We start from the raw sequence: 234,368 nt of genomic DNA, 5'->3' as shown, positions 1-234,368 counted from the left end.
CAGCCTCTTATTCAACCCCACGATTCTGGACTTCACCGCCTCTCGTTCTACGACTTGTGTGGCTGTGCTGGTTGTGATTGCTGGGGGATTATCATTGGCGCGCCGAGGTTCAGCGGCTATGTCTTCAATTCCTTTTCCTTCTTCCTTCTCCACTTTTAATCTCTCAAACATTACCTGCACAGGAATAAATACACAATAACAGGGAATTAGTACAAAACTAAAAAAACTCAAGGTGGAGCAGCGGTCAGAAGATACCTTGGTGGCTTGGGGCTCCATGTAGAGAGAATTGGCAAAAATCATCAAAAGTGCAGCCACAAGTACATATCCTTGGACCACTTCAGCATTTTTCGGAATTGGGAACATCCATTTTGTGCGGCTGAATAGATGCCCGAATAGGGCCATCCCAATGCTGGAAGCCATGGCCCTAAAATACAGGGGATATATCTTGCTCTGTACCACTGCCAACTGCTGCCTTGGCAACGCACTCGCCAGCACATAGCTAGAGATGAAGGTAGTCCACACGCCCATTCCCAAAGCCATACCAAATCCCAACAGACTCAACACATCCATCGCCGCTTTCCACGACTCTAACGACCTCAAGTACCTAAAGGAATCATTTACTAGCTTTAATCCTCCATCAGGAATACCCATCAGATTCTCCTTGACCTTGTTTCCACCAGTTTTAATCTTCTCCGCAGTTTGTCTTGCTTCTCTCCCTTTCTCCATTGCACCCTCTTTCAAGTCACGTGCTTTACCTTCCTTCAATACATTCTTTGCACCCTCTTTCAAGTCACGTGCTTTCTCCAAAACCGTCTCTTTCGTTTTCTCCAGGAACTCGTCGGCATCCTCTCTGGCTTTCTCAACCGACTCCCTCAATCGATGCCCTTTCTCTGAGAACGACGTTCCCACGTGGTGAGATTTGTCTGAAACTGTCTCTTTGGCTTCATCGAAAGCACCAGCAACAGCCTCTCCAACGTCGTGGGCCTCCTGCGCCGTCTCCGAAACCATTACTTTAGCCTTCCCCACAGCACTGGCTATCTTATGCTTACATTTGCCCAAGGCATCGCAAATAAGATCTCTGGTGCGGTGCCTTCCGGAGTCTTCGTTGGGGATCCCAATATTTAAACTATCATGTAGTGGGTTGCTAGGGGAGGCATCTTTGGTGGGTTCGGAAGAGATGGAAACCTTAGTATTGTGTTGACCTTGGTCGCCATACTCGACCACAACCACTCGGTGACCTTCTTTAACAATAACATCCTGCTCGTGATCTTGCCGGGACGCCGGGGAAGGAGACCAGAGTCCCGCTGCAGTTAAAGAAGTAATGACGAGACACAAAGCGAATAGGTTGGTCATGATGATTTAGTTGAAGGTGTCGAAAAGAAGTAGCAGACATTTATTTATTAAGCAACCAGGAAGATAGTGCACAGCCAGAAGTGACACGTAGTACATATAGAAGGACAGATGTTTCGACAATGTATCTCAACGTGTGCAATTGAAGTAAGAACAAAACTTGGTTGCTTTGGTTTCTGCTGCCTGTCACGTGTCCCACTAATTTTATTTGTTTTTTACCTTTCCATAAAATGGAAGGGGAAAGAAAGCCATCTTCTCCCTCCTTTCAAGCTCTGTGGCTTATCGATTCTCTCCTCAGAATGGAAAATGGGCCAAAGAACTGACAGCCGTGGCTAAGGCAGAAGCATTTCCGGCGTGCCTAGACAGACTAACTAACCTAACTCACGTCCGAGACACAACGGCGAAGTACTTGCCATGCAACATATTTTAAGAAGTAATGGAAGAAGGGAGGAGAAGAGACGTGGGCAGCGTGCATAGGACCCAAATCTGAAGACCAAAACTAGAGAAGATGAAGGAATGACAGTATTAATGGGTAAGGTGAATACTTTCTTAGACGTGGACATGCATCATTTTAAATATTAGGAAGAGAATTTCATTCTCCAGACCTCAATTTATGAACCATGATTTTTTGTGTAGTTCAAAACCGAAGCATGTTTCTATTTGGAAGGCTTTTACGGTTTCTTTAAATTTTGAAAGGACTTAACGCATGAATTTGATAGCCATTCCAGTGTAATATTATTTAAAAAGCCATGTCATTACATATGCAAATGTCAACCCAGTTGATCCTATTTGAGAAACACAACCACATTTTTACATTGTATCTCGGTTTTCACCTTAACTCCTACTTCGTTTATTCGCAAAATGTTTGAAGAACATGCACACAAGCTACTCATAATTGGTAATGCAAATGGGTTTTTTCATTCTCAACTTATATCCTTTGAAGTTTCTCTTCTCCAATGATCCATCTAGTCAACCAACTAGGATCTTCGGCAAAGTACTTGCACGATGAAGGTATGATGCCAAGATCTACACCAACTTCATCATACTCCTCCAAAGCCGCCTCCATGTCTTCATCTATAGAAGCATTATCCATAACATCAATCGCACCCATGCGTAAAAGATCAGCATAGTGCTTCTCCCTTTCAGGATCATTCTGGAAAGAAATCATGGCAGGGCCCTGTAGATCAAAATTCCAAAGCATGTCAATTTCGCAATCACCCCATTTATCCACATTAAATCTAAGTTACTCAAATTAGATTTCAAGGATCAATCCAAATAGCCCAACTAAATAAAAAAAAAAAAAAATAAAAAAAAATAAAAAAAAAAAAAAGAAATGATGAAGAGTTATTGTATCTGAAAAAGCAGAGGGTTCTACCTCTGATTTGTGTTGGTTGGTTAATATTTTGCAATAGAACAGTATGGAATACCTTACAAACTCAAACAGTCAGAGCATACTTGATATATTATCAAAGTATTTCTTAGCAAATAAATCACTTGGAGAGGGAAATCATTGCGCTCAGAGAGTTTCATTAGCAAGTTTGCTAGGAAGACAATTGTCAAAAAGAGGACAACTTCTGCCTTTTTTTGTTAAATATATTTGTCATACTTCAATAAATAGCATCTCTCACGATTATGCAACTATAAAATGAGAAAAAAATAATGAAAGAAAAAAAAAGAAGAAGATTAAGAACAAATTTCAAACGGCATATCATGGTAGCCAAATGAATACATGTCAAACTATAACTGCTCATTTGAATATGAATTCAACAAGCCTGAGTACGGAATCCGATTACCTCACATAACTCAGAATAGTGTGTATATATTTCACTGCTTTCATCTTGATCACCAAGTAGAGTACCCCCATACCAACCATTGGCTTCTTCAATTGATGTCATTGCAAGGTACCTTGACATCACCAAGTAATAACAATATAATTATAACCTGAAAGCACTTTTAAATAAATATTTAACAACCACATAGGGATAGAGAAGATTTCTGACTTGAAGATTGTACCTGCCATTGATTAGAGAGAGAATTATTGTACTATGCACAGAAGTTCAACCTTAAATAATAGGTGACGAGAATACATTGGATGGTTAACAAACAGAAATTAAATTGTTTTATTCCTCTTTTTATATGATAAAGAAATAAAACTATTTTCCAGATCCATGAACTACACCTATCAACTTCATTGGGTGCCGTAGGGATTGGAAGTAAACAAGTGGAAAGCGATGCTGGCGGTAATTGATCCACATGCCATGGCAGCCTCCGGTAAGATACTGCATATAGCCACTTTCTGAACATACCTTTAAAAGCAAAATTACTCTTTGGTGCACCAGGCGAAAGATTTCTATAATTATAATTTTTTTAAGTGACAGGTACCAATATAGGAAGTCCTCTGGCCTATTGGTGAACCTCTATACTTCCTTAAGGGACCAGAGGCTCGGGCATTTGGAACCTAAAGCAAAATAATTAGGCACATTTTCCCTAAATTTCATTAGATTTCGATGATTTAATCAAAACTAGATTTTCATCCGATCTCAAGATATCACAGATAGTTCAATATATGAGGAGAGAGGCCTATAATTTGTTTGCATTGAAGCACACAAATTAACAGAGATATGTTTGACAGGAGTAGGAAAAAAATATTATAGAGTAAAATATTAGTAGTCATAGAAGATTTACCTTTGGAAGATTTCCTCATCATTGAAATTGTCACTAGAAGAAAGCTTGTTTAAATCACAGAACCCGTCAATTTTTATGTTATCCTCAGTTGTACAGACTGCAGCTTCATGTGAAACACCTTTGGAACCAGGGCTACTTTCTTCATACCTCCTCTGACCAAACAGCCAATTTGGGCTTCTGAGTTGAATTTCACTGCATAAAAGTCAGTTTAATTCACTGCCGCTTTGATAACTGTTCCAAGAATTTACTAAGTTTAACTAGCCCGTATGCAATGCTATCTCATAATTTAATAGACAAAGATCTGAATTGATAAATGATACCAACACAAAGGTACAATATATTAAAGTTCTTTAAATGTGCCACTTCTCCTTATCTAGCACCTCAATGAACAAGAGAGATTAAAGAGACCATTCAAGATTAATGAGAAAATTACGCTGCATCGGGTGCCATGCTGGAATTTCCTGTACTACCTCCAGGTTTCTGATCAGGCTCACACCAAATCCTTACATTCTTTATTGAACCACAGGTACGTTCAATCAATTTATTAAATGATGTCAACTTCATCCTAGAAAAGTCTTCTCTGCATGCTGGTATAGGTTCAAGCGTTATTGCTGTTCCGCCAATAGAATTGGAGGCAGCTTCCAAACTGCAAAGTAAGAATTAGGAAGGAACTACATAAGACTGGCAACAATTATAAGCTATTAAGTTTACAAAACTTGGTGGATGGAAAATATGAATGAATTCCTTGCAATTATTCAATAATTTGTCAGCTGTAACTGTAACACGAAAAGCAGAAACAAACACAAAAAATGTATTCTACGGAAATGCCCAAGCCCACTTTTGGCATAGTCATGATTGATGTAACTTCTATACAAATTTCATGGAGAGAAATTGTACCAATCAAATTTCTTGCAGCTCATTATATGGTAACTCAAAAGCTGTTTCGAACCAAGGTCAATCCCTTTATACCAAAATAACAGTCAGAATATAAGATCTGTAACACTAACTAATAACAGAATGCTATAAACCTAATAGCCGATACATCTGAACTAGACTGAAACGCAAAAATACTATGTGCATAGCATGTTGTACACATATCAATGATTCCGTGGAACTGCATGAATAAGTGTTTAGACAAGGACCACAAGGTGCCAATACAATTGAAAGCTGCATAACATTATGCCTAGGATGTATAGTCAAGACTGCTAACACTATACCTCTTATCGGGAAAAAGATCATCTCCAAGCCCTGATACATGAAGGTAATAATCAGAATCCAGTTCCCACAAAGCAGGTTTGCCTTCTTGTGGTTGAAAGTAACCTAAAAATCTGGCAATACATGTGTAAGAAGTTAAGAAAAAGAAAAGTAAAAACAAAACTTTATTCTCTACATAGTGAAAGAATAAACTTGAGAAAAGAGTATGAAAAACTCAGAAAGTATGTCCTGTCTGAAAGTGAAGTGTATTCATAGATAAGACCCCATGAACATACAAATTTATCGCATCTTGTTTTTCACCATCAGTGCAAGTATTGCGATAATAGCGTTTGATAGATTTGATAAACTCTCTAGATTGGGTGGTAGCTTTCCATTTTCCCTGCCTTTCTGGAAACACCTAATTTGTGGACAAGAATTTGTTAACAAGGATCTACAGTTGTGTCAAATATCAATATATTTATATGAACTTAGATCTATGCACGTATAAGTACAGTGTTGTGAGCAGCGGAGCCACCATATTGTTGAGCAAGTGCATCCCCCATGCTCTGATACATATCCATAAGAGCTGCAGCAATGCTACTATCAGGATCCACTTTAGGCATATTTGTCAAACCCATTGCATGGAGTTGGCGGCCTAAAGCTGCAAGACCATAAGCATATTGTGCAACATTTGTTCGATCTAAACAATCAATGCAGTTTGTACGTAGAACTCCACTCTGAAAGCGTGATGCTTCACTACTACGGCTGTTTATTTTATCATACTGATTAGATGCAGCCTCTCTCTCTCGACTAATAACAGTGCTTATCGTTTCAGTATTGCTCCCAATTTTAGCAAGATCCCCTGAACTAGCCCTCAAATCTCCAAGGGCACCATCCCTGTTAAAGAACATGTATACACACATACCTATCTAAGATTCTTGAGCACAAACGAACTTCAAATGACCAAAAAAAAAAAAAAAAAAAAAAAAAAAAAAAAAGAGGAAAAACCCTCTCCCATGGGATGAAAAGTTTACTTTCCTTTTCAAAGGAAGGAAACTGCAGATGAACAAAAGTTCGTACAGCATACCTTGAAGTGTTTGTTCCACTAACTTGATTTGATTTTTTCTTCACAACACTGGGCTTACCACTGTAGTAGAAACCAGTCAAGTCAAGTGCTTCACTTGCCACAGCACCCAAGACAGCCAACACATTTGCAGCCTTGCTATGATCAGGAAAGAAATCAAAGCATTAAATCAAAACGAAAAAATGCATACAGATAAATCAAACTGTATTATAAAGTTCTTTATATTTAGAACAAACAAACCACCTCTTAGCAAATTTATGGAAGTCCCAGTGGATAAATTGAAGATGATTTTCTTCCGGAAGAATTTGATTCAAATAGCCAACTGCACTTGCAAATTCACGCCTCAGCATCATTTCTCTAGGCCTTTTCTCAACAGTCTGCATTTAGCAAGTATCAGGGGAACAAAGAAACCAGAAACAAACGCAAATCCAAGAAGATGACAATTATAACTATCCTCTAAAACCTTCCCGACACCAAATTAAGTCTCACTCCCACCAAAAAGAAGTGAAAAGAACAGACAGACCTGAATACAATGTTAAAATAAAATATATCAGACTAGACACATTGAAGGTCATAGTTAAATCTAAAACGTCATGTTCCCCACCTTAGATTTCCACTTTCCAGCACTAATAAAAAAGTTCACGATCTTGCTCCACGACCTTCTAGATTTTTGTTTGTTGTGATTTGTTCCAATTGTCTAGACATTACTCCAAGGATTTATTGCATTCCTCCTACACTATCTTGTAAGTTGTTCAAGGATTGTACAACCAAGAACAAGCGTACGTTGTAGTTTTGGGGAGAAGATTTAGGTGGTGTTTTGGGTGTTTTTATCAACGCCCCTGCTGGATTAGGCATAACCTTTTTCAATCCATTTTGGTCCCAGAGAATTCGGATGCTGATACCACATTTTGCAGTAAACCAAATGAAAAACTTCACTATTATTTCCTAATGTTCTAAAGAAGGGGGAACTCACATTTTTATACTAGAGAAATAGGCCGGATGTTCCCAATAAGCCCACGATAAATATTAAAGCTTAACAAGAAACTAAAAGGTTCTTGTTTCTCTGTAGGTATAGGTTCTTTTGGGGCTATTATTTTGGCCCATTTCTCTTGGCTGGCTTTTAGTTCTTTTCTTTTTCTCCTTCTGAACATAGTTTCATCGAACATTTTGTATTTTTATCTATCAATGAAAAGTTATTCATGTTAAAAAAAAAAAAAAACTATCATTCCTCCCAATGCATGCATGCACGTGCACATAGAACAACTCATACTCAAATTTTACAACATGAATGAAAGAACACGGGCTAACAAAAAAGGAAGCCAGATCCAACATGGGTTAGCACCATTATATATATTCTTTTTCTCACACTGATTTTGTGGTCATTTAACTTCTCATACCATTAAATCCTGAATTTGTCCAGGCCACTTGCCCCCTCTAATAACAAGATATATCATGATTTGTGCCTTTCTGATCAAAATTAAAAATCTTAGTACGTACCTTAATTAAATTGAGAACAATAATTGGATTCCCATATCTCGTTGCAAGGTCTTCGAAATGCAATTTTGTAGCTTGATATGTAGGATCATATCGCTGTACTGAAAAGTCAAAAACAATAAACATAAGAAAAATATCCCTTTGTGGTTGTAATGCTTCTTGTTGAGATTGTTCTTATTTTGTCTCTTTTTCCACCTCTTCCCCTTCCCATCTCTTCCTTGGGAGTTTGTTGCCTGAACATATCCTTTTAATTGATAATTTGAAAATTTTTTCTAGTTCATAAAAAGAAGAAAAAAAAAAAAAAAAAAAAAAGAATAAACACAAGGAAAAATCACAAGGTTTCAGCATTTTTATTTTTATTTTTCCTGTTTTCATCAGTACAATTATTGTTTCCTGTCAAAAGATTACAATCCCTAATCCAAACAATCATTTACTCAATCTCCCTACAATTTCCATTTTCAGAATGCCTCATACTGCATCCCGTACCCTTTTTTCCCTCACTAGAGAAGGGCAATATATCACGTTGCCAATGCATTCTAGTACAGTCAAATCACCACTGGGCAAGAAATCATGGCGTCTAAATATAAATATAAGTTTGAAATGGAGAATGCTGGCCTGACTATAAATTTGATGGGCCCTGGGAGACAGGCCTCCAAACCTGGGTAGGGGCGCAGGTTTGACATCTTAAACTTGGGTTCATGTCTAAGCCTTTTAAGCGCTGGGTTGAAGATGCCTTGGTCTAGGAAACCTACATTTAGGGTGCTGATTCAGCAATCTTGAGCTATGGTTTAGGAAAACTATGTAGAGGTTCTAGTTATGGAAATCTAGGTTTAAGAAGCTTGTATTCAGGAAAATTATACTGATAGTGCATGTTTTGGAAGCCTAGGAATGTATAGTATAGTGTGGAACTTCTTTTTTGGTACCCATGAATATCCAGGCCAACTTTTGCACATCACGAAAATGGCTTAATCCTACTATATTTGGTTGTCAAGAAAACTCAGAATATTAAATCATCCTAATAATGTAAGACTGAATCTTGAACCAATCTTCATTTGAATAATACCTCATTTACAACCTTGGGAAATTAACACAAAAGAGTTAGGTGGTGGGGTCAGCAATTGGAAAAGGTTGCAGCATCAACCTTAGTTTGGTTTATGGGCTGGATTTGCATGAAGAGGCGTAGTTTTGAATGAGAAGTATGCAAGTGGATTTTAGGCCAGGTTGTTCTATATGTTAAACCCTGAACAATTTTGGGCCAGGTTGTTCCATATGTTAAACCCTGAACCCAACCCGTCTTGGTGTGATTCTATCCATAAGAATGGGGTTGGGGTATGTGTATGCAATAAAAAAAATGTTACCCAATTTTGGGATTGTCTGGTACATGCACTGATTTCAAGCAAGTGTTATCCGATAGTGTTTGAACGGCAGGGTAATGTGAGAATACTGGAAAAAGGATATATTGGTAAGATTAGTATGATAGTAGTATGGACATGTGGATAATTAACTAGTGGTGTCTTGGTTATAAATAAGAGGAGGTGAGCACCTTAGAAGGAGATCATTTTGGTTGGAGTGTCCATTGTGAGACTTGAGAGAGAGATAGCTCTCTCAAAAGGCTATTGATACTGCAGTTTCTCTATTGATATTGCAACATAGTTATCTTTTTATTTTGTGTTGTGTTCTTGTGTTTGAGTACATAACAAGACCACACTTGCAGATGAAATTTGTGTCTTTAAGAAAGAACAAAACAACTGCAATTCCAGTTTAGGAATTTAACCAAATATATGAGTAAAATCATGATAATGATAATGATATTCTTACAGATAATATCTGGCTTGGGGCTAAATTTAGAGGCTTCTTGAGACCAAAAAAGAGGAATAGAACCGCGCATCTGCACAACAGAACTCATTTTTCCTCGGCATGAACCAGCTTCTTCATCAAGGACAATCTGCTCTGTTTCAACATCATTTGCAACCCGTCCTCGATCATTCACTCCTCTTTTTAAGTAACTGTAATTTGTGAAAATGATCACGAACGATACAGATTATTTCTAATACTGCCAATCATAATAAGAAAAGGCCAACAAAAAGAAGATTATCCTAAATGTTGCTTTTATTCATTCTTCCAAATTTGTTTGTCACATTTTTTATTTCACTCTTGTCTGTGTTCTTTTCACTCTTCCAAGAGTTCGTGTTCTTGAGCATTTTTGCTTCCTTTCATTAATCAACGAAAATTAGTATTTTTTTCAGAAAGATAATAAATATTGGCATATTGTTTCTTTTTTAAAAGGGAAACAAATTCTTTCATAAATAAGGAAAAATAAAAACAAAAAAAGAAAGAAATAGCAACCTATGAAAATTAGGCATACAAAAGGCAGAACAAAAATAAGGCACAAAGAAAATGTAACAAATAGCAAAGAAAACAGCACACTAACAGAACCGCCCAATTGTTACTAATGTCCTCAAAAGAATAATCTGTATAAGCCTTTAAAAGAGAGCACCAGAGAGAAGCTAGAATGATCCGATCCACACAGGAATTTATCTTCGAATAACCTTTGATTTCTTTCCAACCAAATATCAGAGAGGATGGTCTTACAAGCATTTAACTAAAAAAGCTTCAGAATCCACATTCCTTTCCAAATTTCTAAAGCTGGTAGTCAATAATAAGCTTCTACAACTAACTAAAAGTCTCTCCAAACGTAGAAGCAATATCCAAATGTAGAACTAGAGTCAACTAATTATCTAGCCCAACTAGTATTGTACAGAGTTTTACCAGTCTGATTGATGATCTTTTTAACAATAACCCATGACTTGGAGTGTTTCTTAAGTATCTTAAAATCCTATTTTCAACCCCAGAATGATGCTCATTTGGACTGTTTGAATACTGGCTACAATGCTAACTAAGTATGCATCTTTGGTCTGGCATGTGATATGTAGATTAACTTTTTCATAAGTCTTTGATACATGCCTTTGTCAAGTAGAGTAGCCTCTTCACTTTGGCATTTCTCCCTCTGAGTCAAAATATTATGTTTCTGAACCCTTTCTTTCAAATTAAGAGTGTATGTTCTGGACTAAATTTAGATTCATAAGTGTTCCACACCTGAACCCAGGATTTCTCATCTCGTTTAGCAAGGCTAGAATGTATTTTCATTGATAATGACAACACTATCCTTGAATCTTTTTTAACAAGAAACGACATCTTTCGCTGATAAATTTAAAAAGAGACTAACGCTCAAACGATACAAACTCTACAAAGAAGTGAATAAGGAAAGGACAAAAGAAAGTAATAAAAGATGTAAGAGGATTACAACGGAAAAATTAAGGCATTTCAGATAAGACATATATCATATAAAGAGAAACCAGCAAAAGATTTGGGAAGAGAGCACCATGATGAAGCCTTGAGTCAAGCTGGAAGAAACCAAACTTTTCATGAGACACAATCCTAATCTAAACAGTCAATTTGAGGTTAGGAATCAAAGACTTCGGATTCGAAAATTGTGTGTCCAGCATAAATCATCAACAAAGGAAGAACTACAATCGAATCCCAACAATCCAGGCCTTCGCAGAGAAAAAGAAATCAAAACCACCACCATGCTTATCCATTCTGAGAAAAAGCCTTCACAAACTTCAGATCAAAGGCTAAACCAAAAGGATGACTTTAATCAAGCCAAAAGCAGGACAAAACCAAGCTAGAACCATTTGGATCTCCCCAAACAACTGAAAAGCACATAAGATGGATTCCTCTTCCTCAAAATAAACATAAACAAGAGAAAAAACTGTCACAATAAAGCTTCTAACTCCACTCAAATTCTCAAACAAATGAAATGAAGACACCATACCAATCAACTACACCACCAACGCCAAAAAGATGGAGGCACTGACAGAAGAAGCTAAAGCAAATCTCCAAAATCGACCCTAAAATAGAACTCAATCTACATAACTTGTTCTTTTGGATCACTCCAATCTTGTATTCCAGGAGATTTTCAACATTGGAATATAAAAAACAACAAAAATAATTAAGGTTTTTTGTCTACACCTCGGGGAAAAAAATGGGAATCTCTTTAAACTGCAGACTACCTGCCTTGATTAGAGAGGAAAACTTTTACAGTACCAGAATGCCTCTACTTGATGGTTGAATTTTATCTGAAATTGTAGAAATAGAGCAGTCATACTTGATAAGTGTGTCTGGAAAGAGTTTTTAAGTCATCTAAAACAGAATCTTCAACTATATCTTCTTCACAAAGGCAGCTATGATGCTGAAAGTCAAGTTCCACACTACGTACACTAACATCAGACTCGCAATTTGAGACCTCAATAGAGGGAGAAGAGTCATGTTGTGTGGTGAGTTTGTTTTCAAATATATCAAACACTTATCGTGTACCACTGGGCCCAATATTACAGCAATTCCCAATTAGGGTCTGTGATGAATCCTTTGGAAGATCTTCATTCTTTGAGTTGACTGTATGAACCAGTAAATTTGCACAAGCTTCCTCATTGATATCGCCAATGAGTAGGGACGCATTTGGATCTTGAGAATCCAAAGGAACAGTCTTTTTTCCGGATGTAAAATTTTGTACAGGGTTCACAAGACGATTTTTTCCTTCTTTGATACTATATTTAAGAAGGGAAGGGCAAAAGAAAAGACTTTGAATTACAACTAACGAATCCATGGGATGAAGGCAATTCATTTAACCTCTATGATTCCCTTAAAAGTGCTTCATTGTACAAAATATTTGCATTATTCATATCAAATTTTGATTCAATAACAAATTCCTTCTCTATTATAGAAGTTCCAGTGTCAACAATCACACTGAGAGATCATTTTCAACCTCCAAACAATGATTCCTTTGGAACAGTTCTATTTTCCTCTGCCAACAAATCAGGTTCCTCCGTCTCTTGCTGGGTCGCAGCATCGCCTCAACTTCCTTTGATGATTCTTTAAACACTTTAATAGACAATATCATAAATTGCAGACTTAAAGAAAATATCGTCCTTTTCTCTCATCATTTGGGACAAGGACACCCTCATCATTCATAACCTGGTTAGTGAAATCACTTAGTGACAATTCACCTTGGATAATGTTAGTAGGATCCAAAGGAGAAATATCCTCATAACCAAACAAATATCTCCTAGTAGCAAGTTCTTGATCAAGACCTACCCATGGTAACCCTCTAAATAACCCGTATTACAATGTTTCTTGCTGGACTATGTTCAATAAGCAAATGAAACTCGCAAAAAAGTTTCCGCTTACCACTCAACACAAGAACCCAGGGTAAAACTTTTTTATCCAATAGAATCAATACTTTAACCACTAAAAATGTCCTTGTATCTTGCCACTTCTATTACTAGAAAGTATCTCAAACTTCCCGAGTTCTTGCTTTTGAAATCAGTTGCTAGCAACCTTTTCAAATGGAAGATCTCCCTTAAATAATATCCTTTAATGATAATATTTATTTAGCCCATTTTATTTGGTTGTTTTTTTGTTTTTTTACCTCCTTTTAGGAGGTTTTTTTCTCAAACGTTTTGTATCTTTCCATCTATCAATGAGAAACATCTTATTCCCAAAAGAAAAAAAAAATTAGTGTCTTTCTCAAGTTATTTTGTAACTACACCAGCTATACCCTCGATTTAGATTGGAGTGCTTTTGTTTAACCCTCCCATTATCTTTTGTGAATAAGGGACTCCTGTACCTTAGTCCTTTAGGTTGTTGGCTGGGGCCATACTTTGGCCGGTTGTTGTTTTCAATTGTTATCTCTTTGTTGGGAATGTATATATATATATATATATATATATATATATATATATATATATATATATATATATATATATATATAATGAGAAGTTCAAGCAAAACTATACCGTGTTCCTGCAAAATGTCGAGAACGCCTGGAAATCAAAGTGACAGTGAAGTCTCTTCCAAATATTGATAGCCTAACCTGCACATATTTATATTAGGATTTGTTTTAGGAAATATGAGCATTCTAACAAACGAACTGTACTAGATGCAAGAACATAGCGCAACCACAATTACAATACAATACAATGAAAGCCCATCCAAAAGACATTAAACTTTGGAAAAGAAACGAAATGCACACACACATAGCGCAACCAGAATTACAATACAATACAATGAAAGCCCATCCAAAAGACATTAAACTTTACAAAAGAAAAAAAAACCCAAACCATATGACAATAGATGAACCTACAAAACCATAAGATTTCTTCCTACCCAAGCCAAAGCTCATTAATAGAATTGCTTCTCTCCTTGCAAGGAATAACATAAGCCAGGATTATTTTACAAGTCTTTTTAATAGAAACGAAACTTTCCATTGATGTAATGAAAAGAAACTAATGCACAAAAGATGCAAACTCCACAATGGAGTGAAAAGAAAAGAAAAAGTGTATAAATAAGTAAATAATAAAGCTACAGAGGGGCAATAAAAGCATTTAATTAAGACATATATCCTGCAAAGGGAAACTAGGAAAGTTCTAGGAGAGTGAACACCATGTAGAAGCCTTAAGCCGAGATGATTCAGAAGTCTACCTAGTTGAGGCTAAACTTCCATAAATCTCATCAAATCTAGTACTAATGATCTCGCTTGTACATGCAATGTTCTATTAGGTCGTACAGTTGCATCCTTGAGTTCTAAAAAAACTTTCTAAACATGCTACAACTTGATAACTTTGATGGTGGAGACAACCAATCTGATGTAGCAACTAATAAAAAGATAGTAATGAAAATTCAAGCAACTGATATGTAGCTAATATGATAGACTAGCAACTAATATAATCTCAAGTTAACAACAAGCAAACAATAAACCATTCATCAAATTAACAAAATAGAAAACTGATGCTACCCCAACAAATAGCAGAAAAATGTGAGCGAGAGGGGCAATATATTGTTAGGTCTCCAAACTAACTACATTAAAGATAATGAAAATGCACAACATGAAAAAGAGGTAAGAGAAAGGACTTATATTGCAAACCTGCTTGAAATGTCCATGAACTAATGCTATGGTCCATGCAGTATTATTGCATCGTGATCGAATTGCTCGAGTCAAATAAGCATTCCAGACAAAAATGTTGTCGTATGGCATTCCTTCTGCAGCAGTTGACATGGCATTCTTTTGCAAACTTTGCATAATTGGATACGTATAGCTATAGAAAAAATCTTTGGTCAAATCGACACTGGATAAGAGTTTTTTATACCTGCAACAAACATAGCAACAAATGCTATTAATTTGTGTCGTATATGGTTCCAAATGTTAAACCAATAAGCTGGTAAAGAACAGTTGTACAAAAATGGAAAAGAAGCTTTTGACATGCAACCTCTTTCAACAGTTTCACATTCTGGAAGATAAAGAAAAGGTTACATGCTAAGCATGAGACAGTATGAGACAAGTACCATAAGAGCAGCTTAGACTTACCTCAGCTCAGTTTTAGAGTGTGCTACATCTGTCTGAACTGAGACGTGTGGAATTGTAATCAATTGGGTTTCATCTATGCCATATATTGCATGACCGCATATACATCCAATTTGCCGACGCTTGGTAACCAAAATCAAGTAATACGACTCCAAACATTTAATGCAACCTACAAGCATAAAACATGTCACAGAAAACGCGAAAAGATTCAAGGAAGAATAGGCACATAAAAGCAGAACCAAGATCAACCTGCAATACCAAAAGCCTTTGTAACCGGGTTTAAACCCCCCGTAGCACGATTCCCTTCAGCAATTCGCTGACGGAGGTTCCTGATTTCTTGCAGCGAATATACCACCGGGTCTTCACTGATGTTGAGTTCTGATGGTTCCGACCGATCTATCTTCAACACTCGGAAGAATCTCTTGTAGCGATCGCTCCCAATCAGATAATATCTCTGCTTAGGAGAAATCAATGCAATAAAATTAAATTAAATTAAATCCGCTGAACATTCGGCTTCTCTTGCTCAATAGAATTATTGTTTTAACTCGCTCAATAGAATTATTTAAAGGTCGGGGGTTATGATAAATGCAGAAAAACAACCTTAAAATTCGAAGATTAATCGTTTTGACACACTTCCCAGGAAACCAATTTTATTTTGAACTAGTTTTCTCAGGGCGGCCAGGGAATTGGAGAAAGAGGTACATAGTTGTGACAAAAAGACCCGTAAACGAATCACATCTGTGCTTTCTAATGACAGAAAATAGTAAAGAAAAAGGCAGAATGAAAGTGAAGAGGTTACCGCTCTGGTTTCGTAAAGTCTGAATTTCTCGAGGGAATATGAATTGTGATCAACATCGGGGTCATTGGAGGGGTGAATTTTGGCATAGGGTGGCGGAGGCGGATTGGGACCTTCAGACTTACCCATATTTCTTGAGGATGGCGAGGAGGATGGATTCAGAAATTGATCCTCATCACCGTTGCTCTTCTTCCTCGAGGATTCACAGACCACGAATGTTGCCTCCGGGCAGTGCAAGAGTATTGAGATTTTTTTATGTTTTCTACTTTCTTTTGTAATTTTCGTGAAGGAAAAAAAAAATATATAGTTCTAGGTTTGTACAAATATTTATCTTTTCCATGTAATTATAAAGAATTACATGATAATATTTATAAAGAATTAGATGGTCATTTTTCTTTCAACTTTAACAAAATAAATTTATTTTAATTTTAATTGGGTTGATTTTAAATGAAATTAGTCAGTTTTAAGTTTTAATTGATATACGCCTCAAAGTTTAGGGGTAAAAAATATATTTTGATTCGAGTTTGAGTCTATTTGATTCAATAATATTTTATCATTTTCTTCTAACAACTTTCGTTATACAACAACCATAAAGCCAATTTGGAAGTTGGAAGTCAACTCCCGAAATCATAAGATACAATCATAAAATTAACTAAATAAACCAGAGCTATGGCATAGTATGCAAGGGTGCTTTTAGTAAGACCAACAGCTTCCGATAGTTCAAACAAGCTAAACAGGAACATTCTTATGCTCTACTGCCTATTAGAGGATCTAGATAAATTGTTTTCTTGTCTTATTATTCTTCCCTTTATTTAAACTCAAGGCACAAACATTATCCCATTCTCCTTAATGGTATCAATAACAATGCCAAGCTTACCGTCAATTCTTTCATCCTTCCTAGGCTCGTACGACATTGCATAGACATCTGCTTCCTTTGATCTCTCGGCAATAAGCTTCCCTATTACTCTGCATGCATTGTGATCTGTAAGTGATGGTAGACTGTTCCTAAGATCCTTTGCATTTGTTGTCGCAACCGATATCACTTTGCTTGTTCCTCTATGCATTACCTTTGCATGAACAAATTTCTTCGAAAAGAAAACGTCGAGTAAAAATGGCTTCATATACATATCTGTCCTTTGTTTCCATGATTTCTTGTTCGGTCGTTTTGCAGCCTCCTCGCGTGACCTTCTTGTCCAAGCTGATTGTATAAATAAGACCTACAAGTGTAAACTTGCTGATTCATTATCAAAAGAAATTCAAATCGTAACAGTAACCTGGATCTGTTAAAAGAGTGAATACATTGCATTTATCAACTAAATGCAGCTTTAAGCGGGCCTTGCTCTAATGTAGGCCTCACAGTATACAGCGTCAAGCCGATTGCAGCAATGAAAAAGATATACATTGGCTTCCTACTCTAAAATAACGCAAAAATGCACGGGATAATAAGAACACCTGCAATTAAAAGTTTATAAAAACTTGGACGGAAGACTACGCTATGTTTCAGATTATCTTCCAATCAACACCCCCTTTATTAGGCATGCATGTATCTATGTGTTTGACAAATTGGTACGTCAATAAGTGTTGAAGATCCCACATTGGAAAGATGGGTGATCTCACCATCTTTAAACGATACATGAGTTACTCATCTCATTGTCAAATCAGTTTTGAGATGGAACCCATGTTTATCTAATGTGGGGTCCAAGTCTATGGAGCCCAAACGAGTATTTGGTTAAAAAAAAAAAACTGACCAAAAAACCAACCACTTCCCCCTGCATTGAAATTTTCAGAGAGGCGAAAATCAAAAGGTTGAAGATCGGCACAAGTCCTAATTAACCATGTAGCTAGTGAGTCTCATAATCACAGGCCACAGCACGAGTTTTAGACCTGAATCCAAGCTTGCCTGCTAGCAACAAGCTTTTGAAACAATAAAATAGAAGGTCGAAAACGAAGAATTATAAAGATGCGGAACTGGAATATGGCTCAACAATAGTAATAAAGTCATATGACCTGGAACGAAGCAGAAAATAGTTGAGAACTCTGTATACCATGTAACAGTCATTTCTGTGTTGTCCAGCCATAATAACAGCACGACTATTCTCCTAAAAATGACTGCAGGCAGTAAATTCTCAAAACCATATCCTGAAGAAGACTCTACTTTACTATGCAGCAGTTTTAGGCAAGTTGAGATATGGTCGAGTTCGTACTGACTATTGGCTCGAATACACAACAAGCAGCAAACCCACAACATATTAAACTTCCTTGCAAATAATTCTCCCTATCGAGAAATTCGTGGATGTTGCGCAAGAGGTCCGCAATCGATAATGCATAAACTTCAAAATGAAGGTAAGATATCCTCCGGAACAGACAAGGAATCGAATAGGACGGCAGTAAAGAAATTATACCTTGTCATGCGCGGGATTCGAAGAGACGACAGGAGAGCCTCTGGATATGGTAACATGCGGAAATGAAGATGCCCACGAGAGAGACGAGGATTTCTGTGATAGAATGGCGGGAGATGACGGGCATTGGAAGGAGATAACTGAAGGCACAGAAGAAGAAGAAGAAGACGGCAGTGAAGAAGATATTGCGGTGAAGGCCATCGTTCAGATGCACTTCATTCGTCCAGGCTCGACTTTTTGGTGGAAGTATGTATTAGTTGAGTGCACAACCATGTGTGACAAAAAGAACGGAGCAATTTAGAACGCCAAAACGCTGCAGCGGTAAAAGTGCGCGCTTACTCTAATTAATCCACTTATTTGTGGATTAGAATAAACAACATAGACTCAATTAAAATTATTAAATATGTACCCAAAAAAGATTTAAAATTCATAGATCCTTCCATTGATGGTACTATTGATGAATTTAAATTATAAGTTAAACATCTATATTTAGTATTAAAGTCTAGTAACAAAACTGAAGATCTTATTTCAATAATTTTTTTACATTGTTATTTTACATACGTCTCCCCATCCAACAAATAAATCATAACTTAAGCATATTTAAGTACTTGAAGAAGAGATGCACATAAAAAATGGTCATATCCCAAGATCAAAAGATGGAGAAGTGTGGAGATCCAAATTCTTGTGCGGCTGGGTAACCATCATCTGAGGCAGCTCAACTTTCTTTTCAAGGAGCAATTTAGCCTGGGCCTCGACTGCATCAAGATCAAGACCTTCATAAAATTCATCATCCACATCACTTATTGATTCTCTTCCTGCCACCACCAACTCAAATTGTCTATCCAAATTAAGTTTAGGAACCGATTTCGATGCACAAAATGTCAAATTTCTATTCCTGCTTTCCACTTCTGTCGCGCTTGGGCAGCCACCAGTTGTAGAAATTACAACTTCTGGGCTACGCTTCATTTTGACATGTTCTGAATGCTTTGTATGAGACTGATTGACATTTCCTGTTAAAGTTGTCTGAAAAACATTCAATGTCTTGTCAGGAGAAGTTTCACTTTCAATTACTCTGGTCGCGAGGGGTGTAGTCAGCCTCCCGAATGGTGATTGACTTAGCAACGAACGTCTGTTATATAAGATCACAATTTTAGTATAGTATTCATAAAAATAGCTCTACTTTGTAAACACACTTCCCCATTCTTCTATCCTTCTCTTGCAACACGTTATCACCATTTCTTACCAGAATGATAAAAACAAAACATTTAAACGGTCGCTAAGGTTTCTTAGACTAAGGCCGTATGGTAAAATCTGCCACATTGTCGTATAATAATGAGAGAACGTCACATACCCATCAAAATTAAATAACAGAGAAAGATGGAGTTTATAGAAACCTGTAAATTGCCATCATATCATGTCCACCTGTTTCATCTTGAGTACTCGTGGCACTAGCACTAACCCTATCATCTATGAAACTATCGAACGAGCTCTTAATCTTATCATCTTCTTCATCCCCAGATATGGTAGCATCAGAGGAAACCCTAGATGCAAACAAGAAATGAGGCACAAAAATATTCACAACTGTATCAGTGCCTCCTTTTAACTTGAGCACTCAGTTAAACTATCGTATCTCTACCAACAGTATAAATTAAATTTAACATTTAACTCCTTTACCAGTTTACTCCCTTTAACAAGTTAATTTATGGACTTACTCAGCTTCCTCCTCGATATATGCTCTAACATTGTCCTCAAATCTTCTTTCACCTAAATGCAGCAATTGATATTGACAAATAGCAACTTGGTCAGATTTACTTTGTTTGAAAGTATGCTCTATTTAGATCCTCACTAATATTTAGCACTGACAACGAAATTCCAAAAATTGAACTATGAGAGAAAAAAATACCATCCCGTTTCTTTTTTTTTATGTGTCTGGAGCTAGAAAAAGTTCCGACCATATTTGCCAGTGGAGAAACTGAAGTTTTCTCCGCGCTTTCGGTGTTCTCATTTTTCTCCACGTCTCCAACCTTTCGCAGTCTTTTGAATTTGCGGGGCTTCTGTACACTGCTGGACTTTTCTCCAGAAACTAAATTCCAATCTTCATTATCACAACTGCTTGCAATAATGGCAAAGGGAGTTTGTGTTTCTTCAGCCACAGGAGAAGTAAAGCCATGTGATTTTACACCCACGCTATCATTATCCTCGAGTACAGAAGGTCGATCTTCACCACTAGCGAGAAAAACGTCATTTCCAGCATGGGAGCCCTCATTGCAATTAATTCTTTTGTTTATCCCAGGACTTGAGGATTTTAAAAGCTGTTCACCATCCACTTGGACAGGCAAGATAAAATGTGATATTGCGGATTCACATATCCTTTGTCTAGAGTATCCTGAAACATAAAACCCTCATTAGCATGAATTCTTATCTTCACTAAACAAATGAAAGGACATTTGAACATTCCCTCTTTATCAATAGAATATAAAGTAATATTTTCGAAAAATCATGTACCACACTCATCAATTGGTGAGTCTGGAACAAAACCACTTTCGATTAGATTAGTGAGACGGGGACTAAGCTGTGTCTCAACTATACTGCATTCATCAGCCCGGGGGAATTGTGGCTCAATTTCTAAAACAACAGGCTTTTCATCGGTATTATCTCCTTCATTAAAAAAAGTTCTCTTCAAGACAGTGCTTTGATGAATTTTCTCAATCTGGTTCACTGCTTTGTCTTCCAAGACGGTTGCATCATCAGTTTCAGGGCTTGGCAGAACCTCATTCTGTAAGAATTTAGTTTGAGAAGTTGTGGGTTCATCGACAGCTTCAGACCGCACGATCAAGTCCTGAGCAGTTCTTACACGCCAAGAACCTAGCTCAGGAGAACTCAACAATATTTTACTGCATGCATCAACAGAATTGGAATGCAACATTTCTTTTGAAGAGAACACGGGGAAACGTGATATTTGGTCCTCTCCCATAGCATCAACAGATACAAAACCTGAGCCAATGTTCGAAGGATGCTTCAGAGAACAGTAAACAGAACTACAATTATTTTCTGTAGGATTTGGAGGTGCTGAGACTTCAGGATAAACTATTGGCCCTTCTAATTCAGTTTTTGGTGCGCTGACTTCATTAATTGAACCTATAAAATAATCACAACTTTCATTTTAAACAAATAAATTATCATGAGCTTCGTATTAATAGAAACACCCCACCATAATGAGTTCTGTTAAACCAATAGAGAGACAAACTCAATTACAAAAAGCAAATTCAATTCGTCATGAGATTTGTTACACTATAATTACAAAAAGGCAAACTCAATTTAAACCAATAGAGAGACAAGTAAATGATAAATGTGAGAAAAGATTGCAAGTCTCGTTCCTTTTCGTTGAAGATGCTAGAGTTACGCTTTAGCGAAATAGACCACAAAAAAGCCCGAATAAAATTAAGCCAAAGGTTCTTAAACAAACTTTGAAAATATTATAAATACATGATTTAGCTAGTATCAATTGAACATTTACCTCTTTTGCCGCCATAACATTTTCCAATCTGACTTGCTTCAAATAGTTCTCTAATGCATGGTTTCTCCTGAATCCATCCATGTTATATGATAAGCCAATTACTAGAAAGTAATTTCTTTTAAGGAGAAAAAAAAAATGTAGAAGCGAACTTGAAAACAAACCTGAACAGAGAAAGCTTCAGAATCCCTAGAAAAATACAGTCCTTGCAAGTGTTGCATTGTGTCAATTAGAATCATTGTTCTACTTGAATGCCTTACTCCATGGGTTCTCGAGGGAAATGTCTGGAAGTGAGGAAAGGCAATAAGGGACGGCTTCCATGCGTCTTCACAAGGATGGAAATACTTGAGAAGTAACTCAGTCTCTGTATTAGTTAGCTTGTTCTTAAATGATGTTATCTGAACAGCATGTTCATCTTTCACTTTCTTTCCAGGACGAACAAATTGTTTGATTGACAGCTTAACAAACTGGACTTCTGGTTTGATAGTATGGGGAATCTAAATAATAGAAAAGAATGGATATCATAAGAAAGCAATACTATGTTGAGAAAGACTTCTGTCAAATGATCTAACCATTCTAGGACTAGCATGAAAGTTGAAGCTATTTATTCCCCCATTTTGCATGTGTTTCTTTATAGACTTGCTGGTCGTTTGCTTTCTCATGTAGCCCTTCAATTCTGAACCTTCACATGCTAAAACTAGTAATAGTAGTCAAGGAAATTATATACTTAGCATAAAAAGAGAAAACAAGGGGGATGAAGTTCCAAGCTTTGGGGCATGAATGCTTTAGTTATGCGACCATGTCAAATAGGGACCAGATAACCAAGCACGTATTGGACATTTGAAGGGTTCAATTTTCACCTCCCCAGAAAATATTTGACATAAAAATAATTCTAGGAGAAAATATTGAATATGAAAAACACCAAACTTGTATCTCCTAAAATTGAAGAATATGGTTTTGAGATGCGTGAAATCCCTCCACAAATTTCAAAAGGTTCTGTATAAAGGTTTATCAGGTAGTTTACTTCCCCCTCTTCATGAGCTTCGGTTGCAGTTTATCTTCGTAGATTTGGGGCCCTTGTTCTCTAGTGATTGGTTGTCATAGTTCTTGGCTTTGGTCTGTTTGTATCCTTTGAACAATTTCATTCTTATTATATCAAATGAGAAGTTTCTTGTTCAAAGAAAAAAAAAAGAAGCTTCACTAAATGAGCTTAAATATTATAGAATAAAATAAACTTATTCAGGGAAAATTATTAAAAGGTGTGTGTTTTCAAATTATTAAAAGTCTATATTTTAATAATTGCATCCTTGTATTATCCGTCTTAATAAATAACAAAAATGGCATACCATCACATCTATGTCTGTATTTCTTGAGTTAAGTTTCTTCAAGAGAAAAAATTACTAAACTGACAAAAAAACTACGTTAGATATAACAATTCGGAACTCGAAGAATGAGATTCATAGATAATTGAATATTAAAGGATATCCACTCGTCCATCATGTTTCCTTCCAGTTCGACCCATCCGCTGAATCATTCTTATTGGTGAAATGTTTGCATCAAAACAGATGACAAGATCAACTTCCATTATATCCAAGCCTTCTTCGCCAATGCATGTGGCAACAATGACATTGTACCCGCCAGCACGAAATTTCTGTGCAAAAAATATACTAATTCAGTGCCATTAACTAATAGGGGTAGTTACCCGTAAACCCTGATTGCCTACCTCCAAAACAGCCTGTTGAACCTTTTGGGATTGACCTTTGAGAGATTTTCCTACAATACAAATAGAAGATGTCCAAGCTCTAATAAATTGCAAAAAGAACATAACTGGAACAATTTAGATATATTTAAACCCAATTCGAATTGATAAGCTTTTTCTATTGACTTTTCAACTAGAGGACTATCCAGATGAAAATAATAGTCCTAAGAACATTCTCTACAATTTAATCATTTCTCATGCGCTTACATGCAAAAAGATGGACATATCCGATATTAACCCTTCTATGAAAAAAGAAAAAGAAAAGAAAAAAAATCCATCGTAACCCACTATGAAAGGCAAAGACATTGAGATAAAGCGAAGAAGATATCAGTTGTCATATAATAAGTAATAGGTCAAATTACAAGCACGATAGTTCAACTTTCAAGTCTGTCGAATAGGAGGTTCCAGAATTTAAAAAGTGATCATAAGCCTCTATAAGCTTTCAATGTTGTCTAAAAGGTCCATAAACTATTAAATACAACTTTGAAAGTTCAAGGGCTAAACTAATAATTTAACTTAAAAAATAACAAAAAATGAAGAAAATGAAATTGCAAACCTGAGCTTTGGCCAATAAACTCAGTAGCTCTTACTATGTCTTCAATTTTGGCTAGTGCACCCATAATGTCCCTAGTATTATTATCACATTGAGGCAAGTTAAGGATGAATAATTGATTGGAATGTGTGCATTTTTAAATCATCACTACGAAATTGAACTTGGAGAAAATATTTCACCTTACACTTCCCCTGAAATTTGAGAATATAATCACCCTTGAATCTTTTGGATCCTTAGTTTCTGAAACATATTTACTTTGTCAACTAACATGTCAAAGCTTTCAGTTACATCTCAGCCATTGGCAACAAACTCATCAGGAAAATCGGTTTCATACTAAAAGTGACATGCTATTCAGTAGTCTACAGATTTATAGAAAATTGAATACTTAAGATATGTGACACAGGTTATATTGAACCCACAAACACTTTAAACCCTTGTGCTTAGCTTTGAGTTAGCTACAACAATCATTTTTCTTTACATAAATGGTTAGAAATTTCACTGCCTATCTAAAATTAAAAGCAAGTTTTTACCAACTCCAGTTTCTCAAACCCAATTTCGACGATATTGAGTATGTTCCGGACACATTTAGATTCTAAAGAAAGGACCACCAGCTAACTCTATTATTTGAGAAACTAGAGGCTTAAAAGGACGTTTAATACCCAAGATATGTGACTAAGGATACTTGGAACCACGACCAGTTAATTGAATCTAAAGGTCTTTACTACAATGCTTAGCCCATGAGGTTAGTTTTGAGTCAGCTACTACAATCATCCGTTTGTCCCCCTGGAAAAGAATTGAAATTTCACTGCTGAGATTTTTAAAATCCAGTCCAAATTCAAAAGCAAGCCTCTTACCAACCCAATCCCTCCAACCAAACTTACACTACATTGAAGAAATGCACATACACTACAAAAACTGAATAAGAATAGATACCAAATCAAGAACTTTTAATTCCAACGATCTATTCTCAGTAAGTATGTGGGTTTTTAAGTCAATGACCATTCGCTGTATACCAAGAGGCAAATAATTAAGAGTGCAGGAGACAAAAAGAGAAAAAAGAATAGAGAAGAGAAAATGTGCAAACAAGATGGAACCCTAGATATGGACAAAATGACTTCTAGAAGAAGAAAAAACAAGTGTACATCAACGGATTGTACATTTTGCTCCGACCAGTAATATTCAAACAATACCATAATATCATGCTCTCAAGACTATGGAGTATTCAAATACTTGAAATATAGAGATAGTAATGAATAAACTTCAGAAAATAAACTTGAACTATCTCAGGCATCAATACTGTAACAGAAACTGTGGTATAATATAAAGATGGCACGTCATGACTACTATTGGCACCTACTAAAATGGTCGACCAATACTTCCATCATTTTGGACAATTTGGGACTTGGTGCACCATGGATCAAGCTCTTCTCCATGATGAGTCTCACTTTGCAGATATGATCGTTTTTGCTCATAAATCTTGCAAAAGACCTGCAATAAGTACGGATCCATGAATGTGATAGCTAAAAACTTCAAGTAAACAAAAACTTAAATTTGGGGAAGAAGAATAATATTATTGTATTTCTTCTTATATAGAAGAAAGACCCTCAACCAATAAGAAAAGAAATATTACAAATATAAATAAGGAATATATACATAATACACAATCAATATTACAAAAGATATAAAAGGAAATCCAACACTCCCCTCAAGCGGGTTTGTAAGTATCATCCATAGCCAGCTTGTTGATAAGTTTATCAAATTGTCTTTTTGGAAGACCTTTAGTTGACATATAGGTCGTTTGTTTTGTCGTCAAAAGATAAGATATGTATATTACACCTGCCTCAATGTTATCTTATATGAAATGCTTGTCAACTTTAATATGTTTTGTCCTATCGTGTAGGATTGGATTATGAATTAGGGTAATAACAGTCATGTAATCACAATAGACCCGCGTAGGTATTTTTTTAGACAATTTCAATTCTTCAAGTATCCTATTAATCCATATCACTTGACAAATTTCATGTACTAAGATTCTAAATTATGCTTTAACTCTATTTTTGACAACTCCATTATGTTTTTTTCTACGACATGTAACTAAATTTCCTCCAACAAATGAAAAATAACTAAAAGTTGATCTTCTATCAGTAGTGCTTACAGCCTAATCTACATCAGCAATACTTCAATTTGAAGATTGACATGTTCCTACCTTTACCTAGAGTTCCTTTCAAATATCTCAAGATTTATATACTGCTTCGAAATGAATGGATACAAGTGAATGCATGAATTGACTCACCATACTTACTCCAATTGCTATATTTGGACGAGTGTGAGATCAATCGATTAGTCTACCCACAAGTCTGGTATTTTTCTTTGTCCTTTACTTGTTCAGCTTCTACAGCTTGTAATTTCTTATTCAGTTCAATAATATGCTGTACAACAGTCAAGTAAACCTGTCTCTTGAAGATAGCCAATAATATATTTCCTTTATTTAACAAAAGTATCGTTTTTAGATTTTGCAAACTCCATCCCTAAAAAGTATTTCAAGGCTCGCAAGCCTTGAAACTTATCAAGATCAAAGCTTTTCATTGGTGTTCTTTATCTCAGGGGCTTTTCATTGGTGTTCTTTATCTCAGGGTTTTAAGGTTAATCATTCTCTGATATTTGTACAAACTGAAGGGCTTTTTTTTGTAGGATGTTTACTATTTTCTTTTCTTTTATTTTTTAACAAGAAAAATAACTTCTCATTGATGGAATGAAAAGAGATTAATGACCAACAAATACAAACTCCACAAGGGAGTGAAATCGAAAACAGTAAATGAAAGTAATAAATAAAGAGCACTGCAGCGGAAAGAAAAAGGCATTCCTACTAAGACTTGGAGAGAAAACACCATCAAAATCCTTGAGACAAGTTCAAGCAAAGCGATCTATCCGAGGGAGGAGCTTCATATGGAAGAACCTTTGATTTCATTCTAAAGGTAACTCTGGAAAGCTGAATATCTTGTAAAATAAAAGAACCAAACTATTTGGATGGAGAACCCTTTGAAGAAAACTTTAAGACTTGCACATTCAATGAGCCAAAGCCAAGGAAGATGGTTGATGTCAAAGATTTTGAAGATCCTCTCCAACCAAAAAAGATGTATTATTTATTGTTTTCAGAACACTCCATGGAATTGAAGAATTTAACCAAATACCATACAAAAAAAATCTCAACAAATTGACTAGAAAGCTTTAAAATCCACCAAACATTTGTCAGCCAAAGATAAATCTTCAATTGAAATCTAGCAACCTTTTTTTTGGCTTTCTAGTCAACGCTTTGTGTCTTCGCACTTCTGTCCTCTTTTCAACTTCTCAACCATTAATGAAAAGTTTTATTTCTAGTTATAAAAAAATGAAAGAAAAAAAATTATCTGCTTCTGGGGAAAAAGACAAATTACTAGTTCAGTCTTAGTAGCGAATAGGGTAATTAATCATTGATGTATGGAATGGTACTCCTTAAACAATATCTTATATGGTTTTCATTTTTTCATTTTTTTTTTACTATCTCATTGATCATAATTCACAAGCTTTAAGATGTGTATGAACCTGAACTTCACGCCATTCAACTTATTAGATACAGACTATTTAACTCAAGAATGGACAGAATATTATTACGCAAGAAACTTTCCGAAGGTTCATGCTTACATACCAAGTTATATGTTATAGTTTGTGTACTAAGGAATAATTATGTAAATACTTGATAAGGAACTTGTCCCATTCTATTTGTTTAAGGCACATATGTCCATCAATACATATAACTCTAATGAGCAGAATAAATGAATAATATAACACACTTTTCTCTTAAACCTCTCACATTCTGTTACATCACAATCAATAGGTTTTAAAAAAGAAAACAATAAGTTAAAACTTAGAAATTTGTTTCTATTTGGTTTCTAAACTTTCAAAACTACGAATTTAGTCCCTAAACTTGCAAAAAAAAAAATTAAAATTTACTAATCTACTATTTCTAAAATTGAAAATTTAAGATTACGTTAGACATCTCTCTAATAAAACAATTAAATTTTAAAATTTTTTAATTTGTAAGGAGACTATTAGACATTTTTGAAAGTTCAGGGACTAAACAAACACAAACACAACCCCGAAGTCTAAGAACTAAACTTGTAATTTATCCAAAATAATAATAATATTTAACAAAAGAAACACTCCAGTTAGTTAATCAGATTGATTTTTAAAAAAATAGGAAAGATAATATGTAAGTTGATTATTAACAAGAAGCCCTATAAAATCAGTTACCATCTATCATTCTTAATAACATGATCGTGCAAAGAGGTGCATAAAAAAAACTGTACCACGTGTTTCCAGTCAAAAAAAACTCAACAGAAACAATCTAAAATGAAAATACCCTCGCTGCAGCTTCTCTTCTAGCATCTCTGAGGCTGGCCTTATTCCATGGCTTGAAAGTAACTTACGTATATGGTATAGTGTAATGAGTACTCCAAAGTAACCCTCCACATCTTGATACTTAATGTGTGGATGGACTGGTGGGGGTGCTTGACGAAATTTATCCCTCGAGTTCAGTAAATCACATGGGCTCAACTGGAACAAAAGGAGAACAGAAAAAAAATAGTTGTTGGAAATAAGAATAACCGATGGTTATAATAATTACAAAATTTAAAACAAAATAAAATAAAATAAAATAAACCAAAATTTGTGGTCTTAGAGAATAAATAAAATAGCTACAAATAGATGCTCCTAGGGTTGCTTTTTAAAACATTAATAGAAGGATTGTTTAAGAGTTTCACTTTTCTATCAATCGATTGTCAAACTAATCTCTCTATTTTTTTAAAACGAGAATAAAAAAATTTCTAGGAAGCATATGAGCATTAAAGACTAGAAAAAGGATGGAATCTCTCTCTCAATCTCTTTTTCCCCAGTTATTATCCATTTCACTATGTTAATATTTTCTTAAAGATAGTATGTTGAATTGGTTCCTTGAATACTCTTATGCGCATCAAAAGATTTGTACCACACCGTTCTATAATCTCTGTCCTGAAGAACTCCCATTGAACAAAGTTTAGCCACAAATGGACGTATAGCTTCCAAGAGCTTATTATTTATCTCAACAGCATCTTCTCCCATTGCAACCTACAAGTTTACAGATACAATATCAAATCTATAATAAAAGAACATCACTCACTTAAAGACATAATTTTTTGCATACTTGAATCAATTCTATTTTTCTGTCATGAACATATGGACTGACATCATGATCACTTTCATCACGATATTGAAGGTTTGAAATGTGTAAGTTGTCAATGATTTGCTGAATACCCTGCTTCTTTGCTGAGTACATGTAACTGGAGATTTAGAGTATATATATAACAATCTGAAAAAGAATTCAGTAGAAACTTACATCCTGGTGTGGCAGTTAAGGCTAGTATTCTTAGTGGCACAGGTACCATCATTAACTGCACATTTAAGATCATACAGGTAACTGCATAAAAAACTTGCAAGTTCAAGTAATATACTCGAAGTGAAAGATTCAACAGAAATGGAAAATCAGTACAGACTGAACAACAGACCTCACGAATTGCAACACAATAAGAGTAATTTCCAAGTGCTCGATGGGCCTCATCAATCACTAGGCAAACCAAGTATTTCACCAAACATGTGCCTGCCAAATTTTGATTTCATAATTTAAATAATGAAAGGTACATAATCAGCATACTGATTGCATGTTCTATTTTCTGTCATACATCATACAAAATGAGCTGGAAAGAAACTTTATAATGTTTTTTTTAAAAAAAAAAAAAAAAAAAAAATGAATGGATGATAACTAATGTGAAATTTTATATTAGTATAAGAGTTAGCACACCTACATGATAACAAAAATCAATTCAATGAAGAAATAGAACTCTGGTAAATAATGGATATAATTTCAAGAAAATGATCATTAAAGGTTTGCAATCAGCATAAGTTTCGTTTTTCATTCAAAAATCAGAGTATAAACTACAATATTTTAGCCTGGAACATCTCAATAGTACATTCCGTTACGTCTTTGACTAAGGATAAACAAATAAAACCAGGCATGAAACAGTGTCCTACATAAGTTTCCCCTCACAGTGAGAGTAAGAGTAATGATGCAAAATTGCAATTCGCAAGTCCGACCAGTCACCACTCACAATACAAGAGGGCTAAGGATTACAAGAATCACCAGATTGAATATCCTTCTCCAGCACTTGTGGTGTAACAAAGAAAACTCTTTTACTTTTCCAAAAACATGCTCTTTTTGTAGGATTTATCAGACCTGTCATGTCAATGGTCCATTCCTGCAATAAGTTTGATTAGACAGTCTTTGAATATATGTTAATCGTTCAAATAACAGAATAAGATATCTAGAGAAAGACCACTGATCCATCAAACCATTTTGTTGAACAACGAGTTTACCGCCGTACTTGTGGTATTCCCACAATATTATGGCATGCTTCTATCTGTTGCAAGACCAGTGGTCGAGAAGGAGCAGTAAATACTATTTTTCCTGCAAGCAATAACTAGGAAAAGATGTCAATGTCTTTTAATTCACAGATGTATCAGATAAATTCCAAAAAGCATCTTCATGCTAACAAAGGATTTATAATTTCAACCACATGCATTATATTCCATATCATTGTGCTCCATAGTTCGCTTAGGTCTGATTGAGGTTGGGCCAGCGTGAACAGAATATTTTCCTTTCCTTTTCTTCTATATCTCTCTTTCCTTTTCGTGCGTGTTAGAGAGGGGTTGGGAGGCATTAATGAAAAGACAAAATGTCTCAAGAATATGTATAAAGTTTTTTTAAGTTCAACAAATGTGGGATGAGGGAATTTGAGCCTCTTGACTTTACCTTTCAGTCCATTGAAGAGAGGAGATAAAAGGATATAAACTATATCAATTTAAATCCTAGATCCTTTATAAGTGATCAACTTTTACCATTTTTTAGCATTTATAACTATTTTCATTTTATTCCATTTAAATTCAACTCAAAATCCTGGCTATGGTGCTTGGCTTTGTTGTATCAAGCGGCTTGGTTTTTTGATACATTTGTTTTGTGGAGGCACCAATCCAGACTTTTCCTCTTTCCTTTTGGTTGGTTTTGTAGGCAGCTTACTTTTGTCCTAGTATTTTTCTTTGTGGTTGGTTGGTTGGTTAATTGTTTTGTAGCCTATTTGGTTTTTTTTTTTTTTTGTGTGTGTGTGTGTGTGTGTGTGTGTGTAAATGGTTCTTGTAATCTTTTCTTTTTTGGTTCCTTTTTCTAGTTGTTGTGGGTTCTTTTCAGCATTTTTCTATTGCTCCCTTTAAGGAAGTTGTATCCATGAACTTTTTCTCCCCTTTCATATATGAATGAAGAGTTTGTTTCTTATTTTCTTAACAAAATTAACTCAAAATCAACTAAATTAAATTATTCTTCACTCAAAACCCTACCAAAGTAAAAAAAAGAAAAATTTTCACTTAATTCTTCCTAAAAAAGTAGTGAAAATCGAGGAAGACAAAAAGAAGAAAAACCACTCATATAATGAAAAGTCACCTACTATTCATTTGATTCATGCATTTCTTTCTAATATAATGTAAATCTCTACATTTACATTAATGCATTGCAGTTTAAAACGATTTTAAAGAAGTCTTATACATGTGTAAATTAATGCATTGACAGTTTAAAATGGAATCTTAAAGAAGAGTCTAAATTGATTCACTTATTAAAGTCAATTATTAATTTAAAATTTTAAGTTCATGGGTATAAATTGAATTTTTTTTCCCTTTATTATTGATGTTATTATCAAAAGAATTGAGGTGTCAAACACACCTAAATGGAGTTGTCAAAGGACTTTCCCATTATTTTTATCATTATGATTAGGCAAAATATCAATTTATACACTTTTAAACTTCGCAAATTGAATTAATTAAAAACTTAAACTAACAATTATATCAACCAAAATCCTAAACTTTCATGAGTGAATCAATTTTAACCCTTTGTTACTTTTCCATTTGAAAACGTTTAATTCATAATAAACGCATGCTTGATTCCAACACCACATGCTTGATTCTAACAAATTGAATTAACTAAAAACTTAAACTAACAATCATATCAAATTCATAATTCTCACAAGTTTAAATTGATCCACTTGTGAAAGTTTAGAGTTCTCATTGGTACAATTATTAATTTTGAGTTTTAATTGATCCAACATACAAAGTTTGGGAGCATAAATTGTTTTTCCCTTATAGTTATATAAACAAAAGTCACAAAAATTACACGTTTTCTATGTTATTTTATATTAAGATCTTGGGAGTTACTATTTTCACAATAGTCCTAGAGTTACATCAATGGTTAATGCATCTTATTTTTCGAATTACTGGGAAGAAATAAAGAAGGGAACGACAGACCCTCCTTTTGCTTAGAGCTTTGAGACACTCTTATTTAATAGTTTCGAGGATGGTTTGTTAGTTTTCTAAGAGCACTACTTTAGTGGCAAAAGGAAACTTCGCAAGAAGAAGAAACTACAAATTTTGATTCTTCCAACCAATTGTGGGACTAACAAATATTTAAAGAAACCTTAGGGATCGAACCTACATGTTATTGGAACTATGATCAAGTTAGCCACTGGACATTACAATTGAGATGATATAACTTTAACAATCAATAAGATGGTAAAAGTTTTCTCTTACCCTCAGGAAACCATCTGAAGTAGTTATACATAACAACTGCAGCAATGAGAGTCTTTCCAAGTCCTGTAGGCAATGCCACCAACGTATTTGAAAATAGTGCTGTCTTGGTAATAGCCAGCTGATAATCCCGAAGAGGAACATTAACTACATAATTCAACTGACATCATATCAGATTAGAATTCTATTGACATCTAACTTCTAAGAATATAAATAATCCACCCAGCAATCAATGACGCAAAATACTGTATCATAATACCAAACAAATCTCCTTGTCTACTGACTTCATGAAACCTATAGCCTACATGTCGAACAGTGAACTCCAAAAATTTGAGGAATATGTTGGCATATGAAACGCAAGAAAGTTGCCAAAAACTAGATAGTTTGAGGCGGTAAGTAGGACTCGTTGCATTCCAAAATGAAAATCCAACTCTTGTAGTAAAACAAATGACACCTGAAGAAGCTTGTAGTTGATCTAACCAATAAGTTGACATTTTTAAGGTCTTGCTTGTATTTTACATGTTCATATCACGAGGGATAAGTGAAGAGTGTAAGGTATATGGATTATGTGATCCACTTTCACAGATGTTCATAGTGAGAACAGAAGAGGTGTGTTTTCTGAAGAACAAAATTGTGGGAATGGGGAAGAAAGCTATGAGGAAACAATTTTAGCTAATTTGATCGGAAGGAGAGTGATAAATAAATAAAAACAGAGGAAAGTAATGGAGAAGATACTGAATCCATTAATGAATAATCACCTATTTATAATGTCAGCAAAACTAAAAGAACACCAGTTTGGATAAGAGATTTTGGAAGTGAAGAACATCCTTAAAGGAAGAAGATGCTGCTGCTTCATGCATATCTATATTAGCAAGTGGTGAACCAATCTCATTTCGGGATACTTTGAAAACTGAAAAATGGAAAAATGCGATGAATGCATATAGAATCCATGGGAAGAAAAAACATGTGGGAACTAACAAATTTGCCTGCTGAATGAAAAAATAAAATTGAAGTTAAATGGGTCAATAAAACTAAACTATCGTGGAGAAGTATAAAGAAACCACGCTATGTTAATACTTAATAGCTCAGAACATACTCCAAAAGATGGGTATGTACTTGTAGCTTGATTGAGTATTACTTCAAACGAAAGTATCTCTTGCGGCTCTAGAGAATAGAAAGTTTTTCAGCTCAATGTAAGATAGGCGTGCTTGGATCATAAAACAAGTGGAGAGGACTTCGTACAACAACCTCCGAAATATGAACAAAAAGTAACGGAGTAGGAATATAATGAACTAGTTCACAAACCTATGGTCTTCAAGTTTATGAAGTGGAAATAGATAGTATTTTCTACATGCGGATTGCCCAAATGCATCCGTGGATAAAAAACCCAAAACAAGAAGAATCAAAATTAGTTTGGAGTTGAGAGACGACCTGGATATATCCAAGTCTTAGCTGCCTCCTGATCAATGTCAACAAGACAAACCGAGTCTTCAACAAGGGCGCGATCTTGGACCGGTTCTTCGACTTCCGGTGTTTTCTTCTGAGACTTAGCATTCGGATTTATGATAAATCTATGAAGTGTAGACTGGCGAGAAGTCCCGCGTTTTTCATTCTCCTCGGGAGATGGAAAAGAAGCTGGGTTTTCTGCAGAGGCGTCGGGAGATGCAAGAAGGGAAGAATGAAGTGAACGTGATGAAGCAGAGTGAATTCCTGATAGGCAGGCTACGTCAATTTCCTTGACGGCTGCTTCCCAGTCGAAATCCTGAAAAGGGAAAGGGAGATATGGATCAAAGGATTTAGATATATGGGGTAAGTTAAGGAGAAAGAGGAAGGACACATTTACGTCGTCGTCGTCGACAATGAATTTTCGATTACTTGTGGATGCCATCGGACGCAATAAACGCCGAAGAACATAGAACGGAGGAAAGCCAAAAGAACCAGAGGGCGCGAGCAGCGAGAGATGAACCAATGGCGGCAAAAACTTTAAACGAAAGTAGGGAGAAAAGAAAATTTATAAATATAATATAACTTTCCAAACAAAATTAAAAATACTCTCAACTTCAAAAATAGAAAATATAACTTTTAATGTTTTAGACTAAATTTTCTGTTTCGAAAAAATTAAACTCAACTTAACTGAAATTATTTTAATTTGATTTCGGTAATCTTCGGATCATAGGTTAGGTTATATGAACCAAGACATTGAATTCTTTTTCCAAAAAGTAAAAATAGGGTGTTGGGCTATGGAGGTAGTCCAGTAACCTACCCAACATGATTCGGTAAAGAAAAAACATGGATAAGAGGCTCGGCCCATATACGTGTTTCGTGTCCAGATTATCGGCCGAACCAGAATACGCACATCTATATCCTCCATAACAGCTTCTCGCTTAGCTCAGCTCAGTCTCGGTTTTGGTTTTGAAGCCGTTATTTGGCATACTATTCCCGGCAAAAAAAGAAAGAAAAAAAGCCCTAATCTATTCTTTCCCTTGCCTTCCTCTGGTTGAATTTTGCGCTCCAACCTGCCCAGCATGTCTACACTCGAAATCGAAGCTAGAGAGTACGTTTTCTTTTTCCTTCCTCTCTTCGCGGTTTCTTAGTTCGATCTCTCATTGGTTACCCAGAAATTTCAATGATTGAACTGGGAGTAACGACTTACTCCATGTGCTAAATTTTTGAGTTTGATGTACTCTAGTTTCTTTTCTGTATTTTGATTCTTCTTTTCGTGGGTTTTTCAAACTGCTTGCATTGCGTACTATTATTCATTTTCATATTTGTACACTCCTAGTTTCATAAGTTTTCCACGGTTCTTCATTTTTCATATTTCTAGTTACGTTCTTTATCCAGTTCATATTTAAGAGTTATTGGCCTTCTTTGGGTTAAAAGTAAGAATGACTTTTTCGCTATTATTGCACATATACATGTTCGTCAGTTGCTCTTATCGCTTGCTAACCAATTTGCATACGTTTTTAATTGTACTGTTACTGCGTTTCCGATGATATGCAGTCAAGAGTCGTATTTACTCAATTTACTGTAGGGTGTTATCTCAAAGCCGTCAGTCATATGTTCCATGTCGACCCGATTATTGATCATAATGCTGGCTTATTCCGTCTCTCCCGTTCTCTACTGGAGACATGTCGTTTATTTTTAATGCGTGATTAGATCTGATGAATCTTTTTTATCATTTTCCTGGAAGAGGAAAAATTTCTGATATGCTTTCCTTTCAGTGTCATCAAGATCGTGCTACAGTTTTGTAAAGAAAATTCATTGCACCAAACATTTCAGACGTTACAAAATGAGTGTCAGGTTTCTTTGAATACCGTAGACAGCATTGAAACTTTTGTTGCCGATGTAAACTCTGGACGGTGGGATGCTATATTGCCTCAAGTGTCTCAACTTAAGCTTCCAAGAAATATATTGGAGGACTTATATGAACAGGTAAAGTTAAACAAACTGTACAGTTATTCAAATATTGCATCAATCATTTCTAATTAATCTAATATATTATCCTTTATGGAAAGTTGTTAGAAATTTTTTACTTGGAAAATACCTTGAGAAGGATTTTCCTGTATAGATAGATTTTAGTATCTTCAAGCATGTAGTGGGTTGAAAATTTAGATGGAAGGGTTGACAAATGGCTTAGTGGCAACATTATAGAGCATGGGGCTCTAGAAAATATCTGGAACTCAAAATTTGTTGAAAGAGGGCCCTATAGCAGCATTTAGAGTTGTAAGCTTATTGGAGGTTGGGCTAAAATCATCTACTACACTATTCAATGAGTTCTCTTGTAGACATGATTATGTTTTATCTTCCATCTGATTTTTTATTAATTATTTTTATAAGAAACAAAGATGATTCACTTTTGCCGAGATATTGTGGAATTTCCACTCTTCTGCGACTTTTTCTTGTTGGTACATTCTTTATTATATTATCAAATGAAGGTTGTAGACTTTCAACCAAGAAAACCTTTCCTTGGAATCTAGAAAGGTAATTACCCAAAATATTAATATCGTTGTTTGGACAGCTTCATTGCCTCTAGGTCAGAAAGATTTTAGAAAAAGCCCCCCTCCATGCCCCAAGTCCATCACGTTCTCCTCTTTGTTTGCACAAAGAAAATTGTTTTAGTCGGATTTTGAGAACACATTTTCACAAAGGCAGTTGTGTTTTATTTTTTTTGTACGTGGTTGGACTTTTAGTCTCTTCCTCCTTAATTTGAAACCAGAATACAATTGATGGAAATAATTTACAAAAGTCAATTAAGAGGATAAAATGCCAGCGGAACACTTCCACCTAGTAAACAGACAAGCAAAGAAAGAATGAAATCCCAAATTCCACATTCTGAGGTCAATAGTAAGTGCCCCCCCCCCCCCCCCCCTCTGGTTCACAACCTTTTTAATACATGAGATTGGTGGTTAGTATTAAACCCTATAAAATTTTGTTGGAACAGTATATTCTGTACTTTTATTGTTTGATTGCATTTGTCCTAAGAAAGTTCTTCAGGTTTAGCAATCTTGATACACTTCAGATTTTGTAACTACCGTCTTGTAATTCTTTTTCCAGATTGTATTAGAAATGATTGAGCTTCGTGAGTTGGATACTGCTCGTGCTATTTTGAGGCAGACTCAAGTGATGGGTGTCATGAAGCAGGAGCAACCTGAGAGATACTTGCGACTTGAGCATCTATTAGTCCGAACATACTTTGATCCGAACGAGGTAAGGATTGATTCATAAATTGAAATGACCTTTTCTAATGCAGGTTTTCATTTATTTATTTTGTAAGAAAAAAAATTCTATTGATGTATGAAATTACAAAAGTTGGGGGAAACTCATATCCAAATTGGATAAAAGGGAAAGGATACTGTAGTAGTGGAAAAAAGGGAAATCATAGATACCAAGTAACGACCAAAAAGACAATAGCATTAAATCCTTATCTTTAAATATCCTTTGGTTCCTTTCTTGTCAAGTAAGCCAAATAAAAGTCCTCACAATATGCTTCCTGATGAGCTCCTTCTCCTGTTTGATGGGATGTCCCAAAAAAACATAGGAGAGAAGGAACACTGGGCAATTGGGAGTGCTGCTGACCATCCAAGTAGAAAAGATGACTCACCAAAATCTTGTTGCATATTCAAAAGCTACAAAAAATGACTTTAAGATTTGGAACAATTCTGGAATGACACAACGATGAGGAGAAATGTTCATATATGGCATCCTATGTTGGAGTTCGTCGTTTCGTGGCTAAGCTCCCAAAGGAAGAATTTCAATCCCTTTGGTTAGTGATCATCATAAGCGAAGCACATTCTTTGATTTCTGCTTCAATTCAGTTTCTCCTCAGCCATAATATCAGTTTATCCACCTTGGCCAATTTAGTTTCTTGGAGGATGACAATGGTTCAATTTTGTTTGATGAAATGAGGCTTTTTAACAAGAGCTCTTTTCTCCCTTATCTCGAACCTCTTACATTCCATGAAATAATGATCAAAGAGGACCAATCTACCAACCCATTGTGATAGAGGATGATGGTTTATCATAATTGATGGAAGATGTAAGCCCTATTAATTCTTGGAGTCCTTTTGTCTTGTTTCTCAAGGATTGAGTCTTCTGGAAGGATTTGGTAGGCCGAGGCATATGCCTAGACCTATAGTTTTTAGCCAAGGGAGTTACACTATAAGGACTAAAAGCTTCAAGCAACCGTTTGTTTATTGGGTTCTGTACAACTTTAATTGGCTTGTAGATCACAACCATTCATCAAAAGCTTCCTCATCGTTAGCTCATGGTCATTAGTTTCTTAGGTTTAATGAATGAGGAGTTCTATTCTCTATTTTATATGTTGTTTATGTGAATAATCATAATGTTATTTTTTTATGAAGCCAACTTCCATGGGGAAGAAATGAAAGAATAGACATAGGGATCTTGGGGTGGCTTCTCCGTCTTCTCAAAATTTCTCATTTAATTTTGCAGAGATCAAGATTAGTTTTTTTTTTTCTTTAAATAATTTGATCAATAAAAGAAATAGTTTCTTTGGTTTAATGAATGAGGATTTCTATTCTCTATTTTATATGTTGTGTATGTGAATAATCATAATGTTATTTTTTTATGAAGCCAACTTTCATGGAGAAGAAATGAAAGAATAGACATAGGGATCTCACGGGGCGGGGCGACTTCTCCGCCTTCCCAGAATTTCTCGTTTAATTTTGCAGGGATCAAGTTTAGTTCTTTAAATATTGATCAATAAAATAAATTAGTTTGGAAAATCTTCATTTTGATGGTTAATTTTCAATGAGAGATCCATTCAAATAGAAAATCTTGATATGCTAATAAAAGTAAAATAATATTTCATAAACATTTAAATCTGTGGTATCTTGTATATAAATGGAACAGGGACAAGGAATGCTCTCATTTAGCTAACGTAAAAAAATTTATTCTCACTTCCTCTCCCATCCCCCAACCTTATAGGGGCGGGTCCTTGCAGGAAAAAAACATCCCTAAATTTACAAGGACAATAAGGTTAGCCTAGAACAAAAGGAGCCAAAAACAAGGAGTAAAAACTACCAAGGTACACAATTACAAAAATGAACTTCATCTCACTTCCTCTCCCATCCCCCAACCTTATAGGGGCGGGTCCTTGCAGGGAAAAAAACATCCCTAAATTTACAAGGACAATAAGGTTAGCCTAGAACAAAAGGAGCCAAAAACAAGGAGTAAAAACTACCAAGGTACACAATTACAAAAATGAACTTCATCTCAAAAGAACGAGAGATTGGTAATCACAAAAGTCCTTATTAACCAAGGCCCAAACCTCCTCCAAGAGCTGTCCCCATCTCTAAAGACCCTCCTATCTATTTCCAGAAAAAATGTTTGAAATTGACACCCACGTGTGTCCATGCTAATATAACTCATTCAAATTTGTACTGCATGGGTCTGCTCAAGTGTGTTAAATGCTTTATTGAGTGTTAAATTTTTGTTTCTCTGCACCTCAGTTAATTTGTTATCTATAAGTCAATCCTGGAAATGTTTCCCTATTTAATAAAGGGGGCTAGATAGTTAGGGGCTATGCTTCACACACACACAATTGAGATGGTTCGTTTTATGCTTAAGATGTTAATTAGTTATTATGACAGGCTTATCAAGATTCAACAAAAGAGAAACGCCGAGCGCAAATTGCACAAGGTTTTCAACTTCACCCATATTTCATTTCTTCATCTTCTGGGTGCCCTTAATCTTATCTTGCTCAAGAATTCAATGATTTCACTTAATTATCGGTAAAGTAAAATTTGATGACACATGGATAATAATAGTGTCATGTCCAATCAAATCCTAATGGCCCATGTTAGTTTCATATATACACAGAAAGTACTGTTGATTTTTCCAAAATTAAGAAGTTAATGGGAAATATTACTCACTAACTGATACTTTATTGAACCACTTTAAAGAATAGAAGATTAGTGACAACATCTGGTGGCATTAAACATTCTTTTACCTATTGTGGGGCTTCTTGGTAAGACTAATTGGGATTGTCCCCTTCGAGCGTTTAGTATTTTCTAGTAAATACTGTTCCATTCATTCTTTTATTAGATTTTAAAAATGCTAGCTGTTCTTGTAACCTTTTATCTCTTCCTCTAGGATAGGTTTTTCATCAAGGACTCAATCAAAGTTTCATTTTTAAGACATGAGAAGATCTAAGGAACAGGTTCCATGTATTATATCAGAAAAAATGGGTAAAATTTGGATATTTTTTTCTATTTTAAATTGTTGGATGTATGTTGAGTTTTTATGTCATTTTTGGTTGCTCATACACGAGTACTTGTGTAACTGCTGCTGAGTGTGTGTTGGTTATGTTCCTATTTGCATTTTACAGCCCTTGCAGCTGAAGTTACTGTGGTTGCACCTTCTCGATTAATGGCTTTAATTGGCCAGTCTCTAAAATGGCAACAACACCAAGGTAATATGAAGTTGTGTTATACTTTAGACATTAATAACCATTTTGCTAGATTCCATGACAGCTCAGTTTTCCCCTAAAATAAGGTTCCATGAAAAGATGGTAAAAAATCTCGCTATTCAGGTAATTGATACCTCAGTATACCCCCCCCCCCCCCCCCCCCCCCCCCCAAAAAAAAAAAAAAAAAAAAAATCTGATAGAACATATACGGAGATATTTTAGGTTCCATGGGAAAATGGGGTTAGAGTTCCGCTATTTAGGTGTTGTGTAATTGAAACATTAGCTTACCCAATAAATAAAAACTATGATATAAGAATATTTGGAGGTATCCAATCATTTATCCTCGAAAGGATATCAATGTTTGATCACCAATTGTGGAGTACATATTGTGTAAATTATGAGCTACTAAATATCATTTTCCCGTTAATATGTCTAATACATTGGAAGATGGCTCTTAAAGTGGTTTAGAAGTGTTTTCATATGGTTGCTGCAATGAAGTAGTTCTTCTTTCAGGCTTACTTCCTCCGGGAACGCAGTTTGACTTATTTCGTGGAACTGCTGCTATGAAACAAGATGTGGAGGATGTTTATCCAACAACTCTTTCTCACACAATAAAGGTGAAAATAGTAAATCCAATGCTTGTTTGGATGTTCCATGATGCATGATTTTTGTATTTGTTGATTACTATTATTATTATTTTTAAGACACCTAGTTTTTATGTGGCAAACTCTCTTGCGATTCCTTTCCAGAAGAGAATTTCTAGATGCTCTGCTAATCTTTCTCAAGGCAAAGGTGCAACCAAGTCAATCGCTTCCCTTTTTGAGATAGGGCACCAATCAACATGCTGAACAAAAGGTTTAGGAAGCACTCTTGGATCATAGAAATTAGAGGATAAAGATAAAACAAGAGGTGTTAACACTTGGATCACATTTAGAGGCACTCCTCCTTTTGTCATTTCTTGTTAGGTCGTTTTCTTTTAGATTGGAGCTTCTTTCTAGGTTGCTGCGAGGCTGGTCCTTGTTTGGCATCCGTGACTGTTGTTTTTGTCGGCCATTGTCTTTATTTTTTTTTTCTAGAGGTTGTATACTTCCATCTTTTCTCAATAAAAGAAAAAACTTGTCTGGAATATATAGGAACAAACAAGAGGATTGATAAGATGTTTATTTGTTTTTTCCTTCCTTGATTAGGATCAATTCTTTATGTATCTCCTGTTCAATTTTGTCATAATTCAAATTAATTTGAATGCAGTTTGGTACAAAAAGTCATGCAGAATCTGCTCGGTTCTCACCAGATGGGCAGTTTCTAGTTTCTTGCTCTGTGGATGGATTTATTGAGGTATAGCCATATAGATGGATGGGATGTTTGAGAATTGTCCATGTAGCTTCTTTAACTTCTATTTACGTACAGGTCTGGGATTATATAAGTGGTAAACTCAAGAAGGATCTTCAGTATCAGGCTGATGTAAGTATGCTTGCCCTCTATCCTTTGTTGCATCGTCATATCTTTTCCATATGTAAGTTCACTTAGTTTGATATACTGAAAGCATTAACTGCATGCACATTCTTTTCAATTTTGTAAAACGGGGAAGATACCAGGAGAAAAAGTCAAACATGCATTTAAAATTGACATAAAATTAATTTAGAGCACAAAATAGTTTAAATTAATTTAGAGCACAAAATAGTTTGGAGAGTCGGCATAAAAAACAGTTACAAAATAGCAGGAGTTTTTAGATAAATAACATTAAAATAATATTAAAAGTGACACAAAAGGAAAGGACTTGATCTAGGATCCCTCTGCAGCTGCACGCTCCCTCCATTGAAAGTGGTCTATGCTTTGTCTGTAAATACAAAGAGTAGCAGAAGTATGTAAGCAACCTACTTGTAGGCTTTCGTTGAACCTCATCCTTGTGACGGTCTCTTAGCTATGTGCTCATATACGGTCTCTGGAGGGAAATATATGGCAGTTCAGTTCAATTGGACCAAATTGGTCCAACTGAACTGGCTAGGTCTGGTTCAATTGGATCGGCTAGGTCCGGTGTGCTTGAATCGACTCATCTTCTTCCTCACCCTAGCTTACCCTTGGACAATGGTTTTTGCTGCAATCTCTTCCATTGATCACAACTCACGATACACGCCCCACGTGCCCTCTACTCCTTCACCAACCTCGTAGATCTCATCATGCTGAATCCAACAAGGCCAATTTCATCAAATTCCATCCAGAGAACGAGTGAGATACAGTAGCTCAAACTTCGCAGTAAACTCAGAAAACTCACCTGTGAACCACAACTTTGATCTCCTTCTCCGTTCGTGCTACCTTGCCGACGTCGTGGGTTTTGATCTCAGTCTTCTCGTTCTCCCTCTCCTTCCGTCAAGTTTTCTCCTCCAATCCAAGCTCCACAGTCCGTTAAATCACTCCAGTGCCCCAAATCCAGCGAAATCTGTGAGGAAAGTGTGTTAAGTCACCTCCTCATTGTGCCTTGCATGCCATAGCCACCGTATGCCAACGACAGGGTAAACGGCGGCGGGGTGGCCAATGCTGTACTTTAAAATTATTTACTTCTTTATTTATTCTTTATGCACTTATTTATCCTTACTTGTCCAAGTCATCCACACATCTCACATTTGCCCAAAACTCAACATAGGGGTATTACAATAAGTTTCTTGTTGGTTGCATATTTTAACATGCAAGTGGGTTTACAGGAAACTTTTATGATGCATGATGATCCGGTCCTTTGCGTTGATTTTAGTAGAGACTCAGAGATGATTGCTTCTGGTTCACAAGATGGGAAAATCAAAGTGAGTTCTGAGTTCAGCTTCTTCAATCACTTGTGTAATCATTCTTTCAGTAGGATGTAATCTGTAATCATTTCTATGCTTGTTTGTGTTGCTTATTATTTATCTATCTTAAACACGCAATTTAAATATGTTGCTAGAATAAAAAATTCTCCATACCATTGTGTGTGTGCATTACGCTTTATTTTCTAGAGAGATTTTTTTCAGCGGCCGTGTCTACTTTTGTTTAATATTATATTCTGGAGGGTTATGGAGGCAGAGTTCTGATAAAGTTTAGTCCTACACTATGGGAGCATAAAATTTATCCATTTTACGAATAGTAAACATTGGCTATTTAATCTCTAATGTAAATACGAGGAATGTTAAGAACAACCAAACTTTTTACCAAATGAGACGCATTCACATTACATGGTGAGTAGTTACAGAAGGTCTAGGAAGCATCAAGGCAAGGGCACCCCATATCCCAAAGTGAAGGATTAACAAGTTCGACTGCATTCTGAGGCATTATTCCTTTATGGTGGGGCTGCCGTGGTACATTCATTGCAAGGTTACGGTGGAGGGCCTTGACAATGCTCGGTATGGGTCTGTTTTTCTTATCATTTGGGGTTCATTTGGTCAAAAAAGGGAGCCATCCTCTATGGTGGAGGTCATTGTGCATCCACTGTTAATGATAAGATTGGATCGTGTGGCAAGTAAGGTCTTGTTTTTTCGCTCAGGTAATGAAGTCCTATGCTGGCACCATAGAGTTGAAATAAAAGCAGACTTGGAAAGAATCACAAGAAGCTATTGTGATTTGGTCCATTTAAAGCCTCAAGTTGGAGCCTTCCCTTGGACATTCCTTACCCCCACCACCTCCACTCTTTTTTTGATTGAACGCAAGTTCTTTTTTCTTTTCATTCATTCTTCTTCTTCTTTTTTTCTTTTTTTCGCAAAAAAAAAAAAAAAAAAAAAGAAAAAAAAAACTAAATAAGTAGAATATAATATGTACAATGAGGTAGGGATGTAGTATCTAAGTAATTATACATTGGTGTACTAGCATTAACTTGTACTCTTTGACTGCTTGTCTTTGATACCTTAGGAAGCTATTGGTTATTATTGGGACAATATTCTGTTACTTTCAATCATTGGAGATCCATATTTTTGTCGTGATCTAGGTATGGCGTGTAAGGACTGGCCAATGCTTGCGGCGTCTCGAACGTGCTCATTCTCAGGGAGTTACGAGTGTTGTTTTCTCTCGTGATGGAACCCAGTTGTTGAGTGCATCTTTTGACACCACAGCAAGGTTGGTTCAAGATCTTGATTGTTGCTATGAGAATATTTTCTATGTTTGCTCTAGTAGACATTACTATATGGTATATGTTAATGGGAATTATGGTTTTATGTGGTTAGTTTTTGGCTTTTTTTTAAATGAAAAAACTTCATCTTTACTTTCTTCCCCCAAATTAATTCTTGGATGGTCACGACTTCTTCCTTTTTAATGTTATAACTAATTTGTGTTATATTTGATATAGAATCCATGGCTTAAAGTCTGGGAAACTATTGAAGGAATTCCGTGGCCATTCATCATATGTGAATGATGCAGTCTTTACTAATGATGGAGCACGTGTCATTACCGCATCTAGTGATTGCACCGTCAAGGTTGATCATTATTTTGACCATGTTCTATGACTATTGACTGTGCAATGTAGTTGGCAGGCTGGGATCGTTCCAAGTAACATAGTAAATTTGTTGTTCGTTGTAGGTTTGGGATGTGAAGACAACCGATTGTCTGCATACGTTCAAGCCACCGCCTCCATTAAGGGTTTGTGAAACTGCTTTAATAGATGAGATATATTAACACAAAAAACTTAGTGTTGCTCACCACTGTTCACTTTTTGGAATCCTAGGGAGGAGATGCCTCTGTGAATTCAGTTCATATCTTCCCCAAAAATGCCGATCTTATTGTTGTTTGTAACAAGACATCGTCAATATACATCATGACATTGCAAGGGCAGGTACTTTTGTTAATTGCTAAGCTAGGAGTGAGATCATTTTCTTCCCTCGATTGTCTTTCTAGATAAGAGACTATTTTATTGATGAATAAAATTTACATGGCACAAGGCTGTGAAAACCAATTGGTAAAACCATAGAAAGGTTGTAGTAACAAAAAGTGCCCCTATCAACACTACGGTGAGGGTTTCAAAACACTGTTCAAATTGCATAACCATCCTACCCACATTTTGAAAAAATAATGTTCTTCTCTAGATTGTCATGGTAGACAAATCAATTAACCTCTTGATATGTCCACGTGGATGTCTTCAAGTATCTAATGATTAGGTGTGGCATTGAAGTTAACTGGTGCAGCTATTGCTGGATTGTTCTCAATAATTTCAACATATTCTCTCTTTGCTCTTGCGTTCCTACACCTTTATGCAAACAAATGTGGAAGTATCTGCTTGCATGACTTTGAAGCTGAATCACTTTTTGGTTTTTTTTTTTTTTTTTTTCCAAATTGCTTTGACATAAAATGTAGTTGCATGGGTTACGATGAAAGTTTTTCTGAACTCCGAGTAGGTGGGATATGATGAAAAAGATTTTTTTTCTTACAGATTATTATGATGATCATGACACACTTCAGAAAGTTCTGCAGAATAATGTAATTAATACAATTACTATCTTGGCTTATTAATCTATTGCTTGCATATAGGTTGTCAAGAGCTTCTCATCTGGTAAAAGAGAAGGGGGAGACTTCGTTGCAGCTTGCGTATCACCAAAAGGTGAATGGATATACTGCATTGGTGAAGACAGGTCTGTTTTCTTATGTTTTGGATGCATAAAATTAAGTCATCCAGCTGTGTTGTGTCCTCTATTTGTCATGTTTGGTGCAGTTTGCTTTTTTTTTTCTTTTTTTCCAGACGTGGGTATACACTGTTACTAATTCTAGTTGGTACCCTTTTTACTGAAATATGATTGTTTGACCTTACCAATTGTAATTTCATATGTCGATTTGCGTAAGTATATGTTGATATTTCCATCATGGTGAATCAACATTTCCATTATCTCTTAAAAAAGATGAAATATAAATAAAATATCAACAAAGTGGACTTAATATTAATAAAGAAGAAATTTCAACTTATTTAAAATGGGTGAAATGTTTATTTGTTTATTTAAATATTTTTTCTTATTTTTATATTTAAAATTCTTTAAAAAATATCCATCTACATAGACAATTGATCAATATTTTCATTGCGATTTCTTTAAAATTTATAGCTCGAAATTTTCATCAAGATTGACATCTAAAACCACATATATGGTCTCCATTTGCGAGTTTTTTCATCAACAAATTTATTTAATTATTTATTTTTATTTTTAACTTATGTTCTTTAATTTGTCTACCATATGCAGGAATATGTATTGCTTCAGCCACCAATCCGGTAAGCTGGAGCATCTCATGAAGGTATGTGTTTTGTACTCCAATTACTTGGATTTCTCCTGGCCGATTCTCAGTTGCCCAAAGACTAGAACACATTTCTTATCAATGTGACATTTTTATCTGGCTATAGTATTTTATTTGAATATTTTGATGAAATCAGAGTTGGCTCGCCCATGTATAATTTATAAATCATAATTAAGTAGGTTAGTATACTTTAGGTTGCTGTTTCTGTCAGTTGCCCTAGAGTATAGTTTTGATCCTCCAATGCCTCTCCTCACAATACAAATGAATGAGAACATGGAAAGGCTGTAGGTAAAGCCTATTGTGTTGGTTCTTCTACGCGAATAAGCCATCAAGGAACCTAATTTTAGGAAAAATATATGAATGGTTCTTTGATAGAAGGAAATTAATTACATTAAAAAACTTAATCGATCATCCATCGAATGCTTTGAAGTTGTTGAATACAAGTTTGAATCCCATGTAGCTATAGGAAACTCATAAAACCACTTGGTGCCATGTTGATTGTTTTTGGTGCATAAAGGAATTCCTCCCTCATTGGTACGTTTGCAAGACATAACTTTCCTTTTTCTTGGGCTTGTTATTTTATTATTGGTTTGAATTGTTACATATTCTTTGCACGACTGGATGCTAGATTGTTTAAACTTGAAAGAAGCTCAAAAAGGAAAATATAATGATACCAAATTCTTTTAATTTGTTTCTGCTAGGTTCATGAGAAGGACGTGATAGGTGTGAGTCATCATCCTCACAGAAATCTAGTTGCTACTTATAGTGAAGACAGCACAATGAAATTATGGAGGCCTTGACTCTTCCGCCCATGCCTACTATTTTAAGTGTAAAACTTTTAACACTTGTAGTTGTATTCATTTATCTTATTTGCAACTTAGTTTTCTCGATAAACTAATGATATTATTTAAATGATGATAATCCATGTATGGAATCTTGTGGTGGTGTTGCCTGAGCATGCTCCGTGTAGAGTATAAAGATAAATTGGTGATTCGATTTGTTAAGAGAAAGACAGCCAGCAACCCTGCTAAAATTTTATATGAACTCCTTTCTACCCGTCACGAACAAGTTCTAGTCTTTCATATGAGTGCGTTATTTTGTACTTTGAACAAGTTCTAGTCTTTTATATGAACATGTTAAATCATCACTGAACCCATAAGCAACTCAGATTTGAAATTGTTTTGTATGCAATAATAAAATCAAAATGGTTTTGTATGAGAAGAACAACACGCTCTTTGACAGATATCATAATACTAATAATCCGAAGTGAAATTTGAAAGAAAGGTGGTCTCTACGGGCAGAAAGGTCTGCTCCCACGAGTCCTATGACTTGGAATGGTGAAGTGCCTAATCCTGCCCTCTTGTTTCCTGAGATATCCTTCGCAGAGAAAAGCCATAGAGAATTTGTCCTCAACCACTCTGTCCACATCATGAACGAACACATCGGTGTCACCCTCCTGTCTGTTCCTAGCCATGAGGCCAGCCGTGTAGATGGCACTCATCCTTCCGGGCGCCTCATTGAAGTAGCCTGTTGGAGCATCCACCATTATCAAGTCCCATTCCATGTCATAAATCTCGGTTGGAAAGCCTTTGAGCGCAAGTTGACATTTGGAAAATCTGGGGTCTCCCACAGTCTTGCACTCTTCTTCCATTCCCATCTTCATAAGCTCTTCGGCTTGATGGACCTTGGTGTCGTACTGCACGTTATAAGCCTCCAAGGAGGGCACCCGCTCCTGTATTTGATCGATCCAGGCCTTGTCTTCTTCAAGGAAAACCGTGCGACCTCCATGGTTGAGAGCTGTCCACATTAGGCTGTCATGGCCCAAACCGAAGACCAAGAAGTTGCAGGGTGACTTTCTTTCCAGGACTCTGGCGGACACAGAGATCTCCTTGAGGGTTTGTTGAGGGGTTATGTTGGTGGTTGCGTAATGGATGAGAGCGTTGGCCAGAGAAGGCGGGGTCTTTGTGCAACTTGGAGTGAAGGGAAGAGATGGGCATGCTGGTTCTTCTGTCAAATTGGATACATGGGTTTGTGCAACGGGCGACGGCCTATTCTGGGAAGATTGTAAACCTGATCTAATTACTAACATGAAGATGGAAAGGAAGAAGAAGAGAAGAAGAATGAGCTTAAGGTTAATGGAGAGTGGAGGTCTGGACCTCATGCTCATTGTTGAATGTTGTTGTTGAAGCTTTTTCTGAAAATTTATGGACGAATTACATTAACATTCAGACGATGGAAGAGGGAGTGAAATGAGTTTCAAATTCTTCACAAAGTGCAGCAGAGATCCCAGACATTTATGAGAACGCAAAGCTGCAGTGAAAGAATTGCAAAAGTAAAGTTGAAGCAAAGAAGAGAGCTCCAAATTTGATGGTGACAAGATGGTTAGGAGGCTGTTGGTTTGGTAGAAAAGTCCACAACAGTTGGTGGACCTGCTGGGCAGTTTTTTCTTTTTCTACTCAATCTTTGTTTCTGTGAATCAAGACTAGGCTTCAACTTAAATATTTCTCGCCCAAGTAGTAATATCATGGAATGAAAGTGAAATAATTGTATTTGTAATATCTGGCGGGGTACTTACCAGTTGGAAATGTTGTTTCTCATGATAGCTATGTTGGAAGACGGAAACGTGGTGTGGTTGGAGATTTGGTGACACTAATAATGCGTCTTTGGTTGTTGCTTCAAAATAAATCAATCATCCAAAAGCATTCTCTTGCTTTGCACTTACCACTCGCTGCCTCTTTCAGATGTAACACCATTCTATTTTAGCTGGAAGCTGGAGTCTCGATTCTCCATTTAGATTAAGAATAGGAGAGGAAGTGAGAATTTTTTTTTTCGTGCCCAATTTTTTCGTTTCATCCCTGTCCTACCTAATATAAATATATTTTTAATATATTAAATATATATATATAAAGTAAAGAAGTTAATTTTAAGATTTTAATTTTAATATTTAAAGTAAAGACGGTAAATGTTTTTGAATTATAAAATAGTATGTTGTGATGTTAAAATTTAAATTAAAAAAAAATGACGCCTAGAAAATGGTACATATATTTTGTTTTATGAATTTTTTTTAATAAAGATTATATTAAAAAATGAAAAATCTTTAAAATAACTATTTGTTAAAGAATAATAAATATAAAAAGAAAATTACCCGAAACCAATTCCTACAAAAATAAATTGAGAATTTCGCCCAATGAAAAATGAAATAGGTAGTGTTCCCCATTCCCACCCATAGACATCTCTTGTTGTAAAACACGTGCATGTTCATCCTACTACTTAACTTTTTTTTTTTTTTGTTCTCTAATTTAATTTATTATTATTATTTACTAAATAGACGAAAAGGATCTTCTCAAAATTATTTTTTTATGATTTTTAAACACCTGTAAAAATGATTTAACCGGCTCTAAAATAATATTTTAAATTTTATCTTGGTTGATTAAGATTTATTTATTTTTGAGTTGGAGGATGGAAGATTAATGTATAAAAGAAAACTAATAACAATTAAAATAGTTTTGTTTCTTTTTTTTTTTATTTTTTTTTATTTTATTACAACGTTTTAAGAAAAACGAAAATAAAAGGGACTTGCCAAAAATGGTTGGAGAAGGGGAGGCGAGGGCTGAAGTGGCTGAAAAGTGGCGTCCATATATAAAAGGAGTTCAACATTTCAAACAGAATTGAGCGCCAAAGCTTTTGTCTCTATTTAGAGAGAATGAAATTCGCGGTGAAGGCATGGGGCAACGGCAAGGCGCGCACCGGATTTCTACAGCTCGTCCACTGCGCTTCCGCCATGGAGACTCCCGCGTTACTTCTCTCTACTCGCAAAGGACTGCCTAATTTCAGCTCTCCTGATCTTCTTCCCTCTCTCCCTTCGCCTGATTCTCACCTCCTCCAATTCAGTCCTCTTCACTTGTAAGTATTCTACACAATCCCTACGCCTTCAGCTGCATTCAATCGTTTCATTTAATTCGATTTGCGTTCGATGTACTGATCACTCACTTCATTCGCGTTCACTGTGTTTCTTAATTGGAGTGTCTCTCTCTACTTTGTTGCATGGATTTTCTTTTCATTTATTCGTTCTCGTCTAGCTTAAGATTGTTTGTCTGCGAGGACGATTCCTGGACTAGAAACTATTCTACAATCATGAGAATAGGACTGGCTAAAGCATGAGATAAGAAGTTCGTACTTGGAAATAATCGCGCGGTACCTTTTGGATTTTTCTAGGGGAATATGTCATAGGAAAGGACGATTACTGGCGATGGATGTAGAGCGTGTAATCATGGAAGTTGGAATGATAATTATGTCGCTGTGATTCTTAACTATCTGAACGGCTGAGTTAATGATGCAACGACTAATTTATGATGTTGCGATTTATGCTCTAGGCTCTTCTTACACAGCTTATCTATGGATTTTTTTATTTATAATCATTTGTATGCGTGAAAGAACAGTCAATAAATTTGTGGAATCCATTGCTTTTATCTATCTTTGGTCCTCGATTCAACTTCCGTACATAAATAAATTTTTAACTTTTAGATGACATGCTGTAATGAAAATTTAGTTCTCTCTTTAGATTTATCAGATGAGTTCATTTTTGTACAGGTAGTAGGTACATTAATTGATTCTCTACGTCGTTCTCGATGTTGGTGGCTGTTTTTCTTTAGGCACTTTATGCTCCTGTTACAGTTCTCATCCAAAATATCGGCTTAGATTTTCATGATTCCATCTTGTATTAAAAAATTGGCTGTCCTTCACTGTGTAGTTAACAAACAAGTCCGGTAGAAAAAAAATATTTCAAGTATAACATGAAGATAGTTGTTTTTAATTGATATTGGTTTGATGTTAGTCACATTGACTTTTTTATCATTTAAATCATAGCATAGAAGGTCATTCATCAAAAACAATATCAAGTATTGGAGGGCTATAGCATTTACTTGGTTTACATGAATATGGATTTGCAGCTGTAGCAAGGGATTCTGTTCAGTGCCTTCCAAAATGTGATGCTACCAATAAGTTTGGAGCATCTTTTGAGACTACTAGGGGTCATCGTTCGGTAATGGAATCTCACTACTTGTTGCATCAACTTTGGCTATCCATCTTTAGTATATAATTTGGAAAACTAGTTTCTAAGTTCGCTTTGTAATTGTAGATTAGACCTGTTGCGTAAATTGAAATGATTTCGTGCATGAAACCAGACATTTGGGCCTCCTTGGCTGATGAAGTACCATCGTGGGTTTCAGATAAAAGGAATAAAACATCAGTGGATCGAACTGTGAAATGGCTGGATGAATGCATCACAATGAACTCAGTAAGAACGCTAGGATGCCCCTTTTATATATCAGCATCTTGTCTGGATTTGAACTCTGCTAGATGTGTAATGTTGAGAAATGTAGGTCAATGAGCATTATTTCTAAGCATTTAGATAAGCAGTACATAATTGCTCTTTCGTAGTGTGTTGTGTGTTTTAAACTTCAACAAGTGGCTAGGCCCATAGAGAGAAAATAAGTTGGGAAAAGCAGCAGTCAAAAAGCATCTGGTTGTGCAATTCTATAGGGAAAATTCATGAACGAGCAGAAAGTAGGCCAAAATTTTCAGAGCAAGCTGACCAAAGGAGGGGAATTCTGGTCCCTTTTAAATTGATAGAAATGACATAATTCTATCAGATAAGAATGTTGTGAAAAAGTTTGGTGGATTTCTTTAAACACTTGTTCATGGTAGGTGATCATCAGAGATTTTCCAAAATCTAAATACTACAGTGATTGATTGGACAGGCTTTTACTTGCATATTTTAGGTATAGATTCTCACGTGTAAAAGGGTTAGGTGCCTAAAGTTCCCTAGACTAGGTGCCTATGGGTAACGATTGGATTGTGGTTTCCCACTAGTATTTTAGAAGTGGTTGTTAACAAATGCACAAATGAAACATTTTAATAGCTTTGTTGTTTCTGGGTATTATGGCATGAGATAGCTGTTCAGTGCTTCCAGAGTATCATTTTAATAGCTTTCAAAATGCCCTCAAATCAAGAGTATTGGGCCATATACATGCAGCAGAATTTATAGGTTGTATATAAATTTTTCTTATGAAGAGATATTCTTAAGATTTTTAGAGTGTATCTAAGTCATGAGTCATATGGCTGTTGTTGACTCATTAATATAAAAGCAATATGGGAATGCTGTCATGACTCATGGTGTAGTGATAGTATTTAGTCTTTATGTGTAGGTTTGGTCCTTTTTATATTTTTTTCTTTTCCCAATCATGTCAAGAGTGATTTGAAACAAGTAACTTATTATTATAATGAAGACAGGTGGAGCTGTTTTTGGAGCTATTGTTGGAGGCAATGATGTAGAAGAACGTCAAAGATGTGCTGCGGAGGTGGTTAAGCGTTATGTATCAGGTTCAATAACTTGTTCTTTGTATATAAGGTGAAACAGTGGTAATTAGTTCAAGAATTAATTGCTGTAGAGCTAATTTTGTGTTATATCAATTTCTAGCTTCTTGCAGAATTTGTCTAGACTATCAAAGTTCTTAATAGCCATTAACATAACAAATAAAATTTTGAACAGAATGTCAATATTTGTGTTCCTCGACCCTATCTAGCATGTAAGGAATGATTGTTTTCCCGTTGCATTTTGTTCAGTTAAATTGATCATTTCTATCATAGTTTCCGGCCGCTTATTCTGATTTCTCAGTTTGAACAAACAATTTTTGGTAGGTTACTGGATTGGAGGTTTTGGGCTTGGAGAGAGCACGGATGAGCGTCCTGCCCTTCTTGATGCCATTACAGTAAGGATTTTGCTTGTAATGCTGTCAGGTTTGTCTTTTGGAACATTGCCATCCTTTTTCTGCACCAACTGAGAACGTGGATGTTTTGCATGTGAACCATACTAGTTGATGAGTTGAACTTTGAAGCTTAAGAGTAGCAAGTTGGATTTGTTTGTGTGGTCCTCTGTTAACAATCTGTCGGAGTTTGGTTTTTTTTTTTTTTTTTTTTGAAGTTTTTTCTATTCTCTTTACGTTCATGGCCCTTGATGAATTTTTTTTCAAAGACAAACAAAAAGGCAACTTCACTGTGATTCTCATTACATCCATATCCCTTTGCTTCTCTCTCCTTCTCTGCGTCACTTTCCGTATCCATATCCCTTTGCTTCTCTCTCCTTCTCTGCGTCACTTTCCGTATCCTTTCTTTTCTATCTTCACTCTCTGTATTCTAAGTAGCTCTATCCAAAGCTGTGTTGCCTCATGTCCACTTTTATTACACATTTTCCCGCATGTGTTTTGTAAGCGAAAAGGAAATGTACTACTTGCAATTCTTTCATTCCTTGCACAGGATGTTTTACCAGAGGAAATGCCCCGCATGATCTGTGGGCTTGGACTTCCAGGTATAGTTTTTCAATCTTTTAGATCAAGTTGCTTGACCAACTTAAGTGTACCTCAATTTGACCAAGAGTTGCATGAAGCATGCGTCTTGTTTTGACTTTTGGTTGGATTTCGTCTCCACCCTGTGGAAGCTGGAAATACATATTTTTAATATTTTATGGAACCTAAACATTTAAGGCTACGTTGGTTTATGGTTTTAGTAAGCCTAAATTTTTGTAGCTTGTGACTAAGTTTGGGTTTAATAATCATCACTATTAATGCAGACTTTATGATCCTTTTTGTAATATTATTGTGAGTTCTCTGGCCCCTAGAAGAGCATTTTGTAATTGTCGTTTGTCAATCAAACTAGTTTTGTCTAAATATCACTTTTGTTAATATATATATATAGACAGACAGACATATAAGGAAACCCCTCTGATAAAATGTTGGATGGCCCCTGACAAATTTTTGTGTTAACTATTCAAATCACTTGCTAAATGTCTATGAAATGCTGGCTCAGATACTGCAGGAGTTGTATGAACATTTCACTACCTGAAATATACTTAGTTGTCTCAATCTTCATTCTCACAGTAATAATTCTCACCTTATTGCAGACATAACACTCATCATTATCTAGGATTCTTTCGATCAATCCGAGAAGCAATCAAGGCTGGAAAATTTCAGCAATTTCATCAGAAATTTGTTGAGGTGAGGCGCAATCATCTAGCCTTGGCAACATTGGCACTCGGCTCATGACGAGCTCGTCAAACAAGTAATTTTAATATTGAAAATAATGTAATGTTTCAATAAATTATATTATGAACTGATCATAACATTAGGAGCAAGTATGCCTCGCCTCTATATTTTCACCCTCATAATTCCTTGGTTGATAGGGGATCTGATTGGAGATATTGGTCCATCTAGCATCTAAGCTCTTTTGTTGATTATGTAACATAATAATACATTAGACATATTCATCAATAGGGACTTAGGATATGATAATTCCTTGGTTGATAGGGGATCTGATTGGAGATATTGGTCCATCTAGCATCTAAGCTCTTAATTCCTTGCCTCTACATTTTCACCCTCAGAACTCCTTGGTTGATAGGGGATCTGATTGGAGATATTGGTCCATCTAGCATCTAAGCTCTTAATTCCTTGCCTCTACATTTTCACCCTCATAACTCCTTGGTTGATAGGGGATCTGATTGGAGATATTGGTCCATCTAGCATCTAAGCTCTTTTGTTGGTTATGTAACATAATAATACATTAGACATATTCATCAATAGGGACTTAGGATATTAATTTTAGGATACAGTGAATACCTTAGTTTATAAAAGAGTATCCTACAGCCTTAAAAGCATGTTTAACAAAGTCTTCTGTTGCTTCATGGGTAAAAAATTTAATGGTATCAGACATCAAGACTATAGGGTAGCTGCAGAATACGTCTGGAATATATGAGACAAAATCTGCTTGTAGTTGCCAGTTTCAATACCAGTATTGGGATCAATAAAGTAGGGTACCTGATATTTAGGATTTCGATATTTAATTAATAGTGTGTAGACAAGGGAGAGATAACAGTCAATGTGCAATGTACATAAACGATAGGAATAAATGTAACACATAAATCATACAACACAAGATCAACAAGAAATCCAACAGAAGGCTCCCCATAACAAGGATTATCTTGATTGATCCATCTGGATCCGCCGATTCTGTAAATCTCATTAACACTTTTATCATCTCTCCTTAACCATGCATTTTTTTACATTCTTTTATATTTTTAACGAAAAATTCTCTTTTTGTCCTCTAGTTTTCTTGCAATTACTTTTTCTACCCTTGAAGTTTGAGTTTAATTTTCATCATAAGTTTCAAAAAGTTACATTTTTTAACTTTTAGATTTAAGTTCAATTTCTATTTGGTTCCTAGGTTTCAAAATGAAAGGTATCGAAAGATTACATTTTTATCGTTGATGTTTGAGTTTAATCTCTATTTGGTTCCTAGGCTTCAAAAAGTTACATTTTTACCTTCAAATTTTGTGTTTAATTTTCATTTGGTGCCTCGGTTTCAAAATGTTACATTTTTACTCTTGAAGTTTGAGTTTAATTTCTAATTGTTTCTAATTGTTTTCAAAAAGTTATATTTTTACCCTTCACTTATCCTTTAATTGGTTTTTAGGTTTCAAAGAAAGTTCGGTTATGCTTGGGGATGAAACTGCAACACAGTGGGTGAACTGAAGATTTCAAACACGGAGGCAGTGTCGGTTCCTACGGATAAGCAGAACCAGATATTAAAAAAGAAAAGCTTGATAGTAGGTGGGTGGAGAAAGAATGAGTTTGCTCAAATTGAGTGAAATGGTATGATATGTTGCCATGTTTTTTAATAGGATGTTACTAAGCTTGTAGCTGTTCAAATGTCTCAATGAAAAATTCATGTTTACTGAAATACATGTGTACTCTTCGTGGAAATTTTTATGACCAAGCAATCTCGGTTTTCCATAAAAAAAAAATCCGCCACCCATGCCCATAAAAATTGATTACGAAAGTGTGAAAGAGGCCTCTGGAGGGTTGTGTTCATATCGTTGGAAGAGGAGGAGGAATTCGAGGCAGTGGGAAATGATTTCTACACCCCCAAAAAAAGGGGTGCAAATGGATTTTTTCGGTTTCAAAGAAAACTGGTTGGAATACAACATAAATGGAGGTTTAAAGGAATTTCTTATGCAGAACAGGGAATTTCCAAGCTAGTAAATGATCGACTAGCTTTACGACAAATAAAGTCTCTCGGGGTTGCAAAAAAAGGGTAGTTGAAACTTGGAAGAAAAAGTTTGAAGTTGAGGCTGAGGTTGACAACACATGGGAAAGAAAACTACCATAGTAAATAATACTGTAGTAAATAACATGACCTCAAGAGCATGCAGAAATTCATTCAGACGGAACCATAAATCCATAATTATCATAGTAAACAGTAATGTGGGTTGTGCAGTCAGTAGCGAACCTCTTTTGATCCGGAGACGTCAAGAAGTAGCTTTGTCCGTAGAGATCCTTCTCCCACGTTATGAAGGATGTAAGGAAGCTCCAACTCACATAATGCCTCGCGCACAATTCGAGCATACTGGAAGGATGAGCAATATTTATTTTACCTCAATACATCAGAAGTATAACAAAATACTAAAGTTCACACTCCTAATAATTGTCAGCACGCATTGATCCATTCACATTCTTAGAATGGAAAATTATCGTGCTGCTTATCTGGAGACTCGGGGCATATTTAGGCAGTGTACTAACCCAAAAACCAACTGCTATTTGGTTGCAAACTTCCGACCTAACAGACCCTAACTACTAATAACAGACCACCAGATTAAGCAAACTGACATACAAGAACAATCAAAGCAGAGTAATTTAGCTGCTAATGACGGTTATCTCAGCAGCCTAGTCTTTAACTGAGGTTATAAATGAAATTGAAAAGGTGAGATAAACACACCACAGGCATGTGTAATATAGGGAGGATAGCTCATCACTGTACCGGATTGTTTTCGTATGAGAAAAGTTCCAACTTTTTTGGCGGTGGGTCTGTCGAGGCCTTTCCCCACAATGTCATTCCTCTACCAGCCCTAAGAATTGTTGGCATCCACCCCGTAAACAATGTACTACATAAAACAAATATTTAGATCACGAAGGAAAGAAGAAGCAGAAGCCGAAGCAGGAGGAAAAGATTATAGGTCTGCACACCGCACAAAACATCCGTGATATCAGATAACTCTTTCTTTCTGATGCATGTTAAAGATTGTGAGAATTAACATGGGTTTACGACGCTGTTTATTTTTAGAGCTAAAAAGAGCCACACAGCAACCTCTTGCAGCTGGGAAATGTTTGATTCGATTCATGCTGCTATGTACACAACACCAAAAAAAAGAAGGAAAAAAAAAAAAAAAGGAAGAACGCCGCAGGTAGTACAGCTAAAATGGTTTTGCATGTTATGAAGGGAGCCACGTACTTCCCTAACTAGCACTACTCTATCTCAAACAACATGCTTAACTACTGTATTTGGATCCAATGCATTAGTGTCGGTAAGATCACATTAGTACCGGTAATTAAGAACATAATTACCATTATTATTATTATTATTATTTTGATAGACCAGTGAGAAAAAATGAAAGAATTAAGAACATAAACAATTACCAAAATTAACAAGTCAAACAGCTTTCAAACTTGTTCTCCCAAACAACTATAAGAATCTCAATAACAAAAAGGTTAAGACGTCCAGTTACCTTTCTAAAAGCCCCGTTGAGGGGTTTCTACCATTTCCATACTGATGAAAGAGGTATTTCACGATATCACCTATAAGCAAAATATAGAACACATGCATGTAATAGAATAATCAAATAGCACGGAAGCTGGCCAAGGAAAGTGAAAGATAAGAAGAAAATTGGATGAAAGATTTTGTATCTCAATTGGAGGATACTTGCGTTTCAGAACGCATGAGTTGATATACACTATTCTACACATGCAAAACATGAACGATCACAACAAAAAACGTGAATTAAAGCAATAAAGCATTAGAAAAGTTGGGGAATGTGGATACTATAACAATAGGAGGCTTAATCACTTACCACTTTCATACATTGAAGTACTGGTATTTGGATCAATAAGAAAAGGAAACCTGCATTTACAAGTCTTAATTGAGAAGATGAAGTGACATATGTTTAGAGAAATAAAAGCATGTCATTACTTCTTATGCTATTTTATGGTTGGTTAAAATCCAAAATAAAGTCGCAGAATAAAACCATGCCTCCACAATTGAAGGACCTCACAAAAAGGTGTATATTTTGTTGGCTAAGATTGGTAAATGAAGTGGTATAATGGAACCATTTCTTCTTATTAAAAAGGTGTATAATTGCAAAAGCATTAGCATAAGCCAAAAAATTAGCTAAAAGCGATTTCATAGCAGTCCTTATTTTTTACCTGAAAATTCTTCTATATCATTCTAACTGGAAGTCCTAAATCAAGGCCTTACCACATTCTCCAAAACATTTCCACCTGCCTATTGAAATTGTGCACATTAGTAGTTGCTCTATATTCTCGAGCATAAATGAAAAAACTCACTGAACTTAGTTTTTTCTTTGATCATATGAATGATCTTGAACCAAGCATCCCAAAAGCATTTCTTGGCAGACATTAAGGTTCCAATTAAAATTGTGCACCTATCATCCTAGGAGTCAATTCATCTTTACTCCAGCCTCTCCCTAAGGGTCAGTCATATACTTCCCCTCTGGTTGATGCTACACCTTTAACAAGGTCAACAGAGAAAGATCCTTATAAGATTCTAAGAGACAAGCGGCTGAAGACCACCTAGCCAATGATCCGACCTCTCCATTTACAACCAAAACCCTTCTTCCAAAGCACCTTATCTAAAAAGTCTCAATCTACAAGATTACCTTGCAAAACCATTTTTCTTTTTCATAATAAACCCAAAAAAGATATATATATTTACAAAATCTATTTTCATTAAAGAATCTTATTATTTAGAAATATGAATCCCGGCTAACAGAAGCTAACAAAATTATTAACAGAAAATGTCCTTGGCATATAACTCCAAACCACAAACTAATAAAATGTTTTTTTTTTAATAAAAAAACTATATTTTATAACTGTTGTCAAAGCCAACAATACATGAACTAGTCAAATGGGACAATTGCTTCGCCATGCAATGCTCAGTATTAGAGAACTCGTAGCAATGCTAAAACCCTAGTAGGTGGCTGCTATAATTAAACTCGTGACTTCAAAGGCATTTGGGCTTACAAGTAATCCTTTGGCCATTTGACAGATTAAAGGTGGTTTCTTTCAAACTGTACATTTGTAGGTCGGAAAGAAAAACACAACTGATTAATTTTTATATTTGACAAATTAATACACCTTTTATCAGACTCCATTCATTCTTTATGGCACCTTAAAATGATCTTGAATAAACTGAAATATGGACTAAATAGAAAGAACCACGTACTGCTCTTTGCCACCACATTTCTTAACTATGTCCCGATGTCTAATAGAACCCTTAGGACAAGGATAAACCTGCATAATATGCCGGCAAGTTTTGAACAGCTAATACATTCAGTTAATAGTTTGATGCAAAGCATTAAGTGGACTAAACATTCGAAGCAAACAAAAAGTCATAGTTTGGCCGAAGTTAACAGGGATCAATATTGAAGTCAATTAAATTTCATTCTTTCTATAAGACAGTTTAGATGGAGTACCTCGAAAGATGAAATTCGTTCCTTCTAATGGAGAAAACTAGCTAAAATGCAACTTCCAAAAACTTCCTGAATGTTTATCCTCAGTCGAATAATATGATAGACCATTATAAAACTGATGGCAGTATAGAAAAGAACATACGCAGCCACTTAACCTTCTCAAATTAGATTGTATCAGATGGTCACACATAACATATACAACATCAATGATAGGAATTAAGGAATTTCTTTTAGAAGTAAAAGCAATCAGAAGGCTGGTTGTAAGAAGTGGAATAGAGAAACTTGATACAGAAAAAATTTAGTCATTGAGCTACAGGAAGCAATCAAAACCAGTTTTTATGTATCTTTTCGATCCATTGAAGTCAAATAAAAGCTTGAGATCAACTCGATATTCAAAGAAAACAGTCAAAATCAAAGCTAAATCAAATCCATTTGCATGGAATAAATCTTTTGTAGATATCAGGGTGATTTAAAGCAGTTTAAAACGGACTAGAAATGGCAATAAAGTTAACAGCTCAAATGTTATTAAAATTTAGCCATGAGATATTGATGCAACAAAAACTAAGTCGACCAATTTTATTTCATACCTCTACTAAAAGATCCAGTTCAGTTAAGGCCTCTCGAACCCTCCTGCAAAAGGGGCATGCCTCTGCCGACAAGTAAGATTTGAAATGAGAAAACTTGTAAATACTGCTATTCAAATAGCTAAGATTAACTGCTCCGGAGAAAACTTGGAGTAGCGTACAACACAACTTCTTTCAAAAATTCCACGACAGTATATTTCAAAACTGCATTCCTTATTGTAACCAATTCATAAAGCCACTTTGACTCTGGATATCTTCCTTGTAAACTTCACAAAAATCATCCTCCTTCTTGAGTAAAATATATTTTATTCAATATAATCTCTGCTTTCTATCAACATTGAATTCCATAAAAATTAAACCCTGAGATATCAGAAGGTAATATTATTTTGGCTTCCGACATAAGATAACTGCAAAGTTAAAAACAGACATTACCAAATTCATAGAGTTGCAAAGGCAACAGAGGCTCCAAATTAATATTCCTATTGCTTTGAGAACTATCCGACAACGTTCTTGAGCCCCATGGAAGCCTAGCCAATGTAGATAAGGAAGATGTGGCTACCTGCTCTATAGCAACAAGATGAGAGATGTCATAGAAGGATACTAGCAAGCTATTCAGAGTAGCATGATTGAGCAATGCAGGAAAACGCGTGTAGCAACAAATAAAAAGGTGAAAAAAATATTAACATTGTCCTGACCAGAAAAATATTAGCAGTTATTAGGTTAAATTGTTAGTGATGCTATTGTCCTGACCAGAAAAATATTAGCAGTTATTAGGTTAAATTGTTGGTGATGCTAGAATCTAAAGCGTTTGGGAAAGCTTGGGATTCCAATGACAGAACATAATGTAGGCATGTTAGAATAATATTGAAGAACGGATAGGCTACATCTAGTTAATCCTATGTGAGTATATCAGTCTGACATCTCTGTGCGATTAAGTAATAAACAGTCACAAAGTAGTCGTAGGTCTACCGTGTAAAGCTGTCAGTTCTATTTATTTGCATTGATATAATATATAATCTTAGAACCATAACAAGATCTGTATCAGTCTACAATATGTTCCAGAAAGAAATTACGTATGGTAGAAGTAACTATGAAAAGAAGATAACAACAATGATTGTAAAAATACCGGCGAAACACAAAAATAAGGAAACGCATTGAACGAAAAAAACAATCCAGAGAGTAAAGAGCGAAAAATTATTGCCTCCAAAGTAAAATTCCTCTCTCTCGAAGGATCTCCTCCCTACAATTCAAAAAAAAATGAAGATGAAGATTATTAACATGAGAAGGTAAAGTTAAATGAAATGAGAGAGAAGGATCCTGTTCTATGGGCGAAGAAATGAAATGAAGATTAGAAGTAACACGCGACAGTTCTTAGACTCTTTCGGTGGATATCAATGACAATTAATCAAGTCAGCTTCGTCGGAAACGCTAATTGAAAAGCATGTAAATGCGCAAGTTTATATATATATATATATATATATATATATATATATATATATATATATATATATATATATATATATATATATATATTTACAATTTACTCACAGCGAAAATCTTGAGCAAAGGACAGAGATAAGATAGAAAACTTGTAGAAAGCTTGCTTCCATTGCTCGAAACTGCATTACTTTCGGGCGGATGCTGAGCTCGAGGTTCTTCAGTTTCAGCACCTGAGCGAACAGAGTTTGCGTGAAACCTGTGTCTGCGTGAAGAAATTCTCAAAAATTTTGATGAAATCGGAAAGAGATTCCGATTCAGAAGGACGGATGTGGTTGCTTGGTTGAAGCTGCGATCGGAAAGAAGGATTTGCAGAGAGGAATAATATGGAGTAGTGAAAGAAAACGATGACATTCTAATCGCCTGTTTGGCTTCAAACCTCCAACTGCCCTACTCTTTTGTGCTAACTAATATATATATATATATTTCTTTTCCCTCCTCTTTTTCACTTTTTGAAGGCAAATACATTTTAGGTTAAAATAATATTTTAATCCTATACTTTTATTTTCATCTTATTTTACTATTTATACCTTCGTTATCTATACAGAGAGTACACCAACGGAAATAGTTTATAACAGGTTTTAAAATAATAAAAATGGATTTTATTTTATTAAATAACAAAAATTGAACAAAAAGGTATAGATGTCGGTAGGCGGAAAAATGTATAAAAAGAACAACAAAAGCTTCCACACCAAAATTTCCAATTTTCACACATCAGTTCATTTTATTTAATTAATCTGTACACTTTCAGTGATTTTATTTGGTTTTATTTAATTTTATTTTGGTTTCCATTTACAATTTCACACTTGGAGGAAATAAAACGACAGGTACGATGAAAAAATTACAAAACTTTTTAAATTTAAGTTTAAAATTGCTGTAAATTTTAATAATTATTATTCCTTCTATTATCTTTCTACCACGTGCATTAAATATAATTGACCAATTATATATATAGTCAGTTTATTTAGTGCCTCGGTCTATGAACGGCCCACTTGTATGGGAAACTTGGAATTGGAGGCCGACATTTCTTTACAATTTGCAGATGTGCCCATTAACTCTGAGAAATTCACTTTTCTATCACATTAATTATATCATATCTCTGTATGTATTTTTGAGCACCTTTTTTTCACGTAATTAATTAAACATTTCTCATGTGCTCTACAACAAATTTTAAATCACTCCAGAATACTTTCAACGCAGTAAAAGTAAAAATATTTACAGACTTATTAAACTTATTACTCTTCAAAATACACAACTCTACTGTTAAAAGGAAAATCTGGAAAGTAGTTAATTTTGTTTTTAAATTTAAGATAAAATAATTAAATTAATAAAGCACAAAATGAAACACACACAGCATAGTGACGAAAGCAATGACGTGGAGAAACATCCTTACACGTGTAGCATAGTCACTGGGCAAAATATAATTAACCTAAAATTAAAGCAAGCTGTAAAAATATAATATAAGCAGTAAAAGGATAAAATAGAAGAGCCAAGGTGCAAATATATTTTTCTGATAATATAAACAAGAAAAAGAAGAAGAGAGGCAATATTATGAATGCAGTTGAATGGTTAAGGAATTAACACGTGTCCAAAGTTTGAATGTCAACCTTCCTCCCAATTGTGACTGAAAATTTTGACCCGATAATATTTAATTAATATATTGAAATTGACTTTCCTCTTGCATTTCAACCTATAAAAACCCCAAACCCCAAAATCTTTCTTCGTCTTTCCCATCGGCTCAAACTCCAGCTTAATCCAATAATAAACAGTCAACCACTCAAATATGGCTTCCAATTCCACCAGTTCCTGTGACACGAAGAAATACAAGGGCGTACGGCGGCGTAAGTGGGGGAAGTGGGTGTCGGAGATCCGAGTTCCGGGCAGCCAAGAACGGCTGTGGTTAGGTTCTTACTCGTCGCCGGAGGCCGCCGCCGTGGCTCACGATGTCGCATATTATTGCCTGAGAAGACCCTCAAACCTGGACCACCTCAACTTCCCGCCGACGGTGCTGCCCTTGACCAACCACCTTCTTATCCGAGACGACATGTCGCCTGGCTCCATTCAGAAGGCAGCCTCCGACGCCGCCATGGCTGTCGACGCACAGTATATATGCAACAACTTGCCTGACCGGGGCAGCAGCGGCGGGGCAGGGACATTTCAGAACTATACGGCGCCAAATGATCAAGATCTTTCCGTTGAAGATTATCTGTGAGTGTTAATTTGATGACGAAATCAGCGCGTCCTCGAATCAACGGCTGGGATGGGACGAATACGATATGTATCAAGCAGCGATCAACTTTCCATCAGAGTGCTGCCGGGGTCAGCCAGGCTTTCCAACTTTCGATGGTTTAGAGTCAACAGTTATTTAATTTAATTGTATATATTAATTAAATAAAAATCCTAGGAAGTAGAAAAGCTGGGTGCTTTTTTTTTTTTTTTTTTTTTTTTTTTTTTTTTTTTTTTGGCAAGTATTTATGTAAGGTTAGACTCGGGATCTCTCTCTTAAAGGAGAGGTTTACACACTTAAAAAAAAATGTTTCGTTTCACTCTCCAAATGGGACATGGGATTTCACACTCCACACCTTTAAAAGAAATATTTTGTTTCCCTCTCGCTCTCCAACCGAGAGGTGGGTTCTCACAATCCACCTCACTTGGGGCCAGCATCGGTAGCACACCGTCCAGTGTCTGATTCTGATATCATTTGTAACAGTTCAAGCCCACCGCTAGCAAATATTATACGTTTTATACCGTTATATCGCCGTCAGTCTCACAATTTTAAAACACGTCTGTTAAAAGAGAGGATCACACCCTTGTAAGGAATGTTTCTTTCCACTCTAACCGATAGATATAGAATCTCATCATATGAGGACGATGAGGAGGCAAGAAGAGGATGATAATGATAGAAGGATAGGGTTTAGAAAGGAGAAGTGAAAGAGAGTGGGCGGGTGGGGGAGGAAGGAAATGGACGGTGAGGGGAGGTGGAGGGCGACGCCAAGACTTGACTTGACTTGGCGTGTGAATACGAACAAAATTCAACCTTCAAAAGTGGGAGTTGCATTTATAACAAAAGGGGATGAGTATTACGTTGGCAGCCCTGGCCATGCGCCGTACGGTAAAAGTTTGAATTAATATCAGACATAGACACATTCTAAAGCTATTTTGAATCGATCAAGCAAATGTGAACACAACACAATACTGTCTCTACATAAATTACATTTATAAGTAGGTATTATAAGAGATCGCTGTTGTCCTTAGAGAAAGAGATGACGTCTGCTAAATTTCAAAAGCCAGCTAACTTCTGTACATTTGGCTTTCAGCTTTTATGGCTTCAACCTTGATTACACCTTCAGCTTCAGAGATTTTTAATGTTCCTTCATATAGAAAACTACATATCTTGCTTAGGCTTTCTGCTCAACTCTGAATAGTCACCGCCCATCAATTGCAATATCTCCTCCCACAGTCCCTCTGATGAGGAATCTGATGCGCCTCCACAGATTAGATTTGAGCTACAAGCTGCCACATACCAGTAATCTGATTCAATTTCCTCCCTCAATTGATCCAGTTGCCACCCAGCATAACCCACAAAGAATCTGAAGTCCTGAGGTTTAAGGATTCCCTTCTTCACCAGCACTGCAGCTTCATCGAGGCTGTTTCGAGCGCCAAAGCAGAGGCCTGGGATCACTTCTTCAAACCCATGTAGTTTTGATTTTTCTCCTGTTTTCAGCAAAAACATGCTCGCCTCAAGAGGCCCCCCAAAGTGTAGGGAGCAATCAGAAAATGTAGTTGCTAAGTCAAGATTGGTTGGTTTCATGTGCTTGATCTTTTTGTGGAGTGGGCGGTTAATCACAACCCCGAACGGCCCCTCCTGAGGATGTCTGCTTCCAGATCTGAGGAGAAGGATGACTGTTCGCTCAAAAGTGCGAACACCGTCCAACTTCTCTGTGGCAACAAGGACACAGCCAGTCTCAGGTACAGGAATAGGATGTGCCCACTTCAGGCCGAGAGTCTTAGACTCGTGAGCATTTTCACTCTGGACGTCCATGTCAGCTTCGACCTTTTCTGCCTGCAAAATATTCACACCACAAAAAATAGTTGCATTGGAGTTTACATTTCTTTCATTGAACTTGTTTTGTTTGAGATCATGTTCTTCAGCAATCCAATAATAATACTAGAATAAGACGACAAATAGCATTTCCAGTCGGACACCCATAATAGAAAGCAGGACAAAAAACAAATAAAACAAAGCATGGGACCGGGACCCAACAGGAGAAAAAATTGAAACTAGAGAACTCAGATCGCTTTTGCTCTCACACCTCTTTGACAGAACTTTGCAATACAACTTTAGCCATATATGAGCGGGTTTCTACCCTGAGTAAAAACTTAGAGACGTGGTATCTCATAATTACAAAATTATACCTCTTTCTTAATAAGGAGTGTGATCAATTTTGATTTAAAAAGAAGAATGAGAAATCACCTGCTCGCGAGAGAATAAGTTTGCTCTGAATTCTCGCCAGTCCAAATTAATATGATGCGCTTTCTTGGAAGAAGTTTCATTACTTTTGCTGCCATCAGAAATATTGTTTGATTTAGCGTCGTCTCCAGGAACTGAGTGATCTCCATTTTCTGCACTTAAGAAATCAAAACAAAAAAAATGATATTTATCATGGTAGACATAGTAAGAGGAGTCCTATTAACATGGAGGATAAAAAATAGCTCAAATAGTACAGATGATAATATTAGAATGATATTCATAAGGAGAAGCTACCTACGATCCGTGAAACAGTTCACTTTAATTTAAAACATCCAGAGCCTCTCCAAGGGGATGGCGGTACCTAACTTTCATAAAGTGGAGAAGCTTGTTCTTTTTCAGTTACCAAACCTTCCTTTTTTCACAAAGTAGAGAAGTCCCACGAATCTATAGCTATCTCCAACATAACACTGAAGTAACATCTACTAAGATATACCACTAAACAACGTATTTTCCTCCTTTTTATAACTTTTCGGAGGTCAGTTGAAGTATTGGCTTGCAATGTTTCTATGATTCCTTAATTCCAAGCAATTGTTGAAGGCAGAAACACAAATCTTTGAGAACAGTTAGCTTAAGGCAGTGAGCGGAAAAAGCACATGTAGAACATAATAAAAATAAAAATAAAAATAAAAATTTTAAAAAAAGAAAGAAAAAGGAAGAAGTTGATTGTCCTCGACATGTGCAGAGCCACAGAGGATAAAAACATAGCAAATGTATAAATGGCATTAGAAGCATGGAGGGACGAAAAACAATACCAAAGACTAACCATCTATAAGGAGTACGATGTATAATTTTAGATTTTGAACTTTGAACGATATGTGACTGGAACTCAAAACTGTAAGCAGCAAACAGGATGAGCACACCAGTGGGCCAAACAACCAATTTTTAGATTGAAAAATGAAAAGTTAAGAAAAAAAAAAAAATCCCCTAACATCCAATTTCCATAGGCACTTGTCCAGAAGAGCGAAGTCTCGCCAGATTTTTTAACAGACTTATGATAGAGAAGGTAAAATAATACAACAAGCAGAGTAATAAGTAATATGGAGATTGTAAGAGAAGTGAGGTATGCACAAAGAAAAATTCCAAAACAAGAATTTCGTCTTTAAGTGCTATAGTGACAAGAGCATCCTCCTCTCAAAATACAATACTTTTTCGAAGATTGATACGACATCATACTAATCTTACTGGGAAAATCAAATATTCTTCGCAGGAATTTCTAACAAAATTGATCCAGCAACAAGAACTAGAAAGAAGAGGAAATTTTCAGGAATGAATTTCATGGGGCAAAACTCGAGTGTGGAAAGACCTATTCAAAGACTGTGGACTGTGGATGGTTGTTAGTTGATGGGCATGTTTGTCCATGTCGATTCATCACAATCGTTTGACCACTATTATTCTCATTAGCTACAATTCAGTGACTTCATTTACCTCTAAATGCAGATGTACAAGCTTTCACAACTAAACACCCATACCAAATAGGCACATCTGTGAAAATATAAAGGTTCCTCACCATAGTATATAGTTACGAATTGGGGAGCATGCCGTGAAGCACTCAATACAATCTTTGTGGATGCGCGCACCTGCAGCCTTGAGGGTGGTGTGTATGTCTTCTGACTAGCATTGATTAAGTTTGAGCCTGTCTGACTTATATATTAACCTTCGGCTTACTTTCTATAACTAATGTGCATAGCCCCACAATACCTTACTAGAAACAAGACTTTTATCATTTAGTTGATCGTTCTTAAATATTTTCCAACATGGATCATATCCCAACTCTTTAATTACATTAATGAGTAGGGAACCCGCAAGAAAACATGCCAAAAACAAAAGATTTTCCAACCAAAATATCATTTTAAAGAGGAAAAAATAAGGTAGTTCGGGAAATGGATTAGTTTAACAACACAGCACATAAAATGAGAAGAATTGAAGATAATGGTAATAATGAAGGATCCACACACTATGATGGCCAGTATACAAAAGCAAGTTACAAAGGGGAAAAGACTCCCGAGAACAGAAGAAAGTACCGAGTACCATGCATAACCAAGGGGCTTATTTGGCAGCTGGGCAACTAAAACGTATGATGTTAATTAGGAAAACTTGCTCGTCCTAAGCTGGTATTACATAACTGTACCGAAACTCCGAGAAGCATGATGCTACCAAAGGTCATGTCCTGATTTTAGGTTTCGAGCTTACTTAGACGATTCTGCAATCAATACTATATCATACTTTCCAGCAATCATAACCAAGCAGAGCAAAAGGCCATGGAATGTCAAAAGAAATCCGGAAGCCATGACGTGAAAGAACCTAAACAAACAAGAACAGAAGGAAATTGGGGACGAACAAACCCCAAGAAACGAAGAATTCTGGAAGAAAATAAGTACCAGGAGACGGAGAATTGTCTTGATTCTTCTTCGCAATCGCTCTCACCAGAAAGGAGCGAGAGACAGAAACGGGAGAGCAAATCCTGGGCCTGAATACTCGGATCTCAAGCAGGCGGAGAAGTTGAGCGCCAAAGGGATGTGAACAAGAAAATCTCCTCGAAGGCTTCGCCAAAGAGCAAGAAGTGGGTCTGTCGGGAAAGGAGTGTTTGAGTGAGAAGATCGGTGGAGGAGTGGCGGTGTTCTTGACATTTACAGCAAAGAGATCCATATCGGAAACGAATTTGGCCGGGAAATTAGATAGAAGCGTCGGAAAGGATGATCCAATCCACCCGAGAACAGTAGAGATGTGGAGAAAAGAGAAAAGGAGAGAATATTAAGGCGATATATATTGAAGATAGAAAGCCAAACAATCGGCAGCTAACAGTTAAGGTGAAGGCAGAGAGAGAGAGAGAGAGAGAGAGTGAATGAAAAGGAGATGTAGAGAAACACAGACCGAAGATGCCATAATTTAGCGGACTTAATGTTCCCCGCCTGTTACGAGAACCCACTCTTTATTTTTGGAAATCATCAAATTTTCCAAGGTGTCTCACACATCTTTAAATAATTATATTTATTTTTTCAAATTTTATAATATTCGTCTTTGTATTACCAAATTGTAAGGTTTTAAAACAATGTTTTTTTATAACAATATTCTTCTATCTTTAAATAACTTATATATTATTTTAATATATGTAACATTTTTGTGTTTTTAATAATTTAATGGGTTTTTTTTTATTATAAATTAATCTTATATTAAAACATTAGTTTTACATGTTAGTTAACATTTAAAACAATTGTGAACTTTTCTTTTTAATATAGCATCAAAACTCATTTTTAATTTAAAATACTAACTTATTGTAAATGAAGACGTTTGCATAGTTGATAGTACTTGTCTTAGAACATTATATTAATACATAATTAAAATAGAGAAAACTTTGAGAGAAATTAATTATGATCGTTTTTTTTTAAATGTTGAACAATCGCGGTTGAATAGATAAAATAAATTAAAATTTTCACATTTCAATAAACATAAGTTAGCTATATAGAACTTGTTAATTAGTAAATTAATATATTGATTTATTTTAATTATAATATATGGAAAAATAATCTTGTCACAAAAAATAAAAATGAGTGGCGCTCTAATAGGAGGCAACATTTAAGCTTCATATGTTGTAAATACGCAAAGAAGATTGGAAAGTGAAGAAGCCCAGCCAACGTGGAACATCATCAGCGTATTCATCATAAACAAATCCACTAGCTTTTATGGAAACGGCAGAGACATGTAAAGCTAAACAAAGCTTGGGGTTACGAGAATGAAACCACAAGGCAAAACTGTTATGTGCAACAGATAAAACAAAATTATGTTCCTATGCTTGCCTATATGAATTGGGAATTGAGATATCAACCAACAATGCCTTTCTTGCCTCAAGTTCTGAGTCTTTTGAAGGAGGATGACAAGATCCGAAAGAGTCCATCTGGGTTATCAGCATGCACCTGTTCATACAAAAAGCATGCATGAGATGCCTCCTCCAAAACAATGAGTAAATCCACTTCCAAATCATCCGTTAAGATAAACCGAATCAATTAAATGTGGCTTGGACGAAGCATCACAAAGGTTGTAGTTAAAAAGAAAAACCATACCCAATGACCCGCATCCTCAAGGACATGCATTTCAACCCCACCTCCCTCCTCAACGGCCAGTTTCTCTGCAGCATGAATTCTCCGAATGTCTTCAAGTGCCCATCGGTGCAAGCTTCTTTCAGCTTTCAAGAAACTGATATGCACACCACGGGGAACATCTTCCACAATTTTCCTACAAAACAGTCGTACGAGATTGTGGAGTCTACTTGGGTGATCAAACTCCAAGCATTTAAAAAAGAATGTCATAAACAAAAAGTATCTAAAGTAACTACCATAAATCTGTCTCTTCATAGGACTTATACATTTCAGCAATGCCCTTGAGATCAAACGCCCATGAAAAGCCAGATGATGATGAACCACGAGGCCCAATAGGTCGAAGGTTAGTAACCACCCACTGTGAAACGATGGAAAGTTCAATCTCAAACCAAAAGCAGGATTGATATCTTATAAAAAAAATGATATTGATATATTACATAACAAGGTTAGTTAGGGTTATAAGCAGGATTGATAAACACCTACTGCAGCAAACTGAATATCAAGAACGCTGAAGTCACAAACCAAAGCAAAAAAATTGTGAAAAACACAAACAGCGTTTAGCAATTTCCTAAGGGGCACTTCCTTGAATTAGGAAATAAGACATCTCTTACAAAATGATCTTTAAGTTTGATGTCTGATTCAATTACATTATCCACAAAACTTACAATCGGGTGTCGAGCTCTGACTTGTTCTCTCATACATTTTGTACCCCTAATAAATACCCCCTACGTATTTCATGCACTACATAAACATTTGTCTTCTTTTTTTAAAAAAGTTCTAATCGCTAAAGTTTTACCGTGAAACTTTCTTCCTTCTTTCTTTTATACGTGTTTTCATTGCATAGTATGGTGGTCTCACCCTTGATTCCTAAGTTTCGAATTTTGGGTTGTGTCATTTTGGTATCAAAGCCAGACACTAAGTACGCCAGCGATGACGCTAGGCCCCTAAGGGGTGGATTGTGAGATCTCATATTGGTTGGAGAGGGGAACGAAAGGTTCCCTATAAGGGTGTGGAAACCTCTCTCTAGTGGATGCGTTTTAAAACCTTAAGGGGAAGCCTGAAAAGGAAAGCCCAAAGAGGACAATATCTGCTAGCGGTGGGCTTGGCCTATTACAAACATGTTCCCCAACCAAGACTTGTCCACAAGTAGAAACATTAACGGAAGAAATTCAACAATAAATAGGGGAATAGTTGCAAAGTTGACTAAATATTTAAGAGAGAGACTGAATCAAAATAAACATCCAAATAATGAATGACGTCTTCGTATAACAGATGCTAAAAAAAGCTGCTAAACACCAGACCCCCAAAAGACATCTTCGAATGCTATACAAGCTCGAAGAAATTGCTCGACTAAACAGTTTAAGAGAAAAATCATATACCTGTGCGACATCCTTAGAAAATCCATGTTGAACAAGAGCATTCACGACATCCTGCTTTGAGGATACCTGTCACCCAAATATATGTATATGAAGTGGAAGAACAAAAGAAAGCGTGAAAAATATATAGTGGAATCTCCCGATGAAGATATTGGAATGTGGATATTATAATATAAAACAAAACAATTAGCACCACGAGGCAATTGTAGCAAGAATATTAGAGTGGTTCAAATGCTAAAATAAAAAGATAAACAAAACCAACCAGTGGGGCCGTTTCCTTCCCCCCAGCCAAAAGAGAGTGAGAGAAACGAAGGGGATAAAAAAGTACACTGCCATTTTACCTCATTTCGCAGCATACTTAGGAAGGATATTAATTTTTCAGGATGGTCCTCTCCATCTCCACCAGGTCGAACTATACCAGGAGTGGCATCGAGAACCCAAACCTACAGAAAGAAAGAAAAAAAGAAAATAAACATTATGAAAAGGAGGGAACATAAAGAGAAAGGACACAAGCTCTACTTCGATTCTTTGAGGAAAAAGCTTCCACGTATGAACATATTTATAGCATTTAATTACCTTCCACTCCAGAATAGAACATTAATTAATGACTTCTCTAAATTTCTTTCTGTGATTAGAGCATTTCCAAATTCCCAATACCTACGTATTAAGTTTAAAAGAGAGAGTAGTCAGTAGGAAAGAACCTACTCGCACTGGCCGAGCAAGAGGTTTAGCAGCCTGTTCTACCATACTCAAGACAACTGCAAAGAGAATTTTAAGGTGCAGTAAGCACTAGTACCATTAGCACTTGAAAAATTCCTAAGATTTCATGTCAAATTGAGTTAGTGTACATTCCATGTTAGGTTATAAAATACCTTTTCCTCCAAAGCTGTGTCCAACTAGAACTCGAGGTGTTATTTTCAGCTGTCGGACCTAATAAACAATTAATGGAGTTCAGAAAACAGTCGTATATCTTTCTACATCACACTTAAAATAAAGAATATAGTGTCCTCGAGGAGAAGGAGCAAATGTAAATGATTTCATCGAAAACTAGACAATTGAAGCCAAATATAAGTTCAACATACTATCGTCAATCACTTAGTTTTAATTCTTTGTATACCAAATACAAGGCAGGGGATGATGGCACAAAACATTGCATCATTTAGCTACAAACGTATTCATTCATATATAATTAGACTAACAAATTCAAGCAATCCCAACGCTCATTTTCCTACATAGACACTGTAAAATGAAAAAGAAAAAAAAAATACTGTTTCCATTCTAATATGTATGCATGACACATGCACAAATGCATTGCATGTGCATTATAAGAAAAATATTTTTAGACCAAAATGAAGAGGTCTAATTTTCCATAAATTAATATAATTAATTATTTTATGCAATGTCCGAAGACCACGCACCAGCTTCAATACATCAAGAGCAGTAGCAGAAACAGTGTGAGGGCTCATCTTCGTAGTAAAGGTTGAATCACCATGACATCGCAAATCCACCAAAAGAAACTGCAAAATAACAACAAATGAATGAATGTAAGCTCAACATCATTAAAACTTAAAACCAAGATGCACTCCTTAAGTTTCAGCCAATGGTGTTTAGATATTAACACTTACAAATGCAACCAAAAGATTGAGAGAACAGTAATTGGATAGATATAAGAACACTGAGCAAGCTTCAAGCATGAGTTAGGCGTTACCGTGTGGTTTTTAACGCTAATGCAAGCATGAAAAAAATTGTCTTGTGAGAAACACAAAAAAGAAAATTTAAAACATGCTTTAAGTTGTAGCTTCAACCTTTTTCACTCCAAGAAATATATTTTTTAGAGAGAGAGAAAAAAAAAAAAAAAAAGAAAAAAGAAAAGAAAAGAAAAGAAAAGTAGACCCCCCATCCCCAATCCTCCCACACCATTAGAAAAGTTACCTGCCATGCTGGAAATTCTTTTGCCAATCTTCTAGCAAAGGTTCCTGTAGCATAAGCTATCAAGTGAGCACTCCAACTATCAAAGCTACAGTTACAAAAGTCCAAAAATAGAGTTATAATCTTCACATCTAAATTTCATATCTATTCTTTTACATGTGCGACACGCGCACACAACACTCGGTCCAAGTTTCCACCATCTTCCTACATTCTCATCAAGGATTACAGCATATCTTTTTTCACGGATGTGGAAAATTAGCAAGTGGATGCAAAATTATACCGTTAAACTAACATGATGGTGTAAATTAATTCCCTTAATTCAATAATTCATGTGGACCTAAAATACAAAGATATCAGGTTTTATTTAGTGCAATCTTCCAAATGATAATTATCGTTTAAGGTTTCAAACTCTTGTCCTATTTAGTTCGTTTGATTGTCAAGCCATTGTGAGAACATCAAGTGAGTCTGTGGCTAAATACTATGTGATCAAACCGACCCATCTATCATGACAAAAGATCAACACCGGCGCCATGTCACTTAGCTATTCAGCAATGTGGCAGGTTAAGAAAGATATTCAATACAACTCAAGAAATCTAAGTACATACCCCAGTTCTTTCTGCTGCCTAGAATTCCATGCAGAAAGACTGCTGTTGGTGGATCAGGTGATCTATCCATTACATTACTCCACTTTACCTGCTCAGATCATAGAGAAACACCATTTAACAGTAGATCCCACAGAGCATGTGACAGCAATACATACACCTTCATCTCCCTGATATTCGGTAATTATTTATACATAAAAAGGGAAATCAGATAGCACCAGAACCTTTGCAGTTTGCACAATCTCTGGTTCTTAAAAATATAAAAGAAAACACACTAAAGCACATTGTTTATAAGATTACTGAAAAGAAAAGAAGTTCTAAAATATTTGATGTACTCTTGTTTATTGAGAGTGAGAGCTTCAGTAGACCCAACTGACAGAAATTCTACAGAACGTTTATGATTTGAAAAGGTAAATATTTGCAATTTTCCAAATTTTTGTTGGCATGTGTTAGAGTGAAAGATCAAAGAATCCCACATGTAAGATAGATAAACAAAATAAGTTCAACCTGGTGGCTCAGACCAACTCAAATGTCAGAACTAAATTTCACTAGTCAGTCCTGTCACTGAAGTCATACATGAAAAATGAAGAAAATATCTACATACAAGGCCCATGAAGAGTAAAAGGGATGCATAAAACTTACGAGTGCTCCTTGAACTAGATCAAATGCCTGTGAAAAAGAATCATAGCCCAAGTTAAATGAAAAACAGAAAGGTAAAAGTTTATGTTCTTTGATATTAAAGAGCATTAAAGCAACAGAAAGTTTAACACGGACTGGCAATGGCATTAGCCTTGCAAGCCTTAGAGGAGAGTAGATACCAATACTTCAGAATTCATTTTTCTGAGATTTTGATGTGCAACTGTCTCATCCAACAATGCTGCACGGATAGATGAAGGTTTAACTGCAATCCTTGAGTGACCATAAGCAAGCAGGGGCAAGAGCAAGCCATTCTGCAGAAAACACAATATAACACATACTAATCATTTTCCAACCTGAAACACAGTTTCTTGGGCATGCCATCCACAATTGTAACATAGATTAATTCTGTTCAAGTAACAAGTTAACTATAAATAGCAATTGAGATACCATTTTGACACCATTTGGTAATAATAAAAACTCAATCAACGTGGTCTGAGTGACTGAGCAGACATTAAGTTTCTAGGGGATGTAAGCTTTAACAAAAATTAAAGGGTAAAGCTGATATGCTTTCCTCAAGTAGGAAGACGAATAGGCAATTAGGCGTGACTTCGGAGCGAGTTATTGTCTATGTTGATCTCTCTGGAAGAACCAGTTGGGAGCCCGAGAGGCGGTGATTTGTGGCAAAAGTCAATGGTTCAAGTCCGTTTATCTCCAACCCGTGAACTTAACTACACAAAGCTATATGATAACACCCTCTTTTTGATTTGGCAATTCAACTTAAAGACCCTTCATTTTGGCAACACCTTAGAATGACATGTACTACACACCATCCACTCCAAGAGACAAGGAAGGGTGTATTAAGTGATGAAATACTTTGTAGAATTGAAAATAAACGTAGATCTGAAAATTTTCGAATAGGTCAACCTTTTAATCAACTGTTGAATCTATAGACAGACAAGAGAAACCTAACAGGCCGAAACATCATAGTAGCCGGAAGAAAAGAAAGTAAAGGTGAGTGGTGGCAAGTGAAATGATAGTAGCCTAGATCATAAAAATGGGATTGTAGCTTATCTACAAATAACTCCCTAACATAATAAAGTTAACCTCAGTGTTAAAGTATTGATATAATTTAATTTATTTGTTTAAACTTTTAAGTTGATTGATGAATACATAGAATAGACTAAGACATCACAATTGCACTCTTCCGGTAGCTGAAAAACGATTATGCGCCACTTGTTCTAATTCAGAGAACAAGTTAGTTGTGTGAAATTCGGACTTTGCGGACAGTATCGGCATACGCCCAAGTCTCATGTAACGTTTGAGAGAATATTTTACAAAATGTGAGCTAGTAAATAAGTTGAAAACAATTTTAAATAAAGTAATGTTATAAGCTAAAAGCGAAAAGGTAACAACGACGACCTTGATAGCATATAACCCGAGTAAGAAAAATTGGCAACTAGTCAATATCCTACTGTACATTTGGGGGATAGTGACATTTCCGCTGGACATGTTGTATGACAGACCGTGAGAGAGAAAGCGAATAAATATGGACGGTTTCGATTATTGCGTTGCAATTATGACGTCGGTATTAAAAACTAGGGAGAAGGGGGGAAACTCATCTGCAATATTTTCTTTTGCATTTACCGTTTAAATTTTATAAAATCGGTAAAGAGAAACAATGTGAATAATAATTATTAAAAAAAAAACCTGAAAAGGACAGTTGAAAGTGGCCGGATTAGCAGGCCGACTGATGCGGCGATCGAAACGAACCCTGGAGCTTGTCTCGGCCAATTGAACAACGGACCCCGAAAATGTCGCCGCAAAACTCGCAGCTATCGGCATTGCAAGGCAGACGAACATAAAAAGTAAAGCATAAGCCGAGAACTTCCTTTTGAGATGGAAGATCCGGCCGGGGAACGTGTAGGTGCAGGTGCAGGTATTGTATGCGAAATTGGTGCAGAGGACGGATGACGAAAAATGAAAGAACAAAAGAGGAAGGGAAAACGAGAGGCGGAAGGAACGAGGAAGGTTCTCTGACGCGGTGTCCCTAGTTAGTTGGACCATCCAGGGATGCGCGGGCGACTCTTTGCCTGGGGCATGTTTCACACGTACGCATAACGCAACCAAAAGACGGTGTTGCCTAATGCCCGCCAACAATTATGATTTACCATTTTTCTAAATTAAGGTTAAATTATACCTGATCCCCTAAATTTGTAAGGGAGAATGTTCCATAAATTATTAAAATTTTTATTATGTATTTAATAGATATTATAAATCCACCTCTCAAGTTTATTTTCATTATTTTCTTTAACTCTCATGTTGTCACTATTTTTCAAAGCAACTCTCTGAAAACCCATGGTTGTTTGTTGTTGGTTCAAGGTTGGGTGAAATCTTAAATTGGAAAGTGTTCTGTGACAACTCACCATATTTTGAGAGAGGTCTTTTTCCGCCTGTAGAAAATACTTGGAGGCTTATGGAGAATACAACTCCCACTCCCGGCACGGTAGCACAGGACTTGAAAACGATGAAGGATTGATTCAAGCTAAATTAAGCTAAATTAACTTCTTCCCATCCAGTCTCCAATGATCTTTATTTTTACAACTTCTATTTCTTAACTATAAAATAAACCTTATTGTGTAAAGGGTTATTAATCATGTTGTACTAAAGCAAGTTAAGTATTGAACATACTTTTGAAGTATTATTGTGTGTTTTTTTACGGTAAGATTTAGACCGTACAATTTATACACAACATTTTAATCACAATAAAATGTTATCAGCATCATTGCCAAGAATACCTCGATATATAGTATTGTCATTCGTATTTTTATGTAGGATTTATTGCGTGTTTTTATATTTTAAATGCATTTTAAAACTTTAAATTCAAAATTGGGATATAATGAAATAAAAATAAATTCTGAAAAACAAGGCTAAAAAAAACAGATATGTCTTAACAGTTAATCCCTAAGTTAAAAACTATAAAGCAAAATCGGAGTACCAAATAACCTTAAATTTTAGTAAGAAAAGAAATTAATTTTATTTTGATGGGATGGGTCATGTGTAGGTCTCATTTTAGGTTATTCAGCAACAATAATAAAAAAAAAACAAACAACTCTACTCTTTGATCCAATATTTAGAATAACTAATATTTCGAATGATCCAATTCTACTCATCTCCATGCGGAGGAGAAAAGATGCAAGGCTCAATTCAGCTTCAGCTGGAGTTCAGGCTGGGCCAGCGAGTCCACTTTGTCGGTGATCCCCGACGTGTCGGAACAGTGGCTTTCGTAGGAACCCTGGAAGGATATTCAGGAACCTGGATCGGAGTGGATTGGGACGACAGCAATGGCAAGCACGACGGCTCCATCAACGGGGTCCGGTATTTCCAGGCAAAGTCAGAACGATCTGGCTCTTTTGTTCGGGCCCAGAATCTGAGTTTCGGCATTTCGCTTCTCCAAGCGTTGGAACTCAGATATAGAGGCGACTCTACCAAAGAAGAAGAGGGTATGTATCTGCGCTATCAATATCTGTCTAGTTGCTCCTAACATGGCTGCCTAATTGTGGTATATCGTACACTTAATCTTACTGCCGAAACTCAAATTTTATTTTCAACTTGTTTAATGTAATTCAACGGTTGCGCTGAATTTGTTGGTAATGGGTTGTCCTGCGTTGCCATTTGCTCTCTTGCAGATGAAATGTACGTACTCTCAGCCAGTGACAAGCGTGTATCTGTTCAATTCGTGGGTAAAGACCTTATTAAAGACAAGCTTAGTCGTTTTGAGGAGTTAACTAGTGTATCGCTGTCTTATATGGGTGTTAGCTCTCCTGGAAATCCATGTCAGATTGGCTCTGTCTTGCCAAGTAAGTTTCTTGACCTCATTGAAGTATACATTTGTCTTCTTAACTTTAAATACGTTGTTGATTTTCAAGATTCGGTTTATACGAGAAACATTGTATTAAACCAGCGTAGCAAAAGACCATACTCGGACATTTGGAGCTGAAGCATCTGATCATTGATGATCACCCTTTTAAAGTTGATGCCAAGCTTCTTTTGATGAATTTTACGAGATCTTTCTTTGGAATGTTTATGTAAAGAAACAATAAAAAAATTGGGAGAGAAAAGATATAGGATCACTGTTTACGGGATAATCTTTTGTCCTGTCGCTATTTATAATTCTAATGTGATTATATATGTTTCATCTGTAATGTCTCCATTTCAGACGTAAAGCAGCTCGACCTTACTGGAAATTTGCTATCAGATTGGAAGGTACGTGTTGAAGAAAACCATTATTGTTCACCCTCTTAGCAACCCACACTGAAAATGTACAGTCATAACTTGCAATTAACTGTGGTTTTAAACACCAGTCTTCGACTCCACCATAGAGTTTTTGTTGTTTTTTCAGAAAATACTTGGGTTTATGTTACGTTGATCAGTTGTTTACCTCTTCAGGGTGAAAACTTGGTAGAACACATTGTGTTCCTTTTTTCGCTTGAAAGATGAGGGTTGTCCTTTGCTTTTTAATATGTGGTTGTATAAATTCAATCAGTTCGACGTATATATGCCTTTTTTCAATGGCCAAACCAGTGAATTCTTAACGTAAATGTCTTTGAGGTTTGTTCTGTATCGTGCCCTGTGGGAAGGTCTGATACCCTGCTGAACAATTTTTTTGATCTAGTCCCATCAAAGAAATAAAAAAGATGGAAAGAAAGAAAGAACGAGCATCTTTCTTTTGTTTTCCAAATTGTAATTTCTTTGTTTGTTGGCAGTTTAGTAGTTCTGAACATTATTGTCTTATTGTCAACTTCATATATTCATGCAGGATATTAGCATCATTTGTGACCAATTACAAGCTCTTGTAGCCCTCATTTTATCGTACAACTTATTGTCACGTGATATCTCAGGGTCTGTTCAATTGAATCACATTCGTATTTTAGTTCTAAACAATACTGGAATAACTTGGATGCAGGTTAGTTGTTAGTATGGTTGAGATATATATATTTCTTTTTCTTCTCCTTATCCTTTATATATTCATATTATATTTGGAGTTAATTTTATATGATAGGTTGAAACACTTAAACATTCTCTGCCAACAATCGAAGAACTACATCTGATGGGAAATAAAATAAGCACAGTAACGGTACTGATTGAGATCCTTAAACTTTGTAATTGTTGGATGAATACATAATAATTTAGTCTCTTGTTGCAGTTGCATTGCATTGATTATTGATTTCATCTGATGGGAAATAATTTAGTCTTTCAATGCTTGTGAGTCGCAGAAATGAATCAAATAATAGAAGGGTTTATAAAGTCGATTAATTCGTTTACAATTGTGTCACTTAGTTCTATAATACGAACAACTAACCTGTATTTCTGTTGAGATCTCGTTTTCAGCCAGAATCATCATCCCCTATGGTCCTAGGATTTAATCTTCTGCGACTTCTGAATCTGGAAAATAACTGTATAGTTGAGTGGAGCGAAATATTGAAACTGGGTCAATTAAGAAGGTATTGTTGTTTTATTATTATTTTGTTCTTCTATTGGGACAATTGGCTGTTGTCGAACCCTCGCTTATTTCACTGTATTTCCTTGGAATCTTTGACTATGCTATCAGCTTGGAGCAGATTCAGTTGAATAACAACAAGTTGAGTCGTATATTTTATCCTAGCTTCGATGAATTACACAAGTTATTTGGAGATGTTGAATCACAAGGAGACTGTTCTCCATTCCGAAATTTGCGAAACCTCTTTCTTGGTACATTATCAAGGTTCTTTAACAATTGTGATCTCTTTATAAATTCTTTTAATTACTTCTCTGACTTGTTATATTTTTGTATGTACTTCAGGAGGCAACAACATTGATGATTTGGCCTCTATCGACTTTTTAAACTCGTTTCCTCGGTTGATTGTAAGATTTTAATATATATTATTTCAATACGAGGGATAGTTCTTGAATTGAACAAGCTAATAACATTGGCAGATACATTATCGACTCGAACTTCAACTTCTTTATCGTTCACTTCTCTCCATCGTTTTATTTATTCATTTCTTTTTCCTTCAAGGACATCAGGCTATCAGAGAATCCAATAGCTGATCCCATGAGGGGTGGGATTCCCAGATATGTTTTAATTGCGCGATTGTCTAAAGTTCAAATAATCAATGGGAGTGAGGTTGTTTGGAAGCATTTGCAGTCCTTTTCTTTTCTCATTATTACATTACCGTTAACCCGAAAACTTTTTTCTCATATATTTTTTAGGTAACTCCTCGTGAAAGAAGAGACTCTGAAATACGGTGCGGAAATCAATATTTTATATGCATTATTAGTTTCCTCCCCTTCTTTGTACTAACCAGGATATATTGGTAATATGAGTAGTCTTGATATAACCAGAGGGAGTAAGGGTGTGAGATGGTAGGCTACATTTTGGGGGAGTCTATAGTCTATGTTTAAGATGTGAAGTTATTATGAAGAACATTTGAATCCTTTCAGGAAATTGTGGTTCATTCGAAGTTATAAATTTCGAACATTTGTATCCGTTTATTCAGTGATTTCAATTCTTCTTGCAGCTACGTACGCATGGTTATGTCAAAGTTGGATAGCAATCCTGAGGAAACATTAAGGCTACATCCTAGGTAACTGCATTCAACTAAAACTGAACTTACCCCGTGCTGCGCCCCATGAACGTTATTTTTGTTGATATATTTATGCATCAGGTTTGAAGAGCTTAAGAGGTTTTATGGGATCGAAGATAATAGGGTATCGGTCGGAGCTGGTGGACCTCAGAAACTGGCATCTGGGCTCATATGTAGGAATGAATCTTGAATTTGAGATATTGACATTTTAGAACATTTCCTTATCGTCGCTGAATAGTTGTTTGATAAATTTATCCAGCAATCACCCTGAATTGCGTGGGAGCATCAATCGGGGAGAAGCCATCATTGACAAAGAAATTACCACTCACTACTACAGTTACTGTCCTTGCTTTTTTATTTTAACATGCTGTTTCACTGCTTCACTCTAAATGACTCTTTCCATCTTTAGGTTGGCAAGTTAAAGATGCTTTGTGAAAGCTTTTTCAAATTAAAATGTATGAGGCTGAAGTTGTATCTTCAAGAACAGGTTTGGTCTCCTAATTACTTAATACCCAACTCATTAACCTTCTGCAACTGAACACACCTTACATTCTCAGGATTCCCCCGTGCCGATACCGCTCGAGGACGATATGGCATCTCTTATGGATCTTGGGGTTGCCAATGGATCCAACATTCTTGTGGATGAAGAGAGTTGAAGGAAATAAACCCCCCATAGGTTCTTCAATTTTTTTCCTTCTTTGGTTTTAACTTTCTGGCATTCCCATGATTCTTGCTCCCCAGATTTGGAAGATGTTTTTGATTGTTGGTTCTCTATCGGATGTTCTTATATCATTTGACCAAGATTCACAGCTTAAACAAATCGTGAAATCACACTGAATTGCCTGATCTTCTATTCTATTTATCTGCCTCATATTTTGTTTCTATAATTCATTATATTTAAATTAACTGTGTATATATAAATTTTTATAAATATGTCATTCATTAAAGCAATTAATGATTCCAATGAATTAATTCAAGATAAATTACTTGTTTAACTGTCATTTTTATTAATAAATTAGAAATAAAAGTGTATGTTGTTTTTCTTTTTCTAGTTAATTTTAATTACATCCATTTTAAATCTATTTACAAAAAATTCTCAAATTAATCTTTTTGGTCCCCCAATAATAATAAAAATATATTCTTAAACTAAATTCCCATGACAGGGAGAGCCAGAAGATTTGCCCTTTGCAAGAACCAAACGACTGGACTCCAAGGAATGATAATAATAATAATAATAATAATAATAATAATAATAATAATAATAATAATAATAATAATAAAGAAAGAAAGAAAGAACCAAACGACCTGGAGAATAAGAATAATTGAGAAACATTTCAATTTTCAAGTAACCACCGCACCGCTGCAGTGCGTCTGCCACCGCCAGTCTCTAACCGTTCCAGAAGCCAAAGCCCACCGCCATCTTTTCCCCGCCGAAGCTCCCCTTGGATCGAACACGCAGGGCAATCAGCTCAATGGCTATTGATTCCCATCTTCGCCAGGAGGCATCTGTTACTCGACTTGGTCTCATATAATTCCAGCCCTTTTACATTGTTCTTCGTGGAGCCAAATTCTTAAACCGCGCCAGTCAAACTCTATTTCGCCCTTCCTTTTAAGTTAGAATAAAATTGCTCTGCAGGGTGGCGTGCGTGGTACTTCAATTGGGTGCTGCTCATCTTAATTGTTACGTTATGTGCTTGTGTGTTTCTGGGATCTCGAAGTATTCAGCTGGGTGTTGGATTCGGGTCATAGTCGACGATTTTCTAAACGGAAGATAACTTGCTCAATCCTCTGAGCTAACCTGTCCTGCAACTGCTTCGGAACCTCTTAGTGATAGGTTCCGAGGCAAAAATTATTGTATCAGAGGCCGGAATGGATGTAAATAGTTCGAAAAATATGGGTGACGATGACATGTTGATTTCGGCAGCTATAGGTTCTTCTGTCGTTCCAGAAGCGTCCCCTGATTCTCTAAAAAACACGCCATCTAACATTGCGAAATTGGAGGATGTAATCGAGCATTGCGTAGGTCGGCAGAAGTATCTTGCACAGACAAGGAGTCCTTCCGACGGCGGCGATGTCCGTTGGTATTTCTGTAAAGTACCTTTGCTTGGTAATGGTGAGTACTTTCATTTTCTTCATCTTCAATGGTACGTTTTCCAATGCGACCTGTGAATAATTGACGAGAAACGAACATACTTGAAAACCAAGATGATAATAAGTGGGGCAAAATTTTTAGGTTTTGACTCGGAATCATATCCGAAGAAGCTAAGAAACCTGTTTTAGGAAGACTAATTCAAAAAATTTATACGGCCATTGACTACGGTATAAACTTCTGAATCTGTATATACGTATATATAATGTTTATGTTGTGTACTTGAAAAATTAAAGTTGTAATATTGTTGATGTTCTGGTTAAAAATTGGAGTTCGCTAGGAGATTTAGAATCAAAGGGCTTTCTAACCTTTTGATGACTTTCTGCTGCTTATGTTTGGACAGAGGTAGCTGCATCAGTTCCTAAGACTGAAATAGTAGGGAAGGGTGACTATCTTCGATTTGGCATGAGGGACTCTCTCGCAATAGAAGCATCTTTCTTGCAGGTGCATTTTTCAACCTCTTGGGTACTCAATTAATGCTTATTTTCAACCATATTTCATGAATTGCTCGTAGAGAACTATCTTGGAGTTACCTTCTTCAATGTCTTTTACTCATGAGATTGACTGTCCACTCACCTTCATGTGTATGGACTTCATTTTTGGATGCTATTGTGCTTCTCGGACCATCTCTGGACCACCACTTTATGGAGGAGAAGAAGGGGAAAAGGAGGAAGAAGGGTAGGGAACGAAAGAGAGAAATGCATATAAGCTTAAAAAATTAGAATAATATGGTGGAACCTATTCTGTATGGACATAGATTGAAAGAGGATAGCTGAATGTTTTTGGAAACACTATTTGGCTGATTCATGGGAATTATGTTAAGAAAGGAATTGTAGGATATTTAATGACGTACGTGGGAAGGAGGGCATCCTTTTGATCTAGTGATTATCGTCACTTCAAGTTGGTATACTCTCTCAAAATCAGTTTGTAATATCTCTCTTTTATGCCAACTGGAGTACCTTTTTATATGCTAATTTGGGTCTTTTCGGTTGCAACTTTTCATCATTTTAATAGAAGTTATTGTTTCTCTTTATATGTATGTTTCTATGTGTGTGTGTTTCTATATACATATCTCAACTATTTATTTATATATGATTTTTGTTTTATCTGCTTCTTTTTTGAAGTAAATGGGAAAAAATGGTTAAAAATTATATACATTTCTTGGATTTGAATGTAGAGAGAGGAAGAACTACTTTCTATTTGGTGGAAAGAGTATGCAGAATGTAGTGAAGGGCCAAAAGAAAGAGCTGGTTCTAGTCTGAAGGTTGATAAACAAAGAAACGAATCTGCTTCAGAGGTCGCTAAATTAGTCAAGTTGTATGACATCGAAGAAGAGCGAGTTGGTGTCCCTGTCAAAGGAGGACTCTATGAGGTCAATTTGAAGTAATCTATAATTTAAAGAATTTTTGTTCTTTGTTTTATACTGGCACCATCTTTTATAGCACTATCTTGTTTTATACTAGCACCTTCTTCTATCCAATTGTTGCTAAATGTAACACATTTAGGCGTAGTTTCTGTGGCATGGAAAGCATTTATTGTTTTTCTCGTGGAATGTGTTGTACAAAAACAAAGATTTGTTTAAATGTCAAAGGTTGGAAGATGTAAGTTATGTTATTTCTTCTGGTTAATGGGCTTATCAAAAGGGGAGAATTAAGAAAAACTTGAGTTCCTAAATGTCAACAGTTCATGACCAATTGAGATATTCGTATCACTAATTAATGTTTGCCTACTGGATAGATTTATTATAGAGACTCAAACAGTGTGGTCCGCTTTATAATTACTTTCTGCAGAATCCTATTTGTTTTGATCGAATGGATTTAATTAATATTTTCTTTTCTTCTATTAAGAATATGAACGTTACAAAAGTTAAGGGATTTGTAATCTTTTAATGTATGCTTTCTGTTTGATTAAAATCTTGGTGTTAGAATATATTTTAAATATCATATCCAAAGTTAAATATGTTGTGAAAGTATTTCTTTTTTCTGTTTAATATACAAATGCTTGCAATTGAAATCATATTATGTATGCAGGTAGATTTAGTGAAGAGGCATTGTTTTCCTGTATATTGGAATGCAGAAAATCGCCGTGTGATGAGAGGTCATTGGTTTGCCCGTAAAGGAGGACTTGATTGGCTTCCACTGCGGGAGGATGTTGGTGAACAGTTAGAAATTGCCTATCGTAGTCAGGTTTGTTTTTTGTTCTCTAAGAGACCTCCTCCTTTTTCTTCTCCTTCCATTAAAATAAAAAATAAAAAAAGATCATCTTCTTTTATTTTTATCCAATCACCCAATTCTTGTTTGAAAATTTTGTATGCAAAGCACCGCAAAGTTTTCATGATGAAGAAAATGCTTCCATGTGAAATGTTTTCATTTATTGCTGTTTAGTTTCTAGTTTATTCTCATTTATAAACTTGAATTTTCTTTTTTAAATGTCTTAATAATTAGCAAGTTATGGATGAAGATGCTTTTGATCTAGGTGTGGCACCGGAGAACATTTCAGCCATCTGGACTTTTTGCATCTCGAGTTGATTTACAAGGATCTACCCCAGTATGTAAATTATTTGGAGTTCGGAGACTTATTTTTTTGTCAAATCATTACATGAAATTTAGGCTCCTGATTTATCTTGAAATCCCTAATGTAGGGACTTCATGCTCTTTTCACTGGGGAAGATGATACTTGGGAGGCTTGGCTGAATGTTGATACTTCTGGTTTTTCTAGCGTGATTAGTTTGGGTGGAAATGGTATTAAGTTAAGGCGTGGCTATTCCCCATCTAATTCTCCTAAACCTACTCAGGTTTGTATCTATTTCGTCTCATAGCTCTGTTAGTATAACCTTGCCGTTGTCTTAATATTTCACCCCCTTCCGATGCTTCCGATGTGAAACTTCAATTCATGAGAAAGGACCGTAATTGGTGGATTCTTAATACTACTTGATATGGGGGGAAAACTACCATTTTGAGTGAACCCTTAGCTCTAATATTCTTACATTAAACATTGGTACTTTTTCTTGAAATGTTGAAGCTCACTAAAATGCACTCTAACCTCTATCCATCTTTTCTTTATAATTTCTCTTGAAAATTATGTGGCTTCTTTCCACTATATGCCTCTAGTGTATTTTGTTTTCCATTGAAGACATCTCTGACTTTGATCCATGCACATGAAAAACATTAAAGATGGGACGCCCTCATAGAATAGTACATCAATTCCCTCTTAAGAATGCTAAATAACTTTCTGCTAGATTGAGTGATAAAAAATTGGGTGGATGCGGAAGTGAAATTGTGTTTCCTTCTGAGGACGAAAAAAAAGGTTAGGTTTACTTCAAATTGGAGGAAAATGAAAGGCATTCTATCCTCTTTTTTTATTTATTCATTTTCTCTTTCTTTTTTCGTTTTATATGAACTTTTTTTTTATCATTGTTCTCTCCTCACTTTTTTTCTTCTAATTTTCAAGGACGATTTGCGTCAGCAGAGGGAAGAAGAAATGGACGATTACTGTTCACAGGTACGTCTGCTATCATTGAGCTTCATGTATCCATATTATATCCTTCTCAGAAATTTAGGATATGACATTCCAATTTTTTCATGTCTGTGTCCTACCGTTTTTTTCTTTTATTATTATGCCCCTATTAAGCTATAATTGATTATTTCTGAAATATTAGTAAGCTATGGATGGTAATCCGCTTCATTTTAGTTTCAAAATAATTTAGTAAAATATGGTAGTTGAAATTTTGTTCTCTTCTTACAAATTTCATTATAGTTGATTTTGTTCTGATTCTCCTTTGCATCCATTTTCAATCGTAAATGGGATTATGTTATTGGACTACTACTTTAGATAATCATGTTTCTTAATATGTGAATAATACCACCCCCTTTCCCCAGAAGTATATATTACGTGTTTTCAAGCTCCTTGATAATAAGATAAGATTTGGAACAGTAACTTGAAGTTTAAGTATTCCCTTTAAATAACCAACTGATGTTTTATGACTGTTCTTAAATAATTTCATCTATTTTAAGGATAATATAGGCCTGGCATTGAGGATTTATCCCTTCTTTACATGCTTGGATGGTTCTTCACTAACTTAGATGGATAAGGTGTTGAACCTTTGTTTGAAGTTTGAATCTGCTTGACAACCATATATAACTGTCTTATTCGGTGAATGCAAAAAACTATATGGATTTCTGAATTGTGAAACTACTCGATCTAATTTAATGATTTGAACTCTCTCGTCATTTTTGTATTTACTTGATAATTTAATAATTAACTTGATTTTATAAAATTTTCTGCATATACCATGTCACTTTGGAAGCCACATCATTCATCTGAGGTTGTTGCTTTAGGTTCCTGTTCGACACCTTGTGTTTATGGTTCATGGTATTGGTCAAAGGTTGGAGAAATCTAATCTAGTTGATGATGTTGGGAACTTTCGGCATATTACATCTAGTCTTGGAGAGCGGCACCTCACTTTACACCAACGTAGCACTCAAAGAGTCCTCTTTATCCCATGCCAGGTAGCTAAGAAACCCTTCTTTGCTTCTTGGCATATTTTATATTTCACCTTCTTGACCCCTATTATTATGCCATTTCCATTTAACTTTTTTGTTTTTTTTTTTTTAGTGGAGGAAGGGTCTGAAGCTTAGTGGCGAGGCTGCTGTTGAAAAAATTACTTTAGATGGAGTGAAGGGTTTGCGTGTCATGTTGGGTGCGACAGCTCATGATGTTTTATATTACATGAGTCCCATATATTGTCAAGATATCATCAACTCGGTATTGCATGCTTTGTTTAGATTGTGCTGTCCAATGTTTTCATTTTATCTATACTTGTTCTTCATAGTTCTTTGTTGATGGGTTAACTGACATTTTGATTTGTTAGTTTCGTTCTTTCATGACAGTATATTCAATTCTTATGCAACTGATACATATCATCAAAGAAGGGTGACACCTATACCTGCCTTGTGAACTTTGCCCTCTTATCGTGCACTAATATACTAGCCTTAATGAAATCTATAGCCGCCATGTTATAAAGAAGGGTGATGCTAAAAAGATTTGAGATCTCATTACATGGCGGAAGGAAAATAAGTTTTTGAAGCCTTATAAGCAATGAACTCTTCTTGAAACTTGCTAGGGTGTTTTGGTTATTGCTGATTCAAGATTTTAGAACCTTGTCGATTTAGTAGTGAGATATATATTTATGATAAGAAACTGGGGAGATTATAAAAACTAAAAAGAAAATACAACTTGTAGGCCAAGGGGAACTCCCTTGCCAGGAAAAAAACCATTACATAAGCTCTTTCCAGCTTTAAATAATCCAATAAATGCAGCGACTACAAGAAACCTTTTTGTGAATGACACTCGATTACGAGGCATCATGTTTACAAATGATATAATACTGGTTATGTAGCACTGACAGATTTTCATGATATAAGCTCTTCAAACATTACTTTGCTCTAGAGGACTAAACGGGTATTTACATTTCTTTTCAGGTATCTAACCAATTAAACCGACTTTATATGAAATTTCTTAGAAGGAATCCAGGATATGATGGAAAGGTATGTGGCTTAAAGTTTTTTTTCTTCTTACCATTAACTTCTATTAAAATCAATTATACAAATTGGGTATTTTTATGTATTTTGTATTATTAATTAGGTTTCCATATATGGACATTCTTTGGGAAGTGTCCTTTCATATGATATCCTCTGCCACCAGAAGAATTTGTCATCTCCTTTTCCAATGGATTGGATGTATGGGGAACATGCTAGAAGTGAAGGGTTCTCGGGGGTGGATGATCAATCCTCTGCACAGAACTCTTCCTGCAATACGGAGAATAATTGTTCTACTGCAGTTTATGGATGTGCAGACATTGTACAACTTGCTAAAGAGGATGGTGAGAGGAATATGCATTTGGAAGATTCTTCAATAGTTGTGGATCCTGTGCCATCGCATTCATCTGATCTCATTATTAAACATGAAAAGGCTTGTGGGGAAGCTGATTACGATTCCAGCAAAAGGCTTCCTCAAACAAGTGATGAGCTGGAGGAGTTAAATAAAAATGAAAATTGTGACTTAGAGGTTCCCAGTCTAAATAGAATTGGCGAACTACAATTTGAGAATTCAAAAGATGAAGATGAAATAATCAAATCCCTGAAAGAAGAGGTCAGTAGACTCAGCATTATTTCACACATACATATGTCACGGTTTATTTATTTTTGTATGCTTTCACTTGCACATACATGTCTTGTTTTACTTATTCTTGTATGCTTTCAGTGTACAGTCTCCATTTATTATAGTATGTGTTATTTGAACTTCTCATTTGTCAGGTTGATTATCTTAAAAAGAAATTGGCTGAACTTGAATTGATGTCTGCTAATAGGGATACAGATGGAGTATTGAATGAAGGTGCCTCCTAATTGTTTCACTTCTTTGTTTACTTATGGGAAGAAATTGTACCCATGATATTTTTGGTCTTTGAAACATTATCAGGAAATAAGAAAAGTTTAATAGGTATGCCCAAGGAACCCCTGTTAGAAGAGTTGCCTCCCGATCAAGATGATGATTCAATGAGTTTTACTCCTCAGATAAAGTACAAAAAGCTTGCATTTAAGGTACGGTGGGAGGAGTGGGATTGAGAAGAGAAATTCTTTTGACATATTCCAATATATATGTGCATTATTTTATTTTCTTGTTGAACCTTAGGGAACACTGGTTTGCCCCAACTCTTTTATGTACAATGTTTTTCTCTAATTAGGTTGATACATTTTTTGCTGTTGGATCTCCTCTTGGCGTTTTTCTTGCACTTCGTAATATCCGTATTGGAATTGGTAAGCACACATCTGTGACATACTAGCTACATATACATACATATATATATATATATATATATATATATATAAAACAACTTCTTATGGATATAATAAGCAGGAATAACTCTTCAACGTATTCAACTCCCAGCAAAGAAGAGTCTCCAAATTTATGCAATGCAAGATCAATTTTTATGTGAAAATTGATTTTGCATTGCAGATAATTTGGGGACTTTTCTTTTTGGTATTAAACTAGCAAGTTTCTATTTATTTTGTTATTGATATTCAATATGTTCTTTCTGAATCTGGAGTTATTCAGTTGCACTCCTAGAGTTAGGTTTATACGCTAAATGATTTTGACGTTTCTAAAAACTTATTTGTTGGACTTCAGGAAAAGGGCAAGAATATTGGGGTGAAGAAAATATAAAAGAAGAAATGCCAGCTTGCCGTCAAATGTTTAACATTTTTCATCCATTTGATCCGGTCGCATACAGGTCTTTCAAAGTGACCTTTTGTATTGCGCAAATAGAGAATGCATATTTGAACATTCTAAGTGCTTGATTCATTTTTATAACAGCCACCTTGTGATTTACTGTCTGTTATTTGATCATCATCTGTTCTTTTCTTTGACCCACATGCGCTTTTTGTTTGACACCCTCATTTTTTATTTATCAACTTGAAGAAGACACTGTTTTGGCTTTTTGGCTATGCAAGCTTGCCTAGAGCATTTATTTGTTGTGTATCTGAGTTCGTTCATAATTTTTACAGTTGGAATTCTGTCCCTTTAAAACATGATAAAATGTTGTGATTTTCTTTTATCTATAATCGCTGTCTGTTTTCTATTTTTCTTCTTGATATGGTAGTCAGTCTACGTTATGGAGAACGTTTAATGAAAGTTTTTTTTTTTATAAAAAAATTATACAGAGTAGAGCCACTTGTTTGCAAGGAGTACATGCTTGAACGACCTGTTATTATACCATTCCATAGAGGTGGAAGGAGGTTGCATATTGGATTTCGGGTAAATATCTTCATTACATTGATATTGTGAATTGATATTGTTTTGGGATTCTGATAGATTTTGCTGTATGTTATGCAGGAATTTACTGATAACTTGGCTCTTCGTTCTCAGGCAATGAAGGACAATCTACACACTCTGGGGGTGGGTTGTTCTAGACTTTCTAAGATTTCGTCTTCTTCTCATGCTTGTCTTTGGTTTTTTTATTTTTCTTTTCAAACCTTTCTTTGCAAATCATTTTTCCTTTTAAACCTTCCAAATCACTTTTCTTAAATCCTTTCATCATACCATACGAGTCACTAGTACACCATTTGATTTCACCACATTATGTCCTCTGAGATTATTTTAATTACTTTGCTTCTATTATTCTTAAAGTTGTACTTGGAATTACCTCCCAAGTGCTTTGCCCGTTAAATTGCATTCTAAGAATGATAACTTGGCTCTTCGTTCTCAGGCAATGAAGGACAATCTACACACTCTGGGGGTGGGTTGTTCTAGACTTTCTAAGATTTCGTCTTCTTCTCATGCTTGTCTTTGGTTTTTTTATTTTTCTTTTCAAACCTTTCTTTGCAAATCATTTTTCCTTTTAAACCTTCCAAATCACTTTTCTTAAATCCTTTCATCATACCATACGAGTCACTAGTACACCATTTGATTTCACCACATTATGTCCTCTGAGATTATTTTAATTACTTTGCTTCTATTATTCTTAAAGTTGTACTTGGAATTACCTCCCAAGTGCTTTGCCCGTTAAATTGCATTCTAAGAACATAAACAACCCTTAAATTGAGTGCTAGTATTTACAATTGTGATTATTATCGAACTCAACTTAACTTGAGTTTGGTTTTGGATCTTCCTTCTGAAAGATATATGTTTGGTATTGGGTTAATGTAAGGAATTGCTGACGGTTCTGATGTACATTATTTGACAGGTTAAAGTACTCACAATTTGCCAGTCTAGAAAAGCAGATGGTGTAGAAGGTATTATATCAGCTTCTAAAGCGGCGTCTGCTCTGATTTTGTACATTGTTACTCACTAGTGGCTAGCAGGATCTGTAGGATAACTATGTGCCGTATTTTTTCGATCTCGTTATCTTTTTTCAAAAAACTAAGAACCATCTTTTAGAACATCCTCCTCCCTCTTCCCTCTTCTCATGCTTGTTTATAAATAAATAAAATGAAATCTCATTCTCTCTCTCTCTCATATTTGTGCACCTATTCTAGAAGGAGCTGAGGATTTTCAAGGAGGAGAACTGAAGTCTTATGGTGTTGCAATGATGGAGAGATTGACAGGAAGTGAAGGAGGGCGGGTTGATCACATGCTTCAAGTATGTGCTCCTTTTACCATATGATATCAAGATGCTGAATTTTCCTGTCTAAAATCCGTTGCTTGTTATCATGTAAATGCATGATTCAAAAGTTAGTAGTTTATACCTTTGTTAGTCTTTGGATGAGAAACCAAAATTTTAAGTACTACGACAAAGTATACTATAGATGCATGGTGGAGCTACCTTAGGTATCACAACTTGAAGTATTTTGCAAATTAGTTAATGAATTGTAGTTGGCCAAAACCGGGGCAACCTAACGTCTTAGGCCTCCCGAGATGCTTTTTATCCAAATCATCTTTTAAAGGCAAAAATAGTTTTTGTAGTTCCATCAAGTCTTTTTGTGATCTGTACCAAAGGTTTCGTCTTTATACGTTTTTTCTTATTGTCCGGTTGTTTCTCCTTTCATTTGCTCTATGAAATAATATATATGTTCCCAGCTTGAATTGTATGCCTGACATCGTTGTCATCGATTATGTGAGAATAACTCCTCTGCTGATCTCTCTTTAACTAAAGCTCGTTGACTTGCAGGATAAAACTTTTGAGCATCCATATCTGCAAGCCATTAAGTCCCATACGTGAGTTTCATGTATACTTAAATCCAGTAGAAATAACGTTCCCTTCCCTCTATTCTCCATGCATTAAGCAATATTTTCCCTGAAAAACTGTGTTATTCTTTTCCATATATTGCCAAAAAAAATTGGGTTCTGCAACTGCATTGCTGTGTAGGCTGTCTTGGTAAATGAAATAGTTGAGTGGAGTGTTGCTCGTTCTAACTGTTTTGATTTTTGGCATGCAGAAACTACTGGAGGGATCATGACACTGCTCTTTTCATATTGAAACACTTGTATCGGGATATACCTGAAGATCCCGATACGCCCCCAGAATATACTGAACCCGATTCAAAAGATTGCTGGTACAATCAAAGAGAGAGTATTGAAGAGGAGCTTTCATTAACATTTTCCGATGAGGCTGTGGTAAGGAGCTTCTCAAGGAAAGTGAAGAAAATGATGAAAAATCAAAGATAGACATCAAGTGCAACGAAGGCTATAGCATCATCTTCTCTGTGGCCTAGCCTAGGTACAGCTACTACTAGTTCTAAGGTTTAGTGAATTTTGATGCCGAAGGTTGGACGGCCGGGATTGTTATGTTAATGAGTATGCAAATTCCCACCTTCAAAAATGGGGAGAGACTTGTGGTTTCTCTTTTCTTTCCATGTACATATAAAGGAAAGGAAAACAAAACGAGGACGTAATATTTCAGATTAAATGTAAATTGTAAATTAATACCTGTAAATTTTTTAGTATACCTTTTGCTGTGAGATGATTAGATGTAATGAACTTGTGAGGCTAAACTGCTGCATTCTCTGCAAGTGTAAGAACGCAGGCAGACAGATTAAACATAATAAACATAGTATTTTATAATTATGAGTTCATTGATAATTCTCTGCAAGTGAAGAATCATGAGTTCATTGAGGTCACAATTCTTATTTCTTATTTGAGTTAGAATGCTTCAACTCCCAACGGCCAGTACCGATGCAAAACCAGGTTCCCTAAGATTAAAATTCGTATTCAGAGGATAAATGATCTGTAAAATTGTGGACTAAGAAACTACATTAGCCGTAAACATACATAGCCTCAATAGCTGCCTGAACTAAATTAATTTATTTTCCTCGTCACTTCTCAAAAACACTTCCTGCTGCTTAACAGGAATTCTATTGAATGTATGCAGAGTCGAAATAGAAATGGCTAAGCAAAGTTACTTTGCTCTTTTGAATTGATGGTTTTTGGGTAAAGGCTACACATCCCAACCACCTTTTTCCAAGTTTTCTGCCTTGCTCAATACACTTTTCTTGGTGTCTTCTTGAAATTGGCTCATCCTGCACATTAACAGTACCATATGCTCATTTTATTTACTTGAAGTTCCACTATATATATTCGTAAGCAAATAAGAGAAGCACCTTGAGAGTAGATCCGTGTCTGCCACCCCCAACATCCTTAATGCCAGCAAACCAGCATTGGTTGCGTTATTGATTGCAACAGTAGCCACCGGAACTCCCCTCGGCATCTGCACCAGAAGTCCTTAAAATAATCATAAATGCTCGTGAAATGGGAACCAAGAATTTGCACAAACAATTGCCAAAAGCAAACAAAAAGATCAATTCTACAAAACCCATATATTCACTTATGCTAGCACATTCATTTAAAACCTTCTTAATCTCATTCCAGGGATAGGTTAGGGACCAACTGATTTAACAGATCACAATAGGTGACCTCGAAAAATGCACCAAAATTTATGTTTATACGCCAAAAAGAAATTATTAATCAAACCGATAGAACCAGAAATTATTTTGAGACAAAAACAGAGTACCTGCACAATTGACAGAAGTGAATCAAGTCCATCCAATGTCGAAGCACGCACAGGGACACCAATAACAGGCAACGGCGTAAGTGAGGCAACCATACCTGAAAATCAAGCTACCAGTCGCTAATGATAAATTCCCTATTTTTTGGGAAAATAAATATAGAAATCCCCAATCTTTCATTGTTTGCCAGATTTCACACTAAGAACTATCCCCTGAATTTAACATGCAATAGCCAGTGACCCAAGTAATTTTGAACTCAAGACTGCGTAAACGAGCAATTTTGTTCATTTCACCAGCCCTTTAGAATGACATCTTTTGTTCTATCCAAATATTATATACTAGGAAGCATTTAAATGACTAGCCTGGTAAATGGGCTGCACCCCCAGCACCAGCAATGATAACCTGGATCCCTCTCTCCTGAGCAGATGAGGCATAAGAAAACATCCAAGCAGGGGTTCGATGTGCAGAAACTATCTTTATCTGCATATTTTTGAAAGAAAAAAGAAAAGAAAAAAAAAAACTCACAGGTTAGACATTATATATATATATATCCATCAAGAAAATATAGGTTAAAATACAATTGTGGCTCCGTTACTTTGAGTTTCATTTTAGCTCATGTACTTCAAATGTCCTTTGAACTTACGTTTATCAAAATTGGTTGAATAGTAACTTTCACGTAAGAAACATGCAATGTGAATACTTTTTCAAAATTTAAAGAGACTAATGGAGACTGTTTTTATAATTGAAAACCCAAGACTAAATATATACATTTAATCAAAAGTATATGGACCAAAATGGTATTTTTAACCAAAAGTATGTATATCATGAACATAAACAACATCAATCACCAAAAACAAAAATTAACCTCGTAAGGCACACCAAATGTGTCAAGGACCTTTGCAGCATCTCTCATTACAGGAAAATCTGAATCCGAGCCCATTATGATTCCAACACGGCGTTCAACTGTGTTGAGTATGATTTTAATAAGAAACAGAAATGATCAAATAGAGAAAAGATCAAATTTTTATTATACATATATGAAACTTCAATGATACCTACCTACCAATATATATGCACTTTCCTTTAGGAATAGGAAAGAGGTTTTCCTTAGAAACTAAGAAATACAAAAGCTAGATTTATAAGTTAACCAATAAGACATGATATAACTTTCTTATAAGATCCATAATGCGTGATCTGGCCTATTTGTTATAAAGGCTGAGCATTTAGGGAAATTCTGTATTTTTTAGCAGCTATATTATCGTTCCAGATTCTTTAATTTTCAAGATTAGTTAGAAGTTCAAGATTAGTAGGTAAAATTGTTAGGCTTAGTTAGTTAAGTCCCTAGCTGATTGAACGTTTGTATGAACTAGTATAAAAGCTAGTTCCTTTTCTTCTAATTGGCCAAAAATAATAATGTGAGGTTTTCCTTTATTTTCTTTTTTCTCTTTTCTAAGTTGACATTGAAAAGATTATAACTAAGGAAAGAGCATACGAATAACTGATATAGTAATTTGACTAGCATTGTAACCACTCCTTTGAAAATCGTACTTCAATTAACACAACCGTTAACAGGCTAAAAACAAAAAAAACAAAAAAAACAAAAAAAAACAAAAAATCAAATAAAACACTAAAACATGAAGCATCACGGAGGGAGGCTGACCTGCAGGTTTTTCAGAAGCTTCATCAAGCGTGAATGATAGTAAGTTTTCAATAACACTCATAGACCGGCCAACAATCGTGATGTGACCCATCTTTCTTTGCTTTCTCATTTCTGGTTCATGAAGGGAGTCGATTAAATGTTGAGTTCGCAATTCAAGAAGGGGAAAAATGTAAAGAGGAAGAAAAATTTGAGCCTAACCCGATTTATTATACCAATGAACAAAAGCTCCAGATATACTCAATGCCCTTTGCATCAGTTGATGAGCTAAATAAAAACCAGGTTCCCCCTGAAAAAAAACAGCAATAGAACAACTATCACAAGTGTTTACTTACAGCTACAACATGCATATTCAAAGTCTATTCTACTATGAAGTTTGAACTGATGCCCTGCCTTCAATGTTAGTAAGGCTTTGTTCTCCTAATTATGATTGATCAATCATCGATGTCCTCAAAAGTATCAAATTGTGTTATATCATATACAGCTTCCAAGTATCTCAGCCTCATCCAGGATAAGTTCACTGGTATTGAAACTTATAGACAACATTTAAATCACTAAATTACCTAGTCTCTAATACTTAAGCTGCTTAACATAAAGAATTCTGCCGCACCTAACATGTATTGTTTCTTCCTCTTCTGTTTTTAAAAATAGCAAATGTAGTTTCAATCAATAAAGAAAATATCACAAAGCAAAAGGGGATAAAATATTCTTAATTTACCTCATCTTCACCTAGAATATTATACATAATAGCAGCTGGAGTTATCATTGATGGATCGCCAAGGGGAAGACCAAGGACTGCCCGCAAATGCTGCTCATATTGAGAGGTCTTGCAAGACTCAATTGTGTGATGACCACTATTATGAGGTCTAGGTGCCACTTCATTCAGTAAAATCTGTTAAAGGTAAAAAAAGATGATCAGTACATTAGTCCCAGAGTCCAAAAGAAGAAAAATGCTAATAACACGATATTTTTACAGCAAGTTAACACTGATTATACAACCTGACCATCTTCTGTTACAAACAACTCTACAGCAAAAATGCCAGCACCTTCCAGAGAGCTAACAGCTTTGAATGCAACATCGGTTGCAAGTTTCTTGATCTCCCATGACACACTAGCTGGAGCTTTGACGATGTGACAAATATTTTCTCTACAGGGACAAATTTTTTTATGTGATGCCCAAGTAACTTTTTTTTATGGAAAATCAGCTATCAATGAGAAAATGGAAAATATATATATTATATATATACAAAATGACCTATAAACAACAGCCCAGCAAGAGGAACTAGCCAAAAACAAAGCTAGAACCAATGTGTTGTCTGAATGCACAGGAGTAATGTAAGATCATTGCAATCACATCTTACAATTTTCTCTTTATAAGAATGAATTTTTATCATAAATGAAATGAGCCTGCAGAACCAAGAGTTCCAAATAATTGCTCCAGTTGATAAAGAATCAAAGAAAGATAATACTTACAGAAGACTTATCTAACACAGCCTGAGAAGAGGAGACAAAAACATACGGTCCCAAAAAGTTAAGAGCTGCCCTTCAACATTTCAAAAGTTATAATTACTTCCAGCCAAATTTCTCACATAATACACTTCACCACACTGTAACAAGAAGCTTTAGCTTTGGAATTAAGCAAGGGGCCAGTAAGCATAACTGTGTAGAAACTATTCATGGAAGTGGAAAAAATAGTGTTGATCAAAGACTCCCAAAAGACCCTACTACAACTTGAGAGTCGAGATATTATGGCCCACTGTTTAGTTGTTTCACCCTGCTGATTAGGTTGAAAAAAAAAAAAAAAAAAAAAAAACCTATTGTGAACACAACACAGCTTTTGACTTCCACAAAAGACTGGCAGCTGAAGGCTCAAAGACGGCGGGGAAGAAGAAGCAATGATCGGAATTAAGCTTAGGCTAGAAACGAAAGTAAAGGAAGGTCCTCAACAGTAATTTTCAGTGCAAGTGTTTAATAACCTAATACCATTTTCACGAAATTGTAAGAAGGATCAACTCATAAAAGGATACTCCCATGAAAGCAAGTTGCATCCAAGGAAGCCAGAGCAATATTTCTTGAGCTCCACAAAGATTTGATCAAAAACCTGTCAATCTTGACCCAACTAGGTTTTTGTAAATGATAATTAGGATTTGCCATAAGGATAACATCCGCCACCATAGCATGTTTATTTCTATCCTCCAACTTATGAAAGAACTATCTTCCCTCCATTTACTCAACCTAGGACAAGTACATCTAAACTAATCGTTCACCTCAACTTTGAATCTTTCATGTTCTACAACTACAAACCCTTTATAATCCTCCTGAGAATAGAGAGACGAAGATAGGTATCAAATAAAAAGTTAGACATCGACGTAGTATGATTGATAATTTACAGACACTTGCATATGATGCATGAAATTTACAATAACAAGTGGGGTTGTGGAGATTTGAACCTCCTACCATAAAGGAGGTAATACTCACCAATACCATTGAGCTATACATTTCATGAATTTACATTTTTTTAAAGCTTGCAAGGAGAAATGGAAGTTTGCAAGAATGGAAAGGGAAGAACATATAAAAATTGTATCCTTCAACTTACTTGTGAATAGTTTCAACAACAGGATAGCATGCCATGGAGTTGTCTCTACCTCTTGCAATAACAACTGACAGTTCCTATCACACAAAAGGAAAACAAAGATCAGATGTCATCCTGAAAAAGATATACAAACAGAAACTTCATAATGCTTAGGTCCAGGACTTCATATGCAAATTGATCTGTGTTATTGTTCATTTATCACATATTCACACATTCTTACAAAAGAAAGAAAACTAAAAAAAATTCTAGAAACTCTTTTTAACGGCTCTCTTGGTGTAGATTCTATGCTCCTTTCAACAACTATCACTAAAATGTTCTTTAAGCTAACTGGAAAAGCTTTGTGTAAGCTTCATTGCTTGGGACATGGCTTTACTCCCGATGAAATTCTTTCGTTACATAAAATAAATAAAAAAATAAATAAAAGAAATAAAGAGAGGGAAATGCATACATAGGGAGAAAAAAGCAATTAAGAGTGAGGTGAATGATCAACAAGGCAAACAGCATGCTAAGACCTAACCTTCACGAAAGGTGCCCACTTCTCGACATATAAGCCACGCTCAAATCCACCCAGAGCTGGACATATTGACAAAGTGCATAAGTTATTAGAAAACAAGGAAATATATTAAATAAAATTATGCGTAAATTAAGATCTCAAACGGACCAAGAAGTAAACATAACAAGCATACAAAATGCCTAATTACTTAGACTCCCAAATTAAATTTCTACAAGTACAAAAAAAAAAATGTAACAATTGATTAAGACATCCTAAACCAAAATGTCTCAGCTTCGAATCTCCATCTCCATATGTTTTTTTTTTTTTAAAGCATACTTTCTATGAGAAAAAATAAAGGAACATAAGAGCATCCTAAAAAACAAAGCCTACAAAAAAAAAAAAAAAAAAAAAAAAAAAATCAACATTGATGCCTTAAGGAAAACATAAAACCTAACGAGGAGCTAGATGTCAGTACTATCCCACTCCCCACCGCTTTGTAGAGTAGCTCTCTCCTCAGCCAACAACATAGTGTGAAATCAAGATCGTTTCATTGAGCACCCCATAGGTTGTTCTCAAAAAGTTACGGGACTATTTTTAATAATCGCATAAATTACAGGCTTTTTGCATACTATTATTAATATATTGCAATTTCAATATTTAAAAAGAACTTAAAAGAAAGAAACAAATTACATATCAGATATATCTCACCAAAAATGGCAGAAGAAAGCTCCTCCACACTTTTCGCAACAGCATTTCCTCGTCCATCATAAGCAAATCTTTTGCTCTTAATCATGAGAGGATAACCAAATATATCACCTGCTCTCTTTGCACCTTCAAGATCTTCGATCTGTAAGAGAAAACATTAATGGTCAGTAAGTAATCTGCTACTGTTAAACACAAATATAAGGGCAAGAATGGCAACACCATTAAGGAGAAGTCAATGCAGATAATATAACCTGCATAAACTCGGGCAATGGAATTCCATGCTGAGAAAAATGAACTTTTTGGAGATATTTGTCCTGTAACATAATAGATGATAAAGGATCAGAAATCATAAACAAATATAGTAGACAATTTATTTCGATCTCTGAGCAACGTAATGGTGGAGGTTAGAAGATTTAATCTTCTTGAGCAGATTGCAGGGACACTTTGATAGGTGTATAACACATGCATTGGTTATTTTAATAGATATCAACCAACAAGAAGAGAGAGGGAGGAAACTAGTACTGCAAGATATATAAGATGTAGTCATGATAACAGCGTTATAGGAAAATTTCTGGTTAGAAGCTTCTTTAAAGGTGTATGTATTATGCATTCCTCTATTTCCAGTATAGATGTAGCCTTCATTCATCCGGTCCTCATAATAAAAGATTGACTGAAAATCTTAGAATTGACAAGTAACTTTTGGACTTAAAAAAGAGATGGCTTTCAAAACCAAATGTACACATGAAGAAACACAGGCCTGAATTATACGGATGGTAGATGCTCTCGGTTGACAATCAATTCCTTGCTCCTCGAGAATCTCTAGTGTGGCCACATCAACGTGTTCAATTTCAACTGTTAAGACTTCACATCTAACTACCATGGACGGAACTTACTGTTACTACCATGAGCATTAAAAAAGAACTAATGAACGTAAAAAATGTACCTCTTAGCAAATTCTTGGACAGTATTACTATCATCAAAGTCACCAACCATGTGATAGTAAGCTAACGAACTAGCAGGGCAGTTTACAAGTGGGTCGAGAATTGCGATTTTGATGGACAATTTGGAGGCTGCTTGACAAAGCATACGACCCAGTTGGCCCCCTCCTAGGACACCAACAATTTTTTCAGAAACTCCATGAACAGCAATTTCATCTTTCCTGCAAGTAAATACCAGAGAAGAGATTCTAACCAAGAGCTATTTCATTCTCATGTTTCCAAAATTAAGGAGGTGAGGGGAAATAGACGGAAACATATCCCTGGAAGAAAAGTTATACTAAAAGGTGCAGTGAATTGAAAACAAACCGGGGAAGAGTCTCAGTAGAATGAAGTGATGCGGAGCAGTGTAGGGTGTGATTCTTGCGCTGTGGTTGTTTGGCCATTTTTAGCAGTGAAGGGAAACTATAAGATGGGATGATGTTTGAATCAACAAACCAGCTTAGAGCTTTAATCCTTTGCGAAGATAGAGAGGGTGTACGTATAATATCCGAAACTAATACATAATTTGGGCGGCTAGGTGAAGCCATCGAGGAACTTGAAAGCATCGTGTGGAATAGTTAAGCCTAAAACAACTGCAATGAAGGAAAGAGTACTCTCCTTTCCAAGTACACGGATGGAATGTACTGACTACAAAGATGAAGAAGAATCAGAAACTCCAATGGGCGGCGCGGCGGCCGAGAGATACGGAATAACTGAGGTGCTTCTTTCACTGTTTGCAGATGCTTTCGCCGGACATTAGTGCCTGCTCCCTGCTCACTGCTCTCTGCTCTCTCCACTGGTGGGTTGTACACCTTTCTCAGATAAACCGAACCGATTCTTTCCGGTTTTGATGTTAGAGAACCGACCAATCTCCAGCTTTCTTCAAATAATCGAACCGAACCATTTGGTTTGGTTCAACCTAGTTCATCAGTTTGGTGCATGGGTCTTGAGGCCAATGAGGCTTAAAGATATAAGACACGAGGCATGAGCCATGAGCCATGAGGTCTAAAAGAGAGAAGGCACGAGAAGTGAGGCATGAGGCGTGAAGCTTTAGGTCATGCCCAAGACCCGACCCAATTAAGAATAGCCAGCGAGAGGTCCAAAACCCGAGAAATGGACTTAGATATGGGCTTCCTCTTGGGCCTAAGTATGGGCTTTGAAATGGACTTAGATACAGGCTTCCTCTTGGGCCTAAGTATGGGCGTTTAAATGGACTTAGATAAAGGCTTCAGCTCGGCCCCGGTACTGTTGCTATAATTTAAAAGCCCTCCTGAAAGTTCGTTTCGCACAGGATTTAGATTTTCGCGCGCCATATCTTCTCCTCCCGCTGCGTCTCTTCCTCTCTCCCCCCCGTTTCTGTACAAAGTTTATGTTATCACTGAGAGTTAGCTATGGGGAGTTTGTCACAGAGAGATGTTAATCAAATGGATGGAAATCAAGTGAAAGCAAAAAATTCTGGTACTCTGTTCTTAACTATCTTATTGATTTAAACTGTGTGTTATTTACTAGAAAGCCGTATATGTCTTGATCGGATGCAAATGCAGGACTCATGAATTCATTTTAGGTCACAAGATTATGTTAGTATTTCATAGGGTAGAAAGCAATGTAGAATTCTCCTGATTGATTGCTTTAGGCACGGGGATGCGATATCTTTTGATCATCAAATAAACAAACACTGGAAACACACGAAGAAATATGCTCTCCGATGTCAACAAATACGATTTTAGAGGAATCTGCTTGTTGCATGTCAATGTTCGTTCACTTGTTTTCAACTGTCACTGTCGCTCAATCTCTACTTTGCTCGTTTATAGTTTCCGCAAATGAAATGATTTCAAACGAGGAAAATTATAGTTGTCTGTGCTGATTACTTCCGGGAGAACAAGCATCTATCTCCTCCGAAATGTAAATTGTCTGTGCTTTAAGAACTCCCTAGGAAAATTGTTAGTTAGCGTCTGTCTTTACGTTAGTATTGTTCTTGATCCGTCTAGCATTATCATAAGTACACTCGTGATTTAATGCATTTCTTTACGAGACATTTGATAATTTTCTGGGAGCCGTAACTTCACATGTTCGAGTTTTTGAATCTTATGCCACCACATATAATGTGTTTTGAGTGTACTATCCAATGTTAGATCTTGCGTCCCACCCTTTTTTTTTTTTATCCTTCCTTTTTCTATTTATTTATTTTTTAATTGGCTAATAATTTAAAAGAAGATCATCATGATAATCTTCTTTTATTAACATTTTCCGATGAGGCTGTGGTAAGGAGCTTCTCAAGGAAAGTGAAGAAAATGATGAAAAATCAAAGATAGACATCAAGTGCAACGAAGGCTATAGCATCATCTTCTCTGTGGCCTAGCCTAGGTACAGCTACTACTAGTTCTAAGGTTTAGTGAATTTTGATGCCGAAGGTTGGACGGCCGGGATTGTTATGTTAATGAGTATGCAAATTCCCACCTTCAAAAATGGGGAGAGACTTGTGGTTTCTCTTTTCTTTCCATGTACATATAAAGGAAAGGAAAACAAAACGAGGACGTAATATTTCAGATTAAATGTAAATTGTAAATTAATACCTGTAAATTTTTTAGTATACCTTTTGCTGTGAGATGATTAGATGTAATGAACTTGTGAGGCTAAACTGCTGCATTCTCTGCAAGTGTAAGAACGCAGGCAGACAGATTAAACATAATAAACATAGTATTTTATAATTATGAGTTCATTGATAATTCTCTGCAAGTGAAGAATCATGAGTTCATTGAGGTCACAATTCTTATTTCTTATTTGAGTTAGAATGCTTCAACTCCCAACGGCCAGTACCGATGCAAAACCAGGTTCCCTAAGATTAAAATTCGTATTCAGAGGATAAATGATCTGTAAAATTGTGGACTAAGAAACTACATTAGCCGTAAACATACATAGCCTCAATAGCTGCCTGAACTAAATTAATTTATTTTCCTCGTCACTTCTCAAAAACACTTCCTGCTGCTTAACAGGAATTCTATTGAATGTATGCAGAGTCGAAATAGAAATGGCTAAGCAAAGTTACTTTGCTCTTTTGAATTGATGGTTTTTGGGTAAAGGCTACACATCCCAACCACCTTTTTCCAAGTTTTCTGCCTTGCTCAATACACTTTTCTTGGTGTCTTCTTGAAATTGGCTCATCCTGCACATTAACAGTACCATATGCTCATTTTATTTACTTGAAGTTCCACTATATATATTCGTAAGCAAATAAGAGAAGCACCTTGAGAGTAGATCCGTGTCTGCCACCCCCAACATCCTTAATGCCAGCAAACCAGCATTGGTTGCGTTATTGATTGCAACAGTAGCCACCGGAACTCCCCTCGGCATCTGCACCAGAAGTCCTTAAAATAATCATAAATGCTCGTGAAATGGGAACCAAGAATTTGCACAAACAATTGCCAAAAGCAAACAAAAAGATCAATTCTACAAAACCCATATATTCACTTATGCTAGCACATTCATTTAAAACCTTCTTAATCTCATTCCAGGGATAGGTTAGGGACCAACTGATTTAACAGATCACAATAGGTGACCTCGAAAAATGCACCAAAATTTATGTTTATACGCCAAAAAGAAATTATTAATCAAACCGATAGAACCAGAAATTATTTTGAGACAAAAACAGAGTACCTGCACAATTGACAGAAGTGAATCAAGTCCATCCAATGTCGAAGCACGCACAGGGACACCAATAACAGGCAACGGCGTAAGTGAGGCAACCATACCTGAAAATCAAGCTACCAGTCGCTAATGATAAATTCCCTATTTTTTGGGAAAATAAATATAGAAATCCCCAATCTTTCATTGTTTGCCAGATTTCACACTAAGAACTATCCCCTGAATTTAACATGCAATAGCCAGTGACCCAAGTAATTTTGAACTCAAGACTGCGTAAACGAGCAATTTTGTTCATTTCACCAGCCCTTTAGAATGACATCTTTTGTTCTATCCAAATATTATATACTAGGAAGCATTTAAATGACTAGCCTGGTAAATGGGCTGCACCCCCAGCACCAGCAATGATAACCTGGATCCCTCTCTCCTGAGCAGATGAGGCATAAGAAAACATCCAAGCAGGGGTTCGATGTGCAGAAACTATCTTTATCTGCATATTTTTGAAAGAAAAAAGAAAAGAAAAAAAAAAACTCACAGGTTAGACATTATATATATATATATCCATCAAGAAAATATAGGTTAAAATACAATTGTGGCTCCGTTACTTTGAGTTTCATTTTAGCTCATGTACTTCAAATGTCCTTTGAACTTACGTTTATCAAAATTGGTTGAATAGTAACTTTCACGTAAGAAACATGCAATGTGAATACTTTTTCAAAATTTAAAGAGACTAATGGAGACTGTTTTTATAATTGAAAACCCAAGACTAAATATATACATTTAATCAAAAGTATATGGACCAAAATGGTATTTTTAACCAAAAGTATGTATATCATGAACATAAACAACATCAATCACCAAAAACAAAAATTAACCTCGTAAGGCACACCAAATGTGTCAAGGACCTTTGCAGCATCTCTCATTACAGGAAAATCTGAATCCGAGCCCATTATGATTCCAACACGGCGTTCAACTGTGTTGAGTATGATTTTAATAAGAAACAGAAATGATCAAATAGAGAAAAGATCAAATTTTTATTATACATATATGAAACTTCAATGATACCTACCTACCAATATATATGCACTTTCCTTTAGGAATAGGAAAGAGGTTTTCCTTAGAAACTAAGAAATACAAAAGCTAGATTTATAAGTTAACCAATAAGACATGATATAACTTTCTTATAAGATCCATAATGCGTGATCTGGCCTATTTGTTATAAAGGCTGAGCATTTAGGGAAATTCTGTATTTTTTAGCAGCTATATTATCGTTCCAGATTCTTTAATTTTCAAGATTAGTTAGAAGTTCAAGATTAGTAGGTAAAATTGTTAGGCTTAGTTAGTTAAGTCCCTAGCTGATTGAACGTTTGTATGAACTAGTATAAAAGCTAGTTCCTTTTCTTCTAATTGGCCAAAAATAATAATGTGAGGTTTTCCTTTATTTTCTTTTTTCTCTTTTCTAAGTTGACATTGAAAAGATTATAACTAAGGAAAGAGCATACGAATAACTGATATAGTAATTTGACTAGCATTGTAACCACTCCTTTGAAAATCGTACTTCAATTAACACAACCGTTAACAGGCTAAAAACAAAAAAAACAAAAAAAACAAAAAAAAACAAAAAATCAAATAAAACACTAAAACATGAAGCATCACGGAGGGAGGCTGACCTGCAGGTTTTTCAGAAGCTTCATCAAGCGTGAATGATAGTAAGTTTTCAATAACACTCATAGACCGGCCAACAATCGTGATGTGACCCATCTTTCTTTGCTTTCTCATTTCTGGTTCATGAAGGGAGTCGATTAAATGTTGAGTTCGCAATTCAAGAAGGGGAAAAATGTAAAGAGGAAGAAAAATTTGAGCCTAACCCGATTTATTATACCAATGAACAAAAGCTCCAGATATACTCAATGCCCTTTGCATCAGTTGATGAGCTAAATAAAAACCAGGTTCCCCCTGAAAAAAAACAGCAATAGAACAACTATCACAAGTGTTTACTTACAGCTACAACATGCATATTCAAAGTCTATTCTACTATGAAGTTTGAACTGATGCCCTGCCTTCAATGTTAGTAAGGCTTTGTTCTCCTAATTATGATTGATCAATCATCGATGTCCTCAAAAGTATCAAATTGTGTTATATCATATACAGCTTCCAAGTATCTCAGCCTCATCCAGGATAAGTTCACTGGTATTGAAACTTATAGACAACATTTAAATCACTAAATTACCTAGTCTCTAATACTTAAGCTGCTTAACATAAAGAATTCTGCCGCACCTAACATGTATTGTTTCTTCCTCTTCTGTTTTTAAAAATAGCAAATGTAGTTTCAATCAATAAAGAAAATATCACAAAGCAAAAGGGGATAAAATATTCTTAATTTACCTCATCTTCACCTAGAATATTATACATAATAGCAGCTGGAGTTATCATTGATGGATCGCCAAGGGGAAGACCAAGGACTGCCCGCAAATGCTGCTCATATTGAGAGGTCTTGCAAGACTCAATTGTGTGATGACCACTATTATGAGGTCTAGGTGCCACTTCATTCAGTAAAATCTGTTAAAGGTAAAAAAAGATGATCAGTACATTAGTCCCAGAGTCCAAAAGAAGAAAAATGCTAATAACACGATATTTTTACAGCAAGTTAACACTGATTATACAACCTGACCATCTTCTGTTACAAACAACTCTACAGCAAAAATGCCAGCACCTTCCAGAGAGCTAACAGCTTTGAATGCAACATCGGTTGCAAGTTTCTTGATCTCCCATGACACACTAGCTGGAGCTTTGACGATGTGACAAATATTTTCTCTACAGGGACAAATTTTTTTATGTGATGCCCAAGTAACTTTTTTTTATGGAAAATCAGCTATCAATGAGAAAATGGAAAATATATATATTATATATATACAAAATGACCTATAAACAACAGCCCAGCAAGAGGAACTAGCCAAAAACAAAGCTAGAACCAATGTGTTGTCTGAATGCACAGGAGTAATGTAAGATCATTGCAATCACATCTTACAATTTTCTCTTTATAAGAATGAATTTTTATCATAAATGAAATGAGCCTGCAGAACCAAGAGTTCCAAATAATTGCTCCAGTTGATAAAGAATCAAAGAAAGATAATACTTACAGAAGACTTATCTAACACAGCCTGAGAAGAGGAGACAAAAACATACGGTCCCAAAAAGTTAAGAGCTGCCCTTCAACATTTCAAAAGTTATAATTACTTCCAGCCAAATTTCTCACATAATACACTTCACCACACTGTAACAAGAAGCTTTAGCTTTGGAATTAAGCAAGGGGCCAGTAAGCATAACTGTGTAGAAACTATTCATGGAAGTGGAAAAAATAGTGTTGATCAAAGACTCCCAAAAGACCCTACTACAACTTGAGAGTCGAGATATTATGGCCCACTGTTTAGTTGTTTCACCCTGCTGATTAGGTTGAAAAAAAAAAAAAAAAAAAAAAAACCTATTGTGAACACAACACAGCTTTTGACTTCCACAAAAGACTGGCAGCTGAAGGCTCAAAGACGGCGGGGAAGAAGAAGCAATGATCGGAATTAAGCTTAGGCTAGAAACGAAAGTAAAGGAAGGTCCTCAACAGTAATTTTCAGTGCAAGTGTTTAATAACCTAATACCATTTTCACGAAATTGTAAGAAGGATCAACTCATAAAAGGATACTCCCATGAAAGCAAGTTGCATCCAAGGAAGCCAGAGCAATATTTCTTGAGCTCCACAAAGATTTGATCAAAAACCTGTCAATCTTGACCCAACTAGGTTTTTGTAAATGATAATTAGGATTTGCCATAAGGATAACATCCGCCACCATAGCATGTTTATTTCTATCCTCCAACTTATGAAAGAACTATCTTCCCTCCATTTACTCAACCTAGGACAAGTACATCTAAACTAATCGTTCACCTCAACTTTGAATCTTTCATGTTCTACAACTACAAACCCTTTATAATCCTCCTGAGAATAGAGAGACGAAGATAGGTATCAAATAAAAAGTTAGACATCGACGTAGTATGATTGATAATTTACAGACACTTGCATATGATGCATGAAATTTACAATAACAAGTGGGGTTGTGGAGATTTGAACCTCCTACCATAAAGGAGGTAATACTCACCAATACCATTGAGCTATACATTTCATGAATTTACATTTTTTTAAAGCTTGCAAGGAGAAATGGAAGTTTGCAAGAATGGAAAGGGAAGAACATATAAAAATTGTATCCTTCAACTTACTTGTGAATAGTTTCAACAACAGGATAGCATGCCATGGAGTTGTCTCTACCTCTTGCAATAACAACTGACAGTTCCTATCACACAAAAGGAAAACAAAGATCAGATGTCATCCTGAAAAAGATATACAAACAGAAACTTCATAATGCTTAGGTCCAGGACTTCATATGCAAATTGATCTGTGTTATTGTTCATTTATCACATATTCACACATTCTTACAAAAGAAAGAAAACTAAAAAAAATTCTAGAAACTCTTTTTAACGGCTCTCTTGGTGTAGATTCTATGCTCCTTTCAACAACTATCACTAAAATGTTCTTTAAGCTAACTGGAAAAGCTTTGTGTAAGCTTCATTGCTTGGGACATGGCTTTACTCCCGATGAAATTCTTTCGTTACATAAAATAAATAAAAAAATAAATAAAAGAAATAAAGAGAGGGAAATGCATACATAGGGAGAAAAAAGCAATTAAGAGTGAGGTGAATGATCAACAAGGCAAACAGCATGCTAAGACCTAACCTTCACGAAAGGTGCCCACTTCTCGACATATAAGCCACGCTCAAATCCACCCAGAGCTGGACATATTGACAAAGTGCATAAGTTATTAGAAAACAAGGAAATATATTAAATAAAATTATGCGTAAATTAAGATCTCAAACGGACCAAGAAGTAAACATAACAAGCATACAAAATGCCTAATTACTTAGACTCCCAAATTAAATTTCTACAAGTACAAAAAAAAAAATGTAACAATTGATTAAGACATCCTAAACCAAAATGTCTCAGCTTCGAATCTCCATCTCCATATGTTTTTTTTTTTTTAAAGCATACTTTCTATGAGAAAAAATAAAGGAACATAAGAGCATCCTAAAAAACAAAGCCTACAAAAAAAAAAAAAAAAAAAAAAAAAAAATCAACATTGATGCCTTAAGGAAAACATAAAACCTAACGAGGAGCTAGATGTCAGTACTATCCCACTCCCCACCGCTTTGTAGAGTAGCTCTCTCCTCAGCCAACAACATAGTGTGAAATCAAGATCGTTTCATTGAGCACCCCATAGGTTGTTCTCAAAAAGTTACGGGACTATTTTTAATAATCGCATAAATTACAGGCTTTTTGCATACTATTATTAATATATTGCAATTTCAATATTTAAAAAGAACTTAAAAGAAAGAAACAAATTACATATCAGATATATCTCACCAAAAATGGCAGAAGAAAGCTCCTCCACACTTTTCGCAACAGCATTTCCTCGTCCATCATAAGCAAATCTTTTGCTCTTAATCATGAGAGGATAACCAAATATATCACCTGCTCTCTTTGCACCTTCAAGATCTTCGATCTGTAAGAGAAAACATTAATGGTCAGTAAGTAATCTGCTACTGTTAAACACAAATATAAGGGCAAGAATGGCAACACCATTAAGGAGAAGTCAATGCAGATAATATAACCTGCATAAACTCGGGCAATGGAATTCCATGCTGAGAAAAATGAACTTTTTGGAGATATTTGTCCTGTAACATAATAGATGATAAAGGATCAGAAATCATAAACAAATATAGTAGACAATTTATTTCGATCTCTGAGCAACGTAATGGTGGAGGTTAGAAGATTTAATCTTCTTGAGCAGATTGCAGGGACACTTTGATAGGTGTATAACACATGCATTGGTTATTTTAATAGATATCAACCAACAAGAAGAGAGAGGGAGGAAACTAGTACTGCAAGATATATAAGATGTAGTCATGATAACAGCGTTATAGGAAAATTTCTGGTTAGAAGCTTCTTTAAAGGTGTATGTATTATGCATTCCTCTATTTCCAGTATAGATGTAGCCTTCATTCATCCGGTCCTCATAATAAAAGATTGACTGAAAATCTTAGAATTGACAAGTAACTTTTGGACTTAAAAAAGAGATGGCTTTCAAAACCAAATGTACACATGAAGAAACACAGGCCTGAATTATACGGATGGTAGATGCTCTCGGTTGACAATCAATTCCTTGCTCCTCGAGAATCTCTAGTGTGGCCACATCAACGTGTTCAATTTCAACTGTTAAGACTTCACATCTAACTACCATGGACGGAACTTACTGTTACTACCATGAGCATTAAAAAAGAACTAATGAACGTAAAAAATGTACCTCTTAGCAAATTCTTGGACAGTATTACTATCATCAAAGTCACCAACCATGTGATAGTAAGCTAACGAACTAGCAGGGCAGTTTACAAGTGGGTCGAGAATTGCGATTTTGATGGACAATTTGGAGGCTGCTTGACAAAGCATACGACCCAGTTGGCCCCCTCCTAGGACACCAACAATTTTTTCAGAAACTCCATGAACAGCAATTTCATCTTTCCTGCAAGTAAATACCAGAGAAGAGATTCTAACCAAGAGCTATTTCATTCTCATGTTTCCAAAATTAAGGAGGTGAGGGGAAATAGACGGAAACATATCCCTGGAAGAAAAGTTATACTAAAAGGTGCAGTGAATTGAAAACAAACCGGGGAAGAGTCTCAGTAGAATGAAGTGATGCGGAGCAGTGTAGGGTGTGATTCTTGCGCTGTGGTTGTTTGGCCATTTTTAGCAGTGAAGGGAAACTATAAGATGGGATGATGTTTGAATCAACAAACCAGCTTAGAGCTTTAATCCTTTGCGAAGATAGAGAGGGTGTACGTATAATATCCGAAACTAATACATAATTTGGGCGGCTAGGTGAAGCCATCGAGGAACTTGAAAGCATCGTGTGGAATAGTTAAGCCTAAAACAACTGCAATGAAGGAAAGAGTACTCTCCTTTCCAAGTACACGGATGGAATGTACTGACTACAAAGATGAAGAAGAATCAGAAACTCCAATGGGCGGCGCGGCGGCCGAGAGATACGGAATAACTGAGGTGCTTCTTTCACTGTTTGCAGATGCTTTCGCCGGACATTAGTGCCTGCTCCCTGCTCACTGCTCTCTGCTCTCTCCACTGGTGGGTTGTACACCTTTCTCAGATAAACCGAACCGATTCTTTCCGGTTTTGATGTTAGAGAACCGACCAATCTCCAGCTTTCTTCAAATAATCGAACCGAACCATTTGGTTTGGTTCAACCTAGTTCATCAGTTTGGTGCATGGGTCTTGAGGCCAATGAGGCTTAAAGATATAAGACACGAGGCATGAGCCATGAGCCATGAGGTCTAAAAGAGAGAAGGCACGAGAAGTGAGGCATGAGGCGTGAAGCTTTAGGTCATGCCCAAGACCCGACCCAATTAAGAATAGCCAGCGAGAGGTCCAAAACCCGAGAAATGGACTTAGATATGGGCTTCCTCTTGGGCCTAAGTATGGGCTTTGAAATGGACTTAGATACAGGCTTCCTCTTGGGCCTAAGTATGGGCGTTTAAATGGACTTAGATAAAGGCTTCAGCTCGGCCCCGGTACTGTTGCTATAATTTAAAAGCCCTCCTGAAAGTTCGTTTCGCACAGGATTTAGATTTTCGCGCGCCATATCTTCTCCTCCCGCTGCGTCTCTTCCTCTCTCCCCCCCGTTTCTGTACAAAGTTTATGTTATCACTGAGAGTTAGCTATGGGGAGTTTGTCACAGAGAGATGTTAATCAAATGGATGGAAATCAAGTGAAAGCAAAAAATTCTGGTACTCTGTTCTTAACTATCTTATTGATTTAAACTGTGTGTTATTTACTAGAAAGCCGTATATGTCTTGATCGGATGCAAATGCAGGACTCATGAATTCATTTTAGGTCACAAGATTATGTTAGTATTTCATAGGGTAGAAAGCAATGTAGAATTCTCCTGATTGATTGCTTTAGGCACGGGGATGCGATATCTTTTGATCATCAAATAAACAAACACTGGAAACACACGAAGAAATATGCTCTCCGATGTCAACAAATACGATTTTAGAGGAATCTGCTTGTTGCATGTCAATGTTCGTTCACTTGTTTTCAACTGTCACTGTCGCTCAATCTCTACTTTGCTCGTTTATAGTTTCCGCAAATGAAATGATTTCAAACGAGGAAAATTATAGTTGTCTGTGCTTATTACTTCCGGGAGAACAAGCATCTATCTCCTCCGAAATGTAAATTGTCTGTGCTTTAAGAACTCCCTAGGAAAATTGTTAGTTAGCGTCTGTCTTTACGTTAGTATTGTTCTTGATCCGTCTAGCATTATCATAAGTACACTCGTGATTTAATGCATTTCTTTACGAGACATTTGATAATTTTCTGGGAGCCGTAACTTCACATGTTCGAGTTTTTGAATCTTATGCCACCACATATAATGTGTTTTGAGTGTACTATCCAATGTTAGATCTTGCGTCCCACCCTTTTTTTTTTTTATCCTTCCTTTTTCTATTTATTTATTTTTTAATTGGCTAATAATTTAAAAGAAGATCATCATGATAATTGAAAAACCCAAATAGTGGTTCCCTAAAAGTGGACGTGGTGTTGTCATGATCAAATTTCTCTATGCGCGAAATGAGGTTATACTTGTAGAACATGTTAACAAAAATCTTGTATGTACATTTTTCAAAATGTCTGAGCACGCACGAGAATGGTGCATTGGAGTAATCTGTTTGTTTCACAACTGCAGGCGGTGGAGTCTGTTTGATGAGCAATATATGGAGAGATGAGCAGCATCCATCCACCATCAATTTTATGTCTAATTTCCTAAGCACAAATTCATTTCGCCTCAATTTTGTTCCAATCGCTCCAGTAATTTTCTTTACTTTCTCGGTATGTAAATTTCATTGACGACCATTCTGTACTCATATCAACCACTTATAGGACTTGATATTCAATTGTGGGGGTTTATCAGTGGCTTTTGCTTTTGTGACAAGTTGGGATTGCAGCAATACGTCATCAATCTTTTGCAGGTAGCTTTGTTGTTTTTTTTTTTTTTTTTTTTTTTTTTTTTTTTTTTTTTTTGCTGGTTTTGCCTTTTGTTGTGTTTGATTCAGTCTGATTTTGACAGAGTTCAGAAGTTGATGAAGCAGTTTGCAAATTTCTATGTTGTTGTTGCCCTTCCAACCAAGGAGCAGAATGATTCATTTGTTCAATCTTACTTTAGGTAACCATAGTCTGGCACTTATGGTTCCTTGCTGTATGTTAATTTTGTTTTTCGAGAACTTACGTGCCTTTCTTTCCCTACAAATCTCGTGGAGAAATGGGATGGAAATTGGTAAGCCACCATTTGTACCAGTTCAGGATGTTGAGATGGGCTTTGAGAAGATTGTGAAGATAGCACACTCCCGTGGAGGTAATAACCATTTTTAATTTGGGCCGAATACTTTTCTTAATCATCTTCAATAATTATATCAAATTACAGCATGCAAGCAGCAAGATGTCATGTCAAAACTGAGGACTGAGGTCAGTTGGTGTAGATATATTCTACTTGAATTAGTAATGACAATTTAACCTCTAGTGGTCGTATAATGTCTTTTTTACACTGGTTTAATCACCTTCTCCCCCTTTTGGGGCTCTTGTTGAAGAGGAAGAGATCCGTGCAAGTCATGGATGCTTTTCGTAGAGTCATGTCTTCTGTACCAGGCCTTGATGATCATGATGCGAATTCGGTAAGCTTACTTGAACAAAACCAGCTCACACTCTTCATTGTGTGGCATAGTTTTCTTGTTTGTTCCATTTCTCGTTCTATGTATCTCTGATATAACCTAGAAACCATTCACTCTCGAGTTATTGACCACCAAAGTAAAGGCGATTGTTGCATGCGTCTTTCACTTGTATGTGATACTGATCTTGAGACGACTGAAAAAAGAAATTTATTGATGGAAATATGAAGTACTCTCTAGTTGTAAGGGTTTTATTTGAGCATTCTTATGTGGCTACTCTTCAGCTAAATCAAGCTATTGGTTCAATCGAGGCAATCGCGAAAGCATCCAAGGAGTACATTTTGGAGAACACAGATCTGTCAGTGGACAAGGCAGAGAGAATTAGGAGCTTTTTCAGGGATCCAAAGTTCTACCTCAGTCCCAAAATAAATTGATGATATTGGAAATGGAAATCTCTTGATGAATTCCTCGGAAGAGTTTCCAGGTCAGTCAAATTTTAGCATTTCTTTTGCTGCGTACCTTTGAATTCAAGTTCAGTGAAACCTGGCCTATGTTTCTGCGCACGCGCGCACACACACACACCCAAGGAAATGCTATGAGAATCGTATAGAAGAGTTAAGTTGGTACACATTCAACATGGTTGAAATTACTGTAAGAAAACAACATTCAACATGGGAAAATGTCAATCTCGGCATTCCTGGTTGGTCGGCGGGTCCAATTATGTGGTAATAAGACTATAATAAGCAAGTGAAATTTGAAGAGAATAGCAAGTTTCCAAGCGTTTAGGGTAAATACTGATGAGTCGTCTTTCAACAGCCTAGGTTACGTTTTAAACTGGGCGAGAGGGATGGAGAAAGAATCTACCACTTTGCTGTTTCCTAATATAATAATATCCGTTGCTAAGCCTGAGGATGTAGGAATAATGTGTTGTAATCAAGTTTGACTCGGTTTAAACTGTTGACCCATTCAGATTAAAATACATAAATGCTAACTTTTGTCAGTGCAGCCTGTTGTTTGTTTAGATCGAGTCTCCTTCCATTACCCTAAGCCCCAAGCTACGTAATAAATATCCTCCTTCACTTATGCCGTAACGGATATCGAGGAGTCTAGTTCACTCCACATGGGTATTTTTTTGGGGTAATAACATAACCTCTTTTGAAAACTCAATTTGTAAATTGAAAATTACCCAAGTGAAACATATAGCTATTTATTATTTGGTCAATTCTATGTTAGTCAACTTCTATTCCTACTTTGTTCTGATGTTTATTTTTAAATAATTATATTTGTTCCCTTGACTTTATATAAAAATATGTTCATTCTTAATTTATAGAATGCATTTTTCCAAAAATAAAAAATAAAAAAAACGTGAACGTAAATGTAAACCATCTATTTCAATCTCCCATTGTAGTTTGAAGTCATTGACAAAAAGTTTGTATCGAATGAAATAGATACTCAATTCACAATAATCAAAAATATTTTCTAAATAGTTGAAACACATCAAGAAAACATTTAAAGAAAAATCTCAGAGCACGCTAAATTTTAGTGTAGTACTGTAGTTAAATTCACAAGTGTAAATTCAAATTTACCTTTCTATTGTTTTTATTAAAATGTAAGTCTGTAAAAAAAAAAAAAAAAAAAAAAAAAAAAAAAAAAAAAAAAAAAAAAACTGTATTTTTTAAGTTGAATGAAAAACTGTTGAACGCGCATATTAGTCCTACCTCTTTAGCTAGCTATTTAAGTTTTTCTTTTACCATTTAATACATCCAAATGGAGACATAAAAAATGACACGTCGCCGTATTTAAGCATTAAATTCAGATTAACAATAATTGATACGACATGTTAATGTCGGCTTTGAGTTCCACTTCTAAACAAAACCAAGTCAACTAAATAGAAAAAGATAATAGAATCCCCCTCTGCAGTAGTAGTAGTAATAATAATAATAATAATAATAATAATAATAATAAATCCCCATTTGAATGGGCATTTATGAGAATCACTAAAATCTCAAGTAAATTACCAAAGAAATTGAAATCAAAGGCTATATTATTAAAGATTTTAAAAAGGTAAAAAGAGAATGAAAAAAAAAAAAAATAGGCATTTTGAACGCTTCCACCCTCCATTTTTATTTGTGATCGTGATTCGTGATTTGTGATTTGTGATTCGTGATTCATGAAATTGAAACATTCAAAAGCTCCCTTTTGATTGATAAATTGATTTTTCTCCGACGGTGTTGGCTCCTTCTTTTATCAACTTCCCCTTTGACCAGTCAATTTCTTCCTTCTTTTTTTCTTCTCTTTCTCCGTTTCCATACTCTCTCTGGTTTCATTCCCATTCCATTTTTAACTATATCTTCTAATGTCTGATTTGCAGGAATTCTTATGGGGATTTTCCATTTTTTCTCTGCTTTTTTGTTCTCTACGGGGCTTGACCAAAGCCCTTCCAATGGCCCTCTCTCTCTGTTCTCCTTCTTCCCCTGTATTTCCTCCTCCTACTTCCTGGGTTAGGCATATTCTCCTCGGAACTAAGGCAACATCGCAGCTGCCAGACGATTCCTCTGCAGTTCTCGATGCCCAAGAAAATACTCTGCTGCCGCCCAACCAGACGTCTCAGAACCGGGTTGATGACAAACCGCAGGAGGAGAAGAAGAGCCTTCGTGACGAGAAGTTTAAGGAAGGCTCGGATTCTTCAACAATGGCAAGGGGCTCTGGGGCTCCTAACAAGTTGAGGAAGAGACCTGGAAGGCTGGTGGTGCCGGAATATTGTCCTGGATTGGAATTTACGAAACTGAGGAAGAAAATGGAGAATCAGGAATTCCAAGTCCAAGGGAGGGATTACTGTTTGGCAACCAAGAAAGGAAGGCGAGAAACGTTGGAAGATGCCTACATAGTTTTGCTTGATGTGTTGGGAGATTCCAAACAGGTAAATTTTTTGCAATATTTCTTCCGTGTTCTGATTCTTACCCGATCGAATTGAAATTTCGTCATCGGTTTGGTTTGGAGAGGCTGATCATGTACATCAATATAATTCGAAATGAAAAGCAGGCTTTCTTCGCTGTAGTGGACGGCCATGGCGGTCGCGATGCAGCCGACTACGTGGTCGAAAATTTAGGGAAGAACATCATAAACGCTCTTGAAAAAATTGCTGAGGACGAAGAAAACGCAATCGAATTGGCGATTCGTAGAGGCCACGGACGCACAGACGAAGAGTTTCTTAGTCAGGTCAGGTAACAAATTGATTAATCTTTCACACAAGTTTGTAGGGCAACCGAAAATTCGATTAAAACAATTGGCGTACCCCCCCGGTTCATCGCAGGGCGTTGGGAGTGGAGCCTGTGCGGCGAGCGTGCTGGTGAAGGACGGCGAGCTTCATGTGGCCAACGTCGGAGATTGTCGAGTGGTATTGAGCCGAAACGGCGTAGCGACGGCATTGACGAAGCAACACCGTGTGTGTCGAGAAGACGAGCGCCTCCGGATTGAGAAGTCGGTGAGTGAAAGGAAATGAATAAGTCCATGTCCATGTCCATGTCCATGTCCATGTCCATTCCAATTCCAATTGAAGTTGAATTTATTTGCAGGGGGGATTTGTGGAGTGCAAAAACGGAGTGTGGAGAGTTCAGGGTTCGCTGGCGGTGTCGAGGGCCATAGGAGACGTGCATTTGAAAGAATGGGTGATTTCAGAGCCTGAAATCCGTCGTCTGCCTCTAACTCCTGATTGCGAGTTCTTGATAATGGCGTCTGATGGACTGTGGGATAAGGTACTTCCAATTCACACACGCCATCTTCAATTCCAAGTTCAAACCCAACATTATTCGTTTGCTTAGTCAAGAAGAAACAAAAGCATGCATAATAATAACAATAATTCCTCTCATGCTCGCTCCCCTGTTCAAACCTTCTACCAACCTATATTATATGGGACAGATTCTTTTCTTAATTTTTAAATTTTTTTTCTATCGTAGAATTGGGTTTGAATTGGATTATTATGTTAAAGAGTATAATAATAACGAGAAAAAAAAAAAAAAAAACAGGTAAAAGATCAGGAGGCAGTGGATGAAGTGATGAGGGAAATGGGAAGGAAGGATAATGATGGCATGAAGGCATGCAAAAGGCTGATGGAAATGTCATTCAGAAGGGGGAACATGGACGATGTTACAGTGATGGTGGTTCATCTTCAGCACTTCATCATTTCCACCATCTAATACTATACAGTAAGTATATATATAAAAGCAAGCAATGTTTTAATGTTTTATTATAACTATTACTATTATCATTGCATTGCACTTCACAGTTCAAGAAGCCTAAGCTTAAGCCAACAACATAAAGCTAGTAGTAGGGGGGGCATCTCCTTTTCTTCTTCTGCAATCACCATTCATTCTTTTTCGAATTAGAGCTTAAGTTTCATTTCTGTCTACAATTTTGTAGCAACATCACAACACAACACCACCACCACACATTACCCTTTTCCTTTTCCTTTTCCTTTTCCTTTTCCTTTTTGCTGGACTGTACATAACAATACTCGATGATGCTACCATTGCCAGTTCCAAATGGGTGTGTTCTTATCTTCTTCCTTTTTTTTTTTTTTTTTTTTTCTTTTGTACATTTTCAAACTATATTTATATATTTATTTATTTATTTATTTATATGTATGTATGTATGTATATATATATATTCAACGTATAGCATTACCAAGTGGATACTAATTGCCTCTTATAAGAGAATAAGAATAATTTGAATCAATTTAGTTTTCGATAAGCTTGAGTTGGTTGGTGGTGTTGTAGTTAACTCAAACAAACATAGCATACATAGGTTAGTGTATAAGATATCTCAGTCATTATTTCAACTAAGATCGATTATTTGGGTTCAATGTGATTTGGTGGACAAAGTGAATTGGAAATATGGGTTTTGAATGGGCCCAAAACAGCAGGTAACAACAGGAGAGGCCCAATTGTAGCCCAGTCCCAAAAAACTAAAAAAATGTAATACAAAATTAGAAACTCCAACTCTTCCACCATAAATAAATAAATATATAAACTTGGAACTAGCAGGTGAAGTCAATAAAGGAGAATAAATGTGTTGTGATTTACGTTGGAAGGACAAAATAAAAGAGAAGGAAAGATGGTATATATATTTATAAATAAATAAAAAATGAAAAAAAGAAAAGAAAAGAGGTCAACTTGGGTTAACTTGAACAACTTTCCATCTCAACTTTTGCCAGAGAAGTGTTCAAAATCTTTGGTGATTTCTTTCCAATAAAACAAAGTCTAGTCTACATTTTAAAACCTTAATCAGAAATTGATTGAGGTTATTACGATAATTTTACATATAAACAAAGTATTTATTATTATTACTTTCAATTGTATGGTTATAAATAGGGATGGAATACGAAATTACGAATCGTATCCGTATCGGTCCGGTTTAATGGTTGCGTTTTCTTTCTTCACTCCTCCGGTACCCTCCTTTGCCGCCTCCATCGCCTCCATCGCCTCCATAACCCTAAAATAACCGTCGCCAACCTCCACTCCTGAACCTTCTTCCCACCCCCACTTCACTTCCCTCCCAACGCTTTTTCTCAATGGCAGACCCTGCTGCTGAGCTCTCCGTGATCACGCTTGGAGGAAAGGGTTCATCGCTTGCATCTACCTCCGTCTACGCCATTGCTCATGGCTTCGCTCTGGTTCGGATCGACTCGTCCTCCCTCGAGAGGATTGCTTCTTCGTCCAACAATCCAAATGCTGCATCCATCAAGCACCACCTCTTCGTTCCCGATTTTCTAACTCGCGAGGAAGCCAGGGCGTCCCTTGTTGTCCTCCTGAACAAGCTCATCATTTCTACTTCTTCCGGGATTCGATCGGTAATTCCTATTCTAATTGCGGAGACCCTCAATTCAAATCCAGAAACTTTACAATTTGAACCGCTTGACGTTACCCCCGAGGAGTTATCCGTGTTCGAGCAATCATGCTATATTTTGAATGGAATTTGCGCGTTGCTGGACCATCAATCAGCAGCACTATCTTCCATTGCTGATGCTGTGGCTAGCATATCTTGCGAGGCGTCTAGAGCTGACGTGTCTGCGTTCAGTTTGATGGACTCGGGTGATGGCTTCGCTTCGAAGGAGGAGGTAGGAATCGCCAATGATATGAAGGTATTTCTAAATGGCTCTAAGTTAGTGGGTAAGATCGAGAGTGGAGCCATCTCAAAGATTCCAAAAACTCACGGATGCTTGAGAGAGCAGGCGAAGTTGGTGCACTCGAAAATGCGGGTTGAGTTGAATTCTAGTGTCAAAATTGGGAAAGGAGGGGGGTCCTTGAGTTCCGGGACAGAGGATGCTGTTCGGACCGTATTGTTGTCATTTGCAGCCATGCTGTGGGACTTGGGAAAATGTAGTCTGGACAGAGTAAAGTTGATTTGGGGTTCAAATGGCGATGAGAATATGAAGGCGAGTCTGGCGGGTTTGCTTGATAGGGAATGTCCTAGTAACGAGAGTCTCAAAAGGGAATATAGGTTGGTCTCCGAATTGGGTTTGGATGAAAAGTACGTTGAGTTTGTCCATGCTGTGAACGTGTTGTTCGCGACTGTATGGAAAATTGTCGCTTGGGAGGCCATAGCAGCCTTCATGACGATTGAAGGCGGTGAGTTGATAGGGAAGGGTCAAGATGTTGACATAAATGGAGCTAACGAGAAGGTGGTAAAAAAGAATGAGAAGAAGAAGAAAGCAGTGTTGGGTAAAGGTAGTAGCGTGGTTGTTCAATTGATTAAGGATAAATTGCAGGGTAAAGGTGGGGGTCTGGGGTCATTGGAGAACTTGGTAAAAGATCTCTTATCCTTTTTGGATCCGAAGGCTTCCGGGTTTGATAATTTATTGAAGAAAATCAAAGAGATAGTTGAAAGCAACGAAAGTAGGAGGCTACCGAAGCTTCCCAAGGTAATGGCATATTTCAGAACTTCACCTAAAGTCCTCTTGTTTTTGTATGGGAAGTGGACTCTCATTAGAATAATATTAATACTGCTATCTTTTTATTTGATTTAGTATTCTTAGTCATTTAGAGTAAGGTATTTGTTAGTTTAACTCAACTGCTTGATCTTCATATCAGGGCACTCGGGATTTTGCCAAAGAACAAATGGCAATTAGAAAGAAAGCATTTTCAATTATTGAGGGAGTTTTTGAGCGGCATGGCGCCACAGCCTTGGATACTCCAGCTTTTGAGTTGAGAGAAACTCTCATGGGAAAATATGGAGAAGATTCCAAGCTGGTTTATGATCTGGCTGATCAGGTTATAATAGATGTTATTGCTTGTGTTAACGGAACCACCATTATCTTTCTTTCCAAGTTTTTTTAGATATAATTGTTGGGATATATATCTGAAATTATTTCCCCCATGCATCTATTCATACTAAATTAAATAATTACATGATTACTGGTTAACTGAACTAGTTTGATCTGTCGCTGAGCATAATGATTAGTTGACTGTTAAAAATATTGGAACTTTAGTTTCCTAATACTTCTTGTATCCGTTGCCTTACTAATGCCATTTACATTCAATCCTCATGTCAAGGTTCTCAAACATTTTTGGGTATTACTTATAGAATTCATTTTATTAGTTTCTTATTGGATTAATGCTTCTCTGTTTAATCTTTGGCTGCCTTGTTTTTCCTATTCTATCTAGTTTTATAGTTTCTAAGTAATGATTATGTCATTTTAAATTTGCCGAACACTGGATGGTTTTATGTGACAGTGCAATAACTTCTTGTCGTTCTTTTTTTGTTCTCCATCATTTTAATTTATTTTCCAATCTGTTTACAGGGAGGGGAGCTCTGTTCGCTTAGATACGACTTGACTGTTCCGTTTGCTAGGTATGTTGCCATGAATGGTATAACATCGTTCAAAAGGTATCAAATAGCAAAAGTTTACAGAAGAGACAACCCATCTAAGGGAAGATTCCGTGAGTTTTATCAGTGTGATTTTGATATTGCTGGTCAGTATGAAAAGATGGGGCCTGATTTTGAAGTTATTAAGATACTAACCGAGCTACTTGATGAACTGAACATTGGACAGTACGAGGTAACCTTTTTGACAAATTGTTCTGCAGAAAAGGACTAGCTGTTCTAAATAATTATGATGAATCAGCAAGTATAGCACAAAACATCAAGCAAATATATTATAAGCACATTCACCCTTATTATCATATGCCTAGAAGAGTGGATTGGATTCCTGATTTTCTATAACACTGAGTTGCCTCAGTCTATTCATATTGTTACTGCCATTGATTTTTTACTCCACTTTGTGGCTAAATCTTTAACCTAATCTATTTTGTACATATTCTCTTCTGCAGATAAAATTGAATCACCGTAGGCTATTGGATGGAATGTTAGAAATTTGTGGAGTGCCATCTGATAAGTTCAGAACCATATGTTCGAGTATTGACAAATTGGACAAGCAATCTTTTGATCAGATAAAAAGAGAAATGGTAATTAAATTTACTAATGAGCACTATTTTATTATTAATTGAGGATGCTTGCTTATTCTGCTTCCTCCCTTAATATCTTTTAGTTATCTGGTCTAATTTAATGCTGAATACAGATTACGTAAGTCAATTTTAAAATTAGGTCGTCCAACATATTTTTGCATAATTGCATTTCTCACTTGAGTCAAAACTCTTTTTCTCTTTAGTTATTTTTTTCCATTTGATTTGATTTGCTTTTTGTTAACTTAATTCGCATCGCAAGGTGAACTCTTACATTAATCTGTTTTTTTTTTTTTTTTTCTTCTTTTCCTAGTTCTGCATTTTATCCATATTAGCCATAACAAGAATGGATTTATTATACTTATTATAAAATAACGTTTACTTGGTAGGTGGAGGAAAAGGGGTTGACCGTGGAGATAGCTGAAAGAATTGGTGATTTTGTGAAGGAAAGGGGACATCCATTGGAGTTATTATCTAAGCTGAAACAGGAGCAGAGCCCGCTACTACAAAATAAAGGATCTTCGGATGCCTTGAATGAACTAGAGATTTTATTTAGTGCTCTTGAAAAGTCGAATTGTGTTGACAAAGTGGTATTTGACTTGAGTCTTGCCAGGGGACTTGATTACTACACTGGAGTAATTTATGAAGCTGTTTTTAAAGGTGGTACCCAGGTAAATTTCTATATGTCATCATCCTGTCTGTTGGCACCTTTCTTGTTTTTGACTTGTTACGCATATGCCGTTATTTGATACGAGTTCCAGCTCTGCTTCAATTGCTAGAGAATTTTCCTTGATAATTCAACTGACAGTGATTGGGAGGATTTTGTTGTGTTAGAGCAATCAAAAGAATTCAAATTTCTGTTGGAAATTATTTTTGCTCTCGAAGATCATTTCTCCTTAGTGATATTACCTGTAACGATGTGCGAAGCTACCATCATGTTATGTTGCTGCCTCCTAATACATATTTGATTTGGACGGTGGATGTAAATAACAAATCATCTATGTTTCTCAGATTGGTTCTATTGCTGCTGGTGGACGCTACGACAACCTTATTGGAATGTTTGGTTCCAAGCAGGTCCCAGCAGTTGGTGTCAGTCTTGGTATTGAGCGAGTTTTTGTTATTATGGAACAACTTCTGAAAGATCAAAACCAGGTAATAACTTCGGTAACCATTTGATTTTTTGGAAAAAAAAATTAGGAACTAGTTTTAGTTGTCAAAATATTGCATGGATTCATTTAATTCAATTGTCGGGGAGTTGCAGACTACTCGGGCCACTAAGACGGAAGTGTTAGTGAGCATACTGGGGGATGATTTGACACAAGCAGCGGAGCTTGCAAGTGAGATATGGAGTGCGAAGGTGCATGCGGAATTCCTGGTGAATAAAAGAGTAATGAAACATATTGATCGTGCCAAGGAGGCAAGAATCCCTTGGATAGTATTTCTTGGGGAACGTGAAGCGAGCGAGGGGATTGTGAAGTTGAAAAACGTGGAAACCTTCGAAGAAGTAACAGTTTCCAGAAGCAACATCATTGATGAACTCAAGAAACGCTTGACCCCTTGATTGATTGATTGCTGTTATAACTCAGTAGTAGTTGGGAAGAACTACTACACTTTTACACATCCATATTTTTTTGTATACTCATGAATATAGAAACGCAGCCTTGGTTGGTATCTATCTATATTCATGGCTCACATTTGGGCTGTGTTTGACAACCCAATCCATTTTTGTTGTAAACTTGGTGGCTGAGTTTTTTCCCTTTCTCGATGGTGAGACGGGTGGCTGTAGTGAGAGATTCTTTGTGTTATTTGTTGATGCTTTGCCTGAAACAAAGCTTGTGATTGCTGCTGCTGCTATTTGGCTGTCTTCTTATCTTCAGGAGCGACAACACCTTGAGAAGGTAGCAGGTTAGAGTATTTAATTATGTTTTAAATTTTCATCTCACTATTATTATTATTATGAAATATAAAATTAACTAGATTTGACTTTTATTCACGGCCATAAATAGAATACATAACTGGTTCCATTCCAGGTGACTTTTTATTTTAATTTAAAATTAAAATATGAATTTGGGAATTTTGAAACTGATTATTCTAAATATAGTAAATAATAGTATTCTTATGTAGATTTGGATAGACACCGATAATCTTGTTTCCATTATAAGGTAGATGCATATTTGAGGAAGAAACGTGGGTCATCAATTTCTAATCTTTTATTAGGGAACATCAATAGTATGTGTATATGTAGGAATTCTCATTTATTTTATTTTTAATTTTTAATTTTTTATAATATCTTTTAGAATGCTATAAAAGCACTCACTTTCCATCCTTTGTAATTGTATTCAACCAACTTCTCCTCTCCTCTTCTATTCTCTTCTCGATTTTGAGATTTATATCAACTCTTCAAACGGAGGGTATAAAGGTAATTCTATATATATTCATCTATTTAGTCTCTATACTTTTAATTGAGATTTATATCAACTCTTCAAACGAAGGGTATAAAGGTAATTCTATATATATTCATCTATTTAGTCTCTATACTTTTAATTGAGATTTATATCAACTCTTGAAACAGAGGGTATAAAGGTAATTATATATATATATATATATATATATATATATATATATATATATATATATATATATATTCATCTATTTAGTCTCTATACTTTTAATTGAAGTCGGTTTAAATATACATATTTTCTAGTGAAATTTTTTAGCAAATGTTCCTTGAGTGTATCTAAAATGGTTGAAACGATTTTCTCAATTGTTTTTAACATTACTGGGTGTATCTAGAGAGAAAAAGAACTTAAAAGCTATCTAGAGAGAAAAAGAACTTAAAAGCTAATATAACAAAGAAATACTTGATATCCAATGGTTGTCATTCTAGATTTAGAAGATGTTTGTTTGTCAACCAAACGGGGAAAGAAGATGTTAAATTTCAAAGCTTTGTAACTGCAAACAAGAGAAGAAAAAAATGTAAGGATAGGAGGAGGAGGAGGAGGAGAGAATTAATGCGGGGAAGATGTTGGATTCAAATACGTTCATTGGCAGCTCAGATTTGGTTGTAAATGACAGAGTTTCAGATTTTATATTTTTTAATAAACAAAGAAGGAAAATATATAATATAGTATATAGTGTGTAGTGGCATTACATGGGGCGCTATTAATTAACAATTTTTTTGTTAGATATCAAAATGGACATTCCAATCTACTCTTTGTTTTTAGTTTTTGAAGTTAGAGAGAGAGAGGCGAAAGACGAACAGTGGAAATGCAATTTTAGAGCGAGAGTTGGATTGGATTTGAATTTGAGGAAAGAAGATGGAACCGTTTCCAAATGAAATCGAAATTCAAGTTTTCGATCATCAAACGCCTTGTCCACGCGCCCTATACGTTATTCTTCACCTTTAACCATGTATGATTTTACTTCTCTTCTTTTCAATTCGATTCTCCTTCCTTCAACTTCACACCTCTTTCTCTCAATTTCTTCTTCTCTTCTTTGACTCCTTCTCATTTCCTCATTCCCGCATTTCCGCATTCCCGATGCCGATCGCAATTCAAGGTTTGCATGCTATTTCTCTCTCACTTCTCCTATGTACGTTTTTATCAATTGATCCATTTTCCCCTTCCCTTTTGTTCTTAATCAATCTGTGATCTGCTCCTAATCATCTGCGACGTGATATGATCAAATGAAGTATTGTCTGCTAATTCAATTGCTTTACCGACACCATCAAAACCAGGTTATGATCAACTGGAAGGTCTTATAATTGATCTCGCTCCTTAACTTTCGAAATCCACCTAGATGTGGCCACGACACCGTCCGGTTTTGGTGGGACGGTGTTTCTTTTGTATAAAAAGGTGCTGTTTGATTAGCTCCCAAGATCTCACTTTATTTTATCGAGAACTTATCATTTTCAGAAAACGGAGTGGGTTTGGAGATGGATCATCTTTAAGAAACAAGTACATGTCAGATTTCCAATACGAATTTTACAGGAAGCTTCATTACTTGACGGTGAAGGGATTTTTTTATTATTATTTATAAATATTTCGTTGTTCTTTACATTTACTTTGGAACTCTAAATTTGTTATCGACGTTGCCGCTGAAGTTTTGAAAACTGGCTGTGAATGATCTGTTATATTCTGATGAACCTTGGAGCGCCGAACATTATTTAAGAATCCTGATTCTCTAGAATATAATCTGCTTATGTTTCATTTCTTCTCAAGTATGAATTTACGGAGCTGTTACAAAAGCTACCACTTCCTTTATTTAAGGGGTGGGGGTGGCTTGAAACAGACACAACATCCTGCTATAACATGCTTGGGTTGAATATTCATTCATAAGTAATCTTCTACTTTTTGTCACATCTGGATAGTTCTATATCGTCGGTCACATCTTTGGAAAGTGAGAATCAATGTGAACTCATGATTTATTTGGTGCAGCATACTTCTTGTCCATAGGCAGTGGATGATTTGTGGCCTGATTTGATGTGAGATGCAGCGATCACGTAGAGCTCTTCTGCAGAGAAGAGCTTTGGAGAAAACTACCGGTGGGAGGAATGGCTTGTATATGTTCTCTCTGTCTTTACTTTTTGTTTTGTGGGGGCTTTTCTTCCTCCTTAGCCTATGGATCAGACAAGGCAACAGCCGTGGAGGTCAGCATCTAACTGAATTTTCTGTATCCCTCTTTTTTTTTTTTTTTTACAATGATCTGAGAATCTACTTTGGGATTCACTGTTATATAACACTTTCATCTCATATGTTGGACGTAACATATGTTTTCTTTATATTTGAGATGTCAGTCACCATTAGGTTTTTCAGTTCGATTGCAAATTGTGTTGCGCAAGATCCAGAAATTGAGTATATTAGACATGATACATTTATTTCATAGTGATTTTGAATCGGATGGCTTCCCCTTGATTTTTTCCTATTGAATGTGAGTCTGCTCTATATGAGTCGTCCATCAATGTTTGGGTTTCTCCTTAGGGGCCGGTATGCTTGTTTATTTTGAAATTGACTTTGCGTTTCTCCTCTAGTCTTTATCTTAGAAGTTCGGGTTTCAAGTATTTGATAGTTTGCAGAGATTTCAATCTAGGCTGGATCTTTTAATTTCCAATTATTTTTTATACTTTCTAGGAGACATGGATCTAATTGTTCTGCTAAACAACAGTAAAGGATATACCTGAATTAACTGATCCTATGTACATTTGTATTGTTTTCTTTAGTTAACAACACGGTCATGTAATTAAATACCAACTTATGCTCGACTTTAATGTTATTTAGATGGCTGCACCGATCTACCAGATAGCATATCAACTTGGAAAAAATCCACGAGTGGAAGCTACAAGCATTCTGAAATTATTACTGAAAGCCGTCGGAATAAAAATTGTTCAGTTGCTCTTTTAAAGGATCGGTTCATCGACAGTGCAGAATCTATAGCCTTTGACGATGATATCGTTGCTCGTGAAGAAAATGTAAATCATGACAATTTTGATGAGGATGTACATTTGCTTGCTTTTGGAGAGCAGCCTGATGATAAGAAAAATGGTTTAGGAAGGAGTTTTCAAACTGACTCTCTGAAGGCTGATCGACTGTCTCATGTTTTACCCCTTGGTCTCGAAGTATTCAAAAGCAGAGCATTTATCTCAGAAACCAAAACCAGACCTGGTCAAGTGGAAAGTGCTATACATAGGTTGGAGCCTAGCGGTGCAGAATACAATTATGCAGCAGCTTCAAAGGGGTCGAAGGTATTGGGATTTAACAAGGAAGCCAAGGGAGCCTCAAATATATTAGGAAGGGACACAGATAAGTACCTCAGAAATCCATGTTCTGCTGAGGAAAAATTTGTTACTATGGAACTCTCTGAAGAAACGTTGGTGCGTACAATTAAAATTGCTAATTTTGAGCACCATTCTTCCAATTTGAAGGAATTTGAGCTTCTTGGAAGTTCGGTTTATCCTACAGATGTATGGGTAAAGCTTGGAAACTTTACTGCTGCAAATGCGAAGCAAGCTCAAAGGTTCGTCTTAGAGGAGCCGAAATGGGCGAGATACCTGAAGTTGAGGCTTTTAAGTCATCACGGTTCAGAATTCTACTGCACACTGAGTGTTTTTGAAGTTTATGGACTGGATGCTGTCGAGGAAATGCTGGAGGATTTGGTTTCGGTTCATGATAATACTTTCATATCAACAGGACTTTCTGCTTATGATGAATCGACGGCGAAGGACAACGACGAACATCATAACTACGACGGAGAAATATCCCCTTTAAGGAGTGACGGTGATATTGTTCAGGATTTTGTTAAACATGATTTACCCGATAGGTTTCAAGAACTGCGGCATCATCAAGCAGGCAGGATGCCTGGGGACACTGTTCTCAAGATACTAATGCAGAAAGTTCGCTCATCTGAGTTAAGCTTGTCTATCTTGGAGCGGTATTTGGAAGAACTAAATTCCAAATATGGAAATATTTTCAGACAGTTCAATGATGAGACAAGAGAGAACGAGCTACTCCTACAGAAGAGCCGAGAAGACATAAGGAATCTCCTCAGAATCCAGGAGAGCGCTGTATGTTAAATTCTTACCTCCATATAATTCTGGGTTATTGTTCAAGCTTTATCTCCATAACCTTTCCGTATAATCTAATCCTACTGTCAAATGTGTTCTTTGCAGGGTAAAGATGTTAGGGATCTCATTTCTTGGAGGTCCTTTATTTCTCTGCAGTTGGATAGCCTTCTCAGAGACAATGCAATCCTCAGGTCAACTCCTCTCTTCACACTCGCACACATTTATTATTAGTACCAAGTAATCGGGTAGGACTTTTTAAGAAAAGAAAATTAGGGAAAGTTTTCAAGTTCCACACCTCCCGAACCCTCCTCAATTTTCTATCTTAAACTTTCAATTTCAACAACTTGGAACCTAGACTTCAATTAGTTTTGTAATTTCTACTTAATATTCAATTTTTGTTAACTCACCTACAAATTTTAACCAAAAAAAAAAAAAAAAAAAAAAAAAAAAAAAAACCCTGCAAAAATCACCGTAGACTTGCCTCATTTTAATAAAACCAAGTTTTGCATAAATTTTAGTTTGATTAATGTATAAATTAACCACTAAACTTCACATTTCTTAGAAGAAACATTTGTATTCTCAATCAAAATTTAAAAAACTATTTTTCTCGAACTACTTTTTTAGTTTTCAAAGCTTTGTTTGGTTTTTGAAAACATAGTTGAAAGTGGATAGCTTATGCATAGAATTAGTGTATATAAGCTTAATTTTTTAAAATCTAAAGGTAACCTAATATTAGTGTGTAGTATGTTGCAGTGCTATAAATGGTGTGAATATGATAATAGACTTAATGATTTTTTCTTGTTTGTAGATCTGAGATTGAGAAGGTTGAGGAGAAACAGATTTCTCTGGAGAATCAAAGCGCTGCAGTGGTTTTTGTATGTATGATTTTTTTATTATTTACTCTGACGAGGCTGTTCTTAGATATGGTGGTTAGTCTTTATACAGGAACAAGTATGGAAAGGAACAGCAAATCTGGTAAATTTCGTATGAATACTTCCTGGATTCTCTTGCTGCTAAGCTGTAGCTTCTTCATTTTTATACTTTTCTAAGAAATGTATCCACACTTTCACATTTTCCCTAGTGAAGGTCAAAAAAAAAAACATTCAGCACACTACGCTTTTGCAAACTCTGCTGTTTATTACCTCTCTTCACTTAACACCAGATCTGCTTAGCCAGGTTAATTCTATTTAAATACCAAAATTGTTCATAAAAGAATTGAAACAGATTGCAAACCATACTTAAATGACTTCTGTTATTGTCGATCAAGATAGTATAATAGCTATAACCTCGAATTCATGCAAAATAAGAAACATGTGAGATTTGTAACGTGTCTGACCTTTCTGCCTCTTTGTATTATCATCTGGGAGTGATAATTCAAAATTAGTGAGCTGATAAAAACATTGCCTGTTGCTTTATGGAATTAGGTGCCAAACATGCACAACTAATCACAATCAGTATATCATCCCTCCGATTGTAGAGGTACATTTACCCAAAAGATTAACAGAAAGGGACAATAATCCAAACAGGGGGAAACTGGGCAGAGCATTTAAATTTAAACCATTGAAAAGACTGGTATTTAAATGGAGTATACAATTGTTACAATGCCATCAAAGGAGAGTGCACATTTGAGATGGAATCACTAACGCCACAAGACAAATACATTAGTGTCCGAAAATTGGTGCAAACAATAATAATAATGAAGGAAACAAAATCTCTTACGACATGAAAAGGAATGTGAAGAAATATATTGGTAGATTTCAAGGATACTTTTTTGAGTCAAATATCCGAGCGTAGGACAAGGCCAAACTCTGGAGAAGCATATGGAACTTCGATTTCTATGTACACGCCAAACCTTCCTTCCAGGTTCCAAATGTAAATCTATTGTTCGCCCCGGTATTGGTATTGGTATTGGTATTGGTATTGGTATTGGACTCTAGTAGAAGATATGAATATGAGAAGACTAAGTACCCAAACTCTGGTGTGCATTGGTGTCACCTCACAGAAAAAAATATTGATGAAGATAAGGAAACTGTCAAAATAGTCTAAACTCAGTGCAGCTAATAGTATTTTGAACCCGAAGATGGCGGTGGGGGTGGAGGCATCCGGTTCGGAGTGCGGCGACTGTTGGAGCTTGAACGTGAGTTCAAATCTCCGTTTTGATCTGGATCACTGTAACGTCGACTGTGACCATTGGATGAAGATCTACTGTAGTTCGCAGGACCATTGGATGCAGCGTCGAAGGCAGATTTCCAGTCTTCACCTGATGGAGCACTCGTTCTCGGACTGCTTTCTGGAAAGATAAACATTTCTATATCTAAGAAATAATAATCGAGCTCAACGGAATGTAGTCTGTGTAAAGTAAAATTCACGGTAAAGATATATAGGAAAGAGCATAAATACAAGCTAGTAGTAACTGCATACCTGCGCCACTGTCGGACCAGTTGGCTGCAGCAGCCGCTCGGTTGTCATGTACGCTGAGTTGACGTAGCAATTTAGAAAGAAGAGATGATTGTTTTTGGCAGCGCTCTCTTTTATTCTTTACATTGTGGTCCTCGAGAAGTAGCTCCTCTATCCTTGGTGTGCTTTGAGCACTACCGAATAACAACAAAATTATTTTCTAAGTCATTATTAGGTAGGCATATGAGGTCTGAGAATAGAACTAAAAGATTAACAAATGTCGCCAACAATAAGAAGAATTGGATTCAACCTGATGGAACTATACAACTGATTTAGCATATCTTCCTTGGCTTTCTCAACTTGGCAGAGCACAACTGCCTGCTCAGTTCGATCAATCAACCAGCAAGATATTATATTAAATTAAAATCCATTGCACGGCATAGAGGGGCGTACTGGTAAGCAGAGTAAACTGATTGTACAGAAGCTTACTTTTGGGACATTAGCAGCCAAACTGTTCAAGACAGCTTCAACATAGCCACGTACTTCTTGAGACATCCACCGTAGTTCCTCTTCAGGATCCACAGGTCTTCTACTCATTGTATCCTTCATCAAATGAAATCAAAGTTTCTAAGCAGCTGCTTGCTTTTCTTCCAAATTAACAGTTATATAATATACAATTTAAAAAATGGATTATTGGACAATTAAGAACAAAATGTAATTACATGATGACTCCTCAGAAGTCATTGTCATCCAAAAATTTGCTACAAAGAAACAGATGCAAGTTGGTAACTTACAAGAGAACCCTCTGAAAGACTCTGCCGCATTGGAAGACCACTTTCAGGACCCTTCATCTGTCCTCTGGAAGGTTGAATAAGATTCCTTATCTTATTCATCCATTCAATCTTATCAGCCATACTTTCGGCCTTCAAGACAACAGCGTTGTGTGCTGAAAAGGAAAGAATGAGTTATAACTTGCAAGACTAAACAAGTTAACAGAAGGTTCCACAGCCAATAGCCAAATAACTGGAAAAGTTAACAGAGAACGAACCTTTAAGAACAGTTTTATATGCAACCTTGCTCGTGATCTTGAACACGAGACTTTTTCCAGGATCTGGGCCGTTAGCTTTCTTATCCTTTGAACCCTTTGAAGAAGCTTCTTCCTCGTCTGAAGCCTCTTCAACATTACATTCCTGCAAAATTATTTATAACAGAGAAAAAGGCAACTCAAATATAGCTCCATAATCATTCAAAGATCAGCTTCCCGCCCAGATATACTATCTGCATGCATTGACTAAATTAAGCATCAGATATGGTTGAAGTGATGAGGATGACATTGAAAAAAAAAAAAGAAAAAAAGAGAAGAAAATCCCATATCATAGGAGAAAAGTTGGCCTTATTAAATATAAGCGAAAAAAGCCAAGATCGATTCTTCGTCAAGCTGAATTTAATGTCTTCATTGAATTTAATGTCTTCATTAAAGCAATGGATTTCCACGTATCAGTCATATGAGCATAAGTTCTAAAGAGAAATATTGATGGTTTAATACCAACTAAAAGATTTGGCTTCATTCAAAGCAGATAGCGTTGTTCGTCAAACTTCTCTGAAATTCTGTTAAGTTTTTCCACCATCAGATAATACAACATTTAAATATTCATTATGGTAATAATCACAACATAACCAAGAATTCTACATCGGTAATGCCAACTTGTTATCTAGGTGGGCCAATTTGACACATTAACTTTACGATACAAATAGTATGAGTGAGAGACTAACATTTAGACCAAGATACCAAGCAAAAAGAAAAAAAGAAAAAAGAAAACATATTGAATATAGAAAAATAATTAGAGACCAAAACTCCCGCCCAGCCTCTCTTTCACAGCAAGCATGCATATTTACCTATTGATACAAAATCGTTCAATCCTCAGTTTTTAATTACCCCTATAAATGTGAAATGCATTTGAACACACCAACTACTAACATTAAAACAGAGAAGAAGGAATAGGATAAACATATATGATCAATATTCTTCCAAAAATTTGGCAGATTTGGCTAGAGAAAAATTGAAGTTTTCAAGGGCGTCGGAAAAGATTTTGTGCATGATCAGATTTTAGGTAAATACAATTTTTGTTCTATAAAAGCTGTAACTAGGAGTAACTTTTCTAACTTGGTTAGGTTAACCTTTAACCTTTGCTGATGAATTCCCGGACCTCCCCCCTTCAATTATATTGTTTAATTTAATTAATAAAAGCTATCTCTTATTGAAGTATAAACACGCTTTATATCCTTCAACCTGATTTTCTAAGTCAATTTAAGTAAACTAACCACATCTAGAACTAGAAAAACTTGACAATCTCTATACCAATGATTCTTCATACCTCTAAAGTGATCACACCACGAAAATGTCTCTCCTCTTGCTTCTTAGTGTAACCAAGCTGACATAAGAAAGGAAAATTTGTAAGAACTACTTTTCTAGCACAGATTAGATGAAAAAAGGATAGATAATCAGCAAAGGTTACACAAAAATATCAGAACATTGCCTTGCAGATAAATCAAAATATTATCACCTAAACATGTGCAGCTACTGCATACTGAACATTACAACATTGTTATTGGAACTATATAGTGATAAGATTTAACTAGTACTTGCCAATAAAATTCCATAAGCTACTACACGTGGAGTTAATTTTTAAAAAATATAAGCTGACATGATAGACGGAATACTTGATATAGCAACACCAGCGTTATGAGTCAAATTGAAATTATGTGCATGTCAAATAGAATGATGGAAAAGAGAAATCTACCATTAACATTTTTTAGCCTTCAGACTTGCACATAATAGCTTATAGAAATTATAGAACAAAAGTACACATACCTTTCCCGTCTTCTCATTTAGAACAAACCATCTTTTACTCCATCCATTTGTTTTAGCGCTTTTCTTTAACAGAAAACCTAAAATATTTGAAAGTTTCAAAGTTAACGGGTGTAGTAATAGTAATCAAAACAGACACCTTCACCAAGAACTAGATTCCAATATTCCAGTTATCCAACAATGTAAACCTTCAACATCTACTCCATTCTTCAGATTTTGAATTCAGCCTTACAATAAAGGTAATGAAGTGTTTAACCAAACAAACAATTTTCTGGCAGAAACTATTCAAATGAGAGGTTAGATAATAAAGGTTTTAAAAAAAAAAAAAAAAAAGCTTTTTAGGATGGCCTGATGCACGTATTTAAGTGAAGCTCAAATTTTTAGCTTCATATCAAGGAGGCTTGTGCCTCCATAAAAGAGCATAGCTGTCTTTTGACCTCATAAAATCACTAGAATAATATCAATTCTCTGCCCCTCCTCCAAAGTTATAAAGCTCCCAATGCAATGTAATATACCATGAGACAGAATTGTCTAGCCCATTACTAAAACCACCAAAAAGTCAAAAAAATATTGAAGATATAAAATAAAGAAAAGAACAATTCTATAAGTGATAAAATAATAATGTTCTGAATGATCTTTAGAGTCTTTACTTCAGAATGTGATAGATGTGACTGAGTTTTGTCTTTAATATTTATATAATCATTACGGTTAGTAATATTTTACCCATACATTTTTGTTATGTTTGCGAGTCTTTCTATGTTTCTAGATTTAAATGGAAGCTTACAACTCAATTCTTCGATAGAGAAAGCCTTGAGACCATTTTTCATTCTTTTAAAATACTGATAAAAAAATCAAACTCAAGCATTAGCTACTTTCATCAATTCCCTAAGACATGAGTCTGGAAGCATATTGGCCTAAATGAGTCTCCAACCACAGCGACAAAATTACAGCTACTAGCATATATTAAGAACTCGAGTGTTCTCCTAATTCGGCTCCTCTTCCAGCAAAAGGTTCACCACAAGATTAGACATTTTAATAGCTTAAGCAAATTACAAGTTCTATAAAGTAGAGGCCGTCAATGGCATGAGAGAGCAAACAGAGAGGTCTGCTAACAATGTGCAGAACTGTTAAGTACACATATACATACCGGCGGTTATTTCCCCTTCTGGACCTGCAGTCTTCAAACCAGAAGTTTCCTGTACTTCTTTGTCCTCTTTGCCTGGCTTTTCCTTCATTGATTTCAGGCTTCCACTAGTTTGAGGACTAGAAGCCTGACAAAAGAATATGAGGAAAGAGAAAAGGGGAAAATAAAGAGGAAGATGCTTGTGGTAAGCATAGCGTAGAAAAGTGATAAAAAATCAAATATTAATTTTCTGTAACTCGAATCATAAGAGAAGAAATACCCTGTTTAATATTGCTTGCTCTGCCTCTTGACCTTTCTTTGATGATTTGTATTTCACCTCATCCTCACGACGTTGCCTCTCCATCCTAACTCATGCAACATACAATGCAACAAAATGAGTTATCAATGGTAGGTTTTTAATTATGTAGATTGAGGAAAAATTAGGTCAAGGTTGGTTAGAGTTATTCACTCCTTTAATGTTCAATAATACTAATGTTTACTAATTGAGGAAATTAATATGCAAGCTAAAGAACATATTAAAAGTACCTCCTTTGTACCAATCGAATAAAATGTTGTGGAGGCACAAAAGCTCGCTCCATGTCGACAAGAGCAACTACCATTTTCTTTGCTTCATTCTTAAATCCATCTAATGCAGCACTTGCAATAGCCACGATCTTCAAGAAAGTTGATAATACTTTTCATATATACAGTCTCAAGGCCACAAACAATTGCAGCTTGATCATGCTATACGCGTATACCCTTTTCTCTTCTAGAAAAATAAAGAGCACTATGACATCAGAAACTAGATAAATTTGTTTGTCATACCTCTCTCTTGAAAGGCGGGTATCTTCCAAGACCTGGTGTAGAATTTGCTGCAGAAGAAACTATATCCACTAGAACCCGATGGACCTTTTTCACCAGCCAAGCAAGAATACCGTAAGTAGAAGAATGAACTAAAAGATAAACTACATAAAGATGAACAGATGTCTTTTTACATATTTGGCAAGGTAGATGAAAACAAACTTGTACTCCTTTTTTTTTTTTTAATAAAAAGTCTGATAAACGGGTGAGCAGTTCAATCCCTAATATAGACAATGAAAGTGCAAAAAAGAGGACAGATACACAAACTTTAACATGCAAATTCTCTTTAATTTTGCACTTGACATGAGAACTGAACTTCGTCTGAAGTGGGAATTTACCTCATCGACACAGAGACGTGATGGTTCTTTTGCAAGTTCTAAAACACCTTTTATTAGAGATCGCAAACCCTTTTCAGGGGATATCAAATATGGTTGATAACCATCAGCTTCTAACACAATCTGTTGCAAAATAATCAAAGAACATAAGTAAAGATTACAAAAAATAAAGATAACTTAAATGCAAAACAAAAAATTCAATGTCGGAAGTACAGAATTGGAGAGAAAAAGAGGCAAACATAAACGTACTCTCTTCACATTGTTAATGTCAAAATGTCTGTCAAGAGGGAGCTGCTTGATTCTGTTTGGAAAGTTTCCCTCAAAACTAGCAACAATTTTCCAACCAGCACCCTAAAATTGGAAATCGTCATGAGGAGCTACTGAAACTCGCTAATCAAAGAAATTGTTGCACCACTTTGATGTATGAACCGAGGATAATCATTCAGACTTTAGTATTATTTTATATTAGAAGAATACGTTTATAGGTTATCACACAAACTAGATGAAAGGATGAAACTATCACAACTATATTGGACTAGAAATGACATTAAGCTGAGGATTTTTTGTTTCTTTCTCTTTTTTGTAGTTAACAAAAGCTCAGGTTGAAAACACAGTCAAACATACCGGAAACAAAAATAAAAAATAAAAAAATAAAAAATTATTAAAATAATGTTTCAATGAATGCTTATAAATAATTTAACCTCAATTTCCATTAAACATTTTAATTTTAGTTTTAATTTTAAACGTAAGGAAAGTCTTACCAGTTCTTACTGCTTATGGAAAATAAAATATACATGAATAGCATTCCGTTATTTAAGAAATAACGAGAGACAGAAAGCTAAGTACTAAATAAAACTAATTTTAATTTCATAATTGAGTTTGAAAGTCTCCATATTTCCATTAAATAAAGTTCATGTGTGAAGGCAACTGATTACATCATGGTGTCCAAATTCATCCAGAACAGAAAGTTTAATATTTTTCCGCCTATTTTCTTGTCCATTAACATGGGCCTTTCGGGACTAAGAAGATTTGTGTCACACGGACACACAAAAGAAGGTTCATATTACCAAATTGTGCTAAGTTGGAGCAGCAACAAGAATTAAATTAGTATGCAGATTGCTAAACTAACCACAAATGGGCCTCCACCAGAGCAATTACAGAGAACTTATTATAAAATTAATATCACTCACCTCACCAGTTGCAATGTGCTGAAGAAACTTATCTTCAAATTCACGGCAGAGTTGCAAGGCTACAGCTCTTGTCCCTTCAGAACTTTCCACCATTTGCTCACCAAATTTCGATAACTCGTCTTGCACAATCTGAGATTTTCCTTGTAACCTAGCATATAGTAAATTAAGAAGTAAATAGAAAGTAGGAATCCAGTTAGTTAACAGAGAAGAACATCAACATCCCTTGTGGAGGAAGATCAAGATATAAATTGTCTTTATTGGTCACTCATCACATTCTTCAACTAAACAACCCAAGATTACATTGTCAAATTTTAAATTAAATATTATTTTTCACAAAATTAAATTTTGTTCATTTAATAATAAATAAATATAAATAATTATTTTTATTTGTAAAACCCCTCAATCCGTTGATCCGACAAAGTTGAAAGTTACAAAAGGGAATTACAAACAAAGCTACCTTTAGAGATGCAAACCTTACCAAGACCCGAAATTCCTAAACTTCAAAAGATTCCAAGTTGGAGATTGCTCTTTAATATAAAACAGAAAAAGTCATTTACATAAAACAGTAATACAAATTCATATGACCTAGTCATGCAACTGGAATTTGATTAAAAAAAATATGGATAGGAAAAATTGGATAAAATTTAATGGAAATTTTTTTTACCACATACATAAATGTAACCCACTGCATCTAGAAGCCATGTAAAAATTTGTGGATCAAGAATACATTGATAATGTAGCATTTAAAAGAATGTACCCTGATAATAGGTTTGGAAGTCTGACATTCATACGATTCCGAATTTGATGAGCCAAAGCATCCACCAAAGCAATTCTACCGAGTTTACTCTGAGGGGCTCCAGTCAGTATGGATTTCAGACTTTCGCTCTCGGCCCTCCAGGCAGTTTCCAAAGAATTTTCAGAGCCAACAGAACCAGACTGTGCAGAAGCAATAGAAACAGATTGACCAATCAAAGCAACCCATGGTATATCTGAAGCTTTTGATGGTCCTTGATTTAGTAATAGAGCCTGAACAGCAGCCAGAGATTTCTGATCAGAAGCAGCTTGATCTATTTTGCTAATTATCCCAATAGTTCTAGTTCCTGCAATCAACATGATACATTCATTTTAACAACGAAAGATTTAATGGCAAAGGAGGAGACGTTTCATAATAATGTTGTAAGGATTCGGACACCAAAATAATGTCAGTTGAAGTGCAATTACAAGAAACAAAAAAAACAGTCAAGAAGGAGAAGGATGCATCCAGAAAAAGAGGCCACTAACTCTGATGAAAATGACTACATTCCACAACAAAAGTAAAATCAAAAGTTGCAAGATTTACTGCAGCAACAGGATTAAGAAAAATATAATAATCCCCTCCCTGCCCTCTCCCCTAAGAAGATGCAAAACTGCACATGCATCCTAATTTTCCTAGGTGTTGTAGTTTACCTTCACTGTCATAATCCTTTGCCAGTCTGAGGGCACGAGTTGAAGCAACCTCAACGGCTTGAGAGGCCGGTACAATGACAAGCAAAATGGCATCATTGTGCTCAGCATATTCACTAATCTGTACAAGAAAAAATTATCCGTCACTAAAACCATTTGACCAAAACAGAACAGCAAAATTTAATACAGTGACTCAGGGGCATTTCATTTTAAAATTGCTATACCGCCAATCAAAATATTCACTGTCTTCTAAGGATCATGCGTGGTGCATTGCAAGAGTTATTCTACTTATTAATCAATTTATCATGTATCGTTCATTAGATTTTAATGCATAAAATTTTCAACATTAGTTGGATAAGCAGAGCTATCTGTCTTACCACATTTGTCAACTTAACTATACACTATTGTTTACAAATCACCAATTAGCTTTAAATGAGCCTCTCCAGTAATTTCCTTTTGAAGCTTTTGAGGTTAGCATGCCACTTTCCAAGCCTATCTATTTGTTCTGTTTCTTTTTTCATTCTTTGGCAGTTTGCCCTTCAATACACGACTCCCTCTTAGATAGAGAAGTCTCCATCCACTATCTTGCTCACCTTACAAATGAAGGAAAATCTACATCCATGCTATAATAAGTTCGCTAAGAGAATTCTCACCCTCCAATAACATTTGTGGACTCTTTGTCATTTAGTGATTCTCTTTGTTATTTTTTCCTAACACAACAAATAAGTGAGACACGTGCTTGATAACTCCAATCATAAATCATCGGAATTGTTTTTTATGCAATTTCTAAAAATCAGAGAATCTTGGAAATTTTAATAATTATGTTAAAAGAAAAAATTAAATAAAGAAAATATTGTTAAGATCTACATTTAAAAAATGGTCAAATTATAACAAGTTACAGTAGAAGAAAGGATAATACTACACCCCTAGATACTAATAACAAAATTTATCAAAGAATTCATTTACGGCTAAATGTACAAACGAAGGAATAAGAGATGGAGAGATTCGATAGATGACAATTCCTTGAATGGTAATTTGTGCTTACCATTGATTCACTCACACTTCGCTGATCAAGCCCAGGTAAATCAATCAATTTCACTGGAGGTGCTGAGAGGAAGAATTGTAAACTCAATTACATAAGGGACACTAAAGCATCAATTATTGGAAGGATGTTTCTTGTACCAATACCTTTATTTCCCTTTGGTTATTTTGTTAAATACATAATGATAAAAAATTTGAGTTGCTAGACACTAAATGACACTTTAATAGTAAAAGAAAAAAAAAATCATTATAAAACCAGGATGCTGCGTTGTGTTTCATAAGATATGTTTCTACCTCTGGATAATGAATATCCAAAGACAATCATTCAAGTCAATTCTCTGAATCAGAAAACTGTTTTCAATTTCTTGAACCAAAGAACTTTAAAGCTACTTCTAAACAGCCTACATTTAAACTCTAGTAGAAACGAGTAGAAGAATCATTATACTGCTTTATTGTCATACATACGCCAGTGTCCATCACAATTCCACCACAGTGGAAGCACTTCTAACTACCACTGATCTTTGTTTCTGCCCAGTACTAATACACAGCTTATGCGATCACTCACACTAAAAACACGTGAAACTAGAACCTTGATAAAATTGTAAGCCATTAATCATGGATTCATGAGCTACCTGTACTAGTGCGAAGCTTCAAATAGATTTCATCTCGATTCTTGCCAGAGGAACCTTTACTCAATCTGTCCTGTAGAGAGTGTCGCAAAGCACCTGCATAAATATAGGTAAAATGAGGAAAAAAAACATAAGCAGAGAGATATGGATTAGTTGAACATTTTATATCCAAAAATATATAAGTAATATTAACAATAACTAAAAAAATTACCGTCAAGTACACTATCAGTTCACAAAATGTTAGACGGTGATTTCCAAAAACATGAAAGAAAAATAAAAAGATTCACAACCAACTGGTGTTAATAACTGAAAGTGCAAGCTCTATTTTTCAAAGAAAAAAATTGAACAGAAAATAATGTCTATAGGAAAGTAAGAAAAGGAAACAATGTAACAATCCAATTTTGTAGAAATACTTATCAAACCATCCATGAAACATAAGCACAAAACTGTAACTCTTGGATAGAAGCAAATAGAATATCCATTATAGTCACTGACTCGCAGAAACTTGCTGAGACTTATTGTCAATCTGCAACATAATTGATTTGCTGCTCAATGAGCCATCCCTCTGTAAATCAATGCTTATGGGAGCCCTAGTAGCACCATTTTCACCAGTTGGCTGGTACAGAAAAAAAAAAAGGATATAAACTCAGTAAAGTGACGACCTTAATGTTGGCACTTCTGTAGTTGTATATGGAGAAGATTGAATGTAGGTTCTGAGAACATGTGAAATCCAACTTACCAACACAGGATGTCCAATCAAGCTATTTAAAACTGCAGATTTACCAGCTCCCTGGAAAATGGAAAAAAAAAAAAAAAAGAGAGAGAGAGAGAGAAATCAGGACCAATGGTAAGGTGCTACAGTTTTCATGGCAGTGCATAAGCGCTTGAGTAGCAAGATGCAATGAAAACGGCAGGCTTATTGCTTTGCTGTCCATTGCCAGATAATTACTCAGAAATTCAATTAAGGAAGTGCTGTATATTCTCCTTCCAATATTCAAAACAACAGAAAATTGTAATAAAATAATAAGTGAAATAAATGTAGGAGCTTATAACACAATAGCCAAAGAACTTTGATAAAGCGAACATTGTATCCAATGCCAACTCAATTTCAAGTGATGGTTGAAACTCCATGTCATTTTATTTCCATATTTATGGGAACTTCTTCATCACTACAACACATTGATCGACTGAGTATTTGCTTTACTCTTCAGGACGTTTCCGAATCTACACTTGAATGCCTTCGACCAGACATGAGACTTAGAGAAGTATGGAATGTGCAGAAAGAAGCACTCCATCGCGAGTGATCTCTAAAATATAAAACTACGAACGACGTTATAGAAGAATTATAAATTATCGAAGCAGAACTAATTTCAACGCTTCTCCAAGTGGTCTAGTAAACTCGACGCGCTAGTGCCATTAAACATATCGACGCTTTTTCAATAGATACATGGATATTACAGAATACGTAGGTCGATATATCAATCCATGGTTTCGATCTCATGGAAACAGATTTGAATGTCCAATGGCCTTGCAATAATGCAGGTGTCCCGATCACGAGGAAGTAGTACATTTCCTCCAATTATAACCAAACGCCAATCTCAATAACTGGAGCCGTACATTTCTAAAAAAAAAATATTATGAGTGAAACTCCCATGATCCAATCCAGATAGGATCCCCACTTCAGGTAAAATTTTCGGGAATTTGATGAAGAGTGCATGCGCAAATGGTAAATAGATGCCACAGCTACAGAATGTATTTGGATAACGAATCAGAAGAGATGTGAACTTACCACATTCCCCAGGGCAACGACGTTCAGGAAAGTGGAAGGCCTACGAGAAGAAGCAGCGGAGGTGGAAGTTTCGTCGACGTCCTCATCGGCAAGCAAAGCCGCAGCTTGCCGCATCGAGTCCGACAACTGAGCCAGCTCCTCGATAGCCTCCACCGAATCCATTGAAGGATGAGGAAGGACGGACAGAAGGTGATAATGCAGTTGGATCTAACACAAAGGTGGATCGATTCAATGAAAGCTCCGTGATAAGATAGATCTCTGAGCACGATTCCTCCAGAAAATTAGAAAAACGACGGTATAATCTTTGCTTCTTTCCCTTGGTCGAATGGTTACAAAAACAGGGAAAATCCTACAGACTTCCCTCCCACCTTTCTCCACTATTTTCTAACTCTACAAATAAATTGATCGCGTTTCAGTTTTCCCTCGTTTTTATTATCGTTTTTATTACTATTATTATTTGCGTATTTTTCCATGAAATTAGCATAATTTATTTTATTTAATCCTTAAAAATAATATTCGATTTGTTTCAAGTTTCTCCTTCCTCACCTAAGATGATACTGAAATGATAACAAAAAAATAAAATATTTATCAAAGTTTTATGATTGGTTTTTTTTTTTTTTTTTTTTTTTTTTTAATGATTTTAAAAACTAAAGATCCATAAAAATAACGTCGCTTTTATAAGTTTATAAACCTTATTGTTGGACAATGTCTGAGCTTTTTATGGGGAAGATGCCTGTGTGTTTTTTTTTTTTTTAATAAGAGTTCAGATTGTTAAAATTATTTATTAAAAAAATTACAAAATTGTACGTACTTAAATTATCTTTTTCTAGATTTAATTTTAATGTTAAGCTATAATTTTAATCTATGAATTTTTAGATTTACGTGAATTTCATTTATAAACTTTTGATATATTTATTAAAATGAAAAGGAAAAATAATCACCGTTGGATGCATCTCAGTAATATGCTAACATCACACCGTTCAATGTTCAATGTTGTTATTATTATTGTTTTTCTTTTTTTCTTTTTTTTTTTCAACATTCTCCCATCTCTGGAGTCCTAGAACCTTTCCGAAAGCGTATGCTTGTTTCCGCAGTCGAAAGGTAACGTTGTTGTCTGCTTCTTTAAGAATCGTGCCATCGGCGACGGCTGCGGCGACGGTGCTCTCTCACCGCCTGTTCTTTCAGTGTCCACCTTGCGGCAGCTAGAACGAGTAAGGATTAAGAAACGATATGTTCAAGAAGGCAGCCGAAGCGAAGTTACACCAGAGATTATCTGGTGCAGACAGGAAGAAGCTGAAGAGGACTGTTAAAGGGAGGTTCCCCGGAGCTTCCGATGCCGATATCGATGTCTTGCTTCCTCCTAAGGTGTTTTTGCAATTCCAATCGATTTTATATCTCCTAATTTGATTATGACAATAGCTCACCTGATTCCTTTGCGACTCTTCTTTTTGTTTTTAGTTGAAATTATCGCCGAATATCACTTGCGTCTAATGCCTCACAGATCAATCTTGCACTCTAATATTCCTATCTACCTGAAAAAAAGTTTCGGTATTAGCATTGCCATAAACCGTGCGTGGGTAGCTACCAAACTAAACATCATTTATTTCTGCATTAAATATTTACTCATTTCGTGGAGGGAGAAGAATTTGTCACTAGATTGCTCAATTTTAAAGAAAATGCAGCAGATTGTGTAGAAGAGTAGAGAGGACCTTTGGGAGTTTAGGGTCTTCTTCTTCTTGGCGTCTTTGTATATATTGTTAAAGCCCTTCTATAGCTATTATGTTTATTCTATCATTTCCAAGTATAGAGTTCTCTTTCTTTCTTTAGTAATTATCATCTCCCCTATATTTCATTCTATCAATCCAAAGTTAATATGTTTTAGGTCGAGTTGTCTGTTGCCAAGTTCCAAAATCGTGTCCACATATATAGTCTAGAAGGAGGCTTTCCTATGTTTTTCGACGTCGATGGGAGAGGAACTGAAGTATTCCCCACAGGTATTTTATCCTTTTATAGAATTTATCTTTTACACCAGAAGATTCTATCGAAAATTTCACCGTCACTACTAATTATTATGAAGATTCTGAAAGCTTTCCTTCACAAAATTTTGGTTATTTTTGGATCTGGATGATATTGATTCGGTCTTCTTGGCTTTAGTGACACACACAATTCTATTGTAGTTTTTGCACTCTGGATGGTACCAGAGTTGTTGCCTGCATTTGTATTGAAGGGGGGTGAGGTCTCTCGCTTTGTAATTGGAGGAGCAGACTTGATGTTCCCTGGTATTCATGTACCTGCTGAAGGGCTGCCTTCATTTTTATCTGGGGAACCATGGGCTGTGAAAGTCCCTGGCAATCCATCTCCTATTGCTGTAAGTTTCACTGAAACTTGATCTCATTCTGCAATTTAACTTTGGCTGTAAAGACAAATTAGAACTCTAGTCAACCTGAAGATCTCATGCAGGTTGGTGTTACCACCATGAGTAGCACTGAAGCATTGAAAGCGGGTTTACGCGGAAAGGCTCTGAGAATTCTACACTACTACAGGGACTCCCTTTGGTGAGATTGATCAGAATGGCATAGGAACAGAGCGATCAATTCTTGATGAATGACACAATTTTCTCTCTTGAATTGATTTTTCAGGGAATCAGTGGAGGGTCATTATGTTCCGAATGCAGGCTTTTTGGAAGATGTCGTATATGGAGATCCTGCTTTGGCATCATCTTCACAAACCGATAACTCTTGTGAAGGTACTGATGAAGCTTCAAATAATGAACAGAATGACATCAACAATAAAGAAGTTGGGGGATCTGTCAATGAAACTACAAGTGATGTTCTTGATGAGCTTGGCACCCCTCTGACAGCACAGGCAGATTCAAGTACTGATAAAATCGTTTCTGGTATGAGTGATTTGAACGTTGTAAATGATATTCCCCCCGAGGAATCAAATGTGCAACATACTCTATCAACTGAAGATGTGGATATGCTTCTGGATAAATGTCTCCTTCAAGCCTTGCATACAACAGTGAAAGACAAAGATTTTCCACTTCCTGGGAGCACTCTATGGTGAGAAATTCTTACCTGTCATTGTTCTGACAGGAGGCTTTTTTTTTTCCTGAAGGCTTAAGTTTTTAAAGACGTTCCTCTTATATTTTTTATATGAAATATTTGTTCCAAACTGACAATTCCTTCATGTTTTACGCGTCATTATAAGTTTGTGCTAAAGGCTAACAGTCCTCTGTCGAACCATACTCCATTGTTATTAGTGTTGGATTCGTATTCTAATTTGCTGAAATAGAAATAGCTTAGTTTTCTACTCTTTTGAATGATTCTTCTTACTAGCTGTTGGTTTTCTAGTATATCTTTAATGAAATCACAGTCTCTTTTTTCAAAATATTTGTGGAAAGAATAACAAATGTTTTGTATTAAACGGAAAGCTGTATTGACATGAAAGTAAGACAGGTAATCAATCATACTTGAAAAGGGGAAACAAAATGATGTAATACAACTCAAGAACCAAATCCATGGAGAGGGGGATAATGGAACACCCCTGAAAACGCCTAATGACTGATACCTAAAGTGAAATCATTAGAGAAGTTCTGGGCTTGAGTGCTTACTATTTTGAATATGAAAACCCATCATTTGATACTCTAGCAAATAATTTTTTTCCATTCACTTTTGGTCCAATGTAGGTCAAATCATGTATTGCCTTGTCGGCCTCCCGGCATGACGCTAGACATCAAGAAATCATCCTACAAGAAATTGTCAAAGTGGTTGCAAGCTAAATCCTCCACTGGACTGGTATGTTTCATGCTACTTCTGTTCAGCTTCTTAGTTTTTAACCGAACTTTTGACTTTATATTGAACTTCAAACTCAGTCAAGATTGGAAAGTAGGAAATCAGGTGTCCCATAGTATATTATGAAGTTTAGTGTAGAATTCAGGTCTATTTAAGATTCTGGGTTCAAACCTTAGTGACCATGTACTTACGAATGCTTCTAAGTATTAATCTTTCATGAGTTTTCTATTGATAAATGTTACAAGGCCAAACTGTGAACAGTTGGAATATATAAGATTAGTGAAGTAGCACGCAAGTTAGTATAGCCAACCACCATCATTGCGAAGAAAATACATATTTCTTGGTTTCCACTCATCATAGAAACAAATATAACTAACCAAATTGGAAGTTGAATACATTATCTAATCCATATTGTTTCATTCTTTAACTAAATCTTGGTTCTTATCTGGGAAAAGCAACAAAAACAAAATGTTTACTTATATCACTCGTTGTGCCTTGAATATATTTTCATTTATTTCAGATTACAGTGAAGGAAGACAAACATAAAAAAGAGACTGTTTTGTACTCTGTTAACCGTAAGCATCCAGACTACACATCCTTTAAACCAGAGAAGCCTCAGGTAGAGAAAATTGATCAGATCGACAATCATGCTCCAAAAGAAAGTTCATCCAATAAAATGCTTGAAGTAACAGAGATATACAAGCCAAGTGTGCATGTCAATCCCATTTTTGTTGCTGTGGGGGCGGACACTAGCAAACTATACACTGCAGCGGAGGCCTCTGATATTGTCTTTAAATACGTTGAGAAAGAGAAGTTGGACAAACCAACAGAGAAGTTCAAAGTGGTCTTGGATGCAATATTATGTGATGCACTTTTCAAGGGGGCCATTAAAAAAGGAACAACATATCCAACAGAAATTCATAAAAAAGATATAGGCTCAACATTTATCAGCCGGATGCAACCCCATCATGTTGTGACAAGAGGAAGTGAGTCTGTTGTTCGCAAGGGTGCATTAAAAACCATTCAAATAATGACAGAGCGACGTCAAGGAAATAAGAAAGTTACAAGACTTTCTGGATTGGAAACATTCTTGTTGGATGCTGAAGCATTGGCATCAGAACTTCAGAAAAAGTGTGCTTGCAGTACAACGGTGGCAGAGTTGCCTGGTAATATGACCTGTCTACATTTTTATTTTCATATAGTTTATTTGTTAGTGCAAGAGCATTATGCTGTGCTATATCCCAGTTATGTTTTGTTACTCCTGACATTTAAGCAAAAGTTGAATTTTGCATTTGCATGGATATCGGCATTTTTTATTTTGACATTTGGAAATGAATATGTCATGAAATACATGGAGTAGCGAAGTTTATAGGTTTTTCTTCTGTTCCTTGTTTCTATTTTTTTGTTCTCGGGTTTTTGATGGGAAAATCTTTCAAATGATGTTAGGCAATTTTCAATTATTTTGATTCTCCTGTTATATTTTGGATAAACAAATTCAGGTAAAAAAGGGTATGAAGTTTTGGTCCAAGGTGGAGTCATTGATGACTTGGCAAGACATCTGGTTGAACAATATGGGATTCCAAAAAAGTACATTGAGGTACTTGATAAAACAAGGAAATGAGAGGCCAGAGCTGGTTAGTCTTCTATTGTTACTACTAATTTTGATGCCTGTAGTTAATATTAAAGAAAAGTTGGTATTACCTTTTTGTGTTTCCGTAATATTAAGAGCGGCACCTTTCTCTTCCTCCTTTCCATTTGTGAAGTTACTCAAGGAAAATGACCAAATGGGCTCAACTTGATCTCATCACTTGATTGCACCAACACGGCACGATTTCTACACATATCCTACTACCATTTGCTATAACCTGAATCTAATGGTGTTGATTATGTTATGATTTAAAAAATGAGAATGAACAAAACAACGAAGAGGTGGTTATTGTTAAATGAAACAAACCTATAAATAGCTGGTCAAAGAGAGGGTACAAGATGAATTGTGTGTACAAGGTTCGTGTTCGTGCCCGTCTCTTTGAGAAAAGTATGTTAATCATGTATATTCCACATCATACGTATACTGTTAACTTATGTGGGATGTCTATTGATGAAGATTAAGGCAGTCGTTGTTGACACTTGTTTTACTTTCAGCTATATATTTACAGGTAACTTCCCAACCCCGGGCTGCTTATGATATCAAGGAACAATCTGCTAATACCAGCGGCCGCATCATGCAAGTAAAGGCCTGAATCAAAGATATGATAGAAGTTACTGATGATGAGGTATCAAAATTTGATTCATGCAACGAAGCGAATATTCCTCATTTGTGTCTTTAGGCTGGAAAATTGGTTGCAAGTTTCACGGACACTGAGTGTTTTGGTTCATCCTGTTGTGTTTTTGGCCGTGTTAAAGAAAATGTTTTTAGGACAAACCAAACATGTTTTTGCCAAACATTTGAGAGATTTGCTTACACTTATGAGTTCATCATATCCGTTATTCTACTATCTCCAGAAGTGTTATTTCAATGGTCTTGTTATTCTATCCCTTTATGATCCCAAGTTAATTTTGATTTATTTTTTCAGGTCTGTCTTTTTTAACAATTTATTCTTTAAATAATTACAATCTTTTAGATCCAAAATGTAGATGATAACATGTAAAATGTGAAAATTGATTCGTTGTCCATTCGTTATCTACAATTCGAACAACGCATAACGTCTACGATTCGTTGTAGGATCTTACTATTCTTTTTAAGTTGATGTAAAAGTGTTTGTTTTTTTAAATTGATGTAAAAGTGTTTGTTCATATATCAATTTCGATCCATATATACTAATGGTAAAAAAAATTCATCAAATCTTAATTTCAACTTTCCTATACCTAATGGTACTACTAAAGTATGGTTCTTTTTTTTTCCCCTTTTTGACCAATATTTCACATTACGGAAAGTAATCCATTAATTAATTAATTAATTAATCCCATTTGCGTAAAAATATTCGATTCCATTCGCGTTGATTAGAAAAATAGGCAACGCATGGATAAAGTTGGGGATGACTACAGCAGAATGATACAAGGCTGTTTAAATAAAAACCAAACGAAGAAAACGTTTGAGTGAATGAGATTATTTATATTTTATATTATATATTAGTAGGCTCATGAGGCATTGTTTTATAAAACATTGACTAAGCTTGTCACAATGACAAAAGTACCCTCCCCCTTTATCTCCCTCTCTCTGAATTCATCTTCTTATTCCCATCCATCACTTCAAAATATTCAAAGGAAGAAGTGGGCTCCTCCTTTCAATCAACACAAAAATATTTATTAAATCATTTTCTCTAAGTTTATTGGATAACATGTTATTTGATGTTATCATTTATTTCACTAAATCACAATTATAGAATTTATTTTTAATTATATTTTTTAAAACTAGGGTATTGTTTCTTTTAATAATTAAGAAAATTTAAGACCACTCCTAGATTACATTGGTTATTACAATTAAGTATACCATCCCAACTAAAATTTTAAATTACAATTTTTGTTTATAAGATTTTTTTTTTATTATTTAGAATTAAGTCATAAATCCCAAATCTCCCACTTTCAAACTTTTAATTATAAATTTAAAAGTGTGATAATAAAATGAATTTGTTTGAGACATTTATCTCTTATAAATCCAATAGTAAAAAATTTAGGATAATTTCGACCATAAAATTCTAAGTTACGGTTGAAACTTTTAAAAGTTCAAAAATATTTTTAATAATCCAATCCGGACAAAAGTTGTACTTTATACTTGTTGAACACAACCAATCCATATAAAAGAGATGAAAACGAGAGATAAGTGAATGAATAAAGGTTCATTTCAAATTGGTTGGAAGTATACCCTTTTTATCCATCTTTATAATTTTGTTTTATGGTATAATCTTTTATATAGAACTTTTTTTTCACCCTTTTGGAAAACATTAAAATGTGTTCCAATAATATTTTATAGAAAAATATGTAGAAATATGAGATGATGTGCTGGTGTTTAATGTAGGAAATAATTAAAACTGAAAATTTTAAATATTTTTTTGTATTTCTATAATATCTAAAACTCTTTATAAATAGGTGTTTAATGTTCTATAACACCATCCTTAAAGGAAGTTAATATTAATAGAGATAACAAGTAATACTACCATATAATGTGGACTTAACCCCTTTGGATGCACATATGTATTAAAAGCGAAAGTTTCGAAAAGCAATACGGAATCATCTCCACTGTTGGTCCTCGATGTTGATGGTACACGTATGAATGAGTAGGATACGTGTCGTATTATAAATACTGGATATATTTAGTCAGAAAGTGGGATATTCCAAACAAGTTGAGATGGCCGAGTTGGTCTAAGGCGCCAGATTAAGGTTCTGGTCCGAAAGGGCGTGGGTTCAAATCCCACTCTCAACAAATGATTTTCATTAACTTCTCTTTTCTTTTTTTCTTTTTTATTAACTTCTCTTTTCTTTTTTTTCTTTTTTATTAACTTCTCTTTTCTTTTTTTCATTTATGGTAACCGTTAATACTAGTTGGTAAACTACGTGCATCTAGCAGCTAGCAGCCAATTTCAAGTAACTTTTGGAATTTAGAGGAAAATCTTGTTTAAATGTTTATTTGCGCAATCATACTTTCGAAATGAATAATAACATATGATTTATTACGGTAAACTTCTCAACAAATGATTTTTATTAACTTCTCTTTTCTTTTGTTCATTTATGGTAACCGTTAATACTAATACTAGTTGGTAAACTACGTGCATCTAGCAGCCAATTTCAAGTAATTTTTGGAATTCAGAGGAAAATCTTGTTTAAATGTTTATTTGGGCAATCATACTCTCGAAATGAATAATAACAGATGATTTATAACGGTAAACTAATCCATTAAAAACCTAAAAGTAAATTATTTATCCACACTTTTTTTTTTAATCTTAAAATAGAAGAGCATTCCAAAAACAAATTTTAAGCAGTTATTTTAGTTTTTTCTTTTTTTTTAAGAAAAAAAAATTACATTTTCGAACAAGCTTCAATTTTCTTTCAAAAACATTTTAAAGAATTTTATTTAGAGTTTTTGTAAAGATTTAGATGATTATACATATTGAAATCACTACTCACAAACTGACAATTTTAAGAGAATAATTCCATCAACTTATTTATTAGAACACTTAATTTGTGAGGACACGCTTAAAAGAAACTAAATTCCTCAAAATAAAATCTGACGGTCGGTGTGTGTGTGTGTGATATAAATATTTGTACATCATTAAAGCTAATTTGTGAGGAATCTCTCAAGTACTAATCTGAAGAAATGAAGTGAAGCCACATGGATATTCTGTTCAATAATTTGTTGATTAAGGCAACACTAAACCTTTTCCTTTGACACTTTAAAGGCTTGGCTCCGAAAGAGAATTATGGAATATGACCATATAAATATATATAAATATACATACGGTTCTGGAGGGTTTGCAAAAGAATTTTGGACAATAATAATTGCGGGACTCCGCGTGGAGAATTGAAAAGGGGAATATAAGAAGGTTATTTCGGTAATATGCCGTCAGAAATGGACTTAGAAACAGAACAGAACCAAATCTGCCCTTTTCTTCGATTTGCAAATGCTTAGAAAACGAAAAAAAGAAAAAAAGAAAAAAAAAAACAAACTTTGATATTCGATACCTTTCTCAGAGAGTATATATATGAGCAGCTTTGAAGCTCAAGTATTCAAAGCTGGGACGAGCAGAATCCTGGTCTTCTTCGATAAATATATACAACTTGATATATTGGTTAAGTTGCTATATATATATATAGAGAGAGAGAGAGAGAAAGAGAGAGAGAGAGAGAGAGAGAAAATAATGGCAGCTGGAAATGAATGGCTGCATGGCTATTTGGAAGCGATTCTGGACGTAGGAAGCAAGACAAGCAAAAAACAAGAAGGGAAGCACAGAATTACCAGGTTTGATGACAAACAAAAGAAAGGGAAGCTGTTTTGTCCAACAAAATACTTCGTTGAAGAGGTCGTTTACAGCTTCGATGAGTCTGATCTCTACAAAACTTGGACCAAGGTTTTCTTTACACATTAATTAATTACCTCTCTCTCCCCCTCCCTTTCTTCTCTACATATATCTCTTGTTATTTCAATTAGCAGCATGCATGATTTAAATTATTAGTATACTCACATGCACTACTGTATTCCTCAACATTTTTTGGTTCATAATTTCTGATTACTTGTTTTTCTTTTTTATTTAAGTAATATTAATTGACATAAAATTTCCATCACTATTTTTGTTCAGTTATATCGAAAAGAAGTTCATATTACTAACTGATAATAAAAAGAAACAAAAAAAGACAACGTGACACATAAGGGTATATATTCCTTTCTAATCTAAAAGCAAGGAAACGTCAGCGCCCCCACTCTTGCTTACCTCTTTTTGGCCACTTTTTGATGGGGGAATATTGTGAGTGTAACCTTTTTATTAGCTCTCACAGTTAATTGCAAACTACCGCTTAGGAAATAAAAAAAATTATCCAAGTATTGCATGCTAGAATAGGTAGGAATTTAATCACGCAAGATCGTTGGTTGAGACTTGTACCTGATGAATCGAAAGTCCTTTTGCTTAGCTTCCAGATTTCTAAGCTGCCTTGGATAAATGATAAAACTTCCCAATCCAGTAAGCTAAACTGTATCCTTCCTGTTAAATCACTGTCCAAAACCTTATTACTCTTTCAATCAATAATCAAAATTTTATGCTAACACGAGATCATAATATTGCAGGAATTTAAACTAGACCGGATAAATTCTATCGGTTAATATATTTAAAAAATACATTTCTCCCATAACAGTGTCAAGATGATCCATCGTAAAAAATGAATCTTCTCGATACTGCTCTTCTCCTAACGAATTAAGTTTAAGATGGAAGTCCATACCAACATATCATTAAAGGGGAAATAGAACTTATGCGATGATTGTACTTACAGGTGATTGCAACTAGGAATACACGTGACCGCAATAATAGACTGGAGAACATGTGCTGGCGCATTTGGCATCTGGCTCGGAAGAAGAAGCAGGTGAATGTTAAATATGCAATTCATACTTCTAGCAAATATGTGATTACTGATGCATCCTAGTTTAGCATCGAATGATCTTACACGTTTTTATTTTTTGGTTGAAAATGCAAGAGACTCAATTGTTCACACACTGAATTCCAAGTCAAGTGATAACGAGTATTATCGTTTAAAGTTAGTTTAAGGCAGTATTACTTATTAGCCTACCAGAAGAATAATTTGGTGTTTTCATTTTTGGCTAAATATATGTTTTGATACCTAATGTTTCAGTGGTTTTTAAATTTAGTGTCCAAAGTTTTAAAATTTTCAATTTAATCTTTTATATTTTTATATTTGTCAATTATACTAATGGAATACTATATTGAATTGGTAGAAATTTCAAGAAGAAATTTGATCACCTATACAATTTTTCCTTGAATTATTAAAAGTTGGCAACCTTTTTTAAATTTGAACGTAACTCATTCAAATTTTTAAGAACTCACTAATATCTACCACAAGTCAATTTTAACCTTCCTAGTTGTGAGGGTATAATTGAAATTTTTTAAAAGACAAGGAACTAAATTAAAATATTTTAAATAGTAGGGATCAAATTGAAAAAAACACTCAAATAGTAGGGACCAAAACATAGATAACCATTATTTTATCGTAATCTAAATTATTTTCTAATATTAAAAACACGGACAAAAGTTTCTTAAAAAACAGGTTGCAAAACAGGTTTTGAAAACAAAATTTGATAACTTTCATCCAAAAGCTCTTTAACTCTCTCAAACTCGCCTTTGAAAACAATAAAAGAGAGAGAGAACTTTATTAACGACAGTCCTAACCAAGTACAGTGCAGACGTGTGTTACGAGCTAGTGTTTATGAAAGTGCATGCAGAATTTCCCCTTTTAGTTCCCTACATCTCCAAATCCTTCCAGTTCAATGTAAACTAGTCATAGGCTCTAGCATATATTAAACTTACAAATATTCTTATGGTATGTGACACGAACAGATAGCTTGGGATGATGAACAAAAACTAACAAACCGACGACTGGAACGAGAGCAAGGTCGGAGTGATGCTTCTGACGATCTCTCAGAGGGCTCAGAGGGAGAAAAAGAGCAAGGGGACACTAACATATCCGAGTCTATCAAAGATACTCCTATTATTAATTCTGACACTCAAATTTGGCCAGATGATGAAAAGTCTAGAAGCCTTTATATTGTCTTAATCAGGTATACACTCAAGTACTCCAATTTCAATGGATGATCATCAAGGATTTAAACAATAGAACAACTAGACCGAGTAAATTCATTTAAATAGCTAAGAGGACAATGCGTGCAGCAATAACTGATATAAATATGTGTACCTTGTAATGTGAAGTTTGTGATTCTTCCAGTATCCATGGGCTGGTGCGAGGAGAAAATATGGAACTTGGAAGAGATTCTGATACGGGTGGCCAGGTATGATGAAATTTGTCAAGTCCTTTTAAAAGCAATAAGATACAGAAAAAGTAGAAGGGAAAGAAAACATGCCTCTTTATCTCCTTCCTTCAGAAATACTCATCTGCAATGAAAGGCCCTGCATGACAAAGCTTACAATATCGAAAGCATTTAACTACTATCTATTTATCTTTACCTGTAGCTTCTTTAATTTCAGGTCAAATATGTGGTAGAACTTGCTCGAGCTTTAGCCAATACAAAAAGGGTGCACCGTGTTGATCTCCTAACTAGACAAATCTCCTCACCTGAGGTAGATTCCAGTTATGGAGAGCCCGTAGAGATGTTGTCGTGCCCATCTGACGGAACTGGAAACTGTGGTGCCTACATTATTCGAATTCCATGTGGACCTCGTGATAAGTGTGTGCTAAATATTGTTCCCTTCCCCCCTCAACATTTACATTCTAATTGTGGCAATTAACACGCAAGCAAATCTTGTAACAGATACGTACCAAAAGAATCCCTCTGGCCATACATACCTGAATTCGTCGATGGAGCTTTCAACCACATTGTTAACATGGCAAGAGCTTTGGGTGAAGAAGTTGCAGGAGGAAATCCAATTTGGCCTTATGTCATCCATGGTCATTATGCAGATGCAGGGGAGGTGGCTGCTCACTTGTCTGGGGCACTGAATGTGCCAATGGTGCTAACAGGACATTCTTTGGGCAGGAACAAATTTGAACAATTGCTTAAACAAGGGAGGTTGTCAAAAGAGGACATCAATGCAACCTATAACATTATCAGGAGAATTGGGGCAGAGGAGTTGGGGTTGGACACTGCTGAGATGGTGGTTACTAGCACAAGGCAAGAGATAGATGAACAATGGGGATTGTATGATGGTTTCGATCTCAAGTTGGAGAGGAAGCTTAGGGTTCGAAGGCAGCGAGGAGTGAGTTGCCTTGGTAGATCCATGCCTAGAATGGTGGTATGTTATACATGCGACCTCTTGAAGCTCTCTCTTTTCTTGCATTAAGAAGAATAGCTGCCATAATCCAAATTCATTCACATATATATTTATTTCATTTGTCACATCTAGATGATAGTGGAAAGAAGATAGGAAATTTTGGTTGGAATATTTTGTCTTGAACATATACTTATCATCCTTCGGCCTTAGGTTATACCTCCAGGCATGGATTTCAGCAATGTTACAATCCAAGATCCAATGGAAAGCGACGGAGACCTGAAGTCATTGATCGGACCAGACAGAGTTAGAGCTCAAAACAATAGAAATATACCTCCAATCTGGAATGAGGTTCCATATTCTTCTTTCATCCTTTGTACTATTCCTGAAAAAATTGAATTCATTGAAAATAGTACAGATTGATAAAATTACTTTCAGCTTTCTTCTCTTTAGCAAAGTAAGAGAATTTCTTAACGAATCTCATAGAACAAACTGGATGCAGATTATGCGTTTTCTCACAAATCCTCACAAGCCAATGATACTAGCATTATCCCGTCCTGACCCTAAGAAAAATGTCACCACATTGCTTAAGGCTTTTGGAGAATGTCAAGCCCTGCGGGAGTTGGCCAACTTGGTAATAATATTTTCCCTCCCTTTCTTCTATCATCGCTTATGCGCAGGTCTAGAGCCATATATAAGGACTAACTTTTGTTGACTCTTTACTTTTGCTGAAGGTTCTGATTCTTGGTAACAGAGATGATATTGAAGAAATGTCTACTAATAGCTCCAGTGTTTTGATAACCGTGCTTAAGCTCCTTGATAAGTATGATTTATACGGTCAAGTTGCTTACCCCAAGCACCATAAACAATCTGAAGTTCACCAAATTTACTGTTTGGCAGCAAAAACAAAGGTAAACTTCCCCTGCTAACAAATAGAAAAAAGTTCACAACTAAATTTCTGCATAAAATTGGGTTAAGGATGATATTGTTGTCCCTCTAAGGTGTTAATGTATGCCTAGTTTTGCAAGAATTGACCTGTTACAAAGAAAATATCAACCTACACACCATAGAATAGGCAAAGTTTATGCTAAAGTATTCTATCAATGATATTTAAGACTCTAATAGTACCTCTTGGCGTTGTCTTTTGAAGGGAGTTTTCATCAACCCGGCTTTGGTCGAACCTTTTGGCCTCACTCTTATTGAGGTAAAAAGTTCACACTTCTATTCACAGATTAGAATGAACTTCATCCAGGGCCCATAATAATGTTTAATTGAAACCTAAAAGACAGAAACAGAGTTCCTAAAGCATGAAATTCACGCGAAAAATGCTTTTATAACTGATTACCAGGTTGATTCCATGTCTAAATTTGCAGGCAGCTGCCTATGGCTTACCTGTTGTTGCCACGAAAAATGGAGGACCGGTAGATATTTTGAAGGTAGGCGTTTCAAGAAAATAACTTGCCTAAAGTATGCCTGGATCCGTAATCCTAGCTGTACTATCCAATAAGTTCTTTGTACCATGTTTAATGCCACACGATAAGTATCCTTTTTTATTCTACACAAATTTGTATTTATTGTCAATAATCAAACTAATGTCTTCTCAGGCATTACACAATGGACTCCTCATTGATCCACATGATCACAAAGCAATAGCAGATGCCCTTTTGAAGCTGGTTGCTGACAAAAACTTATGGATGGAATGTCGTAAGAACAGCCTTAAAAACATACACCGATTTTCATGGACAGAACACTGTAAAAACTATCTCTCCCACATTGAGCACTGTTGTAACCGCCATCCTACCATCCGCCATGAGAGCGTACCAATTCCAGAAGAACCCATGAGTGACTCTCTAAAGGATGTAGAAAATCTTTCATTAAGATTCTCCATAGAAGGAGAATTGAAGTTCAATGGAGAGCTCGACAATGCAACGCGGCAGAAGGAACTTATTGAAGCAATTACCAAAAGAATGGTTTCCTCTCATAACAATGACAGTGCAGGTTATTATCCAGGTAGAAGGCAGGGACTATTTGTAATAGCCACAGATTGTTACAATAACAATGGAGAGTATACTGAAAGTTTGCAATCAACAATTAAGAATGTGATGCAAACTGGCTCAGCCTTGGGTTTAGGCAGTATAGGATACGTATTTTTAACAGGATCAAGCTTAAGAGAAACAATGGAGGCACTGAAATGCTGCCAAGTAAGCATAGAAGAATTTGATGCGTTGGTATGCAATAGTGGAAGTGAGCTGTACTATCCATGGCGAGATACAGCAGGTGATACAGATTATGAATCACACATTGAGTACAGATGGCCAGGAGAGAATGTCAGATCGATGGTGACCAGGCTTGCTAAGTTGGAAGGTGGGAACGAGGATGACATAACGGAACATGTAGGCATATGGAGTTCAAGGTGCTGCTCCTACAATGTGAAATCAACTGCCAAAGTAAGAATTCAAATATGCTTTATTGTACTGACTCGACGAATGTAATTTGTGGCCTAGGACTGCACATTTCTCATGATAATCCTAATGTAATGGGCAGATTAGGAAGACCGAAGACCTTCACCAACGGCTGCGGATGCGAGGACTCCGGTGCAATATAGTCTATGTACGTGCAGCATCAAGGTTAAATGTGCTACCATTGTTTGCATCAAGAAGACAGGCACTAAGGTTAGATTCCTTCGATTATGAAACAACAAAGACTCCACAGAAAAAATAAAAAGATGATGATAAGAGTAATTATGGTATTATAAAAATGAATTACCATTGCAATAACTACAGAAGGAAAACAAAGAACGAGAAAGAATTACTTAAATGCCTGCTATTTTGGTAGGTACCTTTCAATCAAATGGGGAATTGATCTATCCAAAATGGTCGTGTTCGTTGGGGAGAAAGGAGATACGGATCATGAAGACCTGCTCGTTGGTCTCCACAAGACCATTGTTTTAAAAGGCTCTGTTGAGCATGGGAGTGAAGACAGCTTTAACAGAGAATGTACAGTCACCTTCTCACGTGATAGCCCTAACATTTCCATTTTAGAGGACACTTACGGCGTTCATGATCTTTCGGCAGCACTAAATGTTGCTGAGATCAAGAGCTATTAGCCTGTTCTGTTGCCACATTTGTAAATAACGAAAAAGAAGATGTGACTGCCATAATAAGAAGAATGTACTTCACTTTTCGTAAGAGCATCAATATTCATTAAAATAATAATAATAATAATAATAATAATAATAATAATACAACATAAATTGCATTTTGCAACATTTTACATGATGTTGTTACAGAAAAGGGGTCGCAAAATAACGATCGTTAAATAATTCTCGAAACAAATTGCTGTCATTAATATGCACAAAAGTAGCACGGTAAATATAGTTAGATTTCATTACATCCAACGACGTTGTTTTGCAATCAAGAAGAATTTTGAACTAAGTAGAAGTATTTCTTAGTTCGAGTAGTTGCAACGTTTTCCACAGCAATAGGATTGAGAACATAGCACATTACTCTCGTTAAGAGACAATATAGCACATTGCAAATGCAGCAATTACCCGCTGAGCAAAGTTTTAAGTTTTGACAGATTCTAGCACAAGATCACCATCAAACATCTATTACCCTCTCAATTACCTGCATAGTGGTTAGCTTTGTCCTATTTCTTCTTCACTCTTCCAAACAACAGACTGTTTGCATTATCACGTACTTGAGCTTATTCCAGCCTTGTATTCCTTACCACAAGTGCATTTAATCACACGCGAAATTTCCTACAAAGTACGACATAACTCTTTCGTATTAAAAGACAGAAGAACGTCCACAGTGCAGTTGAATTATATATATATATATATATATATATATATATATATATATATATATATATATGTACATATAATAAAACCAACCGTCAAATGTTAAGAAAAAAATCACTGATTTCAAATTCACCTTCAGTTTTGCAATTTGGTCTTGAAGGGACTGTGAATACTCAGTTTCTCCAGCTTTATCTGATAAGAGCGCCTTGGACTCTTCCTCCAATGTAACATCATCCATTGCTCTGAGTTCTGGCTGAAGTTTTTATCCAGGAAAAAGTATTAGATAATAGATTATAATAAATCAGGTTGATTCTAGAATGCTTTCATAGAAAATTTGGGATATTATTGATTTGTATGTTCGCAACGTAGCTCCCATAATTGGGTTGTAAAAACTATTGCTATAGTTAGGGGACAACCTTAAGTCAATAGCATAAGGAATTACGATATGTACAGATCACAAAGCAGATAGTGTCCATGTAGAAGGTATTTCATGACTTGCGCTAGATAGCGTCTTCTATTGTGATCTGTTCTCGAGATTCCAAGGTCGTAAGTTGTTTAAATATTATAAGGGTTGATTCTCTTATTTACTACCATCAAATCGATTACCTAGCTAAAATTAATTTATTTTACTAAATAGATAAATATGAGCACCACTAACACTAACCTTGAAATCATTTAATTCGTTCTTAACTTCCTCAATTGACTGTCCAATCTGAAACAAAAATAGATGCCGGTCCAAATTAACAATCTACAGTTAAAAAATGATTCCTATCTTCTTACATGCTCTTTCTTTTCCCATATATGCGGGTGGTAGGAAGTTACGAATGGAAGCACTCTTCTTATAATCGCACATACAACCTTTGACGACATTGATTACCTTGAAGTTCTCCAAAACAACTGCACATTTCATCTTTGAAACTTGACTAAGTTTGGCTTTCGCAGATTCCAACTTACCCAATAAATCTTTCCTCTCTTCCACCTGTAAACCAACATTAGATCAGCACATTATGCTTCAACACACTCGCCAGTCCATGGCAGGAGTTCAGTACCAGATTGTTAGGACTGCAGTAAATACGAGTGCCAGAGATCCCTACGAGAGAGGATGGAATAAAATTAGTATGAATTTCATGCTACAGTAGTTAGATTGTTAAATGGAAGCTCAAATAATCAAATTTTACATTTGAGCTTCACTTGCAAACCATTATATAAAATGTTTCCACGCTATTGATCAAATTGCTATTGATTCAGAAACTAAAATAAATTATTTCTAAAAGCCTTTGGAAAATGTCTGACGATTCTACTTTATCATCCATTCTATATCTTAACTGCAAAACTAGTTACAAATAGGATAGATTTAATCTAAAGTGTTCCAAAGTAAACCATTCTACGTATTATGGTTAGTTAAAATCTTGAAGAGGGGATAGGAGGCCCAGAACTACCTCCAACTGTATCATAAGATCCTTCCGTTTCACTTCCTCGCTTAGCAGTTTCAAACTTAACCTGAAATAAATTGTAATCAGTTATGCTGGAAGGAATAACTTATTGCACGCAGTGGGAATGCAAAACCTGCAAACAGAAGAGACCTTAGAAAAGATGATTTAAAGATTAAAACTTCTTCAGCCTTATCTTGTTGTAAATAAAACGATTGGTCCTAGCACAAGCTTTTAACTCCAAATTACTTGCGTGGTGAATAAGGGCCAAGGGTCGTGAATGAACACTTGAACTATCTTCACTCCATCACTTAGATTGATGATTTAGTACATGACGGTTTTATTGAAAAGATCGAGGGCTCAATATTTATCTCTCGTGTTTTATGCATTCTCATTTAAAGCCAATACGATAAGGACCAAGTAACTAAAGGTTGATAAAAGAAAAAAGGTCGTGATCAAGGGCAAATATTCTTGAAAGAAAGATCCAGAGCCAAACTAAGTATATGCTATAAAAATGACATTAAGAGCGTAAAATAAGATGAGACTTGAGCATGAAAAATATAATAGATTCCCACGATGACATTAGAAATTCACATATAGGGATGGAGGAAGCTTCTATTTAGAACCTGAGAAGGAAAAATAATTCATATATGAGCTATAGAATTTAAAATAGACAGATTCAAAACATCTAGTTTCCTATAAAGGAATATTAAATTGTAGCGGCAAGAATCACTTGGATACTTGTTTACTAACTCTCTTTAAACCCATGTACAAAATCTAGCGCCGATATCTATTGGAGCAGTTGAGGGACAACCATCTAATCTCATGAGAGCAAAGAAAGGGCAGCTCAAATATACCATAACTACTAATATGATAAGTAGTGGAGAGACAAGAGTGATGATCTAGTGAGAAATACCAATTCGTGCTCTTCCGCTTCTCCGCGGATCATGTTAGCATTTACCCAGTCCTACACCAAAGGTTGCATAATAGACTGAATTTCAAAACATAAATAATGGATTTAGAATTCATGATTTATATGACATGTTTTGGACTTCAACCTGCTGATCTTGGAATTTGAGACTGATGTCCTCAGAAACTTTGGCATAATAATTACTATCATGGTCAAATATACTATTGTTAATAACACAATCACGCACCATTGGTAGAACCAGAAATTCAATACTGCATAGTTCAATCACCTCTTCTCAATAATTTTGGCTCCTAAGCTGACTTTTTCTTGCTGAATGAGCTCGAGTGTCTGTATATCAAACAGTTGAGAGTACTTAACAAGCAAGAGGCGAATGCAAAACAGTATTCGTTGAAATCCATAATGGAAAGAACCTAAACATATTTTTCTCCTCTTGTTAAAATGGAGAATAAGTGAACCGGAGAAAATAGTTCCCTTTGTTCTTTTAGTCTAACGAAACTAGACATCATAGAAACTCTTTTTCTCTTAAACGTATAGATATACAAGAGTTGGGCACAATATCCAGCCTCAGCTCACATATTTGATCGACTAAAGCCAAGAAAAAAAAATTGAGGCCGGACCAGAAGAAAAGTCCAATTCCATTTCATGAGGACACTTGAGGTTGAGCAATATGACTTTCCTTTTTAGTTCATGACTCCACTAAATTGAATCGTATACATTGTATTTACCTAGAAAATTCAATACTAGCGCTGAAATAAGAGAGAGAAAATAAACTTTTGTTCTATTTTCTCCATTTTTGTCAGCGACGAGAATGATGAAATGGAGATAGATTATTTATCATGTAGATGCTACAGCATGGTCCTTTTACACTAACTAAGCAGTTGCTAAACAGCTTTTAGACCTACACGAGAGGGAAAGGACACAAGGAAAGCACCAAGACACCAGTACAGAGAATAGACACCTGTGAAAGTGTACATATGTCATGCTCCAAAGAGGTGATTTTTCTTTGTTGTTCTAATATCTGGGAGCATATTTCACCCTTTGCCCGCATCATTCTCTCAGCATCTTCTTTGAGTTGTTTTAACTCACTTTTTGCTGCATCAAGACGTCTTTAGTGAAAGCAAACTATAGCCATTCGATCTACAACTCAAAAATTTTAGTTTGCTCGAAATATTGAAGTTTTAGGAAAAAACAAAGGTAAGACTACAATTAAATCTGAATTCAACATGCAATAATTCGTGCCGAAGTTCATTCGACCGACCAATTCTCAACAGAAAGTAATCAAACGGCAACAGCTGCTAATCAGCACTACATGTACGAACAAAAATTGGTGAAACCGCCTCCAAAAAATAAATTAGATTACATATTATATTAAAAGACTTCTAGAATAGTACTGGATTAAGTAATAAACATAAGTAAATAAAATGATAGTTCAGTCCTATTTGGTTGATTTAAGTAATGGTTCAAGGATAATATTGGGAGTTAGTTATATCAGCAAGATATCAGAAAATCTCAGTCTGACTAAAGCAAGAGTAGAATGAGACAAAATCAAAGCACTTCAAACACAAACTATGAATTACAGGGCACCAGGCTGGATGTGCATCAAGAGTAAGCAATCTTATGCCTAAGATAAAAGCAAAGAAGTTAGTTATCACATTAGGTCCAATGGACAATATGTTTGATCGACTTGGAAGAAGATGAATGTTCTTAGGTTTTTGTTACTCGATTCACGTAACTATATATTACCAATATGAGTCGTGACACTCTCGAAACAGGATTATTATACCCCTTTGAAATTTTTGGCAATAACAAAAGCAATAAAATAGATTTTTTGGCCAAACGCGTCTATGAATGAATTAGAAGAATTCTTCAGCCGTCTTTATAAGAAACTGCAAAATCCTTCAGCTTCACTTTGTATAGTCACGGTTGTAGTAGGCATGAATAACCAAAACTACTTTCAAGTAAGCTAGTCATCCATAGATATGTATCAGACTGATTTAGAAACCGGGGAAAAACTTGAGCAAAATGAAAACTAGATGCTATGGAGTTTTGAGCAAGAAAATGATCACAATAACCAGTTAGACATCCTCGAAATGATCTGAAGCGAAATTAAAAAAAATAGTAATAATCGAGGACGAGACAGGAACAAGAGAGAGAATAAATCTACAAAATCTCCGCAAACAAAGTACGTGCTGAATTATTTTTCTAGGTGCTTAAAGAACGTTCAGATAAACAAATAACGAACTAGAAGACTAGAAGTAGAGACTTGACCAGCAGTAAGATCATTCTCCATGGTTCGAATAGTAGTAAAGTGCATGTGCTCTTCCACAGAGATCTTCGAAACTTGATCCTCCACGTCTAAGTCAAGTTTGATACAGAATCAATCCAGAAGTAGCACAATAACGCAACAAAAAATAATTCCGTACGTTAAAACTTGAATTTGAAGGAGCCGATACGTACCGCTCATTTGTAAGCGCAGTGTCTTCATGTACTGCAAATACTCTTCCATCTTCGACAGTCCGCAGAGCAAGAAGCTGTGATTCAGTTCAAGTTTCAGTTCGGTGCCGAGAAAACTTGAAGCGATTGAAATCGCAGAGCGGAAGCCAAGAAATAGAGCGATAAAGCGCGCGCCAGACTGGGATACGATAATACCAACCAACTGAGAGATGCAAATATGGAGGGAAAATTTGTGATTTCTCCTTCGAGATGGACACCTTTATTTTTTTAACTTAAATTTTGTCCTTTAGCATTTTATGTCAACGGTTTAATATTATTTTGGTTGAGTTATTACTTCAACGGTAATTTCTTCGTGGATAATTAGAATTAAATATTTAAAGGTAGATCTATAATTCTTGAATTAAAAAAAAAAAAAAAAGCCATATATTTTTATATTAGACGTGTAAAGCTTTGATAAATAATGAAAATGGAGTATTAACACGAAAATTATTGATTCTAAATCAGCTCTAATCATAAATCAATATATAGATAAAAAGGCATTATTAGTTTTTCGTTTTTTAAAAATTAAGAAACACTATTTCTATTTACTAATTTCTTTATATGTTTTTTTTTTCTGGGTCCAACATTGACCTCGATCGTATATGCTAGTTTGGGTTCAGCTTTTGTCTTATTACGGACTGAATTTAATGTTTTTAATTAACATATATTGTATAATATATTGTAAAACTAAAAAATTAAATCAGAATATTTATGAAGCGTGGCGATGCGCAATTACTTGATCGCCCCTAATCTGGTCGGCGGTGGACCTCCGAACAGAAATCAGAAGAATTTATCGATCTTCTCTGGACTTCGGAGGAGGGAAAGGAATAAGATTGATGGTTGTTATCTCATGATCGCTCGACCAACCGCAGTTGAAGAGTGACCAACCACGAAGAAAAGAATTGGCGCATCTTTTTTCTGGGAGATTAATACAGCCTTTCCTGAAATTTCTGTATTCGATTCGTTTTTTGCTTCGATTGAGGCTCCGGGAGGAAACAAGGATTTCTGAAATTTTCAGTTTAGTTGGAGGTGAAGATGGCAACAGTAGGGCATACACGTCCGACCAGTTGGTTTAACCAAAAGATCGTCGATCCTCTCCTCCAAATCCTCCAGAGGTTCTTTCTCTCATTGCGCATTTGAATTGTGAAATGTTTTATTTCTCTTGGAGCAGCGAAGTTTGTTTGATAGGAATTTGACGAACTCTGTTCTTCATTTTGTACAATTTTGCTTGGGAATTTTTAATCTGAGGATCAGATATCGCATGTCATTTTACAGATTGTCTATGTTTGGAAGCGTATTTTGATTTGATTTTGAGTTCTGACCTTCTAGTATGGAATGGAAGGCATATTCCTAAAGAGAAAAATGAGAAGTGCTGGTTTCAATGATTTCAGGAATTACTTTTTCCCTCTCTTTTCATGAATTCTAGGAGTTGTTTTTGTTACTTCTTTTCTCAAAGAGACAAATGGTCCAAAGCTCCTCTTAATTTTCTGAAGATTGACCTTGAAGAAATTACTAAATCCTTTATACTCTCTATTCTTGGTTTTGCTGTTGAAGGGGCGCAGAGCCGAAGCAACTGGCATTCTCTGCAGCTCTCGGCACAACCCTGGGACTGTTTCCTATATGCGGTATATATTTCCTTTACAGTACAGAGACTACTGGACTCTGTTGCTTTCACACTTAACTGCATTATGTTTCTCAAGATGTGAAGTTTTTTAATGTGGTCAAGTTCATATTAAAAAAGGGTGGAAGCTTTACTCTCTTGGGTATTTCTGTATGTATTCCCTGTTTATCATTGGTTTTCGAAATCAATTTGTTATATGATTGGTGTTAAAAGCATAGCAGTTTTTGAATCATGGGGTAAATATAAACATCCAAGCAGACCTCGTCTTAAAACCAATATAGAACATTTGAGACTGACGAAATGTCAAAAGCCAGAAAAGGTGAGTATAATATAGGTTCTAAGGGGCATTTCTATTCTTTTTAAATAGAGATAAAAAAAAAATGTAGAAATTTAAGATAGATGGTATCAGGGATATTGCGGAAGCTCCTTTCTCTTGTTCTTTTTCTTGGTTATTGTTTCATTCGTTACTGAACCACATTTTTACATTAAGGACTTGTTAGAGATGTTAGGTTAAATTTTTTGCTTCAGTTTATGTGATTAGCTCTAGGTATATATGTGTTAAAATAATGTGTGAAGTTCATACCACCATCAATTTGATATTTTATCTTTCATTTACACAGGGGTCCCTGTTTTCCTATGCGGGTTTGCAATTGCATTTCTTGGACCTCTTTGTCATGCTCCAACTGTGATGCTTGCCAACTTTGTTGTTACTCCCATAGAATTGAGGTACTTGTATTCATTTCAGTAATACGAACACTGGAGAGTTGGATCTTTATTCTCACATTCTGATGTGAAGCAGTAGCTATTTTTTGTAGGGAAAAATACTTATAAATAAGCAACTTTACATATTATTTATATATGCGAGCATTTCTCGAGTCAGAGGCTTGGGGATGTTTCATCCCTCTCATTTGTTGATTATTTTTTATTTTTTGCTCTGAAGCTTGGTGGTGCCTTTCTTGCGCTTTGGTGAAGCAATTTCCGGGGGACCTCGTTTCCCATTTACACCTGATGCCTTGAAGAAAGTTTTTACAGGCCAAGCTTCGCATGAAGTACTACTGAGTATTGCTCATGTGGTAAGGTTTCTTCTACATACTAATTTCAGTGCTGTGCATGCAGGGTTCATTGTTACTCTTTTTTGTCTTTGCTCAGGATTAGACTATAAGATCACCTATTAGTCGCAGATCTCAAGATCAAATACTTCAGTTAATGAATCGAATTGGTTTGAGAAGCTAGAAGATTGTACTTCTAAGAGATCCATTTTTAGGAGTTGTTGTTGGTTGAGTGCACATAAGGAGGTCATCTCTGGTTTTGTTGACACCAAATCCTCACTTTTTCTGGCTAAAACTCATAATTACATTTTAGATGTCTTCAAGGAGAATGTGAGAATAGATTGTGAAATATTTCTGAGTCAGAGAAGTTAGACTTTGGCTCTGTTGGTGAAAAAATATTCATGATAACTTAGTAGGAACAAATGGTTGGCAGATTGAATTGTATAAGCTTAGAGAGAGATAGGGGTGTGTGTATGGGGGAGAAGATATATGCATATAGAAGAGGATCAAGGTTCACATAAAAGGATGTTCGGGCTTGCCTTGAGGTAAGTATGAAAGCAAGTATTATATGGTCTCTTACAGTCTTAACTTCCTTGGAATACACACATCAGTGAATGTACAACTTATATACCCCTTGGCAACAAGAAAGACAAACTTGTGTATCAAAATGAAAACTTGCATACTAGGAAGACAATAGATTGATCAAGATGCAACTCGAGTATTGTTCATTTTACTCCTTGGATGACATTCGACAGTGGCGAAATGGAAAGATGCATGAACTTAGTTTCTTATCTTCTCCCATTGTCAATTTTTCTCTCTCTGAACGTCGAACTGCTTGCTGTACTTTTATCATAGTCATTCCATTTTCCCAGTTATCTTGTTCTAGAGTTTTAAATGAACGTCAGTTATCTTTATTTGCTCATTCTTCCCTTCATATGATATATCTGCCAAGTAATCTGGAGAACCTAACCAACCATCCCGTGTTGTGTGATTGCGCCATACTGTGTGATCAAATACATCAATTGTCTGTTATTATCCCCAGCACTAACACCATGTCACCAACCAAGATCATTTTCCCTGTGGTTGAGCTGATTCTCCACATTTGCAGTTCTAACATGTTGATATTAGTTCGTACATTGTCATTTTGTTCGGTTGCTTCATTCGAATTAATAAACTGACTGAAAGCTTTCTATCGATATTGGCAGTTGTTGGGATGGCTTGTTGCGACACCCTTTATTTTGGGCATTGGATACATGTTGTTTTTACCATGTTTCAAGATTTTGGTCCGCAAGTTCAGCACTGGTGCATCAAGCCCAAAGAAGTCACCTCATCCACACTCAGAAGTCAGACTGAAGGTGAGGGATATCTGATTTAAGGATCCCAGAACTGATGCATTTCCTGGAAACTTGGTGACTCACTTTAACATGTTAACCTTCTTTGTATGCATCACTAAGGCGTTACTGTGCTCGGTTGATGGTCGGTTTCTTTTTTCAGTTGCTTCGCTTTGTAATGATATGAATACGGTTCTCTGGATGCAAGTTTTGTCAAAAAATCTTAAAAGCTGGGCTGGCTCCTACTACAGCATGAAACTGATGCAAGCCTATTATTCACATCACTGCATTGTTGTATTGTATGTGTACCCTACCCTGCCTTCACCGGTAGTAAACCTTTGAAATGTCAAGCTCTGAAATTGAGGAGCCAAAAGATAATGTTTCCTTTTCAACGTTCTAATGGTGTTTGGTGGTGCATGATAGAAAATATTTTAAATTTTTAACAAACATCATCGATTTTTTTTCTTCTTTTTCATATTGACTCAACGTTTGAGATGCCTCCGTTCTACGTTGGAAAAAAAAATTCTGTATATAATTTGATCATACATATATAGTCGATCAAAAAACTCGAACTCTTAAAAAAAAGGTTGATTAAGAGCTATTGTAATTGTTACATTTAACTCAATGAATGGAGATGCTCGCCTTTCTATTTGTGTACTTTTTTAATAAAGCTTTAGGATACAAATATATTCAGATGACCGTTTTTTAAATTGAAATATTTAAGAATTTTTTTTTATTTTTTATGAAAGCTATTATATTCTAATTTTAAATAAATCAAGGGAAATGTTCTCACACCGTCACTATAATTAGAGTTTCTTTCAAATAATAATAATCGTTAGAGATGATCGAACAAAATTCTTTATAGGATTGTAGATCTCATTTCATAATTTTGATTTTTTCTATACAAATAAACATTTCATAGAATAAAAAATGTCGTTTTTTTTTTTTAGTATATATGGAGTTAGATTCCATTAATAATACAACAAGTATGAATTTTCTTAATTATAATTTAAATTATAACTATACTATTGTTGTTAACTTTTTTAGCGGTAATTCTCATGAGAGGGAGAAAAGAAAAAAGGAAAGGAAGATTGTTGAAAAGTAAATAGAAGCCATTCTCGCGGGTGCTACGTTGTTGACGATACACAAGAACTGCTTGAATCTTCTCTCCGATAAAACAAGCAGCCTACAAATTCAATCCTCCGGAGAAGAATGACATTTCTCATTCTCTCGTCAACGTTGAAGAGATCCCCGACATCGAGTTGTTTTCATTATTTGATATCAATTTCGGAATTCTGAGGCGCAACTGAAGAATTTGGAGAACAAAACGGCTCGCCGGCTCCGGTGTTCCAACCCCTCTCCGATCTGTAAAACCCTTGCCGAATTCTTCCATCTCGGCAGCTTCTCAAAACATAAGCTAGGTGTCGGGTCAGTGTGAATTTATCTAGTATATATCAGTGAAATGCAATTCTGTATTTGTGCTTACATTGATGCGTATCATTCTTTGATCTCGATGGTTATTTGCTTACTTGGTGAATGATTAAGTGATCGTTAACTGTGAATGTGAGAAGCTCAGGATGTTGGTATTTCCATGACCCGATTGGTTTATTGTAAATCCAGATCGCGCTGGCGGACTATCTGTTAAGCACTCTTGGCCAATTCGGACGGGATGGCCGATACTGCGATCGACCAAGTGGTATAGTAAACTTATATTCTTTTTAATATATCTTTAGCGCTTTTCGGTTGGAGTACCATAGAAGTAATCTCATTCGAGTTGGGATGAATCACGACCACGTTCCAAGTGGTACGATAAGTGGGAATGTTGGTATCAGCGATAAGATCTTTCAATAGTGAAGATTATGAATGTATCTACGTTTAATAATGGAATGGAAGTTGAACTACGTAGTGTTAGCTAATAAAAACTCGACTTCAATTCAGTTTTGGACAGCAATGTATTATATATTTTGTCATGCTTCTTTACGCACTGCAGAATCACTCTTATGATGAAGCCAACCAGACCCAGAAGAATGTTTTTGACTTGGAATCATTTGTTGGGGACTTGACTGTCGAGGAGGATGCTTGCAGGTAGGTCCATTGCTCATGTTTCTTATTCTTGTATGATCATGAGTTTATTTGGCTATTATATTTATTACCTTCTACTATTGAATTACCAAATTTGACTGTGGTATCAATTTATCCCGTTTTACAGTGAAGACATTTCATTGGAAGGACTGCAGCAAGAACTCGAAGAATGTAAAGATGATGGTGTAAGTTATTTCTAACTTTGGTGTAAAATTTGTATGATTGAGAGCTTTAGCTTTACAATCATAATCAGTGTGTTTTATATCCGGTGGTAGTGTCTTTTGCCCCCAACAGTTCTATTATTTTCAAATTTCATATATTATTGTACATTTCAACAATTAATAATTGATTTTATTGTAGTTTGTAAATGTGCAAATCTTCTTGTCACTTTTTTTTTTTTTAATTATTAATTTTTACTTTTTGTTTTTTTTTGAATTATGGAAGTTGTTCAATTCTTTTAAGGTAATGTTTCAAGATCTTATTTCCTTTGTACAGGATCCCTTGTAGTGAACTTTTATTCATTTCTTGTATCGCCTGTTAGAATCTTTCACAACCTTACTTGGACATGATCTGCTCTATAGGTTGTACTACTATGTCGAGTTAATTTTTTTAGAATCTTTCATTCAGCTTAATGAAAGCTTGTTTTTTTCATAAAAATAAAAATATATTTTTTTCTATAGGTCTCAAATATATAATCTGTAAATAACGTGCCCAATCATTCAGTGTTATTGTACATTATGACTCATAGATGAAAAATCTTGGAAGAATTTCTAATGAAAACTGACTTGATTTTCCTTACTATTAATCTTCTTTGGTGCTTAGTTGCATTATTTTAGCTTCTTTATGGTCTTCTAGTATAGTTTGAAAACGAGGGGCTTATGGTTTCATTCTTCCCAGAATATGACATCTAGTCTGAAATTAAAATTGTCTATCGGTGATAGAAGTCTAGTACTGATAGACTATATATGGTATATTAGTGATGGACCTGAAAATTTTAAAAATTGACATATTTACGAATTACTTATTTGCATGACATATTTGCAAATACCACAGCTAATTTTGCCGCCCATTACAATCCTTTATTTTTTAACTCTTTATTAATCAGGTAGTTGCGAACATACTTTCTAAAGGTGTAAAACTAAGGGAGTACACAAAGGGAGTTGAAAACAATTTGCGGCAGGTTGAGCTGGATTCCATACAGGTTTGTCATCATTTCTAGTTCTTTTTTGTTTACATTTCTAGCTCTACATATTTCTAATCTTTGCTATGCATTTCTTTTTAGAAGTGTATACATTATCCTGCCTTGCCTGTGATTAAGCAATGTTATAGACATCTATGTGTACTCTGTTTAACACTGCAAAAGTGCTTTGGCTATTGCTGTCTTTTGCTCTCATTAATATTTCTACTTTCAGAGACAGCTTTAAAGATGTAAAATGCCGCATGTCAGGAGTAGTTGATATGATTAATTAGAACAAGCTGGTTGCTAAGCATAATCTGGGTTGTTGGTTGGTTTAGAATTCCATGATCTATGTTTTTTTTTTCATGCCTCGAGATGGTATTTTAGCTATTTAATCGCAATTGTTCCCTTTTTATGATTAGCAGCACTTGCAGAGATCATTCTTAATCTTCTTTGACCCTGCATGTGGGGAATATCTTTATTTCCTTTCTCTTTGCATGTTGTCTCTTTTCAATATATTGTCTCTTATCTTGAAAAAAAAAAAAAAAAAAAAAAAGCTCAAGATCTATCTAGTTGAATTATAATGGTAATTTCACATAAACCTATGGACACGTATAACTGATATGCACACACTCAACTTGTTTGTGCAAACATGCGAAATATGCACATATGTTTGTGGTTCATTAGTTCTATTATTGAGTGTTCTTCCTTTTAACAAATCAATAAAAAGTTGTTCTTGTTAAATTGAAAAAAAAAAAAGGAAAAAAAAAAAAAAAAGAAGATTCCAGTATTAAGGGCTCATTCTTTTTGTTCATAAATTGCAGGAATATATTACAGAAAGTGATAACTTAGTCTCACTTCATGAACAAATTCGTGACTGCGATAACATTTTATCACAGATGGAAACTCTTCTCAGTGGTTTCCAGGTATTTTGGCTGCTGTTCTGGCACTCTAGTAATATCAAACTTCTTAGTGAAGTACATCAATCTGGTTGTATTAGCCTGTAGCACTGTTTTGTGTCATTATAACTTCTTTAAAGTCTGAATTTGTATCTAGTTCCTGTTTTCATAAGTTCGTATCTGATTATGCCTCGTTAAATGAGACTATGGGACTTATGTTATCTTTCTCAAATTTGAATGCATTTGGAATTACATTGACCTTCTTGAATTTAATTTCTATTGTTAATCTATGTCATCTTAAAGGAGTTTGTCATTATTGTTCCCCACCTCCCCCCTAAAATTTTCGTTGTTTCTGTTATTTAATTTTGTTCATCCTAGAGATTCTTTCCCAAAGAATTAATATATGTATATTTTTTAAAATTTTCAGGCCGAAATTGGTTCTATCAGTGCAGACATTAAAGTCTTGCAGGAGAAGTCAATGGATATGGGTCTGAAGCTCAAGAATCGCAAGGTATTCTTGGTTGGATTAAAAAAGTTCATTACTTTAGTAATTTGAAAAAACTGAAACAATTAAGTCTTAAGTCTCAATAGGCGTTTACAATGGCTTGCTTACTTGCAATATCCATTGCTGTTTAATTTAGCAACGTATCAGATACATTCTTATTTTCCAGAAACTTATAAGGACATTATTGTAGTTTTAAAGCACAACTATATTAATATAAAATGCTAAGAGATAGGAAGAAGTGAAATTAAGGTGCTATGATCGTTATTACGGCATTTTGGACTTCTTAACTATCATATTTTAGTAAGTTAGTCTTTCTTCTTTAATTTACAATTGGAGATCATTTTTGTAATCCACCATTGGTGGTCATTTTATTCATCGATGAAATTCTTGTTTCTTCTTCTTCATCTTCAAAAAAAAAAAAAAAAAAAAAAAAAAAGAAAGAAAAAAAGGGAGAGAGTATTTTTTGATAATATTAGTTAGTTATAATCTTCGTTAGGAGGAACTATAAGTTAACTAAATACATGAGCACTATGCATTTGACATTGATTTTGAGTAGCAGTTCAAGACTTAAAATGTTTTCCTTTTCTTTTTGTCCCCGAGAACAAGCTTTTCGCAACTTTGCTTATTCTCTAATAAGACTGCTATATTTTATTTGTGATATTACGGTGTTCGTCTCTAGTTTATTTTAGAAATCATTTTTCATTCTAGGCGTTGCTTTTCAGGTGGGAACTAGCATATTGTTTTTTTAGATAGTATGCGCTTTCTCATCTGTTACTCTGAAAGTTGTTAATGATACCTTTTTGGGCTTAGCTTTCCTCCCCTTTTGTAATTTTTTAACTAGGAAATAATCATTTTCTTATAAAAATAGGTTGTTTTTGGAACCTGAAATATTGGGGGCTCAGTAAATGCATTTATAATCATTTTTTCTTATAAAAAAAGGTTGTTTTTGGAACCTGAAATATTGGGGGCTCAGTAAATGCATTTATAATCATTTTTTCTTATTAAAAAAAGGTTGTTTTTGGAACCTGAAATATTGGGGGCTCAGTAAATGCATTTATGGGGTCCTGAAAAGTTTCTTTTTTCTTCCTTTTTTCTCTTTAATACTTATTTTAGCGAGACTTCATGTGAATGCATATAGCAGTTGGTTTCTTTTGAAAAGAAAATTGCATGTTCATCTAGTTTGCTCATTATTTGAACTCAGTAAATGCGTTTATGGGATCCTGAAAAGTTCATTTTCTTTCTTCTTTCTTTTTAATGCTTCTGTAAGTGAGAATTCATGTGAATTCCTGTAGCAGTTGCTTTCTTTTAAAAAGACAAATTGCATCTTTGTTTAGTTTTGCTCATTATTTTAACTCAGCATAATACATACAGCACTATTCTGTCTTTCTACCCTATCATTTTTTTTTTCTCATGTGCTAGGCTTTATGTTCTTATTCAGGTGGCAGAATCAAAATTGGCAAAGTTCGTCGAAGAGATCATTGTTCCTCCAAGAATGATAGACATAATTGTTGATGAAGAGGTATTGTTGGTATCGGTACATTTCACTTCTTCCATTTGAAGTTTGGCATTTTTTGTTACTCATAATTGTTCTTGCTCTAAATTTGTTTTGGACACCTTTAACTCTTTGGAGTTTCTGCTGTATCTCGTTCTTATTAATTCAGTTTTTCTGTTTGCAACTAAAAAGGTATATATTTTGAGTAGTATTGAATAAATTATACTCATTTTAATAGAAGGGAGCTAAATTATCCCTTCTTCAATTTGGTTTTCATAATTTGTGATGCATAATTTGAAATTTCTTCATGCTTCCTTCTCTCTCTCTCCCAACCCCCCCCCCCCCCCCCCCCCCCCCCCCCCCCCCCCACCACCCCCACCCACTTTTTTGTTATTGAAATGCCTATGTTGGATATTTCAGTGAACCTTTGTTCCTTTCTTCAGGTGAATGATGAATATTTAAGAACTCTTGAGATTCTAAGTAAGAAGCTGGTGGTCGTGGAAGTGGATCCAATGATAAAAAATTCCAAAGCGCTTAAGGATGTCCAACCGGAGCTTGAAAAACTCCGACAGAAAGCAGTGTCTAAGGTTGTTCTCTGTCTCACAGCAGCCATATTCCTTTGAAAATAAATGTTAGTCTGTGTTTTCTTTGTGATATTTATAAAGTAGTATGTTATCTACTCCAACCTCATTCACAGGGCTCTTGTAGTACAGCAGTAGTTAAATATGTAGAAAAACCATTAAATTTGAAATCACCTTCCATTTTTACTGTGAATAGCTTTTATAACACCAGAAATGACTTTGGTATTTTAGAAACAATATACAATTTTTTCCCCTCTTTCTGTTCTAATTTGTTTAAGAATGAAAATGTCAGTTCTGAATTGATTAGGCATATAACATAATTGACAGACTAGGAATATAACATGAGGAAAACTGACAAGGTATTACTATTCTGTTATATTTCTTGAAGTCTGGTAGGTCATGTATGCCTATTTGGATTTATCCATCATTCCAATCGATAATGTTCAGATGAGATTGATGTCTTGATTATCTCATATTAGAGATGAAAGATGTGGTCACCATCGATTGAACAATAAATTATAAATTTTGAATTGGTGCAGCTAGGACTCCAATTTAAGTGCATATGTATCAGTTATTGAATTTCTGTTTCTTTTTTGTTATTTTGACAGGATATTATTGAATAATTATACATTTTGTCTATGTTATAATTTTTCAGGTCTTTGACTTCATTGTCCAGAAACTCCATGCTTTGAGAAAACCCAAGACAAATATTCAGATCCTTCAACAGAGTGTTCTTTTGAAGTACAAGTAAGTCTAAAATTTTCCACTTTCCATACTTCCCTTTTCATTGTAGTCTGATGAAAAGACGCCAAGTATGGAATAAACAGATATTCAGAATGTTAGTACACCTTCCACTAACTTTCAGTACATATATTTTTCAAAGGAAGAGATAGAATTATAAAATAATACATTACAAAACAAGGGAGGTTAAGGCATTCTTCCCAGCCAAAAAAACACGTAGAAGATTTTCAATAAACTTGCGTCAGAAAACAATTATGATCATGAATGGCTTAATCAAGATAATCTTTAAAAATCTGCAATCTACTCACCATCAAGACAGCGATATGATTGCATCTGCAATCTATTCACCATCAAGACAGCGATATCCAAGAGAAACCAGACTTGCCAAAGATAACACCAGCCACAATGAGCTGTGAACTCATGACCTTGTTCTTTAATCCATGAAGAACAAAAGGTTATGGAGGAGCCACCCTTCAAGACCACTGGGATGATAAAAATTCCAAATTTAAAGACCAAGCTAATTGTCTAGGATTGCTGCCTTGCCATCGCTTGTCATGCATGTATCTGGGGGAGGAAATTAATATGGATTCACTTTTGGGTTCCATATACCATTTATGTCTTGCAATTAGAGAGAGTAAAGTTGATTTGGCAAACATTCAGTCTGATCTAACAGAATTTCGGACATGAGTTTATACATCATGCACCCTATTTCGTCAATCTTCCATTTCTTCTATCTTTCATATTGCATGGCCTGCTATTGTCAAAAATTGTGCTAAGAAACCACTTCTTTCCTCCCTCTCATAAAAGTTCCATTGAAGTTTAGTTTTTCAGCTTTGCTCCAACTCATTCCACATGTCTTCCAGTGCCCTGCTGTTTCTCTTACAATCAGGGGTATGCGTATAGCACCCATAAAATAGATTTTGCGGTCCTCCCTGCCTTTCCACTTATTATTACGTAAGAAAATTTGTTACCATCTTCCAGTCTGATACAGAAATTAGGATGTTGTTTTCCTTTTTCCACATGTAATTTAGAGAGCAGATTCACAAACTATACTATTGCTTGCTGAATATTTTGATGTGTTTCTTCTTCTATTAGTAGTTGAATTATTCATTGATTGTTCTTTGTTTTTATAATTATAATGTGTGTCTTTTATGCACAATGAAGTAGTAATCAATATGTGCCTCAACAACGATCCATTTATTGCTTACCCTGGTATTTTTCATCCATGAAATTCAATATTATTCCATGATTTTGCATCTCTTTTTATCTACCCGAGGTTTATCATTGAATATCTTTTCAGATTCTTCTACCTTAATGATAATGTAGGTATGTTATTTCTTTCCTCAAGGATCATAGCAAAGAAGTTTATCTTGAGGTTCGGACAGCATATATCGATACAATGAACAAGGTAATTGTAGAAGAAATCAGTTATTCTTTTAATATCATGCATGGTTTAATTACATGAACCTTTGTGGAAGACATGCCAATTCAAATCCTTGGACAAAATATTACTCATAATATTTGATTATTATTTTGAGTTGTTTCTATGTACGGGAAATTCCTGGTTATCTTGATTTATTTTGACCTGGGAGTTCCAAATCATTGATGCTGGCATGATGCAAGTTGACATACAATGCTAACAATCTACTGCCAGTTGAGCATAACAACTCACGTTGGACTTATCAGACTTATCAGAACACTAAAATTTGACATGACATTGAAGGAGTCCAAAAGTTAGAGCTTGTGTGGGTTACTTCAGTGTGGATTTATCAGACTTATCAGAATACTGTTATTTCTTAAACAAATAACAGAAAAGAAAATAAAAGGCAACAATCTGTAGCATTACATCAGTGTGGGTTCCACAAATCATTCTCGATATTCTCTTGAGTGCCATGAGGGCTCAAAGTATAAAAATGGTCCAAGGGATGATGATTATTTTCCTATTCAAGATACTGGAACATAATACAAAGAACAAATCTTCTACAAGCTTCAAGTCTATGAATATTCTCATGACTTATTTTGGAATGTATATGGCAGTACGTTGTCATTGTCACTATTCCAATGCCTATTCAATTGAAGATGAGAATAAATATTTAGAGTATTTATGGGACCAACAATAATTAGTTTTTGATCTCTTTATAATGATTACTCAGCATGCATTATTTGGCCTTTACATATTGGCTTTTCAACATTCCGCGTGACAATTTTTCATGCATCAATAAAAATTGGTTCCTGTTTTTAAAGGAAAAACATTTGTCTATGAGTGCTGAGTTATTGATGTACTAAAACTAGTATTCATGTTTTTCAGGTTTTGAGTGCACATTTCCGTGCCTACATACAGGCACTAGAGAAACTACAGTTAGACATAGCGACATCTAGTGATCTGATTGGCGTCGAGGCTAGAAGTTCAGGTCTTTTCTTGAGAGGAAGAGAACCACTGAAGAACCGATCTGCTGTTTTTGCACTTGGTGATAGAATAAAGATATTGAAGGTTTGATTACTCTCTTAACTCTTGTAACCTTCTCGATCACGTTATTCTCTTACTCTTGTTTGAATTCTAACTTGTGGCTTCTTTACTCTCGTAGTTCTTCATTTCTTCATTCTTGTTTGAACTAGTATCTGAGTTTTGTTGACCAACTGTTTTTATGTGAAGTTGTGTATTTGTTTTTGGTTAAATTACAAATTTAGGCCTTGAACTTTAAGGATTGTGTCTAATAGGTTTGAATTTTGAGAAGTGTTTGATAAGTTCTTGAACTGTCAATTTTAAGTCTTGACATGCAGACATTTTTCAAAATTAATAGATCTATGGATTTTGTGTATAATGTGACTGAAGCTTTCAAATTTTTCTGTCTAATAATACGTGGATTTAAAATAGGTCAAATAGGTCAAATACCTATTAGACTCAAAATTGAAAGTTTTGGGACTTGCTAGCTTCTATTTTTTTTATTCCTTAGTTTTTAGATTATACTTTCATTTTGATGTACTAGAAATAGATGATTTAAATTATCATCTTTTATTAAAGAAGTGTTTGAACTTAGAACAAACGAGTTTGGGTACATTCACATGTGTTAAATAACATCTGTATATAAGTTTGCATTACTAATTGTTCTTGTTACATGTCCCGGTGTGAACTCCATTCAGGAAGTTGACGAACCTGCACTGATTCCACATATAGCTGAAGCCAGTTCAATTAAGTATCCTTACGAAGTTCTCTTTAGGAGCTTACATAAGCTTCTAATGGACACTGCCTCTTCTGAGTACCTCGCATTTTACTCTTCCTTTGTTTATTATCTTCAGAATGTTATTTGTAGCAAGTTTGTCAATTTTCTAATTAATTCTTTTCACAGGTATAATTTTTGTGATGAATTTTTTGGGGAACAATCTATGTTTTATGAGATCTTTGCGGGTAATTATGATAGAAATCCTTGGCTTATTGTCAGTTAACTATCTGTACAGACGTTATGTTGCAATATGAGTTTGAATATTTTATTACGAGTTTTCACCTTTCAATAAAGTTGTGCTATTGGTCTTATATTCCTTTTTCTTTTTCAAATTTATAATGCATATTAATGCAAAAGCATCATTTTTTTTACTTTTATTCTAAGGAAAAGATATGGAATGAAAGATACTTTATTTTCTATTATTTATTTGGTGTGGTTAACATGGTTTGAAATCCGTTCTCAAATAATCAGGTCCTTTTGCTGTCATCGATGAATACTTCAATTCAATTCTTCCAAACAGTTATGATGCAATTGGTCTAATGCTCATGATTCTGATCATTCATCAGCATCAGGTACATGATCTTATCTTAATCTGGTTTTAATTACATGGCTTCTCAATAAACTAAGGAATTGCTTCTAGGCTTTTATTTTAGTTCAATTAGGGAAATAGGCCCTAACTAGAAGATATTGGGAGGAAGATATGTCAAGATGGAGCTTACGATTTAGATCATTTTCTGAAATTTCTAATTATTTAAATTAACTCATCAAGTTGACTTCTTTTTCAGTTTTAAGAGCATGCCTTCCCTGATAATTATGTATTTTAAACTTTAAAGAATTACTTTTTTATTATTATTATTATTATTTTATTTATTTTTAATTTCAAAGGATGAAGTACGTAAGATGTCCCACAATCATTGATTAGATTTTAGAGTTGCATAACTTGTTAGGATATGTTAGATACTTGTTCTAGAAAAGCCTGCTAATGCAACTTGGTTATGACATTTATTTGCGACATATTCAGTTGCTTTTTTAAGATAAGAATCATGTATTCGGTTTTCTATTTGATCTTTTCTCTGCTTTCCAACTTGTTCAATATCTTGCAACACATCTACAACCTCTTTCACTTGGTTGCATCTTTTATTACCTACGATATATCCATTTGCTGACAAAGCTTATATATCCAGCTCATCATGTCACGGAGGCGTATACCTTGCTTGGATTCATATTTAGACAAGGTCTGTGTTTCTTGACAAGTTTAGACATCTGCTTAAATTTCTAGATGTCAGTTACATTATTCTCGATGGTGTTAGTTGATGGACCCCTACGGTTTACATGGTCTATGATCGAGAACCTCCTCTATGTGTGAGCTTTCTATAGTTACTAAAATAACTGCGGAACTGATTTGCTGAATTGGAAATTGAAAGAAGAGAGAATTTTGAACTTCAATGTTTAAATGTTATATTTCTTTCAAATCCAAAGTTGCGTGATAACTGTATTGCTTGCTTATGAACTGCATAACCTGGTTGTTGGATTATCCTAAGCAGGTTAATATTGCTCTTTGGCCTCGTTTTAAGATGGTATTTGACATGCACCTCAGCAGTCTGAGGAATGCAAATGTAAAGACGTTGTGGGAAGATGATGTGCATCCTCATTATGTCATGAGGCGATACGTTGAGTTTACAGCTTCACTTATCCATCTGAATGTTGAATATGGAGATGGACAGGTCAGTCAGAGGCACAATATTGGGACACCTTTACTTTTTTTTTATCAAGTCTTCACTGTCTAACTAGGTTGATACTTATTGTGTATATGCAATGTCATGGTTGCAGCTTGATTTAAACTTGGAGCGGCTAAGAATGGCAATTGATGATTTGCTTATCAAGCTTGCCAAAGCCTTTACAAAAGCTAAATCGCAGACAGTGTTTCTTATAAACAACTATGACATGACAATTTCCGTCTTGAAGGTAGGGTTTGGCTCTCAAGGTCTCTCTTCTAATGAAATCAATGAAGTAAAAAGACAGTAGGTAATGTCAATCCTTTAATTTCACAAAAGCTAGAAAGACAATCCCAAGAGGGTAACCTATCCTCATTATGGCTTGAAGTCTTTTTTCTATTAAATCTGCAGTCGCGCTCCATTTCCTTTTAAAAAAGAAGAATGGTGCTTCCAAGAGTTCATTTGAGAGAAATGGTCTTCACATAAATTTAAAGCCCTCATTAAGAAAATAGAAAGAACTTCTTGGACAAGATTATTTGTTCAAATTTTGCTTTTGGCGGGACAGCACGTGAGTTTGTTCATGGCTCTACAGAATCTCCTTCAATGCGAAATTTTATTGGTGTTACTTTGATTTCAGGAAGCTGGTCCGGAGGGTGGGAAAATTCTGGTGCACTTCGAGGATCTGCTGAAGAGCAACACAGCCTTGTTTGTGGCAAGTAACTTGCTGATTATAATATCCTAGAATGGTTCTAAAATATAGATCGCATTATTGATATTGATATTTGATTGCAGCTGCAGTTTATAGCTAAAGTGGCTTAACCTCCATTCTGTCGTGTTCTTAATGCTTTACTTTTTAATTGAATGAAAAAGATTGGTGATTTGTGTGATGCGGTCCAGCTACCACTAAAGTGTCTGGACCCATCAAAAGATATCAACTGTACCTATTTGATCTGCACATGCCTTCTGCTTCACGCCTTTTTTTTTTTTTTTTTTTTTTTTCTTTTCCATAAAAATATGATGTCCTAGAATGGCTTGTCATTCTTTTCGAGTCATTTAAAGATATAATACCTTCATGCAGGAAGAACTCTTAGCAGAGCATTTCAGTTCACTTATCAAGTTCGTTAAAACCCGTGGCTGTAAGTACTTGAACAAAGTTTATTTTGACTTCTGATCACTCCGTCGGTTATTAAAGTAACGAACTTATCAGAAATTCTCCTTTTCAGCGGAGGACCTAAGTTCTAATTCCGACCGACCAATTACTGTGGCTGAAGTAGAGCCCCTTGTAAAGGACTTTGCGAGCAGATGGAAAGCTGCAATTGAACTGATGCACAAAGATGTCATCACTTCTTTCAGTAATTTCTTGTGTGGAATGGAAATCCTAAGGGCGGCTTTGACTCAACTCCTCCTTTATTACACAAGACTCACGGATTGTATAAAGAGGATCGTTGGTGGCTCCGCTCTAAACAAGGATCTAGTGTCCATTTCTTCAATTATGTATGAAATTAGGAAATATTCAAGAACTTTTTAAAGTTGAGGAATCAGAACTAAGAGCAAGAAATGAAGATAGCATAATGTGTAAGCAAAAGCAGAAGCCAAAATCAGTACCTTCTTTTCTGAGCTTTCTTTTTGTGCATCACATTTCCATTCACAAAATGTTAAAGTGCTAGTATTCTTATTGCAGGCACCAATGCAGCCGTGTTCGTGTTCGTGTTCGTGTTCGTGTTCGTGTTCGTGTTCGTGTTCGTGTTCAGTAATGTACAACTGCTTTCCTTTTCAGTTCTTCGGAAAATCTCTGGTCGATCTCGAGGTTGTGTTGTGCCTTCACTCATCTATCACATTTCAGTGCCAAGGCATTATCATTAGTTAATTTGCTGTGTACAACTTACCATGGAACCTAATACACAACCCTTTCCCCTAAATCATCACCCCCACCAGAAAATCGTAGCTGGTGTATCACATTTTGTTGTAAGATTGTGTTCCAAATTAGAGGAAAAATAGAAACAATGGCTTTATATTGGGGTCCTAAGGTTTTGCCTTGAACTTGGAACGGACAGTCAGTTGGTGCGGACAGGTTAACATTTTATGGTTTTTCTGAGGTGTTACTGTATAATCACACACTTCTGTTTCTCAATGGTACGACATGTCGAGCATTGCTTACTGATTATCATATCATCTTCTTCGGTATACTGTGCCTTCTTTTTCAAGGGGAATCTGTTTTAAAACCACATGTTTTCGATAATCATAGTTTTATCAGATCTCATTGTTCTGGAAATAACAGTGGCAATGGGTCTAGCTAGAGATGAGTCGGGAAGTGTGATCGATCGGTTGAAGCTGAGAAATTGAACCAGGTCTTGATGGGACTGTGTCATGGAAGGAGCAGGGCGTATTTATAGATGCAGCATTCTAAGCTACATTTGAGCTCTCATGATACCATGCAGCAATGAAGCTCTTTCAAGAGATGAAAGATAGGAATTATTAGTTTTAGCTCCTTATGCACCAAGAATTGCAATGAAAAAAGCAATTATCATAGGAAAAAAGCAATTATAAACCTATGATGATTCCTTGGAGATCTATGCTTCAAATAACACATCAAGACAAACCACACTCTGTCGCCACCCACTTCAATTGGAGATCTATGTTTTATTATACTCTTATTGCTTGCTATCATCAATAAATTGTCAGAATATAAAATATAGATGAATATATATGTGTATATATATACTATGATGAACATGTAAGAAATCCATCTTGTGTAATCAAGTAGGCTTTTCCACCCACACTTGTCCTCACTGCCTGATAAAGCTCCACCCAGGAAGAGCTATTGTAATGCAAATCCTGTGTTCCCCACAAGAACGTCGGATTGGGGCTTGCAGGGCACGCAGAAACCAAATCCAACACCGAAGCAGCCGGTTTGAGTGGTTGGGGGAAATTAAATGCTAAATTGTCCACTTTGTGCTCGTAAATTTTGCCGTTTCGATCCACCTTATACCGGGAAGTGCCCTGAAACTCACCCCTGGCCTCCCATGGAACCCTAGGAACGCCCTTCAAGTTCCACCGGATGAGTATCACGTTTTCAGAAGGCTGCCAAATCCTGTACACCTCAATCCCAATCTCCCGGAACAGGATTTTGCCATGAAACCTCAACGCCCAGAATATCAATTTGTACCTCTCAATCCCACTGAACGTGTTCAGAGGATCAGAGAAGGTTATATCGTCCCTGGAAAACCCCAAAAACAATGTAAGACGGCCAAAAAGACGAGGAAATTAGGTCCAGAATCGGAAAAAGAGAGAGAGAGAGAGAGAGAGAGAGAGAAGTACCTGTAGATGTCGTAATTGAGGTCTCTGGCGAAGATTAGAGGAAGGTCCTCGCGAAGAGTCCTGACAGCAAGGCCGAGATTGACATAGAAGTGGTCTCTTGGGTCATCGGAGCGGGAACCGGGGGAAGCAGAAGGAGAGGCGAGAGGAGAGCCCTGGAGCTGAGGCTGAGGGGTGTGGACGCCGGCGAGGGAGACAGAGGAAGAAGAAGAAGAAGAAGAAAAAGCTCTAGGACTGTCTCTGGACTTGGAATGATGAAGGGAGGGAGAAGGGAAGAGATGAGGAAGAAGAAGAGCCATGGGGAGTTAGTACTGTTACTTAGAAGCCTCACAACACTTGCTTTCGTAATCCATGGAGAGAGAGAGAGAGAGGATTTGATTGGAATCAATGCCACCTTTGTGTGTGTGTGTGTGTGTGTGGCTTTAAGCGTGCCCATCTCGCGCCACTCTTCTCCTCAAACATATTTTGCAATGCCCTTTTACCTATATATTTCAAAATTATTCATTCCAAATATACTTTTTTTTTTTATTCATCCACAAGATAATGTATTCAAATTTTTTCAATTCACTTGTTGATATGATTTGATTTGCTCATGAAAAACTTCTCAATTTTTTATTATGTTAATTCAAGCATAATTAAGTAGATAAAGTATCGATTAACGTTCTCCATTCTCCTCTCCTTCAATCGTTTACCTAGATTACAATTTGAGCATAGCTTAGTAATCTAGAAATAGGTTCGATTTGCAACTAAATTTTAAGCAAGTATAAAGATGCAAAAAGGGCTGCCCACCCGCCCTTCAATGCTTTTGCTTAAACTAGAGGAGTGACAACTCACAAACCAGATTGCTTCATATGGCTGTAATTACTTCCATTTGTGAGTTTGAACCAATTTATAAACAATCTCAAACCCCCAACTTAATCAAACCATTTTATTAACTAATTCCCATCTCTTCTTTTCCCAAGTTTCAATTTTTGTGATCAAATCCACCCACCGCCATGGAAGCTCCAGAAGACTTCAGCTTCCAACCCATCAATGGCGGCTCCACCCCCATTACTGGATCACCTCCCCTATGGGGCCTGCCACAAAAACCAACGGACCGCCATGAGAAAGAAGATGGTGGCTGTAGAAATGTTGGCTCTTCGGAAAAAAGAAGGAATGATAGCGATGAGAAAGAAGATGAGAAGATGGATGTGCTGTGGGAAGACTTCAATGAAGAATTGCTCAAGAATTTGAGTTCCAGATATGGGTCTGGGAGGTTGCCGGAACTGGAATACTCGGAGTCGAAGGAAGCAAAGAAAGACGGCGGAGGGCGCGGCGGCAGTAGTGGGGCACTGCTGTCGGCGAGGATGGCGGGTGTGGTAGTGATGATGAAGGTGCTGAAGAAGATTCTGTTTCTGCATAGCTTTCGCAGGAAGCTCAAAGCTCGGACGTCGTGATTATTGGTGTTTGGAGTTTGGAAAGAAGTGCGTTCTGGGATTTTCTTTTTCCCAATTTTCGGATATATAATGTAAAATATAATATAATTTAGCATCTTAAAATCGAGACTTGTTTTTGTACCAATGGCGTAAGAAATTAGGGGTGTACATGGTCCGAGTCCGGGTTGAAAGGCAGTCTTCGTTGGAGGAAGAGGACAGGAGAAGATGCCGTGAATAAACAAGTGAGAGTGAGAGGAAAGAAGAAAGGGAAAGAAAGATGAATGAAGAGCAATTAGTTACTACAATAAAATTCAAGCTTACGAGGCCTCCTCATCCCTTGGCTTTTGCAAGATCATCGCTTTTTGTCCCCTTTTTCCCCCTTCTGAACTGCCAGAAAGCTTGTTGAATTCCATGGCTACATCAATCAAAATGGCATTGGGTAAGTTTTCTTTGCTAATCCTAGTTAGTTAGCGCAAATGGTAAGTACTACCTACTGGGGGTATCAGTGGATTATGAGCTCTCCACAATTTTCATACTGTATCCTCCTTGACGACGTCTACGTAAATACATATTCGGTTCTCGACACCGACGATCATACTACAAATACGTAAATCTCTGGAAGGAAAGCACATAGACTAAATGCGGGGTGGGTTTCTGTTCTAAGGACCAAGCAGGGCTGAAATTGAGCTTTGGGGAATGAAAATAATAATCGGCTTCATGCTGATGAGGATGAGCTAGTTCAAACATAACATATCAAAGACCAAAAGAAAGTGCTATTTTACATTACTAATATATTGTTAGGTTTATAATTTCTGCTGTGTCCAGTCTAAATACAAGTGAAGGAGAAAGATTTTTGCATGCTTACTGACCTTGAGGCTAATATCAGTTCCCACACATAACCTTGTTTCTAGCTTTGGCAAGAAGATTGAAGACATCAGGGGCAATACGACATCTGTTATGTTTAAAGCTCAGCTTGTCGTTCGCTGTACTGCTGATGTAGTTCGAGAAGAGTGTTGATTTGTTGAAGAACTCTATGGCCCTGAAGGAGGGTTTGGAGATGTTCAACTCTGCAGGTAATGAACTATTCACACAGACATTATAAAAAGGAAGGAAGGAAGGAATGAACCATTAGCGCATATCTCTTTCGACATACCTCTTAGCAGCACGGGAAATCGAGACTTGTGGCCAATATACAGATAGAGTTTTCCTTAAATGTGTGAACTTATTTCCAGCCAATAATAGATACACAGAGACGTGTATCGTATAGTTAGTAATAATTCAAAAATACACTCGAAAACTTGCGCCCAAAATGAGTCAAATGGGATCTTGCAGTTAAGGGATGCACCACAGAGAAATGAGATAGCGAGCAGTTTGGAATGAAACATTCTTCAAATGAACTTCATATTAATCGGGTTGTGAGCATATAGTATTACACAATTCATAATGTCACAGAAATGGTACAAATGAATTTAGAACTCTCTTACCTCCAAATGAAGCAACGAAGAGAAAGTAAAATTCACATTACTAAAACACTACTGCAGCTCCCTGGCCTCCTCCATGAAGATGTCAAGTAATAACTGCATCGTCAACTCTGTGTTTAACAATCTGCTGATATAAGATGTCCAAAAGTTCACAAATCTCAATAGCAAAATTTGGTTTAGGGAGTATATTGACTGGCAGCGTGTCCATCACACCACTGTTGGACCAGGGATATATGTATAAATTCACCAAGCACTCAAGAGGTATATTGCCAAGTGAATTATGTCAAACCGGCTACCATAAAAACATATAACACATTACTCCATTGCCTTTTTCCGAACAGTTCGCTTCTCGTCTGACCTGTGACGAAACAATTTTGCTATTTTTCTTCTCTCACAATCCTGCAAAAAGGGTTGAAGAAAGTGTTAATTTTAGGGTTCCAGATTTATTTTCTTCCCTTTTTAGTTTCCTTCTCTTATGTGACACTAGAGCAATATTTGGACAAGCCACTTGAGGGGATATTCCGCAGATTACTCACCTTGAACATATTAAGATAAAAAGGTTTTCCAGGATTCATCCTTCTTAATTTCTGGTATGTGTATGAAAAACTAAGTTGATCTCGGGGAGTAAATCTCTCAACCTCATTGAACCATAGACAAGAGAACAGATTCGACATAGGAGTGTGGGCCCTAATGATGAAAGATCCTTCGGGCACATCTGCATTTGCCAACAGAAAAAAAAAATTCATGTCAATGACACGCCAGAGCAATAGGGATCTCAATAATAACGTACAAATTACTCCAAAAAAAAAAAAAACAACGAGAAAAAGTTGTTGACAACATACTGCTGGGAAGAAGCTTGTTAATGTCCGATGCATTAAACCTCTTCAATCCATCAGCCTGGTAAAAGGCAAATTGTTGATCTATGATAGTATGGTTATACTTGTTTAATCTCTTATTCTGAGCCACCTCTTCCCATACACAATGTCTGTCGTAGTGATTTGAAATTGCAAATTCATAACCTTTTCGCCACAAGAAGTATTCCAAGATTAGCAGAGGGTCATATTGAAGCCGTAACTTACTATCCAACCAGATTGAGTACCTGAGAGAAGTTTGCAAAAAATTAGACACCAAGTGTTGAATTTTGTTCTCACAAAATAACCAATTATCTAAATTAGAATTCAGAATAACAAATCGAAAACTTTAGGCGAATACCTTCAAAATAGTTCAAGCAAAAAGGAAGGCAGAAATGCGAACCCAATTTTCCAAGTACCGTAATCCCACAATAAATTCCTCAAATTGTTGTTGATTCTAACGTAAATAAGCTATGACCAGAATTTGGAATACATAACAGGAAAATATATTCTCTGCGTTCATGGATACACAAGCCTTTTGTTATCTTAAAACTAAAATTGCAAATTACAAGCCCATTAGGACAAACAACCCACACCTACCCTACAGGAAATCTGAAATGAAAGAGATAAGATGGTTTTTCTCTAATAGAAGAACAGAAAGAAAAGAGTACTGCTACACTGGAAAAATCCCCAGGGGTTCTCTTACTTGGTAGTTTCATTATCAAAAAAATCGTTTCTAACAAGAAATAAATAAAGAAATATACATTCTTACTTCAAAAAAATAAAAACAAAACAAAAAGAGGAAGAAAGGAAGAAAGAACGAAGAACACTCTAAAGCTCACGGTAAGGAGACTAGGCAGCATGTTTAAATATTGTTGTATTCTCACCTTGCGGAAGGAAAAATTCGATGTGCCAATAATTTTGGTATTTTCCCAACTCTTCTCATATCAGTGTACGGTAAATTTTTTACCACAACAATCTTCCATACTCCAATAAAACCCGTCCTATCCACTGTTTGACCTTCTGTTGAAAGAGTCTCCAAGGTAACTTCATCCATAAACATAACAAAGCAGACATTTTTTCTTGAAAAACGAGAAACCTGAAACAAAGGCAAACTGGACTCAACTACTGTCTACCATAACATATGATATGTTCATAAATAATATGAGATTGTTAGGAACATAAAGTCGTAAATCTTTGACTTACATGCATACACAAGCAAAATAGGGAAAGAAGTTCACGAGCAAAGAAGAAGAATATCAATGGAAGAAGCAGAATATAGGAGGCGTAAATAAAGAGAACATTGAGTAAAACTTCATTAAGCTGAAATCTCAAAAAGAACGAATACTCATCTCAAATACTATCTTAGAGAAATAGTCACAAATTTTGTTAAAAGCCGTTAAGCAGCATGGCTTTCCAATTTTGTGATATCACCAATAACATATATAGCATGAGACCATCGTATACAATGCATAATAGTTTGATCATGGATAGGCAGAATTTCTGAAGACAGGAGAAAAAGTACATTGTAGAATCAGAACCTGTCATCTTTCATTTTACATTTTAACTCCTCTATCGGTTGATTAAGAATTAAACGTCGAATGCGAAGTGCTAACTAGAAAGAGAAAGAAATATTATACCGTTTTCCCAGTAGGTGATCTCAGGTGGTCCGAATTCCCAAAAATGCAGGAGATCACGGCGATGTGGCAGCTACTGATATAATTCGAATCATCTTCTGCCAGATCAAAACCTGTACTTGGAAAGCTTTCCGGACCTTTCACAAAGCCACAATTTATCTTTTGATCCTGTGCATAAAATGATGTCTCTCGTTCTTGCAAAGTCTGATGCCCTGCAAATCTAGGCATCCATTTTGTTTGATTGCTTGGCTTTTCTTCTGTCTTGGTGTATTGCAAAGTGAATCTAACAAATTTTTTACTTTCCAAAGGTTCAAGAATTTGTGCAGTAGAGTTCGAGAACTTTATCGCACATGATGAACCTGCCAGTAGAGCATCAAAATATCATTTTACAGAACATTTTATTTCGGATCCTATAACAAAAGTACAAAAGTAAAATGTCATATTCCAGTCATCAATGCATAATACACAAAGCTTACGCATATCAAGATTACTTGTCTGATATGCATATGGAAGAGTTAATCAAACTCCAAATCTAGAAAGAAACTGTTTTATATATGATCCATTAAATCCTCTCATTTTTCACCTAGCAGTACCTGAAAATTTTCGATTCTTTGGCTTCTTTCTCGAATCCATTTTTGACCTCTTTGTATGCTGACCAATAGTGACACCAACATGTTTGGAGCTTTGATTAACCTTATCGGAATTTTGGGAACTCAACGTATAATCCTCATCAAATGAATGGTTGGTAGCCTCAACATTCTCATCATCTTGCTGATACTTGGTTTCTCCATCATGCACATTGAGGGATTTCCCATGGTCATCATTATGGGGTTTTCCATTTTCAACAACATTAAATGATTTCCCGGAATCTTCCTCTGTTAAACCTGCTGCATCAGAATGGTCCCCTTTCTCACGTTCTGTATCATCATCTTCTTCCATAGCAGGATTTTGATTATCACTTCCATGTCCATACTCATCTTCGGTATCGATAATGTCATTCCAGTTTTCCACATCATCGTCATCAGATACCTGGTCGTCTTCATTTCCTTCTTTTTCCAATTGACCTGAGGTCTTTACTGAAGCCTCGTATTCAGCTTCATACTTCCTCAACTCCTTTCGGCCAGCTTCATTATATAGTCCACTGTCTTTCCTGTCTAAACTGTTTTGAGAATGTTCAAGGGATGGTTCTCTGTGGCCCTCACTTACTTTTGCTGGAACGTCACCCTTTTCAGTAGCCTTTTTGGTAGTACTCCTATGTTCCACCACATCCTCATTGTAATCTTGGTCCCTTCTCCTATCATCACCATCCCAATACCTCGAATCACGCCCATGCACAACTAACCCTTTACCAAACCTGACCTTGGTTGTCTCTGTCCGAGTAACATTTGCAAGAAAATCAGGGTCGTTCTTGAAGTCATCATCCTCTACGTTAGAGTTACTAATCTCTGCATCAATGCATTATCAATCAGTTAAAGGCTACCTAGATTTACAAGGACTTCTATAACCAGAGAATAAACAGAAATCAACCCAATGACGAAAACAAAACAATCACATCAGCAAAATACGAGGGTAAACAAACAGACCACCATTCAAAACATTTGACATTCGGATTACACATTAATTCTCTGCAACAAACACATTCTAGATTGGGGGAGGTGGGCAAATAGTTATTTCAAAGGGACCAATAGGTATTCAAGTCAGGGGGGAAATAGAAAGGCTCGCTAAATGCATGAGGACCAACTGATATCATTACCAATGGAAGATTGAGCTAAACCCATTGAACTAGAAGAAGTAAATTTCTACATCCCAAACATTCCAATTCCAAATCCGTACTGTATGTTGCATTCTCTCTCCGCCAGAAACTCAAAAACAAGAAAGGATAAAGTAAAACTGACCTTTGGTGTCTCTCAATAAATAGTAATAAGCTAAGACGGTAGCGACAAGAACAAGAGAGAGCACAAAGATAATCGCCCCAATTGAGATCCCTCTGCCTTTATCGGAGCGAGCTGACCTACGAGCCCTAGCCTGTTTATACGGCGCAGAACGAATTCCCACCGCAACGTGATCGGCAACGCCATTGTTGGTGGAATGGAACGGTGGTCCATTTCTGTCCGTCCCCGACTGCCTGTACTGAGCCATTTGCATATTCAATCATCCAACCCCAGCAAGCAAACGCTCCTCTTACTCGAAAAAGAAAGAGTGGAAGTTCATTCGATTCTGCCCAAATCGGTCTGACAAAGGAGATCACAAGAAACAGGAGAAATGGAGTATCACGAGTAACTCGACAGATCTGAGATTTGAGAGTATGATTAAAGAATGGGATTTTCAGATTGAAGAGTTAATAAGAATTAAGAATTTCTGGTGTTTATCCATGGCGGAAGATAGAAAGAGAGAGAGAGACAATGAGGTAGATAACCGAACTCTGCAATCGTCCATCCACGAGGGACTCGTCCAGCATTGAATCAAAACTCAAAATCATCCAAATCTGCACACGAAATTTTCAAAAACATTACGCTAAATAACCACAATAAAATATTAGGTAGATTCTTTTTAATGCATGATTACCAATTAGATCACAAATTCATGGTTGTTGAACTCTATAAATTTTCTCCTTCGACTTCCTATCTTTAAATCTTAAAAAGGTTTATTAAATACAAAATTAGAAGATTATTCATTTATTACACAACTTTAAAATCAATACAATTTTCTAAATTTACATTTACACATTACATTAATACATTTTTTAATAAAATATTTTTAATATCTAAACCAAAATTAAAAATTTTATTTATTTTTTAAAACATCGCTTAAAATAAAATGTTAATTGTTTTATTTAAAACAAATATTTTTAATAATTAATTTAGCTCCAAAAAAAAAAACTGAAAAGAAAACGAAAAGAAAGGAGCGGCGGAGGCAAACACGGCTATAGGCTGCAAGCAAAGGACAAGAAGTTTGCTCTCTCAGTCTCGGCCAATCTGTGGCTCGCATCGTCCTAATTCTCGCAGTGGGTGACGTTTCTTCTTCAACCACCGCTGCACAACCACAACTCTATACGCTTCACTTCGATTCCCTCTGCGAGCAATTCGCCACCAAGCTCCCTCAAATTTCAGGTTCTTCCTCTAATTTCATCTCTATGCTCCGTTTGCAACTCTTTGAAGAATTTTGAATCCTTGTTTCGTTCATATAACGAAGTAGGTATCTTAATTGGATATGTTAACTGCTCCTTTTTCGCATTCGGTTTTGATCGAAATTCCAATCTCGAAGGAACCTCTTTGCTCGTGTCACTCACACACAATTCAATTCAATTCAACTCAATTAAGAGAATAGTCAGATATAAGCGCTCGAGCTCCTCCTGTTATGAACTGCAAGTTTATCTTTGTATACAATGGCGATACTGCCTTATTGCCGATGATATGATCCATTTCTCTTGGAGAAGAAAGACATTGGTTGAAAATTTTGCTGCATGATATAGTCATAAAACATAGTGTTCACATTGCATATTTGCATAATTCTAGTGCACTGTTTGGAAGATCACATCATGTCGTACAGCAACATCTTTCTGTTTATGCTGGAGTATTCGCTAGGAGTTGTTGCCTCTACTCTGCCAACTCCACGAACAAAATTTTGATCATGGCTACCTTTTGACGACTGGCAGTCAAAAAGAAGGAATTATAGTTTATTTTTTACTTCAACATGTGTGGTAGGATTGAAGTTTCTGCCCTTAAGAATTGCTTCACGTTTATTTGAAATTGTTCAACATCATGGATCATTTGAGATTCCTTAACATTTGCATGTTCATGCAATTCCATAACTGACGGAAATGGGCTGTAGAGCATGGTCTAATTACTGACTTGAGTGGTTGTTTGTTTTTTCGATTTGTGTAACTGTATGTGTATTCTATGGAATGAGGCACTAACCACTTTGTCCGTACTGGTGGAAAAACCTCGATGATCAATTCAGCAGTTTTCTTATCTTTTTCAATGAAATATGTAGTTCACCACGTACAAATTTGTCTTGATAGATTATTTTATCTATTATTGTGGATTCAATGCGTAGGAACGTTTCTATTTATCTCCCATCTTGATGGTGCATTTTTTCTCGAGGGGATGTTGGTATGCCAACATCAGAATGGGAAGCCTAGAAATATAAAGCTTGGGGATAAGATTGCAAGGACTGAGATGTGTGTGGTTGAAGTAACCATGAATGAGTATTAGATGTCTAGAAATAAAGGATATAGTGTCTGATAGGTTAGAACTGGAGAGATATTAGTATAATTTGTATCAGAATGGAAAACATAGGAATCAGAAGCTCGTAAGATTGAATTCTTGTTTGAATGACACATGAATGTAATTGAACTTGGTCCCAAAAATCAAGGACTTCATATCAAACGCCTTCTAAGAGGCTTCCGAGGATCTCAACCATCTTTTGCTTCACTTTCCATGTACTAATGTTCTCTTCCATGAATTATTTTCAAAGCTCTATTGTGAGCATGGTCACCAATCTTACATGTGGAATTGACTTTTAAAGAGATCCTAGTTAGCCACCTGTCTACATAGGGCCGCCTATTAATGTTTGATACCATTGTTATTTCGGAAGTTGGAACTTTTGCACTCTTGAATGATTTCACTATATCCTTTAGTTAACATATTTTTGCGAGGTTTTCTATTGTTATATCTATCAGGCATATTTGTAAAGCTTTAAATTTTTGTGAGGTCCTTTTTATATACTCAGTACTTGTCGGATTTTCTTTTGTTCCAATTTCCCATGACTCTCTTGAACTCAGAACTTGGATAAAGTTGACAATCCTAAGTGAGCTCAGACTGAGACATGATTTTGCATGGAAATTCATCTACTAGCTCGTTGATAAAAATTTTATTGGTAGTACGGTTATTTCAAAATACTAATGTTGGAAGGTAACTGTAAGTTGGAAACTGTGCCTTTGATAGAACAATTATCTTTGTTGCATTAACTCGCTTGGATCTTCTGCATGCGTGAAGGGAACTCATTGTTGATTCAAAGAAAATGTTTAATCACAATTTAGGAATGGGAGGGATTTTCCGTGTGAGATGAGTCATATGTTATGAATGGTACGTGTATTACTAAACTTGTTAATATGGTACAGGGATGCTAGGAAAATCATTGGTATCTCCTATATCAACAGTTGATTCTGTAACTCGTCTCTGCTTTTCTACTGTGAGTAGCAGCTTTTGTCTCGTCCCATGGAATACTATTGACTTCATACTCTTATTGCTCAATCAATACTTTTATACATTATCTTATAGGGTTTAAATTTATTCTTAAAATCTCATTGCAGCCCTGCACTGGCACCGCCAAATCAGAAGCTGTATGTTCAAATGTGAGTTTCTCCTATCAGCCTGCTAAGTATATGATAATGGATGTGAGGAGACAAAGTCCCTATCCGAGGAAGTGGGAAATCCATTCAACTGCTCAAGTCGAAAGCTTGGTATTAAGTGATGAGGATAAGAAGACATGGGAAGCTTGTCGGCAAGCTCTGTCCACGTTCAGCTTTAGTGATGAGGAGCAAGATAAGATGCTCGGAAAGGCGTTTGGCCACATTCATTCACCCTACTGGGGCGAAGACAGAAAGAAGGAAGTTCCTAATATTGATACCGTAAATGAGATACTGGAATATCTGAGGACACTTGGGCTCTCTAATGACGATCTCTCTAAGCTGCTCAAAAAATTCCCTGAAGTTCTTGGCTGCAATCTTGAGCAGGAGCTGAAAACCAACGTACAATTGTTGGAGAAGGAGTGGGGAATTCAAGGCAAATCACTAAGGAATCTTCTTCTGCGTAATCCCAAGGTATTGGGTTACAATGTTGATTGTAAAGGAGACTGCATTGCAAAATGCACCAGATGCTGGGTTCGATTCTAATCACACTTTCTTTTACACAATTACTTATACCAATAATAACTTGTGCACATGAATCATGTCTGAATTACCAGTTCTCACTTATTTGGGTCATTGTTTTCATGTTCATAAATGCATAAACTGTTCCCTCTCTTTCTCTCTTGAACTTTTTAAAGAGCATATTTGGAAATTGAAAGCTTCCATATTTGTTCTATTTACGTTTGTTTTCATTCTTTTATGAAGAAGAAATTGCTTCCATAACTTCTCAATTCCACGTATATGCTCTAAAAATGATATCAATCCACCTAAATTTCGTGCAAAACCAATATCTTCATGACTTTAGGAAGCAGCATCTCTTTTTGCTTAATTAAGAACTTCTTTTCCCCCCGTTTCTAAATCGGTTCCCTCAATGTTCCTTTTTTTTTTTTTTTTTTTTTCTGCCATCTTTTTGCTTGTACTCATGCACAATAAAAATAATATTCTAAATCAAAATTCTTTACTTTTTAGCAATTCTTTGTAATATTATTCTCTTTTGCTTCATCTTGTTCTTTTCTTTCTTTTCTTTTCTTTTCTTTTTTTATTTCTTTCTTTTACAAGGTTCGAATCTATTGAATATTTTTAAAAGATTAATTAATAAGTTTCGTCATATTTAATAAATTATTTAACTTTAAATTGTAACTTTATAAGCACATTAGACATTTTTTTTTTTAATGGAAGAATTTTTCGGACACTACATTGTAAATTTAGGAACATATTAACACACTCTTAAAATTCAAGACTTATTATGCACAAAATAAATAAGAAAAATAAGAAAATAAAGACATATATTTAATCACTTCATATATTATCAATCACAAAACAAATTACATAATCAACCACCCTTCTGACGAACACAACAAAAGACATAATTCACTGCCCTTATAACGACACAACAAAAGCACCAGTGATATATATATATATATTTTTTAACCACATTTATGAGTATTTAAATTGTCTGAATATCAACGGAAAATAGCATAAAATAGAACCAGCTCCAAACATAAAATGAAAATATGGTAGAAGAAGAGAACAATGGGAATTTAGGGGCACTTGAGCCTATTGCCGTGGGTCCTGAGGCGAGCATAGCAAGGGCAAGCTTGGTGGTTGCCGTAAGTGCCGGGCGGGACGCAGTGGCACCGACTGCAGCAACTTCCGCAAGCCCGCATACATATCTTCTTTCTCCTCACTTTCATGCATCGCCTTGAGCATGCATATTTGCAATCTAATCCAATCCCATCACAGTATAAGTTTCAAATTTTTTATTTTATTTTTTATATTTAACAAGTAAATTGAACTTGTAAAATTCTATTTCTTTTTTTTTTTTTTTTTTTTTTTTTAATATGGTTGGATTACATGACAACTTACTGATTTTTGGAGAATAGATATGCTTTTTGTCGAGAGCTGTCGTGTTGGTCCCTTCATTCACCTGAACTCAACGTCAATATTTGATTATGAACACGATAAACCCGACATTATTAATAAACAATAAAGAATACACAAACTCAAACTTCTATAAACTCGTCAACATTTTTCTATCTATATACCCAAAACAGTATCTCGTCTCGTACAATGTTAAATTACTACTACATGATCAAAATAATTTCAACAACAACAATATTATCTCAAAATTTTGATCCAATGAATGCCAAAACTTGAAAGGTGATGGAAGGGGCAAATGAGAGATGGAGGATACTCACATTAGTGAAAGCCTCTGAAAGACCCTTCAACAGAATATAGAAAGAAAATAAAGTTTATTAATTGGTTACCGGAAAATAAAATATAAAATATTTAAAATATATATATATATATATATATATATATATATATATATAATACCTGCAAGAAAAGGAGAAGGAGAACGAAAGTGCAAAGAACACTGAGTGGCTTCATTTCTGAAGAAGATATCCCCAAATTTTGATGTAGTAGTAAACTGCAATGGCTTGCCTTCATGTGTGTGTGTATATATAGACATAAAATGCGTAAATTACATTTTTGTCCTCAATTTTCATACTCGCCATCTTCTTTTTTGGTTTGTGTTACTTTCAGGAAGGTAATTTCATATATTTTTCCTTTTCGGCCTATTGTCTTCCTTTATCTTTATATCACTTTTTTGAACGAGAACTAGTTCGTTCATATATGTTAGGAGCTCATTAATGAGAAGAGACAGTAAAAGGCTTATCTAACTCGTACCGTGATAAATATAAACACAAATGAAGTTCTGAGAGAGTTATACATTAAGCATTGGGAAGATCATGAATAATTTGTTTCAAAAATATCTTTTAATTTTTTTTTTTAATAACTCTTCAATTTAAAAAAAAAATAAATAAAAAAATACCGGTTATAATACCCAAAAAAAAAAAAAAAAAAAAAAACTTTAAAGGCTAATTAACACCTTGTAAAGGTATATTTAAATTTTTTTAAAAAATTTAAATATATTTTTGGTTTTTTTTAAATATTAATGAAATTTTTTTAAAATTCAAACAGAAAACTAACCCTAAGTATATTTTTTTAGTATTTTTGTTAAGATAAAATATAAAATATAAAAATATTTTGATTAATTTAGCTCTATTTAAAAAGAAACCACTAAAAAAATTAATTTAATTTGAGGGATAAATACTATACACATTAGAAAAAAAAATGAAAATATAAAGAAAAAAGGTTTTCCACGTGGAAAATTATGATTGAATTGCAAAAAAGGAATGGGTATAGCAATAAAATATTTGTATATTTGAAAATGCAATAATAAAGGGGTTGGATAATAAAGCCATTGATGTCAATATCTTTATAAATTTGTGTTGGCAACTTCACACAAAGTGAGAATAACTTAACAGCTGTGTGTTTGCTCATTCTTTACATCCATCCAAAACCCCAACATACATAAACCAAACCCCAATTACAAGAACCTTCTGCATTTTTTTTTCTTTTATATATATAATTTCAATTTAATCCATATACTTTTAAAATTAATATTTTAACTCTAAAAATTTAAATTTAATTCCAATAAAAACATCATATTCACCGTCAATTTTTGTAATTTTTTTACAATTAAAAATACAAAAAGTGGACAGAAAATTTTTGAATCTATTGAACTTGTATTGTTGAACGAAAAAAAAAATGATAAACGAAACCAATTATTTCTATTTCTTTAAGAGTACATCAATTATTTAAATTAAATTCGAGACAGGAATTAGATTTGAGGAGAGAATTCGGGGGAAAAGTATCTTTGAAAGAGGTGGTAGGGTTGCAGGAATTGGCATGCAAACCAAATTGCTAGCTGTGATGGTGTTGACACTTCTTCACTTATTCAATTTTGGTTCTATCCTTTTGGATGCCTTTTGCCTCCATTTAAATATAAAATTTAAAATGTATTTTTCATGTACATATACATATATATGTATACATATATGTATGTGTGTTATGTATATATACATGTACATATGTATGTTGTCCACCATTGGAATATATATATATATATATATATATATATATATATATATATATATATTTCATTTTAAATTTGGAAATAACTCTATTTTTTCTTATTTTTTAAAAATAAAAATAAATTTATTTATTTATTGGGCTTCTCTATGTGGGCTTGAATTTGATTACTTGGGAGCCCATCCTTTGAACCTAGGCCTCAGGCCCAATGTTCTAACTTGGTTTAAGGATATTAACCAAATTTATAGTTTTTATAATTTATTATTTAAAATCATCTCTAAATTTGTAATTATAATTTTAACCGACATAATTAGTGAAATTTGCCCGGAAGTAAAACATTGTTCATATTTAGAAAAGAAATAAAAAAAAAAAAAAAACTAAGCAAAATGATTTTGCACTTACGGTGGCCAACGGCAAGCGGCTTCGAATCCCACCAATCGACGGACGGACGGACAGACGCCGGGATCCTGGAACCGCCATATCTGTAAACTCAGAGACTCTTCAGACCTTCCGTGAAGAAAAACCCTAAACTCATCGGAGTTGAAGTTAAATCAATGGAGGCGTCGCCGGCGTCTTCTGAGGGTTCCTCGCGAGAGGTTCAATGCATCGGAAAACTGGAAATAGTGAGGCCAAAACCTGCCAGTGGTTTTCTCTGCGGCTCTATCCCCGTTCCCACTGATAAGGAATTCCATGCCTTCTATTCTGCTCTAGTTCCTTCGCGCCAAACGTATTAACCTTCTTTTTCCCTCGTTATCTGTTCATTCTTCTATTCCTCATCACAATCATGCGAGCTTCTTGTCTCTTATAAAAAAAAAAGAAAACAATCATGCGAGCTTCTTTCTTATTGCTTAATTTTTTGAGTGAATTTATCTTAATTTGGGTTTATGGTCGGTTTTGTTTGTGAAAGCGTGACAGCTCCGAGGTATCGAGTGCTTCCGACCGAGACAGATCTCAATTTACCTCCACTTCCTTCAAACTCCCATGAGAAGATTCTCCCGATTGGGGCACTCCAGTCGAAGGACGCCGGAGGTTTGTTTCTGCCGTTTATGAGTTGTGCTAATATTTTTGCTGATATAGCGCATTGCTGGAGCATAGCTAGAACCTAAATGGTTTAACGATCTGGCCTGTGGCAAATATAAATGAACTTATTGTGTTGGCGCTAGACATCTGTTTAGTTTGATATAGTCGCCCTGCGCCATTCTAAATGGAGGCAGACAAGTGCAACTTAAATAGCAATGTGGTTGCAATTCGTATTCTTCCGTTCTCCTTTTGTTTAGAATAGTTATGCCTTTTTCATGTTAGAACTTGTTACGTCTGCAGACTTTTGTTTTGTTGGAGTTTCCGTTCCATTCAATCGGCTACAGTACTTGATAGTTTTTAAGATCTCCCTTGAAGTAGCTATGCCTTTGCTGCATTCTAACTTTACTTTCTTAAAAGTTTTGCTATCACTTGGATGATACTAGCATTCACATATTTTAGATTTACCTTGGGACGGGGGTGCTGTTGCTTCAAATCTTACCAGAAAATGTGAAGCTCTTGCTGTGTCTGGTTTGGTTGAATATGGCGATGAGATAGATGTGATAGCTCCAGCTGACATTCTTAAGCAGATCTTTAAAATGCCTTATTCAAAGGCCCGGTTATCCATTGTTGTTTATCGCATTGGACAAGCGCTTGTTCTGAGTACAGGGTATGTACTTAGTAGTCTTTTCTTTGCTGTTAAAATTTCAGTCCTACTGTTTATCACCGGCATTTTTATCGTTGTTCTTTGTGAGTTTTTTTTGTTCCTAGATGTCACAGAAAATGTAATTGTGATAGCTCATTTTCATTGATTTTCTTGGTGGAAGTGTAGGCCTGATGTTGAAGAGGGAGAAAAGCTGGTTAGGAGGCATAAAAATCAATCAAAGTGTGCAGAACAATCTTTACTTTTGAATTTTGCTATGCATTCAGTTAGAATGGAGGCTTGTGATTGTCCTCCAACTTATCATGCTACAACAGAGAAGCAATCTAAGTCATCTGTTCTTCCTGGAGGAAGTACGTCTCAGGTCCTGGAGCAGACTGAGGGTGTTTCACCAAAGGATTTGAATTCCTGTGCCCAATATAAGGAAGTTAAACAAGATGCCTTCTTTTGGGGAAGTAAGAAGGGTAAAAGAAGTAAGAAGCATGATCCCGTCAAAAAGGTTTCAGAAGTTGGTGGAAAGCCTAGGTGCTCGAATCAAGAGTCTGAAAAGCATAGAAGTGTTGGTGATGATGAATTTCTAAGGGTTCTGTTTTGGCAATTTTATAATTTCCGTATGCTTATTGGTAGTGACCTGCTTCTGTTCAGTAATGAAAAGTATGTTGCTGTGAGTTTGCATTTATGGGATATTACCCGACAGGTGGGGCATTGTATTGTTGAGTAACCTGAGTTTAATAAGTATTATTATGTTAACACTTCTTTTTCAGGTCACTCCACTTACTTGGCTTGAAGCTTGGCTTGACAATGTCATGGCAAGTGTTCCTGAATTAGCCATTTGTTATCATGAAAATGGTGTTGTTCAGGGATACGAGCTTCTGAAGACGGATGATATATTCCTATTAAAAGGGGTCTCTGATGACGGTACTCCTGCTTTTCATCCTTATGTGGTACAACAAAATGGCCTTTCTGTCTTGAGATTTCTCCAAGAAAACTGCAAACAAGATCCTGGGGCTTATTGGGTAATACTACAATTTTCATTCTGCATCTCTCATATAAATCATAAGTTAATTCTAGGTGGAGTGTCAACCCCATTCATATACTTAACATCAAATGTTTTCAGCTTTATAAAGGTGCAGGTGAAGATGGGATTCAACTTTTTGATCTTTCTCTAATTCCCAAGAACCATTCCTCCAGTGATTTCGATGATAGCTCAAATTCCTTACCCTCGATGCTATATAGAGGGAGATGTGACTCCTTATTTTCATTTGGAACACTCCTCTACCGTATAGCTCACCGTCTCTCACTTTCTATGGTGAGGAAGATTTGTACTTCTGTTTTCTGTTTTTGCATCTTGGAAATGGTTGGTTGCTGCAATTATAATTGTTACTTTTGCAGAATCCAACTAACAAGGCCAAATGTGCGAGGTTTTTTAAGAAGTGTTTGGATTTTCTTGATGAGCCTGATCATTTGGTAATGATATTGTTTCCACTAGTACCTTATGATTGCATCTGTTTGTGTTTTGTGGTCAAGTTTTACTTGAATATCTAGATAACTGACAATCAAGGCCATGGTAAGCAGGTGGTTCGTGCATTTGCTCATGAACAGTTTGCAAGGCTCATTTTAAACTATGACGAAGATTTAGATTTAACATTAGATTCTCCTCCACTGGGATGTGAAGTTGAAGTTGTGGACGCTGAAGAAGAAGAGTCATTGAACTTTTTAAGCAGTACATCTGAAACGGGTAAGTATGAAGGTTCCTCCTCCCTTGTAGAAGAAGACAAACTTGGGGAAGGTGATCCACATCATCAAAATTTGTTGTCAGAAGTTTCTTCATCAATAACATCAGAAGCCTATGTATCTTCTCCAAGAATGATATCGTTGAGGGATCAACAAGGGATAGAACCACCGGTGGCAGCAGAAAATTCTCAAGATGAGGAAAGCTTTGCTGTCTGTAAAGTTTCTCCAACTGCCTCACATGTAGTTCAGACTGTTGCTGATCCAATATCTTCAAAGTTAGCTGCAATACATCATATTTCTCAAGCTATCAAGTCTCTTAGATGGATGCGCCAGCTACAAAGCTCAGAACCAAAGATGGACCATATTGGTGCAGTGCACGATAGTCTACCTTCTTCTGTTAATATCTCTGTGTGTGCATGTGGTGATGTTGACTGTATTGAAGTCTGTGACCTTCGTGAATGGCTTCCAAAATCAAAATTGGACCATAGATTATGGAAATTGGTTCTTTTGCTTGGAGAGTCTTATTTAGCTCTTGGCCAAGCATATAAGGAGGACGGCCAGCTGCATCAGTCCTTAAAAGTTGTAGAATTGGCATGTCTTGTTTATGGATCTATGCCCCAGGAACTTGAAGAGACTAGATTCATTTCCTCAATGGTTGGCACCCCACTTTTGCAGAATAAATTGAATGATAAAGATGTAAAGTTGAGATCATTTAATCAAGATCTGAAAGAAGTTGATTTGCAATGTGATGACTTATCATTGGATCATTATTCTTCCACTTATCTGTTTTGGGCCAAGACATGGACATTAGTTGGAGATGTATATGTGGAGTTCCATTCTATATACGGTAGAGAAACCTCTGAAAAAGCAGAAAAGAACTTTTCCACAAGAGAATTGAAGATCTCATCTGAAGTTGTGAAAGAAGTTAATAGGCTCAAGAAGAAGCTTGGGCAATTTAAAAACTGCAGTGCTTGCTCCTTGGTAAATTGCAGCTGCCAGAGTGATAGGGCAAACAGTGGAAGCAGTGCTAGCAGTAGTAGGGGGGAATCAATTGTCTACAGCAGAAAACACAATAAAAAGACCCATTTTAAGACTTCGACTGCCCACTCAGTCTCAGGAGACCGTGAACATGATTATAATTGTACAAAGATTGATGATGGAATGGGCTCTAACCGTCGACATATAGAGCCAAAAAGGAATGCTCGAATCCCAGTAGGAACTTGCAATATGGTTGATTCTGGGACAAAACTCTCGGTGGGTAATTCTGAAGAGGTGGGTAATTCTGAGGTGGAGGATAATGTGGAGACTTGCGGTCATGTTCATAGTTCGACCTCTCAATCTCATGTGAATTCTAAGGAATCTCAGAAAGTTAAAACTGGTGGAATATTTAAGTATCTTGGGGGTCCTGTTTTTAGAGGATCAGAATGCAATTTGACTGCAGCCCTGAGTTGCTATGAAGAAGCTAGAAAGGCGTTAGGGCAACTCCCAGCTGGATCCGTTGAACTGCAATCAGTTATGAGAAAAAAGGGTTGGGTTTGCAATGAACTAGGTCGATGGAGACTTGAAAGAAAGGAGCTGAAGAAAGCTGAAATGGCATTTATAGGTGCTATTGATGCATTTAGAGCTGTTTCTGATCATACGAACATCATACTAATTAACTGCAATTTGGGTCATGGGAGGCGAGCGTTAGCTGAGGAGATAGTATCCAAAATTGAAGATCTCAAAGTACATGGAATTGTACAGAATGCATATTATCAAGCATTGGAGACTGCCGAACTTGAATATACTGAATCGCTAAGATATTACGGGGCAGCAAAAAATGAACTGAGTGGTGTTGCTGAAGATTCTATTGATGTGCCCAGCAACCTGAGGACTGAGGTTCACACACAGCTTGCTCACACGTATCTGAGGCTTGGTATGCTTTTGGCCAGGCTAGATATAAACGAGGTACATGATATTGAAACATTGGAAGATGTTGGGTCATTTCACACAAATTCTAACAATAGAGGAGCTAAGAAAGGATTGAAGAAAAAGCATAAGATTTCAGCAAATGATGCCATTAGGGAGGCACTATCAATATATGAATCTCTGGGTGACATACGTAAACAGGAAGCTGCATATGCTTATTTCCAACTAGCTTGTTATCAAAAGAATTGTTCTTTGAAGTATTTGGAGTCGGATGGCTGGAAAAAGAGCTTGTCTAAAGATGATAACGCCATTCTCCAACGGGTAAAGCAGTATGCTTCCTTGGCTGAGAGGAACTGGCAGAGAGCCTTGGAGTTTTATGGCCCTAAAACACATCCCACGATGTATCTGACCATTTTGGTTGAACGATCAGCTCTTTCATTAAGCCTGTCGAGCTCGTTACACTCGAATGCAGTATGATTCTTTCCCTCTCTAATATTTCCTGTCATAACCTTAAGCACTTTACTATTGATGTTGTTTGGTTTGCTGGGCCATTCGTTGGCTTTTCTTGGACACGATCAGTCATGCCATCGACCATTCTCGAAAATAGTTTCATGTCTGTTGTTTTCCACGTGGTAAATTTTTTGTTTTCCTCTACAGATGCTAGAATTGGCATTTTCTCGCATGCTTGAAGGACGACACGTTTCTGATACCGATGCAGATTCTCTAAAAACGAAGTACTCCGAGATACATTCGAAATTTTGGAATCATTTACAAATTCTATTGAAGAAAATGGTGGGAATGACACTTCCAACGAGTTCAGGAAAATCTTCTGCATCTCAACCTCATATGACACCCAACAGATCTGGTGAAGCCTCAAGGCTGAGGGAGCTTTACAAAATGTCTTTGAAGTCCAATGACCTCCGAGAGCTGCAAAAGATGCATACCATGTGGACTTCAAAACTGGAATGTTGACCGAATAATCGTGTGTATATATATGTTCATAATGAAGAAAGAAGAGAATATTGACTTTTGTCAAACTTTTCGTGTACCGTTTTGTTGTGCTTTTCTGATGAATTGCTTTTGAATTTTTCTTTTTCTTACAGCAAACTCATACCAAAACGTTGAGTAACACAAACATGGAAATGACATTTGGCATCATTGGGAAGGATCGATCCCATCCAGTTTATGTCGGGGAGGCTTTTTACTTCAAATTCATGATTAATATTAACTTTTGAAACAATATATATATATATATATATATATATATATATATATATATATATATATATATATATATATATTTTAAACATAGGACATTAGTTGTTTTAGTCTCGCAAACTTTGGAATTTAAATTTTAAAATTATAAATTTAATCTAATGACAGAATTAATAAATATAAAATTAAAAGTTTAAAACTCCAATAATTTAATTTTAAAAAACCATAAATTTGGCGTCAAATTCGTCTCAGTAATCCCTAAAGTGGGACCTATTGTGAAGTGTATCTTGCCTGTGAGTACTGTTTGAACCGAGAGGATCGTATTAAACAAGAATGAAGGACGCATGGCGGAGTAAGTTACGAGCGGCAAGGGCCTTATTGTTCCTCTTCGTGTCTTTCTTTACCATTTCCATATCCTCCGCCATGGCTGAGACCGATGAAACTTCTTCAACCGTTTCCTACGCTTCGTCGGCAGCGTCTTCACGGCCTGCAGTTCACATCGTGTACACCGAAAGTCCTCGGGATGAGGACCCCAAGGATTTCCATATCCGAACCCTAGCCTCTGCTCTCGGCAGGTTCGTAGCTTGTTTCTCTGTGCTCTTCTCATTAGTTTCAGTTCATGTTTTCGAAATGCAAAAGAAGTTAATCGGACAAATGCTAGCTCGTTTGCGTTTGCAGTGAGGAAGCTGCGAAGGATGCGCTTATTTACAGTTACAAAACGGCTGTTAGTGGATTCTCTGCAAAGCTCACTCCCGACCAGGTTTCTCGAGTTTCCCGTAAGTCTAGCTTCAGTAGTCGCGTTCTTGATTAGATAATTAAGTTATAAACATAGGAGACTGTTGCTACTGATTGTACTTCCTTCATCGTTTTCAGTGGATCGATTGAGTAGTATACGAAATCGATTGTTTAAATTGGATCGAGGTTGATGTCTAGGGATTCATCTTCTTCCCAACTCACATCATGTGTTTTAGTAAGATAGATCAAAGGATGACTCAAGCTTTGTGTAGCTTGCATCTTCTGCATTCATCGTTGTATCATTGTTTGTACTTTCCGTAGCAAAGGGCATCCCAAGTACATCCCATGTTTGGATTTAGGCTTCCAAAACCCACACCCATGCCCACCCATGAGTTACACCTCATTTCCATACGTTTGGGTTTCCTTCCTCTCTCCTTTATGTCATGTGTTTCATCTTCGTCCCTCCTGTGCTTACAGAAACTTCCCCTATTGAATGTTCCATGTATTTACAGAAATTTCTCTTTCAATTATTTTTTTTCTTCCTCATTCAATTTTCTTCTTATTTATGTGACAGCTACGAAATAGTTCAAGATAAATAATATTTCAATTTTTTTTTTTCAATAATCAATAAAAGAGAATTTGACAATTAGTTTCTTCATATAAATTACTCTTTAAAACCTGTGAATGTAGCGTTCACATTTAGCTTGTAAGTTATGGTAGGTAAAAAGGACAAAATCAATAGAGGTTACCCCCAGCAAGTTATCATCTTCCATTTAGCAGTGTTCTGCTAATAAGTATCAGATTTCTCTGTAATTTTGGGTTTATATGTTTATAACTTTAGTAGAAAATTCAAACCTGGCTTCCTATCAACGAATACATCTGATTTATTAATTTAACATATACTTCAATAATTGCCTTCAAGATGGTGAAAGTCCTGTGTCAATTGTTGTCTAGTAGTGGCAATAATTGCCTTGATGTTGTTTTAGATTGATGTTCACTCATTAGCTGATAACAACCAAACAAATTTATCTGCTTTACTTGGCAGAACAACCAGGCGTTCTACAGGTTGTTCCAGACAGCCAGGTTGGCTTGCACCGTTAGAGGATGCTGTAGCCTCCCTTGAAGTTGGGTGAAGATGGCGTCATAATGAGTGAGTTTCATCTTCTGTAAACTCAGTTAAAGTTTTTTAGACTGCAACACTTGAATTGTTGTTTGTCAAGGCTGAATATTGTCTCCATGTTGATACCCAACACTCAACTCTGTAAAAAGATCTAGACTTCAAGATGCAAGTTTCTATATTTACATGTTAATGCAGCGTCACAAGATGTGCTACTGGTCCAAGTCTTTTCCTAATACTTCTGGGTAAAAATAATGAAAAATTAATACTGTGCTCTAGAAGAAATCAGAGTGCAAAAGAATAAACTCCATAGATGATTCGGTAAATAAACACCGAACACCCATTAGGGTTCTTGTGAGTAGAGGGAAATCCTTGATACTTGGAACTTGTGAAGCTCACATCACTGCCATAGTTTGACTTAGAATTTCCTCTCTTTCATTCCAGAAGACGGTAGATCCTCTGATAACTTATGTTTAAAGAACTAGTATTAGTACAAAATTCTGTATGCAGAATCTTCATTCATAGGTTCGCTTTCTCTTTAGAAGAATGGGAAGTACGGACAAAGAACCGATGAAGAAAAGTACAGTCAAGGTTTTAAAATCATATAAATCCTTGACGGATTTGAGATCCCCTAGAGCAAGACCGGCCTGAATAAAGAAAGAGGATTAGAAACTCAATTATAAAAGTTGGGCATGAAAATGCAAGGAGAAGTGCATGTTAGAACAAATCTTCATGTGTGATAAGTAAAGGGAATCCTATGAAAGAGAGAAATCGTTCTAGTAATTTAGTGTTCAGAAAGCCAATAAAGCATAAATATGAAGATGATTGACAGAAATAATTTTCTTGATCAAGTATCCAGAAAACCACTAAAACATAAATATGGAGATGATAAATGGAAAGCGTTTTCATATTTAAATATCCAGAAAGCCACTAGAACATAAATATGAAGATGACAGCCGGGTTTGGTCATTAGCATAAATAACCGGTAAGATGAGGCAAAACCTGAAAGTGGAAGGTGAAATTTTAAATGTACAAATGCGTCTTTTGCTAGAAATGGACTATAGTAAATTAGTGAATACATATTCTAGACTAGACCACGGGGAGGCTGAAAAAAACTTACCCTAACCATTATATATGACGATGGAACAAGACCGATGAGCGTAGCTGAAAGGAAAACATGAAATGGTACATCGACAATGGGCGATGCCAGGTTTATGAAAATGTTAGGTAGCGTTGGTGTTATCCTTAGAAAAATCATGTAATTAAGCAGCTTCTCTCTTTGCTTTGCTACCTGAAACCACATGCACAATACTCACAGGTTAGACTAATGGAAAACACCTGACGTTGGGTGCTAGATAGTCAAGGAAACTAAGGATGGAATGGCCTTACCTGAGACTGGAAAAGTTTCAATTTTTCAGGCCACATCCAACAAACTAAAGGTCTACCAATTAACTTGGAAAGAAAAAAGCAAGTAGTAGCTCCAGCCGTAGCATTGAAAACGACTAGTACAAGGCCTTTAACAACTCCAAAAAGAGCTCCGGCCAACAATGACAAGAAAACTGTTCCAGGGATCATAAAAGTTTGCATAAATATGTAGGTGGAACAATAACCCAGGATGAACTGTGCAGGATGACCCTTGGCGTAGCTTCCAAGATGATTTCTGGTTCACAAATTTAAAAGACAAAATGCATCTTGGATAGGCATAAGCTGTCTAAATTGTTTAAATTGCTATGGCAATGAAAACCATCAAATGGAACCAACCAGAAGGCGAAGTCAAACACAACATATTTAAATGCAACAACAAAGCCTCATGTATTTGAGTTTATGGTGGATCAAACATAACAGCTTTTCTTTTTCCTTTTTTCTTTTATTTTTGGGAGAGGAGGGGAGGGGTTGTGGTTGGTGGTGATAAACCAGTTGCATTAGTTGAGAAAGACTAATTATCGACTCTAATTCTATGACTTAGTTTGCTAACAGAGGATTCAGACAGTCACATCATATCTCGTAAGTTATACAGTGTCCTATCTGAAAGCTATGGTGTCGCTATCCAGTTTAACATTAGTCATTTCTGAAAGCTTCCTCTCCACTTCTTCATTCATACCTACCTCTCCAAACACAATTCCAAGGTCTCCAAATCTCGAAATACTATATATTCTTTTCTAATTTTAGTTCTAATATCATCACTATGGAGTCTCGTCTATACACACCCCAATTGATTTTATAAAGAAGTTGAAGTGTCGTGGTTGGTGATTTGGATTTTCGAATTGAGAGAGATCAAGAATGAACTCTACTGGTTCGATCAAAAACAGGGATTGGAGAGGATCACATGTGAGAGGATTTGGAAGATTTTTATGGAGTGTCTACTCCTAATCTTAGGGGCATCTCTATCTTAGATTGGTCCCGGATCACTATCATCTCGAAAGTCTATTTACTTTCTAATTTTCCTTCAACCTCTAAACTATTCCCGGGTGGTTAAAAACTTTAAGCTTGAACAAAATATCCCAGAATTTCCTCGTCCCAACGAATGCCTCACTTGGATTAGGCTCTGGAAACAGCAATTTACTGCCACTGTCTATACCAAGTCGGCTACCATGGACTAACCTCAACTCGCTCCTCTAATGAAGTAATATGTAAGCCACGGGAGATATTAGCATGAAATGAATAAAGATGCAAGAATTGTTAATATGAAATGAGTGCGCAGGAAGCAATTGAATTCGATTAGAACATTTTCGAAATCAATCCCATTGGAAAGATAAATAAAATCTTTCTTACAAAATTAATCACCTACTTGAGCATTCGAAGATCGGTGAGGGAACGTGGCAGCTTGATGTTCTTGAAGTGGGAGGCCAGCATTTTACTGTAAATGCAGTAGAGCGCAGCGGAGAAAACCAAAAAACTGCCTAGAGCCACCGCCAGTCCCCACCGCGAGAGAGGATATCTCTCAGATTTCAGCTTCTTCGCCGCCGGACTGTCCATCTCCGCCTTCTCTTCGTCTTTCGGCGTCAGATTCCTCGGAGCCGCCATCAGCGCGCGATTTGCAGAACCACCTTTAAACGTTGCGTGCAGAAGTGGCTTCCGACCGGCTACCCGCTGAGCCGCGCCTCGAGAGAAGGGCACTGTTACCGGAAGCTAGGGCGAGAAAACCATGGCTTAACCACATGATCGATACGGATCCCCTCTGTCTTCAACTTTTTTTTTTTTTTTTTTTTTTTTTTTTTTTTTTTTGTTGACAATTCTCAATCTCAATGAAACCTTTTGACCTCTGTATTTTGAAAAATCCCTTTTTCTTCTCTCTTTTTATTTTTTTAATTTTTTATTTAACGGAAAAAAGAAGTAATTGAAAGAATTTTCTGGGCGGGAATGCAGGAAACGTTAAAGGCCAGACGGTAACCGTGGACTCCCAGCCAGTATGAATGTGGCACGTGGCTTATGAGTTAGTGGCTAAATCTCTCTCTCTCGGTTATTAATTATGCCATTTACTCCCCCATTTCATCGAGTTTAATTGATTGAGAAAAATGTCAATACGGCAAAAAGAATTAATTATTAGATCCAAATCTTTTATTTGTTGTCTTTGATTGTTTTAAGTAAGGAATTTAATGTGTTTAATTGGGTATATTATGATATTGGATGCCTCTTTCAATGACATCAAATACATGAGATGCCCCAATAATTCCTCTTTTTTACAATTTTGGAAATTTTAACCAATAACCCTTATACTTCAAATCATGTTTGGTCCTCTAATCTCAACACCTACTCCTTTTTAGCCCTTCCATCTTTATATTCATAATCTCCTTTTCATTTCATGCCAACAACCTATTTAGAGCCACTCTCTATGTGTTTTTAAGAATTTTTATTAGATCTGAAAATAAAAATTTGTAATTTGTTTTTTAGTATTGAAAATTTTGAGAATTTGAGATTTTACTACCGAGATATGCTTAAATTAAAAATAATTAATTTGAATTAGATGTTACTTAAAACATAAACAAGCGTTGACAAAGAAGATAGAGAAAAGGAGATTATTATTTTATTAAAATTAAAAGAATGCTTATTTTGGAAGAAAAAAAAAAAGACCCCAAAACTCAATCACGTTCCAGACCACAAAAAGATCCTTTTCTTATTAAATGAAAACTTTATCTCTCCACTTCCCGTGGGTTTCCCTTTTTCTTGCATTAAATAATAATGATAATAATAATTCACATTTTTGTGTGTATATATATATATATCTAAGAAATAAATTTCTTAGAAACTTGAAGTGGTTTTGTGTGCACAAAAGGCCAATCCCGATTCCCAAATTCTCTAGAAAAAAAGAATGTGAAGACTCGGTGAGAAAAGAGACGATGTTTCAATCTTCCCGCCGCTCTCATTCCTTCTCTTCTTCTTCTTCCTCTTCCCTCTCCTCCTCCTCCTCCTCCTCCTCTTCTTCATCCCGTGGCTCTTGCTATTTTCCCAACAACTCTCCGTTCTCCGCCGCCGCCACTCCGGTCCGAACATTCTCCGGCAGTATTCCGTTCTCTTGGGAACATTTGCCGGGAATCCCCAAGAAACAGTCTCCCGCAAGGCTCCGGCGGGATTCCGCCTCTCCTCTGACCTCTCTCCTCCCCTTACCTCCCAATTCCTCCACCCAACCCTCGTCAAAGCGCTTAGGATTTCAAGATTGGAGGAAATCGAACTGCCAATATTCGCAGCGTGATCCTTTCTTCGACGCCTTCATAGAGTGCTCTAAGGAACCTGCCGCCGCCACCGAGCTCTGGAGGGGCGACAGCAATGGCAAGACGGTTTCTAGAAGCCTGAGCGACCGATTCGGATTCATGAATCTATACTCTTCTTGCAAACGGACCTGCAGCGTTTCGGAATCCATCGTGTATCTTCCGAGAACGCCGAGGAGTTCGTTCGATCTGCTTAACCAGCGCACCGGCGGCTAAATCGCCAGCGCTATCGAAAAGGAGGCGGAAAAAAAGAGATAAGTGGTTGATTTGATTATATGTTTGTTTAGTTCAATTAATCTGTGTGTGTGTGCTGTGGTGACTAATCTTCACGTGAAATGATGCGTCCGATGAGATCAAGTGGGGGATGTGGGAAAAATGTGATGATCATGATTATGACTATGATCACGAAATGGCCTAATCGCTGTGTTGAATTAAAATGTGCTGGAATTGTTGGTGAATTACGTTGAAAATTGAAATTAGTCTCAGCTTCTTCCATGTTTGTTCTTATTCATTATTGCTTTGCTCTGTTCTTTATTGTTCGCATGTGACCCTCCCCCGACAATGTGTTTGTAATTTTACGATACCTTCAATTTCCGAATTTGCCCTTCCTCCCTTCTTTCTTCCTCTCTAACTCATCCCATGATTATCCCTTTTTCGCCCTTCCTCCCTTCTTTCTTCCTCTCTAACTCATCCCATGATTATCCCTTTTTCGCCCTTCCCTTTTTTTCTCTCTATTTATTTATTTATTTATTTATTATTGTTTCTCCCTCTCTCTATCTCTGTCCTTGTGCGTGTGATGCGATGGATTTATTCAGTCGGTTCTGTTATGGAGAGGATGTGACTTCACAAGGTTGTTGAGCTACCACTCCATTTCTAATATTAAATTTACTGCTTTATTATATAATTTTTTAACTTCAAAAACTATCTATTATCTCAATAATTGACACAGAATTAAAATTATATGGGCTTATTGAATTTTTTTAAGCTTTGTAGAATCATAAAATATAACTTTGAAACTTTTTAAAATAAAATTATTAGTTAACTGTGATTTTTTAAAATCAATTGATAATGAAGATAATGAAGTTTGTCTAAGTCCATCAATTATATATATATATATATATATGTGCGATTTTTTTTATGTGTATTAAAAATAAATTTATATATATATAAATATGTAGTGGAGATTTAAACGTATAATGCATAATTGAGTTGAGTTATCATAAACAATGTTGTAGGTTAATATTTTGTTGTTGTTATTTTTTTGTTTTGTTAATAAAATAAAAAAATGTAAATAATGGAAGCTGAAAGGGAGTGTGTGGTGAGGAGAGAGTGAGGGAGACATCATGAATAATAGATGCTCATCATCGCCCACCACTTCTATGGTCCCACTTCTCTTTTTAAAATAATAAAAAAAAAAAACTAAGTAATTGGGAAGTAATCATTGTTTAAAACGTAGTTGAATTAAAAGAAAATTAAGTTGTATTGAATGACCGGATTTAATTCTTGATAATTGAGATTGGTACTTACCAATAAAATATTTATGTTATTATATTTGTATGGTAAAATTTGTAGATATTTTAATGATTAAAATAGTAAGAATGATAAAAGTATATGTACATCTCATTTCATATCGAAACGATGAAAGCTATTTTCAAATTGTTAGTAGAGGGTTCTATAACTCGAGAATTCGACCAGCTGTGCATTGGGTTGATCTTTCGTACATGAACAGGTCAATAATTCATGGACTAACATGACTCAACCAAATTGAACTATAAAATTATTATAAAAATATTGTAACTTTAATATTCAAAATTTATGAGATTTTGATTAGTGAGGTGGATAGGTAGTATTCTAAAAACAATTATATATATATATATAAAAAGAACGCAATCTAACCTCTTTAACCACTTAAAATTAAATTAAATATATGTAACAATATTAAATTAGGTTGGTATTTAAAATATAATTACAAATAAATTAAAATAATTAATGGGCCTGGCCCAAGAGAGGAGGTAGAGAGTCCAGCCCATTTCCTTAGATTGGTCGGTTTGGAATTGGTCGGTTTGGAATCGGATAAACATAGATGAGATGTAATACTTATTTATAAATTCGAAAATGTGAATCATTACAATTCACGACATTACATGCATTTCTCTAATAAATAAATTAATTTTATCAAATAAAGAAAGATATTAAATTGTTTTAAGTTTGGGCAAACAAAATAGCAGCTATTTGTTTTATATTAATGGTCAGTATTTTTAATTTTTGTTGTCGGTTTATTATTATTATTATTATTATTATTATTATTATTATTATTATTATTTATTATATATTTAGAAGAGGCTGGAGTATTATAAATAATAGTTTGCTGCAATTTGATCCTATTTTTCTTATCATTATCATATTCTTCCATTGTTTCCGTATTCTCGTCGGAGTACGCAAATTCAATATTCAATCTCGAAGGATTTATCTCCCAGCTAATCAAACAAACCAAGATTTTCTTCTGAGAGATGGAAGCTGATGTTTCCATTGATATTTTCTAAACCCCGTAATTTCCTTTTCAATCCCAATTCTCTCCCATTTTTCTCTCTCAACCGGTTAGGGTTTTTCGGTCCATGGCTTTAAGTGCTATGAATCCAGGTCTCGCGTTGTTGTTTTCACTTCTTTTGGTTGGTTCTTGCGGCTGCGCAGCTAATGTGGTATTGATTGGGACCAACGTCACTCTTTCATTCGATTCCGTTGAAGCTAATTTCGGTTAGTTTTGTTTATGCTCTCTTTTTCTCCCTTTGCCTGCTCGTTTCATTTGAAAATTTTGCCGAGCCAATTTGTTTTGTGTGTTGGTGAGTGCTGTCTGAGTCGGGCACTGGATTGAATGTCTGTGCTCTCGTCATCACTAGTCGTCCTGACTTTTGCCTACAGGCGTTGTGGTTCACTTCATGGATTCTGCTGTTAATATGCAATAATTTTATGATTTAAGATTCGGTCAAATAGTAAAAGGTGATTTGGGATGCTATTGTGTTTTGAGAAGATAAATCGGATATGGTTATCCAATAACAAAAACGAGGGAGGCGAGTCGAATATGTGTAATACAGATTGCAATATGGGTTCAGTTTTCTTTTCTACGCCTTTTTTTTTTTTTTTTTTTTTTTTTTAAATCGCCATACTGGATTCTATTATTGATTTCTGGCATTTGATTTCAGCTCCTGCAATAGGCAGCCCAGGGGAACCCGGTGTACTGTATCTGGCTAAACCTCTTGATGCATGCTCGACATTGGAAAGTAATACTGCGCTGCCTGTAAACTCTAGTTCACCCTTTGTGCTTATAATTAGAGGAGGATGTAGCTTCGAGGATAAAGTGAGGAGAGCCCAAATGGCTGGATTTAAAGCTGCAATCATTTATGATAATGAAGATGGTGGTGGCCTGATTGCGAGTAATGACTTTTTACACTATTACCTTCATGCCCATTCTCCGTTTATAGAAGTGGACTACTTTCTATACGATTTATGCATTTTGACCATGTCTATGTTGCTATGCTTTCTGCAGCCCTTCAATTTACTTGTAGTGTATTTGTGCTTTAATGATTTACTTGTGTACTTTCAAACGCCGAATAATATTAGTTACAAATATTTTCTTAACAAACAATACTTCCAAGATTTGCATAATTTTTATTTGGAGAAATGGACATAGCAGGTATTGTCCATCCAAGGTCTTCACTTAAAACCATAACATCTTTTTCTAAGGGATCTTGTCCAGATGAGCCCAAACAACATGATCAAATGCCCTTTCAATGTTTTTTAATCATGGAATGGTCTTGGTCTTGGCCTTACTATGTCTTAGTTTTATATTTTGGAATAATTGATAAACTAGTAAGGATCAAACGACCTGCTCATCAACTAGAGTTCTCACGTAATACTTGAATTATAGTCCTTTCTTACCATGAATTCAGCAATCAATGTTTGCATGTGGGCTATGGGAATCACGGGAATCCTGGATGTAGGCTATCATGCGGTTGGTGGATATGATTGTAGAAGTTGTCTATCATCTTTATTTTATTGCTTTATCAATCTAAACTTCATGTCCTTACCTGGTAATTATAAGTTGCACTTTTACTTTTCCCTGGTTTTTCTACTCTGTTAATTGATATGGATGTCCATACTTGGTAATCATTAGTTAACATTTATCGCATGGATGCATTAGAGTAAATTTTTGAAGCTGAATTTTATCGCTTTCTTGAATATTTCCTGGTTGCAGTGGCAGGGAGCTCAGCTGGTATTAGAATACATGCTGTATTTGTTACTAAATCATCTGGTGAAACATTGAAGAAGTATGCAGGCTTGGCTAATGTTGAGATATGGATAGTTCCAAGCTTTGAAAACTCTGCATGGTCCATCATGGCTATCTCCTTTATTTCTCTTCTTGCAATGTCTGCAGTGCTTGCTACTTGTTTCTTCGTTCGTAGACATAGAATAAGACGAGGACGTCCTCGATCTTCTCATGCTCAAGAGTTTCGAGGCATGAGCAGACGTGTAGTAAAAGCAATGCCAAGTCTGATATTTACAACTGCTTTAGAGGATAATTGTACATCAGTCACATGTGCCATATGCCTTGAGGACTATACTGCTGGTGAGAAGCTGAGAATTCTACCATGTCGTCACAGTAAGTTCACTCCTTTATTCTAAAGTTGATATTTCCCTGTTATGCATCTATCTTTCATTTGTAGGGATATTAGTTGCAATTTGTGCTGCAGAGAACCTGAATGGTGTGATCAATCTTTCTTCCTTTTTCTTTCTTTTCCGTCTATAGCATAGGGGTCCAACGTTTGGGAATCTGGTATATAATAAATGAACTCTAACTCAAAGCAAAAAGAGTAGCTTTTTTTTTTTTTTTTTTTTTTTTTTTTTTTTTTTTTTTTAAGAATTAATATAAATCATCAAGGTAGTAGTTATCAGTGTCTAGTTAAATCATTGTTACAAGTCCAGTTTAAATTGTCCAAACAAGTTAGAAATATTTTGATTTTATGAAGGCAGTTTAGTCTCCTTTATTTAATTCATGTGACAACCACTTATCATGACCTGAAGCCGTTTGCTTTCTTTAGAAAAGTAAAGTCCCAAAACGATCTGACTTTGCGAGTACAGTACTACTTCACCATTTACCCAAACAAATTTATTAGTTCAAAATAGGTAAAAATAGGTTAGAGTATCTTTATCAACCCTGGTTATGGCTTGGAAAAGAATGTTCTTAAACCCAGTTAGGCTACTTTATGAGGACTAATTTAAGGAGCAGATAATTGGATTTGGAGGCCTTGATTAATGGTTGAGATAACTTAGTTGTTGGAAGACTAGGCAGCAGCTTGCTTGCCAGCCCGAAACTAATGTTTGGTTCATTGGTTTGTCTGCCGTTTAATTAAGGTTGGAGAGTGAAGATATTTCCTGATTTCAATGTTCGAGTAACATAAATGTACCTTGTTTTCCTTATTGCAAAAACACACCAGCAGGATATATGGTTGATTTATATAAGTAAATTAAGAGATAGAATTGGAATAAATAAAGTTGCATTTGTGGAGAGTCATAAAGCGATGCTGCCTTGGTTAAAGCAAGGGCTGTGGGGGCCTGATTAACCAACTTCCTATGTATATATGCACATATTTTTGGGGAAAATAAATCGAATGTTTTCTTTGAATTAGCAAAAAAAATGAACAAAAAAGAAAATTCCTATAATCTTTCAAAAAAACTTCTCGTTTTGTGTTAATTTCAAGAGAAGTATAACTAAAAAGAAAGTTAGAGAAACAACTCCCATAAGAAAAGAGAAACTTATCAAAGTAAAGAATTTCATCCTATCGTCAGTCTGTTCCATTAAAATGTGACAATTCCTTTCAAAGTATGTTATCTGACATAAGGCCTTAAATACATATATCCACGGAATTCTTGTCTTCCGAATCTGTTCCTACTCGAGCCTTGAGAAACTTTGCATCTCTGTCAAAGGCCCATGCTATATGAAATTGCTACATTAAGGATTTCCAACATTCCTTGCGAAAGGTTCAATGGAAAACTTGATAGTAATTAGATGTCAGCTTATCTTGGTTTCTCTTCTGGCCCTTATGTTGTTGCGTTTTACTCTTTGTTGGTTTACACGCGCGCACACACACACTTCAGTAGTAACTAGCAAACAGAACTGTAGTAGTTTCCTTTGACCCTGCGCTTGCAGGATCAAGATTGCATAGGTGGTGGTTATGTACTTTTTTTCGCCTTCTCTGTTCTTCTGGTATGCAATACTCTGGCTACATGCATACCTTTACCTGCATGTGTTTCGTACATATGCCCTAACTAACGTTTGGAGCTGATTTTCAGAATTTCATGCTCTCTGTGTGGACTCATGGCTTACTGCTTGGAGAACCTTCTGTCCAGTCTGCAAGCGAGATGCTAGAACGAGCACCGGTGATCCACCACCTTCAGAATCCACACCATTGCTTTCAAGCGCTCCCAGCTCTGTTGCTTCATCCTCGATATTATCTTCTGTGAGATCATCATTACCACCAAGCTCTGCCATTCAAATATCCCCATCATCTAGATCGCCATCAGTATCTCGGAACCACTCTCTCTCAAGCACCCCATACCTTCAGCAGTCTCTGAGATCCTCCTACCACCAAGCTTCATCCTTGAGCATAAGTAGAAGTTCAGTTGAACTCAGAAATGCATCTTCCCAACGATCTTATGCTTCTCATTTGGTTTCTCCGTATTCCTCATGTTACCCATCCATGTCACCTTTACATTCAAGATACATGATTCCGCTCATTCCAAGTCCAAGCAATGCCTCACCCAGCATCATTGGTTCTTCCAGTCATCAACATAATCCCTTGCATTGCAGCGGGTCAGCTGCAAGCTTTTCTCCGTTTGCTTCGGCTCAGTCTCTTCCTGAATGCTGATACGGGAGCATTGAGAATCGTCTGTGCAGAGATATATGCAGCCCTCTCTTTGTAGAGGGTTGAGGGGTGGGGGGAGATATGGTTGAATTATGCAACATTTGGTATGTAAATCAATTCCTTAGTCCTTGATCGTGTCTGAAACCACCCTGGTTGGCCGGCATCATTGTATATTATTTCATACGATTGCTCCATTTGTTCTTTTAGCTTTGAAGTTTCATTTGTGGTCATGCTGTAGAGGTTTCTAAAATTTAAGTAAAGCAAAGTGTACTCTTGTGGGGGTGGGATTGAAATTGTTTCATGAATTGTGGGATAGATACACCGGAAACGTGGTTTAACAGCTAACCCGGCACATTTGTAATATAACGCTTCTCTCTCCTCCCATTGTTGGAGGCGCCATGGATGGATCCATTTAACAAGATTAGTTGATCCAGGGGGCTTCTGCCTTTCCTCTCGCGAGAATCTTCGTGCCTTTTTTTTGTCTACTTTTTTAGTTCACCTGATGATTAGATTCTTCAAATTCTCTCTAAACCATTCCCTTTCACGGGGGACAGATATAGGGTGTTCTTAGGTGGGGGGGACGGGGCGGAGTGAGAAATTATTTACGAGAAAGACGGGATGAAAAATATTTTCCGTCCTCTTTCTCATCTTATGAATGTTCCTTGTAAGAGTGATAATTTGAACCTCCAACTTAGAAGTTAGAAAAGGAGGAAAATATGAAAAATGGATTTAAAAAATGCATTATTCGTATTTCTATAGATAACTGTAACACATTAATAGAAACATACCATTAAGGATATCATTAACAATGAGTTTTCTTTAACAGTCAAATATAATAGAGAATCTGATTTGGATACTTCCAAATATTAAAGGAAAAAAAAAAGAAAAAGTGGAAGTGAGTTGCAGCAGTCGATTCAATTGAGCCCAAAACCTAAGGGTAACCAAGTAGAAGAGCATTACATTAATAAATATCTGTTCTATTCTCTTTCGCAGAGGCTAAACGGTGCTTGGGAGTTGATCACCAAATTACACATTTCATCAGTTATTTCACAGCCATCGCTTCCAAGATAACTTCATCACTTGCCATGTCTGCTTTTTCTAGGCCGTTCAAAGGTCCTGCTAATGACAAATTCACCAAAATCCACATTCAATCTTCCTTGTCACCAGCCCTATATTCAGTCCTTTCAACATGTGAGTTAGAGCTGCTAGTTTGGTCAGCCTGGTCTCGAGCAGGAGTATCGACTCTGCGATATTCGTTATCGTCATCTTTGGTCCTGTAAAGCATTATTCCTGCAACAATAATTACAATGATGTATACACTCCTGATGCCCATGAGTGAACTTATGAAGCCAATAATTGCAGGACCCGCTACTCTTCTTTCTTCAGTTCTCCCTTCCCTGTATCCTTCAATGAATTTTGAGATTTCAGATGCATAGTCGTTCCCAATGATGCTCTCTGAACCAGTAACCTATCAAACACGACAACAGAAGTTTAACTCCCACAGTATGCTATGCTCGTTCATGTTTCTTTGGGATTTTATTTGAATGAAATGTAGTCTAAAAATGTCAGTAATGCATTTTAAATTACGTGATGCATATGATAAGAAAAATTATAGTCTTCTAATTCTAGAGCCAACTTCACAGCTAGCATAGAATGTAAACGTATGAATATTTTCATCAACGAACAAACACTCAATCAGATTCATAAACAAGAAATGTCAATGACTTTTTGTAATGATAAGGAATAATTTATTAGATGAATGACATACAAGGAAATTACCATACTAAGGCCAACGGAGTGGCAAAAGAATATCCATCAATCAGCCATGCATATGATGGAGTGATAACAACAGAAATAACAGCAGTTGGATTTCTTTAAAATTTTCTTTTAGAACTAATCCTCGTATCTCACAGTAGCATAGTCTCCATGATTTCACTTGATTCAGCTTGTGAACTATAAATAGTTCTTTCAGATCTAGACTAGAATAGTCGTCTCCAGGAAGAAAGAGGAACAGAAATGCTCTACGGATAATCAACTGATTCTTCATCAATAAGGGTATTGACAGAAACATCATCTAAAAAGCTGACCCTTTACTCTTCGAAAAAACGACGAGAAAACACTCACTCGACTATGTCAGTATGAGTGGTTTTAAGCCTAATCTAGTATAAAGAATCTTTAGAACTATAGTCTGTTTTAAACCAAGCCAAAAACCATATAAATCATAGTACTTGCGGAGCAACAGAAGTACTACCATCTTAGTAAGAAGAGTACAGAATATAAGAATAACATCACCTTTGGACTAACTCTACTTCTCACTTTCGCAACTTCATCTGTTTTTTATCAGAACGGCTTCAACTCCTAAAAAATGAATTTCTTGAGGATTCCTAACTTTTTACTGACCTCCTGGGAAGGAATGAAAAAAATGTTTCCTATACTCAATAGCATTCTATCTTCAATTTGGGTAGACTTTCTAAACACTGGACAGCAACGCACTGTAGATGTAGAGTCTAGCTTGGTTGGATCTCCAACTCCCAGCAAAGCTTTAACAAGGTGAAAAGGATTTATAAATAATCTAACAAATATTGTCCCTTGAAGAAGGTGAAAAGGACAGCAACCTCGTGCCATTTGCCAATGCAAATATCATTGTTGGACCATGGTTACAATCTTCTGAGTTTAATCTAACCTCAATGAAACTCTTCATCGAACTACTTACCACGGGCTCTGCCTTTTCAGCTTTCCAAGGAGAATCCAATAAAATTTCCTAAAAGGAAACTGCTTTCATTCAAGCTTTGGTTCTGGTTCCTTATTAGCTATGTCTACTTAATCCTCTAAAAAATAACTATTTTTCTCCTGTGAACAATAGCGAGCTGAGTAGATAGGCTGAAGAATATTAATTCTAAACTGTCTAAAGCTATAGCAAACTACTTCTAATCTCATTTGAAACTCAATGCTACGGTTCAGATATTTGAGAAAAACTCATCTTGCTGCACAATTTAGTGGAACTTGAGTAAATAATTTTTTCAAAATCATTAAACCTATTAAAGAAAACTTGTTTCTTCGACTAGATACATGCATGAGTTATTATTGAACGTTATCACATATGGATGTCAAAATCTAATCGAAATGATTTAATGAACATGATATACAGTATCATTTGCCTTCAAAGAGGACTTACCATTAAGTAATCGTCTTTCCCATCCCAAATGACCATTTTTGGCAGTGTGGTCTTCTTGTCTCCGAATGAATCAGTAAATTCTCCCCACTGTTTAGACCCAACATAAGCGAACACCAATTCACGATTTGCAGATGCAGCAGCCTTTAATAAAGTGATTAAATTCTTTGTCTGGTCATCATCCTCATCCTCCACAATTGTGAGCGCAATTTTCCTCTCGTCATCTTTTAGTAGCTTAAGAGTGTCGTAGTTTATGGGCAGAACGAGAGGGAGCATGCTTTGTTTTATGAATTCCTCCAAGAATTGTTCTGTACAGTTCAGAAAGAAAGACTTAAACCATTTTATCTAGAGTACATAACATATCAACGACAGAGAGTTAATCCCTGAAAGATGAACGTTCATGCACCTGAAGTTCTATATATACACAACTACACGTACAAGAAATGTTATTGGGATGTTCAAGGAAATGGTAAGAACTCAAGCAGGCCTAGCAACAGATCAGAATTCAAGCAGTTGGGAACTTAGCTTCTTTAAGAGTTCATATAAATATCAATAATCTCTGATCTCATAAGCCTCCAAGCCACATATGTTCCTTCCGGAAAATTCTTTAGAGTTCCAACTTTTTCCTTGAACAAGTGACTTAGCCAGTGCAAAAATAATACTAACATTCCTATCAACGATGCATGAAACATTCAAAAGAATGTAAACTTCTAATGCCAGATTCAAGAAATTAAGTAACTGTTACATTAAACAATCTAGGTAACTTGATAGATTAGGGTAGTTGATAGACAAACCAACCTTCAAAGGGACCATAAAAAATGCTCCGTTCATTGTTGTAACTTGGATGGATAGAAACCAAAGCAGGAACTTTATCAAAATCATAAGACACCATGATATCCTCTGAGAAACCCTTTGCCACTGAAAACCAGGCCTTCTTCTTGTAATTAATAGCGAATTTAGAAATAACAGACTCATCTAAACCAAATCCCAAATAGATAGGGAAGTAAGGCCCTGCAGCTTCAACAAACTCATTAATTGATGAGTCCGACTCGAGAATTGAGACGTCTGGAGCAACAAATTTCTTCAGATAACGGACGATTAACTCCGCTTTCCTTGGTCCATAATAGTCTACTGGGATGCCATGCATGAAGATCTTGATTGTAGGATAGGCACTACAAAAGAAATATATGTTAATGTAGTTAGAAGAGAATCATGGTTTACCCTTTGCTAATGAATACCAGGGGAATGGTCTCCTGGAGATTGGTACAAAAAGGCACAACTAAACTCCAAACTTATTGCAAATAAACCAACATAGTTTATTACATTGAACATATGAATAAGAGTCAGTGACATACTCAACGTCATATTTTTTAGCAAGACCAGTAAACTTGTCAGCGTTCACTTTTGCTAGAACTACAGGCTCCTTCAATTTGGCAAGCTGAGGTGCAGCAGCGTCCAACTACACAAACGGAGAAAAAAATTAAGATAAGAAAAGAATGCATACTCAGAATGGCTGCAGAGTAACATTCGCAGTACAAATAATGAACCATGCTAAGCAGACCGACAGCCAAGAACACTAGTAAAGAACTCTACAAGTAAATTCCCAATCGCTGACAATCAAAGGAAATAGAGAGATTTTAAAGCTTGTTAAGTGATAGTATCGCAGAGCAAAGTGTCATAATCTACAAACTGGGAGTCTATGATGCCTAAATAAATTTATAAAGAAACTTCTACCTACAAATCCTCAACACTAATCTGGATTCCGGAATGAAATCAAACTATGTCGGCGAAATATACAATTGAGAGTATCAATACGCAGGATAATCTAAAAAATGGAAGAGAGGATACGAGGGGAATAAGGAACCTCTGGAGAAAGACGCTTGCAGTGGCCGCACCATGGGGCGTAAAAGTCGACCAATATGTAATCAAATGATGAAATGGCGAGATCGAAATTGGATTCGTCGAGCTCCAACACCTTTCCATCCGCCGAGAGCGGCAGGTCCGCGGTCGAAAAGGAAGAGGATGGGAGTGATAAGAGTGAAACGAGGACAAGCACCAGCACTTGCCATGATCTCTGCATCTTCACAGTGCTCAATCTGACGATCATCATCTCTATCGTTCTCCTGCCTTCGATTCTTTTTTTTCCCTCTACTTTTAGCAGCTGTTCTTTGTGATGCAAAATCTCCAAGTTTGATTCATTTCTATGAAGCAGATTTCGTTTTGTTACAAAGTCAGATTTGGCTCCATCACAATTTTCTTTTACTCCTTATTTCTTTTCTTTTCAATTTTTAAAAATATTTTCTATTTCCGTAAAAAAAAAAAAAAAAAAAAAATTAATTTTGCTATAAAATAATCAAAATTAACCCTAGATTGGTGTGGTAATGTTATAATTTTAACTGAAAAATAAAAAAGACATTAAACTAATTATTTTTATAATAAATTTATTTAGAGGACGAATTAACACAAAAATTAAATCAATCGTAAAAATTACATCATATATTTCAATTAATTTACTTTTACCATTAATTTTTTCGCTAAATAAAATTGTAAAAATAAATATTTTAAAGTGAAAGTGCTTCTGTTTTATGACGGATTTTATAAATTACCGATTTATATATCAAGTTTATGTTACTTAAAAAAAGTTTTTAAAGTAATTTTCTTTTTTTTTAATAACGTTCCATAAATAAATAAGTAAATAAATAAAATAAATATTATGGAATTATGTACGTACCTAGAAGCGAAATATGAGAGTGTGAGAGTAGAGAAAAATAGATAAAATTAATGAAGAAAGTTGTTATAAGATATTTACATTCCGAAAACCAGAAAAGTGGCTTACTAAAATGTGGGTAGCAGTGGAACTTATATTATCAGGATTTGTATCCCTTTTCTACATAAAGAAGAGGCACAAGTATAGTATATAATCTCACTTATATGCTGGGTCACTGGAACATAACATGTCTCACCCTTCCATCCCCATGCCTACGCAGGTTCACGAGGTCGAGTGGCCCAGAGGGAGCTCAGAATACGGAGACGGTGGAAGTACTCGCCTAAAGCGACCAACCCTTGCGCCGCTTGTTTGGTACTTAGGATGTGGGACATTCTCTTCAAAGTTTGTTGCCTCAGATGGTCTGCCTGTTCCAGAAAAGAGTAGCACACACTCGGCTGAACGAGTGAGGGTTCGGGTTCGGGTTCGGGTTCGGGATCAAACCAAAAAACTTACTCATCATCATACTCTAGGATGAAGATCAGTCCATAGTGAGAAGAATATGCATTACATTACATACCTGCCTTACCAAGCTCTCCAATGCTTCTGCTTTCTCCATTCCATCACCCATCTCAGAAATATAGCTTCCTATAGGATCGCTGGCAATGCTGAGGGATAGATTCTGGTGCAGTTTTTCCATTCCCTGTGAGAGCGCGTCTTCAGCTTGCCGAGACGACTGCTGCAAATTGTGGATAGCACTCTGTTGTTGTTCATTTAATGCCTCAAAGTACGGCGTCAGCACCTGTTCCGACTTATCAAACAACACATTACATAACATAACATAGCATAACATGCTTCTAATGTAACCAAAAAGAATTATCAAAGATCGAGCTAAGTGTGAGGTAAGTCGTTACGTTTAGCAGCTCCGATGGCCGAAATCCTCCAATCCACAGGAAAAAACGCTCTGCTGATGATCTCCATACACCAGACATTAAATAGAAAACATCAGCCTTTGCAGCATTGGCTTTCATGCAAAACAGATTATGGTAATGGTTTAAGCTGCTTTCCACTAAAATTTTGAGTTCTGTATCAGTTATTATATGAACTTGCTGCAATGCCTTTCTGAGTTCAGTGATCTGTCTCTCTTGCTTTTCAACCCAGTGATTGTATTCTAACTCAAATGCAGCAATCCCTGGAAGTTTATACCACAAATCTCAGATTGGAACCAGAGAAATAAGGACCTTCTGCCGTTCGATTCGCGAACAACAGAAGTATGTTAACATTAGGAAACCGTTTAGTCGAACGATAAAGAAACGAAGGAAGGCTAAGCCTTCCAGGTAAGCTCAACTGGTTAATGAAAGCTCTAACTTATTAGACATGGAATCACAAACCTGGGTTTACCAATCTGCTGAATCCCAAGTGGCTGGTATCTGCTAAGCAGCTCGCTGTGTATACACCCTGCAACAAAGAGTTCGTGTTTTAATTGGATAAGCAATAGAGATTGTGTAAGAAAAGATGACCTCCTGTAACAGCTCAAGCCCACCGCTAGCAGATATTGTCCTCTTTGGGTTTTCCGTTACGGGATTCCCCTTAAGGTTTTTAAAACGTGCCTGCTAGGGAGAGGTTTTCACACCCTTATAAGAGATGCTTCGTTCTCCTCTTCAACCGATGTGGGATCTCACACCTCCATTCCATCTTACCTTCTGTTTGGTTCTTTCTAGCTCCTGCTCCAACTGTGCCAGCTTCAAACGGCTAGTTTCTAACTGCTGTACATAAACCTGCAAGACAAACTTCAATAAGTCCTCAAATCATATATCAGATATCAACAAAAACTCGTACAGATGATTGTCTTTCAGCACCTTTTTCCTCATACGGCTTTTACGAGCTGCTTCTCGATTTTGTGTTAAACGTCGTTGTACCTGCATATGTGTATTGGATGATGTACACAGAATTTAGTGCAAAAAGGATGAAAAGAACAAAGGAAATGAAGATTATACACGAGAGAGAGAGAGAGAGAGAGAGCTTGCTTGGACTCTATTCACCTTATCATCGATTGGCTTGTTCGTTTCTTGACTGCTCTCGTGATGATCCATCGATTCGAAAGGAACGAACTCAGGCTACAAAGTCAGGAAACAAAAATTACCAGAATCCAACAACAAGAGAACAACCTTGGAACTCAGATTTTCTAACAAAGACCCAATTTAGAGTATTCTCACTTTATTGTCTACACAGTCGTCCACTTTTATACTAGGCGATATGCTGGTATCGAGTCGAGTACCGAAGGCATTACCCCATGAGTTGATCTGGTGAAATGGCTCATAGATGCCCATCCTTGATGCATAGAGCTGAGCTGATGAAGAGCTCATACTCTGCTGACCAATCATAAGAGTAAAATGGACTGAAAAGATGGAAAAGAGAAACAAATGTAAGAAGTGAAAAAGTAAGACAATACAGACATCTTCCAACTTCGAAAAAGGTATGTCGGTCATACAGAATAATTGATATAAGTGAACTACAAAGCTGATCATTCCATAGCTTCTATCACATTTCTAATCCCCCTACTTTCACTCCAAAACAAAATTGAAAACTGGGTTTCTAATCACGAATCAAATTCAACTGAATTATGAACACAACACTTCAAATTTCCATCAGTTTCTCCCACAAAAGTCACATAGAAACAAGCAAAAAAGAGAGCCAAACGTGTAATTCTAGTAATTCTAAGCAGTAACAGAGACGAGAAGATTGGCAGCAGCACAGCAGGAAGAAGAAAGGGCCAAATTCAATTCTGGAAAGCAATCCAAACCCAGAGAAGAATAGGAGGAAGAACACGAGGTTACCTGAGTGTAAGCGTAAGAACAGTTGAAAATGAGCAGAGGAAGGTCTGAAATAGTGAGCAGATGATGAAACAAGGAGTGAAAACGATGCGGCCTTCAAAATATAATAAAATAGAAAGGAAATGCAGTTCCTCGCTCATTCACTTCCCTGTGAGTTGGAAAGAAACACAAAGAACAAGAAAGCAACTCAACAATGGAAAATAAAAAATGATACACAACCTAACTTATATATACAACTTTCCTTTTAACTTTTGCTTCATCCGCCCCTTCTCTCTCTCTCTCTCTCTCTCTCTCTCTCTCTCTCTTCCTTTTCCTCTTTGTTTTTTAGCTCTAAATGCTACTGTCAATCAGCTGTTAACGTCGTTATGACCTCACTCCCCACCATCGCAGGGTGGAGCTGCCGTCGCCATTGCAACTACGCGGATTCCTTTTTCGCCTTTTTTCTTCTCCAAGGATTAAAATATGTATAAATCAGATAGACAAACCCTCAATAATTCCGCTTTAAACTACGCAATTTGCTTACCCTACGCTTGTCTTTCCGGCGACGTCGCCATTTCCGGCGGTCCGCCATGAATCTACAGTCCCGAGGTTGATCTGGATGACCAAACCTGCAGATAACTTTTTGGAATAAACTTCTAAAACTGTCCCCTGTGGAGCCCTTTCATATTGGGCCCAGCCTTATTAGGGCACGAAATTTGGATCGCCCTTCTCATATTCGTCAACTCTTCTATAACATCAAATGAACCATCCATTTCCGCCATAGATTCGGAGCTTTTGAAGCTTCTCGCACAAAATCCCCACAAAATCCCCAATCCCCCCCTAATACCCCAATTACTAAGATCTGGCTTCCAAAAGAGAAGGATAGTTTATTATATATGTGGGGAGGAATTAAGAAATATATTATATTAAAAACTAAAGTAAATTACACTTCGGCTGATTAAGCATAGCTTTAACTAAACATTAGTTCGTTCATTCAATTCACTCTGAGCTAAGGCCGCCATTGATGAGCAAGAGGAAGCTGTTAGGGCTTCCATTAACAATTAAAATTGAAGGTTCGAAAAGAGAATATGGGGATTGAATCCTTTCTCAACTGCTAACAATATTTTCTTGATTTTCATTCACTAGAAAAACGTCACGTCTCATCTGTTGCTTCATTGGGGCATTGTTATTCCACTTCGATGATGTAATATTCTTAAACGAATGAATAACATTAGATATTAACTTCAAAGAAAAAAATAAAAATGCCACCATGTTTGACTGTCAACTTCATCCCAAATCAATCCCTTCATCCCAAATCAATCCCATCAATGGATTCCATTTCTTTTTTGTTTTTCCATTTTAAACACCGTTTCTAAGAAAATGGGGATGCTCCAATTCTTTTGAAACTTGAAGAACAAATATTAATTATGACCGAATTAATGGACCAAACTTATTTTCTTTTCAGTTTTTTTTTTTTTTTTAATTATTATCAAGCTCGAATTCCTTTTAAATGAGATGCTAAAATTGTAAATAAATAAATAAATAAAAAGTTTATTTGTGCATTTATTGGATGAAAAAGCATTTTCCATCTATATTTGGACTGACTTGTCCACCATCCTATCTTTTTCTCTTCTTTTTTCCTCTTTTTTTCTTTTATGTCTTTGTTTCTTTTCAAGTGCAATTTTAATTCATAAATAATTATTAAAAAATGAAAAAATTTGAAAAGGAAAAGGAAAAAGAGATTTTTCCAAGGTAAATATGCATAACTTGTATATTAAAAGTGTGACAAAATTACGTATGTAAAAAGATTTATATGATAATTTATTTCATATTTTGGAAATTTTAGCGGCCTATATTTGTATATAGTCTGCCCGTAAATAGTAATAAGATGAAATTGATTTAATTCAAAAAAAAAATTAAATTATTTAAAATATCATACTTATTAAACAATAAATTATTATATAAAATTATTATTTATTGTTATTTCTATAAACAATAAATAATGCATTAAAAAATAAATATATATTCGAAACCGAGGTAATGATTGATTGTATAATTCATAAATTATTTTATAATTTCCTTAAGATTCATATATTTGAAAATTACATCATTAAAGCATGATTCAATTTTCTTATAATTTTTCCTAATATATTTAGCAGGGAATCTGTTTAGAAATTACAATTTAATAAGTTAAAATTATTTTAATAATTTGATTTAGTAAAAAAAAAAATTAGCAAAAATGGATTGGAGACAGGCGGAGGCAGAGATTACGTCAAAAATGAAAAAGAAAAAAAAAGGAAAATGAAAAGAAAAAATTGGAGAGACGTCAACTTTTTGGAGGAAAGGAAAAGGCAAGGCAGAGAAAAGCATGCTTCTTTTGCTTCGGATATTTGGTCGCATCAATTCATAATGCACACAAAACAATGTCCAACACACCTAAACACTTCACTTTTTATTCTAATTTAATTCCTCATTTTTTTAGTTTATCTCCAAAATCTTTTCAACTATTAATTTAATTCAAATTCATAAAATAGAAAAATTAAGATGAATAGTATATGTGACGGGTCAAAGCAAATAATATCTATCAACGACGTGTTTAGGTTGTAACAGTATGACCTTTTTAATATAAAATTGAGAACACAGGAATTCAAGCCTTCAACCTAAAGAGGTACTAGAGGTCAATTACCACTGAACTATGCTTGTTTTGACGACTCGTAAACTATGTATATTGATTTTTTTTTATTAAAGTTTATGAACTAAATTGTTATCTATCTTAGAGAGTAACATTTTATTTTAATGAAAATGTAAAGAAAAAGTAATGTTTTGTTGAATAGAAGGTGTGTTATAATACTTAAAAATAAACACTTGCATTATTAAACCAAGAAAACACTGGAGAATCTACGGGTCTCTCTCCTTAAATTTATAGAGAGAATCTTTTGATATCTTTCGTTTAATATAGAATATGGCAAAGGTGATAATGAATTTCACTTTGATCATCACTTTATACAATAATATTAGTAACAAGAAAATATATTATTGATTTTAGTTTTTTCTACATTTATTTAAAGCTATAATTTCAATTTTTTCATGAGAAATAAAGAAATCAATTAATAATTAAGTAATAAATTAATTTATTAAATTTAAACTACAATAGATAATTAATATTATTAATTCATGAACGACCACAACAGATAACGAATTCTATCAATTTGTACTTGAGTTTTGTTTTATTCTCTTTAATTTCTATTTAAAAAGAAGAAGAATTAATATGATAATCATAATATTAGTAAATGAGGTTAATTAATTAATTAATTAATTAATAGTTAAAGAGGTGTGAAAATGCAATGTATTCTTGGAATGTTGTATTTGGTGGTGCAAGAGAAGGAAACACTCTCAACCATTGGATTTGCTTTTTCTTTAAAAAATTCTTCCTATTTGTGTTGTCTCCATGTGGTCTCAATAAAGTTTTTTTTTATTTTTATTTTTAATATAAATAAAGAAAACCTATTTAGACTCTTAACTAAGGAAGAGAGCCAAATAATTGAGAGTTTTGTGTTTCATTTTTTAACAAATCCATTTTCATTTATGGGAGAATTTAGCAATCAATTTTACATCATTTAATATATTATCGATAGAAGAATATTAAAAAAAAAAAATGCCTTTATTTATATATAAAATAATAATAAAAATAATAATAAAAAAAAAGTTTAGATTGATTCTTACTTAAGGAAGAGCCAAATAATTGAGTAAGTTAGAGATAGGAAGAGAAGACACATAAGGTAAGGTAATGCATCCAAAGAAACAAAATAAAGCAAAAGAGAAAAAGGGAGGGAAAAAGGGAGCAAACCTTTTAATGTTAAAGTTAAGAGTGATGCATTTGCCACCCAAAACCCTAATTTATATATAAATCCATCCCTTTCAATTCCCCCACAAAATTATTGCCTTTTTATTTTATTTAAATCATCGTTTTCATAATTCAATTCTTAATTTTAAAAAATAGTTGAAATAGTTTAATGAACACAATAATATTATATATATATATATATATATTTTAAAATTATCCAAGCCCGTTAATAAGTTCACACATCTATGGGTATGCTCCATGACTTGGAAACGAAAAGATGGGCCATCTTCGGCCCAATAGTTAGGAATGGGCCGGGCCAGCTGGTAATGGGCTTGGGATTTAGTATAGAAATTTATGTAATAGAAACGTCCCCACACCTAACCACTTTTCTTTTTCTGTCCATATGCAGTTGACGCCGCAGCTTGAAATAGACGCTTTCTCAGAAATAAAAGTATAAGGAAACAACTTTTAGAAAATTACTATACTTTTTTTTTAATAAATAAAGAAGTTCAGGTGTGTTTAATATTTTTTAAAATCATTTTTAAATGGGGATAATTCTGAGGTGTGGTATAAAGGAGTAAGTAATAAGAAGGAGTAAGTAATAAGAAGGAGTAAGTAATAAGAAGGAGTAAGTAATAAGAAGGAGTAAGTAATAAGTGGGGAATTTGATTATT

The 234,368-nt window shown here is 35.7% G+C and overlaps 35 protein-coding genes, 1 long non-coding RNA gene, 1 other non-coding gene and 1 pseudogene across 73 annotated transcripts in view; 19 read left to right on the top strand and 19 right to left on the bottom strand.

Annotated features, from left to right (window-relative positions):
* The window catches only part of LOC111808367 (uncharacterized), a 1,674-nt gene extending 285 nt beyond the window's left edge, over positions 1 to 1,389 (bottom strand). Inside the window, exons 1-2 of the mRNA XM_023694297.2 lie at positions 256 to 1,389; positions 1 to 174 (exon numbers count right to left, since the gene is read on the bottom strand). The exon at positions 1 to 174 is cut by the window's left edge and continues 285 nt beyond it. Coding sequence (XP_023550065.2) covers positions 1 to 174; positions 256 to 1,353 — 1,272 coding nt within the window. The 5' untranslated portion in view covers positions 1,354 to 1,389. The remainder of the gene's footprint in view (positions 175 to 255) is intronic.
* Positions 1,390 to 2,061: 672 nt separating this feature from the next.
* ATSAC1 (Phosphoinositide phosphatase family protein) lies at positions 2,062 to 16,301 on the bottom strand. Its single transcript, XM_023694296.2, has 16 exons — positions 16,027 to 16,301; positions 15,477 to 15,681; positions 15,231 to 15,396; positions 14,790 to 15,012; positions 13,663 to 13,739; positions 9,626 to 9,813; positions 7,811 to 7,908; positions 6,557 to 6,690; positions 6,317 to 6,451; positions 5,742 to 6,126; positions 5,526 to 5,647; positions 5,253 to 5,363; positions 4,469 to 4,681; positions 4,036 to 4,227; positions 3,144 to 3,255; positions 2,062 to 2,527 (listed from the first exon to the last, which is right to left on the bottom strand). The coding sequence occupies exons 1-16, from the start codon at positions 16,150 to 16,152 to the stop codon at positions 2,279 to 2,281; spliced, it is 2,736 nt and encodes a 911-aa protein (XP_023550064.2). The 5' UTR covers positions 16,153 to 16,301; the 3' UTR covers positions 2,062 to 2,278.
* A 312-nt stretch (positions 16,302 to 16,613) lies between these two features.
* Positions 16,614 to 18,721, bottom strand: LOC111808358 (uncharacterized). The gene is made up of 2 exons (XM_023694288.2): positions 18,426 to 18,721; positions 16,614 to 17,240 (listed from the first exon to the last, which is right to left on the bottom strand). Exons 1-2 carry the CDS (start codon positions 18,621 to 18,623, stop codon positions 16,842 to 16,844), a joined length of 597 nt encoding a protein of 198 aa, XP_023550056.1. The 5' UTR covers positions 18,624 to 18,721; the 3' UTR covers positions 16,614 to 16,841.
* A 204-nt stretch (positions 18,722 to 18,925) lies between these two features.
* Positions 18,926 to 34,944, bottom strand: FANCM (DEAD/DEAH box RNA helicase family protein). 4 transcript variants are annotated; one of them, XM_023695625.2, is made up of 23 exons: positions 34,786 to 34,944; positions 34,374 to 34,704; positions 32,946 to 33,089; positions 30,701 to 30,783; positions 30,460 to 30,574; positions 29,828 to 29,919; positions 29,659 to 29,713; positions 29,467 to 29,588; positions 29,277 to 29,390; positions 28,648 to 28,841; positions 25,606 to 25,736; positions 24,428 to 24,488; positions 24,252 to 24,322; positions 23,660 to 23,709; positions 23,422 to 23,587; positions 22,509 to 22,636; positions 22,101 to 22,433; positions 21,940 to 22,006; positions 20,928 to 21,560; positions 20,326 to 20,808; positions 20,135 to 20,186; positions 19,817 to 19,963; positions 18,926 to 19,551 (listed from the first exon to the last, which is right to left on the bottom strand). In XM_023695625.2, exons 1-23 carry the CDS (start codon positions 34,828 to 34,830, stop codon positions 19,059 to 19,061), a joined length of 4,110 nt encoding a protein of 1,369 aa, XP_023551393.2. In that variant the 5' UTR covers positions 34,831 to 34,944; the 3' UTR covers positions 18,926 to 19,058. The 4 variants fall into 4 exon arrangements, with proteins under 4 accessions (XP_023551393.2, XP_023551395.2, XP_023551396.2 ...); XM_023695627.2 differs by lacking the exons at positions 30,701 to 30,783; positions 34,786 to 34,944 and having other exon boundaries at positions 34,374 to 34,641; XM_023695628.2 differs by lacking the exons at positions 34,374 to 34,704; positions 34,786 to 34,944 and having other exon boundaries at positions 30,693 to 30,783; positions 32,946 to 32,975.
* Positions 34,945 to 35,300: 356 nt separating this feature from the next.
* LOC111808644 (suppressor of mec-8 and unc-52 protein homolog 1) lies at positions 35,301 to 48,037 on the top strand. Of its 2 annotated transcripts, none has more exons than XM_087129610.1 (16): positions 35,301 to 35,496; positions 36,164 to 36,374; positions 37,497 to 37,649; positions 40,054 to 40,102; positions 40,791 to 40,874; positions 41,385 to 41,488; positions 42,120 to 42,206; positions 42,279 to 42,332; positions 43,571 to 43,666; positions 44,818 to 44,945; positions 45,175 to 45,301; positions 45,405 to 45,464; positions 45,550 to 45,653; positions 46,350 to 46,450; positions 47,048 to 47,099; positions 47,801 to 48,037. In XM_087129610.1, exons 1-15 carry the CDS (start codon positions 35,468 to 35,470, stop codon positions 47,095 to 47,097), a joined length of 1,437 nt encoding a protein of 478 aa, XP_086985736.1. In that variant the 5' UTR covers positions 35,301 to 35,467; the 3' UTR covers positions 47,098 to 47,099; positions 47,801 to 48,037. The 2 variants fall into 2 exon arrangements, with proteins under 2 accessions (XP_086985736.1, XP_023550527.1); XM_023694759.2 differs by having other exon boundaries at positions 35,303 to 35,496; positions 45,550 to 45,657.
* Positions 48,038 to 48,247: 210 nt separating this feature from the next.
* On the bottom strand, positions 48,248 to 49,394 carry LOC111808645 (glucuronoxylan 4-O-methyltransferase 3-like). The gene has a single exon (XM_023694760.2). It carries the CDS (start codon positions 49,264 to 49,266, stop codon positions 48,391 to 48,393), a length of 876 nt encoding a protein of 291 aa, XP_023550528.1. The 5' UTR covers positions 49,267 to 49,394; the 3' UTR covers positions 48,248 to 48,390.
* Positions 49,395 to 50,702: 1,308 nt separating this feature from the next.
* Positions 50,703 to 55,144, top strand: LOC111808486 (uncharacterized; annotated as a pseudogene). The gene is made up of 7 exons (XR_015411480.1): positions 50,703 to 51,002; positions 51,966 to 52,140; positions 52,237 to 52,395; positions 53,387 to 53,480; positions 53,799 to 53,869; positions 54,414 to 54,465; positions 55,057 to 55,144. The product of XR_015411480.1 is annotated as an uncharacterized LOC111808486 (transcript).
* A 59-nt stretch (positions 55,145 to 55,203) lies between these two features.
* LOC111808485 (Thioredoxin family protein) lies at positions 55,204 to 63,178 on the bottom strand. Of its 3 annotated transcripts, none has more exons than XR_015411479.1 (11): positions 62,823 to 63,178; positions 62,476 to 62,514; positions 61,707 to 61,833; positions 61,278 to 61,339; positions 60,444 to 60,511; positions 59,053 to 59,102; positions 58,711 to 58,780; positions 57,966 to 58,089; positions 57,438 to 57,554; positions 55,751 to 55,966; positions 55,204 to 55,446 (listed from the first exon to the last, which is right to left on the bottom strand). XR_015411479.1 is itself a non-coding variant. In XM_023694487.2 (10 exons), exons 1-10 carry the CDS (start codon positions 63,123 to 63,125, stop codon positions 55,868 to 55,870), a joined length of 1,059 nt encoding a protein of 352 aa, XP_023550255.2. In that variant the 5' UTR covers positions 63,126 to 63,178; the 3' UTR covers positions 55,720 to 55,867. The 3 variants fall into 3 exon arrangements, 1 of the variants encoding a protein (XP_023550255.2); XR_002817084.2 differs by having other exon boundaries at positions 55,352 to 55,682; positions 55,769 to 55,966; XM_023694487.2 differs by lacking the exon at positions 55,204 to 55,446 and having other exon boundaries at positions 55,720 to 55,966.
* A 1,274-nt stretch (positions 63,179 to 64,452) lies between these two features.
* On the top strand, positions 64,453 to 65,209 carry LOC111809278 (Integrase-type DNA-binding superfamily protein). Its single transcript, XM_023695720.2, has one exon. The coding sequence runs from the start codon at positions 64,555 to 64,557 to the stop codon at positions 64,981 to 64,983; it is 429 nt and encodes a 142-aa protein (XP_023551488.1). The 5' UTR covers positions 64,453 to 64,554; the 3' UTR covers positions 64,984 to 65,209.
* A 702-nt stretch (positions 65,210 to 65,911) lies between these two features.
* LOC111808722 (uncharacterized) lies at positions 65,912 to 70,161 on the bottom strand. Of its 2 annotated transcripts, XM_023694871.2 has the most exons (4): positions 69,681 to 70,161; positions 68,810 to 68,935; positions 67,246 to 67,394; positions 65,912 to 66,834 (listed from the first exon to the last, which is right to left on the bottom strand). In XM_023694871.2, exons 1-4 carry the CDS (start codon positions 69,946 to 69,948, stop codon positions 66,157 to 66,159), a joined length of 1,221 nt encoding a protein of 406 aa, XP_023550639.2. In that variant the 5' UTR covers positions 69,949 to 70,161; the 3' UTR covers positions 65,912 to 66,156. The 2 variants fall into 2 exon arrangements, with proteins under 2 accessions (XP_023550639.2, XP_023550640.2); XM_023694872.2 differs by lacking the exon at positions 68,810 to 68,935 and having other exon boundaries at positions 69,681 to 70,156.
* A 701-nt stretch (positions 70,162 to 70,862) lies between these two features.
* LOC111809397 (alpha/beta-Hydrolases superfamily protein) lies at positions 70,863 to 77,973 on the bottom strand. Its single transcript, XM_023695849.2, has 13 exons — positions 77,650 to 77,973; positions 76,122 to 76,253; positions 75,946 to 75,972; positions 75,307 to 75,394; positions 74,705 to 74,748; positions 74,191 to 74,289; positions 73,645 to 73,702; positions 73,478 to 73,530; positions 73,114 to 73,215; positions 72,776 to 72,841; positions 71,633 to 71,754; positions 71,361 to 71,532; positions 70,863 to 71,213 (listed from the first exon to the last, which is right to left on the bottom strand). The coding sequence occupies exons 1-13, from the start codon at positions 77,800 to 77,802 to the stop codon at positions 71,145 to 71,147; spliced, it is 1,185 nt and encodes a 394-aa protein (XP_023551617.2). The 5' UTR covers positions 77,803 to 77,973; the 3' UTR covers positions 70,863 to 71,144.
* A 1,084-nt stretch (positions 77,974 to 79,057) lies between these two features.
* Positions 79,058 to 83,423, top strand: PFI (tubulin folding cofactor E / Pfifferling (PFI)). The gene is made up of 15 exons (XM_023695674.2): positions 79,058 to 79,442; positions 79,629 to 79,799; positions 80,159 to 80,205; positions 80,759 to 80,905; positions 81,002 to 81,076; positions 81,331 to 81,443; positions 81,551 to 81,690; positions 81,782 to 81,843; positions 81,998 to 82,105; positions 82,192 to 82,226; positions 82,500 to 82,565; positions 82,647 to 82,738; positions 82,825 to 82,901; positions 82,975 to 83,052; positions 83,123 to 83,423. Exons 1-15 carry the CDS (start codon positions 79,094 to 79,096, stop codon positions 83,219 to 83,221), a joined length of 1,659 nt encoding a protein of 552 aa, XP_023551442.2. The 5' UTR covers positions 79,058 to 79,093; the 3' UTR covers positions 83,222 to 83,423.
* Positions 83,424 to 83,871: 448 nt separating this feature from the next.
* LOC111808153 (phospholipase SGR2) lies at positions 83,872 to 95,271 on the top strand. 2 transcript variants are annotated; one of them, XM_023693970.2, is made up of 21 exons: positions 83,872 to 84,678; positions 85,058 to 85,158; positions 85,892 to 86,086; positions 86,745 to 86,900; positions 87,190 to 87,261; positions 87,356 to 87,508; positions 88,165 to 88,215; positions 89,052 to 89,222; positions 89,329 to 89,478; positions 90,195 to 90,260; positions 90,358 to 90,864; positions 91,029 to 91,107; positions 91,213 to 91,313; positions 91,457 to 91,529; positions 91,900 to 92,002; positions 92,433 to 92,526; positions 92,605 to 92,667; positions 93,455 to 93,503; positions 93,747 to 93,850; positions 94,379 to 94,425; positions 94,647 to 95,271. In XM_023693970.2, the coding sequence occupies exons 1-21, from the start codon at positions 84,435 to 84,437 to the stop codon at positions 94,873 to 94,875; spliced, it is 2,808 nt and encodes a 935-aa protein (XP_023549738.2). In that variant the 5' UTR covers positions 83,872 to 84,434; the 3' UTR covers positions 94,876 to 95,271. The 2 variants fall into 2 exon arrangements, with proteins under 2 accessions (XP_023549738.2, XP_023549737.2); XM_023693969.2 differs by having other exon boundaries at positions 91,192 to 91,313.
* Positions 95,272 to 95,430: 159 nt separating this feature from the next.
* On the bottom strand, positions 95,431 to 103,555 carry LOC147789794 (phosphoribosylaminoimidazole carboxylase, chloroplastic-like). Of its 3 annotated transcripts, XM_087116681.1 has the most exons (16): positions 102,965 to 103,555; positions 102,604 to 102,819; positions 102,418 to 102,529; positions 101,912 to 101,974; positions 101,664 to 101,802; positions 100,980 to 101,035; positions 100,466 to 100,539; positions 98,869 to 99,016; positions 98,588 to 98,761; positions 98,071 to 98,158; positions 97,873 to 97,983; positions 97,078 to 97,175; positions 96,575 to 96,692; positions 96,218 to 96,312; positions 95,808 to 95,914; positions 95,431 to 95,726 (listed from the first exon to the last, which is right to left on the bottom strand). In XM_087116681.1, exons 1-16 carry the CDS (start codon positions 103,201 to 103,203, stop codon positions 95,645 to 95,647), a joined length of 1,920 nt encoding a protein of 639 aa, XP_086972807.1. In that variant the 5' UTR covers positions 103,204 to 103,555; the 3' UTR covers positions 95,431 to 95,644. The 3 variants fall into 3 exon arrangements, with proteins under 3 accessions (XP_086972807.1, XP_086972808.1, XP_086972809.1); XM_087116682.1 differs by lacking the exon at positions 102,965 to 103,555 and having other exon boundaries at positions 102,418 to 102,533; positions 102,604 to 102,774; XM_087116683.1 differs by lacking the exons at positions 102,418 to 102,529; positions 102,965 to 103,555 and having other exon boundaries at positions 102,604 to 102,741.
* Positions 103,556 to 105,374: 1,819 nt separating this feature from the next.
* On the bottom strand, positions 105,375 to 113,629 carry LOC111808154 (phosphoribosylaminoimidazole carboxylase, chloroplastic). Of its 3 annotated transcripts, XM_023693971.2 has the most exons (16): positions 113,039 to 113,629; positions 112,678 to 112,893; positions 112,492 to 112,603; positions 111,986 to 112,048; positions 111,738 to 111,876; positions 111,054 to 111,109; positions 110,540 to 110,613; positions 108,943 to 109,090; positions 108,662 to 108,835; positions 108,145 to 108,232; positions 107,947 to 108,057; positions 107,152 to 107,249; positions 106,649 to 106,766; positions 106,292 to 106,386; positions 105,882 to 105,988; positions 105,375 to 105,800 (listed from the first exon to the last, which is right to left on the bottom strand). In XM_023693971.2, the coding sequence occupies exons 1-16, from the start codon at positions 113,275 to 113,277 to the stop codon at positions 105,719 to 105,721; spliced, it is 1,920 nt and encodes a 639-aa protein (XP_023549739.2). In that variant the 5' UTR covers positions 113,278 to 113,629; the 3' UTR covers positions 105,375 to 105,718. The 3 variants fall into 3 exon arrangements, with proteins under 3 accessions (XP_023549739.2, XP_023549740.2, XP_023549741.2); XM_023693972.2 differs by lacking the exon at positions 113,039 to 113,629 and having other exon boundaries at positions 112,492 to 112,607; positions 112,678 to 112,848; XM_023693973.2 differs by lacking the exons at positions 112,492 to 112,603; positions 113,039 to 113,629 and having other exon boundaries at positions 112,678 to 112,817.
* A 378-nt stretch (positions 113,630 to 114,007) lies between these two features.
* On the top strand, positions 114,008 to 116,893 carry LOC111808157 (DNA ligase-like protein). Its single transcript, XM_087116803.1, has 8 exons — positions 114,008 to 114,169; positions 115,126 to 115,247; positions 115,320 to 115,408; positions 115,507 to 115,602; positions 115,697 to 115,791; positions 115,861 to 115,901; positions 116,024 to 116,107; positions 116,386 to 116,893. Exons 1-8 carry the CDS (start codon positions 114,103 to 114,105, stop codon positions 116,533 to 116,535), a joined length of 744 nt encoding a protein of 247 aa, XP_086972929.1. The 5' UTR covers positions 114,008 to 114,102; the 3' UTR covers positions 116,536 to 116,893.
* LOC111808156 (putative protein phosphatase 2C 53) lies at positions 116,447 to 120,738 on the top strand. 3 transcript variants are annotated; one of them, XM_087116802.1, is made up of 6 exons: positions 116,447 to 116,585; positions 118,473 to 119,021; positions 119,141 to 119,320; positions 119,415 to 119,585; positions 119,677 to 119,856; positions 120,127 to 120,738. In XM_087116802.1, exons 2-6 carry the CDS (start codon positions 118,545 to 118,547, stop codon positions 120,295 to 120,297), a joined length of 1,179 nt encoding a protein of 392 aa, XP_086972928.1. In that variant the 5' UTR covers positions 116,447 to 116,585; positions 118,473 to 118,544; the 3' UTR covers positions 120,298 to 120,738. The 3 variants fall into 3 exon arrangements, with proteins under 3 accessions (XP_086972928.1, XP_023549742.2, XP_086972927.1); XM_023693974.2 differs by lacking the exon at positions 116,447 to 116,585 and having other exon boundaries at positions 118,205 to 119,021; positions 119,144 to 119,320; positions 120,127 to 120,306; positions 120,387 to 120,738; XM_087116801.1 differs by lacking the exon at positions 116,447 to 116,585 and having other exon boundaries at positions 118,205 to 119,021; positions 119,144 to 119,320.
* Positions 120,739 to 121,508: 770 nt separating this feature from the next.
* LOC111808670 (histidine--tRNA ligase, cytoplasmic) lies at positions 121,509 to 126,273 on the top strand. Of its 2 annotated transcripts, XM_023694785.2 has the most exons (7): positions 121,515 to 123,020; positions 123,190 to 123,369; positions 123,900 to 124,157; positions 124,429 to 124,563; positions 124,950 to 125,231; positions 125,572 to 125,712; positions 125,822 to 126,273. In XM_023694785.2, the coding sequence occupies exons 1-7, from the start codon at positions 121,671 to 121,673 to the stop codon at positions 126,119 to 126,121; spliced, it is 2,646 nt and encodes an 881-aa protein (XP_023550553.2). In that variant the 5' UTR covers positions 121,515 to 121,670; the 3' UTR covers positions 126,122 to 126,273. The 2 variants fall into 2 exon arrangements, with proteins under 2 accessions (XP_086973245.1, XP_023550553.2); XM_087117119.1 differs by lacking the exons at positions 125,572 to 125,712; positions 125,822 to 126,273 and adding an exon at positions 125,340 to 125,565 and having other exon boundaries at positions 121,509 to 123,020.
* Positions 126,274 to 127,768: 1,495 nt separating this feature from the next.
* Positions 127,769 to 132,262, top strand: LOC111808509 (SUN domain-containing protein 4). Of its 10 annotated transcripts, none has more exons than XM_087117126.1 (6): positions 127,769 to 127,971; positions 128,119 to 128,151; positions 128,997 to 129,208; positions 129,837 to 131,119; positions 131,225 to 131,310; positions 131,928 to 132,262. In XM_087117126.1, the coding sequence occupies exons 3-6, from the start codon at positions 129,049 to 129,051 to the stop codon at positions 132,166 to 132,168; spliced, it is 1,770 nt and encodes a 589-aa protein (XP_086973252.1). In that variant the 5' UTR covers positions 127,769 to 127,971; positions 128,119 to 128,151; positions 128,997 to 129,048; the 3' UTR covers positions 132,169 to 132,262. The 10 variants fall into 10 exon arrangements, with proteins under 10 accessions (XP_086973252.1, XP_023550301.2, XP_023550308.2 ...); XM_023694533.2 differs by adding an exon at positions 128,475 to 128,568 and having other exon boundaries at positions 127,769 to 128,296; XM_023694540.2 differs by lacking the exon at positions 128,119 to 128,151.
* Positions 132,263 to 132,664: 402 nt separating this feature from the next.
* On the bottom strand, positions 132,665 to 145,202 carry LOC111808508 (dynamin-2A). The gene is made up of 22 exons (XM_023694529.2): positions 144,797 to 145,202; positions 143,747 to 143,797; positions 143,503 to 143,623; positions 143,011 to 143,103; positions 142,383 to 142,444; positions 141,341 to 141,458; positions 140,652 to 140,994; positions 139,895 to 140,042; positions 138,954 to 139,055; positions 138,708 to 138,827; positions 138,334 to 138,417; positions 138,055 to 138,182; positions 137,789 to 137,873; positions 137,533 to 137,656; positions 136,389 to 136,465; positions 135,892 to 135,948; positions 134,565 to 134,706; positions 134,311 to 134,462; positions 134,006 to 134,119; positions 133,827 to 133,894; positions 133,541 to 133,710; positions 132,665 to 133,409 (listed from the first exon to the last, which is right to left on the bottom strand). The coding sequence occupies exons 1-22, from the start codon at positions 144,956 to 144,958 to the stop codon at positions 133,177 to 133,179; spliced, it is 2,754 nt and encodes a 917-aa protein (XP_023550297.2). The 5' UTR covers positions 144,959 to 145,202; the 3' UTR covers positions 132,665 to 133,176.
* Positions 145,203 to 145,823: 621 nt separating this feature from the next.
* Positions 145,824 to 151,106, top strand: LOC111808524 (eukaryotic translation initiation factor SUI1 family protein). 3 transcript variants are annotated; one of them, XM_023694572.2, is made up of 9 exons: positions 145,824 to 146,161; positions 146,679 to 146,790; positions 146,974 to 147,164; positions 147,257 to 147,351; positions 147,436 to 147,858; positions 148,485 to 148,593; positions 149,111 to 149,756; positions 150,090 to 150,224; positions 150,747 to 151,106. In XM_023694572.2, exons 1-8 carry the CDS (start codon positions 146,027 to 146,029, stop codon positions 150,209 to 150,211), a joined length of 1,833 nt encoding a protein of 610 aa, XP_023550340.1. In that variant the 5' UTR covers positions 145,824 to 146,026; the 3' UTR covers positions 150,212 to 150,224; positions 150,747 to 151,106. The 3 variants fall into 3 exon arrangements, with proteins under 3 accessions (XP_023550340.1, XP_023550339.1, XP_086973222.1); XM_023694571.2 differs by having other exon boundaries at positions 145,825 to 146,161; positions 150,733 to 151,106; XM_087117096.1 differs by lacking the exon at positions 146,679 to 146,790 and having other exon boundaries at positions 146,024 to 146,161; positions 150,733 to 151,106.
* A 1,823-nt stretch (positions 151,107 to 152,929) lies between these two features.
* TRNAL-AAG (transfer RNA leucine (anticodon AAG)) lies at positions 152,930 to 153,010 on the top strand. The gene has a single exon. It is a non-coding gene; the product is annotated as a tRNA-Leu (tRNA).
* Positions 153,011 to 154,286: 1,276 nt separating this feature from the next.
* On the top strand, positions 154,287 to 161,218 carry ATSPS4F (Sucrose-phosphate synthase family protein). The gene is made up of 14 exons (XM_023694567.2): positions 154,287 to 154,652; positions 155,566 to 155,655; positions 156,645 to 156,865; positions 157,030 to 157,093; positions 157,290 to 157,489; positions 157,574 to 158,054; positions 158,244 to 158,381; positions 158,533 to 158,664; positions 158,765 to 158,941; positions 159,181 to 159,234; positions 159,404 to 159,466; positions 159,635 to 160,477; positions 160,575 to 160,702; positions 160,866 to 161,218. Exons 1-14 carry the CDS (start codon positions 154,287 to 154,289, stop codon positions 161,134 to 161,136), a joined length of 3,228 nt encoding a protein of 1,075 aa, XP_023550335.2. The 3' UTR covers positions 161,137 to 161,218.
* On the bottom strand, positions 154,339 to 159,407 carry LOC111808525 (uncharacterized). Of its 2 annotated transcripts, none has more exons than XR_002817087.2 (5): positions 159,159 to 159,407; positions 157,166 to 159,065; positions 157,000 to 157,076; positions 155,564 to 155,634; positions 154,339 to 155,290 (listed from the first exon to the last, which is right to left on the bottom strand). It is a non-coding gene; the product is annotated as an uncharacterized LOC111808525 (long non-coding RNA). The 2 variants fall into 2 exon arrangements; XR_015411482.1 differs by lacking the exon at positions 159,159 to 159,407 and having other exon boundaries at positions 157,166 to 157,453; positions 157,609 to 157,739.
* A 129-nt stretch (positions 161,219 to 161,347) lies between the features above and the next one.
* LOC111808353 (tropomyosin) lies at positions 161,348 to 166,899 on the bottom strand. 3 transcript variants are annotated; one of them, XM_023694279.2, is made up of 12 exons: positions 166,651 to 166,899; positions 166,462 to 166,548; positions 165,152 to 165,285; positions 164,462 to 164,520; positions 164,321 to 164,375; positions 164,179 to 164,229; positions 163,272 to 163,332; positions 162,882 to 162,922; positions 162,710 to 162,811; positions 162,497 to 162,544; positions 161,966 to 162,085; positions 161,348 to 161,790 (listed from the first exon to the last, which is right to left on the bottom strand). In XM_023694279.2, the coding sequence occupies exons 1-12, from the start codon at positions 166,697 to 166,699 to the stop codon at positions 161,722 to 161,724; spliced, it is 876 nt and encodes a 291-aa protein (XP_023550047.2). In that variant the 5' UTR covers positions 166,700 to 166,899; the 3' UTR covers positions 161,348 to 161,721. The 3 variants fall into 3 exon arrangements, with proteins under 3 accessions (XP_023550047.2, XP_023550048.2, XP_086972893.1); XM_023694280.2 differs by lacking the exon at positions 162,497 to 162,544; XM_087116767.1 differs by lacking the exons at positions 164,179 to 164,229; positions 164,321 to 164,375; positions 164,462 to 164,520.
* Positions 166,900 to 167,389: 490 nt separating this feature from the next.
* LOC111809211 (uncharacterized) lies at positions 167,390 to 171,079 on the top strand. Of its 2 annotated transcripts, XM_023695604.2 has the most exons (6): positions 167,390 to 167,801; positions 168,241 to 168,311; positions 168,928 to 169,033; positions 169,248 to 169,380; positions 170,562 to 170,711; positions 170,851 to 171,079. In XM_023695604.2, the coding sequence occupies exons 1-6, from the start codon at positions 167,722 to 167,724 to the stop codon at positions 170,872 to 170,874; spliced, it is 564 nt and encodes a 187-aa protein (XP_023551372.1). In that variant the 5' UTR covers positions 167,390 to 167,721; the 3' UTR covers positions 170,875 to 171,079. The 2 variants fall into 2 exon arrangements, with proteins under 2 accessions (XP_023551372.1, XP_086985627.1); XM_087129501.1 differs by having other exon boundaries at positions 167,391 to 167,801; positions 170,562 to 171,079.
* A 668-nt stretch (positions 171,080 to 171,747) lies between these two features.
* LOC111808769 (vacuolar protein sorting-associated protein 52 A) lies at positions 171,748 to 185,267 on the top strand. The gene is made up of 22 exons (XM_023694932.2): positions 171,748 to 172,115; positions 172,308 to 172,383; positions 172,678 to 172,772; positions 172,897 to 172,954; positions 173,875 to 173,970; positions 174,771 to 174,872; positions 175,273 to 175,356; positions 176,789 to 176,869; positions 177,286 to 177,429; positions 178,079 to 178,170; positions 179,491 to 179,572; positions 180,473 to 180,655; positions 181,306 to 181,421; positions 181,512 to 181,570; positions 181,857 to 181,957; positions 182,570 to 182,620; positions 182,930 to 183,109; positions 183,216 to 183,350; positions 183,738 to 183,812; positions 184,179 to 184,236; positions 184,324 to 184,675; positions 184,782 to 185,267. Exons 2-21 carry the CDS (start codon positions 172,357 to 172,359, stop codon positions 184,626 to 184,628), a joined length of 2,124 nt encoding a protein of 707 aa, XP_023550700.1. The 5' UTR covers positions 171,748 to 172,115; positions 172,308 to 172,356; the 3' UTR covers positions 184,629 to 184,675; positions 184,782 to 185,267.
* A 453-nt stretch (positions 185,268 to 185,720) lies between these two features.
* On the bottom strand, positions 185,721 to 186,827 carry LOC111808315 (uncharacterized). The gene is made up of 2 exons (XM_023694227.2): positions 186,419 to 186,827; positions 185,721 to 186,317 (listed from the first exon to the last, which is right to left on the bottom strand). The coding sequence occupies exons 1-2, from the start codon at positions 186,712 to 186,714 to the stop codon at positions 185,822 to 185,824; spliced, it is 792 nt and encodes a 263-aa protein (XP_023549995.2). The 5' UTR covers positions 186,715 to 186,827; the 3' UTR covers positions 185,721 to 185,821.
* A 2,373-nt stretch (positions 186,828 to 189,200) lies between these two features.
* Positions 189,201 to 194,505, bottom strand: LOC111808314 (uncharacterized). Of its 2 annotated transcripts, XM_023694225.2 has the most exons (8): positions 194,365 to 194,505; positions 193,695 to 194,284; positions 192,393 to 193,244; positions 191,803 to 192,158; positions 191,050 to 191,261; positions 190,154 to 190,410; positions 189,848 to 190,026; positions 189,201 to 189,710 (listed from the first exon to the last, which is right to left on the bottom strand). In XM_023694225.2, exons 2-8 carry the CDS (start codon positions 193,942 to 193,944, stop codon positions 189,627 to 189,629), a joined length of 2,190 nt encoding a protein of 729 aa, XP_023549993.2. In that variant the 5' UTR covers positions 193,945 to 194,284; positions 194,365 to 194,505; the 3' UTR covers positions 189,201 to 189,626. The 2 variants fall into 2 exon arrangements, with proteins under 2 accessions (XP_023549993.2, XP_023549994.2); XM_023694226.2 differs by lacking the exon at positions 194,365 to 194,505 and having other exon boundaries at positions 193,695 to 194,346.
* Positions 194,506 to 194,749: 244 nt separating this feature from the next.
* On the top strand, positions 194,750 to 197,823 carry LOC111808316 (Mitochondrial transcription termination factor family protein). The gene is made up of 3 exons (XM_023694228.2): positions 194,750 to 194,909; positions 196,922 to 196,992; positions 197,114 to 197,823. The coding sequence occupies exons 2-3, from the start codon at positions 196,924 to 196,926 to the stop codon at positions 197,693 to 197,695; spliced, it is 651 nt and encodes a 216-aa protein (XP_023549996.1). The 5' UTR covers positions 194,750 to 194,909; positions 196,922 to 196,923; the 3' UTR covers positions 197,696 to 197,823.
* A 671-nt stretch (positions 197,824 to 198,494) lies between these two features.
* Positions 198,495 to 199,668, bottom strand: LOC111808942 (gibberellin-regulated protein 9). The gene is made up of 4 exons (XM_023695193.2): positions 199,547 to 199,668; positions 199,408 to 199,431; positions 199,076 to 199,136; positions 198,495 to 198,932 (listed from the first exon to the last, which is right to left on the bottom strand). Exons 1-4 carry the CDS (start codon positions 199,658 to 199,660, stop codon positions 198,751 to 198,753), a joined length of 381 nt encoding a protein of 126 aa, XP_023550961.2. The 5' UTR covers positions 199,661 to 199,668; the 3' UTR covers positions 198,495 to 198,750.
* Positions 199,669 to 201,486: 1,818 nt separating this feature from the next.
* LOC111808337 (erythroid differentiation factor-like protein) lies at positions 201,487 to 207,653 on the top strand. Of its 2 annotated transcripts, XM_087117034.1 has the most exons (10): positions 201,487 to 201,875; positions 202,056 to 202,177; positions 202,628 to 202,835; positions 202,998 to 203,523; positions 203,591 to 203,842; positions 203,944 to 204,135; positions 204,219 to 204,293; positions 204,402 to 206,939; positions 207,126 to 207,450; positions 207,572 to 207,653. In XM_087117034.1, the coding sequence occupies exons 1-9, from the start codon at positions 201,703 to 201,705 to the stop codon at positions 207,438 to 207,440; spliced, it is 4,401 nt and encodes a 1,466-aa protein (XP_086973160.1). In that variant the 5' UTR covers positions 201,487 to 201,702; the 3' UTR covers positions 207,441 to 207,450; positions 207,572 to 207,653. The 2 variants fall into 2 exon arrangements, with proteins under 2 accessions (XP_086973160.1, XP_023550026.2); XM_023694258.2 differs by having other exon boundaries at positions 207,126 to 207,653.
* Positions 207,654 to 207,922: 269 nt separating this feature from the next.
* Positions 207,923 to 213,148, top strand: LOC111808339 (subtilisin-like protease SBT3.4). 2 transcript variants are annotated; one of them, XM_023694261.2, is made up of 4 exons: positions 207,923 to 208,258; positions 208,362 to 208,459; positions 209,464 to 209,568; positions 212,902 to 213,148. In XM_023694261.2, the coding sequence occupies exons 1-3, from the start codon at positions 208,017 to 208,019 to the stop codon at positions 209,517 to 209,519; spliced, it is 396 nt and encodes a 131-aa protein (XP_023550029.2). In that variant the 5' UTR covers positions 207,923 to 208,016; the 3' UTR covers positions 209,520 to 209,568; positions 212,902 to 213,148. The 2 variants fall into 2 exon arrangements, with proteins under 2 accessions (XP_023550029.2, XP_023550028.2); XM_023694260.2 differs by lacking the exon at positions 212,902 to 213,148 and having other exon boundaries at positions 207,924 to 208,258; positions 209,464 to 209,728.
* On the bottom strand, positions 209,691 to 212,781 carry LOC111808338 (putative membrane protein At4g09580). The gene is made up of 4 exons (XM_023694259.2): positions 212,324 to 212,781; positions 210,925 to 211,195; positions 210,656 to 210,826; positions 209,691 to 210,182 (listed from the first exon to the last, which is right to left on the bottom strand). Exons 1-4 carry the CDS (start codon positions 212,557 to 212,559, stop codon positions 210,051 to 210,053), a joined length of 810 nt encoding a protein of 269 aa, XP_023550027.2. The 5' UTR covers positions 212,560 to 212,781; the 3' UTR covers positions 209,691 to 210,050.
* A 611-nt stretch (positions 213,149 to 213,759) lies between the features above and the next one.
* Positions 213,760 to 214,736, top strand: LOC111808189 (uncharacterized). The gene has a single exon (XM_087116869.1). It carries the CDS (start codon positions 213,873 to 213,875, stop codon positions 214,455 to 214,457), a length of 585 nt encoding a protein of 194 aa, XP_086972995.1. The 5' UTR covers positions 213,760 to 213,872; the 3' UTR covers positions 214,458 to 214,736.
* Positions 214,737 to 216,616: 1,880 nt separating this feature from the next.
* LOC111808698 (receptor homology region, transmembrane domain- and RING domain-containing protein 2) lies at positions 216,617 to 221,460 on the top strand. Its single transcript, XM_023694839.2, has 4 exons — positions 216,617 to 216,995; positions 217,442 to 217,672; positions 218,494 to 218,898; positions 220,590 to 221,460. Exons 1-4 carry the CDS (start codon positions 216,857 to 216,859, stop codon positions 221,162 to 221,164), a joined length of 1,350 nt encoding a protein of 449 aa, XP_023550607.2. The 5' UTR covers positions 216,617 to 216,856; the 3' UTR covers positions 221,165 to 221,460.
* Positions 221,461 to 221,927: 467 nt separating this feature from the next.
* Positions 221,928 to 226,570, bottom strand: LOC111809223 (protein disulfide-isomerase 5-2). Its single transcript, XM_023695618.2, has 5 exons — positions 226,198 to 226,570; positions 225,689 to 225,792; positions 225,132 to 225,505; positions 224,337 to 224,641; positions 221,928 to 222,629 (listed from the first exon to the last, which is right to left on the bottom strand). The coding sequence occupies exons 1-5, from the start codon at positions 226,441 to 226,443 to the stop codon at positions 222,309 to 222,311; spliced, it is 1,350 nt and encodes a 449-aa protein (XP_023551386.2). The 5' UTR covers positions 226,444 to 226,570; the 3' UTR covers positions 221,928 to 222,308.
* A 522-nt stretch (positions 226,571 to 227,092) lies between these two features.
* Positions 227,093 to 230,649, bottom strand: LOC111808301 (transcription factor TGA7). Of its 3 annotated transcripts, none has more exons than XM_087116680.1 (10): positions 230,395 to 230,649; positions 229,875 to 230,314; positions 229,254 to 229,406; positions 229,080 to 229,154; positions 228,897 to 228,956; positions 228,738 to 228,815; positions 228,429 to 228,495; positions 227,952 to 228,229; positions 227,618 to 227,839; positions 227,093 to 227,495 (listed from the first exon to the last, which is right to left on the bottom strand). In XM_087116680.1, exons 3-10 carry the CDS (start codon positions 229,401 to 229,403, stop codon positions 227,313 to 227,315), a joined length of 1,113 nt encoding a protein of 370 aa, XP_086972806.1. In that variant the 5' UTR covers positions 229,404 to 229,406; positions 229,875 to 230,314; positions 230,395 to 230,649; the 3' UTR covers positions 227,093 to 227,312. The 3 variants fall into 3 exon arrangements, with proteins under 3 accessions (XP_086972806.1, XP_023549971.2, XP_086972805.1); XM_023694203.2 differs by having other exon boundaries at positions 229,254 to 229,435; positions 230,395 to 230,648; XM_087116679.1 differs by having other exon boundaries at positions 229,254 to 229,435; positions 229,875 to 230,019; positions 230,395 to 230,648.
* Positions 230,650 to 234,368: the final 3,719 nt, after the last annotated feature.

The sequence above is a fragment of the Cucurbita pepo genome, chromosome 13, assembly GCF_057944985.1.
Source record: "Cucurbita pepo subsp. pepo isolate OVF chromosome 13, ASM5794498v1, whole genome shotgun sequence".
NCBI lineage: Eukaryota > Viridiplantae > Streptophyta > Magnoliopsida > Cucurbitales > Cucurbitaceae > Cucurbita > Cucurbita pepo.
This window is presented reverse-complemented; position numbering and strand designations above follow the sequence as displayed.

Coding starts and splice junctions, on each gene's coding strand:
- LOC111808358 (XM_023694288.2), bottom strand. CDS start 18,623: ATGGCCTTCACCGCAATATCTTCTTCACTGCCGTCTTCTTCTTCTTCT. Junction 17,241..18,425: donor CGAATCCCGCGCATGACAAG/GTATAATTTCTT, acceptor TTACACTTGTAG/GTCTTATTTATACAATCAGC.
- LOC111808698 (XM_023694839.2), top strand. CDS start 216,857: ATGGCTTTAAGTGCTATGAATCCAGGTCTCGCGTTGTTGTTTTCACTT. Junction 217,673..218,493: donor TGGTGGTGGCCTGATTGCGA/GTAATGACTTTT, acceptor TCCTGGTTGCAG/TGGCAGGGAGCTCAGCTGGT. Junction 218,899..220,589: donor AATTCTACCATGTCGTCACA/GTAAGTTCACTC, acceptor GCTGATTTTCAG/AATTTCATGCTCTCTGTGTG.
- LOC111808353 (XM_023694279.2), bottom strand. CDS start 166,699: ATGGAAGAGTATTTGCAGTACATGAAGACACTGCGCTTACAAATGAGC. Junction 165,286..166,461: donor GGAGAATGATCTTACTGCTG/GTCAAGTCTCTA, acceptor GTCTTGATGCAG/CAAAAAGTGAGTTAAAACAA. Junction 162,812..162,881: donor ACTGCAGTCCTAACAATCTG/GTACTGAACTCC, acceptor GTTGGTTTACAG/GTGGAAGAGAGGAAAGATTT.
- LOC111808339 (XM_023694261.2), top strand. CDS start 208,017: ATGAAGGACGCATGGCGGAGTAAGTTACGAGCGGCAAGGGCCTTATTG. Junction 208,259..208,361: donor CTAGCCTCTGCTCTCGGCAG/GTTCGTAGCTTG, acceptor TTGCGTTTGCAG/TGAGGAAGCTGCGAAGGATG. Junction 208,460..209,463: donor CCAGGTTTCTCGAGTTTCCC/GTAAGTCTAGCT, acceptor TTTACTTGGCAG/AACAACCAGGCGTTCTACAG.
- ATSPS4F (XM_023694567.2), top strand. CDS start 154,287: ATGAGCAGCTTTGAAGCTCAAGTATTCAAAGCTGGGACGAGCAGAATC. Junction 158,055..158,243: donor GATCCATGCCTAGAATGGTG/GTATGTTATACA, acceptor CTTCGGCCTTAG/GTTATACCTCCAGGCATGGA. Junction 158,942..159,180: donor GTTTGGCAGCAAAAACAAAG/GTAAACTTCCCC, acceptor TGTCTTTTGAAG/GGAGTTTTCATCAACCCGGC.
- LOC111808189 (XM_087116869.1), top strand. CDS start 213,873: ATGTTTCAATCTTCCCGCCGCTCTCATTCCTTCTCTTCTTCTTCTTCC.
- LOC111808157 (XM_087116803.1), top strand. CDS start 114,103: ATGGGGAGTTTGTCACAGAGAGATGTTAATCAAATGGATGGAAATCAA. Junction 115,248..115,319: donor ATTTTGTTCCAATCGCTCCA/GTAATTTTCTTT, acceptor AACCACTTATAG/GACTTGATATTCAATTGTGG. Junction 115,902..116,023: donor TGTCAAAACTGAGGACTGAG/GTCAGTTGGTGT, acceptor CTCTTGTTGAAG/AGGAAGAGATCCGTGCAAGT.
- FANCM (XM_023695625.2), bottom strand. CDS start 34,830: ATGGCATCCACAAGTAATCGAAAATTCATTGTCGACGACGACGAC. Junction 34,705..34,785: donor TCATTGTCGACGACGACGAC/GTAAATGTGTCC, acceptor TTCCCTTTTCAG/GATTTCGACTGGGAAGCAGC. Junction 29,714..29,827: donor ATTGTGTTGCAATTCGTGAG/GTCTGTTGTTCA, acceptor TTAAATGTGCAG/TTAATGATGGTACCTGTGCC.
- LOC111808316 (XM_023694228.2), top strand. CDS start 196,924: ATGCTAGGAAAATCATTGGTATCTCCTATATCAACAGTTGATTCTGTA. Junction 196,993..197,113: donor CTCGTCTCTGCTTTTCTACT/GTGAGTAGCAGC, acceptor ATCTCATTGCAG/CCCTGCACTGGCACCGCCAA.
- LOC111809397 (XM_023695849.2), bottom strand. CDS start 77,802: ATGTTCGTCTGCCTTGCAATGCCGATAGCTGCGAGTTTTGCGGCGACA. Junction 76,254..77,649: donor CTTTCAACTGTCCTTTTCAG/GTTTTTTTTTTA, acceptor TGTTTTCTGCAG/AATGGCTTGCTCTTGCCCCT. Junction 71,755..72,775: donor TTTCTAAGGATGTCGCACAG/GTATATGATTTT, acceptor ATCGTTTCACAG/TGGGTGGTTACTAACCTTCG.
- LOC111808301 (XM_023694203.2), bottom strand. CDS start 229,421: ATGATTGGTCAGCAGAGTATGAGCTCTTCATCAGCTCAGCTCTATGCA. Junction 228,957..229,079: donor ACAAGCCAATCGATGATAAG/GTGAATAGAGTC, acceptor ACACATATGCAG/GTACAACGACGTTTAACACA. Junction 227,496..227,617: donor TGGAGAGCTTGGTAAGGCAG/GTATGTAATGTA, acceptor TCACTCGTTCAG/CCGAGTGTGTGCTACTCTTT.
- LOC111808337 (XM_087117034.1), top strand. CDS start 201,703: ATGGAGGCGTCGCCGGCGTCTTCTGAGGGTTCCTCGCGAGAGGTTCAA. Junction 203,524..203,590: donor TATGGGATATTACCCGACAG/GTGGGGCATTGT, acceptor CTTCTTTTTCAG/GTCACTCCACTTACTTGGCT. Junction 206,940..207,125: donor GCTCGTTACACTCGAATGCA/GTATGATTCTTT, acceptor TTTCCTCTACAG/ATGCTAGAATTGGCATTTTC.
- LOC147789794 (XM_087116681.1), bottom strand. CDS start 103,203: ATGCTTTCAAGTTCCTCGATGGCTTCACCTAGCCGCCCAAATTATGTA. Junction 102,820..102,964: donor TCTACTGAGACTCTTCCCCG/GTTTGTTTTCAA, acceptor ATTTACTTGCAG/GAAAGATGAAATTGCTGTTC. Junction 101,803..101,911: donor CATTGCCCGAGTTTATGCAG/GTTATATTATCT, acceptor TTTCTCTTACAG/ATCGAAGATCTTGAAGGTGC.
- LOC111808942 (XM_023695193.2), bottom strand. CDS start 199,660: ATGAAGGCAAGCCATTGCAGTTTACTACTACATCAAAATTTGGGGATA. Junction 199,432..199,546: donor TCCTTCTCCTTTTCTTGCAG/GTATTATATATA, acceptor ATTCTGTTGAAG/GGTCTTTCAGAGGCTTTCAC. Junction 199,137..199,407: donor TTTCAGAGGCTTTCACTAAT/GTGAGTATCCTC, acceptor CGTTGAGTTCAG/GTGAATGAAGGGACCAACAC.
- LOC111808314 (XM_023694225.2), bottom strand. CDS start 193,944: ATGCAAATGGCTCAGTACAGGCAGTCGGGGACGGACAGAAATGGACCA. Junction 190,027..190,153: donor TAACAAGCTTCTTCCCAGCA/GTATGTTGTCAA, acceptor TGGCAAATGCAG/ATGTGCCCGAAGGATCTTTC. Junction 189,711..189,847: donor TTTATCTTAATATGTTCAAG/GTGAGTAATCTG, acceptor CCCTTTTTGCAG/GATTGTGAGAGAAGAAAAAT.
- LOC111808644 (XM_023694759.2), top strand. CDS start 35,468: ATGTCTACACTCGAAATCGAAGCTAGAGA. Junction 42,207..42,278: donor CTGTGGATGGATTTATTGAG/GTATAGCCATAT, acceptor ATTTACGTACAG/GTCTGGGATTATATAAGTGG. Junction 45,465..45,549: donor AGCCACCGCCTCCATTAAGG/GTTTGTGAAACT, acceptor TTGGAATCCTAG/GGAGGAGATGCCTCTGTGAA.
- LOC111808645 (XM_023694760.2), bottom strand. CDS start 49,266: ATGAGCATGAGGTCCAGACCTCCACTCTCCATTAACCTTAAGCTCATT.
- PFI (XM_023695674.2), top strand. CDS start 79,094: ATGATCCAATTCTACTCATCTCCATGCGGAGGAGAAAAGATGCAAGGC. Junction 81,077..81,330: donor ATAAAATAAGCACAGTAACG/GTACTGATTGAG, acceptor TCTCGTTTTCAG/CCAGAATCATCATCCCCTAT. Junction 82,902..82,974: donor AATTACCACTCACTACTACA/GTTACTGTCCTT, acceptor TTCCATCTTTAG/GTTGGCAAGTTAAAGATGCT.
- LOC111808154 (XM_023693971.2), bottom strand. CDS start 113,277: ATGCTTTCAAGTTCCTCGATGGCTTCACCTAGCCGCCCAAATTATGTA. Junction 112,604..112,677: donor GTCCAAGAATTTGCTAAGAG/GTACATTTTTTA, acceptor CATGGTAGTTAG/ATGTGAAGTCTTAACAGTTG. Junction 108,233..108,661: donor ATATTCTAGGTGAAGATGAG/GTAAATTAAGAA, acceptor GTTTTTTTTCAG/GGGGAACCTGGTTTTTATTT.
- LOC111809278 (XM_023695720.2), top strand. CDS start 64,555: ATGGCTTCCAATTCCACCAGTTCCTGTGACACGAAGAAATACAAGGGC.
- LOC111808485 (XM_023694487.2), bottom strand. CDS start 63,125: ATGTCATCGTTTTCTTTCACTACTCCATATTATTCCTCTCTGCAAATC. Junction 62,515..62,822: donor CTTTGCTCAAGATTTTCGCT/GTGAGTAAATTG, acceptor TTTGAATTGTAG/GGAGGAGATCCTTCGAGAGA. Junction 58,781..59,052: donor TACTTCAATGTATGAAAGTG/GTAAGTGATTAA, acceptor TTTTGCTTATAG/GTGATATCGTGAAATACCTC.
- LOC111808315 (XM_023694227.2), bottom strand. CDS start 186,714: ATGGCTCTTCTTCTTCCTCATCTCTTCCCTTCTCCCTCCCTTCATCAT. Junction 186,318..186,418: donor CTCAATTACGACATCTACAG/GTACTTCTCTCT, acceptor GGGGTTTTCCAG/GGACGATATAACCTTCTCTG.
- LOC111808670 (XM_023694785.2), top strand. CDS start 121,671: ATGGCAGACCCTGCTGCTGAGCTCTCCGTGATCACGCTTGGAGGAAAG. Junction 123,021..123,189: donor GGCTACCGAAGCTTCCCAAG/GTAATGGCATAT, acceptor TCTTCATATCAG/GGCACTCGGGATTTTGCCAA. Junction 123,370..123,899: donor TTTATGATCTGGCTGATCAG/GTTATAATAGAT, acceptor ATCTGTTTACAG/GGAGGGGAGCTCTGTTCGCT.
- LOC111808338 (XM_023694259.2), bottom strand. CDS start 212,559: ATGGCGGCTCCGAGGAATCTGACGCCGAAAGACGAAGAGAAGGCGGAG. Junction 210,827..210,924: donor TGAAACTTTTCCAGTCTCAG/GTAAGGCCATTC, acceptor ATGTGGTTTCAG/GTAGCAAAGCAAAGAGAGAA. Junction 210,183..210,655: donor CGTCATATATAATGGTTAGG/GTAAGTTTTTTT, acceptor TTCTTTATTCAG/GCCGGTCTTGCTCTAGGGGA.
- LOC111809211 (XM_023695604.2), top strand. CDS start 167,722: ATGGCAACAGTAGGGCATACACGTCCGACCAGTTGGTTTAACCAAAAG. Junction 169,034..169,247: donor GTTACTCCCATAGAATTGAG/GTACTTGTATTC, acceptor TTTGCTCTGAAG/CTTGGTGGTGCCTTTCTTGC. Junction 169,381..170,561: donor TACTGAGTATTGCTCATGTG/GTAAGGTTTCTT, acceptor CGATATTGGCAG/TTGTTGGGATGGCTTGTTGC.
- LOC111808508 (XM_023694529.2), bottom strand. CDS start 144,958: ATGGATTCGGTGGAGGCTATCGAGGAGCTGGCTCAGTTGTCGGACTCG. Junction 134,120..134,310: donor GTCTTTCAGAGGGTTCTCTT/GTAAGTTACCAA, acceptor CATTTGATGAAG/GATACAATGAGTAGAAGACC. Junction 133,711..133,826: donor CAGTTGTATAGTTCCATCAG/GTTGAATCCAAT, acceptor GTTATTCGGTAG/TGCTCAAAGCACACCAAGGA.
- LOC111808722 (XM_023694871.2), bottom strand. CDS start 69,948: ATGGATCTCTTTGCTGTAAATGTCAAGAACACCGCCACTCCTCCACCG. Junction 67,395..68,809: donor ATTCGTAACTATATACTATG/GTGAGGAACCTT, acceptor TCTTAAGTGCAG/AAAATGGAGATCACTCAGTT. Junction 66,835..67,245: donor ACTTATTCTCTCGCGAGCAG/GTGATTTCTCAT, acceptor AATATTTTGCAG/GCAGAAAAGGTCGAAGCTGA.
- LOC111808769 (XM_023694932.2), top strand. CDS start 172,357: ATGGCCGATACTGCGATCGACCAAGTG. Junction 179,573..180,472: donor ATATCGATACAATGAACAAG/GTAATTGTAGAA, acceptor CATGTTTTTCAG/GTTTTGAGTGCACATTTCCG. Junction 182,621..182,929: donor TGGATTCATATTTAGACAAG/GTCTGTGTTTCT, acceptor TATCCTAAGCAG/GTTAATATTGCTCTTTGGCC.
- LOC111809223 (XM_023695618.2), bottom strand. CDS start 226,443: ATGATGATCGTCAGATTGAGCACTGTGAAGATGCAGAGATCATGGCAA. Junction 225,793..226,197: donor GCAAGCGTCTTTCTCCAGAG/GTTCCTTATTCC, acceptor CCGTTTGTGTAG/TTGGACGCTGCTGCACCTCA. Junction 225,506..225,688: donor GCTAAAAAATATGACGTTGA/GTATGTCACTGA, acceptor TTTCTTTTGTAG/TGCCTATCCTACAATCAAGA.
- LOC111808509 (XM_023694540.2), top strand. CDS start 129,049: ATGCAGCGATCACGTAGAGCTCTTCTGCAGAGAAGAGCTTTGGAGAAA. Junction 129,209..129,836: donor ACAAGGCAACAGCCGTGGAG/GTCAGCATCTAA, acceptor AATGTTATTTAG/ATGGCTGCACCGATCTACCA. Junction 131,120..131,224: donor TCAGAATCCAGGAGAGCGCT/GTATGTTAAATT, acceptor TGTTCTTTGCAG/GGTAAAGATGTTAGGGATCT.
- LOC111808153 (XM_023693969.2), top strand. CDS start 84,435: ATGGATGTAAATAGTTCGAAAAATATGGGTGACGATGACATGTTGATT. Junction 91,108..91,191: donor AGATGGAGTATTGAATGAAG/GTGCCTCCTAAT, acceptor AAACATTATCAG/GAAATAAGAAAAGTTTAATA. Junction 92,668..93,454: donor ACAATCTACACACTCTGGGG/GTGGGTTGTTCT, acceptor ATTATTTGACAG/GTTAAAGTACTCACAATTTG.
- LOC111808156 (XM_023693974.2), top strand. CDS start 118,458: ATGTCTGATTTGCAGGAATTCTTATGGGGATTTTCCATTTTTTCTCTG. Junction 119,022..119,143: donor TGTTGGGAGATTCCAAACAG/GTAAATTTTTTG, acceptor AATGAAAAGCAG/GCTTTCTTCGCTGTAGTGGA. Junction 119,857..120,126: donor CTGATGGACTGTGGGATAAG/GTACTTCCAATT, acceptor AAAAAAAAACAG/GTAAAAGATCAGGAGGCAGT.
- ATSAC1 (XM_023694296.2), bottom strand. CDS start 16,152: ATGGGTAAGTCTGAAGGTCCCAATCCGCCTCCGCCACCCTATGCCAAA. Junction 5,648..5,741: donor GCTCCGCTGCTCACAACACT/GTACTTATACGT, acceptor TCCACAAATTAG/GTGTTTCCAGAAAGGCAGGG. Junction 3,256..4,035: donor GATGAGGAAATCTTCCAAAG/GTAAATCTTCTA, acceptor GGTGATGTCAAG/GTACCTTGCAATGACATCAA.
- LOC111808524 (XM_023694572.2), top strand. CDS start 146,027: ATGTTCAAGAAGGCAGCCGAAGCGAAGTTACACCAGAGATTATCTGGT. Junction 147,352..147,435: donor TACTACAGGGACTCCCTTTG/GTGAGATTGATC, acceptor TTGATTTTTCAG/GGAATCAGTGGAGGGTCATT. Junction 147,859..148,484: donor CTTCCTGGGAGCACTCTATG/GTGAGAAATTCT, acceptor GGTCCAATGTAG/GTCAAATCATGTATTGCCTT.